Genomic DNA, 248795 nt, shown 5'->3' with positions numbered 1-248795 from the left:
TATTAAAGTTCAAATTTATGTGCTTTGATCGTGGAAAGCCTGAACGAAACATTATTTATAATGAAAATTCCTTTAATTGCCCTTACGGTGACATTAGAAATAGAAATCAACTATTCATACGCTCCTGTATGGGGTAGTGCTGGGATTAAATTGGAATGTATTTGGATGAATTAGGCTCCTGGAAGAAAAAGGAACAGGTCCCGTGACTGTGGGAATGACGTTTAGACAGGTGGGCTGATTATAATCAGCTGAGCTGTCTAGATAAGCATTACATAAAGAGTCATATGGTGGTCGAACATAACTTATGCCCCCCAACTAACTTCTAGGTTAATTAGCTCAACTTGACAACCTAGTCTAAGCTACACAAACATACATCAAGTCAGTTCCCTTGTGTGTTTCCCAATATGGACCCAACTTCAAATGCAAGTCTTATGAAAGGTTCCCAGAAATATCTCAACTAAGCTGTCATTTGAGTGAGAAGATCAACGAGGGCCTGGCTACTAATTGAGCAGCTGTTTTATCAACAGCTGAGTTATCTGGATAAGAAATGCAGCACACAAGATCATTAGTCACAATAGACTTAGAAGTGGTTGACTACAACAACCTCTTTACAGCCTCTTTACTAATGGCATGTGTAAAAATAAATCTAATTTGTGATTTACCATAGAAACTCATAAAGTTTGAATTTATAAAAATTCCCTCTTTGGCTGCCGGACTATTCCAAATTTCCAAATTAACAAATTACAAAAAGAAATATTTTTTATTGATGATCTATACCTAATATTTTTTGAAATCCAATAATCAATATGTTCCATGAAAACCAGTATGTTACCCACTGTTTTCATATGAAAAAATAAAACATAACATAATAATCAATAAAGATATAGGGCTTTGATGAGACTTTTTTATAACTAAAATTACTCTTTTTTGTGCGGGTCCATAACTAACTTATTAAACATCAGTAGATATAATAGGACAATATGACCCCACTTTCGGCGTTTTTGGACCCAGGACTTTTGAAATTTTTTGGCGAAAAAACACCCAAAATAGGTAAAATATGATGGTTTTACCCTATTTTTGGCGTTTTAGAGGCTATATGGGGGCATTTTTTGGTTAAAAAATGTTATTAATACTGAAAAAACAAGCCTGGAAATGAAGAGCTTTTTTTGACCACTTTTTTTAAAACCCAGCTCTCGGCACGTGAACTCGGACGCGCTCCCGACCCATAGGTTACTTCTGATCCCCAGCGATGACAAACTAAAAGTCTTATGAAAAAATGTTAGAAACAAAAATTGAGGAACATCTAATCATCTATACTTCTTCCACTGAAAGTTTTTCTCTGACCGAAAAATAAAAAAAATCCTCGCTTACTTACTTTTTCATGTTTGCTTTGAGTAACCTTTTTATATTTTCCTTAATTAATAATTATACAGTGGCATAAATTAAATTATATTTATATTGTATTAAACAGTAGTTTATGAAGAATTTTAATATATAAATTTTATGCTATAAATATTTTTTTTAGAAGCTAGACAAACATGTAAGTGATAGGAGGCGCATCACTTTGAACATCGTCATGCCCCCGACAGTGCCGTGCTGGTAATACCTAGAGTTTGAAACTATTGCTATTGTTGAAATTATATTATTATAACACATTTACATACAAAAGAAACTGGTAAATGGTTTTAAATTGTTTAACTTTTTATGCTGTATTATTATGTTGAAGGCTATTTTGGTTGCTGGAATTTTAGCTGTTTTGTTGTATATCAAGCCTTTTTTTTTAGATATAAGTATTTTTAAACAATAAATCAGACCTTTATTTACTAATGCTATTATTATATTACAATGCATTGGCATACAAATGAAAATGGTTTGATTTATTTGTACTCATATAAAATAATATAATTCTTTTGAGTTATAGGGATGTCTGGTGATTAAATCACAAATTTAGAATATTTAATAATGGACTTTTAAAATAATGGAATTAAGTATAGACTTATAACATTTTCATGATAACTGTTTGATTTATTTGTACTCATATAAAATAATATAATTCTTTTGAGTTATAGGGATGTCTGGTGATTAAATCACAAATTTAGAATATTTAATAATGGACTTTTAAAATAATGGAATTAAGTATAGACTTATAACATTTTCATGATAACTGTTTGATTTATTTGTACTCATTTAAAATAATGTTAAAATAGTATTTGATTTTTATGTTGTATTATTGTTTTTTGTTGTTTAAAAGTTGGAACTAATATAGTGTACCTAAATTTAACCATTTGTCGTATCTCAAGCAGTTTTTGAGAAATAAGCATTTTAAAACGATAAAGTCACACCAGTAATGCATGGAGTTTGTAACCATTACCAACACTGATATTATGTTATAATACATTGTCATACAAATGGAACCATTTAATTTATTTACCAAATGGTACTCATATAAGTTTTAGATTTTTAAATTTTTACCCTGTATTATTGTTTTATATCAAAAGTTGAAATCAATGTAGTGTGCCTAAATATGTTTATTTACTGTATCTCAAGCAAATAGATAGAATAGGATAAAGAGGTGTTTTTGGTGTTTTACCTATGAGAATAACATGGGGAGATTTTAAGCCACTTTTTAAAAAATCGTGCTTATTTATACATTTCTATATAAATGTCCAACTCCAAAAATATTTTCAATCCATATTAATGTCTGTATCATGTGAGATTTGTACCAGTTGGTTTGAAATATTTATAAATATAATGTGTTGCTGGAATCACTTTAAATGGCAAGAAACACATAGTGTTGGGACCTCTGGTAAAATATTGGATTTTTTCTAGTTTGGATTAAATATTTGTGAAAAATTGAAAAAATATGTTTTTTACTCAACTATTTTAGCGTCTTGAAACATGTATTACCGAGGAATCAGGCAAATATTTCGTGCCGAAATTATATTTTACCTTACGTGAGAACTTGGAATCATTATTTAAACTCAGTCCTGCTCCACAGTATCATTGCAGGCTTGCTTCTTGTCCCAAGTGGTGAATTGTGTACAGTTTATGTGTGGTGCAAAGACTGGGTTTTCTTTTTAGTTGTGACCAGCTCATTCCTAAGATGCTAGATGGTATCCACTTTGCCTCTGAACATAAGCAAATTGTAGGCCTAATCTTCAGTTTAGGACTTAAAATTAATGTCGGATGCGATGCCTCTTTAATCGGAAGTTTGGGTTGTAATGAGCTCAACCCCTATCACCAATATCAGCATAGATCCATTGAACTATTATGTGTTATTGTACTTTGTGCTGATTAATATGTGTTTGGTAAATTAGCATGGCACAACACACAATCCCACATCTTGCTAATCGTAGTTGGTAGTTTAACTTAGCAATGATAATAACAAATTATTATGTCATTGCATTATTATGTCATGTCGGGGGTCTATTTGGTGGTCAAAGTAGAAGTAGGGAGCATTGACTTTCTACAATCATGATGAGATATCCAGCCAGAGCCTCAGACTGTAATAAAAAAATAGATGAAAATGCAAACTCTAAAGGCCCTGACGACCATGTTGTATACTTCCAGGCTGGAACAACCTTTACTTGGAATATTGTATATAAATTGTTTGTATACATAAGACTCTTGTAGTGAATGTACTCTTTGATGAAAATACAAAATAAAGATGAAAACTACTTTATGCAAAGAAGAGAAAGTAATTGTGAAGGGTAGCTACAAACAATTGCATTTTAGTGAGCAATGAAAGTTGCTATAATTATTGGGATTGTTTTGGGTAAGTTTATAGATGTGCATTGTGTTTATAGGAATTAATCATAGTGGGGATGCCATTTACATCGAGACATATCGATTTAGTTAAAGTGATAAAACGAAGACCATGATAGTGGTGGATAAAGATTTTATTTGTTGAGCAATCGATATGAGAAGGAGTTTCTTGTTAAACAATAACCTGGAAAACCAATACAACATAATGCACTGTCATCCCTCATTGGTATTGTAACTTACAAGCTCTGTTGTTCTTTACTCATTTTCAAAAACATATAAATTATAAAATAAGCTATTTTGTTGTTTATTTTACTGTTATGTATTGTAAGTGTATATATTGAAATAAATGGTTAAATAAATGTAAGTTGAAAAATGAGCCTTATTTTGTCACTAGTTTATTTACATTGATTTGAATCACATTTTTGAACTAACAGATGATTAAATTATTAATTGCATAACATTTGAAACATAGAGATACAACATTTACATTATTAACTGGAAACTATAGATCTATATTATTGTATGAACATAATTTCTGTATTTCATATATGTAAAAGCAATGAGACCATGCTAAATTACAGGATTCAATAACAAAGGAAGCTGATATTGTGCTATATACCTGAGGGTGTAAATATAGAGGTGGGTATTTCCATAGAGGCCTAATGACGAATTAGAATGTGAAAGTTCTATGGTAGAAATATCAAGTATGCAAGAGTGATCATCAGAGGTAACATGGTCATCAGGCAATTCATAGAGAGGGGTCAGTCAGGTTGAACTAGTATATTGCAGTGATTCATCCAATATAGAAACAATAGTTACAAATAACCAGAACCAATTACTGAATATTGTAGTTACCAGTTTTCCTATCCTACTGTTAAAATATGAACCTCATTTTAATATGAGTTGGTGAGTTCATGCCTGGTAACATGAATGTAATAATGGTTCTAAATGTATTTATCTTATTTTATGGTAGATTTCACTATGTGTGCTTACTCTATGGTAAAATTCTTTGAGATCATTTAATATTTAACACTCTTAGATTAGTGAATAAATCATCAAAGTGTGATATAAATATGCTGGGTGAAACGTATTAAAACTTGCTTCCAGTTTATCTATTAAAGGATTGTCAAACGTCTTGGTTTTGCTAACTATGACCTGGTGTCCCGAAAAGGGCTCTTAAGACCATAAGATGACAATACATAAAGTTTGGACTATTGACTGTGATGTGAATTTATGCATACTTTGTCATACAAATTTTACACTATAGTATTTTTACGAGTTCTGACTGTGACTGTGATGTGAATTTGTGTGTATTTCATCACATAAATTTCACACTATTTTCACTCATTTTATACCACTATTATGATGTGCTGTGCCTGCATGAGTGTGTTGAGCCATGAATATCATAGACTACCAAGCTATAAGGACGTATGCTAGAACTGATCTAACCTCTGCCAAACCCTGAATACGAGCCTGGAGGCACAGACTTTGGACCTAGGATCAATAATTGTAAATAGACAAACCTGTGTGATAGGATATAGAACACTGAAAAATACAAATGTTAGAAACTTTAGTCTTTTACTTATTTACCCTTATCACCCTCTGTTTTGGAGGAAACTGCCTTACAACCAACATTATGAAGATTGCATTAATACTCATGATCTTGGTCATTATAAAATTTATCAAACATAAATCCGTATTTGCCATTATTCATAGACCTTTCCTTGTCTATTATGAAAAAGCTATCCAACACTGGTGGTAAAGACTTTTATATTGATGAAATGAAAAGTCATTATTAATATGATTGTTAAATATAAGGTTTAAAATTTATATTGCCTTGTTTGGATAATATTAGAAAATGTACGTTATCGCATAAATGTTTGCGTACTTTCTAAGTAAAAGCAGTTAATATTTTTATGTTGACCCATTGAGAGAAATTGTATACTATTTGTACTATAAAAAGTCTATTCATGCATATCAGTCCAGTAAAAGTTCTGTTACAATCCAGTCATAGGTCAGTCTCAATTACATCCATAGTTTCTCAGTCAACCTGTCAGTCATTTGGTTACAGTCTGTTTTCTAACTCTTCATTAACCAATATTGCATAACATTTTTTATTTAAAACACAATATTCTATAAAATTTTCATTGGCCAGTTGTTGTTGATTGTTATAAACAGTACTTGATATACAAACACATACGTTGTCATCAGTCAGGCGTCCAAACAATTAAAAAATATCGTTGAGAAGAAATCGGTTGTTGTATTTAACAACATAAAGGTCGATTCACAAATGGTATGTAATAGTTTAATCATGTCACAGTGTATACAACAACTGACTGTGACTGTGATGTGAATTTGATTAGTTGTGTGAAATGTGTGAAAATAGTGTGAAATTTTTGAAATTGCTTCCAGTTTATATGTTGTCATTAAGCAAGCGTTTAAAATCCAACAATATCGTTGAGAAGAAACCAGCTGTTGTATTTGACGACATAAAAATCAATTCACACATAACACGTCACAGTTCAATCACATCAGTTACGACACCGTGTATACACCAACTGACTGTGACTGTGATGTGAATTTGTGTGTACTTCGTCACACAAATTTTACACAAATTTCACACATATTTCACACATTTCACACAACTATTATAATAGTTGTGTGAAATGTGTGAAATATGTGTGAAATTTGTGTAAAATTTGTGTGACGAAGTACACACAAATTCACATCACAGTCACAGTCAGTTGGTGTATACACGGTGTCGTAACTGATGTGATTGAACTGTGACGTGTTATGTGTGAATTGATTTTTATGTCGTCAAATACAACAGCTGGTTTCTTCTCAACGATATTGTTGGATTTTAAACGCTTGCTTAATGACAACATATAAACTGGAAGCAATTTCAAAAATTTCACACTATTTTCACACATTTCACACAACTAATCAAATTCACATCACAGTCACAGTCAGTTGTTGTATACACTGTGACATGATTAAACTATTACATACCATTTGTGAATCGACCTTTATGTTGTTAAATACAACAACCGATTTCTTCTCAACGATATTTTTTAATTGTTTGGACGCCTGACTGATGACAACGTATGTGTTTGTATATCAAGTACTGTTTATAACAATCAACAACAACTGGCCAATGAAAATTTTATAGAATATTGTGTTTTAAATAAAAAATGTTATGCAATATTGGTTAATGAAGAGTTAGAAAACAGACTGTAACCAAATGACTGACAGGTTGACTGAGAAACTATGGATGTAATTGAGACTGACCTATGACTGGATTGTAACAGAACTTTTACTGGACTGATATGCATGAATAGACTTTTTATAGTACAAATAGTATACAATTTCTCTCAATGGGTCAACATAAAAATATTAACTGCTTTTACTTAGAAAGTACGCAAACATTTATGCGATAACGTACATTTTCTAATATTATCCAAACAAGGCAATATAAATTTTAAACCTTATATTTAACAATCATATTAATAATGACTTTTCATTTCATCAATATAAAAGTCTTTACCACCAGTGTTGGATAGCTTTTTCATAATAGACAAGGAAAGGTCTATGAATAATGGCAAATACGGATTTATGTTTGATAAATTTTATAATGACCAAGATCATGAGTATTAATGCAATCTTCATAATGTTGGTTGTAAGGCAGTTTCCTCCAAAACAGAGGGTGATAAGGGTAAATAAGTAAAAGACTAAAGTTTCTAACATTTGTATTTTTCAGTGTTCTATATCCTATCACACAGGTTTGTCTATTTACAATTATTGATCCTAGGTCCAAAGTCTGTGCCTCCAGGCTCGTATTCAGGGTTTGGCAGAGGTTAGATCAGTTCTAGCATACGTCCTTATAGCTTGGTAGTCTATGATATTCATGGCTCAACACACTCATGCAGGCACAGCACATCATAATAGTGGTATAAAATGAGTGAAAATAGTGTGAAATTTATGTGATGAAATACACACAAATTCACATCACAGTCACAGTCAGAACTCGTAAAAATACTATAGTGTAAAATTTGTATGACAAAGTATGCATAAATTCACATCACAGTCAATAGTCCAAACTTTATGTATTGTCATCTTATGGTCTTAAGAGCCCTTTTCGGGACACCAGGTCATAGTTAGCAAAACCAAGACGTTTGACAATCCTTTAATAGATAAACTGGAAGCAAGTTTTAATACGTTTCACCCAGCATATTTATATCACACTTTGATGATTTATTCACTAATCTAAGTGTGTTAAATATTAAATGATCTCAAAGAATTTTACCATAGAGTAAGCACACATAGTGAAATCTACCATAAAATAAGATAAATACATTTAGAACCATTATTACATTCATGTTACCAGGCATGAACTCACCAACTCATATTAAAATGAGGTTCATATTTTAACAGTAGGATAGGAAAACTGGTAACTACAATATTCAGTAATTGGTTCTGGTTATTTGTAACTATTGTTTCTATATTGGATGAATCACTGCAATATACTAGTTCAACCTGACTGACCCCTCTCTATGAATTGCCTGATGACCATGTTACCTCTGATGATCACTCTTGCATACTTGATATTTCTACCATAGAACTTTCACATTCTAATTCGTCATTAGGCCTCTATGGAAATACCCACCTCTATATTTACACCCTCAGGTATATAGCACAATATCAGCTTCCTTTGTTATTGAATCCTGTAATTTAGCATGGTCTCATTGCTTTTACATATATGAAATACAGAAATTATGTTCATACAATAATATAGATCTATAGTTTCCAGTTAATAATGTAAATGTTGTATCTCTATGTTTCAAATGTTATGCAATTAATAATTTAATCATCTGTTAGTTCAAAAATGTGATTCAAATCAATGTAAATAAACTAGTGACAAAATAAGGCTCATTTTTCAACTTACATTTATTTAACCATTTATTTCAATATATACACTTACAATACATAACAGTAAAATAAACAACAAAATAGCTTATTTTATAATTTATATGTTTTTGAAAATGAGTAAAGAACAACAGAGCTTGTAAGTTACAATACCAATGAGGGATGACAGTGCATTATGTTGTATTGGTTTTCCAGGTTATTGTTTAACAAGAAACTCCTTCTCATATCGATTGCTCAACAAATAAAATCTTTATCCACCACTATCATGGTCTTCGTTTTATCACTTTAACTAAATCGATATGTCTCGATGTAAATGGCATCCCCACTATGATTAATTCCTATAAACACAATGCACATCTATAAACTTACCCAAAACAATCCCAATAATTATAGCAACTTTCATTGCTCACTAAAATGCAATTGTTTGTAGCTACCCTTCACAATTACTTTCTCTTCTTTGCATAAAGTAGTTTTCATCTTTATTTTGTATTTTCATCAAAGAGTACATTCACTACAAGAGTCTTATGTATACAAACAATTTATATACAATATTCCAAGTAAAGGTTGTTCCAGCCTGGAAGTATACAACATGGTCGTCAGGGCCTTTAGAGTTTGCATTTTCATCTATTTTTTTATTACAGTCTGAGGCTCTGGCTGGATATCTCATCATGATTGTAGAAAGTCAATGCTCCCTACTTCTACTTTGACCACCAAATAGACCCCCGACATGACATAATAATGCAATGACATAATAATTTGTTATTATCATTGCTAAGTTAAACTACCAACTACGATTAGCAAGATGTGGGATTGTGTGTTGTGCCATGCTAATTTACCAAACACATATTAATCAGCACAAAGTACAATAACACATAATAGTTCAATGGATCTATGCTGATATTGGTGATAGGGGTTGAGCTCATTACAACCCAAACTTCCGATTAAAGAGGCATCGCATCCGACATTAATTTTAAGTCCTAAACTGAAGATTAGGCCTACAATTTGCTTATGTTCAGAGGCAAAGTGGATACCATCTAGCATCTTAGGAATGAGCTGGTCACAACTAAAAAGAAAACCCAGTCTTTGCACCACACATAAACTGTACACAATTCACCACTTGGGACAAGAAGCAAGCCTGCAATGATACTGTGGAGCAGGACTGAGTTTAAATAATGATTCCAAGTTCTCACGTAAGGTAAAATATAATTTCGGCACGAAATATTTGCCTGATTCCTCGGTAATACATGTTTCAAGACGCTAAAATAGTTGAGTAAAAAACATATTTTTTCAATTTTTCACAAATATTTAATCCAAACTAGAAAAAATCCAATATTTTACCAGAGGTCCCAACACTATGTGTTTCTTGCCATTTAAAGTGATTCCAGCAACACATTATATTTATAAATATTTCAAACCAACTGGTACAAATCTCACATGATACAGACATTAATATGGATTGAAAATATTTTTGGAGTTGGACATTTATATAGAAATGTATAAATAAGCACGATTTTTTAAAAAGTGGCTTAAAATCTCCCCATGTTATTCTCATAGGTAAAACACCAAAAACACCTCTTTATCCTATTCTATCTATTTGCTTGAGATACAGTAAATAAACATATTTAGGCACACTACATTGATTTCAACTTTTGATATAAAACAATAATACAGGGTAAAAATTTAAAAATCTAAAACTTATATGAGTACCATTTGGTAAATAAATTAAATGGTTCCATTTGTATGACAATGTATTATAACATAATATCAGTGTTGGTAATGGTTACAAACTCCATGCATTACTGGTGTGACTTTATCGTTTTAAAATGCTTATTTCTCAAAAACTGCTTGAGATACGACAAATGGTTAAATTTAGGTACACTATATTAGTTCCAACTTTTAAACAACAAAAAACAATAATACAACATAAAAATCAAATACTATTTTAACATTATTTTAAATGAGTACAAATAAATCAAACAGTTATCATGAAAATGTTATAAGTCTATACTTAATTCCATTATTTTAAAAGTCCATTATTAAATATTCTAAATTTGTGATTTAATCACCAGACATCCCTATAACTCAAAAGAATTATATTATTTTATATGAGTACAAATAAATCAAACCATTTTCATTTGTATGCCAATGCATTGTAATATAATAATAGCATTAGTAAATAAAGGTCTGATTTATTGTTTAAAAATACTTATATCTAAAAAAAAGGCTTGATATACAACAAAACAGCTAAAATTCCAGCAACCAAAATAGCCTTCAACATAATAATACAGCATAAAAAGTTAAACAATTTAAAACCATTTACCAGTTTCTTTTGTATGTAAATGTGTTATAATAATATAATTTCAACAATAGCAATAGTTTCAAACTCTAGGTATTACCAGCACGGCACTGTCGGGGGCATGACGATGTTCAAAGTGATGCGCCTCCTATCACTTACATGTTTGTCTAGCTTCTAAAAAAAATATTTATAGCATAAAATTTATATATTAAAATTCTTCATAAACTACTGTTTAATACAATATAAATATAATTTAATTTATGCCACTGTATAATTATTAATTAAGGAAAATATAAAAAGGTTACTCAAAGCAAACATGAAAAAGTAAGTAAGCGAGGATTTTTTTTATTTTTCGGTCAGAGAAAAACTTTCAGTGGAAGAAGTATAGATGATTAGATGTTCCTCAATTTTTGTTTCTAACATTTTTTCATAAGACTTTTAGTTTGTCATCGCTGGGGATCAGAAGTAACCTATGGGTCGGGAGCGCGTCCGAGTTCACGTGCCGAGAGCTGGGTTTTAAAAAAAGTGGTCAAAAAAAGCTCTTCATTTCCAGGCTTGTTTTTTCAGTATTAATAACATTTTTTAACCAAAAAATGCCCCCATATAGCCTCTAAAACGCCAAAAATAGGGTAAAACCATCATATTTTACCTATTTTGGGTGTTTTTTCGCCAAAAAATTTCAAAAGTCCTGGGTCCAAAAACGCCGAAAGTGGGGTCATATTGTCCTATTATATCTACTAACATCCTAAGACTTGAATTATAAATAGCGTAAATGAAAGCCGTTGGTTTATCGAGCATTTTGATACCAAAAACAGCAGAACAGAACTACAGAATATTCTTAGGAAGAATTATATAAATTATTTTCATTTATTAGATACCCCTCTTTATCATAGAAAAAATAATAAAAGCTATTTTTTACACTTTGTTGTGACGTTACCCAACAAAGATCCCTATAGGTGCATTGGATGCACTATTTCAATATCTATAACTTTTGTAACATGTATCATGGCCTTTTTCCCAGAGATTTTAGCACAAAGTAGAAACAAGTGGGGATAGAACATATTTTTCATCAAAATTATTAATTTTAAAAAGAAATACTGGCCTTAAAATATACAATATATAATCAAAATAAGATATTTTCCTTCATGGTTTTTCGCTGTGAGTATTTTAAAAGCGTTTGCAGAGGTGTAGATAGCATGGTATTTTCATAACATAGATTTAAGTAAAAGCTCACACTGTAAATAACGTTTTCCGCCATTTTCCAAGATGGTGGATATTGCCCAAGGGTACCAATAAAATTTACCCGGTAGTTTTATGGTCTAAATACCCTAAATAAATCAAATCAACAATAGAAAAACTTAATAGAACAAAACCAGGTTAGGGACAAAATCCCCTTTTGGCTGCCGGACTATTTAAATGCAGGGTGACAATTAAGGATAGAACCTCTTTTTTAATTGTTTAACCACAATAGAAAAATACGCAAGCTCACAGGTGCTTACTGGTGATAGTACACATCTGCCCAATTACCGACCGGATAACCCCTTTGGGGGACGGTCCACAAGGAGTCAGAAACATTCTTAAATAGCAGCATAGGTCGAGTTTGGTATCAAATCAAAGGTCTTCGTTAGTAAAATACAATGCCACAAATCCCATATTACCCTGTATATGATCAAACATTTTTACTGAAACCATTATACCAAGCTATATTTTTCGTGAACATATATTTGAACGTTTAGAATTTGGTTGATTATACTGTATGTACTCTTTTAGGATGTACATTTTTATATTATTTATGAGAGGACTAAAGCGCAATTACGAACTTTTATAGGATATCCTAATTCCGAAGCAAACATTGTCCATTTACTCTTCAAAGATTATATTCATTTGAGACAGTTTTCAGGTGAATAAAGCTACTAACTTACAATAAATTAGGTCGGTTTTTGTCGTTCTACAAAATGAAGAGCAATTTTCCTACACCAATCAGGTCATAGTTATAAAAGTAGCCTATTTGAAGTACATTTTCATAATCCGTTTTTCTGTTGTTTACAATCGTTGGTTAAACATTCAAGTGGATGATCAGCAATTAAAATCCACATTCACATTCAAATCGTTTTAAAGAAATATGGTCAGCATAACTGGGTCTTTGAAAGCAACATCTAAAAATCTTAAGCAGGGGAAGCAAAGTTCTATATGAATTTAACGTTTTAGTCACCATTAGCCACTCCATTAGATCATAAGCATTTTTATTCCCTATATGAGAAATTCGCTAAAATGACACACCAATCGTCAAAATTAAATAAGAAGGACTACTAAAATAAACGGTATCAGCATTCTGACACACAATTTCTCCTATTAGCTTGCCAACAACCTTTATTATGAGTAAGCTGTGGTAGTAGCCATGATCTTTTATAGGGAAAATCACAAAAATTTGCGATAACTTTTGAACCGTATTTGTTACAGCAATGAAAGTTACACTATTTTGTATATATGATTATAAGGACCATAACACATTATTTTAATCAAACCAGGTTTTTTTCATAAAATACGATTTTTGTTATTTTATCGTGTATTTAATGGGGGAAACCATAAGTTACAATAACTTTTGAACCGTAATTTGTACAGAATTTTTTTCAGAATTTAAAGGACCATAACATACTAATTTTTATCCGAATCATTTGGGCAGTTTTTGAGAAAATCCGATATTTCTGTTATTTTATGGGTTTTATGGGAAAATTAACGTTTTAGTACCCATTCGACACTCCGCTAGATCATAAGCATTAGACACCTTAATCGTCAAAATTGATTAAGCAGGACGATTAAAAAAGGGGTGTAACAGGGAAACCCATAATTGTATTTGGTATATATATGCTTGGTATAGCAAAGTTGGCATTGCATATACGTACGTGCACCAGTTTTGCTTATACCGCGTAGAAGATAGCATATCGACTCGTCGGTATCTTTGAAGGGCGAGGTTAACACTCTGAATGAATACATGAGAAAACAAACAACAGCTATATATAATAACCTATATATAACCTGTTGAATCGGTTCTTAATTAATATCATTTAGTTTTATTTTATTTTATTCATAAACAATTATTTGGCCTCTAAAGGTTTCATATGTTTTTCAAATGCTATAGGAACTTTACCCATAGCATAAGTTGACTAATGACTAAGCTGTACATCAGGTTTTGATTTTAATTAACTAATTATAGGCTGGATTGAAGCTACCAGACGTTTATTTTTTTTGTAAAATATCATAAATTTCACGACATTTTAAACTGGCTATTTCTAAAATTATATAAATCAATCTTAAATTACTATAACATTCATAATAAAATTCTTGCATCATTGTGAAAAACATGTTGATGTTAAAACAGGTATTTTTAAGAAGAGTGGATTTAAGGAGTGTAAACGACTAATGATGAGTTTTTCCTAGTGTATAGGTAAATTAATCGTACTAGAAGTGATATAAGTGATATAGTGATATATAGCATCTACTCCAGTTGTTTATAGAAAAAATGAACAAGTTTAAAGAACAGCAACTGTGAATAATAGTCTAATAATTTTATAATTTAACAAGTGGAATTATCAATAGAGGTCTTTCCTGATTTGGTAGTTGGCTCCAAACCTTGGACATTTCTTAAACGATACGGATGACGTGATTATACATATCATACATTTTGCACCGGAACATACCAGTTCCAATCATAGCTGCATATTCCTACAACATTATTAACAACACACTGAATTATAGAGCAAGGTATAAGTATAAAGCAAGCAGAACTGTATAGGGGAACAACACATCAAATAATAATCACATGTAGAACACTTAGAATTATAGATGAAAGCCACAAACACCCTAGGCCTCTAACAGCACCATCGTGTAAGTGGGATATTTTTCCACTGTATTTCTCTTAGTTGTATGTTTATTGAGTTAAATTTAACAGTGTATCAAGACTAAATATACTTGGTGAGTCGGTTGCTCAATGCTCAGTCGGTAGCGTCACGTACTTCGGGCCCCAAGGCAGCGATGTCTTTGGCAGTGGTCTGGTCAATGCCACTAACTTTTATCAGTACAGTTCACCTTCGTACTGTACCGGCTCACCATTGTTTTGCTGGATACGTCCCACATGGTCATGGACTTCATCTACTTTCTTGGCTTCAAACTTTTATATCACATGGGAAGTCTATTCTGTGTATAGTCTCCACGCACAGATCTGTAGTCTATGTGGACAGGCAAATTGAAGGTTAAAAGAGGCTCCCGACCTCTTAAAAAAATTATATTTATATATTTAGAATATACAAACAATATATCAAGGTGAGATAATTGTAGAACACACAAAACAATGTATAAAGGCAAATACAGCTATAGAAAATATAGAATAATACTTCAAAATACAGACAGGGATATACAACACATAGAGTAATAGACCAAGGAACAATAGATGAAGGAAAATATAGTCACAGGACAAAATAATTAATTTAGGTATAGATAGAAACACAACATAGAATATTAGAGCAATCAATAGAAGAACACTTAGCCAACTGAGCAAGGTAAATGTAGAACATGTCCAGATATTGTATAGAACACATAGAGAACTAGTTCAAGGCAATATAGAACACGCAGAACAATAGTTCATTGTCGATTATTCGTGGAGTCAGCGCCAATCACGTTGTATTGTGTGACAGTTGTACGACAAGTCATTATTACAAGTCAAGCATCATTGTATCTACATGATTACATGAAACTGTAATGTTCTCGGTTTATACGCTACGTATTTTTCAAAGAGTTTGTTAAGTGTTTGTGGTACTCAAACTATTGTTGAATTTTATGTTGATTTGGCTTTCGCAATGTTAAAATAAAATTAGTGAAACCAAACGTGTTGGATATTAATATGATCAAAATTGTTGAAATTTATTGATACAAAATTAATTGATCGTGGTTGTCTCTGGCCATTCTAATTGGAAGGCTTAGAAGAGTTTAGTTAGTATTAACATAGAATTGCGGATACATGCTTTCTGCCGTACGGCACTTAATTTGTTACGTACGTTCTTGAAAATCATTTAAATGAAACCACGTCTACGATACAGTAATTGTGACTATGGTATCGTAAGAATGTATTAGCCTAATTTAAAATAATTTAGTTAGTGTTTTTCTATATTATATTTTGAACAGTTTCATTGAGAAGGTACATTCCATTTTAAGCTGCTGTTTGTTTACAGCAATATAAGTCTTGTTGTAAAGTTAGATCTTTTTAACAAGACCGTAATATTTAACCACCATAAGTACATTTTGTCTTGACTATCATAGGACCATAGATAAGGTAGTACCATAAATAACACATACTCCCTTAGTTGCTTAGTCTATGGTTATACGCAGTTCCAAAAATTGGTTTCAGGTGTTGCTATAACAATGGTAGGAATAATATTGATCAACCATCAACAAATAATGGAATACTTACGTCTAAGTACTGAAGCTGGGTACATTTTGTTCTCATTCTTGCCAGAAAACATGATGTACTATTTTTATGAATAAGTTAACACACAACTATACACAACAAACAATACTCTATCAATATCTTCAATTGATATAGTGCCAGTGGAATTAACGTTTGTTTTTGTCATCCGGGGGTGAATGAAAATTAATGATAAAAAAATCGGAAAAAATGGATGATAAAAAATCTCTCATCTCAATCATTAATGATGAATTGTTTCTATAATTCCTAGGTTAAAAAGTTGGATAAAATGACGTAAGCTGTATATCATACTGTTAAAACTTTGTAAGTTAATTTTACTGAAGAAAATAGTTCCATTGAAGAATTCGCCATCGCTTTGGTATTCCAATAAGTTTGTGTTTATTATCTTATTTACTTACCATCGTGTTTACTTTTCGTATTTTGTATTTTACTTACCAAGTATCACGTATCTTTATTTACCCTCTATTTGTTTCACAGACCACTGCAGATGAAACCACATAATTACTTTGTTAAAATGGTTTTGAAGGTCAGTTGGTTTGTTTTGTATAGCTGCACTTATTTTGTGAATAATTTGGACTAAACCAAAACAACAAAACAGTTTACTCAATAGTCAATGGTTATAGTAACTAATCATTTTATAAGAGCTATCTGTATCCTTCGACATCCTTATGTCGAATAAAATTCTTCCTTAAGAATTTTATTCTTCATTAAAACAAGCAACCTTACAAATATGTGGAAGGAAATTTAATCTTATTTAGTTCCAAAGTTGTATATGTATGAGCTTTTGTATAATTTATTTATTATTTTTTTTACTTTATTTAATTAATTAATGCAGCTTGACCACCGGTTGTTCTTTCATCCAAAAATGATACTAATTAAACTTAACGTGATACCATTCAATTTCATCAGTGCTGTAGTCTATGAATACTTTTGTAAATTTTTGAGCAAATAACCAATAGTACGTCAATAGTAGATTTGTTGTTGTTTTTTGTTTTATCGTGTTTACTATTGGTGATGTCAAGTTAAAGTTTCTCCCTTATTTTAGAATATATTTCATAATTTGTCCTGGTTTTAAAACAAAATATCTACCAGCAGTTTACAGATTATATTATTCAGTTTAAATAGTTTTAAAGGTAGTTATATAAATAAAATGTAAACAATGAAACTACTTTTACATAAGCCTGGCAGAACTTAAAATTATTTAGCTGTTCCATAAGGATGATAAATATATAAATATATACAATGACACAAATGACAGTTAGGATGGAAATACCGATCTAATAATCTTAAGTTACAAGCGTGTGTTTTGTTGGGTAAAAATCATTAAGTGAGATTAGGTGTTTAGGTGTTTAGGTGTTTTGATTAGGTTGCTTCAAGTTGTTTTGTAATGTTTTTACGGCCTTACCTCAATTTATTATTTTCCGTCCTGGGTTTCTTTACCATGAAACTGGCTGCACACTTATAAAAATATTATTGTAAATAAACTATACATAAATACTAAAATCTAATGCATGTATATTCCTTAGGCATCGCCAAAACATCCTCCAATCAAGGAATGATTAGGAAATTTACTCTGCCAATGACTTTCAACTTTACCATTGCTAATCTTTATGAAGTTAAATTTATCAATTCGTTTACATTGAGATAGAAAAATTGTTACAATTTATATATTTGTTTTAGTTACATTTTACACATTTTACTTCACACTGTTGCACAGGCGGTTGACACAAATCAGAGAGAATATTTTGTAAAACTGTGTTGTAAGTGTATTCAACATATAGATACCAATGATTAATGGAAAAATGTTAAACTTTTGAATCATAGGTAATACTACATATTTTTGTAGCAGCTTAAGGATATATTTGTATAGTTTTAGGCTCAATCCTCATACCAAATGTAATGTAGTCAAGGTAAAGTACATGATAAATAACCAATCGTACTATTCTAACACTGACGAAAAAACCTATTAAGTGTGTAGGTGTGCTGGTGTGATGGTGTGATGGACCCTGGACAGTCTCTCCTCAATTGATGGCGATGCGATGGTTGTGTTGGAGAAAACATGGTTGCCCACTCCAGTCTACAGCAAATAGCAACAAATGATCCTCCGTTGTCTGTTGTTTGTTTGTTTGCTCACCTGTCACTACCTGTCTGTCTGCATTGTATATCAGTTTGGGCAACTGTGGAGGAGTTTTTGTCCTAGTTTGATAAATTAATTGATTTGATTTTCAAAAAAATGGTTCGATTGGTGATTCGAATTTCAAAGAGTTTTTAAGATATTCTTTTTGTTTTTTTATGTTGATTACACTAATTGTTGAAACTAGCTGTTTAGTAACATTACTTCAAACGGGTACCACATTTTTATAATGCTTTCGAATCTTTTAGCTGAATTGTTTTCAAATTTAAATATATTTTTTGTGCGATCTTAGCGTGTCTTACATATCTTGGGTAAGATCCTGTTGGTATTTAGAGTAAGAAATTATGATTTGGAAATATTTTTGTACTTGAGAAATATGCAGAGGTTTATGTTAAGTAATTAGTGTTAAATAAAGTTCATGTCTTAATGTAATTAAAGTACACATACAACTTCCTTAAATATAGGCTGTTCAAAAAAGATGGGGACATAGTTTACTTAGTGATTCCTTGGGTCGAAATAAAGAGAAAATCAAGAGTAACATTTTCCCAAAATCGCTTCGTTATCAGATATCTACCATTTTGTATTTTCTACATAAACCATTTTATCTTTGAGTTTTTTAAACAATCTTTATGAAACTTTGAATGTAGCCTATGTTAATGTAGAAGAGATCCTTGTTAGAAAAATAATGGTATTTTGTTTCAGCTTAAAACTTCAAAATGGATTCTAAAAATATGGCTGTTTTATGAAAAAATCTCAAGAACAACACCATTATTTAGAATTTTTGATTCTATATCAAACGAAACCAAGTTAAAAAGATTGATTTCAAAATTACTGAAATGTCATGATTTTCAGTTGTAAAAAGAGGCAAACCTGACGAACTTGTGTAACCAAATTTTCATTCAAATTTTATTCTTGATTTTCTCTTTATTTTGACCAAAGGAACCACTACGTGAATTATGTCCCCACTTTTTTTGAACACCCTGTATAAGGTCCATAACGAAAAATCGATAGTGTTTTTGTGGTACATCAAGATTTTCGTCATTTCTAAACCATGAATAATCTTTGGTATGACAGTGTCCGAATGAAAATATAGCAAGGGAAAATAAAAAGTTAAATATGTCATGTCTTTGCTAAATTTTTGCACATTTGTGTATAGGGTGAGTGCACCAGTGAATGACCGGTTAAGGTTGACTTTCTACTTGTAAACGACATGGGAAAATATACTACTAAGCTACATTGTACGAAATCGTTAAAATGTATTGCCCATATTTCCCTGTACTTCCTGATGATACAACTTAATGCATTATGTTAAAAGAAATTATCGAGAAATACAATTTTTTGCACATAAGTCATCGCACCAGTGAATGACCGCATATTATATAACAATTTTAAAATTGTATTAAACCTCATCCTTTTCACCAAATGACCCCCGTTCAAGATTTTCGCATCAAAGCTGTAAACACTGTAGTGAAAAATAACGATATCCGGGTCGTTAAAATATTGGTTCTAGTGAAGGATCACTTTTTATCTAGGAAATGACAATAAGATTTAACTCGCATTCAAACTTTGGTTATAGTGTATCCACATAATTTCTGATGAGATTTTGTGTTTCCTAGCAATCGCTTACTCCATCAGAAAACATTGTCATCAATATTAATAAAGAAAATTGACTCAAATCCAGTTAATGAACGAAACGGTCATTCACTGGTTATACTCTAATTTGTGAACCAGTAATTGACCGGCTGTTAAAATACACGATTGGTTAGGATTTTGATCTTTAAATGAGTACAGAATTATACCTTAACATGTTAACTGTGAATTACATGTAATATATTACAGTTCCAATCAATAATTAAGGAACCATGACAAATTACAACCAGCCATGTTTGTGTGAGACGCCATAGTGGGAAGCTTAATAATGAACTGCTTTGAAACATCTAATTTTGTTTTTGTTACAAAAGGATGATTGACACTTTCTTTTTTAATAAGTCAAAGAGTGTATATTAATAAGACCTCAAAGTAACTTTTAAAACTGTTTGTGATAGACTAGGAAAAACAGAAAGCCTGATATGATGTTTTTTATACAAATCGGTCATTCACTGGAGGGTGGTCATTCACTGGTGCACTCACCCTACAACAATTACAGTTTTCTGATTGTAGAAGACAAATGTTAAATTATATTATAGAACATATTGTTATACTATAAGAAAGAAATCAGCTTGGTTTTGTGGAAAAATTTTAAGATGATATTATTTTTTATGATATAGAACTTGTTAAATAATTTTTTTTTGTTTTCAGCTTTTTAGCTACTTCTTTGTACTCAAAAAAACTACAAAAACAATGGGTTTGTTAGCATTATATAAGATTTAACATAGACTTTGAAGTTGTATCTTAGCACGCCATTAGATGTTTGACATAAAAAAATTATGAAAAGGCTAGACTTGTCAAATAAATTTAAATAAAGTTAATTTATATCCATTATTGTCCATAATTTATATACCACACATTATTGAATCATCACATGTAAATGTAGACTAGTGGAAAAGGTCATACAAGGATGAAAAATAAGCAAAACAGCTCGTTAAAAAAGTATATTTATTTCTAACCACACGTGAACAAACATAATAAAATCTTATCACAAAACAAGGGGTGGATGTGTAAATGATAAGCCCTCCCTGGAGGGTAAAAATGTTTAATTAATCCAAAAACTCCTTCTGCTTGGAAGAAATCTTCAATAATTGACTGTGAGGTAAGACTAAGCTTCTTTTAGTAAGGATATATTCATTTAAAACTACTGTAGTATTTGCTTAAACTTATAAAACACTTTATTTGTTTTCCATGTTTAAAGCGACGTTAAAGTAATGGGATACAACTGTTGATTTAATTGAAATAGTATTACATCTACTATCTAACAAGTTTTCATCCAAAATCATTACAGAACAAGGTTTTGCTAATCTAGTTTTAAGTATGTAAGAAAAGTTATTCTATACATAAAGTTCTTAAAATTTATTTTAACATAGTGGTCAAGGAAGCTAGTTTTAAAGTCAACAAATTACATGGTTTAACTAGTAATTTAGACAAACTAGCTAGATAACCTAAAAATTAATTACCCAAATTCAGGAGGGATTATCACTCTACTTCACAGATGTAGGAGAGAATACAAATTAAATGCTAACCAACTATACAATAACAGTTTATACAAGGGGCGAGCTGACTGTTTACTTGCCGAAGCAAGAGACAGCGTTGAACGCGCACTGCTTCCAGTAACTTCGCTTGCGCTGTAGGTCTTGCACGTTCATCTGGTTGCGAAGTCTGTTCACCACTTGCTTGGCGAACAAGTAGTTCATCAGGGCCGTCTCCACACTGCCGTCGTCGTCGACCAGCTGAAACAAGCGTGGATACGATTACTCTATATGGCGAGGCTACATGTTAAAATATTGCTGAATGTCGCAATATTGCTAAATGTCAAAATAATGCTGAACGCCTCAACGTGATATTGCGCAGTGTCAGAATACATGTTAAAATATTACTGAATGTAAAAATATTACCACCAACTTGTCAATATATTGAGTTTCCACACGTGTCGACAAAACCAGTTCTAGTTCTAAGATAATATCTTTAATGCACATGTAGATGGTGAAGGGGGTTTATAGGGGCTACAGCCCACCCCCCATTTTACACTGGAAGTATAAACATACATTTCGTTATCTTCTACATTTTTTAAAGAATTAGTTGGATTTTTGTGTGCAGCAAATCGACCCCTAGATATTTATTTGTATATGTATATTGGGTATCAATTTAAATCTCTTATCCTTAGATGTGCCTTTTGCGGTTTGGATGATATCCAGTGATAGCCCTTCGTATATAGAATTTAAAATTTCAGTGTTTGTGCTGAATTATGTTGTAAATCATCTGAGATTTTTCTAGTTTACATATTTTGTTTACATAAAAAAATATGGCCATACTAAAATTTTGTTTACATCCACCCGAAAATTGGGTTATCGTTACAAGTTTGTGATGTTTTAGCGAATTCAAGTAAAATATTGTTACGTTATTTGTTTAAAATGTAAAGAAGAAAATGACTTAAGTTAGATTTTGTGTTTTCATAGTATGTTTAATAAGTGATAAGCTAATGATTATCACGTAAATATAAATAATTTTCAACTTAACTCAGAGCAATCAATATTGTAAATGAATTCAATTATATATCAAAGATTTTGAAGTCACGAAGTGATGCTGGCTGCTAGTAAAACTTAACCGAGGTTTTTGGACACAGTTATAGACCTTGAAAATGGCTTTAAAAAGTCACTAAACGGCTTTAAAAATAGCACATTTTTCGGGGAAGGACCCACAAACCCTCTATAGGTGTAAAACGCCCCGGTAGTCCCCCCCTTTACAAGGTCCTAGAACTGCCACAGCATCTAGACTTTAATCAATAAGAATACGTCAAAGGTTCAAAATTAACTACAAGAATCTTTCAGCATTAGTTAATATGTCTGGATATAGATGGTGTGGAGTTAAATCAAACGAAACACGCACGATCATGCGACTTGAAAGGTTAGTATCACCGTAGGGAGGATTACCAATTTTACTGTTGTATTTTGAAACTTTAAAAGCAGAAATTTTTAAAATTGTTTTTAAATGTAAATGAATTAAGAAATATCAAAAAAGGTAGATTTTGTTTTATTGCATACATTTTAGTAGACGGAAATTTTCCAACAGGTATAAAGTTCTCCTCACCAAAGAACTATCTTTTTTAGCGAATTTCCCATATAGTGAATAAGCTATTACCGTAGTACTCATGGTAAGACCTGGGCCCGAGACCGATCTAATTTTTCATTTTGAGGTCCCTAGAGGCCAAAAACACCATCCGTTCAAATTCATATATATATATATACAGGGTGTTGAAAATGTCTGGAACCAACATTATATCTCGTGAGTGGTTAAAGAAAAACAACTGATATTTTGTGTACGGATATACTATGGTTTTACCTATCTTTTAGTGTCTTATGAAAATTTTTACCACTTATAGGGAACGTCCTGTGGAGGATGCAGTAAAAAGTTTTAATGGAAGCCTATGGCAAATTATACATCATTTTAAAGGCCATTTTTTTCTGAGTAAGGAGCCACAAGTTTCATCTCAAAAGGACCACCCTAGCAAAAATGGCGACTGTTTGAAATTTAAAAAACCACTTATAGGGAACGGAATTTTTAAATTTCAAACAGTCGCCATTTTCGCTAGGGTGGTCCTTTTGAGATGAAACTTGTGGCTCCTTACTAAGAAAAAAATGGCCTTTAAAATGATGTGTCATTTACCATAGGCTTCAATGAAAACTTTTTACTGCATCCTCCACAGAACGTTCCCTATAAGTGGTTATTTAAATTTCAAACAGTCGCCATTTTTGCTAGGGTGGTCCTTTTGAGATGAAACTTGTGGCTCCTTACTCAGAAAAAAATGGCCTTTAAAATGATGTATCATTTACCATAGGCTTCCATTTAAACTTTTTACTGCATCCTCCACAGGACGTTCCCTATAAGTGGTAAAAATTGTCATAAGGCACCAAAAGATAGATAAAACCATAGTATATCCGTACACAAAATATCATTTGTTTTTCTTTAACCACTCACCAGATATAATGTTGGTTCCAGACATTTTCAACACCCTGTATATATGTGTGTGTGTCCGTTAGCGCGATAACTCGAGCAAAAATGATCCGATTTTGATGAAATTTGGTACAAACGTGTAAACCTACGTTTATTCGAACGAGTTCGCGATCCAGCATAACTGGACCATGGGAACGGGGGATTATGGGGGGTTTTATGGGGTAAAAATGGGTTTTCCCATTTTTGAACCTAAAAACAAAAATTTTTTGATTTCTTTCTAAAACGTTTTGTAGAGCTTAAAAAAAGAAATAATTTAGTATATTGAAGCGCTGTTGTGTGCCTAACGGTCACGGAGAAAATTCAAAATAGTGTAATTAAAAATTCCCATGTTATTCTTATGGAGAAAATGAAAATTGTTGTAGTTTACTTGTTTATGGGTATATATTGATAAAATTTGGCAAATTTATTTATTTCATCCTATACTATTGATGTATGGTCAAAAACACTTTTTACCTTCCCCGTAGCAGCAAACCTAAGCACTTGTTAAATCTAATGTTATTAGATAGGGAATAATATGTCTTATTTATAGAAATATTTTAGTAAAAATGTAATCAGACAAGTTGAAATTCGCTTAGTCTGCAGGTTTGCTGCGGCGGGGGTATTTTATAAATGTCTGTACTTTCACCACAAATCTTTGAACCATTGTAATTTCAGAAATAAAAACCATGGTGGTTGACGTAATTCAAGCCTCCAAAGCAGAAATCCTGCGTACTAACTCCTAAACTACTTACGTTACGTAAATATGCACATTACATTCAAAAATGTGAAATAGAATGTTTTCACACGATTTGATTATTGATACTTGTATGAAGGTAATGGATTCTATCTAATAAAATATACTTAATTATACACAATATTTAAATTGTTGTAATGAAAAAAAAAATTTACAACTTATCCACACGATATCTGTCAATGGAAAGAGATTTTCTCAGCAAGTTCTACCTCCACATAATGGGTCAATGGTCAGAATACATTGATGTAGAATGCGGTAAAACGGTAAACAAATGTTAACAGTGATAGATTTTGTTATGGTACTCCATCACTGTCGCTTAACCCCAAAAGCTAATCTACTTAGGCTTCGTTTCTATCCCATTGGTGGCATTGTTCCTTCCGATTACTACCATAAATTGAAAAGAAGAGACGTTTTTGCACAGGTCTACTATATTCCTTATTCTAGATTTTCACTTCCAGTAACAATAAATGCGTTTTTGTATTTATTTACGGGCCAAAAACCCTTTCAACACATATTAAGTAAATTACTTGTAACATAATTAATGTAATTTATTTTGTACATTGGTTGGTTTTCTTTTTTTATAATACTGTAAGGATAAATAATTAATTGCAATGATGGTCCATTACAAATTGATTATGGCATCGACTCCTTTTCATAGTTTAGTTTAGGAATCACGATTCTGTATATGTATAAAATCGTAGTTATACTCATAAAATTAATCCATTGTTTATGTCACACAATATGAATTAGTTTCAAAAAGGACATAAGCCGCGTTATAGCGAACGTCACGTTATATCTTCGAGGCAGAAAATTGAAACTTTTCGTCAAGTAAATCGTCCAAAGCTCAACAAAGGGCAGATCACAGATAACAATCAGATAACAGCTGTGACATTCGTTAGGCACTCCTTTGTTGTTATTTGCATTTTGTTATGAAATTCTCTTACGTAAAACCTGCCAGATGTAACTGTAACGAGATCAAATATAATGATCAAAGATTCGAAAATATCATATTATGTAAATAAATAACTCGTGACTATGTATATTTTTGTGAAAATCATTTCTAGACTAGTGTACGCTCTTGAGAACTACATTATGTAATATTATAATTATATCACTTTACCCATGGCTCTAGATTTCCAAATGTTTTGTTATACTTTATGGATCTCTATGCAGGGATTAAAAATACAATGTGTTGTGGATATAGAAAATACAGTGCAATATATTTTAAACAATCTAAGGTGAAATTTGATGTAGCTATGAATTAACACAGTTTATACATTAAGTAGTTTTAAACTAAGTGTAACGTAAGCACAAAATAAGTATTTTAAGACAAATTTTTAATTTCCTGCCTGAGGTGGACAGAGATGCTTGTCAAAGCATACCTCGAACAACATTGTCACTGAAACATTTAAATATTTACTAAGAATGTTTTACTAAATCTTTCTAGTTAAAAATACTTGGTTTCTACTATAAGGTTGTTGGATTAAAATTTATTTGATTCATGCAAGATTTCTTTTGAATGAGCTAATATTACTAATATTATTTAGTAAGGACTAGAAATCTAGTAAAAAAACAAGGCGGTAATTTTTAAACAAAAAATATAAAAACTTATATTTTATATAATTATAAACCCCAACACAACTGCTTGTTACAACTCGTAAAATATTTACGAAATAATTGATTGAGTTCCCTTTCAACTTATGAAACAAGTCAATTATGTTGAACCACGATATTTACCACGATTTTAATTAACGTCAGTTATATGTACCATTTCTGTGTCATAAATGCAATATGTCACAGATCAAAACTAAACTAAAGTCAAATTACTCTTAAACAAATTAAATTGAGCTCTGTCAGTTTATCTGACTGACTATTGAATGTAATAGGGATAATGTCACCTAGTTCTTGTTAAACGTAAAAACACGTTAGTTTGCATTGTTGTTTTACCAATACACGATTTAATTTGTGTAAAAAAAAGACACTTAAAACATACAAATGCTAAAAACAAAAATGAAAAATGAAAAAATATTCATATAGACAGGCAAAAAAAAGAAAAAGAAAGAACATTTCCTACAAATCATGTAGGGGAAATAATTTATTTAATTTTGGGATACTAAAAAAATGTTGTATGACGATGTAGAAGTGGTTTAAATGAGCAGTTTATGAAGTACAGAGGCCTTCAAAAACATCTCACCCTTTCCTCATTAACATAAGTGTCTTCGCAGCCACTAATTGCTTTACACAAACAAGCTTTTCACAAACTTACAGTTTCGTCCAGCTCTTGTACTGGCAAAATATTTTCTTGTTGCCTTCTTTCAAATGTTTATTTTATACCTGTCCTGTCGGTAGCTTTCCAATGCCAATTATACCAGTTATATACTTTGCAGTGTGCTTTTTTTAGGGTTTTAACATTAAATTTTCACCCAATCGAAATTCGTTTTGAAATTTTAATCATAACAAACGTATTTTATAGGGATTTTTCTTGAATTAATTATTATTACGAATGAAAACAAATAATAAAAAAAATTATTGATGATTAAAATAGAATAATATAAGCATAACGAATAATAATCAACTAACAATCAAAATCAATCAAAAACTAAAATTAAAACATTCATGCAACTTGATCCTTAAATATTTTTGTAAAACATTATCGTAAAGATAGTCAAATTACATTATTCACTTATGGATACTGAAGTCGTCATCCCATCTAGATGGACTAGAATTAAAGACAATATTTTTTATTCAAACATAATATAGTAGAATGAGCCTCTCGAAAAGTACGCCATTGTGAAAGTTATTTTTTACCATTAGTATTTGTAACTGTGATAGTTTATGCAACTAAAAAATACTCTGTAGTTATACTTCGTTCACAATATTTAGGTGGTTTTAGGGGAAGGCATCTATCTCCACTTGATCGTGAACAACAGCTGATTAAGCAACATACATTAAATACAAAAAGTGGTGGGGAAACTTCCCCTCAAACCGTCTAAATATTGTGAACTATCAACACGAAGATGAGACTATATAATTTAATATCAAACAACGTTGATATTTTTAACTCGAACCTAGCCTCTTATAAAAAATCTTTAATCTCACATAATGGTTAATGTTATTAATTTCTCTCACCTTCATCAGTTATCAGTTATCTTGTGTCTCATGTTTTGTTTCTCATCTTATTTATTTATCTTATTTATTTGCGTCATTCTTAGTCACTCTTATTTATTGTTACTTATTGCTACTATTAATTATTGTTGTTGTTATTTAATAATTAATATTTATTATTCTTAGTCTAGTCCAATAATAGGTTGAACTTTCAGTTAGGCTTGGTGAAATTGTTGGTTTGTTTGACAGAAATTGTTTTAGTTAGAAATCTAGTTCGATGAGTGCTTATTAAGTAATTTATTTCCAAAACTTATAACTAAAAGAAGCTTGAAATTTAGATCGCACTGTTTGAGAAGGAAATATCTTAAATATTACATGCCATAAAAGCATTGATATGATTCAACCAATCCATACAGAATTGCTTAACTAAGTTTAAGTGTGTAGAAACACGATGAGTCTTGAATTTTTTTGATCCGAAACAATGAAAGAAACAGAATGACAACGAACACTGATATTGTTGAAACGATCATCTGGCGACAATAGCAGTGCTTAGGCTGATCATCTTGGTTCTCTCCTTCCCATATTGGATCGCTGATTCTTTGAAACAAAAAAAAATCCTTTGCGTAACGGTTTACATATTTAAAGACTATATTACTTTATGTTATCCTATTGCACTCTTTATCATTCGAGCTAAGCGTAAAATATATATTTGCGAGGCCCCGGAAGTTTCTTAAGGTAGCACAGGGTAAAATATTGTACAGCATGCACACCATTACATACAATCCTTACAAAATATATACCTCTTCTTGTACATTCATAATAATCTTTTTACAATCCTCCCGTTTTGAAAGTACGTATGTCTTTTATTTTTATTACTAAGTGACAAATTTTTTATCATTTGTAAAAGTATTTAGCATTTTTGCTTGTTTGACTACTGCAATTTACGAGGTGATTTGCTTCGTCTATCACCCAGAGAACTCAATCAAACTTTACCAGTTTGGCCTTCGTTTGATCAAGAGAGGCAACAAAGTACCTTTTGACCGGTTAAGTGCCTAACCACACTGGTCTGGCTGGAGTTTCTCATTTTTAGCGAAAATCTTTTAACTGATTGAGTTCTAAAACAAAACCGACATTCAAGGTCTCCTATATGTTACAATAGAGAGGTTCAAGAACTTTAAAAAATTTGAATTATTTAAGAAAACCAACAAGTAAACATTTTTTCAAAACTTTTGCCTTAAAAAAGTAGAATTTCGCTCACCATCGTAGGCTTACGACTTTGCTAACAAAACAACATTTGAAATAAATAGCCAGAATTAGTTTTTATGTACAAGATTATGAGAAATATTTGATGTTTTCGAATAAAACTTTAATTTATAGAATAAACCTTTCTTAAGCATAACTTTTATAAAGACTCTTTACTAAGTGTAACACTTTGTAGATTTAACAAAGTTACAAATTAATTGTGAAGTGGAACAATATTGTGTCTTCTCCTCTTATTTTGCCATCTAGTCACTTGGATGTAGAACAATAATGTATAGTAGTTACGAAAAAGATTGCTTTTCCAGTAAGCCACAACACCGCAATAATTGTTTTCATTTTTCCAATTCCACACGAGTCCGTGTTAAATCTGACAAAACAAATGAGGACCCGAGCAAAGCCGTAATCCTTCAAAGAGGAGCTTTCGCCATATGTGGACATATTGGATTACGTTTTTCAAAGCTGTAAAGTCCTTTACTTAATTAAACATATGAAATAGTAATGTTCCTATAAGTCTATGAAAATAATATTTTTTACGATTTTAAATTACAAAATTGGTAACATGGTTGTTTTAAATTTTTCCCGAAACGTGGCAGTAGTGACGCCTTCGGCTGATGAAAAATATACGTTGGTGCTTCGATACTGACTGTATGCAACACATCTTATAACTGCTGTCAAAACCAAATGACAAAGATACTTGTTTAATAGACCCTCTAAGTATCTTTATGGCAAAACAGACAGATGGGTGCAATATTATGAGTAGTTACAGTAAAAAAAGAAATTCAAAAGAATTCTATAAATGCCTTATGCATCTAATGATATTCAGGTTAAAATACTCAGCATTGTGATTCTGTCTCAATAAATGTCTACTATAACCCCTAACGTACATGCAAAACAAATAAATTCTATTTGCTTTAGTGGCTTTAGTACAGGATTATGTCTTAGCAATTTAATACTTAAGATAAATATGCCGTTATTTACAAACCTTTATGACAGTTTACAACGCTTTTGCATAGGAAATAAGATGCTCTGTAATAATTATATGGGATTTCTAAAACAAATTGAATTAATTTACTTACTAAACTTATAAACCACCTTGTATTTACAATTAAAACTATACTCACAATTGTTTAATTATTGAGCTAGTATTTCTTGTTATTCAAGAGTTTTAAATGATGATTGTTTACTGACAAAATGTTTTAAAGTGAGTTTCACATAAGAAAAACTTTGTCTTACTTCCTACAAGGAATCTCCAAAACTACGCTATGAAGCTGACGAAAACCCTAATTGCATTCTTTTACTTCCAATCAGAAAAACACGAAGAACCAAAAAAATGTAATTACTTTCTCTATCTTGAATTAAATTAACGTTATTCCTGGTTGGCTTTACGGTCTTAATATTTTATTTTAAATTATTCCTTAAAGGCTGACCACTTTCCAAACTGCTTTTCCCCAATGTAAAATCCAATAAACCAGGGGTTAAAAAGGGGAAATCTGTGGGGAATCTTAATTAAGCTGACTTAATTATCCAGTATTTTTAAAGCAAGTCAACACGAATACAAGTTTTATGTAAACACTCCATAAATATTGAACACCCACTAACTATTTTATAGTAATTTTTATATTGATACCTGAAATAAAACAAAAGCTGTAAATAGGAATAGTATGAAAGAAGAATATTTTTTTTACAAATCTATGTAATATCTACATTTGTTGGCATTAACTACGAAACTCTTGTTTGTCAATTGTCTCTGACAGCTAAAAAATAGTCCTGACACAATTAATTCTGTATTAGGAACCTGACATACAGATTGTCATTGGAATAAACAAAACTAAGTAGTAATGACAGGGAGTTAGAAAAGTATATACATTTTTTTTTAAAGATTTAAACATATTGAACTCATTTACATTCATGAGAAAAACTATAAATAAGACAAAATGTGAGGGAACCCAGTTTTAAAGTTTATTTTCCCGTCCTTAAGAATAATTTCAATGCTTAATAAAGTTTTATTATATAAAAATAAGTAATTTAGAAGATTTTAACCAATTTGGATGCACTAGCGATCGGGGATATTGGAAAGCATTTTTGTGGAAGTTCAGTTAACTATTTAATATATTATATCAAATCGTTAAGTTAATACGTAAGTAAAAATTAATTTTTTTCCACAAAGCCTAAGGACAATTCTCACGAGGAAATGAACTCAAAATTACAAATTGTATAAAGTGTTTGCAATTGCAGATCGTTATCAACTTGTTAAATAGACGTAGTGTCTGGTGTCTTATGAACTTATCAAACATCAACGTCAAGGTTAAATAGATACTAACTATTAATAATTAATTAAAAAGTGTGTTGAGTTTAGGGATATTGTCTAGATATTTGCTTTATTTGTATAGCTATATTGCAACTATTTGTTGAATCTAAGACACACCAAACACAATTTAAAGATGTTTTATTCACGTAGGTGAATTTTAATTTTGTTCGTTACGTACAAAAATAAGTTATACTAAAATACCTCTGTGTTTTACACCCACATTTCCATAAACAAAGTCAATAACACATCAAGAGAGCGTATTTCGTTATTAAATATAAATAGTGTAAATATAAATAAATAAATATAAATAAATAAATAAATCTTGAACGTATAAAGTAGATGGATGATACATATATTCATCCATTTATAATACGTAAATAGGTTTACGCGACCTTACTTTCACAAAAAGAAATATATTTTATTAGACATAACAGTTTAAAAATACCCCCGCTGCAGCAAACCTGCAGACTAAGCGAATTTCCATTTACCTTATTTGATTTTCAATTACATCTATTCAAATAACATTAGGTTTAACGAGTACCTAGTTTTGCTGCCTACAGGGAGGGTAATAAAGTGTGTTTTAAGTAAAATATTAATAGCTTAGTATAAAATAAATCGATTTGCCAAGTTTGATTCAAATATATCCATAAACAAGCAAACTGCAACAGTTTACTTATTCTCCATAAGAATAACGTAGGAATTTTTAATTTGCAATTTTCTCCGTAACCAATAACCAAACACTTAAATATACTAATTTTTTTCTTTTTTTAAGCTCTTCAAAATGGTCATAAGACGATTTTGGAAATGTTATATTTTGAGGGGCAAAAATGAGATAAACAAATTTTTGACCCCATAAAACCCCCCGTAAAACCCCGGTCCCATGGTCTGATCATGCTGGTTCCCGAACTCGTTCAAATAAACGTATGTTTACACGTTTGTACCAAATTTAATCAAAATCAGATTTGAACGGATGGTGTTTTTGGATTATCGGGGCATCAAAATGAAAAAGTACATCGGTCCCGGGTCCAAGTCTTACCATGAGGTAATAGCTTATCCCCTATATAGGAAATTTGCTGATATTAATATAGCAAAATACTCTGGAAAACATTGGTAAACATTGGAAAACCTACTTATTGGCCTACTTATTGAAGTAATGTATTAAAAAGTCAAATAATTATGTATGGAATATTCTTGTTCGTTGTCTTAACACATATGTTTAAGGTATTCAAACTAAGGTATTATTATGTGTTATTCAGCCAGCAATGTGTTAACATTGTACCTATTGTTTGGCTTTAATGAGTTTTGTTGTTTTAGATTTGAAAGAGGAGATTTAATAGATTAAATTTCCTAAATGTAAGATGAGATTTTCTACATGCATGGGTTAATTTTCTACTGTTAAGTCATGAATGTATGAATAATAACATTTTTAAAGTAACTATTTTTTTCTGAATACATTTATGTTTAATTGAATGATGTTTCACTTGCTTATTAATACAAGTTTGAAAGTCATTAGCTAATACAATCTGGCAGTTAAAAGATTAAAACTTCCATTCCACAGCATGTTCCGCAGCTAATAGGCCATTCTAATTTTACAACAATTTTCAACGTTTATCTTAAACCTTCTTTAAAGGATTTGGTTAGAAACGAATGTAGAAGCTTAAATATCTACTTTAAACTTCATAACCACCCCTTATATGATTGTTAGTTTATTAGACACTATGATTTGCTTCGTTTTTGACGAAAGAAGTTTTAAATTCATATTTAAAATGGAAATAAAAATAGCGAGGGGTTGAATACAATTATAATGCTCCTTGCTGCCTATACTCTAGGTGTTACAAGGTATATAATACCTTGTCTTAACTACTGGGTAACTGCTTTTAAGAAGTTCGCATGAGATAAACTTAGCCTTTTCTGAGAAAATTTTCTGACAGAGAATCTTCCTTACCTCTTAAGACGATTTAATTGCTGAAATTTATGCTCAGGGTTCTACATATTACGATGGGGAAAGTTATATTTACTCAATAATAACATTTCAACCTCATGAAAACAAAAGTACAAAAGTTGTAAAGCGAGTTTCGTGAAATAGCTTCGGGCCTGAACTAATTTCTCCGAATGGTAAACAACCTTATCAACATAAACATTAAGTTCCACACGCATCAACAAAACATAGTTGATATGGTACAATGAGTAATTCCTATAACAATGTTTATACTAACAGTGAGGTCAGTTTTAAGCTAAATAAGCATGGAAAATGTTAAAATATTGTTTGTATTCTTTACAATTTTGACCTGATAAATAGTAATATAAAATTCTATATAGATATAATTTGTTGTGAGTCATCCTTTCAGTAGTCTATTGTAGCTCCAATTCGTGTAAAGTTTCGCTTGTAACAATTGAAACTGCATCTGATTAATTTTTCAAAGATTAGTACAATTTGGAGTAAATTATTTAATCCTATCCGAGGAAAGATAAATAATTTCAAAGTCAAGTTTGGTCTTCTTGGGAATCATGCTATAAGGACACCTCTGCAAACCCAACTGTTTGGTTATTGACGTTTGTAAGTACAAGATCACTCATTTGCTATAACAATGACAACAAGTTTTTAACAAGTAAACAATTAATAAAATAATTGAGATAGTAGAAGTAGGTTACAAATATAAAGTACATTTTGTCTAGGTAGTTTTACAGACTTTTAAACCTCTAACAAATCTCCCGAAACCCTAAATCAAACAGGCAGAACCTAATTCATTCACATTTATTTAAATGTTCTTAGTATATAACTGAACATTTTATTTTACGACTGAAAACCTTTATAATAATATTAAGTTAAATCATGGTTCACGACCTGTTTAATATAAAGCAAATCTAATATGGCTGAGGCAAATGTGGGAGAGTTTTGGTCTAATCTATCCGCAACTGTAATCCGTACTGCACTCGCCACATCTAGTTTTGTCAATATTACCAAATTAAATCCCTCAGATTATGCTATAAGCATTTGATTCCCGTAACACATGAGTTCAAACTTTGGTACGATTTTGATGATAAATGATACACAGTTTATCAGTTAGTAAATCCATATGGTTATCATGTTGTGCATAGAATTTGATTTGGATACTGAAGTAGATCAGTATTGACAAAAAATAGGCAGTGTTTCACTGAGAAGAATATAGTCTAATGTGCTTCTTATAATGTGTGTTCGGTTGAAGATATATTCTATTCTTTACGTTTTCCATAATATGATTAGGTTGATGAGCAACTTAGTACGAAGGTTTATAATTAGTGGTTTTACTAAACAAAAGGTGTTCCCAAAAAAATACAACATTTTGTAGAACCATACTCTATCGGCTCAATCGAGGTAATTTGAACTTATTTTTCAAATTCCAAAACTGTATGAAACTTTAACATGGTTGCAGAATGAATACCTTAGTGTACTATTAGTGCAAACAAAGACAGTGCTCTAATCACCTTTCAAATACTGTATAGCTTTAGTCACGTTGACATTTTAATATTTTGGTCCCATAGAAAATATACGGGAATTGGTCCCCACACAAGAATACATTTTGAATAGCTACTTATTTTTCTTGTTACTTTTTTTTATAATTTACAATAGTTCCCTATGAGGAAACAACATTTTCTAAGAACCATAATATTTTTATATTCATATTAAATACTATGATTTTATGAAGTAGGCCTACTTTGCTAGCAATCATCAAGTATCCATCCTCAAAAAGACTACATAAAAAATTAAAACATTTGGTTAGAACAATAACACTATGGTGGCAAAAGTATGGTACCCCTATTAACGGGGTGCAACAGGAAAAAGATTTTGCACACCTATATATGGCATAAAAGTAGAGCTTTTATTGGTATGTCAATTTTGTTCGGACCACCAAAATAGGGTATTTTGGGGGCAGCTCAATAACGTTAAAATATACATAATCATCCTTTATTAATTTTTTTAATGATTGTACCAGGAATACTAAACTAAGTATTATAGTAAAAATAAGCTAAAAAGTACTTTTCAATCGGTATGCCACTTTAGCCCGGGTCTCTAAAACGTTATTGTAATTTAGTCAAGTATTTTTTAATTTTTCCTTCGGTTTTAGGTTCTTAAACAAATTAAAATAGACCCAAATCCCCAAAAAATCACAACTCGCACTCAGGTCACAAACCCCTCAGGTCAATTACTGTGAAAATGCATATTTTTAAAATAATAACAAATTCCTCTTTGAATTGGGTGCCTTTCAAAATGCTGTCACTTTGTTAAGCAAAGAGGGCTGGAACGAATGATAACCACACAAAACCAGTAGGTGTGATGCACTGAGCAAATACCAATAGCAAACAACCTCCTTCAGAATCCATCTGTCTACACATCTTCTAGATCCAACCACAGATTGAGCTATTGTTCTGGTCTGCTTGTGTCGTTTTGATTCGATCTATTCTGCGATTAAAAATCTCTTTGCATAATGATGTTTACAAATTGAAAACTCTATTCTAGAAAATAATAAAAGTATGCTGACACACTGACAGAAAGATTATTCAATTGCATAAATATGTTAACCGTAAAAGTTTTTAGGTTGTAATTTGTGTATAAAATTTCAAAAATGAATACATTTTAGCAAATTTCCCTATAGGGAAGTAAGTACAGTAGCTATTACCGTAGGTGGCATGGTAAGACCTGGAGCCGGGACTGATATACTTTTTCATTTTGATGTCCCTAGAGGCAAAAAAACACTATTCGTTGAATTTTTTATATATGTATGTATTTGGTTTGAAGGTGTAAGGTGGGATAAACCACAGAAAACGTACTACTATAACCCAGAATGCCAACCGCATGGTAAAAAGCATTAAGCGGTTTGAGAGAGCTTTGCCTGTCAATCCGTAGGCAGCGCCACCAGCGTTGCTATGCACCGCTTAATGCTTTTTACCATGCGGTTGGCATTCTGGGTATAGTAGTACGTTTTCTGTGGATAAACTCTAATGAGTTCACGAACCGGCATGATCGGACGATAGGAACAGGGTTTTACGGGTGTTTTATGTAAAAATTATAGAGGGTTTTTTTGGGGTAAAAATTGTTTTTCTCATTTTTGACCCTCAAAATACAAAATTACTAAAATTCTCTCAAGAACATTTGAAAGGGCTTACAAAATAATTTTTTATATTAAGGTGTTTTTTACAGTTATATTCCTACGGAGAAAATACAAAAAAAAAACTGCAAATTTAAAACTCTCATGTTATTCTCATAAAGAGTATTGTAAAATGTTGTAGTTTGCTAGTTTATGGAAATATTTTGATCAAACTTAGCAAATTTATTTATTTTATACTAAGATATTAATATTTTACTAAAATAAACACTTTATCAGCCTCCCTGTAGCAGCAAACCTAGGTATCAGATATGGAATCCTGCTCTGGGGACATGATCCTGGCTGTATAAAAGTGCTACTTCTGCAGAAGAAGGCAGTCAGAGTGCTGTCAGCCGCTGGTTATAAAGACCACTGTAAGCGTCTATTCGCCAACCTTAAGGTTATGACCATCTTCAGCCAATATGTTTATTACGGCTTGATTAATCTCAAGAATAACATAGGTCAATATTAACAGAGGGGTGATCTCCATAATCATGACACCAGGCACGCACAGAAACTTCGACATTTCTCGATGCAGGTTATCAAGATCCTTGGCAGCCCATCCCATCCCAGCCATACGATTCTACAACATGTTACCGCCTCGGGCCCACACTGAAGACATGAAAGCTTTTTCCATGCAGATTTTTAGCAAACTCACAAATGAGCCGCTGTACTCTTTTGAGGAAGTGTCTGGCGAGTACTTCTCGAATATATAATATGCACCGCCATCACTAGTTTTCTATTTTTAAATATTGGTTGAATAAGAATGTTATATTTTGTATTAGTTTTATTGCTGTATATTTTATTTGACGCAGTCTATCCAAAAAGTGTTGGGCAACGACGATGGCAACGACATAGGAGTTGGTAATGGTAATGGTAATGGTAGTCGTTAAACCAAATGTTATTAATTTAAAATCAATTCAAGCAAATGGAGATTCGCTAAGTCTGCAGGTTTGCTGCGGCGGGATATTAAGGGTTTTAAGGGGGGGGGTGGGGATAGGTTTAAGGTAGTTTGAATATTGATTTCAAAACACTATAGACGTGGTTTAAAACAAAATAATAATATATCTGACAGTAAATAGTTTAAAAAAAATGAAGATACTTTAACTTTTCCCCTGTTTTATGTGTTTGTCATTAAGCTCAACGTAACCCAATAAAGAAGTATAAAGTGTAATTTCACGTCTAATAATTAGAGTTTTAGGACATCGGACATTGGTTTATGTCCCAGATAATGAACCGATCTTGTTAATGACAGCAAGATTTTGTACATTTGATAGATATTAAGGAGTAACCAACTGATATTAACGTTAGCTGCTGTTTTCCTTTTCAACGTGTTTCATTCACAAGTCCGAGAAAGTGGACAATTCAAGTTGAAAACCCTTCACCTTAACTTAATATATTAATCGTACAGTGGGTTTAAAAAGTCCCGGAACGGCTTAATATTTTTTTAATCAACATAGATACATAATACGGTGGTACAGTTTTGTATCTAGATATTAATCATAAAAACCTACCATTATAAGCAATTGTCAATTTCTCTCTCCTCCAGGGGGACGTCCACAAGGAGTAAGAAGAAAATCTTAAATGTAAGGATATGTTGATATGCACGTCAAATTAAAAGTTTTTACTAGTAAAATACAATGCCGCAAATTTAAACTCAATCGGACAACCGAGTAAGAAATTACAGCTATTCAAAGCTGCATTGAATTTGCATTGCGATATAAGCTAGCTACCTCGTCCGCTAGAAGTCAGAAGAAAATTATAAACGTATGCATAGGTCTATATACACATCAAATTAAATGTCTTAATTATTAGAATACAAAGTCCCCAATTTTAGCTTAAAGTAACAATTGAGTAAAAAATGGCAGCCGTTCAAAGATTAAAAATGGCAGATTCAAAATATCTTTGAACGGCTGCCATTTTTCACTCGGTTTTCCATTTGAGTCAAATTTGAGGCATTGTTTTTTACTGGTAAATACCTTAAATTTGATGTGGATATCAACCTATGCTAACATTAAAGATTTTCTTTTTACTCCTTGTGCGCCATCCCCTGCACGAGAGGGTAATTGATAATTGCTTTAATATCTAGATACAAAACACCGTATACGTTGGTTAAAAAATATTAAGCCATTCCAGGATTTTTTTTTAACACACTGTATAATATAAATATACCTTGAAAATATTATAGATGAATGTGTATATTATTGGTATCATATTAAATAAGGGTATTAATTAACATGTAACAAACACGGTTATTTTGCTTGATGGTAACCTATTATGAAAGTAATTACGAAGAATAATTGAATAGGTAATTGAAAACTAACAGAGTTTCTTCAAATTTAATGTTAGCAAATCATAGTAAGCATATTTTTTCTCTCCCGAAAATTTAATTTAATTTATTATTGTTTCGATTTTACACAGAATCATACTTTTGTTTTAATGGTAAGATGGTTTTGATTAGATTACAATTGTTATTCTAGAAATTACATAATGGTTTGTATAATATTGAAAAGGGGTTTTTAGGATAAACTTCTTTAAAACCGTGAATAATACATAAATTAAAGGGGTTTACGGTCTGATATATTTATAACTGTTTATAACAAAAACAAATTGCATCGTATTGTATTCATCCCACTACACTTATACACACCTGTATAACATGTAAAAAAATACACATTAGACACGCCAAATTATGTAGTGTATGTGATTTCTAACAATACGACGAATATATTCCTTACATTTAAGATATTTTAACCTAACATTTATAATATAATACGATACGAAGGTTAGAATAGTCTTGTATATGTGTAACTATAAAGATGAGTTCATTCTTCAGCCAGGATCATTTATCAAAATGATCTATCATACCCCGGTCACGTTTAGAGCAATTTTACGCTGACAGACCTTTTCAGGAACAAATTTAATATTTGCTTAAGAAGCAAAAATCTTTTTATTCAAGTGATTGGTTCTCCAAAATTTTGGGTAATTAAACTACTTTTTTACATTTTGAAAATAAACCTTTAAAGCCTTTACAAACTTTACATTTATAGCACAAATAAACAATACCGACACCTAAAAAGACATTTTTTTACATTTAAACATCGACATTTCAATGATTCTGAGCTATTACTTAAGGAATTAGTCTAGTAAATAATTTAATATCATTTTTTTATCATGAGCAGTACCTATATTAATATTTTGTGATTTCTACAAACGCTCCAAATGTTAAGACAGTTTCAAATACAAAATATGCTAACCATACTAGTGAAATAACATTAGCAAACATAAATAACAACCTATCTTTTGATCTTCAAGAAGCAATTTAAAATATCTGAATACAATCTAAAGTAATTAAAAAATATTCTTCTTTGTATTGCTCCAATACATCAGAGAAAGTAAACTATATGTTTTAGTTAATTATATAAAATTGAAGTCAACCCCTTTAGTCCTTATCACAGGACGGACAGTTATTGACAGTTCAAAAATTCAAATTCAAAATTCAAATTCAAATTTATTTATTTGTGATAATACAAAATCTGGCCTCGCCAAGTTTGCAAAACTTGTCGGCGAGGTCCAATTGATTCACAAAAATGTAAAAAACAAAATTTACATTTTTTCTTTTCTTTTTCTTTTTACAAATATAAATATTCTAGCGCTACTAATTCCATGGCGGTTTGTGGCAGGCACCTATCTAAGCTACATAATAATGGCAGCAGAAATGTAAAATTCTAATTCAGTTGAAACTATTAATCTTTAAGGTTATGAATTGTTCCTAAAGATATTCTCGTTCCCATGACATTAATAATATCAGTTTCTTAACACAGTTTTAATTATATATTTTCTACGTTGGCACAATATTAACTTTTCCTTATTCTTAACCGTAATTACAGTATCGGTTTTCACAATAAGTCAATCGACTACATTGGACAAACAACATCTCCAGTAATGAAACATTTCAGATGTGGTAGTGTAAACGTAATCACTGGTCCTTTTGCCGTGTTGTAGGCGAATCCCTCAAACACAGTGGTCACTCTTTGTATGGAATCGATCGAAAACAGTCGTTAACAAAAAAAAAAAAAAAAAAAAAAAAAAAAAAACTATATATATATTTGTAACCAAGCGACCAAGACTATTACCATAGTACCTGTTTACTCCAAACTCACTAAGAAAGTAAACTATCGTTGATATATATAGCGACTAGTCTACCATAGTGAAGATTCCCATTAAAGTATAGATAGCCAAATAACAGTGGGAGTAAGTGATATTTTATGGAAACTTTATAAGGATTTATTGGCTCTAAAGGTACACGTTAAGCCTTGTTTATTACATTGACTTAAGAACAAAAGGTGTAAGTTGATGGCTAATACAAATAAGCATTATGTTTTAGTACTCATTACTAGTCGTAATTAAATTATGGTATAAGTAGGAGTCAAGCTCAGTCTTCAGCTTTAAAAAGTTCCTTTTAGTCATAAATATTGTGAATGTTCATCACTCTTTTAAATCTTCATTTTTGGGACACCGTTTTTGGTTTACAATATTCAGGTTTATGTGGTTTATACAATACCTACGAAAACTCAGATTTTGAAATTTTAAAAGGGTGTTCAATGAAATTTTATATGTGATTTATTTTAATAAAAACACTAAGCTAAAAAAGAATAAATTTCTATGAATGTCCGGTTGGCGTCAGCTGGGACAAGACAAATTTCCTTTCACATTAGGAAACATGTGTCCACCTTCAGCAAGAAATGCTAAATATGTCAACCATTATCATGTTATGATGATGTATATTTAAATGTTGCTACTAAATATACTCATTATACATATGTATACAATTATATTTGGGTTTAATTAAATTTAAAAATATTTAAAAAATTTATGCTGTGCAAACCTAACAATAAAAAAAAGTAATAACAAAATGCTTTTCGTTAACTAAATCAGTCGATATTTATGATACCAATATACCAAGTATTGTTAAGACTGAACATTAGGTGTTATGGAAAACTACAAAACAAAAATCTGCAATCTAAAAAAATCTGTTAATATAACATTGGAAATTTAATTTTTCATAAATTTCAATAAGTAGCGTTTAACGTGATGGTAGCTTTTCTTTAAAATGAACAAATGTGATAATGACATAGGTTAAGCATTAAATAAATATACGTATTGAATAATAAATACGTACAGTTACACTAAGTAACATATGGAAAACACGATCATAAGCTATGTGTGGCGAAAAGAAAAAAAATAAAGGCTTTAAAATATAAACGAGAATATATCACACATAGCTAGTGGGTTCATCAGTCCTGATAATCTAAGTAAAATAAAATGATTTTATGGTTTCTGTGGCTAATTTAGAATAAAACGCAAGTTTCACCTAGTTGTATCATCAATCATAGTTAAGCATCATTGCTATGCAATGTGGTACGAGCAATAGGGAAAATACACTTCATATTGATCAGATAGATGTTCTAGTGTACTTAGCAACAATATGTCAGAGTAGTAATGAACCTTTACGTAATTAGTGGGTGTGACTTTTTAACGACACATTTTTTATCTCTCTTCCAGGGTACATTTCCTTTGTTATCTTTTATGAACAATTTTGGACGTTATAATTGGCTGATTAAGGGATAAATTGCAAATTAACGTATTACAACATATAACTCCTAACGTAAAATAGATACGTTCACAAGAATCATATATTTGTGTCATGTTGAAAACAGTTGTGGGCTATAAGTATAAGTATGGTTGTTGGGGGTGTGACTTGTAGTTTTCTCAAAAGTTCATGGGTACTTTGGGGTTTGTATATGGATACCAAACAAGAGATGTTAAACTTCTGGTCAACGCATAACGGGAATTCCTGACCCCAAATTTGTAATATTGTATATTGAACCCTGAGAAGGGAGGCATTTCTTGAATTCCAGTATGAAATTAAATTTAATTTAGACAAAGTTTTTTAAGCAAAATAATTATAGAACGTGTTACTAAATAAGATGCTACTAATTAATTAGGAAATAGTTAGTCCTGGAAAACATTAAAGAAACAGAGTTAGATATGTTGGAATGAATGCAACGTGCTTCTTATATTACAGAACAGTATGTTTGAACCATCTTTAACCAAAATTAAAGGCTAATAAAGGCCAAAAAAGGCTATAAATGGACAATTAGATTTTAAGCAATGGCAAATTTGTTGGAGCTAGGTTCCAGTATTATCTGTACAATATTTTATATTAGTATCACAAAAGACATTTTTTTTTTCAATTTAACCTTGTGCAATGTTAGTTTACCTTGAATATTTATTAAACACATTATACAAATTTTTATTTGTAGTTATAACTGTAAAATTTCTCTCAATTTAATATATCAATAATATGTCAATATTTACATTTTAATTTCACTATAAGCAAATAAAAATCAAACTGTGCTAGTAAAATAAAGTTCAAAGGCTCACTGAAGTTTTTACGTAGTCTTTGATGAATCTGAACATATCTTTCTTTGTAATCCGTGTCTTTTTGCAGGGGTTCATATTATTCGTATAAAGCAACGTTTGATGTAGGCTTCAACTAATACAGACTACTAATAGTACACACAGTAATAGGAATCTCTGCCGCAACAATGACCAAACATACTGTTTGTAAAGTAATCACAAAACCACGTTCTCTTATAACCGGTTACTTTGTAGAATGTGACAGTTTAATAACACGAAATATTGCACTGCTATTAAACCACGAAAAAAAATTATCCAAGTCGTATACACGAACAAATATCATAATTAATTTTGATCTCGAGTTTTAATTTATTAATATATAGGCACAGCGTTGTTTTGTTAATATTCCAACATTAGAATAACTCATAAACGATATCAGCTAGTATCCAAGACAAATTTATATAATACAGAGCTTTCCAAAAAATGTATTGAATAAAAAAATATGTTTTGTTGATTGTTTTTTTAATTGTTTTTTTTTTCAATTCCCAAGATACAGACAATACATAACCTTATGTAATTTCATGACATGATCAATTTTACTATTATTTGTTTTATTTTTACGAAACAGTTGCCACAGTTTAGGAAATATAAAACAAATCGGGGGTTTTCCCTTAACACAGGCTTCAAAAAGCCTACCAGATATATATATTAGTATGCGGCTTTTATACGATTTACACTATTAATACAGTATACTGTTAAATGTGTCCGATTTACATATAATTTATAAAACAAACAAATATACTAAGTTTATTGAATTGATAATATTTTACAAACATTCAAAAGATGGTTGAAAGTGAATCTTGTCTTATTAGGCATAATAACATGATCTAATTACTTATTTGAAAACACATGTCCATACATTTTGAATCAATCATCCGTTGATACTATACTTTTCAAATACTTATGACACAGCGTTTAGTGCTTACTGTCATAAATTTGCTGAAAAGTGTCATTTACCGCGCTTTTATTGAAGTCAATCTTCCACCTGAAATTACTAACAGACATCAAACTTTTGATTGCTCCTATTTCAGGTTCAGTATCCGTCACTTTAAGCCGATTTAGCTTCACAAAACTGCAATAAATATTTTATCACAAACATACAGCAATTTCTGTTATGATAAAAATAGGTCATGGAATCTATCAAATATAAAAATTTATTTTCCATTGAAGCAATAACCAGCAAGATCATCTGGAAAATAAAAACATCTAACACGTTAAAGGAATACATTTACAGCCAATTATTATAACGATAAGTGCTATGCTAATAAATAATGTTTACCTTTAAAACTATAGTTTTGAGGAAAACTTATCTTTCAAACGTGACTGATGCAACCAACACAGTTAGTACATTGTACATTAGAAGGTAAATTAATTAATTTGTAGGCTACTAATCACCATTGAAAAGGCAACAATACGAAGGAAGGTATTTTAAGCCAAGTATGAATCGAGATATATGTATGTAGCGGAAATATATAGACTTTTACAAATTGTGACTTAATATTTGTCATGCAATACATTTAAAAAATACATATCATAAATGGAAAACTTGAAGACGTGCAATTCAAATGATTATGAACATTATCTGTACAATAATATAATGAACTGTAAAAAGCTTTGGCATTAGACTGGGACAGTGGCGTCGTCATGTAATCCAACTCTAGGAAGTCACGAATTGTGGATATTTATAGGCATGCTAGGAGTACTACCATAGACTAACCATTAACCAACACATCTATGGTACTACGTCTGTCCTCAGTTAGTAGGCCTACTATCCTGATAATAAGGCCAATTCGTTAATTACAAAGCAAAAATGTGGCTCGTATTCCACTATAAAAGCTGTATGCTATTAATTAACAGCTGTGTCTAAGGAACATGTCGGCCTTAACAAGACTACAAGATCGCACCATACTTGACTTAAAATACCTTGTATGGTTACCATTTCAGATTAGAATATTGTATGATAGTTCTAAAACATCTTCAATCGTATTTCCAAATGCAAACATGAGGCTTCTCATAAGGATAAAAACAATTCCAAAGATACAATTACAGTGTGTAACTTCGGTTAAATGCTACGTGAGTTTTGACTAACCAATGTAATTGTTACAATTTGCCACAACAATAGAGCTAGATGTATGATTACCAATGTAAGCAGATACCACGTGATCACCACATCTAGTTATTAGCTTTGACTTGATCATTGTGTGATTAGCATGTCAGCTGTAATCACCACACGATAACCTGCATGTGGCTGATAGGATTGACGTGGTAAAGGTTCAATCTTCGTTCTCATTGCCTCGATTTCCACCTTTATTAAATTAAGCTTTTAATCTTATTGCTTATATTGTTAGTGTCTGGTTGTTCATTAGAAGAAAAAAAATAAAATAACAACAATACAGGAAACTAAACAGGAATGACCTATTTTGCTGTTGACATTGATTACTTTTTCGAACGCCGACTAAATAATTGAACGGTCAAATCGGATAACACGAACTTAATTTCTATATTTAGTGTATTGGAGTGTAATGCCATAGACATCCCATGTATTTTATTAAAAAAGAACGTAGTTGTGTGAACCAGTCACAGAATGTGCTAGTTACTAAAATTATATTTTATACCTTATTTCTTGTTGCTAACCAGGTTTTTGGGTCATAAAAGTTGTTATAGCTCGCCATAAGCTTTTCCCTAAGTTTGACTAACTAAAAAAATAGTAATTTATATCAGCACAATCTGTCTGTGGCTCACATCAACTACGACGATTTTTACAAAAAATCTGGCTACAAATTTAACATGGGGATGGAATGTCCAACCGAAACGGTCGTAACCTAAGTCACTACGGATTGAGCTGTCGACAAGGTAAAACCTTTGTAAATTATAAATTTCATTCGACTATCAGGAATCTGGAGTAGTTTCGCACTTGATTGTATTTACAATAGGTAATTTAAAACATATTTAAGTAAATTTTGGTTAGGGAATATGTTAAATAAGCCAAATACAGAAAAATCTGCATATCAATTTTATCTGTAAAAACACACAACAAAAGAATACAAAATTGGTTTGACCACATGTCTCAGATGAAACGGCAACCAAGCGTTATTGCAAATATCTTTGAATATCATCTGGTAGCAGTCCATGTTGCTATTTGTCGAGACAATTCCTTTTTACTACCCAATACTAGGAGCGTTTATTGGAACTTAGTGACCCGGATATGTTGAACACATGGAGAGTGGAATATTTAAATTATGCTAAACTAAAAATTTAATAATTTACAAGTTTTTCTTGCTTCAGTGTCAAACTGACAAAAAATGTTAGGTTATAAAATGATTCTATGGGTAAGAATTGAAGATAGGGGTGGGAACTATTATTTAATGCAGTTTGATATATTTACATATACTATCATATTATCATACAGTATCTGTTATACATTCAAATTGTATTATCAAAACAATACAGTCAAAAATCTTCAGTCGTTTAAGGCCATCGAACAAATGAAAATATAGGCATAATACACGTTAAAATGAAGCTCGGAGTAGTTAATCAACTCTATTTATCGTTGTAGGAATCCTTCGTAATTCCATGCACGAAAATATTTTTTTATACTGTACAAGTGTGTGTTAAAATTTGGATATTAGTGTATAGTCAAAAGTCGGGTTCTCAGAAACTTAGACTTGCTTAGTTAGGGTCATTATACGATAATTATGCAGGGGCTTGGATGAGATAGTGTATGATGCTGTCATCTCTTAAATTACAGCATTGCTTGCTCTAGGTATGACTTAAAATATTTATAAAAATATAATGTATAAATAAAATATATGTTGTAAACAAATTTAATATTTGTTTGGTATTATTAAAATATCGTGATTATTAAAATATGCTTGTGAGTTTTCGATGTGATTTAGGCTATCATAATTCTCATCGAGTTAATATGTTTTTTATTAGAACCCAACTATTAACGATATCACAAAATATTTGTACAAACTTATAAATTTTGAAAGGTTTAAAAAATCTTGTTCATAATTAGGTGAGTTTTATTAAATCCAAAAACACCTTCAAGAAACATTCTTCATATTTTGTCGTCTTATAAAGCTAAATGTTTAACACATTTTTTATGTTTACAGTATAAAATATACACATATCAAATTGTGTTGGAGGCGTTATTTATTTAATTATATTCCGTTTATAAAATAGCATTGACACTGCTATTGAAGCAGTTGACATTTTATTTTCAAACAGTTTAGTTGAGCGGAGTTTTTGGAGACAGCTTACCTCTTATAAGAATGAGAATGAGAATGAGAATTTATTTGGTCTTTTAAACATGCAGTTACATGCAATCAGACAAGTCATTTATAATAATCATCTGGTAACAATCAGTTAGGCTAACAGTCCCAGTTAGTAAACTGGGTTGACTTAACTATCTTTAAATCACACCATGCACAAAACAGGTAAATATAATAAATAAATAAATAGTTAAATAATGGCAAATACAAGAACAGAAAAATAGTGCACAAACTACTTCTATCTATTTTCAAAAACACACCATGCACAAACTACTTCATACTTCAGGCACAGCTACAATCAAAAGCATCTACTTAAAATAGGTGTAGGAATTTCAAAAAATTCTTTTAAAGCATACAAAGGATGCGCCAATAACAATTCTCGCAGATTCCGTTTGAACTGACGAATCTCCAGGTTTCGTGCTGAATAAGGCAATGCATTAAATAGTTTTATTGCTAAGATATCATAGTTTAGTTGAGTTTTTCTAAGTCTAACATAAGGTATATCTATTAGATGTTTATTTCTTGTGTCATGCTCATGCACCTCGGCTCTAGTTACTACATTCCCAATACTATTTTCCTTAAACTTAACTAAAATATCAAAAATAAACAAGCTGTAAACAGTCATCAGTTTCTCAGATACAAATAAGGGTTTGCAATGAGCGTCATAAGAAGCATCAGATATTAACCTAATTGCCTTCTCCTGAATAGTTAAGACACTTTTAACATCAGTTGCACTGCCCCATAGGCTTAGGCCGTATAAAATTATGCTTTGAAAAAATGCAACATAGAATACTTTTAAGTATTGTTTGGGAAGATTTACCTTCAAATTTCTTAATAAGTGTACAACTCTTGATAATTTTCTGGATGTCATTGCAATATGATCATCCCATAACAACTTATTATCTAGGGTTACGCCAAGTAATTTAACATGATTGGAATCATTGATAGGCCTATCGCCTATCTGCCTTAGAGAAAAAAATCAGACTTTGAGTTTTGGCATTATTTAAAAAGAGATAGTTTGCACGGAACCAGATAGCTGATTGTTCCAATGAACGTGACATTTCCCCTGTTAGCATGGCTTCATCTTTACCTGTACACACAAGAGTAGTGTCATCTGCGTAGCTAATGACAGTTGCGTCAGTGTTATGACTTAGATCATTGACCATGATTAAAAAGAGCAGAGGCCCAAGGATTGAGCCCTGTGGTACACTACGAGACAATGTTTTGGCATATATATTACATATATTGCATATATATTACATTATATTACACTCCTGCTTCTAAATTATTAATACTCCACCTAGCATTCATTTCCTAAAGTTTTATATGAGTAGATATAATAGGAGAATATGACCCCACTTTCGGCGTTTTAGAGGCACTTTTAGGGCACTTTTTATAGGGGAAAAATGAGAAAAAAATGGAAGAGCTTTTTTTGGCCACTTTTTTCAAAGACCCAGCTCTCGACCTATACACCCCTATATAAATTTTCTACTTTTGTTAATACTAAAAATCACGTCTGGAATATGGCTCATTTTTTTTGGCCACTTTTTTAAAGACTGGCTATATTTAGATCTCGTCCAATACAAGCCCATACAAATGTTCAAACTCCATTAAAATTTTAAATCCACATCCATTCACAAGTATATGCGAGGTTTGCGCGTGAACTCGGGCATGCTTATGGCTATGTGTAAACTATGCCTGACTCAAATGAATGACTGAGAGTGTAACCTAATGACCCCAATCAAAACCAATTGTCAACATTCTCTGCCTGTCTGGCGCCAGTCTGTCTGGGGCAGGTTTAGACAATTAGCAAATATGTTTGATTTGATTGACCTCAATTATTCAATTGTTCAATTTCAGTTTGTTCAATTTCCATTGTCAAGTTCTAAATTAATTTAGACAATTTTGTGGTATATAAGGGGGGCATTCTACGGAATCATCACTCACTCTTCCACCTGGATCTTCTTGTTATGGTAAGTCTTTGACATCTAAGCTAGACTATTGTAATATGTTGTCGCGTGTCGGGTCATGGGATCAATTGGTGACGTAATTGATGCTTGTACTCATACCCTGTATTTCTTTTAACTTAGGAGTGTAGCTAATTTCCCGAGTCCATTTTTCAAAACTTAGCCGAATTGAGTCACTAAGGAACTTGTAAAAAAATGTATATAAGTCTATTTTTAAACACTTAGAGTATTTTGAACAGTCACTAAGGAACTTAAAATGTATATAAATCTATTTTTAAACACTTAGAGTATTTTGAACAGTCACTAAGGAACTTAAAATGTATATAAGTCTATTTTAAAAAACTTAGCCAAATTCACTCATGGGGGACTTTGAGTCAAAAGTTTGCACAAGTTATTATTTAAAAACTTAGCCAAACTTCATGCACTAGGGGACTTTGAGTCAAAAGTTTGCACAAGTTATTATTTAAAAACTTAGCCGAATTATACTCACTATATAATTTTGTCGAGTCCCTTTTAACATAGGTAACATAGTCTTCTCTATAACTAACACTCACTCTGTATATATGTAGACTCAGCAATCTGAATTGCTAAAAAGTATTTTTATTTAAGATTTTGGATTTAGTTTTGATTTAGAAAATTACAATTGCCAAATCTTATTGTATGAAATTGTTTTGAATATTAAAATTTAAAATTCTGATTTAAATTATTATTTCCCATTAATTGAAATTGTCTAAAATGTAATTTCCACCATATAGAAGATGCTAACTTTGTTTTTTAGTTACATGTCAACTGTGTGCTGCTTCTCTATCCAAAAAAGTAACTTATTTTGTTATTACAATTTTTAAGTGAGTCAAAAATATATACAAGTTATTTTTTTAAAACTTAGCCAAATTCACTCATGGGGGGGACTTTGAGTCAAAAGTGTGTACAAGTTATTATTTAAAAACTTAGCCAAACTTTACGCACCGGGGGACTTTGAGTCAAAAGTGTACAAGTTATTTTTTTTAAACTTAGCCGAATCTCAATCACTGGGGACTTTGAGTCAAAAGTGTACAAGTTATTTTTTTAAAACTTAGCCGAATCTCAATCACTGGGGACTTTGAGTCAAAAGTGTACAAGTTATTTTTTTAAAACTTAGCCGAATCTCAATCACTGGGGACTTTGAGTCAAAAGTGTACAAGTTATTTTTTTAAAACTTAGCCGAATCTCAATCACTGGGGACTTTGAGTCAAAAGTGTACAAGTTATTTTTTTTAAACTTAGCCGAATCTCAATCACTGGGGACTTTGAGTCAAAAGTGTACAAGTTATTTTTTAAAACTTAGCCGAATCTCAATCACTGGGGACTTTGAGTCAAAAGTGTGCACAAGTTATTATTTAAAAACTTAGCCGAATTATATTCACTATATAATTTTGTCAAGTCTCCTTTAAAATAACTAACACTTACTCTGTATAAATGTAGACTCAGCATTCTGCTAAAAAGAGTTTTTATTTAAGATTTAGGATTTAGTTTTGATTTAGAAAATTACAATTGCCAAATCTTATTGTATGAAATTGTTTTGAATATTAAAATATAAAATTAAGATTTGAATTATTACTTCTCATTAATTTAAATTGTAAAAATGTAATTTCTACTATATAGAAGATGCCAACCTATTTTTTAATTTCATATATAAAAATGAAGACCACATGTCAACATTGTTTTGCATCGCTCTCCAAAAAAAGCAACCTTATTCGCCACTACAAGGTAATACATAAAATGAAGGTGAAACTGTGCAAAGTTTGTGATTTAATCTGTGATAGTAATATAGCTCTAAAATCTCATATATTACAAACTCATAAGACTTGTAATTTCTGTAAAAGAAATGTTGTTGGTCATTTTAAAAGACACGTAAATTCTTATAACAAATGACCATATACAATGATTAAATTTGTTGGTGAATCGATTAAAACTGAACTTAAAAGTACTCTTCAATCTTGTCCTCTACCAATAAAATGGACTTTAGTAAGGAGAATCAAATTTATAAAATATACAATAGATCAAAATGGAAAATTAGTTAATGAGAAAGAATGTATTGCAGATTTCAGAAGCCTTACTATACTAACCATTGAGAAGAGAGATTTAAAGCCTCAAATTGAAAATGCTCTTTTAAAGATTGACACTTCCATACACAAATATCAAGCCGAAGGTAGTGGATGGATATATGACCACACTAAATATTGGCAGTTGCACGTTTACAAGTATAAGCCCCTAACTCCAAAGTCATACATTCCTACACCAGAAAGCATTAAATTGACAAAAGCAGTTTTAAATATAAAGAATGTTGATAATAAATGCTTCCTTTGGTCAATTTTAGCAGCTTTATATCCAAGGAATGCTAAACATGCTAATAGAGTCTCTAACTATGCACCCTATGTAGGTAAGTTGAACATGACAAATATAAAATATCCCGTAAAAATATCTGACATAGATCAATTTGAAAGAAAGAATAATATAAGTGTTAATGTATTTGGAGTTGAAGACCAAAAATTTATATATCCATTAAGAAGAACCAAACTAAATAGTAATACTCATATAGATCTATTATTATTACAACAAGGTCGTAAATCGCATTACTGTTTAATTCGTAATTTTAATATGTTAATGCTGCGGTCTACAAAACATAACAATAAGAAGTATTTTTGCAAGTTTTGTTTACAACATTTTTACACCAAAGATAAATTAGAACATCATATAACATATTGTAAGAACTTTGATGCTCAAAGAGTGGAAATGTCTAAACAAGATACATTACAATTTAAAAATTATAAATATCAACTTAAAGCCCCATTTGTGATTTATGCTGATTTTGAGTGCTTTATAAACTCCAATATACATATTCCATCGGGATTTGCATTTGTCGTAGTAAAAGATTCTAAGATTATTTCTGAAGAGTTATATAGTGGCGAAAATGTTATGGATGTGTTTTTCGAAAGATTATTTGAGACTTATGACTTTATTAAAAGTCAAATGGTGATATATATTCCCCTTGTAATGACTCCTGAGCAAGAGGCATCTTTCCAAAACTCAACACATTGTCACATTTGTGAAAAGCCTCTATATTTTGATAGGGTACGAGAACATTGTCATTCAAATGGCCAATACCGTGGAGCTGCCCATAATGATTGTAATTTAAACTATAAAGTAACAAAGAAAATACCAGTATTCTTCCATAACTTGAAAAATTACGATGGACATTTAATAATGCAACACTTGGGAAAATATAATCGTAAATTAAATTGCATAGCCAAAGATATGGAAAAGTACATTTCATTCTCTGTTGATGATTTAGTATTTTTAGATTCCTATAACTTTCTGTCCCTTCCATTATACAAATTAGCTTCCAATTTAAATACATTTAGATTCATAGACAATCCACTACTACAACGCAAAGGCGTATTTCCCTATGAATATATGACAGGACCAGATAAGTTTGCAGAGTCTCTACCTCCAATTGAAAAATTTTACAGTACTTTAACTAAAGAACATATCTCTCCCATCGAATATGAACATGCTAAAAATGTCTGGACCCATTTCAATATAAATAATTTACAAGAATATCATGATTTATATCTTAAAACAGATGTATTGCTACTGGCTGATGTGTTTGAGACATTTAGAGACCTGTGTTTAAAGGATTACAAACTTGACCCCGTACATATGTATTCACTCCCTGGATTAACATGGGAAGCTTGTCTTAGAATGACTGGTATAAAATTACAATTATTTCAAGATATTGACATGCATTTGTTCATAGAAAGTGCAATCAGAGGAGGAGTCAGTATGATTTCCACACGTTATGCTAAAGCCAATAATAGATATATGGGCGAACATTATGATCCCAATCAAGAAAGTGTGTATTTAATATATTTAGATTGTAACTCGCTATACTCTACAGCTATGTGTGAGACACTACCCGTGGATGGATTTCGTTGGACGAATGAGATAGACTACAAATACAATCAAAATGATGAGTTTGGATACATTTTAGAAGTTGATTTAAAATATGATAAAAACATACATGATTTACATAATGACTATCCATTAGCACCTGAGAAAATGAATGGCAAATTAATACCTAATTTAAATGACAAAACTAAATATATTTTACATTATAAAGCATTACAAAAATATGAGGAATTGGGTTTGGTTGCTACAAAATACCATAGAATTTTAAAATTTAGACAATTAAAATGGCTTGCACCCTATATTAATTTTAATATTGAAAAACGCAAATGTGCTAAAAATGATTTTGAAAAAGACTTTTACAAATTGTTAAATAATAGTCTCTTTGGTCGAACAATTATGAACCAACGCAAGTTTCGTGATATATATCTTAAGGATGAGTCACTATTAACAAAATATGTCACTAATCCAAGGTTTGACTGTAGCAAACAGTTCGATAACAATTTACATGCTATACATTTAAATAAATTAGTTGTAAAGTTTAATAAACCTATATATTTGGGAATGACCATTTTGGATATTAGTAAAGTAATAATGTATGATTTCCACTATAATTATATGTCAAAATTTAAGAACAAAAGATTTCTTATGACAGATACAGATTCTTTAATGTATTCTATAGTTACAGAGGACTTTTACAAGGAAATAGAATGTGACTTGCACTATTTTGATACCTCTGGATATAGTAAAGACCATTTCTTATACTCTGATAAAAATAAAAAAGTCACTGGCAAGTTTAAAGACGAATTAGATGGTCATATTATGTATGAATATTGTGGTTTAAGACCAAAGTTATATTCTTATATTCCTCTAAAATGGTTATATGAAGAAGACAAGCAAGCTTTAGAGGTAAAGAAAGCTAAAGGAGCTGATGGTGCTACAGTTAAACATCTTCTCAGACATCAACATTATTTAAACTGTCTTGCAACTGGGCAAGATTACTATGAGAATGTGACAAGAATTAAATCTACAAATCATCATCTTCAAACCTTGACCATGAACAAGAAAGTACTATCCTTTGACGATGACAAGAGGTTTATTCTGGAAGATGGTATCAATACTCTTGCTCTTGGTCATTATAAAATTGATCAAACATAAATCTATATTTGCCATTATTTTTTGACCTTTCTTTGTCTATTACAAAAAAGCCATATTTAGTTTTATCCCAACATTGATGACAGAGATTTCTAAATTGGTTAAATGAAAAATCATTACCAACATGATTGTTATATACATGTTTTAAATTCAAATCATCTTGTTTAAATAATATTAGGAAATTTACATTATCACGTAAATGTTTGTGTACTTTGCTGTAAGATTGACACAGGTAAAAACAGTTAATATTTTTATGTCGACCCATTGAGAAAAATTGTGTAATATTTGGACCATTTATGTCATCAAATACAACAACTGACTGTGATTCGACATCATTTGGTGTGATTTCACAGTCAGTAAACGTGTGTAATTTCACTTCGTCACACAAACGAAATATTTCAATTATTTTTTTATATTTTTCTTGTTCTAAAGATTTTGATATTAAATATAGGTTTGTAAATTTTAATCCTTCCTTTTTTACAATTAAATTATAAATTACAACCGTCTTCCCACTTCCACTCGGACCACAAATAACACATCGAATATTGGTAGGAAATAGACCCAACTTCTTTGGTATATTTTCCTTAGTATGTACTATTTTAAATTTATGTTTTTGTTGAATAAAAGACATTTTTTATATAATAAAAATGGTGAAAAATAATAAGAAAACATGTAAAAAGGGCAAAGGTTTATTCTTAAAGCCTTACAGGGGTCGAGGGTTATTGAATACTCTTATAAATAATCTTCCATTTCCACTTCACATACCATCATATCGGTACTGTGGACCTGGAACGAATATACGTCAAAATTTAGCCAAAAATGTACCTCCAAAAAATAAGCTAGACTCTTATTGTAAAGAGCATGACATATTCTACATGAATAATCCCAATACCGCTGCTCGGAACAAAGCAGACATGAGATTAGCAGACTTAGCTTGGACTAGAGTAACGGCCAAGGACGCAAATCTTGCTGAAAGAGCTGCAGCTTATGCGGTGACAAATTTGATGAAGGCAAAAGCAAAAATGGGAATGGGATTAAAATTTAATAAAAAAGATGGACAACTACCAGCTGTTAGAGGCCGCAAAAGACGTGCCTCACTTCCGGGGGGTGTACCTAAAAAACGAGCTAAAAAATCTAACACCAAAAGTAAAAGAGTGCGGAATAGTTAATTTAGACAGTTCATCTGGCACACATTGGACAGCATATCGTAAAAATAAAGATATTGTAATTTATTTTGACCCATTTGGAATCCAACCTCCAAAAGAAGTAATTAAATATTTTGAGGGACATAAAATCTTCTATACTACTGATCAAATACAAGATTTAAATAGTTCTATTTGTGGAATTTTATGTTTATCATTCATAAAAAATTTTTGTTTATAAAAATGGATTCATTTACTATAACATTTTCGGGTACAGAGCCAGAGCTAAAGTCAGTGTTCTTTCCTCCCATAGAATTAAATGATGATTATGTAATTGGATTAGTAGATTTTCAAAGTTATAATTCTATATTTAATGTAAAAAAACCACTTAATACTTTAACATATTACAAAGTAGAGAAAAAAACATTACCAAAGGGAGAAATCTTAGTTGATGATTTAAACCAGTTATTAGATGGTAAACTTAAAGTTATAATACATAAGAATGGAGAAGCATTAATTAATACTAAAGTCAAACTTTTATTCAAAGGGCTTATTCCAAAATTAAATCAACTTAAAGGCAACAAATTAACCATTGGAGAAGGTGATGATGTTTTCTATTATGACCACAAAGCTCCAGTTACAATAGAAATTTCTGAAGGAACATATGAGGTGGTTGAGCTTGCAAAGGAAATTCAAAAGCAAATCCCAGACTTTTTCCTTACAGCTAATAATAAAACTATGAAAGCGACATTACTTTCTAGCCACGTGTTTGATTTTACAAAACCATGTTTAGGGTCTATTTTATTAGGATTTAAAGGTGTTTCTACTCCTGGTGTTCAGTTTGAATCTACAAATAAAATAAACATTAATAATGTAAATGTGATTAGAGTAAAATGTAATATTGCAAACGGGTCCTATTTAAATGGAAACAAATCACACACCATACATAGCTTTTATCCAGAAGCTCCTCCTGGCTACAAAATTATTGAAGTTCCAAGAAATATTATATATTTTCCTGTAAATAAGAGAAGTTTAGATGTTGTCAGTATTACATTTGCCGATCAGCATGACAAGGCAATTGACTTTAATGGAGAAGAAACTACAATTACTTGTCATATAAAAAAGATATGAGAATTTATAAGAATTTATCTATAAGTGTACAAAATGCTAGGTTCCTACGATCAATAGGACTAAAGTTAAAATTTTCTATTAATAAAAATGGAAGATTTTCTAGACGTTACAGGGAAATCCCAATTCGACGATAGTGTGGTTAAAATTACAAATCACTCCTATGTTCCCCACAACACTTTGGCAATAAATAATTCCGATGAAATTCGAATATGTATTAATAATCAAGATTTGCTAACTCTCCCGTGTAGGAGTTATCTGTATATTAAGGGAGAAATTGAAAATCATGATAAAGGTCATTTTATAAATAATGCATTTGCATTCTTATTTGATGAAATTAGATATGAAGTTGCAGGTAAAGAAATAGACATTGTAAGAAACCCAGGAATTTCTAGTCTTATGAAAATATTGAGCTCTTACAATAAAACAACTAAATTGTCAAATGTGGCATTTGATTCTGACACGAATTTAAAAGAGTTCCATAAAAGTGGCAAGTTTAGTACTTGTTTGCCATTAGAACTGTTAATGGGTGTATTTGAGGATTTTAATAAGGTATTAGTAAATGTCAAACAAGAATTGGTGTTGAAAAGATCCAAAAATGATTTGAATTGTATATTAACAACCACTAGTGCTCCAGCCAGTGGTACTGCTGATATGATTCCTAAAATTACACTTAACTCAATTCAATGGGTGATGCCACATGTAATACCATCAGATGGGGAGAAGTTACAATTACAAAAGATGTTACTGCAAAATAAAAATTTGCAAATTGCATTTAGAAGCTTAGAGTTGCATGAACTTCCATCATATCCCAATACTACAAGACATACATGGTCAGTAAAGACATCTTCAAGTTTGGAGAAGCCTAGGTATATTATATTTGGTTTCCAAACAGCTAGGGATAATAGTGCACGAAAAAGAACTGATGAATTTGATCACTGTAAGTTAAAAAATCTCAAAGTATTTCTAAACTCTGAATATTATCCTTATAGTGATTTAAATCTCGACTTTGAAAATGGAGATGTCTCTAAAGCTTATGAGATGTTTATGAGGTTTAGAGAGACTTACTATAATACTATCCCAGATCCTATGATTAGTAGGGCTGAGTTTATGAAGAAATATCCACTAATTGTAATAGACTGTTCTAGACAGAACGAAACAGTGAAGGAAGGAATTGTTGATATTAAATTAGAGATTGAAACTGCAGAAAATGTACCAGCAAATACATCTGCATATTGTTTGATAATACATGATAAAGTGTTTGAGTACAATCCTTTGTCAAATGAGATAAATAAAATGTAAATAAAAGATGAAAAACATTCAACAAGAATTGGTTGACTCTGCAAATCAAATACGAGAGAAATATAGAGCTTTAAAACGTGGCAAGTTTCTAGAGGCTGAAGAGAGGTTTCAAACATTCCAACCTTTAATAGAGCCATTACAAGAATTAAAAAAAATCGCCAAAACAGAGAGGCCTCGAATGGAGATTCTCCCAATGACTCCATCTAGAATACCAGTGATACCAAGATTGCAACCATTACAGCAATCCACCCCACAGAAATTAGATTTTGGTCTTTTAGCATCAGACTATTTAGGAAATTACCTCAGTAAAAGTAGTATGACAGACACTACATATGGTATTAGACGAGAAGCAAATAAATTTTTTATTGGAAATAAGGAAGTTGACATTGCCAATGATGATGTTACAATTGCAAATAAAACCTACAAGGGGACAAAAGGTTTGTGGCAATTGTTAACTTTAAAAGAACCTGAGGATTATACTCCGGCTGATTTGCAAAATTATAAAGAAATTTTGGAAGCTACAAATGGACATTTAAAGAGTTACAAAGATGGTGCACCAATTTCAAGTAATAGACATACTAAATATCTTAATATAATTAAACCTCTTTTTAAATCTGTTGGTGAAGGTTTGAGACAAGTGACTGGTAATAAAATAGACTATATTTATTGGGATGATCCTAATGAGCTTGTAGATAGGTTAAGACTTCTTTGGCTAAGTCGCCAAGCCGGTAACTCAGGAGTGGATAATGAAATAGATTCCATTATTGAGGAATTGAGAGAAAGTGGTATTATTTATTAAATAAAAATATGTTTATAGATAAATTTTATCGTTTATATAATCCATATAATAAGCCTGCAGAACCCAGGGCTAGTAGTGAACCTACTTTAAATTTACAAGACGATAGTTGGAATGGTTTAAACCGTAAAATTGGTAATGTTAAAGATGGGGAGTTTTTAGATGATGTATCAACTTTGGGACAGACATTAACTAGAAAAGGTGATGTCTTTTTACAAGGTAAAACTAAATATGAGTTTTTAGAATCTAAGAATAAAAATTGGAATGCTAAAAAACAGAAAATTACTAATGTGGAAAAGGGTGAAAGTTTAGATGATGTGCCCACTTTACAACAGACTTTAATACGTAAAGACGGTGGTACATTTGTACAAGACAATAATAATTATGAATTTTTAGAATCAGAGAATGGAGTTTGGAATGCTAAGAAACGGAAAATTACTAATGTAGAAAAGGGTGAAAGTTTAAATGATGTGCCCACTTTACAACAGACTTTAATACGAAAAGAAGATGGTAAATTTGTACAAGACGATAATAATTATGAATTTTTAGAATCAGAGAATGGTGTTTGGAATGCTAAGAAACAGAAACTTAGCAATTTGATGGAAGGTACAGATAGTAAAGATGCTGTGAATGTTTCACAAGTTCCAAAAATGGAAGTAGGCTATTGGAATTTTAATAATAAAAGGTTAGTACGTGTTAAACCTGCCATTGATGACACTGACTGTGTTACAAAAGAACAGACTATAACTTTTGATAAAAAAGAAAAATGTTGGGATGCCAAAAAACAATATATAAGAAATCTACCAATGGGGGAATATTTAGATGATATTTGTTTAATGTCACAAGCTATGTATTATGATGGATCAAAATTTGTATATGGAGGAAGAAAATTTAATTTGATGGAATACAATCCTGATTTATTAGTTGCTGACCCCACATCTTTGAGTGGATTTAAGTATATAGATAATAGACCATATATACCAGAAAACTATGTATTTAAAAGAATGGAAGATAATCTATTGATTGGGGCTAATGGTAATATATTTACAGTACAAGGAAAGAGTGATGTTATAAAAAATGAATAAAATTGCATACGAACTTCATAAGCCTGCAAGAAAGAATTTCATTAGAAGGTCTTTTAAAGTATTGGGTATAAACGAAACCATACAAATAGATTTAATTGATATGCAAAACTATGCTAGAGAAAATTCTGGCAATAAATATATTTTAACTTTAATAGATACATTTTCTAAAAAAGCTTATGCTGCTCCACTAAAGAATAAGACAGGGTTAGTGGTTACAGAAGCCATTAAAACCATTCTACCAAAGGGGGTTAAAAACATTCAATCTGACAATGGAAAAGAATTTTTTAATCAATATTTTAGCAAACTAATGAAAAAATTAAATATTAATCACTATCACACATTTTCTACAACTAAGGCTGCAATTGTGGAGAGGTTTCAGAGGACTTTAAAGAATTGGTTATATAGGGAATTTAGTGCTCAGGGGAGTTATAAATGGTTGGATTTACTTCCAAAGTTAATTCGAAAATATAATAATAAAGTGCATAGATCTATAGGAATGAAGCCTAACCAAGTGAATGTTAAGAATAGTAAATATGTGCATGAGAGGTTGACTTCTAAAGTAGTGCAAGTTAAAAAGCCAAGATATAAGGTAGGTGATAGCGTGAGGATTTCCAAGTATAAACATGTTTTTAGTAAAGGTTATACTCCAAATTGGACAGGGGAACTATTTACAATAGCAGAAGTTAAGAATACAAAGCCTGTGACTTATATCTTGAAAGATGAAAATGGCAATATAATCAGGGGAGGCTTCTATACAGAGGAGTTGTTAAAGACCAAGTATAAGGACATGTATTTGGTAGAGAAGGTAATTAGGAGAAAGGGTGATTCGTTGTATGTCAAATGGCTTGGGTTCCCAAGTAGCCAGAACTCATGGATTTCCACTAAGGATGTTGAGAAGCAAGCCTAAGGGAGCGCACCCGAGTTCGCGTACAAACCTCGCATATACTTGTGAATGGATGTGGATTTAAAATTTTAATGGAGTTTGAACATTTGTATGGGCTTGTATTGGACGAGATCTAAATATAGCCAGTCTTTAAAAAAGTGGCCAAAAAAAATGAGCCATATTCCAGACGTGATTTTTAGTATTAACAAAAGTAGAAAATTTATATAGGGGTGTATAGGTCGAGAGCTGGGTCTTTGAAAAAAGTGGCCAAAAAAAGCTCTTCCATTTTTTTCTCATTTTTCCCCTATAAAAAGTGCCCTAAAAGTGCCTCTAAAACGCCGAAAGTGGGGTCATATTCTCCTATTATATCTACTTATATGAGATGATGATGAGATAATATGAGTTTATATGAGTTTATGATGAGATAAAAAAGTAAGAGGTATTACATAAAACCTTAACATAAATGTGTGTATTAGTTTGATACAACTAGGAATAGTTTGATGCGGGTTTTTTCACTGTTGTTTATTTTTTATTAAAAACCAACCAATTTACTAATAGAACTGAATTTTATCAAACTACTTACATAAATGTTTGAAATATGTCATACCCAAATCAATAGGTTTAGCTGGTTAAAACGTAGTAAGTTGTTTTTGACCCCCGTTTATAATTGACGAGAGCTAATGGACTAAATTACTAATGGTTTATAGATACTGCAGACATGACCTTGAATATTGCCACTTTGCTTAACTAGCCCATAATGTTACTGAATTTTAATATTTAAATGCCAATGAAGGCTATTTAAGTTGAAAACTATTTATAGATGTTTTTGCAATAAATATTTAGTTTTCATCGATATTGATAAGTGAAAGAATCTCGTTACCAACCAAACAATGCAGTAATGCAGAACATTTTAAAGATTAACTTAGACCAGAAATACCAAATATGAGATTGTAAGCATAACCAAAATTCCCGATTCCAAACCTTGTAATATTGAATATTGATTCATCAAACAAAAGAATTCCCTTAACTCCTTTAGCGAAACTTTTAAAGGAATTTTAGTGACATAAATGATGAGGAGAAAAGAATTGAGGTGACATTTTAACCAGGACTATCACACGTTTTGTTACGGTTTCTTCGTACTTCTTTAATGCAAGTAAGTCGGCAAATAGTTGAGTATTGTATAATAATAGCAGTAGTAGTAGTAGTGTGTGAAAACTTTAGGTAAATCTTTTTGTATTCTTTAAAATTTTTTATCACATCGAAAAAAAAAAATTAACACAATCAAAACTTTAACTGACATAAACTCTAAACCTAGCATTGTAACAACATAACCGGATATTTAGGGTTTGATAATAGGTTACATACATCCACATTCATCACTAATAAAGTAAATTTTGAAAGAAATTCAAACGAAAACATAAGCATTAACTTCACAACTTATACAAAATTATATTTAAAAAATGTCCTAATGCATTTTTGTGGGAATTATCAAGTAGAAAATGTCGAAATGGAAGAAGAATAATATACATTCTACAATGCATAGATTAACAGTCCAGTTTGGTTCCGCTTGATGCAACCTTAAATATGCTTGTGAACCCCGCATATACATGTTACAATATTAACACCACAAAATTAATTTACACATATTATATATGTATACATCATACTTTTACCACGTTACAATTATTAGGATTAATTTGCACCACTTAAAAAATAACTATCTTGAACACTGTTTTCCAATAATTAGGTTAAACTTTAAAAATAGTATTCGTATTTTTTTTATTAGTTTACAGTAAAATACCTACTGATGCTAAAACAAAAGACAATTTTAAATATTTATATTGACTTTTATTCCTTACTATAAAAATATTCAAGGTAATATAAATTTATAAAATACCATTCTAATGACTGAACTGTGGCTATTCAACTATATTTGATTATTATTATTTTTGGGCAATGCAAACTCTTTTCTCAAATTTAAGTTTTATAGACTATGTATTTTTAATACAAAATAAAACACCCACTCATATTATCCACTGGTTATTTTTGTGACAGTGAATTAGTTCGTTATAATGCACTGATTTGTTTAAGCAATATAAGAGAACCGTACATCGAATTAATATTTCAAACTACTTGTTCACAAATTTGTTACCAGGACAAATTTTCAAAATATTAAAACTATTTTTGTGAGTTTAAGAACATATACCAAAAGAGCACGAACAAATTTCCTGCCCTACAAATGTTTTGGGAATGGAAAAATAATGCTGCATGACATCACATTCATAAATCATGCGTAAAGATATACCAATTGCTGTGCTTAACACTCCAAACCACTCCAAATACCACTCAGTGCGAATAGAGGAGGGGAGTAAAAATTATCTGCTTGAATTCAGCGCTCGTTCCAATGCAGTTGAATAATTCTATGTATGATACTTTCAACCTTCAGAAGGTAAAAAGTAAACCTATACGAGTAAAAAACTGTAAGTAAATTCAAAGCAATATAAAGAATCGTTAGGGTACTATGAAATCCGAACGTGACCAAAATATACTATACAATACCGGTACTCTACATAAATGTTCTATTCATTTTTTACTGTCATTATTAACAACGCACTGTATACATTTAACAAAGAACGCATAAGGAAACCAATTAATTAGAAACAGTTCTTCAACAATATATTTCTTTCCCCGAAGGAGATTAGCTTGGTTTGATAAGCTGCGTAATAAATAAAACAGGTATCTCCAGTCTTTGACCTGATAAATGTCCTCGTAATCTCAGCATTTATCAAGATTATTTGTTATATTTATCCTTCCATTTACGTAGAGTACATGACTTATAATAGTTTATTTCTCACACACATCCATCTTTAAACTGGCAAAAACATTAATAGTTTTTATGTTTATGATCAAAATATTTACTGCAGTGTTGTGAAGCTAAATCGGCTCAAAGTGACGGATACTAAGCTTGAAATAGGAGCAATCAAAAGTTTGATGTGCGTTAGTAATTTCAGGTAGAAGATTGACTTCAATAAAAGAGCGGTAAATGTCACACTATACCGGGAATTGATGAACGTAAACACAATATGATACGTCATGAGGATTTTGAAAAGTATTATAATCGTTGTAAAAAAATAAATTCAAAAAACAAAATAGCAATGAGCGACATTGAATGAATACACAGTCTTTTGTATTTGCATCTTGGTCTTTTAGTTACGTCGATGGATCTCACTTAATTTAGATAGATTATAGATAAATAGATTTATTTGATCATTAAACATTATATATAAAATGCAATATATCTTGTAAATAAATAGTCATGGTAATCAGAAAGATACGTGCAATCAGGCTACATCAATAAAAGGTTTACATCCACGTAAAACAAGTACCAATAAGTTAAATTATAAATTATATAGAAAGGATTATTAAATATTATATGCATTAGTAATTTTTTGTATAATATTAAGTTTTAATGATTTTTCTTAAATAATTGCTGTTGGTTTAATTTATTTAGAATGGATATGCGGTATGTATTTAAAATATAATTTTCCATACAAAATACTTTAGATAAAAAGAAACAACATGGAAAATATTTCAAACATGGTTATTGTAAATCAGTATTAAAATTTAATTCGTTCATGGGTGTCAATCAATGTTTAAACATGGGTTAGTTTTGGAAATACAAAACAGTAGCATTCCCAGCACAAAAAATATATAAATACAATGATTTTTCTACGATCGAAACCTTTACTCGTCAAATTACTAAACTCAAAGTTAATAAACTCAAAAGATTACAAAATAAAATTTTGCACAAATAAGGTCCAACTACAGTATTACTTTCACTATTTTGGTTTATATTTTACTACCTTTTAATACTTTCATACTTTTCAATGAAATGGTGACAAAGTAGGTATTTTTAAGCCAAGTATTAATGGAGATGAGTGTAGGATGTAGTCAAATAATCTCTACATTTAATTCTGTTTTAAAAGTTTTCCCATTTACAAAGAAAGTAAATCGGTTGGTATTCGTTACACTTTCCAATTAAGTATCGTCTGCATTATGAAAATATATACGTATGCGTTACTTTTTCAATAAAGTAACACACAAATATTAAATTTGTGTTAAATGTAATATAGGTTTGAAACTGCCTGTATAAGCCATATTTTTGTCTATACAAAAATTGAATTATGTTACATACCGTTTTGTCACAGGGCCTATGAAAAATACTCTTACAAGTTATTTTGAGTAGAATAACTGTGTTATTATTGCTAGTTTTCTGTCCAATAACTGAAATCAATAACGGTTGCACTTTAATTAAACAATAGTGCAATTTGACTGGCCAATACAATGTCTTCTATAAAGTAACCAGGGGATGGGCTATATGAGTATGTGGTTGTATGATTACATTTCAAACACTGTGTAATATCATTGTTGTGGCAGAACATAATTTATTGTGCGTATTCTTATTAACCTATATTAATGGAAGATGACATCTACACTGCTTTGTAGCAATAACAAAAATCTTTTTAATAATGCACAATAAAACACAGTAATTGCGTAGTTAGTTATCAAACAATAAACAAAGCCAACAGTCATGTAAAGAGTATATTTTCTTCTTATTACATAGTAAGAATACCAAATAAGTAGATTAAGTATTTCAGGTTTAATAATGAATATAAGTTTAAGTTGATAATAACTTTTTTTGGTCGTATGTCTCTAGGCACGAGCCTGGGATTGTTTTTCACGTTACTTTAGGCTAGACCAAGGGGTTGCGGCACATCAATTAGATCATTGCGGATTTGGCGGGATTTGAACCCGGGACCTCTTGAACTGAAGTCCCCCGCTCTAACCACTAGACCAGCTCGCTCCCCCGAGTTGATGATGAGTAAATAAGTGGTTTAGACTGTCCATAAACATATATTTATGCATGATTTTCATAATTATTATTTATCCATTGCCACTCTTAAAGAAAATATTCAAATTTTCATATATTCAAATTCTTAAAGAAATAAAAAAAAAAATTAATTTAAAACAATATTTTTAGTGGTAATTTAGAAGTAATTCTATGTATTATTTGGACCATAACTACCTAGTGTTGACAAATAACACAACTTTTTTATTAATTTAATTTTGTGTATTGTTGCACGTGAATAAAATAGTAGTTTACGCAACGATTGCGTAAAGATAGTGTTAACGACACGAGTAGAAAATTTAAGGTACGAGCCTTAGCGAGTGCCTTAAAAACTTCTACGAGTGTCGTTAACACTATTTACGCGAGTTGCGTACACTACTTTACCTGCGACAGTGTTTTAATTACTAAAAATCCCTACTCATAACTTCTAAGAGAGGTTATGTTTTTGTTTATAACCTCGAATTTCCACTGACAGTGAAGCATCTAAACATTGTATCAAATACTAATTGCAACAATCAACAATTAAATTGGCCTGAACAGCTGATTAGTTGAATTTCGAATCATTACAATTTTGCTTCTTCTCTCTCAATCCTCATTGGTCCGTTACCCGTGTTGTTATGAGCAAAACTATGCTGTTATGAATGTAAACAATGCTGTTATGAGATAATTTTCAATTCTAAGAACTGTACTGAAACGGCTACTTTAAAAAATGGTCGTAGGTAAATATTTTATCGTTTTAAATAAATATCTGCTGTTATTTATGTAATTAATTACTTTAGCTCAAAAAAGATACATATTGTTCCATCTGTAATATATTTTGGTGCTCTGGTCTCTATTTTGTTCTGGCCATAAGACAAATACTAAATACAATACATTAGGAATTAATAACAAAGTTTATTCATGACAGAGGAGTGAACTCATATATTCAGTGAGGATGTTTGTAAATCGGAAAGTTGAAAGTAATCATTTAAACCTTTTGTTATTATTATAGTATAGACTTTGCCTCTATTCCACTTTTGTACTAAACGTAATAACGACTATATATCTAGGATGACAGGCCATACACCACTTATTAAATCAAAATAAATATTTGTTGAAATTTGTATAACATAATTAATTTTGTAAAGGAATTGTCGTTTCGCGGGTCAATGTCCAATATTACAGGCCTTAGGAGCAAGAATGCATGGTATTACAGTTATTCTGCTAAGTAATATTAAAAAACTTTCCTAATATTTTAATAATTCTAATTTTTGATAGACTAATAACAAAGGATTATCAGTGAAATGTACCTCTAAATTTTCTTATCACCTTGTTGGTTCGTACAACAATTTTATGTACAGTAAGATACTTTTATTTTCCTTCAAATTTCAGGGGACCGTTTAGATTTTCATATATATTGAAAAATGTAGTTACCTATGCTGTAGGTACATTATTCCGATAATGGTCCAATAATGGTCTTTTTACTGATAGTTCATTAAGATATAAAAAATATTCTGTTTTATTTGGAATAATTGCAATATTCTTATAAAATTATGACTATACCCCCTATACGATAACATCATATTGTGTATGCTAGCTAAACAAGTGGCAATATTCAAGATCATGTCTGCAGTTTACACAATCCATTAGATGTAATCCGTGATACGTAATATATGAGCAAGATTTACAAAACAGCTGTACTTAATCTCGTGCACTATGTATTTTTAAAATTACTGATCACCTTATCTGGAACTGAGTTTTGAAAATAGTGGTTCCTTAAATCGAAACTGTTATAAGGAAGCTAGCTAATTTCATATTTATTAGTCATTAGTGGATGGAAATTACACTAATTGAACTGAAAAAATTTTTAACACAACATTTTGTCTTTATGGTTACTGTTTGTACATATTTACCAACGGACTTGTACGAGATCTCGTTCAAAAATTTAGAACCTCACATTAATCTTATTTTATGTAAGGTATTCCATGTGTGTTTTGTGTTACAATCAAAAAAGATAGCATGACATTGAGTATGCCGTGTTATCTATTTGGTTTTATTCCATTAATAAATTTGTTTTTTTTATTTTGATACGTTTTAACTTCAGAAACAAACAAATACTGAAAAGAACTGATTTCACCCATAAAACAGAATTATCTTAATTCTCTTGTATATTCAATTCAAATGCAATTGGTTATAGATTGCTATGTTTCTAATTATATTTTTTTACGTAAATGGCCCAATGTTTTCTGGCGATAAAAAATACTGATGTGTTATTTTTGCTTAAATTTACATTTACTTTATCACTTTTTTTTACTTTAATTGTATTACAACTTAATAATTTAAAAAATAACTTTCTTAGTTTGAAGATCATTAGAAAATTAAATATAAAAGTATAGTAAACAAATTAAATAAAATAATAAATTAAAACGTAGCTGTCATATATTGAAAGTTTTTATAATTTCATTCCAAAGAATATGGTCCGAAACGGAATAATTTACACAAAACTGCGTGTATCATAGCATTTAAAAGATTTTGCTAAATCACTCACAGGGAATCATATATTAAACCATAGCCAAACCGAATTATAACAAATGTAATCAATGTTTGGTGCTGAATTACAAGGTAGGATTACTGGTAAATGTAAATAATTAAACCAATTGCGTATCACTAATGAAATATGAACTCTAATGTTTATAGACCTGTGGATTTGTTAAGTGGTTTTAATAAATATTCAACAATAAAATACAATTTTAATAATCGGTTTTCTATTATGTATTCTGTGTATTTCAACAACAAACAGCCCTTTTTGTTTTATTTTAAACATCCTACCTATATTTAGTTATTGTAATTTACTTATATAAACCACCATTGTACTATGAACCGAGTAAGGCATTCAATACGGGTTGGTTCTAATTCAGTTATTCGGAAGAATGATAGCTTGATAATATTTAGATGTATGTTGTTATATTTATTTTGCATATAAGTTTAATCAAAAGTTTTCTAAAAACGATCGTTTTGTTATAAAATTGTTAAGTAAAAATATAGGCTGCTATGAACGAAATTCAAAGAAACAGGGTTTACTTCTTTAACATTTTACTTAAATTTTAAGTTAATTCAGGACTAAGAAATTCTGTATGGAAACGGATACTGTCAGGATAATATCATCTTCGTTAAGCATTTGAATAATTATCATATAATGAGACTAATTAATTAAAATCATGGGTTTATGAGAATCCGACCTTTAATTATAAGAGATCCAGTAACAAAACCAATTTTAATTAAAATTTCATAAAAATTATATATTATTTATATTCTTATTACCCACTTAAATAAATGAAATAAGTATTTTTAACTGTTGTAAACTAAACCTTAAAATACAACTGTATCTAATAGTTATACATTACTATTGTATGCCCCCTATTTTTGTCATACTTGTTGACTAGAGAAATTTTAACCTAACATTTATTGTGTGGTCGTTGACTTATGGAAGAACTCAGTAGTTGGCTCGTAAAAGTAGTACAGCACATAAATAATATTGGACATTTTTTAAGTAGAAAATAATATAATAGAATAAATTATCCATGTACAGAAAATACCCCCGCCGCAGCAAACCTGCCGACTAAGCGAATTTCCATTTGTCTGAATTGATTTTCAGTTAAATATATTTTAATAACATTAGGTTTAACGAGTACCTAGGTTTGCTGCCTCAAGGAAACTAATAAAGTGTGTTTTTGAATAAAATATTGATAGCTTAGTACAAAATAAATAAATTTGCCAAGTTTGATCAAAATATATCCATAAACAAGCAAACTACAACATTTGACAATATTCTCCATAAGAATAACATGGGAATTTTTAATTTACAAATTTTTTAATTTTCTCCGTTACTAATAATGGAACAAAAATACTTTTATATACTAAATTATTTGTTTTTTTAAGCTCTTTAAAAAGGTCTAAAGAGAAATCGGGAAATTTTTTGTTTTGAGGGTCAAAAGTGAGAAAAACCAATTTTTACCCCATAAAACCCCCCGTAAAGCCCCGTTCCCATGGTCCGATCGTGCTGGTTCGCGAACTCATTCAAGTTTATCCCACTTTACACCTTTAAACCAAATTTCATCAAAATCGGACAAAAATTACTCAAGTTATCGCGTTCACGGACGTATATATATATATATATATATATATATATATATATAAGTCTATATATATATATATATATACATATATAAAAATTTGAACGAATGGTGTTTTTGGCCTCTGGGGACATCAAAATGAAAAAGTAAATCGGTCCCGGGTCTAGGTCTTACCGTGCCACCTACGGTAATAGCTACTTCCCTATAGCGAAATTCGCTAATAATAGTTTATGTTGGGTATTCTGTTGAAATAAACGCACTTTTAGACAAATAGTTGAGAGAAATATGTTCAGTATTATGCTATCAGAGTTCAGTATATGTGTGACCGTCAAGTAAATACTTTTAGTATTTGGTAGCTAAAAGTAGGTGTGTCAGAAATAGAAGCATAGTTTACTACAGGATGGTAATCGCCGATAGTTATTTTCGTGATTATATTTATATAACGGTGGCATGTTGTAAAACTCTTACTATTATTAGTCTCTTTAAGTACTTTCACTGCCCGTGCTAAACATGGTGAGAATGCAGAAAGATATAATTTAGTTTTTTTTTTACGTAAAAACAGTTACACACTTACTGTGGATTATAGACAAAGCACAATATTTCTAATAGTTAAGAATAGTTAATAGTTCTTAATGCTTGTTTCTATGTAAATCCCTAATATATATTTACAATAAGCAGTGCGGTTGAATCAAAACTAGTAGGTCTTACTTTATATTAATGTAGACACATTGAAAGTTATAACTTAGGAAAAATTAATACACAATTATAAACCAAACAAATTTAACAGCTACTAACAGCTGTGTCCGTGCTTTGCAAAGGGAAAAGGACCAAAAACTTGTATAATGTCATTCTTTAAAGTATTCTCACCTGCAAAAATGGGCTTGAGGCAAAAATACATAATGTTTAACGGCCTAATCCAGAAATGTAAAATAATACAAAAGTAATGTATGATTTTAAAATATGAAACCAATTTGCAGAATGTAAAAGGAGAATAAATTCCAATACTTTACCACGTCAATACTATCAGCCACAATGCAGGTTATCGTGTGGTGATTACAGCTGACATGCTAATCACACAATGATCAAGTCAAAGCTAATAACTAGATGTGGTGATCACGTGGTATCTGCTTACATTGCTAATCATATAAGCATCGCGAATCGTGTTCTATCATTGTTATTGTCAATCATATCGAATACATAATTTTGATGAAAACTGTCTGCATTGCAATACGAGCGAAATGATCACATTAAAAATAATGTTGTTAATTATTTAACATATTAAGTTAATTATTGGTTTAAAACCGATAAATACATAGGTATACTTATATTTAGTTTCTTAAACTTTCAAATGTTAAAAATTATTACAGTTTGGAAGAAAGGTTTTACATTATAGTAAGCACAGTAAATAGTTTTATACTACTTTTCATACATAGGTAACTATATCATTGTTTGAGGATAATTGTTTGGAGATTATCTGTTGAAATAAAAATATTATGACAATCGAAATCTCGCTAAAAGATTTCAATCAAACAAAATTTAAAATTACCAAAAATACTTCCTCGTCAGTCGCAGTGAATTATGTTCCGTAGCTTATTATAGCTATTCAACATGTCAAAAACAGAGCTGTGTGGTAAGTTTAAATAAACAAATTATAGTTTTGAATTCATAACAGTTCGTCTCAATCGGACACTGTGTTTGGAACACTTGAAACTTCAATCTAGCGGCAGATGTAAACGTTTATATTATGAGGTGATACCGTTCACAGTAATAAGGTCCAGGCTATGCGCCAAATTAGTTCACAGTTTGACATGAAATGGAAGAATGTATGACCTGAATTCACATTTGACATAAATTGGATGAATGCATGTTTAGTTCTGTTAGGCCTATAAGGACACAACAATTTTATTCATTACAATTATTATTAGATAGTAAAATAAAAAATAAAAAACAGCTGTTTGCAATCTGTGTCATTATATTTCGCTTCTGAGGAGGACCAAAAGGCTATTTATTATTTTTACAAAATATCCCCGCCACAGCGAACCTACAGACTAAGCGAATTCCCATTTACTTGGCTATTGTAGACTATAATACCTAAAATTGTCACATTTTATATTTCCTTTCCAAATAACATTACTTTTAACGAGTGCTTAGGTTTGCTGATACAGGGAAGCTAATGAGGTGTCTTTAAAAAAAAAATTGATAGCTTAGTATTAAATAAACGAAATTGTCAAATTTGTTCAAAATATATCTATGAACAGCCAAACTAAATAAGATTATTTAATATTCTCCATAATAATAACATGGGAATTTTTACGTTACCATTTTCCCTCGTAACCATAATGTATGGATCAAAGTATCAATATACTAAATTATTAATGTTTTTAACGTCTACAAAATGGTTTTGAAAGAAATGCAAAATTTCGGATTTTAGGGGGATAACCAGGGGAATAACCAATTACTACCCCATAAAACCCCGTTAACATAGTCCGATCAAGCTGGTTCGCAACTCGTTCGAATAAAAATGTTGGTTTACAGGTTGTTTACAAAATTTCATAAATATCAAGTCATTTTAGTTCGAGTTATCGTGCTAACGCACACATATAAATATATATATCCATACATAAATACAAAAATAAATCAATGCATACATATATGTACATAAATTTGAATTGAGGGTGTTTTCTGCATCTGGGGACCTCAAAATGAAGAAGTAAATCGGTGCCGGGTTTAGGTCTACCATGAAATCATAAGTAATAGCTTATTCCGTGCACGGGAAATTCACTAACAGGTTCTTTATTCTTAGAGTTAATATAGTACAAATTAATTCAAAACGATTCATGGTCATAAGAGAAAGTATGGTGTGTTGAATTTATATGAATAATAACGGTAATTAAATATAGATGTTTTATAGCAATACTAATATATACAAAGTATAATTTATCTAAGGGATTTTTCTAAAAAGATGTTACACCGAGCACATTAAAACGTAAATGAGAGATACATCATCATTAAGATGATAAGGGTTGCGAGATTCAGCATGACGAACGTGAAGGGTGAAATCTTGTTTTATAATGTGGAAGGAGATCTGGCTTATACAAACTAGCACATCTGCTATAAATATAATTATATGGATCGTTTATTGACCAAATAATTTGTGATCACATATTTATTTTTATATTTTAGAATTTTGTCAATGACTAAATTAACTTGATCTTTTTTGTAGCTTGTATTGTGAAAACATAAATACTTCTTATGAAACCATGTTTCCTGATACGTTCTATTGATATGCCTACGTGTTAAAAGCGAAACTATTTAAACTAAAGATTTCATCAAGTTTGAACTTCTATAAAAATTTGAAATAAGTTGTTGATTATTCAGTACAATAACAGACAATATTATGGTCGAATTTTCGGATTAGTGTTGGACTTACCTTTTGTTTCTAAGTCAACGTAATAAACAAAACATAAAGTGTAAGGTTAGAGCCAATAAATCCTTATAAAGTTTCCATAAAATATCACTTAATGCTACTTTTATTTGGCTATTTCCTGTTTAATGGAAATGCTTTGCCTTGGCATACTGGGTTGGCATTTTAAAGACTATTTTTTATGTTATCTAACAGGGGCAGGCCAAGACCATAAAGCACTTCATCCGAAAAGTCGACTTATTGTGCAAACTTTTAAAGACTTTATTTAATTTCCAATTTGTAAACTCTTGATTAGTAGGTTTAAAATATACTGATCTGAGTAAAACGAGTGTTAAAATATTTGTTACTTCTATACTGGTCATGATGAAGAAAATCCTAACCGAATCGTTTAATTTCAAAACAAGAAACACGCATATAGAAAGAGTTTCTTAAATACGCTTGGTTATTTAAAGAAATATAGTTTTTTTTTTCCAAAATTAGTTTTAAAGATTTGTATTCTCTTTGATGCTTCAGCCATAGTGAAATTTAAACTGTCTAAAAAGTAATTTAAAAAAATGGAAAATATTCACTCCTTGTCTCTGTTTATATTTTTAAGTTTTAACGGATTTGCTAGGACTTAAGGTAAAATTCCCTTATCGGTGACTTCATATATGTAAAATTGAAGCATCAATTGTTATACTGTATATTTATGATTGTGTTTTGGTCATATAAATATTTTGGAAACTCGAACTATCAATTTGAATCAAGATATGACTTAATGAGGTTCAGCAAAGAAAATTCTACGCCAACCAAGGGAAAGGACCCTGCAAAAGTCTTTTAAAATTATAAAATGTCAATGTAAATGTTTGTCACAAAATGTTTTGGTGATAGAATAATTCAGCTTACTTACTATATATTTTTTAACTAAGTTACTTTCATTATGTATTTTAACTCTTCTATCATCATAATTACTAATTTTGTCTTTATCGCTTTGGCTTTATTTTTCAACAAATCATATAAGTATTGTATTTTTAACATTTGCCGATAAAGTATCGAATTGTTACATCGACGGCAAATATCGGGTCGAGGCTATCACAATCTGTAACTAAGTTACTGTCGAGATAGAAGCGATACACGACTTCACGTCTCTAGAGGGATTGTGAGAAAAAATGTTGGGTTATTTTTAAAAATTATGCTCTAACAACAACAAAATGAATTGGAGTTAGAAAACCAACAGACAAACGGAATAACATTATCTCCAATGCAATTGTTCATCTTCATTTCTTGTACAATAGCCATTATACTGTGGTATATATCAAGGGAGTTTATAAATATACTAGTGTCCCTGTTGCTCGAATTCGAGCACGCTAAGTATTACAGGTGTTATTTTAAAACGAATAACAGTCAAAATTTGAAATACTCAAACTGTACATAAAAGATTATAAAATTTTATCCAGGCTCTGTCGCTTTTTTCCACTGTAATATTTACACCAACCTAAATTCAAATAGTAAATATTTCATTTCAACCAAGTCAGTAAACGTTTGTAACAAACTTATTTACTGTTTACAATTAACATATGTTTTTCTTCTCACTTTTAATTTCTGACAACAGCTGGAAATGCATAACAATTTTTGTTCCCCATGTTAATCTTATGGAGAAATACGAAACTTTAAAGGACCCCAGGGCCTCACTCTCTAATTATTTCCATAAAAAGAAAAATTCCTGCACAACTTCACGTTACACCAAAACATGTCAATTGGTTCAGTAGTTTTGGAGGAGTAATTGTCCCAAAAACCTGCTTGCGTATTAAATAAGTAAATATAGATTTTGATTTATGAACGTATAAAGACTAGTAGTTTAAATTCCACAGGTCCAATGTTTTTACTGCGGTTATTTATGATGGTTTAACGTAATAATCTTGGTCTAAGTTATCTTGTGTTATTATCAATCGGTAGAAAATGTTTTAGTAAAATGTTATTGTCTCTAAGTAATATTGTTAGACGATGTTATTGTTAGTAATATTTACTTTTACTCCTAAAATTATTAGTTTGAAAATTTTACTCCTAAAATATAGTTTTCAGTTGTAAAAGAAAAAAAACTGGTTCAATATTACGCATTTTTAAAGTATGAAACAAAAATATTTCTTTGCTCTTTTTATTTTTATCTTGTATATAAAGTCTTCTTCATGTAACTGTAATTGTTAAAAAGAAAATTTACATATTTAACGCTCATTCTAGATACAGGATGGAAATCAATAACGCCTTCATAACAAAGTCTGTTTTACGTTCAGTTGGTTGCCTTTGATGATAATGCGTTTAATTTAGGCTAATCGTAAAATGAAGCTCTTACATATTAATCTTTTATATGTTTGAAAGGAAGTTTTGAATGCCAATTTAATTTTTGCTGTCATTTGAAATAAGCTTTAATAATAACAACAAGCAAATGTAAAAAGCTTTATGGCATTTCATTAGATTTGAAACAGAACAGTAATCCGGTCATGTTCCCAAAGTAGCAAATAATCTTTCATAAAATGTCACTTAGTGCTTCTTTTATTGGTATTGCTCCTTTTTATTGCTATTTGCTGCCGTCACAACTTCTCGTTAAACTCTGCCGCGATTTCCAGGGTCAAAGTACGTTTAATACTGTAATTAAATGTATAATGTGTGTTTTAAATAATCCACAGTGTTTTCCTTATTTTTTCTACCGGAGTTAGTTGATTTATTATTCACCATACTTTAGATGGTAATTAAAACGACAAAACTAATAATTAAAATTTGTTTACAGCAATCCATTCATCAATACCTCCCCCCCAATTCTTTCATCTTTAATAAATACACAGATATAATGCAGGTATATCCTTAGGATAAAATTGTAAAAATGATCATGTTAAGAACCACAAAATCAAATAAATTGATCTGGAGACCTGACAAGTATCACTGTCATAATAAAAAGTATCAATCATAATAGTTTTAATAATATAATAATATAATATCAATAATATAATAATATAATTAATAATATAATATCAATAATATAATAAATAATATAATATCAATAATATAATAATATAATTAATAATATAATATCAATAATATAATAATATTAAAGTATCTATTCAAATATTATAGTACCTTCACTGTTCCTTTACAAAGAAGAACCATTAAAACTCTCTAAATTTACATTGGGTATTGAGTAGAGCCATTTAAATATTAAATAATAATTAGTCAAACCCTATGCTAGATTTAATTGCTTGCTTTGTTTTAAATAATAAAATAAGCTGCAGCCAAGTTGGATTGTTAAGAAATATTTTGGGGAACATTTTAACCATTCTGATTATATTAGTTCCATTAAAAAGATACGCTGAAACCTAAACAAGAGTAATATTAAATTAAGAATGCATATTTTCTTTCATGTTAAGGTGTTACTAATATAATAAAAATTTAAAAACCCAATTAATAAATGAATTATACATTATTAATAAAAATAAATTAAGATTACCCGAAGAAAAGTGGTACAACCTATATAACGATTATAATCATATCATTTGTGCAACTCTATATTATATTTATATTATTCAATAGTTTACAAACCCAATTTAAAAATGGACACTAAATTGGTGGATTTTTTAAAAGTTCCTCTTTAATGAAATTATTCTTTGAGTGATAGGTGGAAATAGGTGGAAAACTGTGACGTTTATTCAAATAAATACAAATAAAACGTTGCTCATTTTAACAATAGATACATTATTCATGCAGCAAATGAATGCCTGAAAGGTTGAATCAATACAATATGATATCCGAGGCCAGAGCGATATTTGAATCATTGTTGCAGGTCTCATTAGTGGTGACGGCAGACGGTATTTACCTAAACCATTAATTATTCTCATGTTGAATCAAGGCATTATTCATACACTTTTATGTCTGTGGTACGAGAAAATTAGACAATTGAAATGTCAAACGAAGTTTTTTTTACTTTTAAAACTACGTAGTTTGTTCAAAACAAGGTAAGGGCATAATTTACGGATTCCTTTGGTCAAAATAAAGAGATAATCAAGGCCACTCTAGTCAGGTCTGACTTGTTTTTGGGGAAAAAAATCAGTTATTTTTATTCGATATTTTTGAATTAGTCGTTTTGATAGGGAGTTTAAAATTCCAAATAAAAGTGTATTTGACATTTTTTCATAAAATCAGCCGTTTTTTTATTTACGTTTAAAGATTTTAAATGGCCTCCATTTTGAAATTTCAAATTGGCCAAAGATATTTTTTCTCACATAGGTCGCTTTTACCTTAACATAAATACTTAGTTTCATAAAGATTGGTTGGATCAATCCAAAAATAAAAATGTTTATGTAAAAGAATACAAAATGGCGGATATGTGGTTTACGAAGTGAATTTGGAAAATGTGTTATCCTTAATTTTCTTCTTATTCCTATTATGACTTAAAGAATCACAATGGGAATTATGTCCCTACCTTTATTGAACACCATATATTTAATAGATTATTCCCGGGTTCAAATCCCGCCAAATCACCAATGGGTTTTATCTAAGTGATAATGCCGCAACCCCTAGATCTAGCCTGGAGTATGTGAAAAACAATTCCGGGCTCTTGCCTAGGACGAAAAAAGGTATTACAATTGTATGTAAAATTTTATACCTAAACACCAAAATTATTTTGATATTTTTCATGATTCTTTGTACACTTTTGTATCTAATACATAGAGTAATTCTATGGTTTATTGTCTAGGTAGCCAGTGGTCATGGTTTTCTCCTTTTAATCTAATTTTAATTTAAGGTTGTAATGGCTTACTCCTGATTTTCCATCTCTACTGCATTATGCGGGAGCATCCCGCTCTCCCGTTTTTAGTAGAAAAATTCCCTCATATCTGATACTCTACTCACAATAGGGAATTTTTTTGGAAAATCGGGAATTTTTCATCGTGTTAACGTTAGGTTGGTAGCTCTGCTTACTCCCATGTAGGTGGATTCTAATACCTTATTTGTCCAACAAAAGGTCGACGTCAAATACTAATGAGATCAGAGTTTGGACTCGTCCTAAACAAACACTTGAAAAATGCGTTAAAAGCCGTCGAAATTCACAAAATAAATATTCAATATTCCATTAATCAAACTGCGAATAATTTCACATACGATGTTGCAAATAAAATCAATGTTGTATCAAGTGTGTATCACTTACACACTTAACCAAATATTTTAAAGTGATTTGTACGTGTAGGGCCAACTAATTTATATTTTAATATCCTTTACCATATTTGTTTACTAAAATATGTTATTTTACGTTTTACTAGTTTTTCTTCTTCTTGATTTCTACACCGGTGGAATTATGAATTTTAAATTCTACACTATTTTATTTGTATAATTACTTGTACATCAAATAACCACAATGCCGACGATAAAATTTGACTATTTGGTATCTTTATGGCAAATAAGGTTATATTATATAGGCCAGAAATAAGAAAGTTACTTTACCAACATCAATATTTTTCCCAAATAATGTTTTAAAAATATGCAATTTTTTTAAACAGCTTTCAGTAATTTAACATTTTCTAATAAAAAAAGTCCTTAACTTGATGTTTATTTTTGTATAAGTACTGGGGGTTCAAGTTTCTTAAAGATGAGAAGCAGAATAAATGCTTAAAGATCACGATTTCCACTGAAACTTAATATAACGCAGATGTTATAAAATCCTTTTCCAAGGTGGAAATACCAGTTTAACTCAACATTTAATTATAACTTGAATAAAATACGAATTTTTTATTATGATTTGAAGCTGTTCCTTATTAGGCCTTGCATCATTTCATGTTAGTAGTTACTAGAGTTTGGTAAAATATAGAACGTACTGTTACCTTCTGAAATAATGTTGCTATTTCTCTTCCAAATTATGTATGCAAATGTTTTGCGGAGCAATCTTAAACCGTGCGTTAATAAAATCAGAAGGAATAGCTTTTCTAAGTCATAAAACACAGTTTGGATTTTAAACTAATGTTAAATTTAGATTAGAAAATGTTAACAGCTGTTAAAAAAAGAAACAAATAAATTCTGACGTAAACCTATTTTCTGTATGTTTACAAATAAATATTTTAATTACCTACAATGTAAATAAAAACAAGTATTTGGTGAATACTTTGCTATGACATAAAAAGAGAGTTTTTTGTACGTACAATTCGCAACCATAAAATGCATTAGCAGACTTATTAAAGGACGTTTGGACACTAGTTTTACGTACTGTAAATATATAAGGGGTATATTAAAAAATAACTGACTTTTACGTTACTATTTTAAAAGGTCTTTTACAGGGTGGTAGCTTTCACTGAAGTTCTCATTGTAGGACTGTGGTTTGCTAGCACAGTACTTATTTATAATTATTTATTTCTTTATTTTCTTTATTTTGTTAATTTTATTTATTTTATTTTTTTTTAATTTTTTTTATTTATTTTTTTTTATTTTATTTATTTTATTTTTTTTAATTATTTTATTTATTTTATTTATTTATTTAATTAATTTATTTATTTATAAGTTTTTTTAAATATTCAACTTATCTAATGGAGGTGACATAAAAAAATAAATGTGAAATCTATGCTATGTTTGTTTTTCTGGTGTGAAGTAATAAATAAAACAACGCTTTGTAAAATAACAACTAAAGTTTATTAAAACCCAAAGAAATATTTTGAACAAAACTCAAGTTCATGAATTTCTTCGAGTTTTAATAAACTGTAAAGTAATTTTTATTTTACACAGCGTTAGTTTATTTATTACTTCACACCAGAAGAACAAACATTGCATAGATTTCAAACATTATACATTTTTTATGCAGCCTCAATTCCTCTAGAAAAGTTGAATAGTTTGAACAACTTATAATTACAAAAATGCTATTTATGAAGGAACTATATAACGAAAAAAACATCTTTCTAACCAATGAACTAGCTAAGCTGTCACAGAACAAAATGTTAGCGGTTATTATAGACCACCCGTTATTTTATATTTTAATTTTTTATATTATTAAAGTTGTATACAAGCCTCTTTTTGAAGGAACGTACCTAATAATCTACTTTATGGGGCAAATAAACAATTTTCTCATAACACTGGGGACGGTTCACAAGGAGTTGTTAGGAATTTCAAATGAGAGCATAGGTCGAGAGTCTTCTCTTGTGTGATAGACATAATTTACATTTGCTTCAAAAAGGGGATTTTAGTTACAGCACTTACATGTTCAGCCACAGAAATGATAAAAAATAAAAAAATGTCGTTCCTGGCATTTTTGTGGATCATGTATATATAGTAAAATATTGTTGTATAGTAAATCGATGTCTTGATTTTACCTTAGAATTTAGAAATGTTATGAAAGTCATCCTCTACCTCATAGTCAATTACTTTAGAACTAGCCTCTTAAAAAATAACGAATAATTTTATCGAAGATATGATTTTGTACTTAAATTATTTTTGTGATTTAATTTTGACTGTATTTTATGCTAAACCAACGGGACGATTAAATATTCGTATAGTCTACATCTACAGGTTTGCTGCAGCGGAAAATGTCTTATTACAACATATTTTTCAAAACCTCCAACTATAGTAAAATAGTGTAATGGCAGCTCAACTCAACTCAAGATTTATATTCTATCTAACTTAGAATATTCTGCAGTCGAGTTTCATCTCGGGTTATTTCGCAAATCCAGTAAATCTTTTCTAAATCCCTTCTCATCCAATCATAACAATTGAATCTATTTATGTCGTTTGAATACATCAAGTCAATGATTGAATTATGTGCTTGTAACGGATATTATTGTATCAGGGTGTGAATCGTTCTTACACAAGGATTATATGAAAAAAATAGAGATAAATTAATTTGAAAGCCAACAAATAAATAGGAAATGAAAGTTTGGAAAAAACATGTTTTACTGAAATAGCTCACTTTTAAATCCACCCTTGATCAGCATTGAACATGTTATTTGATTTATTGAAAATAATAACTATACGTCTAATAAAAATGTTAGATGATTATCATTCTATATGTCCCGATGATTTAGTGTCCAATCGAAATCGATCACCACTAACCATCCTTTACATGGATTTGCCGTCTCTTGAGTTAACACAATAAGTGTAAATATATATTTAAGACTGTATTTTTATGTACTTTCAGTAAAATACCTTTATGTAATTATTTAAGACTATTCAGGTATGGCTTGCAACGATTACTGTTATAATCATAATCATAAATAAATGTTCATAAGATATCACTTGTTATGAGGTGAATTTGATGAAACAAGATTATTCTAATATGAATTCTTACATTCACTTTGTTAATATGAGAAACTTGTTTGCTAAACCATTTAGTTTATTTCTAACTAAGCATAACATCTTAGTATGTAAAGACAACCAATGCAAAACCTTTTGTCTGTGTGTACGTCTGGCTACCGTACACAAAAACACATCTTACCACTTGGTTTGATTTGTATTCTAGTTACAATTGGATATTGTATACTTTTATATTAAATTACTACATTCATTTATTCAAACTCACAATAATAAAGGTATGCTGTAAAATTTTACGAAAGCAAAAACTTAAATTTTAACGTTAATGTACTAAAAGTGATAATAGTGATGTAAACCGTAAAATCCTTGAATGTTTGCCAGTAAAACATTTGAATGTTACTGGTATTATTAGTTTATCGTATTTGAAAATTGCATTACAAGACCTGGGAACTGTTTCAAGAGCTTAAGAAATTACCCATTACTTTGAACAATAACTGAATAATCCCTTTGTAGAAGTAATCGCATTATGATTGATTTCCAAATATCTTAACTTAAAAACATATATATTGGATGTACAAAACTTACGTCTAGGTCGTTGACAAAGCGTTCTTTTTCCACAGGTTGACCCAGAGTCTCTTCCAACGCTAGACTGAGGGTGACCAAGGACACGAGCCCGACAACCAGCTTACAGGGAAGAGACATCTGTAAACAAACATATGGAGTTACTCAGTGTGGATCTTGTAGTTGTGAACTAGCATCAGCTGACTAATTGTTTGCTTTATGCTTATGTTTTTGGATATTTTGGTTGTCATGGTGACAAAAAATTGGTAGAGTTGAATGAATGTTTTAAAGGGTAGAAGGAAGGTTAATTTTTTTGTTGATGTGATTTTTGACGTGTAAATTATAAGTAAGTTGTAGAAAGCTCTGAAGAGTTTTATTTTCCAATTTATTTACTCACAGATCTTAAATGTGAATTTAAGTTAGCGAAGTGCAAAAAACGGAAGGATTCCGCACCACAATTACTTATTGGACACAGTAATTTTTTATACATGATGGTGGCTAATAATGCAATATTTGATTGTTTACATGTAAATGATCGTTTAATACTTTATTCTGAAATGGTGACCATACAAATGTAGGAGTTTAAGCCTAGTATGAATGGAGATGAGTGTAGGATGTGTGTAGGTAGTAGTGCTATCGCGTTAGTGACTAAGGCAGACATGTTCCTTAGACACAACTGTTAATTAACAGTCAATGACAACTACGGAATCTACAGTTTATAATGGAATCCATACATAATTTTTGCCTTTTAATTAACGAATTTGTCTAACTATCAGGATAGTACTGCGGATCGTCGTCACTAGAGCGGACGTTAATCCACACCAGGGAGTATCGCATCCACAGTGCATGCCTATAAATATCCACAATTTGTGACCTTCTAGTAGTTGGATTACAAAACGACGCCGCAGTCTCAGTATAAAAAAGCTTGGGGTGTTTTTGTTGTTTAAACCTGTTTTTTTACAACGAAAACAAATTACGTGTTAAATAAGAATTTGAGAAATCATATAAATTGGTTTTTTAATGGCAATATCCAAATACATTTCCTAGGAAAACAATGTCCCGATCGATTGAGTATCGAAGATTGAAACATAAGGAAATTGCTTTTCAAATGGAAAGACTTTTCTGTGTAATTTCCTGCAACTTGCGCTTAAAGGAACTTTTGAATCTTGGCCAATCGTCCGACTGACCGAGTACATTTATTTCCTTTGTGATTGAATTGTAAGAATTTATTTATAGAAACAAATAGACTGCAACAAGAAATTAGAGGGATTCAAACTTTCATTGGATCAAATGTAAGTCTTGCAGTTTGGGCAAATACATTCGTTTTATGTCTCAATAGCTTTGAACAGTTAATTAAATTGATTATTAGTTATGTTTTTAGTTAAGTATTTAGTTTCATGTATTTATTTTTGTAATGGAGATTATTGTTTTTTTAGATTTGTGAATTTAGATGTGAATGTGTGTGTGAATGAGTCAGAAATTGCGTTACGTGCTTGTGTCCGGGATGTGCCTGTCGTGGTGCTACAGCTCGCGGACCCGGGATAGAGAGTCCACGTCCTCATAGTGCTCGTCACACCGACCGGCTTATCACTCCCCCCCCACCCTTCCACCAGCACCCACTATCAACAGCTGACTATCTCTCTCACTCCTTATCTCCTTACCCCAAGAAGCTAAAGGCGGCGCATATCAATGCTCAGTCGTTGCGTGCTCATATTGATGAGGTGCGTGAGATTTTTCAACACAGAGATTTTGACTTGATTGCGGTGTCTGAGTCCTGGCTGAAACCGAGTATCCCGACGGCCGAGGTGTCCCTTCCGGGATATATTCTGCATCGAAATGACAGGACGGGAAAGCAGGGTGGAGGAGTTGCGGTGTATGTCAGGGAGGGACTAAAATGTTCATCTGTCAACTCGTCGCCTTCGGAGTACTCGGCACAGCCAGAATTCTTATTCATTGATATTAGTTTGTCTGGGGCAGATTCCTTGCTGTTGGGAGTGTGTTATCGCCCTCCTAGAGTTGGACAGCTGCTAGACTTTGAGAATGCACTCTTGCACCTAATGTTTAGGTATAGTCATGTCTTGATCATGGGTGACTTTAACACAAATTTACTACAAACGAACCAGAACTATGAATACAGACATCTGACTACATTATTCGATTCATGCAACTTAAGTATACTCCAACTTGGACCTACGCATCATGCTGCCGAGTCTGACACACTCCTCGACTTAATAGTTGTTTCTGATCCACAAGAAATTTTACATCATGGGCAGCTTCCCGTTCCAGCAGTATCCCAACATGACCTTATCTACTGTGTGTATTCGGTTAAAGCTCCTAAACCCAAGACAAAATTCGTTAAGTATAGAGATTTCAAGAACATGAATGAGGCACAGTTTATGTTAGACGTACAGCAAATACCGTGGCACACCATCGAAAATCTTGACTCTGTTGATTTAATGGTCTGTGAGCTTAATAGTACCATAAATGATCTCCTTGATAAACATGCACCTATAATTACAAAACGTTTAACAAAACTGCAACCTGTACCATGGATGACGCCTGAGATACGCTCTTTGATGGCCAGACGTGACTGTCTTTATCGGAGAGCAAGACGATCCCAAGATCAAAATGAATTTGATGAATATCGCCGTCTACGTAATAGAGTCAAACAACTGCTGAGAAACTCAAAATTAAGATACATTCACAAGCTTTTTGGAGATAAAAATCAGTCTTCCAGAGTTTTATGGCGCAATGTAAAAAGTCTTGGGCTTGGGAAACAAACTGATACACAACCAGTTAATATATCTCTTAACGAATTGAATACCTTTTTTTCCTCGTATAGTCAAAATATCAACCAACAACCAGTTAATAACTACGTTAATGAGTTGGTTAACTCATTGGACCAAGGGTTGGAATATCCAATGTTCTCTTTTAAACCTGTTATACAATCTGATGTTTTAAAGGCTATTCGCCGGATTCGTAGCAATGCAGTTGGATCTGACGGTATACCAATACGATTCATCAAAGATATGCTTTTTGCCATTCTTCCAACTATTACGCATATTTTCAATACGTCTTTGAGACAAAGATCATTTCCTTCATCTTGGAAGTCTGCCCTCATTCGCCCATTAAATAAGATCGCAGCACCATTATCCTGTCAGGATTTCAGGCCGATCAGTATTTTGCCCGCTCTATCTAAAGGCCTAGAAAGAATCGTACACTGTCAAATTACTGACTTTTTGACTGAAAATAACATCCTCTCTCACTATCAATCTGGTTTTCGCAAAGGTCACAGTACAGAAACAGCACTTCTTCGAGTTACAGATGACATTAGACTCTCAATGGAACGTCGACAGGGTACGATTCTTACCTTATTTGATTTTTCTAAAGCATTCGATTGTGTAAATCACAGACTATTATTGCAAAAATTAAGGGCCATAGGATTTTCTGATAGTGTTCTTGAATGGTTAAGATCATATCTGTCAGATAGGCGGCAGTGTGTTCAGGTTGATGACTTGAGATCAGACTGGGAGATAGTTACATGTGGTGTGCCTCAAGGGTCAATCCTTGGGCCTTTACTTTTTGTACTGTACATCAATGACATTGGCACAACTCTCATTCACTGTAAATACCACATGTACGCTGACGACCTACAAATTTACTCTCACTTCAACGCCGATGACATTAACTACTGTGTTTCAAACATTAACGAAGACATTGGACGAATCATTGAATGGACCGATAAACATGGACTTAAAATCAATCATAACAAAACAAAACCCATCATAATCTGCCATCAACGACTGCAAGGCTCAATTGACTTTCATGCTACAAATCCAATCACTGTTAACGGTACTGAACTACCATACTGTGACAAAGTGAAAAACTTGGGACTGACTCTCAACACTACACTCACTTGGGGAGATGCAGTGATTGACATTCGTAAAAAGGTGTTCTCATCAATACATTCATTAAAGAGATTGCAAACTTTCTTGCCATTGCACATAAAGCTCCACCTTGTCAAATCACTCGTATTTCCCCACTTCACTTACTGCAACTCTGTGATCAATGACATGACTGTAAGTCTTGCTGGTGTGCTGCAACGCTCGCAAAATTATTGCTTGCGATTTGCATTTGATTTAAGACGCTTTGAACACATTACACCTTTCTACATTGAATCAAAAATATTAAAGTTGAACGATCAGAGGCTACTTAAAATCACCATGTTAGCATTCTCAATTTTAAAAAATAGATTGCCAAAATATTTTGAAGGGGACTTTAGCTTTGTAGCCGAAGGTAGCTTGAGGAGTTCACGCACTGCATCTTTCACGTTACGCATACCTCATCATAGGAGTACAGCATATGACAGGGCCTTTGTTGTAACTGCCTGCCGTCTTTGGAACAACTTACCTTTATCCATCAAAATGCTTGATAGTCGTCCTCGGTTCGTGGCGGCACTGAAAAAAATGTACTTTGAGCGTATGGCCTCGGCTGGTGCGTCCTAGGACTGTTTTGGCACTTGCGTAATTGCTGACTGAGTGTGTGAGACTTTTTTGTTGTTGTTAGGCATTTTGTTTTCGTTTTATCAAAAAAGTATTGTTGTTGTGTAAATAATGTGTTAAATTGTATTTTCTATTTTCTATTTATAATTATGTATGCAGGTTAAGTGTAAGAAAGGGCCATGTGGCCCTAACTTTGCCTGTTGAAATAAAGGATTTTCATTTCATTTCATTCCATTTCATTTCATTTCATTTCATTTCATTTCATTTCATTTCATTTCATTAAAGTGACGACGTGGTTATAGTGAAGACAAAGAGACCACATCTAAGGCAAGGTAACCACGACTGAATTGTACAACAGATGATGCTGGTCTAGAATGTATTGACACAATCAAACTAGTCAGCTGATTTGAACATATATGTTGATTGTTTAGCGTAAAAAACCATTACATTGAAATAATTACTCCCTTGATTAATTGAAAATTGGTACTCACTTCCTTAATATTAACTCCTAATACACACATTACATAATTTATTATTACATTATTTTTGTTATATTAAACAGTTACAATTAAATTTAGCTACCAATAGAGTATCTTTGAAACGAAGTTAATTTTTATGACAAAGCCGCTGTTAAACCTGTAATTCTTAAAATGCAAATGTTCCCAAAACTGTCCAACCGTATGATTTAATAGTATATTTCGTACCTAGGGCCGAAAATGAGGTTTTGCTGGCTCGAGATGAGACGAAGTCGAGAACTTAAAACGATCGAGAGCTGCAAAACCATTTCGGTCCGTAATACGATATTTGTCACCATACTGTACCCTTTTTAACACTATTCACCACAACAACAATGTAAGTACACTAACAGTCAACACGACTACAACTTTAAGGTTATGTAAAGAAAAAATTTGAGGAATCAGCAAAAATAATAATAAACAGTTGCTAGGCAGTGGTGACAAAAAACAAGTTTATTGGAATGCTATGGATACAGCTTGTGTATTTAATATACATTATTGTTTTAAGTAAATAAGCGAACGGTTGATTTTGCGGCTTTAGGGATGTCAAAACCTGCTCGGTCCCTAAAATGATTATGACAGGTGGCATGGCCAGCAAAAAGTAACTTTTAGCCACCAATTAACGTATGTAAAACAGCTAAAAACATCATAGTGTGGTGAAAATTAATGAATGAGATTAAATGTAGTAACATACTGCATATAAGCCTATTCGGGTAAAAGGTTGCCTACTAGCTATGCATGTAAAACTATTGTCTGCTTCACTTTTACAAGGCAATATTATTAAGTCAATCTTTACCATTCTACGTTTTAAATGATGATACTGTAGTCTACAAATAACGTGTATAGTATTAGTAAACTCCCACAGCAAAACCTGTAGACTAAGCGCATTTCCATTTGCCCAATTTTATTTAGACTAACAAGTTTCCTCAAATGGATCCTTGTCAAATAAAACTAGGTTGAATGAATAGGCCTAATTAGGTTTTCTACTACAGGGAAGATATAAGTGGGTTCTTAGTAAACGTCAATAGTTTAGTATGAAATGAAAAAAAATCAAACTTGAATAAAACATAAACAATCCATAAACAAGCAAACTACAACCAAGTTTTATGTTTTAAGTAAAAAAAAAAAAAAAAAAAAAATGGGTTTCCATATGAATCCTATTTCTCATAGGCTGATCTTGCTGAGTCGCGAAAACGTTCGAATAAACGTAGATTTACACGTTTATTTCAAATTCCATCGGAATAAAAGGGCAATATTTCAGATTTTTTTATTTCATTAGTTCTAATATAAATAATCTACATACACAAAGGGTACACCTCCACATTATTTAACATTTTAGTTTATGTGATTATTAACCTTATTCAAAAATATTATTATGTATTTCATTTGTATCAATTGTATCTAGGGGCCATTTAAATCATTTATATTTAAATATTTTTAGATTAATAGTTCAGCTTCACAAGATCTGACATAATATTTCTTACAGAAGTAGAAAACCAGGTTAAAACGCTAAACATGTAGAAACAAAATATTACACGACAAGGTTACAATCTCGTTATTTATCGCTGGATCCGCCTGCTCGTACTGTTTGTTGAATGTGAAACGCGGAGACTTCCTTCTATATGCTTGTCTCGAGTACAGTTTAAGATTGTTTCTAAGATTTGTTTCTAAGATATGTTTCTATTCATTACGTAACGAAAACATTTTTCTGATTAAGTAAAACACCAGGATCAATAATTTAGATAATGGATTCCACCCAAGGTGCATTAAGTTCTCTTCACCTTAGATGCACTTTCTTTTTAGTTAGACAATATTAATCGGGCTTTGAACAATTGGGACACTGCATAATTAATTACTGTTAATTGTCGGGATTTTATCAACCGAAACACTGAATGATTACATGAAAATAGTTGGAATTTAAACAACCGAATTACTGAGTGATAACATGATAATAGTTGGGATTCGAACAATTGGGACACTACATGATTACATGATAATTGACGGGATTTTAACAACCGAAACACTAAATGATTACATGTTAATTGATGGGATTTGAACAACCGAAACACTGAATGATTATATTGTAATTGTCGGGAATTGAACAACCGAACCACTAAATGATTACATGGTAATTGTCGGGATTCAAACAATGGAAACACTGCATGATTACATGTTAACTGTCGGGATTTGAACAACCGAAACACTGAATGATTACATGGTAATTGTCGGGATTTGAACAACCGAAACACTTAATGATAATAGTTGGGATTTGAAAAATTGGGACAATGCATGATTACATGATAACTGTCGGGCTTGGAACAACCGAAACACTGAATGATTACATGGTAATTGTCGGGATTCGAACAACCGAAACACTGATTAATTACATGGTAATTGTCGGGATTTGAACAACCGAAACACTGAATGATTACATGGTAATTGTCGGGATTTGAACAACCGAAACACTGAAGTATTACATGTTAATTGTGGGGATTTGAACAACCGTAACACTGAATGATTACATGGTAATTGTCAGGATTTGAACAACCGAAAACACTGAATGATTACATGTTAATTGTCGGGATTTGAACAACCGAAACACTGAATGATTACATGGTAATTGTCGGGATTTGAACAACCGAAACACTGAATGATTACATGTTAACTGTCGGGATTTGAACAACCGAAACACTGAATGATTACATGTTAATTGATGGGATTTGAACAACCGAAACACTGAATGATAACATAATAATAGTTGGGATTCGAACAATTTGGACACTGAATAATTACATGTCGGGATTTGAACAACCGAAACACTGAATGATTACATGGCAATTGATGGGATTTGAACAACCGAAACACTGAATGATAACATAATAATAGTTGGGATTCGAACAATTTGGACACTGAATAATTACATGTCGGGATTTGAACAACCGAAACACTGAATGATCACATGTTAATTGATGGGATTTGAACAACCAAACCACTGAATGATTACATGTTAATTGTCGGGATTTGAACAACCGAAACACTGAATGATTACATGGTAATTGTCGGGATTTGAACAACCGAAACACTGAATGATTACATGTTAATTGTCAGGATTTGAACAACCGAAACACTGAATGATTACATGTTAATTGATGGGATTTAAACAACCGAATCACTGAATGATAACATAATAATAGTTGGGATTCGAACAATTTGGACACTGAATAATTACATGTCGGTATTTGAACAACCGAAACACTGAATGATTACATGTTAATTGTCGGGATTGGAGCAACCGAAACACTAAATGAATACATGGTAGTTGTTGGGGGAACGCCTTCCGTGACCCACTGCATAAATAAGCGTATTATACTTTTAGTAATAACAATGACTTTTAGGGTATCGATCAACAGTTAGGTACAACCATAGTCACGATTTTTCCATCCAATAATCCTCGAACCAAAAAAAACCAAGAATTACAGAAAAACGCCATGTCGGCTTTAAACAGACAAATGGCAAGACGAAACCCACATCTGTTGGAACAAAGATGACGACGTGAATCAGACTTAACCTGCTATTGCTTCCACGATCGAGGATTAAAGATACTGAAATGGCAACTTTTTACATTTGACAAAGAATGTAAATCTTAAGATCCATGCAACAACTAGAGTGCAATAAAGTCAATGTACGCAGTCAGTTCTCTTTAAGGATAATTCCCAAAGGAGTGTATCTTACTATACAAATGTTTTCTTTCGAATTCCTCTCCTGCTAATACTCCTTTGATTTGCAATTAAAAGTAATTCAAATTATTTTGCTTCCAGGTCATTTCAAGTTTCTAACATTAATAATGTTCAATAATATGTTACATTTGTAATTTTAACTGTTTACGGTCATCCTTTTATGATCCTTTAGTTCTACTAAAGCCTTGCTATATGATGGAAAATCCAAAACCGAGATAGTCATGTTCCAAAATATTGTTAGCAAATAACATTTTTTCACAGTTGTTGTAATCACTGACTATAATAGCTTAAATCTATATATCTAATTCCGTAAGCCCAAAATTTTACAATGAAATTGTGAGCGAACTGGAGGGCGTAGAAAGCTGGGAGGTGTCTCATTTTAAAGGTCTGGGCATGAAATTTTGGGGAAAATTATTCATTTTTCTTAATTATGCACCAAAGGGTTGTGACGGAATAAAATAATTCACATTTAAATAACATGGGAATCTAGGTCATGTTTGCTTTGTTTACATTAAAACATGTGGTTTAACTTTATTTAAAGCATATGGTAATATGTAATATGCACTGTAATATGTATACTAACCCTTAAGAGAGGTTGAACATACCAATTGACTATATTAATTTAATTGCACGATCTGGAATGCCACCACACAAATTAGTTTTAAAAGTTGGTTCAATAGTGATGCTCATTAGAAATATGAAGCTAGGGTCTGGATTAGTTAATGGAGTACGATTGGTTGTGTTAGGTATTACTGAAAAAAGTGTAAAGTTAGTAGTAATTACTGGAGTAGGCAAAGGGAACGTATTTTCCATGCCAAAAATAAAACTAATATCCACAGATCCTAATATGCCGTTTCAGTTTACAAGGGAAATTTTCCAAAAAATTGGCATTTTTTTGAAAAAATTTTCTCCATGTATTTTATCTAAGTGAATTTGTCTATATTCAAAGAAATTTATATACATTTAATTAATAGTCATGAAGATTATCATTAAAAGTTGTCCTTAGTTGTATTATGATTAGAAAGTTTATATTATAAACACACCGCATGAAAAATCCTTTGTAATTTTTATTTTTAACAGAGCAGACCTAGAAATGCATTATGCAGGTATGTAATAACTATTATACATATTATAATATACAATAATGTTAAACGATAATCAAGGTAGGGTAACCCATGGGACTAATAATTTGTACAAAATAATTAATACAATATAAAATCCAAAATGACATAGGGGCTACTGCCCCTACAAGCCACTAGTAGTTACTAAGAACTATCCCGTGCAACAAAGAAGTTTCTAAACTTCAATATCTTGGTATTTAAACTATTAAACTAAACTAAAAAGTACGGAGTTGGATTTTTTAGCTAGAAGTGGTTAAGGTAATTAATGTTAATTACCGTAATGTTAATTAATGTTAAGATTAATTAATGGTGGAATATCTTTGAAGATGAACCTTTTTGGCTGTAGTGCAATCATGTGTTCATACGTGTCAAATTTTGAGGTCAAATTTCGAATCACGTAAAATCCTTTCTTCCTTTAACTTGCTTTCCTTTTTTTAGTTCTTAGCTAATTTCACGACAAATACTTAAATACTATATATCTTAAAGTAGAGAGGTAACACATACATATTAACGTACTCAAGTGTTGCAATTTATGTAATATTATGTAGATTTCTATAACCATAGGATGAATATCTTCTTACCATCGGTGTTCTGTAACCAATCTTGTTTTTTACCCATTAGTAAAAATAAATGTTAAAATCTTGAAATAGGTTTATAATTGTTTTATGCAACATTCATTCCTTGCAAGAGGTAGAGTTCTGGGTTAGAATTATTACACACTGAAAAGTCAGTAAAAACATATTATAGCCAGCCTATTTTTATTAAGATCTAACATTGAGTGAAAATGTATTAATGTATGGTAGGTTAAACAAAGTATCATTACACAACACGATTCCTCACAATTTTCAACCAATGTTATCCTGTCAAGTAAAGATATAAACAACTTAAAATCCATCATAAGGGCAAAAGATAAACTCAGCTGAACAAGTATTTTGTAAAAATGTAAGTTTAAGCATAACGTAATTAAAAAAGTAATCTACTTATGGTACTGTATTTAATTTAAAAGTAAAGTTAAGTCTAAATGTGTTAAACCTGTTGTAGGCTATACCCCTATCTTGTAGCCAATTAGGTAGTATACTTTAATTTAGGATGAATCTAATTTAAGCTGGTAGTAGAAGTGAGATAAATTAAAAGACAAAGTAGGCCAAAGATGCATTTATTTTACGGATGTCAAATTTCTCAAAATACACTTTCCAAATGAAATTAAATATCCAGTTGTTACTTCCAAAAATTATACTAAATAATAAAATAGTGGAAAGATCTTACTTTAAACAGAGACACTGGTTTAATGGTCAGAACAGGCACTAGCAGATACCATGCAAACTAGAAGTGGTGCAAAAAGCTACTGGACCAATCATAAGAAGGTGAACAAGAAGTGGTAGTACCAAGAAATGGTTGATTTCTGTAATTTTCTACAGCAACCACAACTTAGATGACCATATTTCCAGTGAACTTAAAACTGACAAAGTTGAACCTAGTTATCACTAACCACTACCAACCCTACAAAACTAAAACTTCTAAACTGCTGGTCACTCTTTCTTAATCTTTCTAGCCAATGATTAAATAATATTGTTTTGTTATTTCAAATAAAAACTAACTACCATCGGTACAGAATTTCCCCTCCTTAACTTGAAATTACATAAACAAAATTATACACTCTTCCTCAAAATTAATATTTACATTTCCTTTTAAAACAACAGCTCTACAAAAGAAAATAAACAAACCTTTTAAAACAAATAATAAAACTCTAACTCCGTTTGACATTTCAACTAGCGCTACCTATCAACAAATTCTACAAACACTAACTCCTAGTTCAAATAGCCTCCACACGTTTACAGCACCTTACAGAACCTTCTACTCAAAACAACAACTTCTATTTACACAATTTTTCATTTTGAACCATTTCATTTTCCTATGACAATTCAAATATTATCAATCTTATTTACAAAATTTATACCTTAAAATAAAACCTTTCTTTAAAACCCCCAATTACTTAAGCGATCTTAAACAAGCCTATTTAAATCTCTTTTGAACTCTTCACATCCGCTCACAGTTCACTGACCCCTCCCAACATCAACTCCAGACAAGACAAATAACTTTCACTTCTCCAGTTTAGTTTAGTTATGTCGTTTGCGTGTGCTGTGTTTTTCTTTAGTTTTCCCTTAATTTTTTTATCCCAGTGTGTTATATTCCCTGTTTTTATGTTCCCTCGTGTGTTTCGTGTGAAGTGTTTTGTGTTCTGTGTTATTTTCCCTGTTTACAAGTGCAAAATTAATCAAAATGTTATTGTGCGTCCTTTAGTAAAAATCCCACTCATACACTACGTTCAGACTCCATTTTAGATTCATACAGATTCATACTACCTTTTGCTGCCACAAATACTCACACATTCACCAATACATACACATTTATACACTCTCTTACTAAAAACACTTTAAAACTTTGAAAAATTCTTAAGAACCTAAAACAACTCCCACAGTACTAATTTACAAAATTTCAAATTCCCTCTTAGCTTGCTAAAATCCCTTAACTAATTAATATTTCAACTAAACAAATCTAACTTCTACTTTACAGACATTTCATAAAGACCAATTTAGCTTCAGTCTTCCGTAATCTTCCATTTAATTCCATTTTTCACATTTCCTCTTCCATCAATACATTGGTTACTTTTGGTCCTCTTCACTACTTAACTCTTCTTTAAATCAATTATATGAATTTTCTTCACGTCTTCTAACTTGCTAGGATTTTGTACTAGTACTGTTGAATCACTCAGAAAATAGCGTATTACGTAAGGTCCAACATATCTAGGTGCTAACTTCTTGCTGAATTTATTCGCTGCATTACTTAAATAATGTGTCTTGACGTACACTTCCATATTCAACTTAAATGGATGGTTTCTCCGAGGATAGCTATATCTCTCCCTTCTTTGATTTCTGGCAATGCTTCTTCTGACGTTATTTATGGCTTTCTCCAAATTTTCCCTCCTTTGATCAGGAGTTAACTTCTCCGAAATAATGTCATTAACATTCCATAAGTTTGTCAGTGCATTGTTACAAGGATGGGCAAACATTAAACCAAAAGCAGTCGATTTAGTCGAACTATTTACAGCAGTATTCAAACTTGTGGCAATCAGTCCCAGATCTGAATCCCATTTATCATGTTGATTACCATAAAAACTCCGTAAAGCATTATTAGTCTCCCTCAAATATCGTTCCGACAAATTTCCGTTTGCTCTGTACGCAGCTAGCTTTCTGTGTTCCACATAGTTATTGAACATGAATTTCTTAAATTCCTTGGATGTAAAATAACTCGCATTATCAGACACAAGTATTCGGGGTACTGAGAAACTATCAAAAATTATCTTCAATTTTTCTATGATGAATTTTGTCTTGCAATCCTTCAGAGGGTACAACCATACAAAACGGGTAAATGCATCGACCACAATTAAAATGTACTGATTGAGTTTATTTGATCGGGGAAATGGTCCAGCTAGGTCAATAAACACTGTGTTTAGAGCTTGAGTTACAGGAACAGATATCAGTCGACCTTCAAACTTACGTTGTTCCGACTTAGACATCAGACAGATCTTACATTCACGGACTTTACCTTTTACGAATTCATTTAATTCAGGATGGTGAAAACTTTCATTTACTTTACTTTGAGTCCTAAAAATTCCCATATGACCACCAATTAATGAGTTGTGATAGAATGCGAATATTACACTAAACAGTTTCTTGGGCAAATAAATCTTCTTTTTAAACAATAAAACTTCATTTTTCAGGGTATAATTTTCATTATTAGTCTTATTCTTGATGCTTTCAATGATTTTCTTACACTCTTCATCGCTCTCTTGATGTACTTTAATGTCCTTAAGATCCAATGGTATTTCATTTAACACATTACAAAAATAGACTTCATTGTTGATATTGCTTAACAGATTAGTTTCGTGAATTTCCGTCTCACTCTCTTTCTCTCCACTAAACATACGTGATAACGCATCAGCTATTATATTCTCCGAACCTTTTACATGTTCAACTGTGAATGGAAGACTAAACAACCTTTCAAACCATCTAGACAATCTTCCACGGCTTTTTCGAGATTTGAGCATGAAACTAAGACCTTGACAATCAGTAACTAATTTAAAACTTCTTACTTCCAAGAATTGATGCCATTTCTCTACACACAATATTACACTATAAGCTTCCTTTTCGTAAGTGCTATAACGCATCTCAGTAGGTGTGAATTTCTTCGAATAGTAAGCAATAGGCATTAAATTCCCCTCCTCATTTCTTTGCAATAAAACACCAGCAGCTGCTAGGTCGCTTGCGTCGGTATGCAATTCAAATTCTTTAGAAAAATCGGCCATTTGTAGTATAGGCGGATTTGCTATCTTACTCTTTAAGGTTTCAAATGCATTTTGACACTCCTCATTCCACTTAAATTTTACACCTTTCTTTTTCAGCGCAAACAGAGGTAAACATATCTCAGCATACTTTGGAATATATCGAGACCAATAACCACACATTCCTATAAACTGTCGCACTTGCCTCACAGTTTTTGGAGCAGGAAATTTCATTAATGAGTTAGTTCGCTCGGGATCTATTGTGATGCTATCTTGTTTAATAATATGTCCTAAAAAACTTATTTCCTTACAAAAGAATTTGACTTTTTGTGGATTTACCGTAAGTCCGTGTTTTGCTAATCTCTTAATCACTTCTGTAACGTGCTCAATATGGTTTCTCTTATCAGGGCTATATACAACTATATCGTCACAAAAGTTAATCATATACTGAAATTTGATGTCATTAAATATTTTGTCCAAATAATGTGATAGTACGCTACTGCCTATTTTCAATCCAAATGGAATTCTCTTCATACGGAATTTACCAAAAATTGTACTAAAAGATGTTAAATCTCTGGATTCTAAAGCTATGGGACATTGTAAAAATGCTTTGTTTAAATCTATGACTGTAAAATATCTAGCTCCTTTTAGATGCTGATACATATTCTGCATATCTCCTAGCGGGTAATCTACATTGATTAACTTCTTATTGAGTTCAGAGTAGTTAATTACAAGTCTGTCATCTTGAGTCAAAAATGCAGGGGCGCTATATGGACTAGTGGAAACTTCCGCGACATCTTGTTTTATCCAGTCATCAATTATAGCTTTCATCTTCTCTACTTTGGGTGGACTTAAAAAATAAGGGCGTATACTAACAGGTTTATCATCCGTCACTTTAAGCTCAATTTCCAAATCAAGTGCTGATCCTATCTTATCCGTAAAAACAGTAGGAAAATTCTTAATTAACTTCTCAGCTTCTTCACACATTTCAACATCTCCTACTTTAATACTACTTAAGCTTAATTCACTCAGGTTTGTACTTGGAATTAACTTAATTTCATCTTCAGGTTTAAATGTAAAATAACCCATTTGTCGATCCATATTTAGGTTTAACTTGCTTGCACACATAAAAGGGTATCCTAAAATCATGTCAAAATATTTTAACTCAACCACTAAAAATGTTTGTTTCCAGGTAAATGATTTTATCTTAATCAAAATTTCACATTGCTTATTTATGCTCAAAGGTTCATTGTTCGCAGCAACTATGGTTCCCTGCCAAGTATTTTCACTCATAATAAATTTATTTCCCAATAATCTGTTGTATAAATCCAAGCTTATAAAGTTTTGACTAGCTCCAGTGTCTAACAAAGCTCCCACACTTAATTTGTTTCCTAAATCCACAGAAATACAGGGTAAATGTGTTACAGTTTTAGCTTTTACTTTCTTTAATCCAGGTGAATTTATTTTATTAAAATCCTTAACAACTCTTCTCAGTTCAGACTTAAAATTGGGACTATGAGAACTATATACAGGTTTATTATTTCCGAATTCTTTCTTGCCGTCCGGAAAAACAGATTTGTAGTCTAGGCTACGTGTTTTTCCTGGCTTAACTAGTTTTTTGGATCTGGTCTGTAACAATTACGAGCAATATGACCTACTCTTTGACATTTGAAACAAACAGGCCTCTCATTGTTACGATTTGAGTAGTGACTTTTAGGTCGTTGAACTCCTGGGTTAGGTTTATCCATCCTAGGCTTATCATCAGTTGATAGATAAGGCTTGCTAACACTACTATTACTAACTGGAAAACCTTGATTTCTGAGGTAATCATTGTATGTTACATTATTTAAACTTATACAAAGATGATCTAAGTCTAAAAATGTTTCAGGGTTCTTCTCAAATATTAGTTTGTTGCGCAAATCAGGATGTATTCCATTCTTAATAAAACTAACAAGTTGACTCTCAGTTAAATCACACTTTAATACCTGGTGGTTTATTTTTATTTCATGCACATATATAGACAAAGGTTCAAGGTGTTTTTGAGGTCGAAAAATTAAATCTTGTTTCAGCTTTTCCCTTAAGGTGATTGGCAAAAATGTAGTGATTATATTAGCATGCAACAAATCAATTGATTTTGATTCCCTTTTGAATTCTAATATTTTATTCACTAATGGTGCTGTAGAATAAATTGGTAGAATCTCATACAAATCTTGCTCAGATAAAGAAGTTTCATTACGGACAGTAACTAGGTTTCTCAAAAACTGCAACAATGTGTTTGTTTCTAAACCATTACACACAGGAAAATTTTTTAAATAAATTTCCAATGGGTTTGACAACTTTGTAAAAAGGCTACTAGGACTTAGGCTACTATTTACAACTGTACATGAGTTTGGTTGATTATTTATGACTTGACCCGGCACATTTTGTTGAAAACAATCAATCTCTACTTTTTGAGGTGTTGACGAAGTGAAGTTTTCAGTTGGTGGAACTACAGATTTAGACTGGTTTAATTTGTCCCCAATTATTTCATGCTCAACTATAGAGTTATTCAGCTCCTCTTCAAAATCCCCCATTTCCTGGTCTGAGAAGGTATGCATTGTTTTAAATTGCTCAAAACTATTTAAGATTTGCTGATTTAATTTGTCTAAACTAACTTTCTTATCTGGATCCAGCTTACATTGTAATAGATTAGTAGTCCGGTTTTGTACATGCACTAGTTTAGCCTTGATTTTAGCTATTTTGAGTTTAGTCACATTTTCCCTACACTGTTCAATTAGAGAATCAATTTGTTCACACTTTTCCCCAATTATAGTTATTTCCCCAGATAAAGTGTATGAACCTTTTAAATTTGTTAAATCGGTATTCTGGTTAATACAAGATCTTAAATTTTTTTTTAAAGAGTCTACATCACTATCACTCGTTTCTTCCCCTCTTATTCTTATCTCGTACAGAAGTTCTTCTTTGTTTAGATAATTTAAATTGTATTTTGACATGTTGAAAATTTTCAGCCTCTATTTATTTGCTGTAGTTCTTCTAACATAGGCATAATCCTCAATAATCATGTAGGCCTATGTATTTCTCACTTTTACCAGCTTCTAATTTTAAATTATTCACTAGCAGAGTTGCGCACTTGTATACCCCTATCTTGTAGCCAATTAGGTAGTATACTTTAATTTAGGATGAATCTAATTTAAGCTGGTAGTAGAAGTGAGATAAATTAAAAGACAAAGTAGGCCAAAGATGCATTTATTTTACGGATGTCAAATTTCTCAAAATACACTTTCCAAATGAAATTAAATATCCAGTTGTTACTTCCAAAAATTATACTAAATAATAAAATAGTGGAAAGATCTTACTTTAAACAGAGACACTGGTTTAATGGTCAGAACAGGCACTAGCAGATACCATGCAAACTAGAAGTGGTGCAAAAAGCTACTGGACCAATCATAAGAAGGTGAACAAGAAGTGGTAGTACCAAGAAATGGTTGATTTCTGTAATTTTCTACAGCAACCACAACTTAGATGACCATATTTCCAGTGAACTTAAAACTGACAAAGTTGAACCTAGTTATCACTAACCACTACCAACCCTACAAAACTAAAACTTCTAAACTGCTGGTCACTCTTTCTTAATCTTTCTAGCCAATGATTAAATAATATTGTTTTGTTATTTCAAATAAAAACTAACTACCATCGGTACAAGGCGTTAAGCAGTGTTGTAAACCGGATATATTTAAGGCGATGAACATTTGAAGATCTTTTGTTTTACCTGCTTATTTGCATAAAAGTTGTTAAGCTTGTGGAAAGCTTAAATTTAAGTTGAGTTTGTTCCCTGAGTTATATTATACTTTAGTTATTCGCGAAAATTTGAGTTTATATTTAGGAAACTGTACAAATTATACTAAAAATGAAATAAAATAAAAACTTTTCTCGATCCAGGCGAACTTAAGACCTCATGGTAATTTATTACAGTTAACTTATAAAATACCATTTTACTTAGTTTTATAAAACTGGAAATTTAATATGTATTCCTACTTAATTGTTATCTGTTTAAGTTTACAAAATTTAAATAAATATCTTCTTGATTAGCATTAAGCTTATTGGTAGCATGAGCGAGTTGAGGAGCAAGCAGGTCTAGTGGTTAGAATGCGGGACTTCGGTTCCAGAGGTCCCGGGTTCAAATCCCGCCAAATCACCAATGCAATTTATCCATGTGATAATGCCCAACCCCCTAGGGTTAGCTAAAGTAATGTGAAAATCAATTCCAGGCTCGTGCCTAGCTAGGACAAAAAAAATGGTTGGATGATACAGATAAAGCAAAGACAGAAATTCTAACATAACTCGATAAATTTACATTAAAACTGTGTTATTTTGTAGTGAATATATAGTAAATTAATTCACAAACTTAGTATTTGTATTTAGGTAGTTTATTACACCAATGTTCATATAGAATGTGATAATTCTTCAAGAATCTAAAATAGAATTAACTCTAGATTAATTCATTGGGTAAATGCATACCTTACGGATTATAGAAATGATTAAAAACAAATACAATAATGGCTTTACAATATAGACAGCATAAAGTCTTTACAAAATAATGTGACAATTTTATTTTATCTGCATGCTAAGTAAATGAATATTTTTATAATTTGACTAAGCAAGATTAAGAAGTTAAGCCATTTAAATCACTAGCATGAAATAAACATGGAACTGCGTATGCGCTGACAGTTAAGTAAATGGAAGAGTACTCGTTACCAACAAAAGTCACTCTCATTTAAACTTTGATTGAAAATCACTCTCATGATGATGCTTCTTGCTTGATGATATTTATTCAGGCCGATCCCACTCCTACGTCGTTGTTGTTCTACTTTAACTATTTAAATCGACTTAAATATTAATTACGGACACTGTTTGTTTAAAGAATATTTTTATATCATACTACCTAGAAACAGGCACTTGTTCATCCGTATTGACAAGCTGGAAAGTTGCCCTTTGCCGTGCCTACACACAGAAAAGTAACGTAATGTACTTTTACCGTGCACTTAGTCAGCTGATTAAATAAACAACTAATTGCAACGGACTATTTTATTTTCTGAAATATAAAAATTTATAATTTATGTTATATCCTAAATAAAATGTGTTATGAGTTTGAAATGTTCTAATTTTTCTGTGTAGTATGATGTAAAGTATTTTACGTTACTCGCCCGGTAACCTTTACCGTACTCGCACGGTAAAACACCACTTACCGGGCTAGTAACGTAATATACTATTACGTTTTTAATTTTGATGTTAGTTAAAAGGACAGTCCTGACAATATGTTCTGAGTAGTCTACTTCAAAGACTCCAAACAAGTCAAACAATTTTATACATTTTATTAGTTTACACTGCTTAGGACTGTTTCATGTAAAAAGGCTTCTACAATTTAATTATGAACACAAACAATAGAGTAAGTTTGCAATAAGCATTAATTTATTTGTTTTTGTGAGAAAATAGTTAACTTATTGCTTGATAAAAGTAAATAATGTTCCTTCTTCAGATGATTATATTATTGCCTTTTGAAAAAACAAGTTTAATCTTCAATGTTACATTAAGGACATAAAAAGATGCAGTGTACTAAGGCACGATTCGTTAAAATAGCTGCATCGACTAAAAACTCAGTTCAGTATCTTAATTTTAATCCATAATGAAAAGTTTGAGTTACAACAGATATTTCCAACATTTAATACAAAACTTAAACAAAAAGGAGTAGTTTAGCTTCAAATTTAAGTACTATAAAATCTAACAAAAAACCACTAAGTGGTAACACTTTCCCCGCCAAGTCAGCAATCCAAAAAAGATAATAAATCATTACTTTTTCCGCCAAGAAAAACAATGTAATGTATGTAAGTTTGGCAACTTGGTGGCAGACTTTTGCTTGGTTTTTTTCATTGAAGTTACGTTCGTGGATAATTTGACAAATCAATTTCTCTAATTAATTAGTCCAACTAAGTTTAATAATTTCGAGGTAATCAGTAAATATAAAACCATCACTATTACGAGTTTATGAAATGTGGCACAAATAAGGTCAAATTTTGTAAAATAAGCTCTCACCTAGCAATGTAGGTACTAATGGGAGAGATGAAACTCAATGAAACTAGTTTTATGGTATTTTTTAAAGTATCGAGCAAAAGTCTGCCGCCAAGTTGCCAAACTTACATACATTACATTGTTTTTCTTGGCGGAAAAAGTAATGATTTATTATCTTTTTTGGATTGCTGACTTGGCGAGGAAAGTGTTACCACTTAGTGGTTTTTTGTTAGATTTCATTTATTTTTGTAGAAAATTAACAGTTAAAATAAAAATCCTCCTTTCTCTGATATATAGACCACGGCACAACTACATCTCATTTATTTCAATATTATTGTTTGTGTATAACTAAATTCTACATTTTTTGTCTTATCTGCAGCTTTAAACCGATTAAAAACTTTTTGACACACGTACCAAAATTACTATTTAACAAACCCCCTGGGCTTAAACTCAGTTTCAAATTTCATCAATGGTCATCTTGAATAACATGAAATGAGTTGGTGTTACATAAGTGTTCTGATAATTAAACCCGTACAACTAAAGACTAGTGTAAATTGAGCCCTTATTAGAGAAGTAAAAATTTAATCAAACAGATTAAGTTTGTTAGAAATAGCATAAACAAAACAAATATTGAAAAACCCATCTATCCTAAATTTACATATCACTTTTTAATTGCTTGTTTAACATACGTAAAGTGATTTTCCCGATTGTTTTATTTGTTTGAGTGTATCAAAACATAAAACAAACCTTAGGACTAGTACTAAGTTTCAACTTCCTAGGTTCCATATGTTTTAATAAGTAGTATTAAACTGTTAAAAATGACGAGCTGCTGTACCCGTGTACCATCGGTACACTGCATTTTTCAATGGAAAGTAATGAGGAATATCACTGCTCTAAGTAATTTTATATAGTAGGCCTAAGTAGTTCAAATCATTCGGTATACCTGAAAAAATGTTTTATAAGAGTTTTAAAATAATTTTCAGCTGTTCTTATGAATTTCTCTAAAATTTAAATTAAATGAGATCTAATCGCAGCTGGTCCTTCTTTTGTTTTTATTTTAATCCCATGTTATTTAAATGGGCCAAAATCGTACTTTGAGGGCTTGCCAAGGGTTTATGGGTCAACGCACCGACTTGAGACCCTCAAAAGGCACATCTACACGTTAAGGGCTTTCAAACAACATAAAAAACATTAAAATTGAGCCAGTGGTTTGGGCTGTAGGTCCGTCAACATTCAAGGAGAAGAAGGAGAACACGGAAAATTTGTGAATTTTCAAACTAGTTTTTATGGCTCAAACACAACCGTTTTTTTAAATTCTTTTTTTTATTTTGTTGAGAATGAGTGCCCCTATCCAGTAGATGAATAATTATTTTAATAGCTTTTGTTTCTTCAGAGCTATAGACGAATAAAAAAGCCACTTTGTCACGTCATGTACATATACACTGCAGCAGCTGTGTACCGCTGGGGGACTTGGCGGGGCGGAACGCTGCCGCGTTCCTTAATATCTAAATTATTAATCCAATTTATGAGCAAGCCGATGTTTACATTATTTTAGTGTCAATTGCATAATGTACACATACATTTAATCTTTACCTTACAACAGACATTTCAATTACCCTTAAAGTTTTGCATACAATAATGAAATGATGCAGCGAGGATGTTCAAGTACAGTCTGTTACTAATTCAGTATACGCCATAATAAGCTGGGACTGTACCAATCATACTAATACCCAGTATCACCTCATGTCACCTCAACAATACCTCATGTCATTCAACCTACAGCAAAGATACAAATTAACAATATCTATTTCACCCTCACCTTCCAGTTCAATCAACCACAGATGAATAAATGTACTGAATATTTATTTCTAGTTTATTATTATCGTTAAGTTTATGTATTTTAAATGCTGTAATTAATACTTTAATTGAATTCCTAGAAAGGTTTGTTCGGACCTTGTAGTTCTATTCTACCTGTAAAATGCGTATCGTGATTAAAAATATGGTCTATTAATTCTCAACGTTTTTATCTTGTGTTACATTTTTGTATCAGAATTTTAGTTTTACTAAATATTGAGTTTATAGATAAAAGAAAAAAATATAAAAACTGGCTTAATTTTGCACGTTTTTAAATAAGAAAAACTAATAATATCATAAACACCTTTATCTTTTAGTTTTGTTTGGAAATTTTGGAATTTTTATGAACCGGAAATAGGGACACCATTTTTTTCCAAATAACTGTAAAATGGTTCATTTTTAATCAGTATTTAAATTACTATCAAATTGAAAACATTCAAATAGTCTGTCCATAAATAAAACTTATATAGCCATCAATAAGAAGGGGGAAAACGTTTGTGTTAAAAAAAATCAATAAGCTCTCAGAAGAAAGAGAGAGTGTTTAGTTCTTCATCAGGAGACTTCATTACAACAAAGGCAATAAAAGACAATTAACAATATTGTTAGGGTTGTAACTAATTGTGTTTCTTAGAAAACTAAAGTGGATCTTTGTATAGATTTTGTTTACAGAGCAATTATGAACAAAACTTAGTTGACGATAATTTAAAAAATATTAATTCCAACCTAAACTCTTTTCCTCCTTAAAATAAAAAGCCTTCCTGATGTGTTGTATTGAGTATTATTCTATTATTGCAATGTTTTGTTGCATTATGAACACAAATATTGGATACAATAGTAAAAAATTATTATTACTTAATACAGCTGGTTAATCTTTTTATATAAATATAAAACTATTTAAGAGTTAAATGTTTGCATGCAAGCATACAGGTTGACCTAAATATTTAATTATGTGCAATATTTCTTTTATAATATTGACTAACACCCCTGCCACTGTAAACCTGCAGACTAAGCGAATTTCCATTTACCTGGCTGAATTTCTACAAAATTATTCCCTAACAATTGTCAGAACTATTTCCTATTTAAATAACATTAATTTACTAGGTACTTAGGTTTGCTGCTACATGGAAGATATTGATGAGGTGTGTTTTTTATTGCAATGTCGATAGCTATGAATATAATATAATATTTGATAGTATGGAATAAACCAAATTTCCAAATTTGGTTATCTATAAAGAAGCAAATTACAACAATTTATTTATTCTTCATAAGAATAACAAACCTAAATATTTAATTATATGCAATAATTTTTTTATTATATTGACTAAAATTATTTAAGCTAAACATCAGTAAAATAAATGTACTTTTACAGTACTTAATTTTGTCATCTTCTATGACTGTGCATGTATCTCGTAGAATAACTTGCATTTAGGATCACAATATTATACAAAAGTGTATAGTGTCTATGTCTTTAGACATTTAAACAAATTTAAAGGCTCCTACACAAGCAATCAGGCATATTAAAAGTGAGTCAACTGTTTATATCAAAGTTATAATGTAAATGAAACTGTATTTCTTAATGGTTAATCAAATCAAATCAAATCAAACATAATTTATTCCATGATAAACAAAAATTACAAAACAGTATTCTTAACAATAATGGAACTTCCCCACATAGGCGAAGCCTGTGCGTAGGGAACGAGTTATTATCAGACCATCCATATCGTTTTAATAGCAATTGTTACTCTATGAAAAAACAATTTTACCAGCAAGCCACAGCAGATAACGAAAGTATTATGGAAATATCTGAAAAGTGTAAAGATAGACACAAATCTAAAAATACCCCCGTCGCAGCAAACCTGCACACTAAGCGAATTTCCATTTACCCGGCTTGATTTCTACTAAAATATTCCCTATAAATTTTCAGATTTATTTCCTATAACATTAATTTTAGTGAGTAGTTAGGTTTGCTGCTACGGGGAAGATGTTGAGGTGTGTTTTTTCAATTGAAATATTGATAGCTTAGTATGAAATAAACCAAATTGCCAAATTTGATTAAAATTAAACAAGCAAACTAGAACAGTTTATTTATTCTCCATAAGAATAACATAGGAATTTTAAATTTACAATTTTTTTAATTTTCTCCGTAGTCAATGAACATTCAAAAACACTTCAATATACTAAATTATTTGTTTTTTAAGCTCTTCAAAATGGTTTAGAGAGAAATTTAGAAATTTAAAGTTTTTAGGGTCAAAAATGAGAAAACCCCATTTTTACCCCATAAAACCCCCCATAAACCCCTGATCCCATGGTCCGATTATGCTGGTTCGCGAACTCGTTCGAATAAATGTAAGTTTACACGTTTGTACCAAATTTCATCAAAATCGGATCAATTTTGCTCGAGTTATCGCGCTAACGGACACATATATAAATAAATATATATATATAAATATATATATAAATATATATATAAATATATATATATTAATTTGAACGGATGGTGTTTCTGGCCTCTAGGGACCTCAAAACGAAAAAGTAAATCGGTCCCGGGTCTAGGTCTTACCATGAGACCTACGGTAATAGCTTATTCCCTATATGGGAAATTCGCTAAAAGGTAATAATAATAAATAAATGATAAAAAAACTAGTAAAAACTTTATTTAAGGGTATTTAATAACACTGTGAAAAACACTGGGACTTGGAAACCATTTCTACGTCTTCTTAATGGTTAAGATGTGCATGAAGTATGTATCACCTAATTACCAACAGCTTTTGCCTATATGTTAAGTTATATTAGATGAACAGTACTATATCATTTGTAATTAAAGTTATTTGATATTCAACTACTTATAAATACTATTTTTTGTTATGAGAGAGACTTAGTTTTTTATAAATGATTGCACCTTGATTCAGTCACATAATTTTGGAAAAAAGGCAATTTTATTATAAAATTCATTTTTATCAGTATGTAAAGTGATAATAAATTGAATAAGAACTATACAAAAATAAAATGTTCTACCCATAAGTACAGTAAAATCATCCAAGAAACATCTTGCGACTCGTATAGTTAAAAATATACTCTGATGATAATTATCTAATCCATACTTTCAACTGGAGCTAATCTTTATCTCTTTTAGTTTTGATCTGTGTATATTTCTGAACAATTGGCATCTAACAGATACCTACAGCTGCGGCTATCTCTGCCTGTATCTACACGGTAAGCTAGTTTAGCTCAACGATGAATACATTATATACCCCTGGGATGCAGTGTAGTGGTTGCAGTGTCAAGTTCCTGATTTATAGACTACCCGGTGTTGCAGCACCCTTGGAGATAATTAGTGGTGATAAAAACTAATTGTATATAAATTGATTAATTAGAACTACAAAATTGTTTTACTTGTAAAATTGGTGTATTCAGGAGTTTTAGTTAGGCCTGAGTGGCAAAAATTAATTAAGATATATGAAAACCTTATTCTGTAAATTAGCAAACATTGGGGCAGATCCGAAATTTAGCTAGACTTATTATTATTTTGTTAAATGTGGGGCTTTTGATGCTTGGAAGTTTTTAAAGTCTAATTTAGAATAAATATCTACAAGTGAGCTAGGTAAATTTTTCTTTGCAGACTCTAAAACCAAACTTTGAAGTTTATGTTCTTTTAATACTTCAAATTAACTACTTATTACTTATAAAATATAGGTAAAGTGGTCGTTCAGAACCAAACTAACAATTGTTTTTATTTGATCCTTTAAACCCTTGTAATCTTTTACTCAAGAAAACTAGTTTGTTGTAAGAATATTGTTTGCAACGATTTAGAACAAAACTTACAAACTCAACCTCAGCTGATTGAAAATCCATGTTAGCCTTTTTAATAGTACTTAAGTTATTTTGCTTGGCTTGATCTGAAAAATAACGCACCACAAGTGAAATTACATTAGTTTACAGCTGTCTTTCATAGCCAAATTGCCCAAAAAGTTCGTGTCACTGTTTATAACGAAAATATTGTATCATTTTGTTCACATATCATTCGAAAATAAAAATACGAGTCTTTCATATATTTTCACCACACTACAATGTTTATGGCCATTTTACAAACTTTTATTGGAGGCCAAAAGCTACGTATTGCTGTCTATGCCAGCTCATCATCATGTCATCATGTTACATGTCATCGTCATTTGGGGACCGAGTAGGTTTTTACATCCCTAGGGCCGAAAAAAGCGGTTTGCTTATTTACTAAAACATTAATGTAAATTAAATACACAAGCATCATCCATATGCATTGCCGTTATTATTGTGGTAAATAGTAGTAATAGAGTACAATAGAGAACAATAGAGACTTTGCCTCGAACTTAAAACCTTATTTCGAGTCGGCAAAAACTCATTTTCTGCCCTAGGTACAAAATATACTACTGCATTAACCGAGAATTAATATTTCATATAGCATGTGTTATTTTAATTTTATAAACATACTTGGTGATCTAAATGTACTAACATTAGTGGTTGATGAGAACTCTACACAAAAACTTTTTACGATGCGTACTTTTTTATCTGTTTATTTTACTACACCCAGAGTAGTATGTTTTGGGTTGGTACAAATAAATCTCGCACGTGATGTGAAGGTTCATAGCCGACTCTTCGTCTTGATTCATTCCGACATCTTTTCTAACTCTCAAACTTTTGTATCTTGGAAGATCTTACCACTTACTTTTCCCCTCTATATCTTTTAACATATAATTTTTCATATCCCCTTTTTATATTTTATACACGTGACTATTCCGCATTTTACTTAGCCAGAGAATAAAAATGCAAATAAAACTTTAATTTACGGAGGTTTGGTTTTTTTATTGGAAGATAAATAATAATTTTAAAATATGAGTGCTTAAGCCCGCCGTGACAAAATACATGTGGAGGCCTACTACATTGAACTATTGAACAACAATTGAAGTAACAAAAGTTATTTCATTATCAAGAGTTGTATAGTTAAATATAGTTTAATAGCAAACAATAAACCTTAAAAAACAGTCTTGTAATATAACGAAAACTATTTTCTATTTCCTCACGTAAATTTTGGTGTATTTTTATTATTTTAAATAATATTTAGGATCATATTTAAATGAATAACCTAAATCACTACACCAACTCATTTTTTAGTTAACTATTATTAGGTGTAAGAGACGTATATTAAAAAAAAAATATTAGAGCACAAATCAATCAACGAAAATAATTAGCTATTTTACTTAAAGGCAAACATTATAATACTTTTGCAAGATCAGTTCATAAGGTTTTAAAATACTTTGACAACAGATATATTTTGAGCCTTTTAACCAATGCTTTGCCTAATACCATTAGACTCTAAGTATTGAAATAGTTTTGTTTACCTATGATAAGTTTGGCACACTTAAAAAAACAATACATTGCATGTTTAAAAGAAAATCAAGTAAAATGTCGGCAGTTAACAACATGTTTTACAATTTACTAACGTTATTATTTTTCAATTCTATACCATTCACTATAATAAGTTTAAATACTTCATAGTAGGCTAAAATACTACTTATATTGGTCATGAACTCACCCAACTCAAAGAACCTTAAAACTAATTAAGATCACATTGAAGCAAGTGTTGTCATTTTGGTAAGGAAATATTAAATACTTTGATATAATGAGGTAAAGTATAGCAAGTTCGGTAATAAAATAAGAATACATTTTGGGGAATGGATGAAACTGAAGGCGAGAAGATAAAGTTTAAGAATTATGCAAATGTAACTGTGTTCAATCTCAGCAATATATTTCTCCATCGAATTTACTTTCTGGAGGATTTAAAATACTGTTGCGTTATTGATTTAAAAGTTACTTCATAAGAAATACAGTCGTGATTGTACCTCTAATACAAACTTTGTTAAGCTTACTATCTTGTCTTTACTTGTTTAGTTAGTTGATTAGAAAAGTCAAATGAAAATAGAAAAACAGAACCAGAACAACATGATACTTAAGTGAATTAAAACTTGGAAACTTTAAATGTTTAAGTTGTTGTTTTGATGTTGTTAGTTAAATAAAATTACAAAATAATTGATCGATTCAATAGACATATTGTAAAATTAAAATGTGTGATACACGAATTAAGTTTTTACCTTCACTATATCGTAGGGTTAAACGCCATTAAAAAATCTATAAAATGTCACAGAATCTAAAGTTACAACATATTTATGTTATAGTACTTAAAACATTTATTTATTTTGTATTCGTCGTAGCATTTGCTATTCACTAGATTAACGAAAACGTTCAAGCATAATTCCAAAGTTACATGAAATATTTTTTTTATTTTTACTAATCTGTGTAAAAATAATTAAAGTTTTAAATGTATTTATTCGTAAATAATAAGCAGTCAGAAAATACATCAATGCTTCAACATTTAGTTAGAGCGATAAATATGTTATACAATGTTATTTTCACCTTAAACATATGTATATATTTTGTAAATTAGGCCCCAATTTATAATTGCTTTGTAAGACATGTGTTACTATTTATTGTTAGTGTCAGCGAAATGAACATTTTGATATTCTCACCCGCATCTTGCTAATTATGCAGCCCTGAATTAACTGCAAATTATGTTTGAAGCTCGACACAGGACACAGTCAGCAGGTGTATGCTATTAAATTACACTTAAAATATGCATTATGTAAGTGTTTATAGCGGTGTTTTTGCACAAAATATACCTTATTAGATTTGTAATAAATCATTGTAAAAGCTGTTGATGAAAATAATTCGTTGTTGTAATGTTTAGAATTGTTGTTAATGAGTATAATAAAACAAAATCCTAGCATTGTTACTTGCCATTGTCATTGTATGTAGCACTAAGTAAATATAATAAACAGTATTTATGCTATTATTTAAAGCAATAAACGTTCAGGAGCAATAATATTGGGCTTAGCATTAGCTAAGCCCAATATTATTGCTCCTGAATATGCCATACTATTAAGTATATTTCATCACTAGAGCGTTGTGACTCTAAGTTGAAAAGACGCTTTTTTCCCAATGTTGTAAACTATATTTTCTTCAAGTTGTAAAATTATTTAACAAATTAAGCTAGAAAATTGAAATACTTTTGTGCAGCATTGTTTCATACTAAGATCAGGATGTTTTTAGCTATGATTTATTTATAGCCCCGTGATCAGGAACAGCTGGGACCAGTTTTGAAAAATCAAAAAGCTACTGACTCTTTAGGATACATCCGGTAACCTTTTGATTACAAGGCGAGCACTATAACCAGTCCGTTACCCAGCCAGTCATTATGTATATTGAGTTCTATTTACAGCATTATGATGTCATTAAAAGCTTGTATCTACGGATTAAAAATTATATACAGTACAAGATAGATGGTTTTCCCCTAAGAGGAGCATTCTATTTGACACATGGACTTAATGTATTTTTGTTTAATGATACGTAGTTTTTTGATTTATTTTGGTTTAAAACAGCATAATATTTAGTGTGGTAACCCATCATAAACTCTAAATGAATATTGTTTAAGTTAGTTTGTGAAAAGTTTCAATATACCAGGTATCTGCAATCCGAAAGGTAATCATCGGCCAGTTTCAGAGATGTGTAATTGAAGTTTGCGGAACCCACAACGAGACAACTATAGCCTTCATCAACCAAAATATGAGGACTACAGGCAGACAGGCTGGAAACCTTGTTTAAGTCATTGGCACAGACTAATTTATTTATTCGTCACATGTGTTCTGCAGAGGTACAATAGCCAAATAAAAACAGTAAATAATGTAAATTAGTTTTATACGATGGCTATACCCCACGGATTTAATCATAAGGCAATTCGTATTTACATTTTACCTGAATGTTTTATGTGTAGCAAAAAATTGACTTGAGTACTTGAAGAAAAGAAGATAATTTTAATAACAGTAACAATAAAAGTTAAGGTTTTAACGTAATGATACTTGTTATTGCTATACCATGATATGTAGTAGTACTATAAGTAGTACCGTAGTAGTATCATTATATATGTACTATACCATGTGTCCGAGTTTAACATTGTCTCTTCTTGGTAATCGAGGAGTGAAAATTAAGTTATTGTACATTTCAAAATTATTGTATAACTTTAATATATCTAGGTTTAACTCTAACAGAAATGTGGAACAAAAATAACATTGTCTCTTCTTACACAAAAATAAAAAAAACACACTTTCTTTTTCTATTTAATTAAACTTTTGTAAACTACTACAAGATCGCACCACTCATCCTAAACTCATCCCTCACTCATATTTGGGTTAAGATACGCAGATATAATAGCCATAGAACTTTACCATTACCAATTGAGATGGAGACGGTACCTTTGACGAAATTTAGATAGAATTCGAAATTTTAAGTGTTTCCTGAACGTTAGTTCCGCATTTTATCTGCATTGATGAAAGATGGAATCGGATGTCCACTGCAGTAAAATCTACCCTTGAATTATTACTGATACTACATGTGGTGCTTGCTTGACAACACGAATAATTTCAACTGATCTATTAGTTGTCATTCATTAGTGATATCACTGTTCTACTTTTAAAACGTCGCTTAATTGACTAGCGACTCTTTCACTTTTAATGAGTTTTACAAGTTAAAGAGGAAAGTTTTCCAATTCCTTTCTTTTTGTTTAACTTTAGAACTCAAACCACTTTTCCTTGATTTATTCCAACTTTAAGTTGACCCAGAATGGAGTAACTAATTCAATCGGTCTTTTATGTTAAATTTAGGTTAAGGAAAAGTGATTTAAAACAATATTCTAGTATTGTATTTCAATTAGTTTTCTTTTCTAATTACGTTTGGTAGCCTCGGGAATTATACAGGGTGAGTTTCTACTGACCGTGTTAACTTTGCCAGTAGGTTCTACTCACTAAAAGGAACAAAAAAGTTCATATAAATCCATGTCCGATTTTCAACCGTTTGGCTGTAATAGGGGATTTTGTGTTTTTCTTATTTTATTAGACTTTGCTCCACAATTTATGTAATAAAAACTTAACCAATTACTTTAGAGAGTTATAGTTAAAATCATTAGAAAGAATATTAAATTTGCTATAAATCAAAGGTTTCATTCAAGAATTATACCATTACATAGTCCACGTTATATCCAAAATAAAGTAAAAATGTCATTAAATTAATTAATTACGATAATTTTCATGAGCCCACTTTGATACATAAACCTTCATTAATGCAATGTTGAAATGCATAAAAAACTTGGCCATTTAATAATCTTTCAAATGATATGCTATTCAGTACTATTATTGATATAAACCAGTGAGAAATTACTAATAAACTACAATAAAACACGGTTTACAGATTTTGTTTTTGCACAGTTTTAATGTTGATAATAATTACTTAAGCTTAAGCTTAAAGTATTCCATGGGTTACGCCACCATCCTATAGATTACCGTTTTTCATTCAGAGTATTGAGAGTACTCTAGGCCAACCGCAAGAGTATTTTTCTAAATTTATCTTCTAAGAAAACATCGTCTAAAAAAACTTTCATTGAATATTTTTTTTTTGAATTTTAGACCAAACAATTTTTTGCTGCTTATCATTTACTAATAATTTTGGTTTATATACCTCCAAACTAATAAAAAAAAACTCAAAAGAAACACGTTAACTAAATACAAATTTTAATTGTTTACTTGACACAAAATTGAGTTAAAATAAAGTAGGAGGGGTAATTATTATGATGCAGTATCTAGCATAGACCACCCTTATCCATTGTGCAGCATAGTAACACTATTACACAAGGCCCTAGGGATGCAGTATCGTGGTTTCAGCGATCAAGTATCTGATTTACGAACACCCCATTAAAGAGGCATCCCTTCATTAAAGCTTTAATTATCAGCTGCATTTTTAATCATCATTCATAGTAATGAACGCTTTAAGAAGCATTTGATTGTATCACAATTTTTAAAACGTTATAACTCATTCTTCCCTTCTATCATGTACTGTATAAGAAAAAAAACCACAACGTCTTCAACTAGATACCTAACGTTTACTTGTGGGTTGAAAGTTATCTTGTACGATAGAACATATAAAACATTCTTAGGCTACATGAAGGTTTCAAACATATTATTTAATGCTTTCAACATTTCAGCTCGAGTCTTTTTGCAATGAACATGAATGGCATTATATCAATGACTAGTTTGATGTTAAGTATGAATATGGTTTTTACCTACGACAGTTTTTTAAAGTAGCCATTTCAGTCCAGTTCTTAGAATTGAAAAGTTTCACTTTACAGCTGTTTACTTTCATATCCGCATAGTTTCATTTCATATCCGCATAGTTTTCTCATATCCACACAGGTAACGGACCAATGAGGTTCAAGTATTGAGAGAAAAGAATTAAAATTGTAATGCTTCGAACGTCAACTAATCAGCTGATCAGCTGATCAGTTGACCAATTTAATTGTTGATCCGACTTGTTCATGTTGATACTCGCGTATTCTTAATTAAATTGGTGGAAGTCCAAAAATAAATGAAATATTTGCCGAATTGTACCTGATACAATATTATTTACTAGGTGAAACCCGTCGAAATCGACGGTTACTTTCAAGGCTTACGCTAATTCTACTAACTGCGATAAATTGATTGAAATTATACATATTTTGAGAATTTAGTATTGTTTAAAGAGTAATAAGTGTAAAAACAATAATGATATTAATTGCGATAGTTTACAAATATGGTTGATAATTCAATGAATAAAATATTTCCCATACCGTACGTCATCGGAGCTATTATTAATATGTTATCTGGTATCTCTTCCTTTTTAAGAACCTTTAAATAATATTAAAATCGTATTGGTGGATCTTCTGTAGTTTTCCGTGATTTCACCAGTGTAATGCAGATTAATGTATGATTTTATTTGAAAAAAAAGCAAAAATTGTAAGAGTAACTGTGATAAAAGGATTTTCCACTGATTTCGTAATAGAATGTTATATTGTCAAACATAACGTAATACAGAAGAAAATCAATAATTTTAAAATCAGAAAATAACATTGCAAATACCTCTTTTGGACAATTCAGTTGCTCCCAATAAATGTGTGTTGTTTAAAACACAATTTTAAAATTAACAGCTGTTTCATTAAAAAGTATTATCCACATGGCCAAGATGTAAACAAATCAGTGGAGGGATCTTTAAAGGCTTCTGGGGCAGAGCCCTAAGCGAATTTACTTCGTTTTTCTTTTGATAACTCATCTACAGACCAATACCTTTCTTTGGACACCTCTATCAAGTTTTTACGCCCAGCCGTTCTCTCAAATTAGTGGAGACAAAGTTTCCAATTAAATATTTAGATTCCCCCATGTTAATCTTATGGGAGAAAACCCAACTTTGATAGAAGATCCTGCCCGAACTAATAAAGATATCAAAAAACGAAAAACACTTTGCAAAACTACAGATCAGGGCCATTGTTTTGACATTTTAATCATAAAAATCGGTCAAAAAATGAGGGAGGAGTTCTGTTTACAAAAATTGGCTTAGCGTATTATATTTATAGATGGTAAGAATGCTGCTAGCAATGTAATATTTAACGAAGTTTAACAAACACGTAATTACAGGAAATCAGCTGATTATACAACAAGTCGTTGCATCACTTTCAGTGGCAATGACAATACACGAAAACATAACCTCTCTAAAAAGTTATCAGTAGTGATTGTTAGTAATTAAATCCAGATTGATAGTAACTAAACAACTGTCGTAGGTAAAGTAGTGTACGCAACTCGCGTTAATAGTCTTTACGACACTCGTAGAAGTTTTTAAGGCACTCGCCAAGGCTCGTGCCTTAAATTTCCTACTCGTGTCGTAAAGACTCACTTAACGCAATCGTTGCGTAAACTACTATTTCTAGATACCAGTTTAGCTATAGAAGAAATGTGTATTTTCGTTACACTACTGTAAAATGTCATGCTTTCGTTGCATGTTTATTACCTGCGAATATCCATCCATTGTTTATTATGGCATAAGAATTTTTACTATGCGAAAGTAATGTTTACTAACTTTTTTGGATTTTGCCGAAGTTAACAAACTATGTGTTATTGTTTTATCAACTGTTTTAATTCAACAACTAAAGTAAACATTAACTTTAAATTGAAGGCATAATGCAAAACATTGTATGAGTTTTGCAATGAAGAAAATAATTATCTTTTGTTGTGTAGCGAAAAACAGTATGTTGTGTATGTTCAAAACAGGAGTGAAAGTGGGTATCGAAATGACTTACTTTCTTCTCTTGTTATGAAATGTACTATTAAAATGTGGTATCTCTTACAATGTGTTTAGTCTTATAAAACTAATTATAAAGAAGAAAAATATTGCGTTTAAGGTTTTCCAAACAGCTGTTTTGGAACTGGAAGCTTTAAAGGTTAACAGGGGTTTTCGCTCTGAATATTTTTAACGTCTCAAAGCATATTACAAAATTGCAAAGCTTGTCTGTACATTCAAAACGTTCCACTGAGAAGAGTGTTAATTTTCCGGTAAAGAATTCAATTTAAGACCTGAGCAGTCACACTGAACCGTATTCAATCTTACACTTCCAAAGTGTCTTGCTACTTCATCAATGAGATATAGTATTTTAACGAAACAATAATACTATCTCATTAAAAATAATCCTCAAAGTGTACAAAAAGACAGTATATTTAAAAACTTTGATACATCTAAATAAAAATCATTTTAGGTTGATTGTCTAGCAATAAAAAAGTATTTCAAAGTTAACTTAAGGACTGTAGTTTCATTACACAATTCAGGAACTGTTGTGAATAAGGTGAATCAACTTAGATAAACTATATAAAAAAAACAGATGAACATACATAATCTGAGCATATATAAAATAATAGAGGTAGTATCTATTCAATTTCGCCAATAAATTAATTGCCACTTAAAAATTATTCTTCGAACTTAATTAAATTGTTCAGGGAATTTGTACGGCAATGTTGTTCCTTGCTATGCAACAATTAAGTTTAACATATGAAAGGTATATAGTCATGTACACCTAAACTGCCCTGCTTGAAAACAGTAGCCAAATTGTTTATCTATGTCTTTTTATGTTTCTTCACCCCGTTATGTCAAACATTCCTTTACGAATTTTCGAACCAGATTCTCAAATAAATAATATAGTAATAACACATTGCAAAATTCCATTTTAGTACCCATCAGGATACTTGCAAAAGTAACGTATAATATGATGTAGATGTTAAATAATGGTGATAGGTTTATATGCTACAGATCCGCCAACAAGATGAAGATTCGCTTTAGACAATTGAGGAGATTTCTCGGAAATTGAATCATGTTGGAAGGAATTCATACCGAATGAAATCAGGTTTACCATAATTTTCTCAGCTTACAATGATAAATGTATATATCTGAAGTTACCTGCATCATCTGAACAGTAATATTTTTTATTCTAAGTTAATTTATAACTACAATTTTTTTATCATAAAAATACTTTCGAACGACAAATGATCTTTCTGACATTATTAAAATAAGCTAATCTTATGTGCAATGTGCAATCCTTGCAATTTCAATAAACAACCAAGTTATTGGTTAATATTTCATATTCCTAGATACTTTAAATTTATTCCTTTCTAGATTAGAATTTTTTAATTTAATCTCATATGAATAATAACAAGAAATTAATGTTTTTTATAATTTAACCATCCATAAAAAAAGTTTAACGCAGGAATAAAAGATGTTGCATAGGCTACCATACTATCTTTTTGATACACATAACTCTAACTCTAAACTTAATGGCTACAAAACAATTAATACCAAAATTACAATGCTCTGGATTAACTTAAAATGTACCTCTGTCAGTAACACAATATATAATTTAATAATTTGGGAGCAGGTCCAGGGTCTGTTCAGTATTTTTGACGAACATATAAAAATGTTCAAGATAACACAAAATACAAAATAGGATTCACAATGTATAACATGTGCTGGTTGCTCGTCAAACAACAAGTGCAAAATGTAAGCTAAAAGATATTTTTGGTGTGCTATTTCTTAAAAATTCTGCGTGAAAGAACATGTTGTAAAAGTAAAATTAGAAACCTTGATTAACTAAATTTAATTTATTACATAAAAGTGCAATTTCAGAGAGTAAGATCAAGTATGTAGAAATTCTAAGCTGAAATATATTAGGCCACATATGCGGATGAGCCTAAGTCAACATTGAAGGAACGTATCGTATAATTTTCCTATCGAGTCCAAAAACCTTCCAATCCTTAGTTTAGTGACAGAGAAAATCCTTAAACTTTTACGATTAAATTTTGATAGCAACTTAAGCAAAAAATATCAAAATTGATGAAGATTTTGAAAAAGTTAATGACACAAACTACCAAAACTACACTAATAGCATTAAAATATAAACGTGCTTACAAATAATTTTAATAAAAATACACTACCGTTAATGTGTATGGTTAGCGTATTTGTTTACATGAGTTTACAAAATATTAAATTTCTTTTGCTTGATACGTACCTTAACTTTTATTTTACCATTTTTAATTAGTTATAACAGTAAACAAAGACGTTGGCGAGTTTCGTAACCCAATTTACAGAGATATTTAAATTCTGGAAATTATAAACAAAAAGACACAAAGGTATACTTTTAATTAAAGGGTTGTAACATAGTTTTAAAATGCTACAAATTATTTTTTAAGACATTGGCCTACTTAAAATCGTGAGAGAGTTGTTATTTTATACGACAACTTTAATGTCAGAGAAAATAATTGTTTCCCAAGCTCTAATTGAGAGCAAGGGGAAAACGAGCTGATTTTTTCTCTAAAATTACTTTAAATAAATAAAAATGTCTTTCTTTATCAAAGCATTTCTCTGGTACGCCAGCTTTTCAGAACAACGTAGCTTTCCCTTGCTCTCAATCAGTTCTTTTTTCCCGATTACGAGCACTATAATGTATAATAGTTTCATGACCACTTATTTTGCATAACTTAAATCAGATGCTTTCATTGTTGAACAATCCCAAGGTTAGTACATAGGGATTTTGTAAATAATGTTATAAAATAGGAAACTATATACTAATCTTGGAATAATCCAACTGTGATCTGAATTAAGCAAAATTGCGTCTTGATGAAAGGTATCAAAAAGTGTTTTTCTGACACTTGATCCAACTATTTTCGTCCTCGGCTTCGCCTCACACGTGAAATTCTGTGTTCCTGAGTTTGACTTTCCCTTGACCACGCAACAAGAAATGCTCATTTCTGGACATGTAATGAAATATACTATATCATTAAACTAACCTTAGACTAACCTAAGACTGCATCCAACTATATGCAAACTGTCTAATAATTCCATTTTACTGATGAAACAACTGTGCGTTTTACTAAAGAACACTCACTCATGCTATGAATAAGTATTAACACCACTATTAAATTAAGATGCAGCCACGTACTTAACTACAGTATATATTTTATTGTAAATGCCATGTATCTTCAAAGGCAGATTTCGTTAAACTCTTTAGTGCCAGAAATTGAACGTCACCGAAAGTCAAAGTTACTCACGTCTGACTTGCGGCCATAATTAACTCGAGATACAAACCATTACATCCCTATGAAACTGCTTTGAACAGTCTTGTCGTAGAATCATCCACAGAAATGTGTGTATATAACTTCATTACGTTAACTCAACTCTAGAAATATCATGTGATGACTTTTGATTAGATTGTAGGGCTGTGTAGCTGGAACCGTGTTAAGTTAATTGCGGTTTAACTGCCGAATTAGGATGGATTTCAAATATATGAGTTTTGGGATGATTTATTTCTTCTTAATTACATTAATATGTGACAAAACTTGCTTAATTTACTTTTTACTATCTTAGATCTTAGATACAACTGTGTGGAAATCTTAGATCCTACTGAACAATCATAAAAACACTTTTTATCATAATTGTTTAGTAGGCAATGTACTGAGGCCAACTCTAGATTCGCTACAGTATTATGACTTGGTGAAAACCACCTTCTTTACAGTTTTACTTACCTAACTAAAAACAATATATGGTAAAAAATAATCCTATCAGAAAAACTGTTTTAATAGATTTAAATTGTCTTAAAATTATTCTCATAAATAGTTCAAATTAATTAATTCAACGATTTATAATAATTTTAACAATTTTGTTTAGTATTGATTCATAAAATAGGCTAACAAACATTTCACGTTTTATTTATCAATGTAATTTTATAATTTATAGTTACGATATTTTTATTGGAAACAAACTATCAAATTTTTAAAAGTTTAAACTTGATTAGTGTAGTATTATTGAACTGATTGCACTGAGTATAATAATTAATTATTCTTCTGTTTAAAAGATCACGGAGTAAAAATAAGTCGAAGGGATTTATAAAATAAATAATAAAGGATAGAATCTACTGGATTTTCAAGAAAAGTAACTTGATCAAGATGTTTAGGAATTTTAATAATGAAATTCAATTAATTCCAAGAAAGAGTGCTTAGTACAGTAATAATTCACTGAAATTGAAAGGATAAAGTTACACATTAATCATTTTCTTCCCTTAGGTTGTGTAAATCCGAGACGTTGTTACGAATAACCATAGAGTTGGAAGCTCTTAGTTTGTTCAAGTTGATTTAAAAAATATATATATCTTTAAATGGCAACTAACTAAACCCTAGTTCATTTCGATTAATTATTAAAAAATGTCACTATATATTTTAGTTTTTTTAATCAAACCCCACATATTGAATCACGACTGTGGAAAGACAATTTAAACTCAAATGTTTTTTACAGCTTATGGCTGATTTCAAAAAGTAAATGTAAAGATAGGTTGCAAAAATACTTATCCTTCATTTATTTCTATGTATGCAGGAACAACCTTGAATGTATAATTAAATGCTTAAAAATGATTAGAGCTTGAGCAGGACATATAGTTATTTGATTTTCATAAAATTTGAGAGCGGACTACATAATTAATGGTGGAGACTTAATTAGAGTGATACATAAAATAATGGCCATAAACTTTCTGAAGTGGCTTTGGTTGAACAAAAACTTGAAAAATAAAAACAGATTTTAACCAAATCAAAATTATGTCTCCAAATTGTGATATTAAGAATTTACAAAGTTGCAATTGACTACTACCAGTGACATATTATTTTACAAAGAGTTGTGGCATTTTAAATTATAAAGTATATAAATAAATGAAAAAAGATTTATCTGACGTATTATCTACAGTATTAAGTATATTACTTTATCAACTGAGATTTTGTTCTTTTATATATATATCTTTTAAACTATAAACACAAATTAGAATATCAAGGTTTTTTTTACCTCATTTTCTTACTTTTATATTTATTCACTCTAATTTTTTAAGACTAAATATTTATGAAGTAAAACAGTGAACGAATAAAAAGAAATATTGAGAATGAATTTATTTTTTCAACCTTACCTAACAAAGCAAAGAAAATGATCGAAATAAAAATATTTCAGTATTGCGTTTCTTTAACGTAAGTATTTCAACGAAATGCCATTCAAAATTTTGTAAAACAAATTTTTAGTTTTACTTTGGTCACTTATAACGTATTATAAAATTGTATAGTGAAAAACTTTACGTAAATATGTACAAATAGTTTTAAAGTTGTCAAAAAGTATACAATTGCAAAACAGTTCTTGCACCACTGAATCCAACACACGATACGATGTTGACACATTATAAATTTTCCCTGATCCACAAAACCAGGCAGTGATTTCTCGCTCGTGGTTGATACTAATGTTGAAAAGCTTACATGAGTTGTTGCTCATATTTTATAGCCCTAGATTTATAAACACTTTATATTTAAAAATATACCCAACACATTATTTTTTTACTAACTCAAATTAGTTATGCTCTACATTAAAAGGGTCACCAAACACCAACTAAGTTTTTGGCTGCACTTTAGTATCAGTCCTACACTCATTCGTATGAATATATCGAGCGGTATATTGACTATTTCATTCGATAATTCATGCTTGGTTAGTTAGGCACCTAACCTAACTAATCGAATGAAATAATCGATACATCGAATAATCTAGCGATATTTTTTATTCGAATGAGTGTAGGACATATACTAAAGTGCAGCCCAATCTTTAAAAAGTGGGGAAGTGGTAGAAAACATAAAGACATGTTGTTTCAGAAATTTTTATTTTCTATCGTGAAATGATTTGTAGATGTAGATATGTTATATAATCTTCTCTAGAATACTTGCATGTGCTATTAAATATTAAAATGTCAAATTAATTACGAACTTTTTTGCTAAAATTTAAATACCGACGTAATTATTTTTTGTTACACAAACGTGCAAGTTAATCTTTGTGTCTTCAATTTTACTTAAGGATGTAAATCATGGATATACCTATTATATGAGGAAACCAAGTAAAGTGTTCCTAAAACTTTTTTTGTAACTGAGTGGTGTAAACTCATTGTTTAAAATTTCTCCGTCTTAGGATTAATCCGTTATCATAACAAAAATTGTTTGTGCAGCTCAAAAGGTTAGTAAACCATAACCATAAAGCTAAAATTACCATATTTTATATGTTTAACTGATGTAATAGGAATATCAAGGTAAACCCATAGTTTTTATCACTATTGTAAATCAATACAAATCGCTTTTACTCATAAAGTTGTTTTTCAAAGTACATTAATTTATTTTAATGTAGGTATCATATAAAATAGCGAAGGGAATGTTTTGAAAAAGTAAAAAACTCAAAAAATTATAAAAAAAATTTTAGTTTGGACAACGTATCGACATGGGGATTTAGACGTATAAAACTATTAAAAGAGAAAAACATACACAATTAGTAAAGCTGATTTTAGCCAGAGATGGTACGGCTTGGTTATTGAATTGGCCAGTGAAATATTATCTACAAAATGGCGAACAGGACAGTAAGTTGAGTGCCAGGTGTTGATAAACTCTATTCAGGGTTAAATGTGTTACAAACTTCGATGAAGTTCTGATTTAACAACCACTTTATTGACTGTTTCTGTGACCGCATGTTTACAGCATAGTGCATTTGTTTGTAACAATACTAATAACTTATTTTTATTTTATAATGTAAGAAGGTTTCACATTAAAAACACTTTTCACAAACACATTCAGTAATGATTAGAATTATAAGTTGAAATTTACAATATAATTGTGATTAATCTAATCTCTTAGACTGATGGAACACCATCATCTGCAGCTATTTACAGAATACTTATTAGTTTTGGAATATGCTTTGACGTTTGCCTTGATATCGGTATGCCTCACTTGCTACTGTTAGTAAAGTGGTAATCCTGCATTGGTAATGAACACCACGTGACCAAAGTTTGGTGTCTGAAGATAGTGTTATTCCTCTTTTCACAGAAAGGTTGCCACACTAATGTGACAATAATTCGAATTTACCCAACTATGTAATTCTAATAACACTTAAGACCTACATGTATTTTTACCTACAGCTATTATGTAGCATACACGTTTCATTTGTTTGCACTAGTATAATGTTATAAAATTTGAAGAAGTAGACTCGATTCTTCTTACTTAATTTTATAGAAATGTGTTCCCTAAATATTTTTTATTTTTTAGCCTATAAAAATGTTGCATTACTTTTTTGCTTCCTTCTGTTTTCTTTGGAAGAAAATACAAAATCAATGACTATAAATTAAAAATTTACACAAAAAGAAAACGTATACTATTTTAGTGCTTGCCTTCAAATTCAAAGGTTATATTGCTTGTAAAATACCACGCAAAGATCGTTACTGGACCAAGATGCCATTTGTCATTGTGCCATTAATTAATGATGCTATCTAACAATAGGTTGTCGTTTGATATTAACAAGAACAAGGTTTGTATAAGTTCCTTGCAAACAACTAAGCAATGCCATATGCCAGGATGAACGCACCAGGGCGTATAGCTAGCCACCTATTTCTGGAATTATCCAGTGTAGTTTTAGTTTATGTTTTTTTTTCTTATCTTATATGAAAAATTTATTTCATGAAATAGTTAAAAATATCATTCCATCTCAATTTACTTAAGCTTCACTAAGTGTTATAAAAAGGTGAGACGTGCTACATTGAAATGGCAAAGTGTTTTCCGAAAATCACACTCCTTCACCTTCAAAAATTGTCCTACTTCTAAAATTTGCTATATTGCTCCAATTTTTAAGTTTTTTTTATTGAACAAGCATGCAAGTTAGTCACACCCTTGAAAAAATGCTCGTTTAATCAAAAAACCGTAAAAAATCCGAGAAATTTTACAAATTTTACAAGTAGGGCAATTTTTTGAGGTGAAGAAGTGCGATTTTCGGAAAACGCTTATGAGTGTTTTGTAGAAAATTTAATTCCTGGCCTTCATGGCAGGCAATTATTTCAAATCTTTGCTAGCTTTTGCTGTTTTCGAGCTACAGCCGTTTTAAAAACCCGTTTTTTTAAAGGGGCGAAAAATTCAAAATTTGGAACTGTTATGACTTTTGATAGGATTGACGTAAAGATCTCTAGTTTGCGCCATTATTATTTTTTTTTTTTTTTGAAAGGGGTACCTTAAAGTTAAAAATTTTTAACTAAAAGGTAGGAGGAATGGTGGTTAGTTTTGGAATAAGCTTTGACGTTTGCCTTGATATCGGTATGCCTCACTGGCTACTTAGTAAAGTGGTAATCCTGCATTGGTAATGAACACCACGTGACCAAAGTTTGGATGTGTTTTGAGAAAACTTTATGTAACAAATCTACGGACAACATTGAATATGTAATTTCTCTTTCCACAGGATTGCCAATAATTAATAAACAAGCTGATCCTATATACTGTAGAAATGAGATTGTTTTCTGTATAACTAGAAGCTGTGTAGTCATTTAAACAAAATATATTTTAATACTACAGTATAAATACTTGTAATTACAATTTTCGCAACTAGATGCAACGTGAAACGTGTCGCAAAGGTTCAATGGATGACAACACATTTAGAACTAAACTCATATGGATTTTAATAATTTAACGATAGTATAATTTCATCATGTGATTTCTTTGAAAAAGTTATGTTTGTCAAAAAAGGTAATAATATTCAAGGAAGACAGAACAGTTTTTGGGTATGTCCGGTCGATCCCCTATTAATTTCAAATTTTTTATAGCATAAGAAAGCTCAATGAACCCAGTTATCTAAACAAAAACTAAGTTTATCATGAGTCTTTAAACCCAACTAACAAAATGTACGTTTTTATATAAAATTTGATCTTGGGTATTACCTATATCCAATAACCTCTTACTTTTTCCTGCAATCAATTAGGTATGGAGTATAAGAAAAATTGGCCAATCAGAATTAAAGGAATCGACCTTCCTGTGCATCAAATGATATGCACAAAACATAAAATTGCTACAATACCTTTTAACGGCACCTGAAAGCTGCTGATATTTACTTTACTCAGGATTCACTTAATTCTACCGCTGTCGAAAACACACCAGGCCGAAATATAATTTAGCCGTTTAGGAACAGCTCCAGGTAAGTTCAATGTTTGGTGCTCCTCACATGCTCCTGTTAAGTACCCATTTCAACTAAGTTAACTGTAATACTTATTATGTTTAAGATAATTGGCCCTGATACATATAAGGTCCTTAAACTTTTAAAATATGAAATATTACTTTACAATGTGCAGTTATGAAAATAATCCTGTCCTAAAATACAGAAAAACATTTTTCTAAATTAGATTTCGACTTTGTCGAAAATTTCTAAAAATAATATTAAATTAAATTATTTAAATGCATAAAGCAGATTTTAAAATCATGACACATTTTGTCATTCCTTCTAAGTTACATTTAATACTTGTGATTAACCTCTACGATACAAACTTGATAAGCCTTACAATAAAAGCAAATATTTAGCCTAATACATATTGATTTACTTAGTATCTCATACTCACTTGTAATTTACATCGGTTTATATTATAAAGTAGGATGTCCTCCAAATTTTATATAAGACCTAAGAAACCCTTTTCTGACCACATCAAGGTTTTTTGCATGTTAAATTTGTTGTGTGTACTTAGATGTGCTTTCGAGGACGATAAACAGTAAATACTTAAAACCAATTAAAACAAATCCAATGTTTACCGAAACAAAACAAAATTTTGTAAATTAAGGTTAACCTTTATGGTTTGAATTCCATTTGTTTAACTTTTATAATTTAACTACTATTCATATTCCTAGTGATTTAAATTCGCGTTGATGAAATTTTCATTGTTTTATACATTAAAGAATGTCTCCTAAATAAGAAAGGTTCCCCTGGACCGAGAAAAACTGTTCTGGACACATTAGCTTTTTTCTACTACATTCATTTTCACATTCATATTCATTCATATTAGTTTTCGACTTATAACATGAAAGATGAAAAAAGCTAAAATTTCGCAAATTTGTGCGAATATCTCAGAACGCACAAGAAATATTTCATGGACAATTTCAGATTCGGTAAAGCACTTCCAAAAACAAAAATTTCAGATTAAATTCCTTTGACGCCACTTTTCTCACCGTTGGATACGGGTTGACTGTACTTTTGTCTATATTCTTTGTTTTAAAGGGTTCTCAAAACGATTCTGTGTTTGAGAGATACTTAATACTACCCATTAACCACATATACTTAAGTCAAAAGGTTACAACAATAATTTTGTTCATTAAAAGAATACCAGATTTTTTAAACAAAAAATTTATTTAAATTTAAAATAATTTTCATCCACATGTTTTTCACCATCGCCCACTGGGAGGTAGCAAGGCTTTTACTCCGGTGTCTTGAGTGTGTCGTGCTTGAACTCGGTACACCGCACCTCCGCAGTGCAGATCCTCGTCTTGTCTTCTGGACGGTATTCTGGGGCTATGCCCGGCGATGGCTGATCATGAGGAATGGCCGAATTCTTAGGTCTGCATAGAAATTACCCAAGCTCTTGAAATTTTGTATACTAAGTGCCAAATTCATGAAGTTCACAATAATTTTAATCCTCATGTTTTTCACCATCGCCCACTGGGAGGTAGCAAGGCTTTTACTCCGGTGTCTTGAGTGTGTCGTGCTTGAACTCGGTACACCGCACCTCCGCAGTGCAGATCCTCGTCTTGTCTTCTGGACGGTATTCTGGGGCTATGCCCGGCGATGGCTGATCATGTGGAGTAGCCAATTATAAACTTGTCGATTGTCGTACTTCACTGGAATTTTGGAATTTTCAGCAGATGCTAGTCATCAATTTCTTTCTCATCCCAAATTTTGTTTATAACGTCTTCCTCAAAAAGGGGGAGGTTTTTGACTGGCAAAGGCCTAATCTCCCATGGGCCTAAGTTCCTCAGGTGTGTCTGCACACTAATAGTGTCTTCTTGTACCAGCTTTAACTCCTGGCGCTGATGGTGCTCCTGGACCAAAGTTCCTGGCGCTCCTGGCGCTTTCAATGTTGATGCATACCAGCTGCATCCAACAGCATACAGCGCCCCGCCCCCTATGATTCTCAGGTAGGCATATCCACCGAGTTTTTGAAGAAATGTAAATTTAGACATGTTTCCTAATGTTTTGAAAGATTTATTGAAATGTATGTTGTTTCCTAGGTAATTTTAACCCATGTCAGTATTCACAATTTATTTTATCTCCAATGTTACCAATTCTACTAATAGTGTCTTGTATATATTTTCGAGATGGATTTTGTTTTCTCTACTACTTTTGAAAATTAACTTTAAACATACTTTGATGGTTATAAAGAATTACGATTATTATGCGTAAATCATAAGAGTTTTCTTTGTGTTGGTTTATTTAAATTTTAAAATCCAATTATTATTTTATTTTGTTAGCACTGTTGTTTATCGATGATCTTCACCATTAACATTTTTTCTTAAGTTAAAACAACCAACATTTTACAAACATTTGAACTTTTAGCATACAGCGTTTTCTGAAAAAGTAAAACAGTCAACGTTTAGTGAACAGGTTTATGAGCCATACGGTAGTACTGGGATGATTATGGATTTTGTTTTCTCTTGTCAGCCATTTGGACTAAGTGTTTTTCTAACGGCCAATATTTACAGTTCTTTACAGCGTTAAGCTTCCATTTTCAACTATCATTTTAATATACCGAAACCGACAGACAGTCATTTAAACATAAAGAAACTATCAACAGTTCTGCCTATGGAACTCCATACCTCTGCCCATCAAATCTATAGAAAACCGATCCCGCCTGATGGTGGTGCTGAAAGAATATTACCTTGGCCGGATGGCCGTGGCTTGGCGGGATGGCGTGCGTTAGGCCTAGATGCAGCAGGTATGTGTGTGTGACTGGATGTTAGGGAAGATGAATAGATTTATGCTTTTTTATTACTAGCTATGTTACAAACTTTATTGTATTTATTGTTATTATTTTGTTGTTATTATTAGTTTTTTAGAGGTTAACTGTAAGAAAGGACCATGTGGTCCTAAGTTCGCCTCAATAAAGAAGCATTTTCATTTCATTTCATAAAGAAGCATTTTTATTTAACATGTAAACCACTAATAACGATAGACACCACGACAAAACATTTTCCTAACACGAGTTAAAGTCTTTCATAGCATAAGCTTAATTCTTTTCTAGCAGTTATCATCACTTAGCCATTTGATAAAGGCGCCAAAACCTCTATACCAACCAGTCGCAGTTGATTCAATAGTTTACTCTGGGACTTCTTGCACTTGTTTGACGGAAACAGTTTATACAGGATATCTTGAGGATACCAGATGCTGTTAAATCGCGTCCTGCCAATGCGGTTACAGGCTGGGAATGTATAATATCGTGAAAGTGACAGACCGGCGAGGTGACAGCAGTCGTAAACTCGTCAACCAGCGACCGGACGCCGGATTTGGAGGGAACTCTCTCGCTTTGAGAGGGAAAGTTGAAGACTAAATAAGCGCCACGCAATGACACCTCCACGTGACATTAGGTTAGGAATTAAAACGAGGCAAAGATGTTGTGCTTTGAGGCTTTTTTAACAAATTTCGAAAAGAGAATAGTTTAATTACTTTTTTATGAGGTAGGTGGATGGAGTAGGTACATTCTACGACAAATTTAGTTTTTGTTTCATGATAGAGATGTACTTTGAAGAAATCACATAGGTGCATTTGAAAGTTTAAAAGTTTTTTTTCAGCTTAATTGCAATGTTAGAATTCATCAATACGTAGGGCAATGGGTGCTTAATACTGCCTAATATTTTGTTTAATTTATTGAATTAAAAGCGTAGCTTATATTTCTAGTGAGGAAAACTGGGTAATTTATTGGTACAAAGTTCCTCCAGGGTGGCAATTTTCGTTTAATGAAACACTATGCTTGTTTTGATTAGCGTTGGCACGGTTTTTGGAAAAGTAGTTTAAATTTTTTCTGTGATTCGTTGTATAAACATTTTTTGTTATTTTATCAAAAGGTGTTAACAGCGAAGTAAAATTCATGTTTATGCCATGTTTATTCAAATTGTGCGGAGGAAAAGCAAATAAATCACATTTACTTCGAAATAGGTTAAGAGCAAAAACCAAATTAATACTATTGTAAAACGGTAACCTAAATATATTTGTTTAGAAACCGCATTTTTAACGCTTGTAACGAACACTACATGGGCATAAATATCTCTCAGCTATATATCCAATGAGGAGAGGAAGCGTCACATTGCTAAGCCAAAGTCACTATTTGTACATGACATGCTACAAACCACCCCAGTTTACGACGTATCAGACATATTCCTCCCGTAGGAATAAACAAAACCGATACCGTAAACTAGCTGACCTCTACCTATATATTAGCTTTTGAACCAAACAGTTTTTTCTACAGTTTTTTAAGCATAAAAAATATGCAGCAAACAAAATTAACATAACTGATTTAATGATTAACTTTTTAAGTAATCAATAAAAATTGAATTTAACATATTTAACTACTAAGCAGCTAGTTATCTATTATTAATTAACTGTATTTAAATACTAACTAAATTAATTAATTAATCACTCTATGTTTCAGTAGCCTATCAAAACAGTTCGATTCAAAAATAAATTCAATTAAATTATTATTTTGTTTGTATTTTTTTTCCATCTTCTCTAAAAAGTTAACATATTCTGTAAGCTGAAATATATTGAGCTACAAAGTATCCGGATGAATAAACATTCTTAAGAATATGATCACAGTTTTCAAAAGTTGGGCTCACATCTCTTTGACTTTTTGTTTGTCCAGGCTGAGTAACACTTAAGCTATTCAAGATTGATTACTGTTAAATTACGTACAAGGCAAATTATTTAACAACCAAAACTAATTTTTATTCGACCTAACCAAGCTTACCTGGCCAAGCGTGGTTTAATTACTAATATACTCTAATCTGGGAATAAAAGTGATACATTTACCAATCCACATATCAAATGTAAAATTACATTTGGTCCACTCCATTGTGATTTAAATAAAATAGTTTGCACAGTTTTAGAAACATTTTGTGGTGTTTATGCTACATAACAGGAGAATATTTGTTGTGGAAATATTCCACAGGATAACTTGCACAGTACTACTTTAAGCCTACAATAATAACTTTTTCAGAGATTGAAAAAACAAAATAAGGATGGCAATGTTCAAGAAAAAAGTACGTGATAGAATAGCAAATAGTTAATAACGTTATAAGCACCATAATAAAGACCGATACGAAAACCCCCCATCAAATACGTAGTTTAAATAGACCGCGTAAAATTGTGATAAATACCTCACAATTATAAATTAGTTTTCAATACGATTTGTTAAAAGACGTGTCATGCTGCTACGCTGAGGTCACTATTTATGTACTAGGCTATAAACTATAAGACTTCAGGTGGTCTCCGACTTATTCTTCCATAGGACTCAACATACCAATACAACCAACATATTGAGCAGACCATAGACAGAGTATAGGCAATCTAATTTGTTATGTGAATAATTATGTGGTATATAGGTAATGAATGCATTTTTTGATTGATTGGAAAAACTTCTTAATTTTGGATTTTATAAAAAAAGGTTTTCTTTATATTTTGTAGGTTTTATCCAACAGTTTCAATTCCAAAAAACAATTATGAGAAAGTTAATAGTATTTTGTAAGTTAATGTATTAAGGCTTTCATCCGGATGAACCCAAGTGTGATCGCACAATTTTCAACTATCGAGCAAACTTCGACTTTATTTAAGTGAGTTGCCTTTATAAGTGGCCTTGGCTGAGGTGAATTATCAAACTCTATGGGGTTGGTCGTTAAATGATTCAATTTACCTAAATACTAGTAATATAACTCATGTTTAATCAAATCCTCTCCACTACATATCTTGTTGTTTAGTTACTGATTCCTTCCGAAATTCCGTATTGAATTTAGTTCACATATCCAAAGTACTCGTACATTGAATTTTTCAATATAACGTAAGATCCACAGAATATTATTGCTTTTAAAGTTGTATATAATGGCTTAATTCTTTATACCTACACATTTTGTTACTTATTCAACCGTATTTGCTAGAAATTATTTGACACCACCATAGCTGCACTACTGATCCTAAATAAAGCCTAAAAAGCTTCCACTGCAATTTGTATTAAAATTACTAAATTAATTGTTTAGTATTTAGCGATATGTCCACGTTTGAAATAAAACCGATAGTTTTTGGTTTCACTGAATATGGCCTAAGTCATCTATTATGTTTATCATGTATGTAATAATTTTAATGTAACGTTATCTTGTAAAAATAAATACATAAGGTTTTTAAGTAAATAGAGCCCAAGAACGACATAAATAAATATTATGAATAACATTATTACAAATATACATCCCACTAAAATATTCGTAGCCCACAAATCTGATGGCTTTGCCTTAATTAGGCAGATAAACTAAATTATGGGCTTTAAATCATTTTATGTAACAACTAGAGTTTAGCACGCACGTAGGCTTTGTAACAATATTGTGGAAAATAAACATTACAGACATAATCCAAATATATTATTATTTTTATAAAATTGCGTTAGTTTTAAGTAATATTTTACAGGATAATTATTTACATGTAATTATTTTATTGATTGTTGAAAGCTGTTTAGAAGATCCCTAACAATAACAAAATTAACTTTATTTTATGCACCATATTAAAACAAAATGTTTATTGACTATCGTTTCTTAATATTTTGTATTTCTAGTTTTTTTAAGTGAAAAGTGCTTATCAAGAATTCTATGACTATCCGTTAAACAGTAATGTTGTATTTTTTGGTGAAAAGGTTTCCTCTGAGCTTTATGAAATAGTCTATATTGTATTTTGACTTAATTATAAAATATTCAAAGTATATAGTAAAATAATATTACAATATATTTTTAACCAGTCAATAAAGTAGCTTGATAGGCACATTTTAATGGTTTTAACTCTTCGGGTTTAGGTTAAGATCTTTATTTCACCTCAAATGCTAAAACTCTCTCTTTAAAGTTATGCCAGTAAAAATATTTAATTGTGTTACATACCCCACCATTCCTAGTCTTCTCAAACTCACCTGAAATATAAAGAAACTTTTTTATGTATTTAAAGAATAATATTACAAAATGTAAAAAAAATCTAAAATGTGTCTAAACCAAATTTTACAAGGAGTATATTGATGTATAAATAGAAAAGATGTCCATAAGCCATTAACCATTTGCAAAAAGTAGTTGCATAGTATTTAATAACCAGAATGCTGTAGTCTTACTATTTTCAATAAGCCATACAATGTTGACAGGTTATAAATTTGGTCTGATCGTCAAAACCTGGTCAATTCAATTTCGTTGTTGATATCCGGTGTTGTATATTTAAAATAATTTGGATAATTTTTTGTTATTCTGCAAAAGAAAAAAGTATTCTTGGTCAAACGCATACACATATTAAATATATACGTCACATCTTAGCTTATTAAAACAAAATAAGTTTCTATAAAAAAAAATAAAAATAAAAAAACTGTGTGGGATTTAATGAGAAATATTCCAACCACAGAAAAACTGCAAAGTAAATAAATATTATTCGTTTTTTTCCTACATAAGTGGTATTTAACACTATTTAAATAACACAATATTTAACAGATGTTTCGTTTGCTGCTATTGGGAAGGTAAAAAGTGTTCTTTGAATGGTTAGCTCTGTTTGGTTAGAAATAAGTCCCAAAATAATGTACCTTTTCATGCAAATATCTAAAAAAAAAAAAATTGAAAAATAAACTATTATTAATTTATGTTATACCTGTAATGTCTACGGGTTGCCACATATTGTGACATTGTGCCAAAACAAGTATGATAACTACCAAACATTGAGATTATAATATTATCATTAATGATAACAGAGTAACACCATCATCTGTGGTAATTTACATACTACAAATTAGTTTTGGAATATGCTTTGACGTTTCCCCTATCGGTATGCCTCACTGGCTACTGTTAGTAAAGTGGTAATCCTGCATTGGTAATGAACACCACGTGACCAAAGTTTGGATATGTTCAAGGATATTTTGAGTAAAAACTCTGCGCTAAATTAATTTAACTTCTATTTTCCCAGGAATGTTGTAACACTTATGTGAACACAGTTCGGAGTATACACAACACTGTGATCTCCATAATACTTGAGAATTATATACACGTTTACATATATATACACCTACATATATAACCTACATGTTTTATTTGTCGTTTTTGTGTTCCTGTAACATGTTGGTTTTATAAAGCAACCATTTGTAATGTGCAATAAATCATATACCGATATAAAAATTGCGTGATAAACGTGTTAAAAGATGTAATAAATTAGATGGAGATAAAATCACAAAGATGATTGAGGTATTCTAGTCAATATACTCATATTCATTAAAATCTCCTCATCAATTTCATTTTATTAAAGGTTTTAAATTGTATAAAGACTTTTTTCTACTCAAGTTCAAAGTTAAAAACTAAATCAAGATTTTTAATTTTAGAGAGGTTTAATTTGGATTTCTAAAAACTTCAAATTTTATGTTTACTACTTAAAACGTTTGTTAACATCCAACTACTATTTTTTGTCGTGATTATAAACGAAGGTAAAAAATCTTTACTACAAAGCTTTTTGACGTTAAGGATTATTCGAACAATTTATCTTAAACTGTCCGAGTCCAAAGAACTCCTACAAGATTTATCCAAGCAGAAATTTTCCGAGATGTCCAGTATACGTCTCTGACTTTATATTTTCAGTATTATTTATGTCAAGCAGTAATATTATATTATATACCTCATAGGTACAAAATAAAGCTAAGTACGGTACTTAAGCTAGTTATAGTATTTAAAAAACAAGAGTTTACAAAAAAACAAGTATTTACAAAGACAAGAATTTTATAAAATTTGGACATTGTTTATCAGCTGAAGTGTTTTAAAGTTTCGTCTTTGGGGAATAAATTAGACAGGTTGACATAAATATTGACAGTATTGATATTTTTGAGAATGTATTTTGGAACTGATTTTGTTATATGATGTGTCATGATATATAATCTTGTTAAATATAATCCAGTATTTTGATTTTAGTCACATTCATAATCTACGAAACTATCTTGACCATACGTCACAAGATTGGCATTACCATAAATGATGAAAGATTATTAATAATAATAATAATAGTAAACCTTTTGAATGATGCCAGTTTAAGAACCAAACATAGTTTCTTCTTTGCGTCAATCATATATTTTTATTACTCAATTAAATACTAATTCCAAGTCTTAAAAGTCATTTTACTCCTTATTGTGATTATTATTTAGATCTTAAAATCTTTGTTAAATTAGTTTTTTCAAAAAAGTAATAAACATATCTTTGCTGGAACGTTAAATGAACATATTTTTGTAAATACGGTAAACTAGTTTAACAAGAAAAATGTAATAATAGGACGTATATTCTTTCCCATCACTTTATATTGACTATTATTTAGTTCATAGATTTTATAATTAGTTATTTTTTTACGAAATTAATCGAATTTATTCACAAGTCATTCAAAGAATCAGTGAGTTTAGCTTGTATCAAGAATTAATTCTTGGTATTTACGAAATGTTTACAGTTTATAATTCCTCTCTAAATTTAACGTAAATTGTAAAGTCTTTACAACAAAATATTGAATATATTTTAAAATTAAAAGTTTATTATTTAAATCGCTGAAACATTAATATTACCTAAACATTTGCCTCGCACAATCCGACGTGAAGTTAAGCTTTTGTGTAAAGTTTAAATTGACACTCAGCAAACAATTCAGCTTCCACGGGTTTAGTTTACAGAGTTTAATATATCTTCCGTATCTATTTTCTTAATCTTTTTCATTTTTATACATTTATTAACACTATTCTGAGCCATGTAGCACGAGGAAATCGTAAAAACTATCTCTAGATAACAATTTGAAAAGGGGTTTAAAAAATGAAAAAATCTGCAAAATTACATATTAAAATTGTAATTGCAGTAATTAACAAATATTTTTTATCAATGAATTTAACAAACTATATGATAGATATTGCAACGCTATTTTAATTTTTAAATAATCTTTTAACTATTTTTTTCATTAATAAAATAATATTTTTTTAGTTTTCGATCATTGTTGATTGAGATTATAAAACCAGTTGTACACACTAGATACTTAATAATTATGGACTAAATAAACTCAAACTTAATCTAATATTTCTTAATCACATTAACTACGTCTACGCTTATCGAAATACAAATTACAAAGAACAATTACAATAAATATGATGAAGAATGTAATACATTTGTTCTTCTGCTTCAAAAAACTATCAATGTCCTTTGCAATGAGAACTCTGCTATCTTATACAATTTAGAGACCAATGTTTTCTTTTCATTCTAAAACAGTTTTTCCTTCTCAGATGAAATGTCCACTTCTCAAAACTCTTATTTTGATTCCCTCACAATGAACCCGTCGTAGGATGATAAATGTAAGTAATCAATAATTCCATCCGTATTATGAGTTGCGAGGATTGAACTCAACAGTGCCTGCTTATACAGTTAACCACACATTTCCCAACTCTGGTCATCCACTCTTCACGTCACTTGATGGTAAAAATGGTCTTCCCTTTTAGCTATAAAATTATCTGTAAATGATATAAGAGACTTATAAAATAGTATAAAAAACTTGGAAAGTATAGTTCGTAGAATATTAAAAAATTTCCCCATTTTGTCAATTAAATATTGAGCTAAAACTTTTGAGTAGGAATGTTACAATTTGCATCTGAATTTGCACAACCTTCTACTAATACACTTACTGTAAGTTTCTGAATTGCTTTTAGGAGTTTTTAGGATTAAATATAGTGAAACATTAAAAGCAAGTAACATATATTTTTTTTATAAGTCTTGTAATCTAAGTTGACTTCCAGAGAGAGGTTGGCAATTAGGGCTATTTAGGCTAATATACAATTGAGGTTATTTGAAAATTACACTTGTTGACGACAAACTATCGAGATTTCACTGTATTTAACATTTAATGTGACTCCCTAAAATTAATTTTGAAACAAAAAAAAATAAATATATATTAAATATTATTCTTTTACCGTCCCTCTAATCTAAAACGAGGGAATTTTAAATAAAAAAAATAAAAGGCCACAATATCATATATTCAAAATGTGCAGGTGACATAAATGTAACATCCAGCCGTGACAGACAAGTACACTATGACATCTGCCTCTGAGTAGGTCAGGATAACTGTGTCTGTCATTCAATTTCAACTGAGTGCGTATCATTTCATTGATAAAAAGTTATCACTTCTTATTTTGGCTGAGTTTGGTAAAATTTGAGTCATTCATAGTTTGACTGTGACGAAGGAATTTGTTAAAAAAACTAATCATTATAATCGTTCTAGAGTGTTCTTGAAGCAATTCGCGGGGTGAAAATTTAACTTATAAGTAGGAATGAGGGGTTTTATCAGAGGTACATAGTATGACGGATTGCTATAAAGGGGTAAATTTATTCAGAAATGTTTTACTGAACATATTTAAATGTTGGCCTAATTTTATTCAAAAAGAATTTTCAAGGATGAGCAATCCGTAGTAACTACTAAGCCGTAGTCTGTTATATTTTAATAAGTCTCTGGCATTAACAACTTAAGCAACATAAGCAATTGACAAACTTTACAAATGTTTAAATTAGGTTTTTTGATAACGTGGAAAATATTTGACGTTCATTCCCATGTTGGTTTTTTATACATGGACATTTTGTGATTTTGAAAAGTTTGACATAAACTATCAGTACCAGACACAGTTATCCTGACCTACTAATCAGAGGCAGATGTCATAGTGTACTTGTCTGTCACGGCTGGATGTTACATTTATGTCACCTGCACATTTTGAATATATGATATTGTGGCCTTTTATTTTTTTATTTAAAATTCCCTCGTTTTAGATTAGAGGGATGGTTAAAGAATAATATTTAATACATATTATTTTTTTTTGTTTCAAAATTAATTTTAGGGAGTCACATTAAAAGGTTGCAATTTTGTATTAATATACCAGAAGTTCACAATGGGATGTGTACATTAATTTCAAAATTGAAATCTCTTCGTGGGACAACCTAAATACGCCATAAATTTAATTGGTTTTTCATTTTTGTTTATATTTTAATACACGTATTACTAAATACTATCTTCGAGTATTAACCACTAGATCGTTTTTATACATTCATTTTCAGGATAATCCTCAATTAGGTATGACACAACCATCGTGTCGTGAATAGAAGACCAAAGTTAATATTCTAAGTAAAACATTTAAGATACTTTAACACATTCAAACTTAAATACAGTACTTAAACTTTGGGCAAATTCCAGGACAATGTTTGGTGATAAAAACTACTTTCTACAGTAGAAAATACTGCGAAGACGCGTTGAATAAAATCTTAGATTTTACCCAACTGAGTGAAACAATTTTTCGTTTTGCAAGCAAATGGAAATAATGTTTTGAGAACATATTTTATTCATAAAATAAAATTTTTCTCTTGTTAGTTTAAATACCTTAGAGGTCTCTGTCACAAAACTGTTTTAACAACCACCGGATTTCAGCGAAGAGAGTTTTCCATTTCAAAGAATTCTCTCCTTAACTGAATGACTCTTTTTTATGTTCTAAAAAGATGCACCTACAGCGTAAAGACGGACCCCGAACACAGTTCACGACGTAATCACAAATCTAAGAGATTGGAGATTTTGAGATTCACGGCCAAACATCAATAATCTTCCAACAAAAAATCAAATATGATTATTTTGTTTAGAGTCAAACTTAATTCAACACCCAATCAAATAGGAATAAAAGTAAGTAAAGGTTTTTTATGAAGAAGTACAGAAACGGCGTATAATTTGCATCCATAGAAGGGGCTCTGCCTCAGGTCGTAGGGAGATTCATTGTAAAGCTTATGGATATACAACAGTCAGGAGTTATCATATTAGATTATGCTAGTGTGGCCGAGATGGCTTGTCTACTTAATACGATCTTATACAAGTTACAACTTCACATTGGGTACTAAATAGATTTCATGATAAATAATTTTTTTTTTTTATAAAACACGTTAATGTTTATACGCAGTAAGTATTAAAATATATATTTGATTGTGCTTGCATTTAAATCAGGTAAATCAGATAGAAAATTAAAAAGGAAACAATATTATAATATTTAACTACTATTTTTCAGGTAATTAATTCATTTGACTATTAAGGACCTGAAAAACTCCAAAAGTTCACAACAGAAACTAACGAATACAAGCTGCTTATTTTACACGACCCTACTTTAAAAACATTTTATTCTGTGAACCTACCATTGCTATTCTAGATTTAAGTTCAAAATAATTTACGTTAACAAGATAAATTACCTCATAACGAACTGACTTTTCCCTTTTCGATCTACGAAATTACAATAGATAGGGACCGTTTAATAGCTAAAAATATTATAGCTACTTCCACCGATAACCCATTACAAAGGTTGTTAGCAAGCTAATGGGAGAAAGTACGCCATTTTTTGTTGATACCATTCATCTATCAACGAAATATTAACCGCATCAACAGTTATTTTCCTGACTAATTAAATAGATGATATTAGTCAATAACAAAGCTACACAGATGATCTCACTCCATTCTACCGTCATCCTTAACTCACATATGGGTTAAAATACACATAAAATACCATGAAAATATGTTATATAATGCCGTTCACCAGGGGTTCGGATTCATTCTTAGGCTGCAGAACCTATAAGTAAGCCTGCATCCGCACGGTAATATAACAGGTTCGAGAATGAATCTCTGTACTGAAAATATCCTATTACAAAAAACCACACGGTAATTAATCTAACGAAGCTGCAATCTTATAAACTGCAATCACTACTGCAACTCACCTTAATGAGACATTTAATCTCCTTATCGGTAATATATTGTTAATTATTAATTTGCTGGTTGTAACGGGTAACAGTAAATACAGTTTAGATTGGTAACTGTGAACTGATTGTATAGCAAGACCCTTCTAGGCCTAACAATTACAATACCTGCAAGGTTTTCCTGTTGTTGTATACAGTAAATAATGAATAAAACTAAAAGGTTTTACTGCACTATCAAGTGTTATGATACGTAAAGATATGTTGCCCAATAAAATATTTGGATACCCAAAGTTTTCAAATAAAATATTCCAATTCGTTTAACTTTTCTACAAATGATCATGGTCCAATGCCAGAAAATTTTAATGCCATCTCTTAGGGCCACCGGAATCCTGTAAAATGTACTTTTCCTGGTTATAACATATCTTTTAAATACGAAAAAATCCCAAACATAAATTCGCGTTGTTAGGCCTACTACTGAGTTAACATAATATTCAAATACAGAAATATTGGTCATGGCATGTTATGGTGTTGGTGAAATGTTTATTTTTGAAACATTTATTTGTTTTACGTATCTTCCATTATAAATTGCAAATCAATCTAAGCATTTCAGTTTCAGTTTTATAGTATTTTGAAAATTGTATCACTAAAAGGTTTTTATGACTGCTTTCATTGGTCAATTTCGGTTCCAACAATGTTTTTTAACCCTAAAAGGAGGAAATGATTGTTTAACATTTCCCCGTTTCAATTAAAGTAATGAAACACAATGTTTCAAGGATTTTACATTCCCCTCATGAAAACCGTCAGATGCTCTTAGCTCAGATGAGAATGGATGTATTTAGGACAGAGTGTGAAAATTGAAATAACCAGCAACTGACTGACGCGTAGTACACGTTGCAATGTTTTTTAGATTGTAGATTATTTGTTCTAAGAAAATATAGTTTCTTCACTCACTTGAGAGACATTTATTTCTTTCATTGAAATACTGAGTTCTGACTTATGGAACTATCAATTATTATTATATTTAATATTTAAACATTGAATTACTAGTTATTGCCTAGAAAATTAGTCATTAGAGAAGAAAACAGAACCATTTATTTGAGCAAATGTTCAGTATTCACGAAATTGAGGTCACTGAAAAAGTTTAGACATGTTGTGGTTGTTAAAACTGTACCTAGCTGTAAGGGTATAATAGATGGCTTATAAAAATAAAGATTAGCAGGCTATTAATCAATAATTCGGGTACATAAGTATATTGGGGTTTTAGAAAAAAAATATTTATTTCGTGAAGTAGACATTGCAAAAGTTAATTAATGAATCCGTTGAAAACTCTATATATTAGCTGAACTTAAGAATAACTAAAATACAGTGTTGGCTATTGTTGTGCATTATAAGTTTTGATATTGAAATAAATAGTTAAATAAATGTAAGTTGAAAATGAGTCTCATTTTATCGCTGATTTATTTACATAATTTGAATCACATTTTTGAACCAACAGATGATTGAAATTATTAAATGCATAGCAGTTGGAACATAGAGATACAACAGCTTTGTTTAAACTTTGAACGAGAATAGGAATAGGAGGAAGCTTGACCCGTGTAAAGTGTTAGAAGTACCGTACATATTGTTTGAGAAAATGGAGTCTTTTTAGTGCTTTCAGTTTAAACTTACTCAGCAAAAACGCTTTCTGTATTGTTACAAATTTAAAATATATGGAAGTTATAAGACAAGAGTTATTCAGTCCCATTTACTTTTTGTAACCAAGTGAGCTTGAAAAGGGTTTTTTTTTTTTTTGAGCTATAACCTGGTTTTATTTCTTTTGGTACTTAATCCAAATTGATTAACGGAAATTGGCCAGCAATTTATAAGGGCTATCTATAGTTTATTCCGTAAACATTAACTCCATGATTATTTGCATCTGGTAACTTAAACTGGGACATATACATTTTCATCATATCTTAACATCCTGTGAGCTGTGCGTAATTTTGCCTTTCGAATTCCATAAGACAAAATTACCATTATCAAGTACATACTATTCATTCTCACTATAGGATACACTCGACACCTACAAGAATTTAAAGAAAGACATTGTTATTAGTCCATTGTTAAAATATTTGGAATATTTATAATCGTTAATTAGAGAATATATTTATTCAACGAAAGAGGATAAAAGTGATTAGAATAAAGCTACAAACGAAAGTAATTAGAAAAAGTGTAACTTTTGTTGATTCAAACTTTATATTGAAACCCAGAGTCATATCATTTGTTTGTTTGAGTAAAACTATTTAATATGGCAGTCTAATAACTCCGAACATGGTCAACTTTCATTGGATCTCAAAACAAACAATTCGCAGATTTTTATGAAGTATTGTGGTTTTAACAAAATGAAGTTTTTTATTTAATGATCCTTATGTCAGTAATACACTTTATGTTTAATGATGGTAGACAGTTATGCACCGATATAGAAACAATGTTTCGTGATATTTTTATGTGTACGAAATTGATTTCCTATTTATTTAGTCAGGAAACTTAAAAGATCGATTAGGAGCCTCAAAGTAGATGATCTTATGCGAAAGTGGAAACAGTGGGTAAAATCGGAAAATAATCAAATTGGCAAAGGCCGTAATTATAAATACTAGAGGTCGCCATATGGTTGAAAGCTCGACCATAAATATGAAATGTGCATACCTCTCTATTTTAACCCAACGCTGTAAATAAAATATTCGATTTGAATTTTGTTCTTTTTATTTAGATTTTCTGTTTATATTTGGTTGTTATTTCGTCACCAGCACGGAAAAACCATATGGTCCATGTTAGTTTTTAGCATAGCCTAAAAAGAGGATTCGTAAGATAACACTTCAACCTGAAATAACAAAGCAGTAGTGAATTAACGAAACGTGCTCTAGACTGGCATGGTTTATTTATGTTTTGAAACAATAATTAACCAATAATCTATCCATCTATTTAGTTGCAAAAATGGTATATTTCAGTTTAATAGCTTTTTTACACAACTTACACAAAAAACAAAAGTTATACCTAGTTTAAAAGCGTGCCAACTTCATCAACAACCGTTTATGTATAGCTAAATTACCCCCAGTGTATATCTAAGATCTAAGTATGTCATATAAGTCTTGCGCTATTAAAATTCAAGAATTTACTTGTTATACGATTGACCTAAATAATGTGAAGGATAAAAAAAATAATGAGTGTAATATTAGCAAATGCTTACTACAACAACTAACAAATGTTTGCTACAAATTCTTCTTGTACTCGCTCAGAACAGATATGGTTGACAATTATCAATTGTGAGCTAGGCGTGTAGGTAGCAAAATAGCACACCTTGACATACTATAATTATAATAAACTTTGCCTTTTCACCAACTTCCAACACTAATATAAACTAAAATTAAATTACATACCCGCTTTTTTTGTTCCATATTATTAATCATTCTAACAAATTGTTCGGTAAAATTTAAATCTGGTTGTGTCCCAAAATTTTTGAAATTATGTCATCCAAGTGATATAGAACTTTCTACTATCTATGTTTGATTTTTAGAGCATTTCTCGCCTTAGACAGTCAACAAAGAAAAATACAATAACTTTATGTACTGAAATCACTGAAATCGGTATTGTCAACCTCTAACATTAAGATAACATAAGAGCCGTATTTTTCAGTCAACCTTACACGACAAAATGTTAGGCTTACATTTCATCTTTGATGGCACTATTAATCTTGTGGAGTGACAGCTCCTGAAACTTGGCTGTCTCAAGAGTGATAACTTCTTTAATGTAACTCAAGACGTATTCAATGAGGGTATCTCACTGAAACTCGTTCAGTTTATACTTTTGATTTGAACATTAAAATTGTTATTGAAAACAAATTTTTTCATTTGGGTTTGTAACTAGAAGAAGAAGGACATTAAATATCAAATAAACTTTAAACGTCAGTGTTATAAATGGTTTGGTTTTGGATACCATAAGTAGATTTCCTACCCTAATGTGAAATTATTTATTTTAACTTTTGGTAATTTCTTTTAACCTAGCAAAATAGTGCAAATTAAATTTTCTGTCTCTTTTAGTCATATTCTTATGACTTAAGTCTTACGAGTACAAAAGATTAACAACATATGATATTGTTTGGTAAAAGGATTGTAACCATTAAAACTCTCTCCATTCCCAACACATATCTTTAAAGTGTCTTCAATTTATAATGATGTATATCTTTAGAAATATGTTTAATCTGTAACCTTAAACTAAAACAGCCTACATTTATAACTGAACAAAACAGAAGTATAACTGTATATATTTTAAAAATCGAATATTGCTATATCAACCAACCTAGGGTATAGTATACTGTTGTTAGTGCAATTTTAGTAAAAGACTTATCTTACCACTCATACATAAGCTGTTTATTCAAACTGGTGTTAGATGGAATTAGACTTAAACAGGAGTGCAATACGTTGCTTCGAGATTCTCTGGCCACATTAGAGGCTTACCTGGTGTGTTATCATTTGATAGTGATATGTAAGATTGTTTTACACCTACATATATGTGAATCCACTCCCACAAATTATTGTAATTTATTTATTTTCATAAGCTCGTCCATCCTAAATACCCATTGAACGTTGAGGCATGCCACAGTAGTATGTGTTATGTCCATTTTACTTTTGTACGTATCTAGATCTTCTAAAAAAAAAAGACAGATGCAATTATTAACAAATTCCGGTTGTTAACTTACATCAATATTTTGGATTTATTTTTTTATTGTTTTGCTTGTAATAATTACCAATGTTCTGTTTACGATTAAATTTTCAAAAGACATTTTACTAACCTAAATATCTAAGAGTTTCTTGAAAAGATTAGTTGGTACTTTTTAAAATAAGTAGCTCAAAGCTAAAACAGATTTTCTAACTTTGCCTGGTTTTAGTTCAGTTCTCATTTCAGCTCAAATGCTAAAACTCTCTCTCTTTAAAATATGTCAAAAATATGTGAGTAAATATGGAAATGTGTTACATACCCCACCCGCACTACACCATACGTGCACACTCTTCTTGAACTCACCTGAAATATAAAGTTTATAATCAATCCAGCAAATACTCAAACCTATGAAATAATATTTTAAAAGTTGTTAAGAGTAGGGTTAACTATTTTCATTTTTATCATACAAAACCAACATTTATTCATCTTGTCTCGAACAAAAAAATGTGTGTTTAGTAAATGTCAATTGCAGAATAGAGATTTAAATCTAAAACTAATCCGTCTAAGACATTTGAGTTTACTCAGATCTTGAAAACAACAGTAGGTCTACTGGATTAAATATGAATAAAACTAGCCATTAATAGCCTACATGAATATCCTTGTCATAAATATATTTCATCTCACTAAAATATTCATAGCGCCCAAATCTGTTGGCTCAGCCTTAATTAGGCAGATAAACCTTAATTATGGGCTTTAACTCACTCGCTGTAGCGGTTTCAGCACAAAACACTTAACAACAAAATTGTAGTAAGAGATTAAAAATATCAATATCGTCAACTTAGTTTAAGTTATTTAGTTATTATTAAGACCTTTCACAATTGAAACTACATAATCATTATTGAATGCACCTTACAAAAACTAGTGATTGTGATTTTCTATTACATATAGAATCATTTCATCCTATGAAGGTCTTTTTGTGTATTAAACTTGGACACGAGTATCAAATTATCTTTAATTTTATCATTTAACCCTAAAAAATTAAAATCACAATTTTTTTAATAGTTACAAAATTTATATTTTTAATTTTTTATATTAAATCCATTTTACAGTATGATTAAGTTTAAGTAACTTTATGGATAAATATACTTATTTTTAAGGAAAATACTAAAGTAAAACAATGTTGCAATTCATTCAAAGTTCAAAATGTGTGTCCTTTTAACAATTCCGTTAAAATGGTGCGATAATTTAAAATTCCCCGTGCAAATTCCACAGCTAGGGTATTGTCTCCGTATAGCGTCTATCAGTATAAAGTAAATGTCATATATAATCTGTATGCAAACGTTTCAAAGACGGCGGGGTATAAGACACCATACAAATACGATCCAGGCATTTTCAAAACATAATTTATATATTTTCCATGGGACACTAGTAAAATGATTAACTAGAATAAGTTATAAGTCTCGTTAGTTAATGAAATGTTACATATTTTAAATATTTTTATCTTTGTGATCAATTTATGTTAACGCCTATAGAAAGCAATTCAAAATTACAATTTAATTAATCCCTACTACCTTAAACATTAATCCCACCATCAGGGTAGCAACACCATCATCTGCGGTTATTTACAGAATACTAATTAGTTTTGGAATAAGCTTTGACGTTTGCCTTGATATCGGTATGCCTCACTGGCTACTGTTAGTAAAGTGGTAATCCTGCATTGGTAATGAACACCACGTGACCTAAGTTTGGATGTATACTAGGATATTTTTTATATAAATCCTTAGCTACATTTATGTAATAACGTTAAAACACTTCTGTAAGATTTAATATCCAAAACCCTTTTTATAAGACCATTCCAAAGAGGAATTACCTATAGGCCTACAGGATTAATTTATTTAAGTTTCATGATAATGTTACATTTTCAATATATAGTTATTTTCAATTTTAAGAAAATGCATTACATACTACAGTGAACTGAGCAAAAATGGTGTAAAACCGAAAAATGCAATTGGATGAAATATCATAAAATTGCCGATGAAGAATAGTACTGTTTATATGATTCGATGTATTCTTTATTATATGATCCATAAATAGTTGTGCTTTTTAAACGGAATAAATAAAGTTTTAAATTATGTTTCCTTAATTTAAGAGAGGTTTAAATAAGGGAAGCTTTACTTAAAAAAGATCAACCTAAACTAATATTTGAACACAAATTTTCCATTTATATCAAACTTGATTTAAGCCAAGGTCAAAAGAACCTAATATACTGCAAAGTCTATAGAGTTATAAGATAATTCAAACACTCTATCTTAAATGGTCGTCCGTCCAAGGGACTCTTACAAGGTTTATTCAAGCTGACATTTGCTGAGATTTTCAGCACCATTTACGTCAAGCAGTTTTATTTTTTTTAATGACTACTCTGAACGAAGATAACTTATTAAGTTTGTTACTATTTTGTGTACCTATCTAAAAATACTAGTTAACTTCCAGTTACCAGCCTTCATGGTTAATGGCGATTTAAAAATTAAGTTTGAAAAAAAAACATGATAGTAATTTCTACATTTCTAGATTCTAGACTGCAAATTCAATATGCTACTCATGTATGATGGAACAGGCATATTACATAAAAAGTTGTTTAGCAATTAGTGCACAGTGATTTAACAGCTATACTGAGGCCAATTATTTAAATTCGTCCATGTTACCTTTATCATCTTCATGACGATTTAATTTAATAAACTACATTTACACATGAACTACTTTGTATGCCCTTAAATAGGTTCTGTTTGTGCTTGTCCTTGATAAAATTAACTATCTATGATTCCCCTTACAAAATATATGTCTTAGTCCTTGAACATTATCATAAAACTTTTGTAAATACATTTATATAAATCAATACATATTTTCTTACAGAAATTAAATTTTTGATATTGTTGAATTAGTTTACATAGTAATAATTTTTTAATAATTAGATGTAAAAATACTACCCGTCGTAATTTTTCTACTAGCCATTTGAAGACAACTAAGTTACCAAATTTATGTGACTAGATATGTTTTTCTAGGTAATAACTTGTGTACTGTTTAACTAACGGTATGTTAGTCCTGTTTCGCTAAACAAACTTTTTAAATCATACTTTCGTCCTCCAAGTCAACTAAAAATAAACTTGTTGTATACAGGGTGTCCATAAAAAACGTTTCAGGACTTTGGGAAATGAATTCCATACTAAAAGGAAGAAAAAAGTTTATGGGAAGGTATGTCCGAAAATGCATATTAACCCAGATATCCGCCATTTTGTTTTTTATACAAAAATATTTTTATCTGTGAAGTTTTTTATTCGACGATTATGAAATTTGGTATACATGTTAATATACACAAGACCTATAATAGAAAAAATAATAAAGTTGTTCCGATTGTAAATTTCAAAATGGCGGCCGTTTGAATTTTTCTAACTTAAATAACTCAAAAACGGCTAATTCTATAAAAAAAAGTCAAGTATACTTCTTTTTAGCATTTTTAATTTCCTATCAAACAATACCAAGATCAAAAAGATCGGACAAAAGATAACTGAAATATAACGTTTTTTGTGTAAAAATAAGGCAAAAATTAAGGGTTCCTCTACTAACTTTGCCTTATTTTTACACAAAAAACGTTATATTAGTTGAATTTGTAGCAGCTGATAATTATTATTGTTTATGTTTGTGGTTGCTAACTTGTGATTCGTTCTAAAAAGTCAATACACATTAGTTTTACTGAAGTTTTTACAATTTTTTCTTAAATAGTTATCAAAACTAAAGTAGTTTCACCCACAGTTCACAATAAAAATAATGTTTACACTAATCTGTAAGGATAGTTTTTACCGATGTTTTATTAAAAAAAAAATACTGTAATACATTATAACTTTTCAAAATACAAATTTTAATATCTTAGACTTCTCATACCCAAAATTGTCTAAATATTTTCCTTGCACAATACAATGTTGAGTTAAGCTTTTGTGTTAAGTTTAAATTCAAGTTTAATTTAATTTAAAACTCTGCAAACAATTCAGCTTCCACGGGTTTACAGAGTTTATTATATCTTTCTTTAATCATTTTCTAACGTATACGGTTAAAACTAAAACTAAACTATTCTAGGCTATGAAAATGAACATACGAAAAATCATTAGAATGTTTTCTTTTAATTCTAAAACAGTTTTCTTTTCTGGGATGAAATTTCCACTTTTCTCATTATCTGTTTTTGAATCCCTCATAAGGAACCTCGGAAGACAATTGTATTATTTGAAAGTTGTAAGAGTGAATCGACTAAAATCAACAGTTCGTGCTTATACAGTTGAGCTCACAGTTTAATGCTAATTTGTTCCACCATTCGTAAGAAGAGGAATTGTTTTAATTTGTACTTCGTCTAATGAAGTTTTATGAGTAATAGGCCTAAACGGGATCAACTTAATTAATACATTTGGTTTGGAATATTCTTTTATTAAGGTATACTTATATTCATCCAAGATCTTTCAAAATAATAAATCCTTGATATTAAACAGTAATAAACACCAAACTTTGTATAAAACGTTAAGAATGCGTTTGCTTAAGTCTTATTATGGAATTCTTTTAGATTATTTGCTATTATATTTTGATTTATCGGTTATTTATTCTTTGTGTGGTAAACGATTTATGTAATCTTACTCTGTTATATACCTGGTTAAACTTCCATTAATCGTTATTAATCACCGAAAGTTTGATAACCGAAGGTTAGTATTTATTGCCTTAAACTCCACGATTTTATACATATATAAAATAAATAATCAGGATCAGTATCTTTTGTACCAACAGAACAACATATTTCTAAGTATTAAAGCACATTGCTGAAACAATATTAGCCATTTTTCTTTTAATTACTCGTTAAGTATTACAAGACAAAACTTGGAATCATGGGAAATTAAAACTTACAAATAATTTAAAAAGTACACACTAACAATGTGTATACTTTAAATGTATTCTTTTATCTTATCGAATTGTATAGAGCAACTCCACAACAGCCTATTTTCAAATACTTTATTTAAATATTAATGAGATTATTTTAAAATCTGTTAAAACTATGTATTCAAACATGTATTCAGAACCATTTAAAATGTATTACATATTTCTATTGTAACATTTCAATATTAATTTATGGGATATTGGAAACAAACTATAACAATTGTTATGTTGAAGGTTATCGGTGCGAGAAGTTTAACTCGTTGGCTTTTATGATCCACCAACATTTCCTGTATTCATTGACTCGATCAATTTTATACTTTACTCAATACCGATGTTGATTTATGTGCTGACTGAGTTTCGTGATTTGTAGAAAAGCAAAATGCAAATTAAAACTACAAAACTTTTATCTTTATGTTCTTTTGTAGTTTTTATTTTCCTTCATGTTTTTGTTGTGGTGTTTCCTGTTGTCCCCAGGAAATTTAACATTTTATTTGTTTCCTTTACTTAATAACAGAATTAAAACTATTACTAAGGTTAAGGTATCCGTTTCAGTTCAGTTCTTAGAATTGAATAGTTTATTTTTACTTAACAACACGGGTAATGGACCAATGAGTTTCAAGGATTGAGAGAGAAGAAGTAAAATTGCAATGAACTTCAACTAATCAGCTGTTCAGACCAATTTAATATTTGAGTGGTGCAATTAGTGTTCGTTGCAATGCTTCGTCGCTTCACTGTCAGTGGCAATGAGAGGTTATAAACAAAAACAAAACCTCTCTTAAGTTAATGAGTAGTAATTTTTAGTAATCAAAACACTGTCGTAGTACACAGTATTGTACGCAACTCGCGTAAATAGTGTTGACGCAATCATTTCGTAAACTACTATTAAAATCTACCTAAAACTATAACGCACGCTTGGTTTAGTCGTAAACCGGAAAAACCACAAGAATCTTGTTCTAGAGGCTCAAACTTAAGTCCCTACATCATTGTTGGCTTTTAGCTATTAGGTAATGTTGTGACAAAGTCGTAGAGGGATCATCCTTAGCTTGGAGGTCTACTTCTTTAAATTGTGAGAATTCTCTCTTTATTGGTTGAACCCCACCCCCACCCTAACTCGAATATAATAATTTTACTATTTAACTTACAAGTGATAAACATTGCATTTAATTTTTTTAATGTATTCAATCATTCAGTTAGTCACTGTCAGTATGCTTTCCATTTCACTAAATAAAAATGTCTCATTATTATTATTAATAAAGACATGTGTAATGTAGTTAGTTAATTATTACGTCATGGTTAAAAAAATAGGCGTTAGTTTATACGTAGTGGAACACATGTATCTTGTAAAGGATTTTAGACAGAACCCTAGGACAGCAATGGTAGCCGCACACAAATAAATGTTTTAAAAGTAGGGTTGGGTAAAATAAGCAGATTATGTTCGTTAGTTACCGTTGTGAAGTTTAAAAGTTTGCCAGGAAACGTTAGCGGTAAAATGTATCACTCAAATAGACAACTTTTCCATTTTTTTTTCAAACGTACCATTCTTTTTTAGACGAAAAGAAAAATCGTAATTAAAACTATAATAACTTATTATAAACTGACATAGTTATTTTGTATCATATTGAATATATAATGTATTTTAGACCAAACTTTCTCCATTTTGATTGAATAACTATTGTAATTTTTAAAAAGTTTGCATGATTAAAACATTTTATAATTTATTTACAAAAAAGTCCTTAATTCAGAAGTATATGACAAAATATAAAAAAAAAATGTTGTTTATCTAGAGGCTTTCTAAGTGGAAATAATGTGTTTAAGAGTTCAATTATAACAGAACGCTCTGGAGTGTGGTAAAGTTGCTTTGGCGGTTTACCCCGTCAATATAAGTAATCACTGACCAGACCACAGGCCAGCAAGTCTGAACTAACTTGCTGAACATTACTACACTTGAAGTCCCTGGAATATTTTCAACTTGTTTTTGTTATCAATTTTATTGGTTATACCATCGACTCATAATCCTAATAAAAATTTAAAATCATGTTTTGACATGTGTGTTTCAAGCTCCGTGATGTTAGTTAAAATGTTTATTGATTGAAATTTGGCTTAACTGTTACTCAAGACATAATTATCGCACATTTATTTTTCTACTAAAATCCTTCGAATAATTGTGTTAGTACTTGACGTTATGTGATATTTTGTTAATCTGAATCATGATCCTTACTCTACTATAATATAATATCAACTTGAAATTCAAGCGAATTTCCCATTTTGGGAATAAGCTATTACTGTAGGTTTTATGGTAAGACCTGGACCCGAGACCAATTTACTTTTTAGTTTTGAGGTCCCTAGAGGCCAAAAACACCCTCCGTTAAAATTCATATAGATTGAAATTTGGCTTAACTGTTACTCAAGACATAATTATCACACATTTATTTTTCTACTAAAATCCTTCGAATAATTGTGTTAGTACTTGACGTTATGTGATATTTTGTTAATCTGAATCATGATCCTTACTCTACTATAATATAATATCAACTTGAAATTCAAGCGAATTTCCCATTTTGGGAATAAGCTATTACTGTAGGTTTTATGGTAAGACCTGGACCCGAGACCAATTTACTTTTTAGTTTTGAGGTCCCTAGAGGCCAAAAACACCCTCCGTTAAAATTCATATATATTTGTCCGATAGCGCGATAACCGAGCAAAAATTATCCAATTTTGATAAAATTTGGTACAAACGTGTAAACTTTTGTTTACGTTTATTTCAACGAGTTCAACGATTGGACTATGGGAACGGGGCTTTATGGGCGGTTTTATGGGGTAAAAATTGAGTTTAAACATTTTTTTTACCCCAAAAACAAAAATTTTCATAATTTCTCTCCAACCCATTTTGTAGAGCTTAAAAAAGAAATAATTTAGTATATTGAAGCGTAAAGTGTAAATTTAAAATTCCCATGTTATTTTTATGGAGAATAAATAAACTGTTGTAGTTTGCTTGTTTATGGATATATTTTAACCAAATTTGGATATTTCGTTTATTTCATACTAAGCTATCAACATTGCAATAAAAAACACACCTCAATATCTTCCCTGTAGCAGCAAACATAAATTACTAAAATTAATGTTATTTAAGTAGGTAATAAATCGGAAATTTTTATGGAATATTTTAGTAGAAATCCAGCCAGGTAAATGGAAATTCGCTTAGTCTGCAGGTTTGCTGTGGAAGGGTATTGTATATATGTATTGGTGTTGTATACAGTACCCTGAATGCATTATTATCTATAGTGTCTATTTACAACAACATAGTCTAATTACAGGAACGGCCTTAGATGTGTTGTACTTAGATACAATTAGTACCAAATTAACACAAGCCATGTTTACCCAATACCTTGTGGTTGGTAGGGAGTGTTTGGTTTCTAATAGGATGTAGTAAGATGTAGACCTATCGAAGATTTAAAGTTGTTAAGTATCGTATTGTTAGGTTATCTAATTTGCTCGAATAATGCTCTTCTCTTGTTCAACTATTCTGTACCAATAATTGCTAGATAATTGCTTTAAATTTCCTTAAAGTCGTAATCATGTTTTTATTCAGACTTATAGTATCAGGAAATAAATTGCATAATGTGTGGCCTTTGTGGCAGTACCTTTTCCTTTTGTATTATCTGGTTGTAAAAACACTTTTGGATTACTAAAATAATATTTTACACAAACATTTGTAGCCAATATATTCTCTGACAATGACAACTGAATTAATTATGGTTCGTTAAATAAACTGCGACCTACGAATAGAAAACTGCAGCTTTGTCATTTAATATATTTTTAGGAATAATCTAACATGTCCTAGGTATTTCAGGTTAAACTATTTAAGTTCCAGCCATGGTCTACTGGTATATACATATATATTCTGTATACTTACCATCAATCTTGCTTAGAATAGTATATTTCTTACCTAAGGCCTTTCGGTCCGTGGTACGAACGCTATTTTTCACCACACTATAATCCACTATTACCACTATTCACCACAATAATAATGCAAACTGATAGTCAAAACAACTACAACTTTAAGGTTGTGTGAATAAATAATTTGAGGAATCAGCAAAAATAATTATAAGTAGTTGCTAGGCAGCTGTGACAATAATCAATTATATTGCAATGCTATGGATACTGATTTGTATTTATCAAAATTACTTAACTGACCTTTACCCTATAGAATCAGGAATCCCCCAAGGAAGCGTGCTTGGACCATACTTGTATATTCTCTATACATCGGACCTACCAGAAAGTGTAAACACTATGGTTGCTACATTTGCGGATGACACGGCGATTTTATCTGTCCACGACAATCCAGCTCAAGCTACAGCAAATTTACAGCTAAACTTGGATGAAATTTCTCATTGGTTTAAAACATGGAGGTTCAAAATTAATGAAAATAAATCAGCACACATTACTTTTACCTTAAATCAGGCTACATGTCCTCCAGTATCCATGAACAATATTCACCTCCCTCAAGTAACGGAAATAAAATTACTTGGGCATGCACTTAGATGCAAAGCTTAATTGGAAGGCACATATCTGGACCATCGACATATAAAACTAACTGGATTGCGCGCAGGCCGTAAGGGTCGTGTAGAACTTTCCGAGCCAATACAGGTGTGTATCGGGGTTGCCGCATGGGCAAATTGAAGGCAGCATGTGGGATATAGCGCGCGAAACCGTGTCTTCGACACTTGACCTTGGGCGCACGTGCGTGTTACAATAACCTCCCTCAAAAACTATTTTGTTAGCATGTCGAACCTTTGCTGGTAACGTTTTTCTTAATCATAAAGGTAATAATGAATTTGGTGAGGAAAGCCATGACATGAAATTAATCAAATTAATTGGTATTATGTTTAACAAAATTATATGCCACAGCATTTCTAAGCGTAAAACAGCAGAAGCTTCTCTGTCAAAGCTTGGTATGCGGCAGAAATTAAATAAGCTTATTCTTTTTAGCAATGTTTAGGCTAAATATGTTTCTTTGTTTTACAAAGTTTCCTAAATAAAATGTTCTTATACAATCTAACCTCGTTCTTACTAATACCTTACCCCAAAATATTTGGTATTTTACGAGAAACTGTTAAAACCCATTTTAACATAAACTATTTTGTATTGTAACATTGAAACATAATTGGTTTCGTTAGAGTAGTAAGTGAAGAAAGAACAAAGTCGTAAAGGTTTCTTAATTGTAATATTTTATTACTTTTACCAGCTGTGTGCCCGTTCTACGCACGGGGCTCTTATAGTAGTCAGTTGAAACCTTCTTATATTAAGAACAGCAGTTGGTTTGCATATTTTCAGATTATGCTGGCAAAACTATTACCTAAAAAACCTTCGCAAATACAGTATCTGACAGTTTCAAGCCAAAACAAATGCTTCACAATTAAATGTCACGCGGCTCGTGTTGGTCCATATGTTAAATCCAATGATTAAACTAATAAGAGCTTTATAGGCCTAGATCTATGAGGCATATCCCTAAGGTAAGTCTATAGTTAAAAGTTAGTTCCACAATGGCTAAAAGTATTTAAAGTATTGCCTCAACCTCACCATTTAACACTTTATTCGGGTTGACATTTTCATTAAGAGGCCGCCAACCTCTTTTTAAAAAAAAGAAAAGAAAGATTACCTTTTTTTCGTGACATTAAGAAAAAGGACACTAATGCGTTAGCAACAGACATACACACAAAAATACAGAACTTAATTATGCAACGCTTCAAGCATAACAAGTACATATAAAAATAGTATTTGAAATCTTTCTCAAAATCATAAAATTTTATCATAACAATTTATATTTGCTTAGACCGAAGATGACCCGAAATGCTGTCAAAATGACGGCTTACAATATGAAATGAAGTACTATTAGACGATTTAGATTGGTAATTTATAATACAAATTACCAAAATAGGCCACGAACTATTGATACATGAACAACGTAAATCGTAACGATTCATGATGGTTTGCTGAACAAATGTTTTACTAAAATGAGTTATCATTGTCTTAGCATAAACGAACATTTTGGAATCCAGGCAGAAAAAGCAAAACTTATACAGTTAAGACATCAATTAATTGAATACGGCTGTAATAAGGTGCAACACCAACGATAACTTATTTGTATCTAATGTATATTTTTAAAGATTCCATCATAAAAAAATTAAAATCGAAATTTAAATTATATTTGTTAAGGAACCTCAGTGTGAAATATCCGCCGTCAGTTAATATTAAATTTATTAATTGTTGTAATTAATAACTAAAAAAACTCGGTTATTTACAGGGTTATTTTTACACTTTTATTACTTGTACAAAAGTTCATGACAATTGATTATTAAAATGCCTTACATCGTTTTAGTAGAGAGTAAAGGGCTGGATAAAGTGCATCGTCCTGGCCGCGACAATGCTAAGATGTGGCGCAGCGAGACGCTTAATCCCACATGACGCCTGCAAAATCTAAAACGCAACCCCTGTCGTAGGCTCGGGTCGCGGAGCCTAGCAGCCGATCCAGTTAGTTTTATATGTCGATGATCTGGACTAAAAGGCAACAACTAAATTTAAAAACAACTAAACTTAATTGGCTTCTTGGATCTAAATCAAAACTCAGTACACAAAATAAATTGTTACTGTACAAAACAGTTTTAAAACCAATTTGGACTTATGGTATTCAGCTTTGGGGATCAGCAAGTACCTCAAACATTGAAATTATTCAACGTTACCAATCAAAATTATTACGTAAAATTGTCAACGCTCCTTGGTTTGTTACCAACAGAACACTTCACAATGATCTTCAAATTCGAACAGTAAAAGAAGAAATTACAAAATATAGTGAAAAATACATTATAAAATTGGAAAATCATTCAAATCATCTTGCACTTAATTTATTGGACAATCACAACACCATTTACAGACTGAAGCGACATACAATATTGGACCTCCCATTCAGATTCGGCTAAGTGTTATCAAAATTCTCTAGTTATTGTTGTTGTATTACTATTTATATCATTTGCTTATTGTTCAACTTGAACAGATTGTAAATTAAATAAAGTTAAAAAAAAAAAAAAAAAATGTTTTGAGAAAGTAAATCAGCAGGCAGCTGATTTTGCGGCCCTAGGGCTGTAAAAACCTGCTCGGTCCCCAAATTACTATGACAGCTGGCATGGACAGCAAAACGTAACTTTCAGCCACCAATGAACGTATTTAATACAACCAAAAACATCGTAGTGTGGTGAAAATTTTTTTAAGATTATAGAAAATACGTATAAGTTAAAACTTTCTAGTTTTTACTTTTTCCTTCTATGTTTACAGAGTATATGAGTAAACTAGTTTTCATCGAAATTATCTAGTTTGAGTTTTGGATGAGAATATTCTTTTTATGGCCCCCTTAAATATTAAATGCTAATAGGAGAACGTACGTGTAAATTTGCTGACACACGTTATTTTAAACACACATTCCTTTATGAAAGCCTACGTTGAATCATACTGGATTAACTCTTGGAGCATATTTTGACCTACTATATTACTTCACAAATTAGTAATTAACTGATGTATTGGCAAGGGTTGAACCCAACAAACCAATTACCAGACTAATTAGTACCCAATCTGAGGTTGTAACTTGTATAAGATGTTATTATGTAGACAAGCCATCTCAGCCACACCTCACTAGCTTAATCTAATATGATAACACCTGGCTGTTGTATTTCCATAAGCTTTACAATGAATCTTCCTACGTCCTGAGCCAGAATCCATGAATGAATTTAAATTATAATCTGTTTCTGTGTGTTCTAACAAAACATCTTCTACAGTATATAAATTTATATCTGAATATCTATGCAACCATAGAGGGGCGACTGGTCTATTGATTAAAACACCTTAATTTAATCCAAATCTGCCTCATTACCCATTTGTTTTGACACGTGAGTATTTGAATTTGTTTAAATATGTTTTAAATATTTTAAACAAGCATTTAATGCATCAATAAATACAAAAGTAAAATATTGTAGTTGAAAATACTTTAAAGTATTGATGCATTAAATGCTGGTGTGGAATTACCCAAGTCTTTAAAGAAGCATGTAAAAGTTTAAATGACCATTAGTGTTTGAGTCTTGTTAATGGTTTCATTCGATGTTTTTAACTCTGGAATTTTGTTAACTAGAAAATTGTAATCAAAATATGAATACCTTACTGAAGAGTAGAAGGGAAAACGCACAACAATAACTTTTTATCATGTATTTTTTTTTTTGTAGTGTTTTGGTTTTGATAAAATAATTATTTAAATAAATGTTAGATTTATTATTTAAATCTTGATCAATAGTACATACACTAAGAAACAAAATAAATTTAGGAATTAATAATCCAAATTGTTGTTTCTTGAACAAATTATATTTAGTGTTATACTAATGTTAGATTTGAATTGTATAAACCAATACTGCATATAAAATGGATATTACTTAATTATTAGTAATGTATTAGTAATGTGTATGTGTATTAAAACACAACAAAATGTAAAATACAAACCAAAATTATTAGTGACTGGGTATTCAACAAATTAGAATCTGTCACACTCAGTAAATAGTATTTAACAGCAGCCTGATTCAGTGACATGTGTGCTATGACATATGACATGGCTCTGAAGAGTAGGTCAAAAGGACAGGACCTGGTACTGATAGATCATGTCAAATTTGCCCAAAGTAAAAAAATAATAACAGAACGTTTGTGTTTATTTTTGTATATGGCGTTTACAGTATTAAGGGGAACGGTCCAAACCCTGGTCTTGTTACTGTATGATTGTTACTTCCCTGATTTTCGAGGAGGGTAAATTATCCCCTCAAATCCCCCCCCCCCTGGAGCCACTGATGGTACAGTACAAGATGGTTAGCAGATCTGTTCAAACATTTGACCAAGCATTCTGCCAATGTGAGATTTAGTAGTAAATAAACGTATTGACTTCAGCTTATTTTATATTCACGGTATAAAAGAGAAGAACAAAGAAACAAAGCAGAGAAAAAACAAAAGGAAAGAAGAAAAGATACAAAGAAATTATTCGAACGAAGACAGAGCAAAATATCAGATATCATAGAGCAAAAATGTTAATGTACCTTTTTCAACTAAGGTTATAAAGTTAACAAATGGTTCACAACGATAAATAGGGACATTTAAAAGTCAACTTAACGTAATTAAAAAATGCTTAGTATTTATTTATAACTAACATCTGACTATCTTGTTTTGATGCATTTAAGCTCGGATTGAAATTGCTACTCAAGCAATGCATCGTCTCACTACTCAATATTATAGAACCATTCGCCTAACGAGTACCTGATGACATAACCCTTTCATTGGATCTCCAACACTTATGCACATTAGTTAATCTCAGTGAATAATCACTGTTTTTGTAACTCGTTACATAATTTATTTTATAATATCTGACAGCTACATTTTGTGTGGGGTATAGAATAAGCACTAAAAGAATACGAAGTATTCCAAAACAAGTTTTGGTATTTGATTATGACTGTTTCCATTTAGTTTTAACCTGAATACTTAACTCGCTTCTCTGTTTCCAATCGCAGTAATGGAAATTGCAGAGGTGTTTCGAGATTTTATATTTTCCCCCGGAGAGCCGTCAGAAGCTCTTGGCTAAGATGAGAAAGAATGAATGTAGGGTAGCACTGAGTTAGGCGTAGTACACGTCAAATATCATGGAAATCGTAATTAATTTATTGACAAATTATTCCACAATACTGTACAACAATTTCCCTTGGTTTTCAGTCTATATTGTGTAGAACATCTTAAGCAAGTGTGTATAGCAGCTATACATAGCCACAATGTTTACAAATGTTATATATAAGTATGCTCAAAAATATTTAAATAGCAAAAATTAATTACCTTGTTGCATGAAGCAAACTGAAAATACTTGAAAAGTAAGTATTCTTATTCGACTTTGAATTTTTAAAGCAACAGGTTCAGGTTTAATTGAGCCAATCACAGATAAAGTATACTGCTGAAATACCGTATTTTGTCATGAGACCACTAAATTTTAAGTATGTAAATGTTCATATCACGCAAAAAAATATTTGTAAGCTTTGTTTACGTAAATCATTATAATCAGCACAATCCGTACGGGTTTCACGCTACTGTGAAATTTTTGAGGGACCAACTTTACTACTACCCTTGGTGATATTATAGTCTGTATGACGCAACCTGTTCCCTAACCCCTCGTCTAACTACTGCATGTGCTTTAATCCACCAGTCCCCAGGTAGATGTATCGTCAAGAGACAGGTTCCATAATACAGCCTATAGTTTCTACGTGTATGAAAATAACAGCAGACACCTGATTTCGTAAAGGTCTAAATAGATTGAATTTGTTTGCGCAATATTGTAGTTTTAGCTGGATATTTATTGTATCCTTTTGATGACAGAAAGAGTAAAGAGAATATGTGACATTAAATCAAGAAAGTTGATAAAGGAAAGTGAACGCAATATTCAACGAGTTGATTTTAACTTTGAAGACCAGATTTATATCGCTGTTTGTTTCAGTGAATCGTTTCGATTTAGCGATTTAATAACTCTGAATATGGTCAACTTTCATAAAAGCTTAAAATAAACAATTCAGAGGTTTTGAATGAAACATTGGATTTTTGACCGAATTTTTTTCATTAGGAATATAGAAACTCCCAAAATAAGTCAAGTAAAGAGTTATACATGGATAGTATTCAGTTATTGACTGATAGACAATAAACATTCGTTTAATAAGGGGTGTTAATAAGTTTAAAACAATTGAATTGTTAATAACGTGTTAGAAACTACTGTGATAAGTATTTATGTCCTTTAATTAGGTTTGTTCGATAAACCGTTAGTTTAATACCACGGAAGATAATTAAATGAGAGCGGAAACCGTGTGAAATCGGAAATGAATCAAATTGAATTCCCCTCTTAACACTCGATTTTGTCATAGTTATAATACAGTTTGCGTAATTGTTTGTTTGATTAGCTAAATATTTTAGTATGATAGTTGTAGCTCGGGTCTTCTGCGCTAGAGGTTTTAATTGATTTCCTATGTGACAGTTCGCTGCTACGGATCCCAATGTAAGCTGTATAAGTCTACTTATAAATATTAAAAGATTGGTCTCTTAGGGCCGCTTTCCCCAAATCAAGTTTAACTCTGATCGTGGTTTAAACTCTAGTTTAACCTCAGATTCACTTTCCCCAAAATAATTTCTCCGTTTAAACTAGGTTTAAGTTAACCCTAGGGGTGAGGCTGGTTTAACTGGCGATCCGTGGGTTAACCCAGGAGAGAAGAATAATAGCTTGATTTTGATTGGCTCTTGGCTGACTTGTTACGTTCGGCAGACGGAAATGGCAAATATCCTTGTTTGACATTTGTTAAACATAACCTAAAATAAATTGAACTGGAAATAAATTAAAAATAACAAACCAGAACCTATGTAGACAATTAATTCATGACTATTTCAAATTTAAAAATATAAGGCTACAAATATACAGTAATGGTTTTAAGGTTTTTAAATGCGTAGAGTAGGCCTAAATTACTATATTTTCGGTAGGTAGTATCGTAGTTGTGTAAAATCGATAGGTTACCTTGTCCACAGCAACGCAACAGTGGTTGGAAAGTTTGCTCATAAGTTTGATTTTAACACGAGTCTTACATTACACAAAAGTAAATATTAAACATTCGGGCCTAACCACTAGTCTATTATTATCATGTGTAAATTAACAACTACTGCAGTACGCCTAAAATTAAATTTAGTTTAGAAACATCGAACGTGTCTAATGCTGAGTAGCCTAGGCCTGCCATTACAAAGGATAGGCTCTAGTTTTTAATCCACAAACATTAATTTTGCGTCTTTCCCAACATTTTATTTTCCCATGATTGTAAATGCTTTTATTTGATGCGTACAGTAGGCCTACTGTTTAAAATTAAGATTGAGCTTAAATAAACACAATAAATGAAATGCTTATAAATAAGCATCAGTACAATTTATTAGCCTGCAAATAAAAATGTTTCTTTTTAATGTCAACAATTGGAGACAATGACACGAAACCTAATACAAATAACCAAAACACGAGAAAATTAATGACAGATATGTCATAGTGGGAAGTTAAACAGCTAATATTGCAGACAAAATTGCATAACAGTGTTGCCAACATTGTTGCTTGCAAAGAAAAGCTAGGTTAAACTAAACTTTCATGACAAAATAGTGGGGAAAGCCATCCTAAGTTTAACCCACGGATTAAAGTTAACCGAGATTAAGTTAAACTTGATTTGGGGAAAGCGGCCCTTAGAAGAGAAAACTGTTGGTGTATAAATTTCCCATTGCAAAAGCTATAAGCGATAATAAATTCTAAATGGTGTTTACTTTAACCAAATAATAGTGCCGGGAATGTTTATAATTTGCCTTGTATTTATATTTTTAAACTATATCTTTGATGAAAATGTGTACCGAATGGAAATTTTCTCACCAAAAGTAGTGGGTGCAATTAAAGTTCTGGCATGTACCATTTATAACAAATGCATGTTGATGATTGTGATCACCTATTTATAACGCATTTTTATATCATCAAAGATCTTTAAGTTTCCGTTCTTTCTTACAGTATTCTGTTTTTAATTCCATGCTTTACTAAGGTCAAATTGTATATGTTAAATTGCTTCTTTTATTTAACCTATTAGTTCAAGATACAAAGTTTAACCTAAACTAAATGTTTGCTTAGTTTAACCTACATTGAGTGTTTAGCCAAACTACTTTGCCTCTATAACTAAAATACCAAAAAAGTATACCATGCAAGATTGCCTCGTTTTAAGTTCAGAAATAAATAGTGTTAGTTGTTTGTTTGATAGGTACAACATGTATCGTTAAATGTTTTGGAACAGAAATTAAATACTAATGAGAACTAAATAAATTCATACAAAACTCACAAGTAATCAAATGTAACTTTTATGTCACTCAAAAAATGAAATCAATACCATCAACCCCTTTAACAAAACATGCAACAACTTAAACTTTAAGTTTAACTAAGCCTTATCACTTAAAGACCTTTTGTCCACAATCACCAACTAATAATAGCTGTATTTTTTCATTTCATGATTAAATGTTAGGCTCACATTTCATCTTTGATGCCACAATTAATCTTGTGGAGTGACAGCTCCTGAAACTTGGCTGTCTCAAGAGTGATAACTTCTTTAATGTAACTCAAGACGTATTCAATGAGGGGATCTCATTGAAAATCGCTCAGTTTATACGTGTGATTTGAACAGTTCATATAACTATTACTTTTTAATAATATAGTGTATTTATAAAAAAGCTTAGAGTAAAAAAACTGTTTTATGACAACGTTATGTTACTGATTTTGGATATTAATAGAATAAAAAGTATAGTTAGGGCTATTGTAATTGTATAACGATACTGTATATTATCTTTTTTTCATTTTGCTGTCAAGTATTTTTTTTTATATAGTATTTTTCGTACTTGGAATAGTTTTGTGACTTACGAAGTGCACTTTGTAAAATATCAAATTGTAAGTATACCAAACTTAATTTTACATTGAGATCAATAACCTCTAAAAAATTGTCCGGTAAAACTTACGTGGAATATAATTTAAATACCCTCGCCACAGCAAACCTGCAGACTAAGCAAATTTCCATTTACTTGGCTGGATTTCTACTAAAATATTCCCTCTTCGTGACGTTCCAATCCAGAGAGCTGAAGCCCTACTGGGTCTTAACATTAATTTTAGTGAGTACCTACTTAGGTTTGCTGCTACAGGGAATATATTGAGATGTGTTTTTAATACAATGTCGATAAATAAACAAAATGTCCAAATTTGGTTAAAATATATCCATAAACAAGCAAACTACAACAGTTTATTTATTCTCCATAAGAATAACATGGGAATTTTAAATTTACAATTTTTGTTTAACTATCTGCGTAGCCGTGTTTTATACAAAAAATAAAATGGGAAAAAATAATTTTTACCTCATAAAACTCCTCATAAACCCCCGTCCCCATAGTCCAATTATGATTCGCGAACTCGTTTGAATAAATATGTTTACACGTTTTTACCAAATTTCATCAAAATCGAATCATTTTTGCTCGAGTTATCGCAGAAATATGAATTTGAACGGATGGTGTTTTGGCCTCTGGGGACCTCAAAACGAAAAAGTAAATCGGTCCTGGGTCTAGGTCTTACCATGAGACCTGTAATAGCTTATTCCCTATATGGGAAATTCGCTAAAAGTAACACCAACAGTTCTTGTTACAATTTTAACCACATTGCATGAACGTATATTGTTATCTTATCAAAGTATATTCTTGGAATTCATTTACCATAGCCAAACATACATATAAATATTCCGTATAAATAAACATACATATGACGTCAATGACGCGGCGCCAGGACGGACATGACGTGTGTTTCAATCACATCTTTTGCAACGTGACAACACCATTCCTAACTATGTGACCCCCCTCCCCCCCACATGCTATGTGATCCACACAGTCGTCTCCCATGTCTACAACAACCACTACAATCTGTATGTGTATCCGTATTTTTACGTAAATAATATTGTATACTGTTCTTAAAATCCAGCCATTTTCTTGTCTTTTTAATTCAACTTCTCCTTATTTTTTTTAACTTATCAACTTTCTGATACATCGGTGTACAGAAGATTTCAAACCTTTACATTGCATTAACTGAAATTTATAGCATCAACTAACTATATTTCTTAACCGTTAGACTCTATATAGATTGTGTACAGGATTTTTATACGTTCAATTTCACATCGAAGTTTTTATTTAACCAAGTATTTCGTATAGTTTCAAGTGGATGTAGCTACCAAATATTTTGTTAATGTCCAACCTTCACATCAAAATGGTTCTAGGCCTGGGATTCTTTTTTGTTATTACTTCAGGCCAAGCCTATAGGCTGGGGCATTATCACTTAGATAAAATCCATTGGTGATTGGCAGGAGTTGAACCAACCACCTGAGCTCCCTCTCAGTTCTCTAATATAGAGAAAGATCTGCGCACTATCTTTCATTGTATGAACCTAAAACGTTGTATTGATAGTCAAAGCTAAAACTGAAGGTTTCGCTTCAAGTAACAAGTAAGTGGCATTATCACATTCGACTCATCGGTAATCGTTTGGATTTAAACCTGTAACCTATCCCTTTAAAATATAAGGCACGCGCTTTAATCAATATACCACATCCGGTTTTCATTGTTTTTTTCTCACCAGTGGAATTTCACAAGAAAGGTCATGAGATAAATGTTAAGTGGATGTACCGGGGATTGAACCCGTCCCTCCCGCACCGAAGTCCAAGACCCTAACCACTAGGCTGGCAACAAACCCACACACATTAGTTGATCTAACTCAACCCTAATAACACATTATGACAATAAGATTATGTTCATCAACCTAAAACCGATTATAATAATACGATTGTGCGTGTTATTTACATAAGAGCATGTACGCAGAATTCAGACATGTATTGTTCGTTTCCTATGTTTATATGGAATAAGACTCAAACTGGAGTACAAAACGATGTTACTCGACTCTGTGGCTATGTTAAGCGGATTACCTGAAGGTTGTTTGCATGATAGCAGAGTTTAAGACGGTTATATCTCTACAAGACTATATGTCTCGAAGTGTATAACGATATTTGCTATATTTGCTATTATTTTCTTTGATGATGCAAATAACATTTGGTTTAGTAAAAAGTTTTTTGCATTGGTATACGCAATGATGAATGTTTTTTATTTAGTAGATCATGTTGATTGTTCTTGTCTTATAGAATGAATTCAATACTATAATAAACGTTGTACAACAACCAAGAGGTAATAATTGTATTTAGTAATATCTCAAAACGAAATGTAAACCTTACATTTATCTATTGCTTGCCTTGATCAAATTTAGTTCATCTTTGACAGGTTATCTCATAAACTATTTTAAAGATTTATAAATTCTAGTTCCTCTAAAAACTTTTCACTTTATTATTTTCTATAACCCCGTATTTCTGGTTGGTTACGTGAAGGAATTGCAGATTTTGAGAATCCAGTAGGCAACCGATATTTTCTAAACTTATGAGTACAGAATCTAACACAGCGAAAGTACAAACTATCTGTCATGTAGAGGGGAATATGTTACACACCACATCTGCACCACACCATACATCATCACTCTCTTTTACACATACCTAAACCATACACACAAACATACCTAAAACACCTTATGATAATTATTTATGCGATAGTTTGAAAGCTTATTGATACAAGTACTGTATACATTACACGATGAAAGTATGAAGTATCTCTCCCCATTTACATAGAGTATAGAAATTTTCTTTTTTGAAAAATATAAGTTTTGGTTGGAAATATTCTTTTTGGGGGAGGCAGCCCAAAGTTTGGAGGATTCTGAATAAAACGAGGGAAAATTGAAAGAAAAATTATCCTCGCAATTAATTTGAGATATATTTTCAGAAGGCAGAATCTGGCTCTATAATTTTATTCTACATCAAAAACTGTATTGTATTTCATGTACTATATAAGTTTTATATTGGTGCATTTATTAAAAGTTACACTTTTCACCATACAAATATTAACTATGAATATTAAAAACTGAATAGATTACAACGAGTATAATTTAATGTTGACTTAATGGCTTAAACATTGTTCTCATTTTGTTATTAGTTTGAAAACTGGAGGCTAGTTACATATTTCAAGTTAGAGAGCATCACAGTCCGACTGTGCTACAACCGTATCAATTCAAACTTTACTGTAAAGGTCAACTTCATTCTCGTGCATGTTTGTGCAAGACAAATGTTTCACTATTGTTTCAATTGTAGCTCGTGATTTGGCCAACTTTGTACTTTTATTTCGGAGAATTTCAGTTTTTTAAGCAAGTTTTAAACTCATGCCTTTAAAGAAGTTTTGTACCAAATTGTCTAGATAAATGTCTACAAAATAGACGTTTTTATGCACAAAAAATAGATATTTAAAACTAAGAATGACCGATTTAGTAGGCTCAGAACCTCTTAATCCTTTAAGGAGAGACCTCTAGGGTTATCATAATGGCATCTGTATTTTGTAAACTCTCTCTATTAAATCTTTATGTCAATTTGGTATTATTATCGACCAAGACCTACTATTTAATATACCACAAAGATATGTGTGGTGACATTTGTTGATGGTTAACAATTTATTTTTCATTTCATACTAAGCTACTAACATTTTGATGAAAAACACTTTATCTGTAGCAAATAACTACGTACTCCTTAAACTTAGGGTTACTTCTGTAGAAATAACCTTAAGTTTAAGGAAATGTTTTTTAGTGATAATTTCATTAGGTAAAAAGAAATTCAATTAGTCCACATGTTTGCTGCAGCGGGGGTATTTTCATATCAACATGGTGTGAAACACTAATTATAAATTTATTGACCAAGGTTCTCTAGTATTAATGCTAAAAGCTGAAGCAAAAGAATTCCAAACAGTCACTAAAACTTTTTTCCTCTCCCATCCAAGAGTGAGCCATCCCCCGTGTTCAAGTCAAAACGTGTCAACAACACACGTTGGTGTGGTAAAACATTTTTATGTTCAAACTTTTCTCTGCAAATTGGTTTTGTGGTTGATATGACGCATTTATTTTATTACAAAACTAACACTCCTACCACGTAAAACATGATATTCAGTTTGTGACTCTGATGTATTTTGAGTGTGTTTTAAGATTAGTTTTTTATGATTGTGACTACCCTATTATAGATAGCTTAAAATTTGTCTCTGAAACTTTATTGAAATTATAATACAGTATTAATTTGCACTAAGCATATTTAGTTAAATTATAAAAAATTTCTGGATTGTTTAATTCAAGTTGTTCGATCTTATTTAATCACACTGTTAACATGTTAAACAGATTGTTAGTAAAGTAAAAAATAAACAATTAACCATACTAAATTACCTTCTCTGTGTAATTCTGTAAACTGCAAAATTAACATAACTATTTAAGTAGTTTGTTCTATGATTGTTTTAATCAAATTGTATTATGTTGAAAAAAAGTTCATGGAAGATGCACTGCACTATTGACCAGGTGCATACAAACCATTTTACTTAGACTCCTGGTACACTACTAGTTTAGATTATGTTTAAATAAATGTGTTTCTACTTTGACGTAAATTAGCATATTTCAATTGTAAATATGTATCCAAAATGTGTTGTGTGATTTTTCCCGATAAAAGTACAAAACCCAGCTGTTTTTGATAATTGGTTTTGAAGTCAATGGTGTTTGCCAATGGAACTCATGGTCCTTTCTAGTAAAAAACTACACAAGACATCTTACTCAATCCCACACCCATTATATGCTTGTATTTATGATATAAGGCATGCAATTACCCATTTAAAAAGTTATGAAAAAATGTTACAAATCCAACTTCTTGTCTTTTCTCAAGCATTCCAGTATTGACTAAAATAATTTTCTGTACTGAATGCCTAAAGCTTTAAAACCATTGACGTGTAATACATCATTTGCAATGGCAAATTTAGCAATTACTGGAGCTTTGAATCGTCGTATTAGGAAATTGGGGCTTTTAACATTTAGCGGAAAATGTCAGAATGTTGGAAAATACTGAATTGGAGCTAATATTTTATTAGAGTTCCTTTGTGAGGTCAAATTCGATTAACTCGTTAGTTAAAACATGGATGCTTTAAGGTAAATACCGGTACTTGAAGACAAGTTTTAGTATATAAATTATGTATTCGGGGTTATACTAATTTTTTTATTATTCATAAGGAAAAAATGCGTTTTACAATATGTTAGTTCTAAACATGTTTTAAACTAGATTGTAGCATTAGGATGTACACAACAGTTTATTCAGAAATTTTCCATATGGTTATCTGTGTCAGAGTGGTGATTATTATTGTGGTGTAGTGAAAAAGGTATAAGATTTTCGTGATGATTTATAAATGCTGCTTTCATACACCCCCGTCAATCCTCTCAGGTTGGTGTTAAGTATTTTCAATTTTTTAGTAGATTTTCGTGCAGTAACTTATTGTAAATAGGTTAATACATTTATATATTTCTTTCTAATCTATTCCGCTACGTTGTTCAATTAATGTGTATAACATTCCTGTGCTCTCCCACAGGATGTTGTCTTTGACAATCCCACACTCCCTCAGGACTATATCGTCACACACTCTACATTGATTGTTCATTACACTGGCTATATTCATCATGTCTTAGATGTCTTGATATTAGAGTAATACAGTTTGTGTAAAATCTGCACAATACAGATTATATCTCTAAACAGGCAGGGTTTGTATTATAACCAGTAGGTGTATAAGTTTTGTTGATCACCTGATCAAAAACATTGTTTTTTAGTTCGTCTTTGGCGAGTTTTGTTCTCTTTTTTCGAACTATATACTCAATATCAAAATTTTCCAGGATTATTATATTATATATATTATAGGATTATATATTATATTATATAGGATTATACATTGCATTTTTCTGTTTGGGGCTCATGGTGGTATTTATTTTTTGAGTCAGATCTAATTATTTAATAATTTTCTTGATTTATAGTTCTTAGACCTGCTCAATTTTTTTTATTTTCTACGCGAGATAAGAGCTACGACAGAGCTTCTACCAAAATTAAAGGCTCTTTGTGTAGAGGCAGTATTAATAGTACTCTTGCCAATAATTGTTAAATGTATCATACTCTAAAGAAATTTACGCCAGAGTAGATTGTAAATTGGTTTGTACACCGTCAGTTGAATAAAGTCCGTATTTTTTTAACGTTTATCAAATACTAAACAATTATAATCTTCTTCTTATATCCTATGATACTTTTGTGTACTATCCCTTTAAGGTGTGACAGTATCATCAATCGGAAATCAAGAAGTTTTGCATGATCTTAATGAGGTTAATTTAGCTGAATCACAAAGAAAATAAAATTTAAAAAAACTAGTCTTAATAGAGCTTAGAGCTTCTAGCTTTCTTACTTTTTACGAGGCCAATGGAAGTATTGATTTATTTTTTGTAATAAATAGTTAAAATTTTAGTAAAGATATAGAAAATGTTTAATTAGTAGGGAATTGATTGTAGCTTTTGTAAGTTTTACGTTATTCTCCGTTCACAAAGTTTAGGCGGATTTAAGGGAAGAGATCTACCCCTACACATGACCCTATCTTTAAAACAGTATCTGAACAGCTTAAGTTTGCCGAAATTTCAATCAGCTGCTATGGAAGCAAACAAAGTAGTGGGAGAACTTCATCTCAAATTTTGTGAACGGAATGTAATATTAAATGTCATTATTTTTTCACACTGTGAAAGTTATTCACTTACAGCTGTGAAACAATTTAACAGCTGTAAAACTTATTTAGAAACTAGTTTTTTTATGACTCAAAAAGTATGCACTGGACTACATAGTAAAGAAAGCTTTGATATATCTTTAAAATATTATTTTTCTGAATATTGTATGAAATTCAAGAAGGCAAGAAATATCGACAGGTTTTTCAACATCTGAAGGTGAAACTGCGTCTTCACGTGACGTTAATGATTTGATCTCATTTGTGATCATGCACGAGTGGTTCGATACCTTTACCGTCTCAAATAATTATCTTTTAATTAATTGCAACGTAAGTGTAAGATGATACAAGAGGATATTTTCTTTAGATCGACAACTAACTCGTTTCTACGACGGTTTGTTAGTAGCTTCTCGTAATCAAGGATATCACTGCTTTCAAATTATTTTCGTGTAAAGGTCTTGGAGTAATCGGGTCATCAGTAGAACTGGAGATTTATTAGTTTCTTAAAACAAGACATTGTTGTGCAAAACTTCAATTAAGTTTAATTGAGGACAAATGTTAAAACAAATAGTTTTACAAACATAAAAACAGAAATAAATGTTGAAATTATATTTAGTAAAATGATAGCGAAAAACAAGTATCTTTTAGATATTCTTATGAACTGTTAAAAACTACTATCGTGTTATTGATCAATTTTCAAAACTTTCGTATTATAGATTGCACGTTAAAGCTGTCTGTGGTATTTTCATTATTGTGTTTATATAGAAGAAACGCATTGTAAAGGAAACTTCCCTAGCGAAGTAGAGAAGTAAATTCCTCAAGTACCCTGGCCTCCTAAAGAACTGCGAGAGTATCCAAAGGTTTGCAATAAGTAGTATTAAAAGTGTTGACTTATTTTGTTATAGTAGTTTACGCAACGATCGCGTATAGGCCTATATAGAGTTAACGATTGACGACACGATTTAAGGTACGAGCCTTGGCGAGTGCCTTAAATACTTCTTCGAGTTTTGTTAAGACTATTTACTGAGTATCGAACACTAATTTACCTACGACCGGCTTTTGTATTACCACGTATTACTAATAATCACTACTTATGACTTCTAAGAGAGGTTATGTTTTCGTTTATAACCTCTAATTTCCACTGACATGGCTGCAACTATTCATTGTACCAACCACTAATTGCACCACTCAACAATTAAATTGGCCTGAACAGCTGATTAGTTAAAGTTCGAAGCATTGCAATTTTACTTCTTTTCTCTCAATCCTTGAACTTCATTGGTGCGTTATGCGTGTTGTTAAGTAAAACAATGCTGTTAAGTGAATCTTTTCAATTCAAAGAACTGAACTGAAACGGCTAGTTCAAAAAACTTTCGTAGCTAAAGAATATAACATTACGTTCAAAACAACCAACCACGCGCTCATAACTTGTTAAGTCTATACCAAGACCGTTTTCAGCTGTTGTATCACTGACTAAACCAGCTGTGCAGCCCTCTAATTTAGCTAACCTAATATACTTCTCTTTACACGACGCTCAGCCTGATGAAATTTGTACTCCACTCACCACGTTTTGCCTAAGCTAAACAATGAATATCTTTCTGAAACGTGTCCTCTTTCTTTTGAATTTACTTGTCTGTTGAATGTTCTTTTGTGTGTGTACTTGTCTGTAGTGTAAATTAAGGAAACTATAGACGATTCCGGAAAACACTTTTGTTACCTCCATTCAATATTTACTCAATCGAAACATTATATTATCATTTCTAGGTGCATGTATGTATATATATATATCTTTCTTAAGAGTCCTTGGAAGCTAGAGGCCATCTTAGGTGATTTCAAACAGCTGCTAAGAGTTAATTATCATCCAAAAATGTTTTTTTTGAGACACTAAAGTGATTATAATTTAAATATCTAAGACACTGAGAGGATATAGTTTTTTTTGTAGTTTTGAATTTTTTTCCCAAGGGAGTCCATGGAAGCCAACGGCCATTTTGGATTTGTCTGCCGTAAGAGCAATGTTGATTTCGTTAATTTCAAAAAATCCCTGAAGAGTTATTTACCATCTCAGAATATATTTTTTATACCAAAGTTATTGTTATTTAAATTTCTAGTGCATTGTGAGATTAGAAATTTTCTTTGCACTTTTAATTGTTTTATGAGCTGGAACATCTAGACTCTTAACATTTAATGTATATTAAAGGCAATGTAAAGTGTAAACTGTAAACACTGTGTAAATAGATAGCTGAATTGTGTTCAACAAATAACAAACTAAACTTTTGTAGAGCTTTCAGATGAACTGCATTTTATGGTAGTGTAGAGACCAAGACACACGAACTACCTCTTTTGGGGACTTGAACTTAATCATGTATTTACCAAACAAGAAAGGTTTGGTTTTTCGAAACGTTTGGAAAAGTTATAACATTTTCTTTATATTATAATCAAACAAAATAATATATTAATTATTTGAAACAAGATAACGTTATCGAGAAAAGTCTTTAATTCATATTTTTACAAGGATTTATGAGTGTAAAAATCATTTCCTAACCAAGCCATAAATTTATTTGTTCTGAATTAGATAACCACAAACCTTTAAAAACATACAAAAGTGCCTAACAATATTACTATAAAATCTAAATTAATTAATTAATTTTCAACTTAATCCATGTAGTGTCTGGTGCTGTACATTTGATCCTTGTTCTTACGTATTTTCTGAGTAGGTTTTAAAATTAATCCTTTGCTACTATAATTAACTGTTTGTCTGATTTAAATATAAAATAGTCTTAGCATTTACTTATGATGTTTTTCATTAATATAAATTAAATTGTCATTTGGATGTCACCAAGTACGACTAGGGAGCTTTTAAGAACCGTTATCTTAATTGTGGACTCCACAAGCACTCACTAGTTGCTAATAAAATAATGTACCTCTTGAATTAAGTGGAGTAAGCAAAATCTCTATCTTGCTCTAGTAACGCAAAATTTTTTTTATCCACAACCCTAATTTCTTAAGTATTATTTTCCATTTCATAAGATACAATGATTGTAGAAGCACGATTTGGACCATCTTAGGTTCAAATATAACTTCCTTGTTCTACGAATATATTTACTTGTAAAAAGACTAAAAACCCATATAAAACCCATATCTTCTAAACATATAAAACCTAAACCCATAAAACTAATAAACTTACAAACAACGTACTTAAAACCTCCAAATCTACATATAAACGTATGAAACTATAATCAAAGGACATTAAACTTACACAATCGACTTTAAAGTTATTGTTCATGACAATAACTACAAAAGAAAACTTTTCAGAGGTAAGTAAGTATGTTGGGTGCTGTTCATATTTCCTGCTACGATAGACGAAGCTACAAGTTTTAGTGAAATTATTCTTCTCTGCTCTTTAAAATAAACCAAACATTAAAACAAGAAGCAAGAACACGTACAACGCTAACAAACAACAAGATTGTTCCTTCCCAGCTGTTCCACGAGGTCTTCTTTACCTACGTATTAGTTACAACCTTACAAACATTCAAACACCTGTACCTGTAATTTTTTATCAGCAGATACTATTTCTAGGAAATGCAAGGTTTGAAAAATATTCCTTGGATCAGAATGTGGAAGAATGATTGATTCCATTTGAGATATCCAGTTAAAAGTATAAGACAGTATATGTTGTAGATTTGCTAAAGAATCAGTATTGTTTTATATTCCAATACTACCAATATATTTTAATTCCTAATGATAATCAACAAATACTTGGCACCTTTTCTGTGGTGTTTATTATAACGAAGAATTTATAGAACATACTAGCTGACCCGGCGAACTTCGTATCGCCTAAGTTATAGGTTTCCCCTTAAGACAGACCGATGGAAAGAAAGTACCGTTACGTTTAATTTTCAAGATGATCTCGTTCGCGTCGCTCAATCACGTCCTGGTTGAAGTTCGTTCGCTACGCTCACTCACCTTTGGGTTGGAGCTCGTTCGCTACGCTCACTCACCTTTAGGTTGGAGCTCGTTCGCTGCGCTCACTTGCCTTCAGGTTAGCTCGTTCGCTACGCTAACTCGCCTCCAGGTTGAAGTTCGTTCGCTATGCTCACTCACCTTTTGGTTGCAAATTAGCTGTTGTCATAAATGTAAAAGAAATAATAGTGCTGCACCCTGTTGGTAATCCTTGTAACTTTAATGCTATTGAACATCATAGAACAGAACCAACTTGTTTAATTGAAACAGCTGTTAAGATTCATTAATTCCATTTCTCATAAGGCTAACATGGTAAACTCCAGAGCCACTGGGGCGGAGCCCTTTTAAGAATTTCGAAACGGGAAATAGTTTACGTCCGATTCGCATACCTACAGAATTTACACACCAAATTTCATAACGATCGGTGAAGTCGTTCCGGAGGAGTTTGCAGACAAACACTGTGACACGAGAATTTTATATATTAGATTAACCCGCTTTCGCTCTATCATTACGTCTTTTAAATCTAAAGTTTCATATAGTATTTTATATTTGAACTTTTAAAAAGCAATTTTTCTATAGACGGTTTAAGTCAATGGCTAAGGCTCAAGAAACTTGGAGTAAAAGAAACAATAAGAAAATGAAAACCGAAATCAATATGTTCGTATTTTAATTTTTTTATAATGCACCTTTTGTAACAATGAACACTAATTGGTCCATGTTAACAATAATGTGACAACAAAATATTTCCAAGGTATAAAATTACATATTTAACTACCTTGCTCTTGGGGTTTGCAATAAAATTCTCACCCATGCATAGAGATGTCAATCAGTAAACAATATATCAGTATTTAATTATTAGAATTGCGTATGATACGAAGCTGAAATCGAGTACAATGCACCTGTGTTATAAAATGATAATTAGTCACATCGAACTCAATTTAAATCAAGATAACGTTCAACGCAGATCAACTAGTTTCATTGGTAAATTTTATTTGTTTAACTGTTCTCATAATTTGTTCTATTAAAATGCGCCCCATAATGTGCTGTGAAAGAAATAAAGCTGCCTAATCAGTCTTTCGATAAATTATATGTTTTCCCAATAATACTTTTGATAAACTCAAAAAGAATATCAAATCTGAAACCAAATTTATTGTGAAAGAACAAAAGGAGAGTGTGAGAGGTGGGAATGTATGAGGTTGCGTGGTAGAAAGCACTTCATATCAATTTCAATTTCAACTCTGAGAGAAGTGCCAATTGATTATTAAGTGGTTTTGTTGGGTTAAATGTGACCATTCAGAACCATAGGAGTGTAACAAATTGATGGACAGTTAATTCGAAAAGTTTCATAATACCTCAAAATAATTAATAATTTTTATAATAGACTAGCTTGCTTCGTTGCTGTAAATAAATGTATCATAAATGACCACAAAACATCCTCCCCTAAACCTTTAGTTAGTTAACCTATTTTCGAGCTAGTTTGGACATAAAACGACTGAAATTGATTATCTTACTAATATTAAAAATGTGATAGTTTGTGTGTGTTTTTTTTTTTTTTTTTTTTTTAAGTTCAACCACGCATTAACTACTGGACGGATTTGGCTGAAATAGCTCACATTCCCGATTAACATATAGGCATATTCTTATCTCAAAAATCCTTTCGGGCTCCGCCCCAGTGGCTCTGTAGTTCCCCATGTTAACCTTATGAGTATTCATATTTAAATGGAATTAATTAAAGAACTTAGTCAGCTATTTCATCTAAACAAAGTCGGCTCTATGATATGCAAAAGCATTAAAAATATTATAAGATTTACCAACGTGCAACACTATTTTTTTGCATTTATGAAAACAGCTAATTTGAACTAAGCAGCAACAAAAAACTGTGATATGCAATGAGAACTGTCAAAGTAGGACTGTTAACAGTTTTTTTTATGTTTTTAATTTAATGAATAATCTTTGATATTTTGAGAATTTGTAATAATTTATTTTTCTCTATTTTTAAGGTGAAGTGGTACAACATTATGGCTATGGTAGATGTGTAATACTATAGCATACCATACATTTAAAGATGCAAATTGTATTAAGCTGTGTCCTCCCCAATTGAAAACGCAAAGCTTGAGTATAACTACAATAAGCATTTTATACTTATATGCCAACCCCGTACGAAGGACGGGTACTCTGCTAGTTTATTATAAGTGTGGTATGTGCATGATTTAATTTAATTGAAAGTGTGTGCACTGTATGAATAAGATTTAACATGGTTTTGTTGGATATGATCGTTAAAACCTGTTTAGACAAATCTGCAATGAAAAACAATATAAAATAAACAACTATTTAGCTTGCACGGTATTTAAATGGTAGCCAACTTAATATTACATCACTCGCCGAAACTTTGTTCAACGGATCGAAACTTTTTTGGAGTAAAACATAAATGTGATTCACCAACAAACTTCTCTTCAGAAAAGCCTCGATTTCATAACTGCGAAACTCTGTTTCGTTCTTTTAGAAAAGGTATTTGTTTTGCACGTGCAAATAACTTTGTAAATAGACTATTGTTAACGCTGTACTATATGCTTGTAGGATATTTTATGCAAAACGTTATTAATTCAGTAACCTCAAATAAGGAAAACTTGCGTAAATATTAGACAATATAGGGAAATTCTCCCTAAAAAATCATCATTCATACCACTAGTGTGGACACTATATGGAACAACGAGCTGGTCTAGTGACCATATGATTTAAAAACATCATAAACCACTTTTTGCATTGCAAAAAGGGGAAAAAAACTATTCCTTATAGTTAATTTTTTTAAGTTAAGGATGTTTTAATAAGTTTTTCACCTCACTATGATGTTTTAGATGTTTTACATACGTTAATTGGTGGCTGAAGTTACGTTTTGCTGGCCATGCCAGCTGTCATCGTTATTTGGGGACCGAGCAAGTTTTTACATTCCTAGGGCCGCAAAATCAGCTGCTACTTACTTAAAACATGAAGGCATATTAAATACAGAATCATTATCTATAGCATTGCAATAGAATTGTTTTATTGTCACCGTTGCCTAGCAATTATTTACTATTATTTTTGCTGACCTCGAATTATTTCTTCACATAACCTTTAAGTTGTAGTTGTGTTGACTATCAGTGTGCATTATTATTGTGGTGAATAGTGGTAATAGGATATAGTGTGGTGAAAAATACCGTTCGTACCACGGACCGAAATGGTTTTGCAGCTCGATCGTTTTAAGTTCTCGACTTCGTCTCGAACTATCTCGAGCCGGCAAAACCTCATTTTCAGCCCTGGGTACGAAATATACTATTTCTGTGATTATATTTAAACAAAAGATTACAAATGCCATAAAAATTTGGTATGTTTAAAAATAATACACTCTGTACTAAAAGACGGGTTAGCAACAACAAGATATTTAATGTTTTAGTTTTCATCATTAGCTTGACCAAGTACAAAATACACACATAATAGATCGAAACTCGAACCAGCTTGAGGATATACCTATTGTCTATATAGTAACAATCTGTCTGTGGTTGTATAAACTGTGTTACTCTCATATCAAGACATCTAAGACATGATGAATATAGCCAGTGTAATGAACAATCAATGTAGAGTGTGTGATATAGTCCTGAGGGAGTGTGGGATTGTCAAAGACATCATCCTGTGGGAGATCACAGGAATGTAATACGACAATACTGATCAATGTAGTTCAATAGATTAAAATGTATTTGGACCGATTAATTATGCTACTTTACAAAATTGAAACGGTAAAAAGTAACACGATCAGGGTTTGTTCAGAATTTACAGAAATAAGGTGAAAAAACTCCATTGACCTATACGCACAAAAAGTTAATTAATAAATTAAAAAATTTTGGGTTTATATTTATACATCAAACAAGAGAACATCCAGGTGAACTATTTAGCTTTGTAATTCATTTGTAATTATAATGTACCTAATGTATTTTATATTGGTTCGTTCCACTCAAAATATTAGGTATACAAACTGGTTTGAACTGGTTTGCTAGGTATTTCTTTTTGTTTTTAGGGTCAACAATGGGAAATCCCAATTTTACCCCATAAACACCCGTCCCCCTTGTCCGATCATGCTGGTTTGCAAACTCGTTCTAAAAATGTAGGTTTACACGTTTAAACCCAAATTCATCAAAACTGGATCATTTTTGTTCGAGTTCTCGTGCTAACGGACACATATATAAATATATATATATGAATTTAAACTGATGGTGTTTTTGGCATCTAGGGACCTCAAAACAAAAAAGTAAATCTGTCCCGGGCCCAGGTCTTACCATGAGTACTACGTTAATAGCTTATCCCTATATGGGAAATTCGCTAAAAGAGTATTGTATCTCCAGAGCAGGCTAAATTCTGATCAGGCCGTCGAGGACAGGAGTCTTAAGGACCTTACACTCTATCACAAATCCAGCCATGTCTTTTGTATAAAATGTATGACCACTAACAACCTATACAAACACCTTTGCCATTTTAATTTCTTCAAACAAGAATTCTAATACCAAAACCATACACATTCCTATGATTTTCCAACTTTATATCATATTGGAATGGTGTAGCTTTGTAAGTTGAAAGGAATTAAATTGCTTCCTTAAAAATGACACAGTGACATTTCCTTTGGCTGTCATATTTTATAACACATGTTATCCTATCCTCATAATGGAACTTCACATCTTCTGATGGATCCGGGAACAACGTGATCATATTACTGTAGACAACTGACAATAGTCTGAGTTAAAAATATAAGGACCGCTGAGAAAGAGGTTGTTTTCGAATACAGTTTACAGTTATACACTAATAAAAACTCTGTATTGTATTGGTTTTTTAGTGGGTTTTCTTACAATCATTGCAAAAAATAGGGCAATAAACACACTGACTTAAATTAACCTCGAAATATACTAAACAATTAAATTTAAAATTATAAAACAATACCACTAAAATAGTGTTATAATGTTTGTACCTACGAATATTAATAATACGAACTAGAAGCCACTTATCAGTCACTTCGTGACTTCCAAATTCGTGATATATTTGAATCAATTTACAATAATAATTGAATAAATAATTAATTACGTGCCCTATTCTTTTCACTGCGTGCGTGAACGCTTCGAGGCATCATAGAAATATTACAAATACTTATTAAACATACCACGAAAACACAAAATCTAACGTAAGTCATTATCTTCTATACATTTTATACAAATAACATTACAATATTTTACTTGAATTCCCAAAAAATATCGCCAACTGTAAAGATAACTCCATTTTTGCATTGAAGTAAACAAAATTGTATCATGGAAATCTGTTTTGTTGTAAACAAATGTAAACTTGAAAAAGATCAGATAATTGACAACAGAATTCAGCACAAACTCTGTAATTTTAAAAGCCTATACGACGAAGGGCTTTCACGGGATATCATCTAAACCCACAAAAGGCAAATTTAGAGGATAAGAGCTTTAAATTGATACCCAATATAAGATATGTAAATATTTAGGTCGATTTGCTGAATCAAAAAATCCAACAAATTCTTTTAATAATATAGATGCATAAGTTTTTTACCGAAAACAAAATAACATGCAGTTGTTCCAACAAACGTAATGAATTTATTTAAAGCGTTCTCAACATAAATATACTAAATATTCAAAATAAACAAGTGTGGATGTAATTAGTGTAAATATTATTCAGCACCACTGGGAACGCTCGTTTAAAAATGTGTCACGTAATGCTATTTACTTCCATTATTTTCCATTATTAAACAATTCATTGCTGACTCAAACCAAGTATTGCATAAAATTCCCAAACGAGTAGCATTGTTTCGATTTAAATTTATTGTTATTTTGGTTGTTTCTACTTCTCTAAAATAATAATTTGAAATATTTTTTTACATTTTTGTGGTGATCATAGTACACTTTCAAACAGGTAAAATATTCCTTATTTATTTGGACGAAAACATAATTATTAACAAAATGAAAAATACTTTGTACCTTTATATGTTGATGTATTTAAAAAAAATTTACACAAAACAGATATTTGTGTGTGGGTCAAAAAGATTATGTTGCATTAACTAACAAAACTGGAGTACAATAAATCACCATACAGGAAGTCCCGGAACTCTCTACCAATATTTTAGGGCATTGTTCCTGAGTAAGAAAAATATCTAAATATTATATTTAAATTGTCTGGAAGTGCTTAATTACTCACACAACCGTTATTTTGTTATTTATAACAACTAGACAAACCTAAAAAAAGTTGAAAACTTATCAGATTCATAAAACAAAAAGGTGGCTATTCTTATTTCTGTTTTATATAGCTCAAAAACCGTTGATTTTACAAAAGTTTTAAATAGTCACCAATTTGTTTAATGAAATCGAAAAATTGTCATCATTTTTTGTAGCTTTGTCTAGTTGTCGTAAATGTTTTGCTAAGTTTCAATTTCATATCTTTAACCACTTTTTTAGAAAAAATTAAATTAAGTGAAAAGAGAATAATAAGTGTACCTTGCAATCTTTGCCGACTGTTGAGTGTAAGTTACTGAAGGTTTCAAGCATGAATTGCATTAAATTTACTTGAGCGCGTGTGCAGATTCAATAGTTTCCCTTAGTTTACACGTTTTGCAAACACATCCATTTTATATGTTAGAAATATCCATGCTGCTTGACTTCTGCATAGGAATGACATAACTTCTGAGGTTTGAGTAATTAAAATGCCTTTTACTTGTCGATCTCAGCAATGCTAATTCTTCGGGTTGGGTGTTTAACCAACTTCCTGATTTACATTGCAGTAACTCCTAAATCCATCAAATTAACTGCTATTCAACGTTAAAACAACTTGCAGAATAAAATTGCATGAATGCAAATGTGTTATAACATTTTGTCGAAATAAATTGTAGCAGATTATTCTATGTACAGGGTGATTGGTACTCAGTGTGACAAATTTGTACGGTGTAAGTACAAAGTAAATGAAGTGTGATGATGCATATCAAATGTTCCAAGTCTAAAAATTAGCTTTCCAAAAAATTATTTTATGTTTTTCAAAAATAACCATGTTTTTAAACTTAATACAGCGATTTCTCAATTACCTGTACAAAAAGTTAACGCTTTATGTACTTGGATTTGAGTAGATAATGTCATTTTCGTGTTATACATTAAATTTTGAACAAGAATAATAGAAAATGACGGAGGATCAGTTGTAAAACTCCATTGTAAATAGATTCAAAAATAAAAATTAAGATGTTTGATAAAAATTTAAAAAAAACAATGGTCTATTGCATTTTTCACACTCTGTATACAAAAAAGTGTCGGAATATGTTAAAAACTGCGCCATTTTATAAGAATTAAATAATGTAATATATACATTTCTGTTTGTTTAGTATTATTATTCATAACTTAACTGTGATGATGACCTAAGAGCCAAAACATGTTATTTTTTCAATAAAATATTAACTTCAAGGGTACTAATGTTTAATTCTGTAATTCATTTATTAATAATTGTCAAACATATATATACTGTTCTGTAAGGATTTTAAATATACTGAGTCGTGTTGGAAGGTATTTTTATCGTACTGTTTTAGCTCCAAGATGTATATAACGCTAATCTAGACGCCTACTTACATATCATATACTGCATATATTCTAATCATAAACACGTTTTACTAACAATTCCTTGCGATTGTTTACCAATAGGTTTTAGTCAAGTGAAGGAGTTTGCATGTTTATGAGTTATCTTTCACTAAGCCAAAGGGTGTAGGTCAACCTGGAAATTACAGAGCCAACTCTCTGAAGCAACAATGCTTTGCAGTGTATCGGAATATTAGCTGCATTCCTTCTTGGAGCATTTACTACTTTGTACCAACATTCACCTTGAGTTGAAAAATTTACTACTCTATGTCAAAGGTTAATCTTACCTGCTTTTGTATTTGTTACTTATAATTAATTTTGGAAAATCACATTTCTCTGGTTATTGGCTTCTTTAACAGCTATTTTCGCTAAAGGTAAGATACAGTACTTTAATGGTAATTTTTTCCAAGCTGACTTGTTGCAATGTAATTTTTCTTACAGGACATTAACAAATTTGGTAAGTATTATCCCTTTATTGTTAACTTTAATTATTTACTCTCCGAAATAAACTACCTTCGAACGTTTAAGCAGTTTTCTAGCTGCCCTTTGGATAACCATTCATAGATTTTAACTGTAAAATGATTGCAAGGATATTTTCAATATACTACTTTGCCAAACAATCCATTATGGAACCTATGATCATAATGATCATATAATAATGATTATTATAATATCTATAATAATCTTGATCATAAAATAATAAAGAGAAGATGCACCCTCATTCATGTGGAGGTTAGTTTCACTATGTAATGTTAGTTATTAGCGTTATTTTCACAATACTTTTTTTGTCCTAGGACGCTAGGCGCGAGCCTGGGATTGTTGTTCACATTACTTTAGGCTAGACCTAGGGGTTGCGGCGTTATCACTTAGATAAAATCCATTGGTGATTTGGCGGGATTTGACCCCGGGACCTCTTGGACCGAAGACCCACGCTCTGTCCACTATACCAGCTCGCTCCCCCGTTTTCACAATACTAACCTCATAGAACACAACAAATCTACAATAATTCAATATTTATATTGAAATAATTATTACATGAGCTTAAACACAAGATCATTAAGCTCCATTCGAAAATCTCAAAGTTGAATGAAATATTATTAAACTGGCAAAGGTTCAAGAAAATACCACCAATATGTAAATAAATTCAAGATAATCCTACGACTTTCAGTAACAGGGCTAATTTCTCCTCGTTAAATAATCAACATTTAATAGATGCAATGTAGCAATAAACGACGATTTCTACAAGTGAAATTGCCCTCAAAGCTTTACGATTTAAAAGGCTTTGCATATCGTTAGTCACCAAATGAACTCGTTTAATAGGTCAAGAAAACGTTGCTTTCATTAAATCAAATTAGTAACATCGCTTTAAGAAAATCCGTGACGTATTAGACAGCAGTATTCAGTTGAGAATTTTTGAAATTCGTTTAAAAACTCTTTAACAGGAATTATTTATTCAAGACTTTGGTATAGACTAATTTTACTGATAAATCATATTCGATTTAATTTGTATTGTGTGGAACTAAATACACATAATTCTTTCATTACGATCCATTAATCAATATCATCTATTATTGCATTTATGTGAACACGTCTTTATTTTGATACTTAATAGTTTGTTGTGGTTTTTTGCTGCATTTCTTAAACGTCCATCCGGTTGCAATGAAACTTGGAAAAGTCTCTGATATCATAGACAAGAAGTAGTTTCTTTATTTGAGACTGTTCCTGATATACGCAATTAATATTGTTTTTGCTAATTATAATTTCTACGCTAAATTACATTATTAAATTTGCCAACGAAAAGGCCTCTTAAAGTCCTTTGAATTCCGTATGCATTCCGTAAGGTTTCAAAAATCTTAATATTGTTTAAGAAGTAAATAGTTATTCAAGATTTCATTTAAAATAATAAATCTTATATCTGAACTTGTCTATTTTATAAATGCTCTACTGTGAACTACTATTAATTTAAATGAAAAATAATAATACTGTTTAGCAGGTATTATATTTTTGTAAATTATAAAATTATTAAATTTATTGAAAATAAAATAAATTATGTTTTATATTCAATGGTACCTACTTTCAGATTTACTTAAACAACTTAAAGTTTGTTTTATTTATATCCATGTCTCTAAAAAAATACATGTAATGCTAATAGTGGTGTATAAATCACATTTTGCTTATAAATATTGTAGGCCTACAAATTTTGAAACCATCTTTATTATTTTCATTTAGTCTGTACATACCGAAACCTCACATCGTGTTGAAGTAAAACTTAAAACTTTAAATTGTTTGTATAACCTGTCTGTCAATATCCATTCATCAGCGCAAAAAAATATTGTTAGGATATATTTTTTAATTTGTCAAAATGTTAGCAATAATTTAGAATCTACTATATCAAAAGTTTCAATTATTACTCTAACTTTCTCCATATACTCAGTACAAATTACTCAAACATTTACAAGATAATAATAGAAAAACTAAATATTTAAAGTCACAACTTAATTTTATTTTACGTATTATTTAAGAGTACAAACACTTTTAAAAGATAAAACCACAAATCTAGTGGTGCGGCCTAAACCACAACTTGTCGGCCGTGGTTTTCTTAGGGGAAGTGGTTTCTGTCACTGCTTTAAGTTATTATTTGTTTCTTGTGTGCTCTTTCTAAATTTATATACTGACTTAGTACAGTAGTATATCACATAGCATATAATTAAAGACAAATTGCAAAATTCGTTATATTCTTTCTTTGTTCCGATTTCTATTATAACAATATTACAATTGGTTTAATTATCATGTATGAAAAACCTCGGTGTTCCAAAATTAGATCCGTTAGCTTTTATTTATAGTGTATTTAGAAATAAATAGGCTATTTGGGACCATAGTATGTTGCCTCATTCCAAATTTCTTGATATTTAATTCGTTATATCTTAGATGTGTAACTTGTGGATTGGTAGTCAAATTTCCTCTATTTTTAATTTGTATGGTTATAATATTAAAGAAATAAGTGCGAGTATAAATTGTACAAGGAAATATTAATTATATGAAGGGGTGTGCAATTTATATGTAAATTCAACTCTCCTACAATTTTATTATTAGTTTTTTTCTAGTTAGGTATTTTCTAATAAGTGGGATTTTATGCAAGTAAACATGAATTTTATACATAAACTCTACAGTTAAATGCAATATTTATGTAACTAACGAAATCCTAATTGTAATTAAGGCTAAAATAAGTAATGAATATAACGTACACTGCCACTTCCAACAATACAAAGGCCTAAGTACAAGTTTGAGCAAGAACAATGTCTACAAAGTCTGGTATTAAGAATATCTTATATATAAACTTACTCCTGGTAAAAAGGTAAAATTAAAACTTGAGAAATACTACCTCCGTTCTATGTATTTAAAAATTACAAATACTTCAACAAGGATTTTTTTTTCTTCACAGTATATTGTCAAAGCTGATAATTTTCACTTTCTATTAATAATCCGTCGTAAAGTTCATTTTGGCATTGTGAACATATTATTATTACTGATTTTGAATGTGAAGCGGCATGCTTAGAGATCAAACGAATTTTTCTTGGTTTCTTGTTTATTACATGTCTAATAATGCATTACTGTATTACATTAAATGACGGGAGGAATTGAATTGGATATTTGTGTCATCAGGAAATTAGGCATGTCGTCACAGGGTGCTACCTTGATTGCGTTGGGTGTAAGTAATGAATTGAGTTAAATATTGGTACATAACTGAGATTTCGTTTTTAATAAATGGTACAAACCTAACTGCAATTTCATTACAAAATATTCCGTACCCAGTCCCTCAGACCGACTTTGCAAGATTTTAAAACATAAACTAAAGAAATGCTTAACTGTACAAAGTTTTTAATTACGTCATATGCATTTCTATGGTTTTCGTATTCAGTCCCTGTGATTCCAAAACAAAACTGAAAACTAAATAGGTTTTCTACTAAAGTAACAGTGCAATAGCGTCAAGTGACAAAAACTATAGTTAATTATAAGAAAGTGTACATAGAAAAGCAAATATAGCATATAGACTTGGAAAATCTCCCAATAATCTCATTTTCAATCAATTGAAAATCTCCCAATCCAAACATATCTGAGAAAATAAACTGTTATAATCCTTCCTCACGTATGTTATGCAGATCAACTAACACATCTGGAAACGTATTAAAACTTCTTTGCTGTATAACTGAAGACAAATAATATCACTAACCTATAATTTAAATTTACGCAATTCGGTAAAAAGGTATCTATGAGGAAAGAAGCAATCTCCCGTTTTCAAAACTCATTACACAATCTGTAGTAACCAAATACCCGTTTTCCTGACAAATTACTTATAACAACCAACCACCGTTATAGGCTGATGAAACTCATTGATGACGTAACTACCAAACGAGGGTTTCGCATTTCTTGAGGGGCCATCCAATCATTCTATGTTACGTAATTTTGCTTGTTAAAACTACAATTAGAATTAGAAATAAAATACAATGAAATGTGTTGAGTGAAATGCTAACATGCAACTTTTGTATTATAACTATTTAGTATAACTTGTGTGGAATTTTATCGATATTCTTTTTATTCACGCTTAAGCATTTTTCTTTTTTATTTAATTTATTTTTTGCTAAAGTGGATCAGCCTGAACTTATGTCTCGTTACTATCTAACTGATATAGGCCTACCTTTTTTAATTTACCAAAAATTATTATCAATGCAAAAGGAGACCATCAAATCAAATTATTGTAGCCATAGGATTTTTTTAAAGTTTTTTGAATAAATTTGTATACATTGTTTTATAACTAAATTGGTAGTTGGACTTAACGTAAGTTAGTTGGTATATTGATAGACTCTTAAAAACTGCAATATCTAAAAAGGCATATTATTGAAATTTTAATATTTTAAGTAGCATCTAAAACATCAACCAATAAGTATATTAAGATTAGAAATAGTTTAAGTTTAAATTGAATGTTTTTTTCTAAGAGGAGTTTTCAACGGTTAGTTGGCACCCCTTTTCAAACCACTGTTCCATAGCTGAGAAACTCTTTTGACCAAAAGTCAGAAGACCGAAAGCTTACTTTTAAAGACTTTGAACGAATGGCATTAGCTACATCCGCTACTTCTAAAATACTTGGAACTTCTTTGAAATTGTGTTTTCGTTGGTGGCGAGCAGCTAGAGCCGCGATGGAATTTAAGTCAAGTTTTATAATTTTTAAGATAAATTTAATTTTGTATTGAAGCCATATTTATGTAAATAATGCAACAAACATGAAACATTATGTAATCTGTAAATATATTGTAAGTACGTTACAGTAGGCCTAAATTTTATTTTATCGTGGCTTTTGTTAGTTGGGAATAAATTTAAATATTTTTCAAGGTTTGAAGTTTGATTGTATCGACTTTAAATTAATATTAGGTATTAATAACATCAAGTTAACTTAATCCAAACCTTTTATCAGATAAATATAATTGTTTAACAGTTATTCTGACTACAAACAAAAAAAAACAGATGATCATCAAAACAGCTATTTAACTATAAAACTGTATGTATCCATACATGAGGAAAAGTACAGAATATGATAATGTCAAACAACAGAATATATTTCTGTTATGGATGCAGCTTTCAAAAATATAGCTAAAAACTATAATACGTAAATAATTTTGTTGTTTCACCTCTATATTTCAGATGTTGCTTACATTTAACTGTATTTCAAATTTAATTTGTTACTATTATTTATCTCGAATGCAACAATAACTGGTTCATAATGCAAGAAAGAAACGAGGACTTCACATATGTTACAGAGCCGGTCATAATGGGCCGTTGCATAACTTTGCTAGTTAAGTATCCAAAACTAACTACAATGCATAAACCCCTACACCGTAAATTTATAAGTCAGAGACCAACTTGTAAAAGATAGACTGTGCTAGGTTTTAAATAAATTATTTAACCTTTAATAGTTATATAATTATTATTAGTTATACGTAGATATTTTTAACTTGTATTTCCCTTGAATGCGAATCTAACAAACATAATTTGGCCCACGAGTACTTAGATTTCTTGCTGAGAAGAACAAAAAAGGTCATGTTTTGATTAATTTGTAAAAGCGTTTATTAAAAAAATAGATACAATTATTTCAATTACTAACAATTCATAAATTTATTTGCCAAAATTGGTGCTTTTACTTTTAGAGACCCTGGTACGAAAAGTATAGCGGTTTCAGGCCTGGGTTTTACCATTAAAAACTACAAAATTACTTCCTAATATAAGCTGAAATATACTTCCGATATAGAATTCTGTAAAAGGCAAAACTCCATCAATTTGTGATCCTATTACAAAGTATCATTTGAAAAGTGAAAATATCATTTCAATTCTGAAGTTCTGAGTATTTTAAGCCATCTTACACGTTGAAAAGCTTCTTTCAAAGAGCAAACGTATTTACTTTACTCATCTGAATGTGTTTTATAACCAATCAAAACATCCTACAGTATTTTTAGAATTGTCCTCTGGTTCTTTCATTGGTTGTGTTTTGGATCACTTAATCATCTTTTATTAAGGCATGTAAATATTTAACAAATCCGACGATGTACACCTATACAAATTGCTTAATAAGTACCCCTATTCGTATTAATAATGTAGTAAAAGTTTCATGTATATATTTGTAACCAAAAATCTATTTGTTACAAAAAACATATTTTATAAATATATTTTAAATTTTAAAATGATGTAGAATAATGTATACTATCTCAAGCTCATGTATCTTGATATATTCAAAAGCTTCCCTCTTAGGGTGAAGATTGTCGTAACTGAACTTAAAAGTATTTTCCTAAGTTTCCTTGTCATATTAATTTATCCGGAAATCTCATAATCATTTATTGAAACTCGCAATGCAAAATAATGAACGTTACTATATGTATGCATTTGTAAATAAAAGTTTTAAAGGACCCTTCTACTAAAGAGTTTAATTTCTAGAAATAGATTTGTATTATTTAGGTAGGCCTAATTAAAATAAAATTGAATCAGTCAACACATGAATAGCAGTATTTACCAAATTGTACCATACCTTTGAGAAAAACGGAAAATTGTTATTCAACAGTATCTGATAGATTATAAATATTCCCCGCGATCTTATTTAGCGTTAACAAGATAAAGTAGGTACTTCCATTGTATAATTGTAACAAATTGAACTCAGTGTGTTATTCAATTGTTTAGCTGTGCATATATCACGTTTTACCCTTATATTTTGAACAGAAAAAATAATTTTTCAAACATATCTTGACAAACACCCTCACGTAGTACATATGAAAAGAAATTTTAAAATGCCTGATTTTAGCAGCATCTTACGAATAATCCACCTCACTGTCAACTTTTGTCCGAGCCGTCCAACGTTTACTGTAGTTGGTGAACATTTTTTATTGCAATCTGCTAAAGATAGGTTAACATCTCATTGGCAACCAATTTTTATTGGTCGATAATCTAGTAGTAACCACCGAAACATTTATGTTGTTGTTTGAGTGGATACAACAAACAACAATATTAACTAGTGCGCCTGTTGCTCGAATTCGAGAAATTGTAAAGAATTACAGGCGTTGTTTCAAAACGAATAGCCTAACAGTCATAATTTCCGATGACTTAAAAGAGTCAACTCAAAGATAATGTAATAAATCACTCCACTCCAGTTATCGAAACTGAAGACTAACTCACTCTGAAAACGAACGCTCTTGATCATGTGTTTACTATGAACAGCTGTAATTAATACAAATTATTCGTCTGTTTAAGTAAACAAAATCTTCTTCATGAGAAATACATTGGGATTTTTATGACCTGTGGGGCAAAGCCCGAGGACTTTTGTTACAGGAATTGGTGAATGTAGGCGTCTACACAAAAAATACTTAATTTTGACACATCGTTTGTAAAAATCCGTCCATTATTAATGAAGGAGTAGTGTTTCATAGAAATCGCCTTCATGTATTATATATAAGGATTCTAAGATTTCTATCCAGAGATAACTTTTTCAGTAATTTCAAAATACCTTTTATTTGGTCTGAAAAATCTAGTCTATACCTGACAAACCAGATTTATTGGATTGAGAACGATTGAAAACACTTGTGTGTAAGCAAACATTAGAATTGTTGGTTTGCTTTCATGTTTAAGCTGCATGTAACATGATCAAAGCTTGCCTTAACAAGTTGTAAATTTCCTTGCGGCAACTTGTACAATCTCTTTGTGTTTCTGGCTTTTAACATTGTTTCCGACGTTGAAGGAAACTAAATGTTTTATCAGATATCAAAACCAAATCTCAAGGTTTGTATAGAGAACCAGCTATATCAACGAGTCTGTACTGTGAATTGGATTATGATTGCAAAAATTGATTCCCACAAAAAAATAAAATTCAATATACTCACCTTTGTTATTATTTTGTTTTATAACCTGTTATGTCTTTTTATGGCTGAAATATGTTAGTTAACAGTGACCTCTTTAGATGTAGGCTAGATGTGGTTAGAAGGACTATGTGACATACAATCAATTCAAATACGGTATCGGTACAACCGAACTAAATAACTGTATTAAAAATTATAGTTAAAATAATTTACCTTTAAAAGTAGTTTCCAAACAGTAAAATATTTTACATGACATATTTTTATGTTTCAAAAATTTGTTAAATACTTCTTGGGACTATTGATCTAATAAATTAGAGATTTATGGGTATATTTGTAACTGGTATACTAGGTATATATAAATATCATTTCAAAATAAATACCCTTTTCAGTCTTCCATAATTTTCTTTCTTGTTTGAAATATTATATGTTAAATTTGTGGTATTGCATCTATAAAATGTGTGATGTGTTAATTAATATTACATTTGTTTAAGGGTGTGCATTACATTTAATTGAAGTTAAGGGATTTTGTTGTTGTTATATTAGGCCCATATGTCCAACTACTAGGAGGTCACAAAAGTTGTGGATATTTATAGACATGCACTGTGGATGCGATACTCCCTGGTGTGGATTAACGTCCGCACTAGTGAGTACTACGACTATCCGCAGTACTATCGTGATAATTAGAACAATTCGTTAATTAAGGCAAAAATGTGGTTCAGATTCCACAATAAACTGTAGGTCCCTTACTTGTCATTGGCTGTATGGTCTATTAATTAACAGCTGTGTTTAAGGAATATGTCAGCCTTAGTCACTACCAAGACTACAAGTTCGCACCACTCATCCTACACTAATCTCCATTCATACTTGAATTAAAATACCTACATCACCATTTCAAAGTATTAAAAAAGTATTAGACTACACTCTTCAGATAATCTAATAAGAACACTTACATCTTGTTATAAATGTGTTTATTAAATTCTTGATTCACTTATCTTGAGTTTTAATTTAATTTTATATATTTTCAACATTACAAAAATTAAACTGCAAGTTTATGTTAGTAGAGGTTAACTAAATAACGAGGCTGTGGTGTAAGGTTAACAAAACGAATCATCCAACTATCGTCCAACTAACGCGGTATAACATATTGACAGCGTTAATTTGACATGTGACGAGACATGGTTACAACACTGTGGGGACAGTAACACTGTAATCGTGTGTTAAATTGTGTGAGGAATTTTTTATTAGTATCTAATTCCTTCTATCTATTTTTCACTGTTATTGATTAGCACAAACAAATTTAACACTTAATTTCTATATTGTTTTGCAATTCAACTACATTTCCTAGTTTTGTTGAATCATGTTTTTTATTTCTTTTTTTGTACATTTAAATACAGGGTGTCCCGGAACTCTCTACCAATATTTTAGGACATTGATCCTGGGTAAGAATCATACCTAAATACTGTATCACATTTAAATTGTCCGGAAGTCCTTAGTTACTCACACAGCCGCCATTTTGTTTTTTCAGTTATTTTTTTCTGAGGAATGGTTAAACATACGAAATTGAAACTTTGCACAAACATTTATGACAACTAGAAAAAGCTACAAAAAAATTATGACGATTTTCCAAATTCATAAAACAAAATGGCAGCCATTTAAAATTTCCTTTCTTAAATAGCTCAAAAACCATTGATTTTACAAAAATTTTAATGACCGCCATTTTGTTTTATGAACTTGAATAATCGTGATATTTTTTTGGTAGCTTTGTCTAGTTGTTATAAATGTTTGTGCAAGTTTCCATTTCGTATGTTCAACCGTTCTTTAGAAAAAAATTAATAACTGAAAAAAACAAAATGGCGGCTGTGTGAGTAACTAAGGACTTCCGGACAGTTTAAATATAATATTTAGTTATATTTCTTACCCAGGAGCATTGCCCTAAAATATTGGTAGAGAGTTCCGGGACACCCTGTATATATTTCTTTATTTTATAGATAGGTGTATTCTTTTTGTTTGTACATGAGTATCTATGTTTTTTATAATTTTAATGTATAAAGGTTTTTACCACACAAAATGTCTTGGTTTTTGTAGATAGTTAAAAAATGTTATTTCTTTTTATGGGTAGGCCTATGTAAGTATGTTTCTTTTTCTTTTATATGGTATTATTTTTCCTAGATATTAAACTTTATTTATTTGTTTTGTAGATAAATAAGTATGGTTATTTGTTTTTAACATGTGTGAAAATGTTTTTTTTTCATTAGACTACTTTTTTCTTTTCGACGTTGCTTTATGTGTCTTTGACTCACATACATTTTAGTTTTTTTATAATATTTGAACGTACATTTTTGGTTTTTTATAAATATTACTATACTTTTTTGTTTTGTGGATATTTAAACTGCCTTGTTTCCGAGTACGAAAATATTCAAGACTAAGCCTAAGGCTACAGATAAGAGTTTTTTTATTGAGTCTATAATCAGCAATAAATGAATACCTACAATGCTCTTTTTTAACAAATAAATACACTTTTGATAGTTAATTAACGCAGATGACAGTTGAAATGTTAATGTAACAAAATACATTGAAGAGAATAAGTAATTATGCTAAATTATCACAGAATCACCCCAGGAAATATAAGTAATTATCGATGAATAACATTTTCCCAGTCACCTGTAAGAGCCGCGTCAAATCATTATTTACATTAATAATTAAAATACCAGCCCTGCTAGCTTTACCAATGAGTATGACACATCGTAGAATGGGCGAAACGTTTGGTACTTTATAAAATCTTAATTGTGTAAATATTGTTTTGACGCGGCTCTATCCTGAAGATAAAAAATTTAGAGACAATGGCTGCTTAAGCTTACGAACGAAGATCAATAAATAAGTACACGGCATGTAAACATTTCTGTAGTATAGTTTTACTTTAGCTCTTAGTTTATAACTTAGGATGGCTTGCAGCTAAGGATTTTTATTTTTTTTTACAATTTATTTATCTTTAGAATCTTAACACCGACTAATCAACCACTAAAAATTATTCAGCAATTTCATGCTGTATTATTGGATACAATATCACGGAGCTGGTTTCATAAATTATAGTTTATCATTTTATTTTTGCATCTTCAGGGTCATTGCAGGTTATATTTTTTTGTACGTTTAAAGACTAAACGATCATGAATTTAAAATAATTTGATGGTTGAATTTTAACGAACAATCTCTTTTAGTTAGTTTTGCTACAATTGTAGAATTTTGTAGGGAATTGGGAATTTTTATTAACAATATTCCTGAATCGTTTGAAATATAACAATTTATGATAATTTGGGATTCAAGTCATTAAATTATGATTTGCTAACTGATAATCCAAATCTTCGCAAATGAGGCGTTTCTGTCAAGAAATTACGTTTAAGTGAAACATCTGACAGCCCTTGAGAAGATAGACTTCAACTGTCATTTAGTTTTTCAGTTCCAATTATTGGAATTTATTAATAAAATCATTTTTTTGTTACTCTCATGCTAAGATGAAAAACTTTAAAAAATAATTCCAAGTGAAAATGTTCTCCAAGATATGAAATATTATCAAAGAAAATTTTAAAACCAGCTGTATTTTTCTTTTTCTCGTGTACAGTGAAATTCACACATAAAGGTAATACCACGAATATTAGAGCAGAACTATTTCTGGTGGTGATATTTATGGACAATACTATAAATGATTCAGTTATTGCGAATGCTTCTAAAACACGCAATACATCTTAGTTAAAGTTTTAACAGTGATAAGTAATATGATACATTAACTCCCTTTGAGAAAATTTTTCTTCCTGGAAATAGTTAAGCTTGGTTCTTAAAACAAATCTCTGGCTTAAAAAGGTTTGTTTGGCGGACACTTAATAATATTATCGTGGTAAAGTCTTTAATTCTGTCACTATTTAAACCTCAGACTAATTCCTCTCTTAGGAGTTGGTAGGAAGGTAATTAAATATACATTTCGTACTTTGTATCCCGTCTCATGGGGAATACCGCATGCGTTAAACAACGGTTTAGCCCTCCATGGATGTCAGAATAAACAATTCATTTCGAATGTATAAATTATGTTGTAGAGAAATTATTTCTTGTATATTCTAATGTTTACATAGCGTATTAGCAATTTATATGCTTCTTATGGTTGCAGCCTTTTGATAATGCATGAAAACAAATGTTTAACACCCTTAACACCGTAGCATGAGCAGATCTAACTTTTGGAATGTAAGTTTTGAATCACACTATTACATATTAGATTTAATTTAGTATGTAAAATTGTAATGTGTAGATTGAATAACAAGTTTCTAACATGACTGAAATAATCTTTATTTGGTATTTTAAAGTTAAAAATTATGTTTTAAAATGTTTTTGAACTGTGACACTGTACTTATTTCAACATTAAGCATTTACAATAGTTTAAAGCGGATGTGTCAAGATTTTTGCTTAATTTTCGAGATAAAACCGTTTCAAAGATGCTTGAAAATCTTCTATGTATCTCATGGCATTTGCTAGTCACAACTAAGATATTTAACATTCACGTCTCCTTTCCTGTTGAATAGAGTAGTAAAGTTGTTTTAAACTTTATCCGCACTAGGGTGAATAAGTATAATAAAGATCATAAAGAATACAGAATTTCAGGTCATAAACCGCATAATCAATGATGGTTGTTTATTTCTCATTTTCACGGTTGACATAAATATGGTCCACAAAATGGTGTCTTATTTTAAACTTATTGCGTTTGATTTTTTTTTTCAGTTCATCTAGAAGTATTATCAGTTCCGGGTTGTCCTTAGGCTAATAAGATGTTTTGAATGTTAACGTGATAGGTAACTGATATATGAGTTTAAATATAAATACGATGGTCCCTATTTCAAGCATGAGCTAAACCTCCACGTGAGTTAATTGTAAATGTTTTCTTTTGGAACTGACAATTTTATTGTGTTCTGACATAAATTTAATATCTTATGAAGTAAAAAACCTTTTAATATTTGCGAATAAAAAAATTACAAAATATTTGTTATTTATCCCACACATTTCTGATATTTAAATTTGTTTAAAGTAATCTTATAATTTGAGGTCCTTAACATTGTTAATTGTTGTAAATATCATATTTTAATATTATTCAATCGTTTTACATAGCAAATATATTCAAGGAGTTTTTGGAAACTTCCGCAACAAAACAAATAAATGTTTGTAATGATTAAAATTCTTTTTAATCGATTCTTATTCACTTAAAACAAAATTTCCCCTAAAACTACTTCTAAGGACCCATTACAAGATTCAAAGTTATTTTTCATCGAAATATTGGCATGCTTGTTATTTAAAATAGAGTGCATATTATGTTAGACGCCGTATTATTCTGTACTTTCGATAATATACTGGACGTAAATTCATGAACTACTTCACCACTCATACCCTAGGCCTATTTAATCGTACTGTAATTTTTATTTGGAATATTATTCGTCAAATCATTTACACTTTTCTTACCTCTCTTTGGTATATTATATTAACATGTTTATTTCATGATATTTTGCCAAAACAAATTCCTACCTTTTTCGTGAGAGTTGGCGGCTACAGACGAACGTAAGAGATATGGGAAGCTGTAGTATCACGTGGTCAACACAGCGCGGGAATGAACGGCGCGAAGGGCTGAACTTGTATATATGGGGGTGATCCTCCCCCACCCCACCCACGCCGGCCAATCGCAGCACTTCTACCTGTTGAGGGGGGGCATTGTTGAGGTGGCATAGTTTAAAACTGGTTAAATCCTAGTCTGCTAACTATACGGGGTTAACTCAAATAAGCTTAGCAATGGTTGTGCAAAACGTGACTAGTTACACTAATGAATTTTATACGAGGTGAAATTAATTCAGTTGAGGTATTTGTTAAGAATTGCGAATACTTATTCATCAATTTTTGCAAATATAAAGCAGGGGTTAGTATGATCTTCGCTTGCAAAGACATGAGTTTCGAAAAGATTATAAGAGTAATGTAGGAGAACAGTCAAAATAGTTTGTAAAAATAAAAATAAGCCCCTATGGGGATTCTTTATACACTTGTACACCTATACAGTATAGAACAATTGTATATCAAATCAATATTTTTACCTTAATATGGATGTGTTTATATACTTTATACTTTTTTTCGATGAAATTGCGACCATACAAAGTAGGTATTTTAAGCCAAGTATGAATGGAGGTGAGTATATTAGGTTCTGTATATGTAATTGGATCAAATATAGTACACCAGTACACCATGTTAGTAGATCTATAAAATAACTATCACAGTATGAAAAAAAAAAGAAATATAACTTCAACCCCAGCACACTACCCACAATTTCTCAAGGTGATATTCTCTTCTAATAATAAAAGCCGTTACGAGTAGACTACTTACAGGGATGTCTAATTTAATATATAATTAGATACAAGTTACCTGTAACCAGTGGCAGTTTTATTACCTTGCCAAGAGGGGGCATCGGAGGGGTGTCCCATCCCCGCCAAGAGAAAGGGGGTCAGTCATCCTCCCTGTAAAAGTTTGTATTTTTTAATGCCGTTTGGTGACTTTCTAAAACCATCGCTATAGTGTCTAGAGCTGTATAAAAAACATTCATGATGTTATAGGACGAAATGTATGTTTTTGTCTAATGTAAGGGGCTTATCCCCTTTAGCCTTCCCATGGCACAGCCACTGGCTGTAACTGGTACGGATAAAATTGTCAAAGATGTGTATACTGACTTCAAGTACGAAATACCCTTCATGGTATTACTGTTAGTTATACATTTAGTACGCAAGCTGTCCGGAATATGCAGTACAAAACTAACTTCTGTTTTTATACATAATTTTATCTACAACTACTGGTTTTGGTCTATCGACATTCAGTAGGTAAAGTATGGCTTTCACTTGTTTTTCAAGCGGCAACTCATCTTTGTTCCTTTTAGTACGAGAATTTGGAGTGCACTTATGTACAATTATTTCTAAGGACCTTTTGCGAACTTCATTCAACGAGAAAAACATATATACTCGTACAGTATTTTAATGGAAAACTGTCTTCACTGACAAAGATATGGATTTTACATCTAAGTTGTAATTATATTACAAAGTAATCATTCAGTGTTGCAGAGGAGATTGCCCATTGCTGCCTTCCTTTCATATCCTAACTATATCAACATCTATCTGACGCTGAGGTTTACCGACTTAATAAGTGGAACCGTGGAACTAAACATAAAATGGCATAGAATATTTTTACTACCAATGCATGGAAATGATCACATTGCCATTACCTGTAAACAGTACGCAAAATACCTTATTTCTACTCGCAAAATCAGCTGATTTCACAGGGTGGCCATCTTCGGTTCTCAAGCAGCAATGACGTACTTTATGCGCTCTTTAGTTTAGTAAACATGCTAGAAAAAATCTGCGTCAGTTTCTTACAGTGATGTTAATAACAAATATCACATGAATATTTCAAATTGTGCTCACAACATTTTTTCCCAAATATTTCTTTATTTTACTCAAAGCATAAGCTCAGAGGGGAACGTATTTAAATCATGTGGTATTGACATGGTGCAAATATAAGTGTACTAAAGAAAATCATTTATATCTTTTACACCAGAGAACAATATTTTTAACACTAAATTATTGGATCGACAACCAACGCTGTAACCATTTAATTAACATACTGTAGTCATTTTACTCCACACAAAATACGAACCCGGAAAACTGACTTAGGCCAGTAAATGCATTACGTAGCGAAACGTGAGTTAACATTTTTGCCGAACAACTCAAGCCTGTGAGGGTAATGGGGGCGAACTGGGAGGTAATGGGCCGCCGAAAATGGGCAATGCCTTTAGACGAACAAACAGCTCTTAAACATGTTTATCGAATATGGTAATCATTATCTCAACTATATGAAAACATATTTCACGCAAAACATGTTTTCTAATAAAATGTTGTTACTAAATTAATTTTACCTACGACCGTTTTTTAAGGTAGCAGTTTCAGTTCAGTTCATAGAAATATCTTTTACATAGCATCAGTGTTTACTTACATTACAGCATAGTTTTACTTAACAACACGAGTGACGGACCAATGAGGTTCAAGGATTGAGAGAGAAGTAAATATTGTAATGATTCTAACTTCGACTAATCAGCTGTTCAGACCAATTTAATTGTTGAGTGGTGCAAAATTAGTGTTTGGTACAATGTTTAGTTTCACCACTGTCAATGGCAATAAAAGGGTATTAACGAAAACATAACCTCTCTTAGAAGTTATGAGTAGTGATTTTTAGTAATTAAAACACTGTCGTAGGTAATAGTAGTGTACGCAACTCGCGTAAATAGTGTTAACGCAATCGTTGCGTAAACTACAACCATAAAATCACTCGCCTGAGTTTATTTATTGCTGAGAAATACTGACTTGTGAATTCATTCTTCCATACAATCGCATTGTACCTTGACAGCTGATGCAAATTGTTATGTGGAAATCAAATTAGATTCTATTCACTCAACGGAATTTATTCCTAGAAATGATTGTCAAGTCATAACAAAACCGCACATCTTTGATACATACGAGAATGATCACTTTGATTATAAAGACTTTATTTGGCTGAATGACATTAGTTGCTCTTGGAGAAGATCCACTACTCCATTTAATTATTTAATTAACTTCTTACTATGCCTAAGCATTGCACTAGTGTTTTTTATCATTTAGATGAAACTAAACTTTTGTCAACAACACTTTAGTTTGTAAATAGTTATTATTATTATATTATTATATTATCTATATATTAATATGCAAGGTTGTTTCTTTAAAACCTTTTTTCTCAACTCAAGTGCATCGGAAATCTACGCATACTGTTAGAAAGATATTTTTCTGCAGATGTGCAGAATCCCTTTATAAATAAAAAATAAGCTAAGTTAATTTGAAACTTCAAAAATTAACATGGGCTTTATGGGTTACCATGATGGTGACGAAATAACAACGAAATATAAACAGAAAATCAAAACAAATTAAAGAAATTCCGATTTCATGTTTTATTTACATCTTGGTGTGAAAATAGAGAAATCTGTAAATTACATTAATTTTTTGTCGAGTTTTTGACCACTGTATTTTTTGACCCTGAGTTTTTGTACCTCTAGTTTACCTCTAGTTTTTGTATATGTATAATTATATTATAGGTACCTATTATTAATAATAATTATTAGTTAGTCTGTAGTGTATTTTTATTTTATTGTTGTATGTTTTCTGTAAGTGTTTAATTACAGTGGTGCTTGTTGGTTTAAGGTATTGGTAACACCTTTTTGTCTATGGTAACACTATGATTACTTCACAAATTTTCATATTCGTGATTTTTTGCTTAATTTGTGTAAGCTTTCAAAGACGTTGTTCATTGTGGGAAAGGAGCAGTTCAAATAAAATAATTCAAATAGCTGAAAGTAAACCTTAACTAATTCATTCAACAATACATAGGAAAATCTGTATTATTTTAAGAGGCTACTTCAAGAACCTTTATCAAAAACAATAAATTAAAATCATGAAAATAAGCAAAATTTTGTTAATGTAAAACCTGTCAACCAGCATCTATAGCCAAAGCTGGTAAAGGCAACCGTACACAAGTTTCTAGTGTAAAGCAACATCAACCAGTGTTAATTTAAGTGGGTCCAAAACTCATTACGAACTGTTTGGTGTAAAGCGAAGCGAGCTAATAACTTGACCTGTACTGCAACTGTTCGTTGATCCTAGCAACAAACACTTTGAGGGTAAATCGTAAATCACAACCTTCATCAAGTAACATGTTCTTCTTATTTATAATTTTAGCGAATTTCCCTATAGGGAAGTATCAGCGAATTTCCCTGTAGCTACTACCGTAGGTCTAATGGTAAGACTTGAGCCCAGACCGATTTACTTTTTAATTTTGATGTTCCCAGAGGCCAAAAACATTATTCGTTCAATTTTTTATATGTATATGTGTCTGTGAACGCGATAGCTTGAGTAATTTTTGTCCGATTTTGATTAAATTTGGTATAGAGGTATAAGGCGGGATAAAATTGAATGAGTTCGCGAACCAGCATGATCCGACCATGGGAACGGGGTTGTACGGTGGGGGGGGGTTATGGGGTAAATTTGGGTTTTCTCATTTTTGGCCCTCAAAACACAAAATTTTCAGATTTCTCTCAAGGCCTTTTAAAGAAGTTAAAAAACAAATAATTTAGTATATCAACGTGTTTTTGTGTTATTGGTAAAGGAGAATATTAAAAAATTGTAAATTTAAATTTCCAATGTTATCCTTATGGAGGATATTTTAAAATTTTACTTTTATCTCATTGTAATTGTATCTTAATAGACGGCGAACTGAAAAATAAACGCATCCTACAACAAAATAACCCATTGAAACTTGTGACAACTATAATGAAGACTGTGACAACGGAAGTTACCTGCTGAACTTTGTACAAGTTGTTTTAACAGAGAAGCTATCTGTTAATTATATCTCTGTCTAGCTTGCAGCAAAGTTTTCCAAAGCCTCCATCTTTTACTTTAATTCGCTGTAATCTAAAAATTGTTTTGTTCAGAATAGTTTAGAGATTATGTGGTTAATTTTAACAAGACCTAGTAAACATTAAAGCTTAATACAAATCGGTTTTATTGTTCTAGATTAAATAAGTAGGCCTAGGTCAAACAAAATGTAATATTCTTTAGTGTAAAGCAGCATCAACCAGTGTTAATTTAAGTGGGTCCAAAACTCATTACGAACTGTTTCATGTAAAGCGAAGCGAGCTAATAACTTGACAAAGTAGCAGTGCTATGCAAGTTGTGTGAAATAAATTATAAATTTTTCAACCTGGTTCCATTGTCAACTTTCATATTCAAGAGCCACACTCTTAAAATGTTACTTCATCTATTATTCAGTTTTGTTAAAGTTTTAGCTGCTGTAAAAAGTAAACATCCCGTTCCCATGTAAGGTTTTGGAGTATTTTTATCTAAATTACTGTTTTATTTAACACTAGCTGTGTACCCGTTCTACGCACGGAGATCTTATAGTATTCAGTTGAAAACTTCATACAGTATATAAAAACAGCAGTTGTTTTGCATATTTTCAGATATGCTGTCCAAACTATTATACCTAACTTCGTTTTATGTTGTTTGTTGTTGTTCCGGATCGGTATGACAATCAATAAAAGTTAAATTACCTGTGTCCGCCGGTCGATCCTAATGTATCCTATTACAGGAGATGCATTTCGGCAAAATTAATTCGCCATCATCAGTCCTAATATAAGGTCTTGAGCTTCCCCATTAGGTGCGTCTTGGAATGTTTGAAGCACATACACGAACTGTACACTATTATACACATGGCAAATAAAACATAAATACACGGTCGTGTGCCGAGTCTCGACTGAAAACGCTCATTTAAAAATGTAAGTTTCCCAGCCATATACAACACTGATTCGAGGTCTTTTTCCCGGTTATCAAAACTCAAGAACAATTTTATACACAAAGAATCTCTATTTTCATTTACGGATACTCTAGAAATTATTGCACTTGCGATTATGTAAGGGAAAACGTTTTTAATCTTACTTGGTTTGGATTTTCTTTCAAAACGTGATCGGAAATGGTTGCGGTATTTGTAAACAACATTCAGTGTAAACATATCAGTGACAGCTAGAAGAAATAATCTTGATTCGAACAGCTGTTTGTTATTTCATAGATCAATATGTGATAAACATTGGGAAAACTTTACAAAAAATCGCACAAAATTGGCTTTTTAAACGTCCGTCATTTTATTTACAAAGTAGTGACGCCATATTGTAACGGCTAAAGACAATCTCGCCAACCCAGTGAATACATTAAATTGATTTGGAACTTGATAGGTACTCTCGTTTTTCAGGAGAAGGCCGCGTAAAATAGCTCTTGGGCCGTGACAGACAGGAAGACAGACAGACAGACAGACAGATAGATAGATTGACAGAAATTTATATGAGACTTGTTTCGGTTTCTTTAATGACGTATAACACGTAAAAATAACCTAAAAGTTTATGATTCTGAGCAATTACAGACAAAACTCTAATTTTATTTATATAGATGAATATGCCAACATTTTGTCCTCGTCTGGTCCATATAGATGGTATGTCTACTTTAATATTCAAAAGTGAATCCTCTAACAAAAAATTGAAAAATGTGATTTTTCAATAATTTTCATATTTTTATATCGAACGGTTATAAATTGAATCCAAATTAATTTTTGTTGTTAATAAAACCTGATTGGACCCAATTTTCAACGGTTTTAACCTCTAACGTCATTTAATGTACACGTCATCTTGCAAAATTAACACACAATATTAAATTAAAAGTATAATTTTGTTCACCATCCTGATCTAATGTAAATCTGTAACATGTGTCCTTAAGGTTCATCTTGTGCTCCTGAAGCCAGTAATTCCAAAGATAGTGGCGAGTTAAGGTCTGCATGGAGGCGTATGTACACCTCCCTTGTTTGCAAGTGTGAGGGTGTGTGTATAATGTTACTTTACTACGGGTCATATACGATACAGTGTCTCTGGCCCATTGCATACACTATATGCCGTTGCTATTCATATCCAAGGATTGGACGGATACTGTTTTTGTTGCTAATATTTTTATATTTCAGTAAAACTTTTACAGAAAAAATTTTACATAAATGATTGGTTTGAGGATAGCAAATCTATCTATCTATCTACCTACAAGTTAACTAGCTAAATTGTTAATCTGGATTTTCAGATGAAGTATACAACTGGCATAGTTATAGCAAGTAAGTTACAAGATATACATTTGATTCACAGCTATACTTGTGTTGATTGTGTGTTAAAAGAATTGATTTTTAGTAGATGGGCAAATACTAAAACCAAAAAATTTTTATTTACATTCAAGAAGGGAAAGGCGGTTTTGATTATTGAGATAAACAGTCATTAAAAATCTATAAGTTGGACATACTTTTTGTGCCTGTGAAAAAATTGTCAAAAGTATCTTAGTGTTGTAGAAAATATTTTAATTTTTCCTCGTTTGAATATCTTTATACAAGGAATAGTTTTGCAGATATACCCAAGTCTAAATTGCCTATTTATGAACATTTAAAATTAATAAAATATCTCTATATCACAAAACCAACACATTTTACACGTGTTCACATTAAATACGACATTTCTTATTGAAGAAACCCATTTTTCCATTTAGATATAATCTAAGCCATCCAAAAATTTTAAAGCGCAACCAAAATTAAAAGTACTGTGCGACCCATTTTAATGACAATACAAACTTATATTATGGTATTCCTGTTTTTTTTTTTTTTACTTCATTTTCAATTAGCTGATATGCATTGTTGCAAGTTATCTATGAGTGTAGTGTTATTGGGGAATTTAGTGTAAATAAGACACAGCACGCGAAGATTTGTTATAATAATACGTTGAAAGTAGATAATTGGTTTTAACCAAGAAAGTTTTTAAATTAAGTTTCCAGGTACAAACAAACTATTATTGACATATACAAATTAAAGAAAATGGAATCTGAATTTAAGGAAAAATTAAATCTCAAGATTTAAGTTAAAATTAAATCAGGCAAATGGAAATTCACTTAGTCTGCAGGTTTGCTGTAATGGAAGTATTTTTTTGTTTACTACGGATTGGGTTTCCCTAAATTTAAGGAAACTGAATTCTAATCCTTTCTTGACATAAAACCAATGGTGAACTTTCAACGTATTATTCTAACTATTCGAGATGGGGAAACGCTATGTCTTATTTGCAATAAATTACCAATAACACTAAACCTAACCTCATTAGATAACTATGCAAGAGCACATATCAGCTGATCGACAATGTAAAGAAAACATGTATACCAAAATACAGGTTTATTTTGTGTTTAAAATGTGTCTCACCACAGTACTTTTAATTTGGGTTGAGCGTTAAAAAAAACACCCTGTATAATCTTCAGCTACTTATGACATTTTTTTGGATGGCTTAGATTAATATTTAAATGGGAGAATCGTTTTCTTCAATCAGGAATGGTCTATTTAATGTGAACACATATAAAATATGTAGTGGTTTTGTATAAACATCTGTTATTTTCATATCATAGGCAATTTAGACTTGGATCTATCTGAAAAACTATTCCTTGTTTGACAATATTCAAACAAGGAGAAATTAAAATATTTTTTACAACACTAAGATACTTTTGACAATTCTTTTTGCAGGTACAAAAGTATGTCCGACGTATAGATTGTTTACAACACCCTGTGTAACTAACAGTTCTCACCCCCCAGTGAGGAAGTGGAAGTAAAATCTGTTTTTGCGAGAAGGGGAGGACTTAAGACAGGTGTAACTAATTGTTCAGCCTCACTGGGAATGTTTACAAGTTGGTGGTGCTCCAAAACAAAACACTACCTTAATTAATCCAGAAAACAAAAGCTCTTCCTTCATTTAACACTGACAGATTATCATAAAAATCACTAAATGAATGGATTTATTAATTTCTACCTGTTCACAAAATAATATCCCTTAGAAGAGAAAATAATTAAAATTCTGTATGATAGTCTTAAAAGTGATGTTACCAATAATTTTAAGTTTCCCATTTTAAAAGTTTTTTATGTTTTAAAATTATCTATTGTGAATTGATCAAATCAAATTACCTTTATTGACGTAAAACACTGAGATAAGAATATGCCCATGTGTTAATCGGGAATGTGAGCTATCATCATGCCAAATTTCAGCCCAATCCGTCCAGTAGTTAATGCGTGATTGAACTTCAAACAAACGAATAAACACACAAACTTTCACATTTATAATATTAGTAAGATTTTGTGTTAATATTTTGGGGATTTCACTTATTTTCCCCGCCGTCACGGGATAGGGGCGTTTAATTTGAGCCCTCTCCCGTCGTTCTACGACTTCTCACTCGCCCACAATTTTGATGCAAAGAATCACCTTACGTAATTAAATGTATCAATAATTTAACATCCAATAAGCAAACAGTAGGTCCCATGTGTTTAAGGTGTTATTGGACATATTTTTATTTACTTTCGGTAAAAAAAATCCTCAAATAAAAAAATTAAAAAATATATAAATATAGGTTTTGCAATCCCGGGATTTCTAGGTATTAAAAACTGACCGGGATCCCGGAATTCGAGATATTTTTAGTTTTTTTTTTTTGCTAAATAAAAATACAGTAAATGCATTTTATTTATTTTTTTATTTTGCATGAACATAACAGAATATAAATTCCATTTACATTGCAGCACTATCTTCGTGTCGCCTTCTCTGTCCTATCTGCGTTTCTAAGGTCGGTAACGTAGATAGGATACCACGTGACAGAGGACAAGCGCCTGCACTCTGGTGAGCATTTGAAGAACGACCGCTGGCCGTATGCCTAGTGTGTACTGTGTGGTGCACCGTGCCACTGGACTGTTCTCCTAGTCGCCGCTAGGTGTCTCTGAACCATAGAACATAGAAGTGTACTTATTTATTAGTATTTTTAAATTATTCAGACACAATAAACCAAATTAGCATTCTTTAAAAAAAAAATCAAGTTATAAATTATAAACCAGCGGACAATTTTTCGATTTAGAGCCGAAGTAGTTAACTATGAATCAATTGTATCCGTCGACACTCGCAGGGATTTTTGAGTAGTTAGAACATGACTAGCGAGATTGGCCATCACGATTGTTACAGATTGGCTCATTCTAATTGATAATAAATTTACTGTTTGAAAAGCCGAAAGTCGAGTCTCTACTTGAGACCGATGATTGGCTTACAATAAATACAAATATTCTAAATCTTCTCTTTTAAGTTAAGAGGAGGGGGGAGAATACCAAGCAAGATTTGTTCAATTAAAACAGTTACTTATTACTGTCAAATATGTCTACTGTGTTTCAAAAATAGCAGCCTAAGGATTTCTTGAATTTGCAATTTTATTTTTTTTTAACTCTGCCTTTTTTGACTCAGTTGTTTCTTAAACGTATTTATTAGCTTACTTTTCTGGCTGTTTGGTACAAATTTTGCAATCGATTTTAAACTAACTTCCCGATGAGATCAGGGACTTTGAAACTCGAAACATAGCTCACAAATGGATGACAATGCAATATTAAATCATTTTATTTTCACATTAACCTTTGGCTTCCAAAATTTCAATTTTTACATTTTGGAAGAATGTAAATATATGAAATTGAAGTCAGCTGTTAATACTTTAATTTGAAAGTTTGGTTTTTTTCAACGAGCAGCAGCAGTGGTTAAAGCTGGGCTTTCCTAAGCGCGGAAGCGGAGGGTGAAGATAGGAACGCGGAGAGCTGAAAAGATATTAACATGGTGTTCCGCTCCGCTTCTAGGAAAACAGTAACATAAAATTACCTAAGACAAGTGGAGTCCGCTCACCGCGTTCCTCTCTCTGCTCTCCACTTCCGCGCCTAGAAAAACCCAGCTTAAGAGGTAAAGGTTCTGTTCCCGAGAGATTCTAAAAATGGATCCAGCTGATGATACGGTTAATACGCTTGTTATTGTTTTTTGCTCTCCCTATTTTTACGTTTCAAAATTATTTTGATTTACTTTTGAAGAGTTTCTTTAGATATTTTACGACCAAGAAGGTAAATCACGTTCGAATTTGAACCAGTATGCAATAAGAAAACTAAATCATCCTCTTCCCACTTCCAGCCATACTAAGCGCTACAAAATAATACAAAACAGATTTAGTCCTTTAGCTTCGGCCACTACTGATAATAACGAAACTGAATCTTCTAACTCTTCTGATAAATCTTGCATCCCACCCATTTTTCTCAATGACTCAAACAATTATCAAGCTTTGATCACAGATCTTGATAAAGTCTTAACGCAAAATTATTATACCCTGAACAAAGGTAGTACCATAAAAATAATTGTCTTCATCAGATAACTACTGTGCAGTAACAGCACATTTTGACAATTTAAAAGTACAATATCATTCTTTTTGTTCTCCTGAAAACAAACGTCTCTCTGTCATTATGCGGAACGCCCCAATCTCCCTTTCTGATGAAGAAATTCACTCAGAACTTAAATGAATTAATCTGCCAGTTCTAAAAGTTACTAGACTATACAACAATAATAAATATCCAATACCTCTTTGTGCCATCGAACTCGAGGACTCCGACTCTGGCAGTATTGACACTTAAGGCCTTGAATTTATTTTCCATTCAAAAATTCAGATTGAACTAAAGGGAAAGTATCCATCCTTCAGTGTGTTTGAAGTTTGAAAATAAACTTATGTCCAAAACATGTAACTTCTGCTAAAAATATAATATTCAGGGTGATCAATTATATTTTATTTACTACGATAATTTAATATATATGTCTGTTATTACGATAACTTAAGCAAAAATGATCCGATTGTGATGAAATTTGTTATAAACGTGTAAACCTACATTTATTGGAACGAGTTCGCAAAGCAGCATGAACTATGGGAATGGGGGTTTATGGAGTAAAAATTGTTTTTTCCCATTTTTTACAAAAAAAAAACATAAAATTTAGCAATTTCTCTCTAAATTATATTGTAGAGCTTAAAAAACAAACAATTTAGTATATTGAAGCGTTATTATGTAATGCTTATGGTGAAAATTCCAAAAAATTGCAAATTTAAAATGTCCATGTTATTCTCATGGAGATTAAGTAAACTGTTGTGTAGTTTGCTTGTTTATGAACATATTTTGATCAAATTTCAAAATGTATCTTAATAATCTATTCACATATGATAAAAAACACTTTTTTATCCTCCCTTTTGCAGCAAACCTAAGTACTAGTTAATCTAATTTTATTTAAATAGGGAATAAATGTGATATTTTTAAGGAGAGATTTTAGTGTAAATCGAATCAGGCAAACGGAAATTCGCTTAGTCTGCAGGTTTGCTGCGGCGGGGGTATTTCAGTTAAAAGTAGTATAATTAAAACAATTAACATTAACTGATATCAACAAAATAAAATGGTAAAGCCCAAATCATTAGACTAATCTATCCTAAAATGAGAAACATAAATTAATTTTGTCTACACTTAGCACACTCAAGTCAACTTAATACACATCAAATTAGGCTTAAAGTTTTACACTATCAAGTCACTTATGATTTTTTGTACTATTTTTCCTTTACAAATCATTAACATACAGCATAAAGATGTGTCAAAATGTTAAGTTATTTGCTTAGTGTCTGGAAATGTAACGCTAACCTTGCAGACAACAAAGGTATCCGTTACTTGGATATTGGATACTGTTGATACTGAGGTGTATCTTGGAACTTTCCTTGTATCTTTGAAGTAGGCTTTCTTGTGTTGAACACAAAACTGATAAATTGAATTGTTGTGATAAATTGTTCCATCAACAACAAACTATTACATGTCAGTAGGCCTATAAACCCCCGCCGCAGCAAACCTGCAGACTAAGCGAATTTCAACTTGTCTGATTACATTTTTATTCAAATATTTCCATAAACAAGACATATTTATTCCCCATTTAATGAACATTAGATTTAACAAGTTATAGGTCGGCCGCTTAGAAAACGACCTCCTCCAGCATTGGTTTAGCATTAGCGCGCAGGTCGTTTTCTAAGCGGCCGAACTATAGTACTTAATTTATGGTTTTCATGCGACAGGGAAGGTAAAGCGTTTTTTACCTAATGTTAATTAAATAGTGTTTAGTGAAATAAATAAATTTGGCAAATTTTTTCAACATAATATACCCATAAACAAGCAAAATACGACAGTTTTCTTTTTCTCCATAAGAATTTTAAATATATAGTTTTTTTTTCTCTATAGCCTTTTTGTACAAGGCTTCAATGTACATTGTTTGTTTTTAAGCTCTTCGCAATGGTTTTAATGAAAATTGCGTATTTCCATGTTGCAAGTGGTTAGACTTGACCATAAACTATTTATTAAGTTATATGTTTCTAATTATTGAAATGTTTTTGTGTTTACTTTAAAAAAATGTAAATACAATATGAGTTTGAGAGTGAGGAAAAACAATGTTAAACAGTCCACTTTTATTCTGAGTAACAAAATAAATCAACATTTCTGGAAGAGGTGGTCCCTAGAATATTTAAATAATTTACAACATAGAAGCAAGTGGACGGAGGTAACAAAGAGTTTAAAGGTCGGAGATCTAGTCATCATCAAGGAAGAAAATACTCCTCCATGTAAGTGGCACACTGCGAGAGTAGAACAAGTACATCCAGGAACTGATGGAATAGTACGTGTGAAAATAGCCCCAGTCAACCCTCACAGTTTGAGCTTTTACTATCTTGATCGCAAAACCCTTCTTTGAAATCAAGTTTGAAAAATGCATGCTTTTGGAGGACGAAGATTATGATTTCCCGTGACTATGGGAGACGAAGATCTTGTCTACACAACTACAGGATATATTCAAGATCTTACCACAACAGGGTGTCCACAGAAAATGTTTCATTAATTTCCATGACCATTTACCATTGATTTCCATGACTCAAGAACTTTACTCAAAAATTATAATATAACATACAGACACAGATAATACTGTCTGGATAAGTTATTTCACAGAAAATACTTAAATATTTAACAAATAATTAAATAGTTAACAAATAAAAATAGAGTACAATAATAGGTACAACAATGAACTAATAGAAATAGGGATGGACGAGATTGGGTTTTTAGTTTGAGACTTCTCATACATAACAGGAAATGCACGTTCGACATTTTTCCCTGATTTTGTAACATTGTTAAATACCTACTGATTTACCTATGACGGATGACAGGATACCCTGTTTGAACAAAAAATAATAAAAGACATGAATATTTAAAATATTTTATTAAAAACATCAGTATAAAAATTTTTTTATTAATTACGCCTACCTTATTAAAAATTACTCTTGCGCTTAGGAAACATGGTAATATCAGTTAGAATAGAGTTAAAGTTTGAAAAATACCAAATTTATCGGTCTTTAACATCAGACTTACTCGTTTAGTATCATCAAGTAACAATTATTCAGTTATGTGTTATTTTTATAATGATACTAGCTGACCCGGCGAACTTCGTATCGCCTATGTTATAGGTTTCCCCTAAGACAGACCGATGGAAAGAAAGTACCGTTACGTTTAATATTCAAGATGATCTCGTTCGCATCGCTCAATCACGTCCTGGTTGAAGTTCGTTCGCTACGCTCACTCACCTTTGGGTTGGAGCTCGTTCGCTACGCTCACTCACCTTTAGGTTGGAGCTCGTTCGCTGCGCTCACTTGCCTTCAGGTTAGCTCGTTCGCTACGCTCACTCGCCTCCAGGTTGATCTCGTTCGCATTGCTCAATCACGTCCTGGTTGAAGTTCGTTCGCTACGCTCACTCACCTTTGGGTTGGAGCTCGTTCGCTACGCTCACTCACCTTTAGGTTGGAGCTCGTTCGCTGCGCTCACTTGCCTTCAGGTTAGCTCGTTCGCTACGCTAACTCGCCTCCAGGTTGAAGTTCGTTCGCTACGCTCACTCACCTTTTGGTTGCAAATTAGCTGTTGTCATAAATGTAAAAGAAATAATAGTGCTGCACCCTGTTGGTAATCCTTGTAACTTTAATGCTATTGAACATCATAGAACAGAACCAACTTGTTTAATTGAAACAGCTGTTAAGATTCATTAATTCCATTTCTCATAAGGTTAACATGGGAAACTCCAGAACCACTGGGGCGGAGCCCTTTTAAGAATTTTGAAACGGGAAATAGTTTACGTCCGATTCGCATACCTACAGAATTTACACACCAAATTTCATAACGATCGGTGAAGTCGTTCCGGAGGAGTTTGCAGACAAACACTGTGACACGAGAATTTTATATATTAGATTATTGGAGTGATTTGTATTGGCTATGAAATAAAGAAAAAGTCCTTTATTTCTTCACAATTCATTTACATCCTGTCATATATACAATAACAAAAAACAATGGTTTATTTAAAACAGGCCCTGCTTTAAATGAACATTATTAAAAAAAAATAAAATAACAAGTATTATTGAAATTTGGCTTGTAAAAAAAAACTGATCATAAAATAAAAGCAATATTAATTTGTATAAATTCTTACTTGTTTTGGCTATGTTTACAGTAGTAAAACATGTCTCGCACTTAACAAAACTTCTTATAATTTGTGATGTCAAAACAAAAAAATCATAAAACAATTAAAGTAATAATTATTTACATGTAAAGAATTAATTAAATAAGAACGCCTTCGCAAAGGAAACGCAACAACAACGCGCTCCGGTATTGCACATTGCATTAACTTTCTTCAGGGGTTTTTAATTTTTTTCTCATATCAAAAAAATCTCGATCAAAATAAAATCTCACGAGATTTAAAGTTTCCCGAAATTTCGAGACTTGTCCATCCCTAAATAGAAACTCAAAACTCATAAACTAATAACAACTGTAATAAATTTAATTGTCGTACATTTGCGAAAAATCCTGAAAAATGCTACAATAGTCAGGGTTACAGCCGACTGAGAATTGAAAGGTCCCCTCAAATCCATCCATCATTGGGGATTTCCATGACCAAAATGTTTTTCCATGACTTTCCATGATTATCCCTGACTTTCCAGAATGTGGACACCCTGCACGATCTTGTAAACATGACGACTATGATCATGGAAAACAGTGATCATGGCTACAAGACCGTGGGATGTATTTTCCATTTTTCCAGAAGACGATGATGATGTTTTTGTTCTTACGGGAGACAGTAATGATTTTGCAAGACCGTGGTAGGTGTGCAATATCGGGAAAAACAATACCTTGTCTAGCTGAATTCTCAGAGTCTGGATTTGTGGGTTTTGTGAGGGACTACGAGATCACTCATCCTACACTCATCTCCATTCATACATGGCATACCTACATTCGTTCAGATTAAGTTTTTAATTTTAAGTATTTTTGTTTTGTACATTTTGTCATTTTGGGTCAAAAATTGATCTGCTTCAAGATCAAAACGGCATCTTTCAAATGAAGTTGAGTTGCAACCAAACCGATCAAAAATTCAAATAAAATTGTTATAAAATCCACCCTGAGAGCAAAATAGGCTAAACTATAGGTAAATTGTCAACACATTTTAATTAGAAAATATAAGTTTATTTTCCTGTACAAACACATATGTGTATTAACTGTGGTCTTTTAAAATTAAATCTAATAATTACACTTTGTATGTTACATATCTATCAATTGAAAGATTCTGTAGATGGTAATAAAATATTATATACAACAATCTAGTTTGCCTTATTTATACAGCAAAGTAACAATGAACAAACACACTGTACAAACAATTATAAAAGTATTTTGTAGCTGGTAGTATAAGGGCTTATACTAAAACCTTGGTTAAAAAAATGATTAAATCATTAAAAGGATATTGTTTTTAATTGGCACGTAGACAACATAAATTATAATAATTTTTAGTTATATTTTATTATACAAACATAATAAAATTGAAAGAAATAAATACCTTAAATTTGAACTGTATCATTAGGTATCAAATCATAAATAAACAACTTATGATACAAATATTTACAATCAATAAAACATGACTAAAAAAACCAATAAGCAAAATTAATTTTAAAAAAACTTTATTAAATCCCACTCTTCCTAAAAAAAAAACAATAACACTAGAGGATTTTCAAAATCGTAGAAAGTGGGAATAAAAACCAAGTCAAAGCAGCATAAAACTATAAGCTCTTTAAAAATAGTCTTTACAGGAACCTTTGTTGTTCCTTTTGATTGTACAAAAATTACCAAAAATACACTTAAGTAGCAGGTGAATTATGTTTAGGCAAACATAAATCGTAAACACAACAACGTTTGATTCAACGATAATACACAATAAGCATAAGCATCGGCAGAATCGTCCGTCTATGATCAAGTGCACAAACTGTGTAGATCAAGGCACTTAAAACGAGGCAGCTGACAAAATCATGAGTGGAACGAATCATTTTCATTTAGTTCTAAAAATACTACATATTATCTAATATTTTGAATATTTAAAAACGTTATTTCAGGATATCTGTCCCAATTGGCTCTTTTATTTTTTTATATGAGGGAATAGTCTTAACCCATTCTTAAAAATGTCTATGCTATAAAAATCATCACTGATCAATAGCTTGAGAACAATTATTTATATAGCTTACAGGTTTTAAACTCCTGATATTTTAATTTTATTTTCATATTATTCAATGGTATTGAGTAGACTTCTTTAGGTACTTTGTCCCTTCTTCTACTCAAAAGGGTAGATAGATATGTAAGGAGTAAAACCATCAATAAGTATTTTCTCCAAGAAAATGTCTAATCAACTTCTAATTCATTCATATTTAACTTTTATTTTGATCCAATATAAATATCAACTGACAGGCATAATCCACAGCCTTAAGCAGTTACCAACAAAAGAAAATTTAAAAACTTATTTAAAAAAAAACTCATCGTCATTTACAAAATAGTGATGGTTTTAAAAAATGGAAGTAAAATTTTATGTAAAAAAAAAATCTAAAATACTTCAGAGATCAAAAATAGTTTAATTCAGACGCTATTAAGTAAAATAAAATATTTGTGAAGCACACAAACAACAAAATAACCAAACACTGAACTCTGTCAACGGCCTCGCCACAACAAGCCTTACTGGGAGGAGGTAACCGAGACTAGACCATCGTAACTAGAGCAGCCCCTCGCACGGGCCGAGAAAATATATACTCTGTATCTTTGTGGACCCTTCCTTCTACGCTGAAGGCCTCGTCAGTCATCCAGATGAGGTTCTACGGACGACTAATCCGTCTTCTGCTGACAATAGAGTTCCTTCAAAGACTTGAGCTCGTCTATTAAGGCCTTATTTTGGTTTTCCAGCACTGCGACCCGATTCTCCAAACACTTAATGTACTCTTTCTTTTTTCTCCTGCACTCTCTCGCTGCTTCTCTGTAAAAAGAAATCATGTTTATTTTCCAATTTCCAGGAACTCTAAAAAATAAATTGTCTCTTTGCCTTGGTATGTGAGCAAGATATTTTATGATCCTATGAGTTTTACTGCAGATTTGACACAGAGATTTTGCTTATCACTATTGCACTGTCATTGTTTATCACTATACTGTCCAAAACCAACAATAAAATTTTCATATTAACATCTTAACTGTGTGGGTTGGTGCGGTGACCATTGATGAGATATACCAGAACCTCCTCAAATACAATCCCAAAACATTTGCAGTGCGTGGCAACTGGCAACATCACACCTAAGGCCATGATAATAACAGTAATAATAAACGTGTAAACGTAAATGCTGCGCAGACGCACTAAGTTAAGAGATTAGTGCAACGGTGGTTTCAGTAGGCCAGGTTTGCGGTGTTGCCACTATTGAATTGCCGAAGCCTTGTATTAAAGGATGACATGGGTATACAACAATTTTGACATTAACTCAATGACCAAACCAAGGACATGACTAACAACAAACAAATGCCCAGTGGCAACGGGTTTGATCAAATTTAAAATCTACTTTCAGTAGTAACTCCTTTATAAATTCATGGTCGGATCTAGTGATTTTTTTCTGACAAAAGAAATGATTGGGGACATTGTGTATGAAAATGTGTTAAAACAACTTTTTACAATATTTCAATGTCCACCTCGATTACCTCGATTTGATCCAGATTCTGAAACTAGTATGAACTAGTCTAAAAATATTTTGGAATTGCCCAAAAGAACATTTTAATAACAGGGTACTTTCCTGTTAAAGGGAACAATCATTATTATCGATGATTTTTTTCGATACATCGATATTTTTTCCGATCAGATGTATTACAAATTGACTACAACAACTAACTGATCTTGTTTAGGCTAAAATAGTCTATATGGATTGAAACTTTTCTAAGCTAACCTAACATAACCAACCAAACTTGCTGTACCATTTAAAACTTCCGTTTGGGTTTGATAATAGAAAAGGCAAGTTAAACACGGCATTTTTAAATGTTACAGCAAGTTTGGTTAGTTATGTTAGGTTATTTTTTTTGAACAGTTTCATATACTGAACAATATTTATCGTAGTTGTCAGCTGATATGTTTCAATTTGTTAATATCGATATATCGAAAAAAATCATCGATAATAATGAATGTTCCCTTTAACAGGAAAGTACCAATAACAGTAATACATTATTAAACACTTTTAAGACCATCTTTTAAAGTAGTTTAAGTATTTCTATCCAATACCTAAATTATAATGATTATGCACTTTTCAAATATACAGAGGGCGGCTAAGGCCCATATTGCTGTATTTTTAGTCTGTGATGACATGAATATTAACAACCATTATATTACAACTATAGTATTGTGTATAAATGTAGAAAAGAAAAGTTAACTTTTAAACACCTTATAGTATTTAATTAAGTAAAATTTGTTTCATAGCGGTGCATCTTACCTGTTTTTGAGTAATCGCAGCTCCCGTTTTCTTGCCTGGTCTTCTGCTATGATGGGACCACCAGAGAGGCTCCCCGACTGAGTAACAACTGCAACATCAAATGCTGATTCACAAACTTATGTAGGTAAAGTTTCAGTAAAAAAGTTTGGGAAACAAGTTTTAGATGTCTGTGGTACACTGACAAAGTCAGTATGGTACAGGTCTGGTATTTGTACCTCACTACTACAGTACTACCTTTTCCTCTGTAAACATTTGTTTCAGTACTTCCTACAACACAGATGAAAGAAGAAAAGAAGTGCTAGTGAGGGCAACTAGCAATATTGGTCATCTATTAACAATAGAAGAGTCAATCAAGTACCTGTGTAGTGAGCATACGATAAAATAGTAATGAACTAAAATTTATTCTAAAGCTCTTTTTGTTTCCCTATTTTCTATATTGTGTATTTATTAGAGATATGTGGAGCATTGTAAGAAGTGCATTCTAAAATCAGAGGCACAAGAACTATCAATATAAACACTTGAGATTAACCTTTTGGTCGCTCATTAATGACTCTATGTGTCACGTTCTGTGTTTTTGTGATGTTGGTGCTCACAGTGGCTGCCTGTGAGCAACAACATACGTAAGCACTGCCAGCAATAACAATTTTTCTTGCACACTATGACGAAGAGAGCCATCAGAACAAGGGAACACAGGTAACAAATGGTTGGTTGGCCTGGCTCCATACAACATTCATGTACAGGGTGTGTCTAGTCTATTTTCATTTAAAAATTCAAGACTAATTCCAGACTTTTCAAGAACAGTTTTTCAACAATAATTATTAGTGATGTGTCGATACCAAATAATCGAATCCCAATAAAGATACCTGAAAAATCAATTCTCAATTCTCTATATCCATACCATTTTTAGCGAATTTCCCATATAGGGAATAAGCTATTACCGTAGGTATCATGGTAAGACCTAGACCCGGGACCGATTTACTTTTTCGTTTTGAGGTCCCCAGAGGCCAAAAACACCATCCGTTCAAATTCATATATATATATATTATATTGTCATGAAAAATAAAATAATTACTAAAAGGGTACTTTGTTATATATGTTTTAATTTTATTATATTAGTAGCCCTAAAAATGCAAGAAAATAATATATATATTTATATATGTGTCCGTTAGCGCGATAACTCGAGCAAAATTGATCCAATTTTGATGAAATTTGGTACAAACGTGTAAACTTACATTTATTCGAACGAGTTCGCGAACCATCATAATCAGACCATGGGATCAGGGGTTTATGGGGGGTTTTATGGGGTAAAAATGGGTTTTTCTCATTTTTGACCCTAAAAACATTAAATTTCTAAATTTCTCTCTAGACCATTTTGAAGAGCTTAAAAAAACAAATAATTTAGTATATTGAAGTGTTTTTGAATGTCCATTGACTACGGAGAAAATTAAAAAAATTGTAAATTTAAAATTCCCATGTTATTCTTATGGAGAATAAATAAACTGTTCTAGTTTGCTTGTTTATAGATATATTTTAATCAAATTCGGCAATTTGGTTTATTTCATACTAAGCTATCAATATTTCAATTGAAAAAACACACCTCAACATCTTCCCCGTAGCAGCAATAGGAAATAAATCTGAAAATTTATAGGGAATATTTTAGTAGAAATTAGGGATGGACGAGATTGGATTTTTAGTTCGAGACGAGACGAGACGAGATATTTTATTTCTCATAAAATTTTGAGACGAGATCGAGACGGGATTTCCCTTCTCATACACAACGGGAATGCACATTCAAAATTTTTACCTGATTTTGTAACATTGTTAGATGACTGTTTAAATACAAAAATAATGATAATAGGCAAGAATATTTACAATTTTTTATTAAATAACATCAGCATAACATTTTTTTATTAATCACGCCTAACTAATTAAAAATGCCTACGATTAGGAAACATAGTGATATCAGTTAGGATAGAGTTCAACTTATCCTAAAATAAAATAAATCATAAAATAAAAGCAATATTAATTTTTATAAAATAGTTACTTGTTTTGACTTTTTATAGTAATAAAACATCCTCACATTGCTTACACTTAACAAAACTTCTCATATGTTATTAAAGTAATATTATTAAAATAATTAAAGTAATATTTACATTTAAAGAATTAATTAAATAAGAACGCCTTCGCAAAGGAAACGCAACTACAACACGCTCCTGTATTGCGGGTATTGCATTGACTTTCTGCAGGCGTTTTAAATTTTTTATTTTTTTTTATTTTTTTTTTTATTCTTGTCTTGATAAAAATCTCGGCCAAAAAGAAATCTCGTCTCGTGTAACGAGATTTAAAATTTCCCGAAAATTTCCCGAAATTTCGAGACTTGACCATCCCTAGTAGAAATCAAGCCGGGTAAATGGAAATTCGCTTAGTATGCAGGTTTGCTGCGACGGGGGTATTTTAGTTTTAAAAAATTTTCTAAATAATTAGTCATCATCGTCTCCCGCAGTCACGGAAACATGATTGTCGTCTTGAGTGATCACAACAAAATCATTAATATTTTATTAGATTTTACATGGTCCATAAAATTCCTGACTGTGACAACAAAATATAAACTAAATCCCTATTCTCAAGACCATATTTAAAATCAATGCTGATTCCCAACATTCTCGTTTTTCCCAACTACTAGACATCCTGCACATAACAATTCGACTTATTTTCCCGGTTGCTGTACACCCTATCATGCCACTCACCAGGAACGTAGAACTGCCCGTCCTGGCCCTGTGTGTACTGCACCAGCGTGCCACTGCCCGTGGTGGCGTTGGTCATGGTCAGGGTATGCAGCCCCGTCACCGCCTCCCCTTGACTCGTCAGCTGGATCGTTCCTGCCGGAATCACTGCAACCGTTAATCTCCATTCAAACACTACCCTTTTAAACAGTAGCGTTGGAACGGGATCCCTTCATACTGATAACTAAGGTAGTAAGAGCCACATTGTTAAGTTTATAGCTAAGAGAGGTAAATTCTGTTTTTTTTTTCCTTTAGGCAGCTGAAAATAGAGCCTTGAGAATGTAAAGGATTGAACCAATGCATCTCAATATGTGTTGCCAACTGTTGTAATTACCTACACTGTTTTATTTTACAAGGGTATATTTTCACATTGGTTAATGTACTAGTGGTATTAACTCAATGTTATACTTTACACTGATTACAAAATGAGCCACTTGATTCTAGGTATTTAAGATATGTTTTTTTTTTTGTCAAACATTAATTTGATATCAAAGCAAATCATCACTGTTCAGCTGTTCCACAGGGATGAGAAATCTACTAAGGGAGTGTAATTTATCTACATGACGAAACCAAGAATTTTTGGGGAAAACAGAATGCTCCAAGATGACCTTAGGCTTGCTTATACCAATTTTATATCACAAAATATTTACTAACTAACCTATAATAGTAAAAGGCCTCCAAAACTAGTACTACTAATTGACAATGTTATGTTTCATATCTTCTTTCACTCAAAATTACAACTAACCCTATGATGAATACCAAACTTGTTGCTTTCATGTTTTACTTGGGCAAATAAGGTTACATCGAATTATAGTTGGTACAATCTACAAACAAAATTACCTGTTTGATAATGTGTTGGAAGAGAATGTGACGAAAGCTCAGAGTCAAGATTTGAATCACAGTCTGACCCCGACGACTCCACTTTGCCGCCGCCTATACACAACATTTAGTCAGTTGACGGCTCACAAAACAGGCCTATCTTACACAGTCTACAGTATTGAATGGGAACCTTCATGATACAGTTAACCTAAATCCAGATGTATTAGCGCTAAGTTCTGCTGTATACTTTCCTTAGGATTATTTTACAGAAAAAGAAACCATTTTACATAACTAACAAACCTAAGAAAAAAGTACCTGGGAATCGATAGTCAAGTGTTTACAACATATTTGAACATGCTGTTTCGCTATTCTAAAGGATCTTCTGCTTTTATTACGTTTTTTTTTATAAAAAAAAATTTTGGTGGGGAGGTGCAAAATAAAAAGTTGAATACTAACTTTATGAGTGCTTGGAACTCTTAACAGGAATTAGGAGTGCAGTGTTTTACTTCTAAATTCTTCTATCATAAAACTACTTTGCCTTAAACTCCAAGTACTTGTGCATATAAAATATATACTTGTTTCAAACCTGAGAGGTACAAAAAGACTATCAATATATCAAATTCTTTTTAAAATGTTGGGAGTTTAAACTTTTCTTCGTTCTTCGTTTACCCAAGTTATGGAGTAGTACTTACCAGTTTAGCAAATTATTTTTCTATACCTAATTATTTTATTAGTCTATTACTGTGTCTTAATCTACATACACTACACTCTCGATTATCCGAGCCCCGTTTATCTGAGCCTTCGGGTTATCTGAGGTCGTTTTAGGCATAAATATATTTATATGAATATATTCGGGTTTGGCAGGTAGGCCTATATATTTTATTTTCAGTCGGAAACAATAATTACTGTATAATGCTGTATTTTTTTGTTGGATACAATTTTACATAGTAAGTCATTTGTAATTTTTAATACTTGAAATAATCATTAAGTTCAACGTAAGAATGATCAGCAATACAGTAACCTAGAAAATGAAAACCACACAATATGCTACTCCTAGTAGGTTGGACGGCAACCGTTAGCAAGCTGGACGAATCGTCAGCAGAACGTAAACAATTGTAGTTATTGGCAGTGTCAGTCTTTGTCATTGTCTCGATGTTTGTAGACACGATTGTGTCAGGTTATAGCTCCGCTCAAACAAAATGTAATTTTATGCTTTTCAAACTAGAAAGATGCACTATTAATGTTGTGTTTAAAGAACTGTGGTGTGCTTATGGTTTGACATAATTCTAACAATACTGAGTTCTAAGTTTTTCAAGACGACTGAAGAAATGTTGAGCATGTTTGTATTTTTTCTTTTAAGACTACCATATTAAAAAAAAAATCTTGCATAAAAATTCCATATTAATTATTTTTTGTTTCCTGTGTATTGTTACAACTTGTTTTTCAAGTATTCGACTTCACAATGTGGACTGTAACCAAACTCAAAATCTATGCAACCGCAGTGTTTTCCGAGATTCTTGGTAACCGAGGTAGTCTTGGTCCCTCCAACCTAGGTTAATCGAGAGTGTACTGTAGTTAACATATTACAAAATTAAGAGAATTTCCTTTGTTTATTATGTGGTAGTTATAAATGCACCATCACCTCGAGCTAGGCTAATCCCACAAAACTCTTGAAATGTATTACATTCAAGTTGTACACCAAATATAAACTAAACTGTGCACCAGAAGTTAGATAACCAACAGTGCTACCAGGATTTGTGGCTTCATTAGCATTAATTAGTATAGCATTCAACTGTTTTACAAATAAAACAAAATAAAAAATTAAACAGAACCTCACCACAACAAAAGAAACCAAAGTTAACTGAATTTATATGAAATTTAATCGCATTAAAACTCAAAAGACTAATGTTATAATTAAAATAAATAAAAGCAAAACAGACCAAATAGAGGTTTGAAGAAGGAGGAGGAGGTAGTCTTGCTACCTGTGATTTCCTCCCCTCCTAAATCGTTTAGGATTTTGCGGTACGAAGGTCTTCTTGTCAGAATGTCCCGTCGCTTCCGTGTTGTTGTGTCTTCGTCATTAGACAGACTGTCGTCTGAACCTGCCTCGACAACCTGCCAACAACACCAGACTGTTACTTTACATACAGATCCGTTTAAGTAGTTACGGTAAAGGTGTACTGTGTTAAACCTTGATACTCAAAAAAAATCTTATTTTAAAACTTGAGAATAAACCGTAGGTTTTTTTTTAACATGTAATTTAGAAATTAATTTATAAAATAGCTCATAAAAATATTACAGGATGTTTAAAAAGTTAGATTGGGCTTTCATGCGCTCTACATATTTTTATAAAAGATTAATGAGATGAGATGATAGCCTCGATCTGATTACGGTCAACTGGAATATGGTGATCAAAAACAGCTGTGTCTAATTTTGGGCCCTACAAAAGTTATTGACTTTAATTACTAGATGAGTAGGCTACACTACTTCAATAAATGTAAAGTGTGTCAGTTGTGTAGGTAGTTGAAAAAAATTATATGAATTAAAATAATTTGGCTCAAAATTTATTTTACTTGTGGTTCTTGCAAGTAAGTTCTTGATAACATTCGTATGATTACACAGAGTTGTAAGGTGGATTAAGGTACCACTACCTGAAGTGTCTGCAGATTGCCTTGTGCTGTCTGGATGACGGAGTTGGGTTTGCCTACCAATATCACATTACCCTTGGCAGTTGTCAACACAGGTAACTGATTGTTGGCAGACTGTATCACTGACTGTTGGTTGCTTTGGATTACCGACTGTCCCTGCAACATTAGACAAAACACTGCTATCAAAACAGCACATCACAGAGCAGTACAGCCGAAAACTATAATTGTATGTTTGGATGCTTTTAGTGTAGACAAGCCTTGTTATTTACGCATGGATCAAAATAAAAAGCAAACATGTTTTAAATGTTCTCTTTTGAAATAGCTCTGTCAAAAGTGCTACAAAAAAAATTCTGAAAAGATTTCATGAGCGGTTGAGCGATGGCCGGCCGCAACCAGTGGCAGAAACAGCTAATGCGCTGCGTGGTTGAGTCAGCGAAAACGTTTTAATTTAGTTTCATCCAAATAAAAGGCATGTACTGCATTCTAGTCATTGTGGACGTAGTTGTACAAGAACCCGACAGATAGCAGTACTAATCAAAACTGCTCCTCAGTATTGCCAAATTGTGGGAAAAAGCAGAGGAGAAAATCCTGGATACCCCATAAAAAATATTGCAAAAAAGGCGTCAAGCATAACTTTGAGGTTAGGTTCCTTCCACAATGCTTCACTACAGTAATTAATTATTATCATTATTTTGTTCCATTTCACTAAATCCAAGCCAAAAAAACATACACTAAATTTTGGAATAGTTCCTCCATTGATAAAGTATGCGGATCTGAAAACGAATTAGGCTATACTGGATTAAAAAAACTGGCACAACACTCAGCAATTGGACACAAGGTTCCCGTTCCAGGCTGAGCTCACACTGAAGCAAGGTTGTTGGCATGAGAGGACGATATTACCCAGTGGTTCCAGTGGTGCCGGTTTCACTGGACAACAAATCCCACTCCGTCCCAGTGGTTTCGGTACCACTGGCAACAAATTCCACCCCGTGTGCTTAAAATGTTTACGACTTTAACTATGTAGGACTACATATTATAGTTTTATTAGATATAATAAAGACTTCTTGTTTAAAAGGTCTTAACAAACAGAAAGTAAAATTATAAGGATAGCCACCTACATAAGTAACAATTGGCCTAGCAAATAAGATACAATGATTTGTAGTTTAAATGTTGCTTTTTGTTGTGTTGAATATACATACTGTAGAAATGACTTTAGGTAAAGTATAACATTCCTGAAAACCCTAAAATAAATCAAGCAGATTCAGTGCTACAAGACACCAAAAACCTAAAGATATCGATAAGATAGGGTAGCCTATATGAGAGAAAATCGCGCATTTAAGAATTGTGGCCTAATGCCGATAATTTAAACATGATTTTTTTTTATTTATTTACTAAATCGTTCTGTATGACCTCTTTCTGTTCAAAGTGATAAGAAGAAAAAAATAGAAACGACTTTTTGAAAATCCCACAAGAAGCATTTTGGTGAATTGAGACCATCATTAGTGTTGAAATTAATGTGAGGGTGATTAATTGGATCTCTGGCATATCTACAAATATTGTAGGTGTTTTGGCCACTTTCTCTTCATAGTATTAATAATTGTCTTCTTAATTTCGGTCTTTAAATACGTGAATTGTTGAGAGCACCAATTTGATTATCAAACATGGATAAAATGATTACTTACAGATGATAGGTTAAATTTGATTGATTTATCTTAAAACTACACTATTAAGAATTTTACCTACTAATTTAGCGTGTTATCATTCAACTGAAGGTAAAAATTTCTTTCAACTAGATTAAAACATTAAAATACCTGATTAAATAAAACTTACAAAATAGTAGTCAGGATCATAATACATGCTATCCAACATTGTGCTGCAAATATCTCATGACAGTAATAAATAAATAGTCGGAGAAACTCACTAAGAAGCAAATTACTGTATTTGGTAGCCAGTCAGTAAATCGTATAACCTAGCGAGGTGCTGTAAAAAATATGCCACGAACTAACCACTTAATCAATTAGAGGTATGTTTTATAAATGTCAATATTTGTTGAGTTCACATTTAGTAGAGAGATCCAACCACTCTACTCGTATAAATAAAATGTTAAAACAGAATCTTTAGTAACCAAAAATCGAATCATACTTTTAAATATTTTACGAATCATTGTCATTTAAATATTTTCAAATAAACAAAATAGGTAATTAAATTTTAACTTTTCTGTGCCACAATATGATAAATGGAGTAACAAAACTCACTCAATTGAGGTTATCTAGTTAATTTATAGCAATCCAACACAATTGGGACTAGGACTTAGTTTAACTATGACAAATTAGGCTATGAATTACTGGAGTTTTCATGTAGGGTTGAATAAAACCAAAGAAAAGCTAAGGAATTAATACAGCTAAGAACTGATACAATTTCAAACTGTTGGTTGGATGCAAAGTTTAAGAACTGGTGTTCAGATGTCGAGACTTGTACAAGGGTTTGTTAGCGGCAAGACCTGACAATGACGGCAATGTGGCGTGCATCAAAGCGCGGTTACCGAGGTGCGTAAAGTAGTGGCAGTGCCTTCCGACGTATTGGGAGTATATCAGAATAGTGCTAAAGGTTGTTAATTGTTTCTGGGTGCTAAAGTTACTTTATTACAGAATGTATAGATAAATTGTTTATTGACTTACATTGTGGTGTGTCCAAAGCGAAACACTAGAAAAGCGATTGAAACAACCTACTCATTATATTCCCATTCACAACTTTCTTACTTTTGACACGACAGTGTGAGAAGAGTATCGATGAAACACTGTAAATTAATGGATACTTGGACATAGGAAATCAAGAAAATCACTAAAAATTTAACTTCCATACAGGGCACCTGTTCAATTCAAACTATTTCCCGGCCAATAAAATGCACGTACGATTTGCAGTAGGCCTGGTAATAGTAGGTATATTTAGTTACCAAACTACAATATTTGCAATTTATGTAATCTGAAACCTAAGTCACAATGCTCTTACCACTTTTAATTTTAACTTGCAAGGGTGGTGCCTATGAAACGGAATGGGCCAAAATTAACCGTCGATATTTATATTTTCTTATATATCCCGGTCAGACAGACCCGTTCTCTATTGATTTTTCATCAAACGATTACGAAAATCACCTTTCACACAATGAACCATCACTATTTTTGTTCAATGGTATTTTATCTAAATAATGTAATACTAGTGAACCTGTTGCTCGAATTCGAGCAATTGCGAAGCATTACAGGCGACTCAAAGCTTATGGAAATACTCACGATCTACACAACAATTAGATACATCAAAATCTTTTGTAAATATCTTATCTTTTTTCAAAAAGCTTATCTTGTTTTTTTAGTGTTTTCTACAAATTTTTCCCTCTCATAGCCGCATTAGGTTGTCTATGACAACGATTATAAATGAAAAAAAATTATTTCTATTTGTTCTACTTGGTTCTGTTCTATTTGACTTTTTCTATGTTTCCATTGTTTGCAAATCGATTATTTCAATGATTGCTCAAGAAATGTAGAACAGTGTTAATTCAGTTTTATTTTTAGCCCATATCAAATTGTCCAGGATTTCTCGCTCTTTTCCATTGTAATAATTACACTAACCCAAGTTTCGTCTACAGATGCAATATGCCAACGAATATCACCTACGTACAATCTCCAAGAAGTGGTAAAAAAGGCAGAAACCAACCCATACAATAGATATAAGTTAACTCCAAAAGAAATAATTTTAAGAGTTACTGTGATATTAAGATTTTCCACTGATTTGGTAATAGAACATTATATTGCAAAACATGACACGATGCAGAAGAAAATCCAATTTATCAATCAGAAAAACCCATTGCAAATACTGTACTTCATTTTGACAAATTCAATAAATCACAATTTAAATATTAACAGCTGTTTCATTAAAAAGTAGTGTAGAATTATGCATATGGTTGTATTGTAAACAAATCTGAAGAGGCAACTTTAAAGGCTTCTAGAGCCCCAAGGGAATTTACCTCGTTCCTCTTTTGATGGTTCATCTACAGACCAAGACCTTTCTTTACAGACCTACCAAGTTTCTACGCCCAGCCGTTCTCTCAAATTAGCTGTGACAAAAACCCCGTTTTCCTCCATAAGAATAACATGGGATGGGAATTTAAAAGCCACTGGGGCAGAGCACCAAGGGAATTCACCATTTTTCTCTTTTGATGGCTCATCTACAGACCAAGACCTTTCATTAGACACCTCTACCGAGTTTCTACACCCAGCCGTTCTCTCAAAATAGCTATGACAAAGAAAAACAGTTTCAAATTAATATATAGATATCTTTCTGATAGTTTTTAAAGCCTGCCCCCCAAAACAGTAATTTAGACAAAAATTGATTTTGTTTGTTTTTTTCACAAACTCCATAGTCTACCATTAGTCATTTCATTTTTTAAATATAATAATGTGCTAAGGTACCTTCTGAGGCTGTGTGTTGTATGTGACTATGGTCGCCTCACGTACGTTGGTGACCGCTATGGGGTGCGGGCCAGGAGACGTCGCTAACGGGTCACCGTTCCCTGAGCTCCCATTCTCTTCCACCATCCCGTCCATAAGCCCTTGACAGGTCCTATAACATAACAAAAATAGAACATCAAACGGTGTATCATGGCAAAACTACAACAGTAACGGCACCAAAATGATTACCGTACGTTTTATTTAAAGTGGATATATAATACACAGACGGTTCTTCCTGCTTTAGATTTTTGAAGAAAGGTTGATGATGAATCAACCTTTCAGGTCTGGTTGCAGCTGACAGATCACATGCAAAAATAGGAATTTTTTAAGAAAATTTAGTTCAACCCTTACCAAAATTTCGGTCTAACAGGCCCAACTGGCCCATGGGAATTTTCACAAACGAATGTTGGCAACACTGTTTATGGGGGGATTCCATTCCCCCAATACCTTTTCCTCCCCTACCTGTTGATATATTGTTTGTTCATTTTGCGTGGGTGTCGTGACCTTGATAAGTTCTCTATTCATAACATACCCGTCTCAGAAGCCCATCGTTAGTGTATTTTAAAGTGGAGTCTCACAGGCCAAGGGTTTCGGTTTGTGTGTTTCTAAGCGGGGTCCATTATTTTCAAATGGGATCCCATAGACCAGGGATTTCGGTTAGCGTCAGCCTGGGTAGGGTTTCGGTATTAGTCAAGGCCATACTAAAAAAACAGGCCGTAATGCTCGTCAAGCATGACGTCACGATAGAAGACGGCAATGACGTAATGTTTGCCGTTTGTGATCAGCTGCTTGTTTTAATCTTTCCTTGGAAAATAAATAAATAAATACCTACGTCATTCGTCTTCTATCATGAAGTCATGCTTGACGAGCATTGTTTTTAGTGTGGCCTTGTATTAGTGTTAATTGTTGAATATTTGACACTACTTTAAAGACTTTTTACTTAATATTTAAAATACTCATGTAAGTAAGAAATGTAGGTTTATGTGTAAAAATTTGTCTGTAATGTATTCATTTTATAAAACCCATTACAAATTTCAATATTCTGGATTTAACTGACAACCCCTAAACTCGACAACCACTGAGTCCACAAATTATCGAGTTAGTGAGGTTTCATTATATTATTCATTTGGCAAACAATTTGAAAACAAATCAAATTCTACTAACAAACCAGCAATTATTGCTAGTTTAACTCTTAAGTTAACAAACTAGTCGATCAAATAATTTAATTGATGAACCCAAAAATATATTTTGAACAAGCGTAGACATATCATCAAAATATGAACCCAATAGTTCAATAAACCATTCCTGTATAATTTATAATTATTGGCAGATTATGTTTTGTGGTCATGAATTAACCTTAAATTTGAATGGCCAAGAATTACTTGCTTACTCACTGCACAGTGAGAGAGATGTTAATACTACTCTATACACATTCAGGTATGCTAATATCTCTCCCAAGGTTGTCGGAACTCTAGTGCTAGTAACCTGACACCGACACCAGTTATAATCAGACTACCTACTTTACTGCTTCCTTCAACAATTATTGTAATCATTTGTATTGAGCTATACTTTGTTTTCACTGGAGTCAGTTGTTCAACTCGGAGGAAGATTTCAATTTTTACATCTATTTTTGAATTATTGATAGGTCAAAATCTACAGGGTATGCTGCAAACCACCTACTCGAGCTATTGATGATTGGTTGTTATGTTTTGTCTACGGTTGCATTTTATGAATCATAAACAATGGGAATGCAGTCCATGCCCCAAAAACCTCTTTCCTTTGTTATATGACCAGGGATTTAATCAGTCACTCTTGCGCCCAAGTCCAAAATTATAACCACTAGTTTTAACAATGTATTAAGCTTACATTGTGCCCTTTGAGTGTTTTGATTATTCATTTGTTCAATGTAGGCTACATCAGATTTAGACACACATAAGTTTCAATGAGACAGTTTTTTTTTTTTTTTTTTTTTAATAAACTTTAATACTTCATAATAATATAAACATTAATAAGGTTATTAAAATAATTATTGATAGGGAAAATAATGACAAAATCATTATATAATTTAGTTAAACGGATTTTCAGTATAGTTTATTTATAAAATATTTTTTTATTTCCCATGTGATGGTGAGCAATGCTTCAAATATACCTAAATCACAAATATTACGATTCGTAATTTGTAACCTTCTAAATGTTGTTAAATGATGCTGGACTCAAACTTTCTAGAAACACATTGAAAATAAAATGGATAAAACATTCAAATTACTCTTGCGTTCATTTTTAATGCAGAAAAACACGTCAACTCACAGACATTCAGTGAAAATCAATTAATTACGCGGCAATCGCTTGTTTTGCTCACAGTTAGTCGCTGGTGCAGAAGTATATTTGTGAGAGAGCCTCAAGGCCACAGCTCACTCATTATCTATGACTTTGTCTCCTCAGATAACTTTTGTTTGTTTGCTGTGCCTAGTGACTCAGTAAGAAACAATACTTGTTCACTCTCATTGAGAGTGAATTTGGTTTGTACAAACCCAAATAAATTGAAAAATCATTTGGATGTGGAATTTTAGTTCGTAAAAATTAAATTTCAACTTAAGTTAATACATAGGTACATAGGTAACCAAAACTCGGGTTAACCGAAACGGTTCCAATAAAATAATAGCCTACAGAGTTAAAATAATACGTAATGTAAAATGCTTCAGTAACTTTAGTTGTTTATTTTAAAGTATTATCTAACCCTTTTCAACATTTCTATAGCTGAAATAAAACACTGTACAGTATTAAATATAGAGATTAAAAGAGTTTTAAATTCATTTTTCCTACACACCGTGGTAACAAACAGGCTATTTTTAGCTTATGACGGGTTAACCGAAAAATTGGTTATTATTATCAATGCTCTCCCCCTTTTATATTGGTTTTAAAAGCGGTTCTACTGTATTTGAATAACATTATTTTACACTTTACATACATTGCAACTCCGCTGAAGTAAAAAATATGCTGTAATCCACCCCATAGGAGATTTTCAATCTGAATTTTAAATGCACTTAGTATAGTTTACCATTTTTGAGCAGTTGGGAAAATGGCGGGCTGGCGACCTATACTCACCATTCGACCGCAAAGGGTTAAGGGCAGGATTTGAACCCGGGAGTCACTTCGATTGACGCCAGCGTGAAGAGTTTTGTGGTCATTCATTATCTGACCTATGTTAGAAGACGCATTACAATAGCGAATGTTGTAAAATTATACCTACATGAAACAATAGTTAAGTCAAAATAAATTAGCTCAAATCTGCTTCCTGATAAATCTAAAAACAGGTATGAGTTAAGAGTTTAGGAGAGTATTCCGTTTAATCTTCTCATGAATTTCACCACTCGACATTGAATTTGTTATTCATTTTGTAGTATAACATGTTCAATAATGGTGTTAATCTGATTGTTCATTTCTTTTCGTCTGTATGAACATATGTTAAAATTATTTTATTTACGTTTATGCCCCATTATAGCGGAATAGCATAGCACAAGGATTGTGTTAAATTTACCAAAGTTTGTATGGTGTGCATATTATGGCGATAATACATTTATCCTGGTTATGCCACTATTTAACTTTTTCAACTTAATTAGGAATAAATTATCATTTTTATAATAGGTTGGTGGTTGGTTTATCCGGCCAAATCGTTATCCGTCCGGGTACTTAGTCACTTGGTGGCCGGGCGGATCTAAGGGGTTTCTACTACATATGCTACTCTTGATGGCCAATCTATCGGCTCTTGAGCTCAAATAGAAATTTTGTAACTAGGATGTTTTTGTCACATTCTGTAAAGTAAGCAGTTACTTTTTCATTTATACCGACAACAAATTACACAAAACACTTTGAATATATGGTACCAAATGAGTTTTGTAAAAAGTTCAATTGTAGCCAGTTCAATTATACACCAATCCCTAGATAAACAAAATTATCAGCCATGCAGTTAAGCCTACTGATATTTTTATAGAGACTCGCTTTAACATAGAACCAATGACGCCTTTGATTGCCATCTCACATTCACTATTGCTGATAAGAATTCACTAATATCATTTAACTTACAGTTTAAGCGTTCACTCCCAATGGCTAAGAAAGCTACATAAACAGTCAATTTAGTGTCTTAACAACACTACACAGTTTGAAATAATTCATGCCGTTTTCATTTTAACAAATTAAGTAATAAACAACTTAACTATAACAAGTTTTTTTTTTATTTTACCGGTAATCGTTTATAGGCTATAATATCCTATCTACTACGCTTTTCATCAGAATATTGGTTTTTGAGTTAGAAGCAATAGTATTACCTATTATATTGATTAAACACTAAAAAGCTTCACAAAAAAATTAAAATCAGTTAACACTCACAAATTTGAGAAGGTTTATATTTTAGTAAATAGGCTGTTTTTTTTTTATAAGCCATCACAAAAGATAATACCTTTAAAGCTGCTTTAATTTTGTATGAAAGGGAAAAAATCTATTTTATACATTTTTTAACAGACAGCAACAGGCTGTAGCAACATGGTACTGGTACTTAAAATAGTTTGTCAACACAGTTGTCTTCACATTAGATTTACAACTTAAAAACCAATTTAAAGAAAAAGGTTTATTCTTTTTTGTTATTCTTTATGTGCCTCTCAGCCAACTGAGGGGCGGAGCGAACAAAATAGTAAACAAATAATATTTGTTTCTAAATAAGATTTAAATTTTAAAAATAGGCCTTATAAGATAACTTAAGAAAACTTTTAATGATCCATACAACACTTCATGATAGATTTGCTGTTTTTGTTTATGCTTTTAATTCTTCCTATTAAAAATTGCTCATTTAGCAAGTATGCTAGTTTTAAGTTATCAAATTTAAATTTGTTTCTTAAATAAAGTTTGGCTTCAATGTATTTAGTCATTATTTAGTGATTCAATAACAAAGTTTGCTTAAGGTAATTAAAAAAAGAGTGAAATAAATGGTTTAATGAAAAGATAGAAAGTTTGTTTTATAATAATAGTATTGGTGTATTGGATAATGAGCTAACTTTTTGATTCTACGCTCAATTAAACGGCACTGATATTTTAATCATAGCTACCCCAAAATCAGAATTGGTCTTTGAATCAAAATATTATACAGGGTGTCCATAAAAAACGTTTCAGGACTTTGGGAAATGAATCCCCATACTAAAAGGAAGAAAAAAGTTTATGGGAAGGTATGTCCTAAAAAGCATATTTACCCAGATATCCGCCATATTTTGTTTTTTATACAAAAATATTTTTCTGTGAAGTTGTTTATTCGATGATTATGAAATTTGGGAAAAAATAATAAAGTTAGCCGGGGAACCCTTAATTTTTGCCTTATTTTTACACAAAAAAATCTTTTGTCCGATCTTTTTGATCTTGGTATCGTTTGATAGGAAATTAAAAAAGCTAAAAAAAGTATTCTTGACATTTTTCATAGAATTAGCCGTTTTTGAGTTAGAAAAATTCAAACGGCCGCCATTTTGAAATTTACAATCGGAACAACTTTATTATTTTTTCTATTATAGGTCTTGTTACCATACGGTAACATGTTTACCAAATTTCATAATCATCGAATAAAAAACAGATAAAAATATTTTTCTATGAAAAACAAAATGGCGGATATTTGGGTAAATATGCATTTTCGGACTTACCTTCCCGTAAACTTTTTTCTTCCTTTTAGTATGGGGATTTATTTCCCAAAGTCCTGAAACGTTTTTTATGGACACCATGTATATATACAAAATCTTCTAGCCAAGAAAATTCTTTTTGTTCTTAAGCAAAAAATGAGGGAAAAAGACATACCAAATAGACACGTTATCTTGTAACAGTTTTATTTTGAGATAACTTTCGACGAAATCACCTAGGCTACCTTTTTGATACAGAAATAATAATACAGTTCACTTAGAACAGTTTAAACTTAGCCTATTCACAATAAAGCAGTTGAAAGAGAAAACAAAAGGCTGATGAGTCACTTACAGTTGAGTCATATATGATCAGCTGTGTAATCATACTGTGGATCAACCCACACTATGTACAACATTGAAATCATTGATCATTGAACACCAAGCTTACTACAGTTTTCATTTCCTATCATTGTTGTTTTGTTTTTAAACTTATTATGGCCATGTTTCATCATATGCTTTAAAACTATGATTTATGACTTTATAAAGGAAGAACGTCTCAAAAGACCAACTTCTTGCCAACCCTTTTTAATCACATTAATATATATAGTGTTTTTCTTTAACTTAATTCTAATTCATTTTAATGCCAAAACAAAAATGGGTATCATAGTTGAATTTGACTTTTGAGAAGTGGTTACTCATAATTATATTTAGGCCTACACCTACCGTGAAAAGATGTGTTATCCATTTAACACGTAGGCTACACCGCAGTATTAATTAGTATTATAGGCCTACCCAGTGCTCGAATTGTAGGGGAACGCGGAGTAACGGAGTTCTGGTACCTCTCTTTTGGAATGATAAAAATATTGCCATAAATAGGTACTAATCACATTAAATAGGATACAGTTCCGGCACTTATTTTTTGTACAATTCAAGCACTGTGCCTACCCCCCAAAATGCTAGAAGTTATTCAACATTTTCAAACTATAACTTAGGTCTAAGTATTGGCCTGCCGTTGTAGAGTTTTTGCCAGCCTACTCAAATTGTATAGAAATTTAACTTAATCATATCATACGCCTATGTATAAAAATGTCTATGTATTAAAAGTTTTTACATTAAGTAACGTATTTAAGGGCATAATAATAATAAACGGAAAACCACAAAATACAACCGTAAGAAAAATACAACCTTTTATAAACACTATTTCACACTATTCAGTAGGCCTAATATTCATGCATAATAAAATACATGAAGATTACTGTTAAATATACACACACAAATTTCTCTAACACTATACTAAATAATAACAAATTTAGTAATAAATCACGGATAACACGAGAGTGAAAACTCGCCAACAACAACACGCAATGGCGAATATAAGGCACTTTGTGTATGAGACCTTGACAGTGGTGACGCACTATCGTCGTCTTCCTAAGAGAAAACGGAAATAACCATAAGCAAAGGGCTGCCACTCTCAAAAGCTTCATTTCTTCCTCTTCAAAATGACATATTATATGACTAGTAATAATAACTTACACTGTATATAATTTGTATTTTCCGTACTACTGTACCATAACGTATTTCGCTGGTTGGCCATTTGTTATAGGCCTAAATTTTGAAAACGGCTGTTTTAATAAAATCGTACACTGTTGTTCAATCAACATTTCGTTCTGATGAAAATTACCCGAGCAGGGTAATGCCAAAAAAGTTGTGTTTTAACAGTTCCCACATGTCAGCTGCAAAAGTCGTGCCGCGCCAAAAATGCATTTGATTTCTAATCGTCATGGCATTGTTATATACCTTCTACAGGACTTGTTTATTAACACAGTCCTTGGTCTTCTGGGTACGACCGCGTCGGAAAACTAGGAGAAACACTAGTTGCTGACGTTTCGGCTTCGTTGCAGATAGCCATCTTCAGAGCTGGTGACAGGCACTAGTTAGAAAATATTGTGATTCTTAATATACCCAAGTTTCACCTGAAATGCATTCATGGTTATACCGAAATCGTTGTCACAAGTCATTCGAACCCCGTTTCCTGTTACGACCGAGTTCTGACTACACTTAATCGAGTTCAACGAAGCCGAAACGTCAGCAACTAGTGTTTCTCCTAGTTTTCCGACGCGGTCGTACCCAGAAGACCAAGGACTTTGTGTTAGTAATTGTGACCGTGGAAGCCTCACTTCCTATGTAAGGACTTGTTTATGTAGGCCTAATCAAATGAAAGTTCAGGTGATCTTTCGAGTGGTACCGTATATACCTATATTGTTCACATCTGAGTTGATTATAATTTTTTTTTACCGTTAAAAAATTTTCAGCCTATACTGTTGCATTACAATGGTGGCCATTCTAGGCGTCACAGCGAACGATCGTATTACGATCGTTGGCCACTGCTAGGATTATTAATAGGCCTATTTTACAACCACACAAACAAAACTTAAGTTATCGCATGCTCACTTGACGTTAAATATGTTATACTTAATGTAAACACTTTTAAGAACATTTTATACATAGGCGTAGGATCTGATTGAATTAAATTTCTATATACAATTTGAGCAGGCTGGCAAAAACTCTACAACGGCAGGCCAATACCAAAGTTATAAGTTAACCTAAGTTACAGTTTGAAAATGTTGAATAACTTAGGCGTAAGTTACCTTAACTTATCTCAGTAATTGAGAACAACAAGTTTGGTTTAAAGATATTTTAATTGAATCAATCAAAAAGAGATTTTAAGTAGGCCCTAACCCAAAAACATGGGCCTAAGTAATAAGTTAACTTAAGTTAATAAGTTACCGTACAGGTCTAAGTTAATTGTTGAGATATTGTCCAGATATTTTTCTGAGCTAAGTTACTGATGGTCCTCTTTCAATAACTTACTCTCACTGGCATCTTTCAGTTTACCCAAGATTCATTGTTGTGTTACCGGTATTACTTAAGTTAACATATACGCCACTGTTTATGACAACTCAGCCTAAACAGACTCTATTTTAAAAAGAGCCAACCCTCTATGTTAGCCTATGTTAAACGGTAAGCTACCAACAACTTTTAAAAAGAACGTGCGGCAAAAAAAACCCCGAGTGTGCTGTAGGCCCTATCTACCCTGTAGCTTGGGGGGTTGTGCAGGCCTAAGCCTATCAGGTTTATCGTTTGGTTATTTATATGAGCAAACTTGTGATTGTGACGTGAAAACAATTTCTAAGGAAACACGAGAAAGGTAAAAAAGTTATTTGAACCATATCAGTTCTCCATCAAGAATAGGCCTATTCTTATCATGTTGTTAACTCAAAACTTATAGGCCTAAGTTATGGAGGGACAAAATTATGTGAAAACTATAAAGATTTTATCCTTATGCTATATTTCCCAGTTGACATTTTAGGTTATGTTTATCGCACTTTAACCTCAAGTGCACTCCTAACCTTACGGCCGTGGATGTTTTCTGCAAGGTCATTTCTCAACATGTGTCACAATCAAACTTATTTCCTAGCAAGAAGAGTATTCTAGGACGCCATTGTTTGTAAAAGACTGTAAAGGTCATGAAGAAATGCAATGTAACTAAATATAAAACTTCAACATACCATTACCAAGTCGTTATTTTTTTGTGTACGGTAGTAAACGAAAACTGCCATACGATATATAAATCTAAAATTATCTTACGACGCCATCACTATTTTACCTTTGTCTGAATACGAATAAAATGGCTCTGCAACATGTCTTGCAAGGGCAGAAACTGGTGAATTTCTCTTAAAACACAACAAAAATATCAGGTAACCATTAAAGGCGTCTGCTTGTTAATATCCTTCAGCTGAATACTTACCAGTTACGTATTCCTCGTCACCAAGTTTCCTGCAACCGGAGTGGGCAGACAGGCAAATACGTAGTCGCCACGTCAAAATTCCAGGGCTTCGTCACAAGGAGTGGGGGGAGTGCAAACGCGTCACCCTGTTTTTGTATCCATGCGCGCGCCGACTCTCTGTTACTGGCGGAAAATAAACTGAAATCAAAACACGTTCAATAAACACGTGATTTAGCTCACTATCCAACGGCTTTAAACTTAAAATAAACCCCTCAAATAAATTAACAAAATGTATGTAATGGCAATTACACGAATAAAGAGCCCTAACTTTTGTAATATGATAATTTTATGTAAAACATTTGTACTGTTACTTTATAACGGCATTTTAAATAGCGCTCTTTAACGAGTGCATTTTTATGTTGATATATAAATAAATGATAAATAACGGTTATGGAAGTGCTTTTATAATATCTGATTTGAGTATTATAATATGAGTTAGTATAGTATGAGTTAGTGAGTTATATAATATGAGTCAGGTTCGATTAGTATTCGTTTAAAAACGTGGAAATAATATTCTATTGCCAAATTGAAGTTACTATATGCAGATGTGTCACTGAAGTTTTTCATCAGAAATGCATGACGTTTTTGATAGTAGGTACACCACCAATACAAATTGTAATTTTTTTACTTCATATAGTTGTAGGACACCAGTATCTATAACTATAATTAGTTATGTTTCTGCTTTTTAAATATAACAGGGTGTTTAAAATGTACCGGTAAGTTACCTTCTACCTCTACCATAGACAAAACCTAATGTTTATCTATGCTTCTGTACACAAAACAATTACAGAAAATTAATTAAAAATCTTTTAAAATACGAGAAAGGCCACAATTTCAGACAGTTATTTTGGAGTTATTAAGGAGTTAAAATTGAGACCTCTTGTTGTTTAGCTTCCGTTTACGGATATTTTTATTCGTTATTTTGATTATGACTCATGGAGACATTGGATCACATTGGAATACAACCTTAAAACCATCGAGACAACAAAATTGGTTTATATAATAATATAAACCAATTTTGTCTTTACATTATTTTGTATATTTGTATTATTTATTATTATTATCCATTGTTATTACTATTTATTCTTTGTATTTTTATCATTTTTATTTTTTTTTATATCTTTTTACAGTGAGTTTGTTATCACAATTTTTGTACATTTCTAAAATATATTCTCTATGACCTACCACGTAGTGTTCTAAAACATTAATTTTTAATTAAATTTTCCGCTTAAAATCATAATCATACTATATTTTTATTATCTCGAGTGAATTCCGGCTTAGTAATAAATAGTCATATTCCCGGGCTCCAAAGACTTTTAACAGAATGCCAAATGAAATTTATAAAATTCTAAATGGTGAATTCAATGTTACATTACAAGAATATTTTTTATTTAATTGTCGTACTACACTGAGTGCTTTGAGAAGGAATGAAAATTGCCATTATATTTACGACCACGGCGCAGTGACGCATCGTAAATTAATAAATAAAATTGTATTTTTTATTTGCCTGTACTAACCTGGAAATTCGTGGGTTATCCTACTTGTTAGCCAGGAATATTTAAATACAAGTATTTCAATTATTTAAATGATTTGATCTAGTTTTTATTTCTACTGTTTCCCGCGCTACAGCTAGGTTACTAAGTTTCGTATAGACGCGACGTCGACGTGGTCGCCGAGGCTCAGTCAAGTTTGAGCCATCGTTTGAGCGCGGCCTTGCTGGATGACGTCAGCTCGTGACGTCAACACCGCGCTGTCTCAGCATCTGGAGAGAGGCTATTCAAAAACTCATCCAACCTCTCAACGTCCCCACACTTGTGCTTCGTTCAGGAAATGTCCCGACATTGTCAAGTATGAAAAGTTAAATTTCATATTTTGATTTTAACCAAAATGCTTGGCAATTTATGACAACGAAATATGTAAATAAATAAATATGCACATTATGTAATATATTTTTTGCAAAATTCAAACAAATAGTTTGACTACAGCCAGCGATATTGAAGAAGATATATACAGGGTGTTTGGTACTCAGTGTGAAAACAAATTTTGGTGTAAGTACAAAGTAAATGCAGTATGATGATGCATATAAAATGTCCCAAGTCTAAAAATTAGCTTCCCAAAGAATTATTTTATGTTTTTAAAAAATGACTATGTTTTTAAACTTAGTACAGCTATTTCTCAATTACCTGTAAATGGATTTGAGTAGACAATGTCATTTTCGTGTTCTACATTAAATTTTGAATAAGAATAATACAAAATGACAGAGGATCAGTTGTAAAAACTCCATCGTAAATAGATTAAAAGATAAAAATTAAGATGTTTGGTAAAAATTCAAAAAACATTGGTCAATTGCATTTGTTCACACCCTGTATACAAGAAAGTGTCGGAATATGTTAAAAACTGCGCCATTTTATAAGCTTTCCAACCATATGCTACACCATTGAGCTTTCTGTCTGCTTATGTACGCTTTCGTGGTTTGAAGACTACAAAGCATGGCGTCTTTATCATTTAAAACATAGAAAGTCAGCATGTATTAAGCAAAAGTTGTATTTTTGTTTCAGCTTGAACAGTAAAAACAGTAAAAAAGTTCCCTGTTTTGTGGCATTCAAACCACTAAAATAAACAAAAAAATATCTAAACCTCAATAGTGTAGCATATGGTTGGAAAGCTTATAAAATGCCGCAGTTTTTAACATTTTCCGACACTTTCCTGTATACAGGGTGTGAACAAATGCAATTGACCAATGTTTTTTGCATTTTTATCAGACATCTTAATTTTTATCTTTGAATCTATTTACGATGGAGTTTTTACAACTGATCCTCTGTCATTTTGTATTATTCTTATTCAAAATTTAATGTAGAACACGAAAATGACATTGTCTACTCAAATCCATTTACAGGTAATTGAGAAATAGCTGTATTAAGTTTAAAAACATAGTTAGTTTTGAAAAACATAAAATAATTCTTTGGGAAGCTAATTTTTAGACTTGGGACATTTTATATGCATCATCATACTGCATTTACTTTGTACTTACACCAAAAAATTTTTTTCACACTGAGTACCAAACACCCTGTATATGTTATACTTTAAATAGCTATTTAAATTTTATTTTATTTTAATGGTTCATAAACTATTGATCTAATGCTTCAAGACTAACTGAAATTGAAATTGAAATAATAAATCTTTGTAATAACTATCTTTGTATTTTATTTTTGAAAATTGATATTTTGTTTGTATACTTATTGTGGAAATAAAACTGATTTTATTTTAAATCTACTCTTCTTAACAAGTATATATAAACTGTGATTGAGGCAGATCTTGGTTTCGAGATCTATTTAGTAGTATTAGGCAAGCATGTTTCTTTAAAACTTTTTTCCTCAGCTCGTGTGTATCACAGGGAAAATCTACGCATACTGTTGGAAAGATATTTTCGTGCAGATGTGCAGAATCCCTTTATAAATTAAAATAGGCTAAAAAATAAGCACACAAAATTAATTTGAAATTTAAAAAATTACATGCGCCTTATGGGTTGCCACACTGGTGACAAAATAACAACAAAATATAAATACCCCCGCCGCAGCAAACCTGCCGACTAAGCGAATTTCCATTTGTCTGAATTGATTTTCAGTTAAATATATTTTAATAACATTAGGTTTAACGAGTACCTAGGTTTGCTGCTACAAGGAAACTAATAAAGTGTGTTTTTGAGTAAAATATTGATAGCTTAGTACAAAATAAATAAATTTGCCAAGTTTGATCAAAATATATCCATAAACAAGCAAACTACAACATTTGACAATATTCTCCATAAGAATAACATGGGAATTTTAAATTTACATTTTTTTAAATTTTCTCCGTTACTAATAATTGAACAAAAATACTTTTATATAGCCTACTAAATTATTTGTTTTTTAAGCTCTTTAAAAAAGGTCTAAAGAGAAATCGGGAAATTTTGTGTTTTGAGGGTCAAAAGTGAGAAAAACCAATTTTTACCCCATAAAACCCCCCGTAAAGCCCCGTTCCCATGGTCCGATCGTGCTGGTTCGCGAACTCATTCAAGTTTATCCCGCTTTACACCCTTAAACCAAATTTAATCAAAATCGGACAAAAATTACTCAAGTTATCGCGTTCACAGACGTATATATATATATAATATATATATATACATATATAAAAATTTGAACGAATGGTGTTTTTGGCCTCTGGGGACATCAAAATTAAAAAGTAAATCGGTCCCGGGTCTAGGTCTTACCGTGCCACCTACGGCAATAGCTACTTCCCTATAGGGAAATTCGCTAAAAAACAGAAAATCAAAACAAATGGAAGAAATTCCAATCACATCTTTTATTTACAGAGTGGGGTGAAAATGGAGAATCCTGTGCATTACATATTTTGGTCGAGTTTTCGACCACTGGATGACCTCTAGTTTAATTAATTCAAAGTAACAATTATTTTATGGAGAAGTGAACACTGACATTGATTGATTGATTTTTTATTTAATATTGTTGACAAACATTAATTTTGTCATCCTTATGATGCCATCATTAATAGGAATACTATAGGCATAGATGAAGTAATATGCCTACGTGTGTAATGTAATAAGTACCAGGAGACCAAGAATTGCATGTCAAGTTTAATTCGTTTGAGAGGTTAAAAAATAAAACATACATTTGTACGATTTAATACTATTACAAAATCAGTTCTAAAATATGTAGGCCGGGGCCACACGTGGCGGATCGTCCGCGCGGCTTATGATCGTACGATCATAAGCCGCGCGACGATGACCCGGCCACACGGAGCGAAAGAACCGCTTCCGGTTGAGGTTTCCCAGCCTACGTACTGTAAGATTAGAACATGGTTTAATTCACTCGTTCTCGTTGTAGTCATGGAAGAAACACGTATGTAGGTTTGTGCATTAGAAGCGTGTGGTGAACTAGAGCCTAAGGCAAACCGAAATTATATTGTAACTATCGCATGTAGATAGCATCGTTTGACGAGCTACTTCAATTGATTTGACCGTATATAACTAAGGAAGATACCCTCATGAGAAATGTACAACATGAGAAATCCCACATTGTTTTTAACAAGTTCTATTGATTTGTCTGTATTGAACATTTTACACCTATAAACCGAAACGCACACGCACAAACTAAAAAAAACAACTACAAATGCTTGAAAATGAGCTCCAACCGCGCGGACAATCCGTATCGTGTGGCCACTCTCATAAGACTACGTGTGTCATCCCCTCCAACGCGGCTTATGATCGCGCGGACAATCCGCGACATGACGCGGACAATCCGCCCAGGCGGCTTAGGATCGCCCCGTGTGGCCACTCTCATTTGATTCAATGTGTTGTCGGACCACGCGGATCATCCGCGCGGATGATCCGCGTCGTGTGTCCCCGGCCTTAATAAAATGAATATAATGTAAACATTTGACCATGCTTAAGTAGGCCCTATATAGGCTACAACATGTTATCTTGTTGTCTAAAGTCATTAAAAACTATTGTAAATAAAAACGCATTACTGACGACAGTGTAGCCTACAGCAAAGAAAATACCAAAAATAAAAATTTCGCATACCTATATAATTATTTTTTTAAAGCTGGGCTGTATTGGCATTTTACAAGGTTTAATTTTATAATAGTTAATCACATACCATATTTTATATTTTAGATCGGGTTTACCTCTAGACGCATCAACAAGTTTAGTGACATGCCATGCGTACAGAAAATGTTATTTTTATTCTAAACCAAATTCTACTGAAAAATCTACTTTTATACTAAAATTTAGTTTAAACTTAAAAAAAAGTTATTAAAACAGTTATATGCACATCCTGAATACTACTCAAAGTCTAATGTTTTTATGCTGTTTTTATGAAGTCATAGCCTTCATTTCAATGCTCTAAGGCTATGTGTTATGATATATACAAGTGTCGATACTAGTTTAAAATAATTATTTTTATCCCACTAAACCACAATTAGAATAACTCTATTGTAACTCAGTGTTGTGACTTAGTATTAGATAGTTAATAAGTGAGGGTGTTAAGTTAATTGACTCGCTTGGCTATTGCGTGAGGGCCGGGAATATAAAAGAGTTACTAAATGAATTTACAGTTTATTTAAAAGAGGAGAAGATAAACTCAACCAAACAAAATACAATGATAATATAAAAGTCTAATACAATTTAAACAAGGAGGAACCAGCACAGTGAATAATCAAATTAATAAGGTAAATGATACGTTATCCTAACAAATAAATTGGTAATTAGAGTTGAATAAAATTAAAAATGTAAAACAAAATAATAAAATATTAATTATCGTTTAGATTCAAGAGTTAAAAACAAAAAGTAATCATTTTGAATTCTAGTTTATCTGTAAAAATATAATTTATTGGTTTTAAAAATTCTGTGCATCATCTTCATTTTTCAGTTTTGCTACGAACTAAGCCAATATTTCTTCTACAGGTCAACAGGTCCTACAGTTCCTCGACATTATTAATTTACCCAACAAACATTTTTATACGGACTTGAAAATGTCTACAGTTGTAAATTTCAATAACAATCTCTTGGTTAACAGCTGTTGTGACCAGCATTGTTGCGACGAGTTGGTTGCTAGGATCGCGGAACGTCGCAACAATGGTATTGTCAAACGACGCGGCCACGCCGTGGGCGCATCGTCGTCAAAAACTACAAACTTCCAGGGCTTTTCAAGATTAGGGCAAACCTCTTTATTTCATGGTAGGTTTAATAAATTTAGCCCAAAGTATTCTAGAATTAGTTTCTCGTAGATAAAAAACTATGCACTCATTTAGCATAGGCGCGGGGTTTAAGCATTTTCTAACATTTTATACATGTTGTTAAGAAAAATTAAATACCCCCACCGCAGCAAACCTGCAGACTAAGCGAATTTAAACTTGTCTGATTACATTTTTACTAAAATATTTCCATAAATAAGACATATTTATTCCCTTATTTATATAACATTAGATTTAACGAGTGCTTAGGTTTGCTGCTACAGGGAAAGGAAAAAAGTGTTTTTTGACCATACGTCAATAGTATAGGATGAAATAAATAAATTTGCTAAATTTTATCAATATATATCCATAAACAAGTAAACTTCAACAATTTTCATTTTCTCCATAAGATTAAGATGGGAATTTTAAATTAAACTATTTTTAAATTTTCTCAGTGACCAATAGGCATACAACAGCGCTTCAATATACTAAATTATTTATTTTTTTAAGCTCTACAAAACGGTTTAGAAAGAAATTGCAACATTTTTTGTTTTTAGGGTCAAAAATGGGAAACCCCATTTTTACCCCATAAACCCCCCCCCCCCCCATAAACGCCCGTTCCCATGGTCCGATTAAGCTGGATCGCGAACTCGTTCGAATAAACGTATGTTTAGACGTTTGCACCAAATTTCATCAAAATCGGATCATTTTTGCTCGAGTTATCGCGCTAACGGACACACACACACACACACATATATATAATATGAATTTGAACGGATGGTGTTTTTGGCCTCTAGGGACCTCAAAATGAAAAATTAAATCGGTCCCGGGTCCAGGTCTTACCATGAGTACTACGGTAATAGCTTATTCCCTATATGGGAAATTCGCTAAAAGATGGAAATGCATGGTATGTTAATGTACTGAAGCTATGGATAATAAAATATGTTAAGTTTTTGGATTGAATAAAATATGTTTGTTCTACGTGTTGATTGTAGTAGTTGGAATCATAATCTAAAACGCGATGCAGGAAAAATTAGAGCGCCAAAAGCAAATTAAAAATGTTCTATTTTGGACTAGTTCAGCCCGTGATTTACAACGGAACGAAAACACTTAAGAGGTATTAAAATCTACTGTAAAAAAGTTAACGAACTTTTGAGATAAACTTAAGCTAAACCTATCAACCGCAGACTTGAATGAACGGTTTTAATGTGAAACTTCCCCTTAAAATATTAGTTTTACGATAAACCCTCTCTTTAGGACACATATATTATTTTGTTGTTTTTTACAATATGCCTACTAAACAATTATGACCTTGATAGTAACTGGAAATCAGAAAAGACTAATTGATTTGAATTTATTCAAAAATATGTTTGGCGAACTTGTACCGCAATTTATCAATGTTCTTGAAATTATTCATCCAAAGTAATAAATGTTGAAGATAATCGATGGGCGTAATTTATTAACAATAAAAGCGAGAGGGTAAAAATTACGTAACGAAATTAGTGAAGCCCTTGACACCCTGGCACTCTCAACAGAGAAGGAAACCCTACACACTCACACAAACACTCCACAATAAATGTGAAACATTCAATCAAGGTATTGATCATTGAAGTGTTAAATGTGAAAATCACATTGAAACTATCGACACCGAGGCCAAAATATGTATACCATTTCATGGAAAATGTTGGTAGTTTATGAAGTCGAAAATACTCTTAACAGATGTGTTACAATCAGCTGGGGATGGTTGTGTTTCTGTCCAGTGTAAGTGGAGTGCACTGTGGTGCTTACTATTTCTTGTCAATTCGTCAACTGGTTTAATCAATTATGAAAACTAAAACGTTCCGCAGACGGATTCGTATTGGCATTGAATATACACAGAATAGACCCATGTAATGTAAAAGTTTGAAGCCAAAATCGTGGTGCAGTCTGTTGAGATGGTCTACCAACTATAATGACAATACAGTATTCTGTGTAAAGTAATAAATCAATCAGCTGTTAGCTACGATATTGCATTGGCTTAAACTAATCCTACTAGAGGTCGTCCAGTGGTCAAAAACTCGACCAAAAATATGTAATGTACAGACTTGACTTCTCTATTTTCACCCCACGCTGTAAATAAAACACGTGTTTGGAATTTTTTTTTTTCTGTTTATATTTCGTTGTTATTTTGTCCCCAGCATGGCAACCGATAAGGCCCATGTTAATTAATGTTTAATTATATGAAAATAAGCCTGATTCTCGATTACAAAAAATTAAAGTCTCATTTCAAATAAATCAGACATAAAACGCACTCCAACACATGTTTAATATTTTACAATATACAGGGTGTCCCGTAACTCTCTGGACACTTATAGCGTTATTCTTTAGGTCAAGACAAACACATTTCACCATAGGAACTTGGGTCTGTGGTGTCTAGTTTACCGACTGTCGGTATTTATGTGTTTTTTACCACTTTTCTCCATTGAAACAATGCTAAACAACGTAAAAGGAGTATTAGCATTTGTTAAATGGAGAAAAGTGGTCATACATTACGAAAACAACACGTTTCTCTGTTATTATTTATCCAATCTTGACAAATATAAAGGTACCTATCATTGAAAACTACATAAAATTTACAAACTTTTTTGTCTCTTGCAATTTTTTTGTAAAGTTAACGGTTTTTGTGAAATTTGGCATCAAATATTTTAAATGGCCGCCATTTCGAAACGGTTAATGATTTTTTAGTATAATTTCTAACGATAAGAGGTAGTGATGTAAAATACCTGGGTATTTAAAACTCGGGGTAAATACCCAAAATCCATAAATACCCGGGTATTTTGGGTATTTATGAAATCAATTTAAATTTGTTTATATTTACCCCTAAATATGTTATTGTTATCACTACATGATAAATTAGGATAGCCTATAACACCTTTACAGAACTTGAAGACTTGATAGTACCTTTTATTTAATGATTTAGTACTTTTTTTGTAAATAATACATAAAGTTTCTTAATAAGCATGGGGTTTCGTGTCTTAAATCGAGTAACATCAGTTAAATTTAACATACTAAAAAATAGGATATTAAAAAAGGCTGTGGCTATTTCAATTTTTATCATTTTATAAATATATAACCATAACATAAACAGGCTGGGTGTGCAGGTGTGCAGTAATAAAACAAGCCTGTGATGCTACCTTTGATTGAGAATGCTAGAAACTAAACACTCCCTATGAAATGAAATCAAGACAACACCTCATCAGAGAAATAGTGAACCTAAACCTACTTTTACTGTTATTTAATTATGATAGTTAAAACTATTGTATAAATGGCTTGGAAGGCTAGACAGACCTAAGACTGATTGACGTAGGCAGAATGGCAGAATACTAAAAGTAATTAAACTTTTCTGTGTTACCGCTTAGTTGGAAACAATAATATATTTGGATAAACCTACTAAAAAAATGTAACTCCTGTTTTTTGGTCTAACTTAATATAATTTTGAAAGATTTATTGTGCTATAGATTCAAATGTTTTGTATCACAAGTTTATGAAATTAGGTTTTTTTTATTTTGATACCATTGATACCAACAAAAGATCTAGAACAAAAATATTATTAAATCCTGCCATATCCTACAGATTGAATTTTAATTATTTTCATAAGTTGTTTACACATAGGCCACTACTAGGTTAAATCTTCCTGTCATTCTTTCTAAATAATAATTATTACTTTACAAATTATTTTTCTTCACTTCCAATAAAATAAATTCATTTATCTATCATAGAAATTACAAAATCATAAGGAGTCAGGACCAGTGCAACCATGCGACCAGGGTATTATGCCGATAATGCTTTATGCTCAGACCTGGGTATTTATGGCGATTATACCCATAAGTAAAATGCTAGTTGTGCTAGTTTTTTCATATAAGTAAAATGCTATATGAAATTTTGTTTAACACATTTTATCATCATTTTACTATCCTTACAGGGTAATAATTGCAAAAAAACATCTAAATCTTCTCTAACTTTAATAAAAATTATAAATACCCAGTTTTTGGGTATTTACCCGGGCCTGGGGTAAAAACCCGGGTAAATACCCAATTTATATTTACCTACCCACTGGGTATTTACCCGACCCACATCACTAATAATAGGTCTTAATAAGATTAACATTTTTGAAAAATATCAAAGCTGTATCTCAAACCGTTTAGGAGTTATTGGTTTTTTTGTAAAAAACACATAAATACCGACAGTCGGTAAACTAGACACCACAGACCCATGTTCCTATGGTGAAATGTGTTTGTCTTGACCTAAGGAAGCTATATACAAGTGTCCAGAGAGTTACGGGACACCCTGTATAAACACGTTTTATTAAAATTTTGTACGGCTATACTAAGTCATAAGTCATTTATTTAGCCAAATTAACCAAATACAATCAGCGTTAGCCATGTCAAAATAAACTAAAATACAAAACTTCTTACTAAAATACAAAACTTCTTACTAAAATACAAAACTTCTTATGTAGTACATTTTTATACTATTTACAATCGGTCATGACTACCAGCCAAAAAATCCCGGACGCTGTAGTAAACCCCATTCAAGAGCAGTCTCTTCACTGTTCGTTTGAAAGTCTGCTCGGTCTTCAACCCCAGAGGAAGGCTATTTTACAGCTTTGTAGCGTTGTACTGAAAATGATGTTGGAAGAATGAAGTGGAGTGTTTGGGGATGGGAATGTTGTTAGTGTTTCGAAGAGAATACTGGTGACAAGAAGCAACATCAAACATTTCAAGATTCTTTTTTACAAACGACAGCGTCTCCAAAATGTACAAAGAAGGAAATGGTAAAATTTTATACTGCCTAAAGATTTCCCTGCAAGATTGTTTTTTTGAGAGGGAGAAGATTACTCTTATAGCCTTCTTTTGGAGACGAAACAATAGCAGAGTCCTACTAAGCTGTATGTACATACACTGATAATAATCTTGATAGAATCATAGATTAAAGAGCAGACACAGATACGGTACCTCACGTCACGAGATAAGGAAGTAGCGAAAGCCGCATAGGTATTTGATCAAGTGATGTCGCTGTTTTTGCGTTTGATCTTGATGCACCCCGTGTTGCTACTATTCTTGTCATGGTAAGCATTTTTTTGTGAACACTACTCCTCCCTTATTTTTGGACCAATTTAAACGTTTGGGGTGTCAAATGATTTGTCTCAATTTGTAATTTTGCAATAAGGGTTTAGAATTTATAAATTCTTACCCTTAAGGGCGCGAGGTGTAAGAAAGATTCTTACCCCCTATGTCCTCTCCAAAAGAATGGCTACAGTTAATAAAGATTTTATACCAAACCTTTGACTGACCAAACACTACACGCCGATGTTATTCATCGGTGCGGACGTGTTGCGACCATGATTGTTATTGTGCTGCGCTAGCTCTAGCAACAAGTTCGGTGTCAGCTGGCATGACGTCATCGGGTGACGTCATGGCATGACGTAAGCATGACTCACCCCTCCCCGCCCCTCCTGAGTGCATCACCCTATCCTATCCTTTGTGTCCTTCAAACTTCGATACGTTGAGAATAATGTCACTCAAGCACCAAAACATTAGCTAGAGACCTACAAGTACGGTAGTCAATGAAAATGGATTTTGTTTCCTTTGGAGCAGTGCTGATAGGTTCAACAGCACGGAAAATGAACTCTGCATTAAACTTCTAACATTAAATCTGTAGTTCATAAAAATAAATCTTATCAGGTATTATTGAGTAGTTATAGCAACAGTAGTTTTGATTTACAATATTTATATAATAAAAGTAAATGTTCTAAACATTTATAATTTATAATGGCAATCTATGACTTTATAATTATTTATCTATTGGATATTATTTAATCCAATATGTTGATATTAATTTAATGATGTAGGTAGATCACATTTGGTTAAAATTACGAGGTTAAAAAGAGAAAAGTTTTCTTTAAAATTTTCAAGCAAATGAATTTTATTGGCCCTAAACATGCAAGAAAATAATATAGGCCTACACTTGTAGACCAATAGTTTTTGTCCAAGATAAACTTACTATACTGTAGTAAATGTTCTGGATGTGCAAATGAAGCTAATACCTTCTCTGAAGGGGACTAGTCAAAATAGCTTTAAAAATATCAAGTAAAAGTAAAGTTTATTGGATTGAAATACATTTTCACATCCAGAACATTTACTACGGTAGTTAGTTTATCGTATAGCCATTCTAAAAAGACTGGTAAAGTATAAATTAATTAATTAGATGAAGTTTTACAAACTGTTATTCTCCTCGAGTTATTTAATTGCCGGTCTCTGTGTGCCATAAAAATAGTTGATTTTGGTAGTAAAAGCGGTACAAAATTTTTTTTTTCCCACAAAATCCAATTAGGTAAGCACCTCTAAAGGTATATTTCTATTTGAAACATACCTTTCAGGGGAGAAGCATGTCTCTGACTTGTCAACAGTGGATACTGTCAACCATAAGTTCTGAAACATGTACTTTGGATTACATTTACAAAGTATTCTAATCCTTCAAAAAAGGGCAATAAGAATCATGTTAAATCTGGATGATGAAGAATCGGCCAAAAAATATTTTCCTAAATTAAAAATTCTAACCGTTTACAGCTCATATATATTGCACACTATTATGCATGTGAGGGCTTCTGAAGACAAGGTGCCACTGCTGGGGGATAATCATAGGTATAACACTAGGCATAAAAATTATCCATCCGTAACACAACACAAACTGGAGTTTTATAACAAGAAACCAACAGCTGCAGGTATTAGGTTTTTGTACCATCTAC

The 248795-nt window shown here is 31.4% G+C and overlaps 2 protein-coding genes across 9 annotated transcripts; both read right to left on the bottom strand.

Annotated features, from left to right (window-relative positions):
• Positions 1-21175: 21175 nt before the first annotated feature.
• LOC129002569 (prohormone-1-like) lies at positions 21176-195273 on the bottom strand. Its single transcript, XM_054430476.1, has 3 exons — positions 195189-195273; positions 82230-82346; positions 21176-21980 (listed from the first exon to the last, which is right to left on the bottom strand). The coding sequence occupies exons 2-3, from the start codon at positions 82344-82346 to the stop codon at positions 21816-21818; spliced, it is 282 nt and encodes a 93-aa protein (XP_054286451.1). The 5' UTR covers positions 195189-195273; the 3' UTR covers positions 21176-21815.
• Positions 195274-211699: 16426 nt separating this feature from the next.
• On the bottom strand, positions 211700-235384 carry LOC129002669 (cyclic AMP-responsive element-binding protein 1). Of its 8 annotated transcripts, none has more exons than XM_054430650.1 (8): positions 235241-235384; positions 225743-225893; positions 221280-221435; positions 220572-220746; positions 218653-218745; positions 217777-217920; positions 215030-215117; positions 211700-213543 (listed from the first exon to the last, which is right to left on the bottom strand). In XM_054430650.1, the coding sequence occupies exons 2-8, from the start codon at positions 225875-225877 to the stop codon at positions 213396-213398; spliced, it is 939 nt and encodes a 312-aa protein (XP_054286625.1). In that variant the 5' UTR covers positions 225878-225893; positions 235241-235384; the 3' UTR covers positions 211700-213395. The 8 variants fall into 8 exon arrangements, with proteins under 8 accessions (XP_054286625.1, XP_054286624.1, XP_054286627.1 ...); XM_054430649.1 differs by lacking the exon at positions 235241-235384 and adding an exon at positions 235100-235232; XM_054430652.1 differs by lacking the exon at positions 235241-235384 and adding an exon at positions 235100-235232 and having other exon boundaries at positions 217777-217908.
• Between the last annotated feature and the right edge of the window lie 13411 nt (positions 235385-248795).

Source organism: Macrosteles quadrilineatus, unplaced genomic scaffold, assembly GCF_028750875.1.
Source record: "Macrosteles quadrilineatus isolate MER2022 unplaced genomic scaffold, UCM_ALF_1.0 Scaffold_9__3_contigs__length_116548681, whole genome shotgun sequence".
NCBI classification, from domain to species: domain Eukaryota; kingdom Metazoa; phylum Arthropoda; class Insecta; order Hemiptera; family Cicadellidae; genus Macrosteles; species Macrosteles quadrilineatus.
The sequence above is the reverse complement of the archived record's forward strand: the minus strand, read 5'-3'. Positions and strand labels throughout refer to the sequence as shown.

Excerpts from the sequence above, each read along its gene's own strand:
- LOC129002669 (XM_054430650.1), bottom strand. The coding sequence starts at position 225,877 with ATGGACGGGATGGTGGAAGAGAATGGGAGCTCAGGGAACGGTGACCCG. Across the intron at positions 220,747-221,279 it reads ATCTGCAGACACTTCAGGTA|GTTGTCGAGGCAGGTTCAGA; the intron begins GTGGTACCTTAA and ends TGTTGTTGGCAG. Across the intron at positions 218,746-220,571 it reads CTTCTTCAAACCTCTATTTG|GCGGCGGCAAAGTGGAGTCG; the intron begins GTCTGTTTTGCT and ends TGTTGTGTATAG.
- LOC129002569 (XM_054430476.1), bottom strand. The coding sequence starts at position 82,346 with ATGTCTCTTCCCTGTAAGCTGGTTGTCGGGCTCGTGTCCTTGGTCACC. Across the intron at positions 21,981-82,229 it reads GCTTTGTCAACGACCTAGAC|CTGGTCGACGACGACGGCAG; the intron begins GTAAGTTTTGTA and ends CGCTTGTTTCAG.